The sequence below is a fragment of the Mirounga leonina genome, unplaced genomic scaffold (genome assembly GCF_011800145.1).
Source record: "Mirounga leonina isolate KUSES-001 unplaced genomic scaffold, KU_Mleo_1.0 Mir_54, whole genome shotgun sequence".
Classification (NCBI taxonomy): Eukaryota; Metazoa; Chordata; class Mammalia; order Carnivora; family Phocidae; genus Mirounga; species Mirounga leonina.
The window spans coordinates 2,700,066-2,922,773 of record NW_023270812.1 but is presented as its reverse complement, the minus strand read 5'-3'; the positions used below and the strand labels follow the sequence as shown (position 1 = coordinate 2,922,773).

Sequence of the window (222,708 nt, the reverse complement as noted above, 5' to 3'; positions counted from 1 at the left end):
GAGGGACGGGCGCCCGGCCGGGCTCGGGAGGGTGCTCCCGGCGGCGCTGGGGCCCGCCGCCTCCCCGCCCGGGAAGGCGGCAGCGCCCGGCCCCGGACGCCCGTGACAGCGGGCCCGCGCCCGCCTCACCTCCTAGCGCCCGTGGCGGCGGCCCCGCGCTCCTCCGCGCCTCTCCGCCTCCGCCTCCAGCAACCCCGCCCGGCCGGCGCGACGCCTGCCAGCCCCGCCGGGGCCGGTGGCGCGGCCTGCCAACCCCCCCCGCCGCGTCTCGGCCGAGTCTCCGCCTCCCTCGGCCGCCGCCGCCGCCGCTGGGCCCGGCTCCGCGCCACGTGACCGCGCCACGTGACCCGGCGCGGCTGGCAGGCACCTCCCCGGCCGGCCTCGCGCCGTGGCGCGCGGGGGACCCGCGCCCCGGCGGTTGACGTCCGCCCCCGGTCGGGCTGGGCCCCCCCCGGGCACCCCGCCCCCCTCACCTGGCGCTCTGTCCCCGCCCGAGCCGCCGCCCGGCTGGCCACCTGCTGCCATTCACGAAACCCGCAACTCCACAGACCCGCCGGCGCCTCACGCTCACTCGAGCACACACTCACGCGTGCACACACGCACACGAGCACACACCGACCCTCACAAGCGCGCGCACTCACACGGGCACACACCAGCACTCGCGCGTGCACACGCCGTCTCGCAGTCCTCGCCTTGCGGGGCCACTTCACAGCCTGTTACAACAACGAGAAGGATTGAAGTAGCCCAGTCTGAACCCACCCCAACTTGAGAAATCCTTGCCACCGGGAAATGCAATGATGTGTGCGCTGGCGCAACTTCATTTGAGCCGGAAGTGGACATCACATTTTGTCTTAAGTTGATAAGCCGCTAGAAAGCACAGATTTGCTTGTGCTGTGAACCAGTGTAGCTTCCCACGAAGACAGTCATTCAAGTGCCTCTGATGGTGATCTCAGACCTCAGAATCTCTTTTTCAGTTGGTCTTACAGAGAAAAGACCAGAGAGCGTCGTTTTAACATCAAAGAAAAAGAACTCACAGTTTTTCTCCGCTATTAAATTGATGTCCCGCTAGGAAGGGAAACTGTGCATCCGTCCTTCATTTTCCGTCCTGTACAAAGAAATACCATCGCTGATTGTGTGATATGTGCACTTAAAAAAAATAGACAAGATCAGGGGCGCCTGGGTGGCTCAGTCAGTTAAGCCTGCAACACTTGATCTCAGCTCAGGTCTTGATCTCAGCGTCCATAGTTCAAGCCCCGTGTTGGGCTTCAGGCTGGGTTGGGTTTGGAGCCTACTTTAAAAAATTAATTTAAAAAAAGATCATCCTTTCTTGCTGAAAGCATAAATGCCCTATGTAGTTAAGTATAGCAGCCACTCTTTGCATGGGTTCTGCACTTTTTTCTATTTTGCCTATTTGCCAAATTTTTAAATCAGCTTCAGATTTAAGAATTCCCACTTCTGTGAATTTCTGATTGTCCGGAAAAAAGGGGGGGGCGGGGTTGGACAAGGCGTCCTTTAATCCTGAAATTCCATGCCTATGATTTCGCAAATGTTGGAAAGTGCTACTTAGACTTCTTTTAATTTTATAAAAGGTAACTTTTTAAATGACAGTATTTGCCTCCTGCATGTATGCGCATAATATAAAACATTTAATAGAAGTATTTATATCAGCATTATTTGATATTTTATAAGCATCCCTAAAATTAATTTTGAAAGCTTTAAGAAATAAAGATGTAGGGACGCCTGGCTGGCTCATTCGTTATCTGCCTTCGGCTCAGGTCATGATCTCAGTGTCCTGGGATGGAGCCCAGCATCTGGCTCCCTGCTCAGTGGGGAGCCTGTTGCTCCCCCTGCTTGTGCTCTCTCTCTGAAATAAATAAATAAAATCTTAAAAAAAAAAAAAGAAAGAAAGTTACATTTAGCTCTTAGAGTACCTTAAACATAAAATATAGCCTTCACTCAATTCAAGATAATGACTATTATGCTTCAACTGATGACTCAATATTACACCTAACATTGTGGGGAAACTAAAGGAATTATCCAGTAGTCCTTCCCACAAAATATACAACCTCTAAATAGAAGTACTTTAAAATATATACATAACGTATTTTTTAAAGTCTCTCTTTCACACACACACACTAACTGGGATCAGCAAGCAGGGCTTGGCACAAATCATGAAAAATCTGATCTTTACCATTAGACGTGTAAAAGTTAGCAGCAGAAGGGATTAAAGATGAAAATATGGGGCGCCTGGGTGGCTCAGTTGGTCAAGCGACTGCCTTCGGCGCAGGTCATGATCCTGGAGTCCCGGGATCGAGTCCCGCATCGGGCTCCCTGCTCGGCGGGGAGTCTCCTTCTCCCTCTGCCCTCTTCCCTCTCGTGCTCTCTGTCTCTCATTCTCTCTCTCTCAAATAAATAAATAAAATCTTTAAAAAATAAATAAAATAAAATAAAATAAAATAATAAGATGAAAATATGCAGTTGAAGAACTTCCTTGACCTAACAAACGCCATCTATAAAACAGTATAAAAATGATGTAACAAGTACCGTCAGGATGCAACAATACTTTCTTCTGCAAAATGAAAAAGCATTAACCTTGAAACCACTCTCCCAATACCGTAGTTTTCCCTGGGCCCACGTGTATAAACTCTTTTGTCCAAGCACTGTTGGGCGTGCATACAGCCAACTCTGCAAAACTGTGAAGGCCCTCAAGTCTATTTTCTGCCTCTGAGGCTTCCCACAGCGTCCGTGGCTACATGAATGGTCTTGGGAGCAAGCGTCTTCATTGAAGTCTTGCTTCTACCCCTTATGAACAAGTGACAACAAGAACAACATGCCCGACGCTGTTTCCTTAACCATACCTTCAAACAACAATATCTACCTCACAGGGCTGTTGAAGGAATTAAATGAAATAATTTATGTAAAGTACTGAGCGTAGCGCTTCCTGCATAATAGGTACCCAATCAAAAATAGCTCAGGTTTATTAAATGCTTACCACAGGACGAACACTGTACCTTGTTGGCCTTATTTTTACTATTGTCTTTGTTCCCTGTTACTCTTCATGGGAGCCCTCCATCCCCCACCTTACCCCCCCCCACCATGCAATTAGGGGTCTATTCTCTCTCTCTCTGCCCTGTCAGGATGAAAATAGTTTCCTTATAACATTTTAAATTTGAAGGTGCATTTACAGCAATCTATTTAATCTGTTGTGAATCTGCATTTTCAGCTTTTTTAAAAAAGATTTTATTTATCTATTTGAGAGAGAGAGAGAAAGAGAGAGCACACGCACCCATGCAAGCAGGGGGAGTGGCAGAGAGAGAGGGAGAAGCAGGCTCCCCACTGAGCAGGGAGACTGATGCAGGGACTCCATGCAGGGCTCGATTCCAGGACCCTGGGATCATGACCTGAGTTGAAGGCAGACACTTAACCGACTGAGCCACCCAGGCACCCCTGCATTTTGAACTTATTAAAAAAAGTTTTAAATTATGAAATGAAAATGATTGCTTCTTGTTTAGAAATCTGAGGCAACTGGGAGTCATTTGGAAGGAGATTGGCGATAAGAACCCTTCCATGGCCTTTGAGATCCTGCTGGGTCAATAATTCCCATTTTGTTGTGTTTCTTGGCTCATTTTGTGTGTTTTCTTGTGTTTGTATTTGTTGTGTTTAAATATTAGAAGATTTGGCAACACATTTGAAGAAATAAACCAATCTGCAATAATTGTTAAATGACAATTATTAAAAGAAAGTGTCTCATATGGCATTCATGATTTGACCCTATTAACTGGCTGTCCTTTACCTCTAGGTTCAAGTTTGAGAAAAACTTCTTACTACTCTGCTCAAGCTCCCAAAAGTTCTGAGAAATATGTGACCTTTCTTTAAAAGTTATGCAATTCTCACATCTGCCTTGGGTCACACTATAAGCTCTGAACTCAAACTGGATCTGACAAGCATCTTGATAACATTATGACAACCTGGTTGTGATAAAAATATCTTACACTCAACATTTGGCTGTGCACCTGTGAAGGAGCGTGGGGCTAGCACAGGGTCTGAGCACCAGTGGACTACTCTAAGGCTGAGCCCGAAGGTAGAAGGGATCAAAAGTCACAACTGGGTCCCTGGGTTGGTCTCTGCCCTTCTCTCCTCACCTTCTCTGCACACCCCCTGCCCATCACATTACTGAAAGACATTTAGATACTGACAATCCAAAACTCTTCTCCTTAGAGACATCTTTCCTGCCTCCCTATCACCCAGAATCTCTGGTCACATCTTCCCTCCCTCCAGACCACAACATAATTCTGAGCCCAAAGTTTCTGCTAGCTCAAGCCCTTCAACCACCAAGACATTCAGCATGGGTGTCGGGAAACTGGATCCTAGATATAGAGAGCCAGAAAGTGTCCACAGCGAAGGAGCTAGAGCTTTTGGAGAATAAGATCAAGCCTTTTGTCTTTTAATATGTCCTGAGAACCAAAAATACTAGAGCCAGCTTAGGCTTCATTATGGAAATACAGCATTCAGAATAAGGAAGGAAATGCCCATGGTCCCCTGTACTCTAGTTAGGATCGCTGACCACATCCAGACTGTCTCCTTCAGGTCTGCCTACTACCACAGTCATGTTTAAGAAGGACATTGATAAGCTGCAGCTAATCTGTGAAGGGTGACAAGCATGGGGAGGACTCTAGAAGTTCTATTACAGTTTTATAAATAGCTGTTGAAGAAAATAAGAATGTTTAACCTGAAAAAAAAAAAAACGGAAGATGATACTGGTGAACTTTGTATGTTTTTAAATTCCTTTTTAATTATTTATTAAGCTCCTTACTTTGGACCAAACACATTCCAAATCAAGAGCCAGTGTTTGTGGTTTACAGGAGGGGGATTTGGTTCAGATAAGGAAGGGCCTTGTACTAGGGTGGTCCATCAGGGGAGTGGGAGCCTTGTAAAGTGGCCTTGAGTGGACCCGTGCCTCTCTGTTCATCTGGTGAGCCTCACTGGACACACAGAAGTGACTGCACCAGCAGTCTTCACGCGGAGAGCCTCTCCTCCGCTACCTGTGTCCTCTTCCCAATCCTGCCGCATGCCTCCCGAGCGAAGGTAACCCCCGGGCCAATGTCTAGGACCGAAAGTATTACTCTACTCACCCTGCAAAAGAAAAAGATGGGAAACAGAGAAAAAACTCTTTAAAAAAGAGAGTGAGCCTTCATAATCACCTCCTTCCCCACCCCAGGAGTGCGAGGAGGTGAGCAGGCTGCCATGCTTGGTCCACAATTGAAGACTCATTCTCCTTCCTTCCAATCATGTCATCATGGAGGTGGTCCTTTTTGCAGCCCTGAGCTCTGACCAGACCCTGAGTAGGGTACAAACTTCTCTTTAAGTGGAGTAGTCAATGGTCTTCCAAAGGGCAGGGAAGCGGCCTCGCCTAAGCAACTGTAAAGGCAGGTAGGCACCATTGACCTGGGCGAACGTTTTTGTTTCGGTTTGTTTCATTTTTTTTTTTTAAGATTTTATTTATTTATTTGACAGAGAGAGACACAGTGAGAGAGGGAACACAAGCAGGGGGAGTGGGAGAGGGAGAAGCAGGCTTCCTGCGGAGCAGGGAGCCCGATGCGGGGCTCGATCCCAGGACCCTGGGATCATGACCTGAGCCGAAGGCAGACGCTCAACGCACTGAGCCACCCAGCACCCGGTTTGTTTCATTTTTCTGGCAATGTCCTAAAAGTGCCTCAACTCTGGATATGCAGAATTGGTCTCTGGGAAGGGGGAGTGGCTCGTACAGGTGACCTATAACCTTCCTCCATAAGGCTCAACGGTAAGGCCTGACCGGCGGGCCCCACACCGAGAGGCCTCTGACAGGAAGGCAAAGGGAGAGCAGAGCAGAGAGCGCCCACGGCCTGCACCCGGGGCTGGCCGGGGGAAGCTGGCATGGGCGTCCCGGGGCTGTGCACCAGTTTTGACCCAAACCTCAGGAGGCTGATGGCCTTCTGGGAAGCTGCTGGGAATGAGAGCCACGGAGATGGCAGCGGTGGGCTGTGATGTTTGGGGACGGAGGACGGTTGGGGAATAAGGCTTGTAGCGAAAGCCGAATGCGGGGAACTGACTTCACTCCCATTTCAAACTCCTGAAACATGTGGGTCTTGTTCTGTTACAGATAACCTGTTCCTTATATCTTGGTTTTGGTTTTGGTTTGTTTGCTTTAACCACCACATGGAAGATCCAGTCAGAACTTCTGAAGAACAGATGTGCTCCCAGGGTCTGGGGTGTGGTTCGTAGCACCACTTGGTGACTGGCGGAGCTTGGGCGCATCCCTCCATCTCTGGCCTCCATTCCTCAGACTCTACAGTGCGGGGGCGGGGGGGGGTGTACTGTCCTTTCCAGCTCCGAAGTTCTCTTAGCTCTTTCGATGAAATCCACTGATAGAAATATAAAGGGCCCTTTCCTATCCTGTGGCTTCTTTATGGTTTGGAATATTTGTGCCAACCTCCTATAAGGAATATTTCATTTTGCTAAGCCCTGTGAAAGTGAAGAACGAGGTTACCTGCAAGGGGATCTGGAGCTTGGCCGCACGCAGTTTTAGACCTCAGTAGACCTCTTAAAATGTAGGTAGGAAAATGAGTTTTCAAAGGGGTAAACTCGCCCAGCTACATTTACTTTCTCCACATCCGATTCATCTAATTGACACTTCTCAAGCTAGGAAGGCGCTAGAAGAAGAGAGAGATGGGGCATTTCAAAATTACCTTTTTATCTCCACCCAATCCTTCCTTTTTCCGTCCCTTCTCCCTTGCCTTCCTTTTTCTTCCCTTGACCATGAATTGAAGATATACTTGGTAACCAGTAAAAAGTCACTAACAGGACCGGTGTTCAGGTATTTCTCTGTTTTGGACGAATCGACCATGAATTCTCTGAGAATATAAGTACAGCAAACACCGTTGTTTGTACCAACAGCCATCTCCCCTCTTGCGTGTTACTGAACCCCAATTTATTAAGCTATCCATGCCCTCCGCAACCCAGCATGTTCCAGGAAGCCTGGCCACCCCCCAAATCCCTGACTGGTCTGTGTCAGTGGGTCTCACAGTGGGTGCTGGACCGTGACAAGCAGCTGCGCCACCACAAGGGAATTGTTAGAAATGCACATTCTCAGGTTCCACCCCAAACTTCTTGAATCAGAAACCCTAGAGTTGGGAGCTTAGCAATCTGTTTTAACAGATTCTATTGCACATGATTCTGATGCACGTGAAAAAATCCTTGGCATAAGTCGACCCTGCCAATTCGATTCTCTTTCCTTAGAAATAGGCAAGCGATCCTGTGCTGGTTAATTAAGCACAAGGCGTAGTCAGCTAGGGGGAAGCCTTTTGGAAACAGCTTCTTAGCTCTTAAAAAGAAACATAAGGACCCCCCTTCTCAGGGGATCTGTGGGGTCTGTTTTCATAATAATACCAAGATGTCATTTGCATGTACACCCACACTGTTTCATTAATGTGCACTGGTCTTTCCCAGAGGTTACATGTTGTGTGATATCATAGCCAACCGAGTGCAGAAGCAGATACGAGAACCCACTTGTTCTCTATTAAGCCAGACATTACAGAGCCTTGTAACAAATATAAAACAATGCCTTTCTTCTCACTACATTTGTTTTGGAAAACAGTGGGTGTTTTTTTTTTTTTTCCATAAAAATGTGTGATTTATGTTGGCACATAAAGGTTTATTTGTATTATAAATAAATAAATATGTTTAAATTTTCTCAATTTTAATTTATAAAATTGGTAAACATCAGTAGACATAACCCACATTAAAAAAAAAAAAGGCAATCTCTCTGAGGTCCTTAATTTTTTTTTTAAGATTTTATTTATTTATTTGACAGAGAGAGGGAGAGCACAAGCAGGGGGAGTGGCAGGCGGAGGGAGAGGGAGAAGCAGGCTCCCCGCAGCGCGGGGGGAGCCCGACGTGGGGCTCAATCTCAGGACTCCAGGATCATGCCCTGAGCCAAAGGCAGTGGCTTAACCAACCGACCCACCCAGGCGCCCTAAATTTTTAAGAGTGTAAAGCCAAGAAGTCCTGAGGAAGTCTGGGAGCAGCTTCTCCCGGCCAGATTGCGGTGCCTGGGGCTTGTTGCTGCCATCTTGTGACCATGAGAGGGACCAGGGCAGGCAGCCGGAGGGTGGGGCCCAGAGAACCAGCTCATGAGGGTTATTGGACCCTCTGAAGACCCAACCCCGGTGTGAACCCTACACACCTTCACTACCTTGAAGCTTCTTATTCTCAGAGATGATAAATCCTCTTTTTGCTTAAGCAGTTTTAGGTCGAGTTTCCTTTTACGATCTGAAAAATCTTCCCAACCGTTGTAATTTACATTTAGCTCTGAGGACCTCGATGACTTTTTACACTCGTTTGGTTTCTGTTTCCATAAACAAGATTCATGACACAAGTAAATGAAGTTAACAGAAATCATCAGTTCTCTAAAAACACAGATGCCAAAAACCAGGCAAAACATAATGAAAATATACTAGAATCGATGCACATTTAGGAAAGTAAATCTTTTGATTAAGACTTAATACTTCTTAAGTGCTTAATACTTTGGAATTCTTTTTTTTTTTTAAGATTTTATTTATTTATTTGACAGACACAGCGAGAGAGGGAACACAAGCAGGGGGAGTGGGAGAGGGAGAAGCAGGCTTCCTGCACAGCGGTGAGCCTGATGCGGGACTCGATCCCAGGACCCTGGGAACATGACCTGAGCCGAAGGCAGACGCTTAACGACTGAGCCACCAAGGCGCCCTGGAATTCCTATTTTTTAAAAGATTTTATTCATTTTATTTTATTGAGAGAGAGAGAGAGTGTGCACGAGTGGGGGGAGGGGCAGAGGCAGTGGGAGAGAATCTCAAGCAGACTCCACGCTGAGCACAGAGCCCAACGTGGGGCTCGATCTCATGATCCTGAGCCAAAATCAAGAGTCAACGCTTAACTGACAGAGCCACCCATATGCCTCTGTAATTCCAATTTTGTATGCATGTTAATTTTGTGTTGTTATGTTAATGCTAGCCATTTTTAGTTTAACTCAGTAAAAAACTTAGATCTTTTAACTGCAAATACTGAGAATCATAATCTGATGAAAGTGATGTTTACCAATAGGAACAATGGTGACAAATATCAAATTATACCTAATTAAGCATTGCTCCAAAGAGAATTACTTATTAGAAACTTAGTCACTTGTTATATTAAAAAAAAAAAAAAAACAGGTAGAGGAAGACCATCTCTGAAAGACTTAAATATTTAAGTACTATTTAAGAATCGGACTACAGGGGTACCTGGGCAACTCAGGTGGTTAAGCATCTGCCTTCAGCTCAGGTCATGATCCCAGAGTTCTATGAGCGAGCCCCTGCTCAGCGGGGAGTCTGCTTCTCCCTCTCCCTTTGCCCCTCCCCCAGCTTGTGCTCTCTCTCTCTCTCTCTCTCTCTCCCGCTCACTCTCTCTCTCTCAAATACATAAATAAAATATTTTAAAAAAAGAGTCAGACTACAGAAGAGATCAGTCCCAGCAATGACTGACCTACACTGTAATAATCTTACAGCTGCAAAATAATGCAAGAGTTTTAGCTCTTGTGAGGCAGAGATGGGTAATCATCTGCCCAAAGTCCTTCCATCAGATAGAGTTTTAACTAGGAAGTCTCTAGGGACTTCAGCTAGGGACAATATTTCCTAACCTCCTCCCCTCCTTGCTCCATCCTAGGTGAGGCCATATGACCAATGCTTGCCAGCAGAGTATGAGAAGAAGTCATGCATGTTGCTTCTGGTCAAGGCACTTAAATGACTGTGCTTTGCCATCCTCTGCCAGCTAGATGCAAAGAGCTTGAGGCCCCAGGAAACAGAGCCACCAGATGTACAGGGCCTGGATTTCTGAATCAGTCCTAATGGAGAGCTGACTGCCAACAAGAAATGCCTACATGAGACTGCTAAAACAAGTTTCATTTTGTTAAGCCTCTGAAAAATACAGCTCATGTTAACATAGATTCTAAGCTATTTTAAAGCGTTGAAGCTCTAAGTAGGCATCAGAAAAGTTTTTGACCTTAGGAGAAAAAAGAACAATCTCATGTTTACTATTGTATCTCCATCTTTAGTACCTAGAACAGTGGCAGGTAGTGGTTAATCTGTGATGACTAATTGAATGAATGAATAAATAAATCAATAGATGGATAATAGATAAATAAATTAGGTATTCATGTGAAAGCTACAATAGTTTAGAATAAAATAATACTGAATTTGTCCCAAACATTTGTGGGAAATGTTCATATGTTAACTAGTATTTATTTCTGGCAATTACTTGGTGAGAGAAGGACCTATGAAAGAGATAGTTTAGCTTGGAAAGATAATTGGACTAATTTTGTCTTGATATTCTCTGATCTATTAAATAAAGTGATTAGAATACCAATTAAGGATTCTATATTTAGTTATTTTAATAATGAGTACATTTTTAGGTTTTTAAATTATTATTTTAAGAAGTAAAAATAGATGACATAAGAAATCCGTATCTCTAAATGGTTTTCAGATTACATACCAAAGTGATCATTCTAAATTAAGTACATATAATTATAGGCAAGGTACCCTACAAGAAATTATCAGCTTCTGGAATTCTGACCTTGCAACTCTAAACACATACAGTGATAATAATGAATATCAGTTGGTAAAACAGTGAGAAAAATATTTGTTTTTGATGTTAGTTTTAAGAAAAACTTAGATCCTATATGAAAAATTTCAGGGAATGAGAAAGAAAATATACAGTTGACATTCATTCATTTCTCTAAAGTAGAATCCTAAATATTAGTTTTATTTGTCTTAATAAGACTAAAAGATGGAGTAGGGAGTTGCCTTGGAAAAATAAGACAACACAAAGTCTGCAGGTTAAATAGTTTTCCTAGAAATAATTCTTTTTAAAATATACAAATATGGGGCACCTGGGTGGCTCAGTTGGTTAAGCGTCTGAGTCTTCATTTCGGCTCAGGTCATGATCTCAGGGTGATGTGATGGAGCCCTGCTGTCGGGCTCTGTGCTGAACATGGAGCCTACTTGAGATTCTCTCTCTCCTTCTCTCTCTGCCCCTCCCTACTCATGTGTTCTCTCTCTCAAGAAAAAAAAAGTTAAAATATACAAATACACATTTGTGATATGTAAATAAACATATATGTATGTATTTGTCTTAAATGGTACATGTTTTCTGTTAACTTTCCCCAATCTCCTGAGCAACAGAAGAGATGCCATGGAGTAGACTAGTTGCCTAGTAACCTGAAATTAGTGAGACATGTCCCCTTTCATTGATTTGATTTTAAATCAAGCTCTTCAAGGGCAACTACGAGATGAATGACAAAAATATAAAACTCATAATGCTAGCACCATGCAGTGAGCTTTAGGAGCAAAGCTGTATATGTAGTCCACATATTAGGAGATTGAGGTTGGTTTGGAAAATATTAATTTTAGTTTGGAGTATTCTATCTTTTCCCTGCAATGATTAAATTTATTTAAATGGCTCCTACAGGGGCGCCTAGGTGGCTCAGTCGTTAAGCGTCTGCCTTTGCCTCAGGTCATGGTCCCAGGGTCCTGGGATCAAGCCCCGCATCGGGCTCCCTGCTCTGTGGGAAGCCTGCTTCTCCCTCTCCCATTCTCCCTGCTTGTATTCCCTGTCTCGCTGTATCTCTTGCTGTCAAATAAATAAATCTTTAAATAAATAAATAAAATAAAATGGCTCCTACTGGGGCACCTGGCTGGCTTCGTTGGAAAAGCATGTGACTCTTGATCTTAGGGTCATTAAGTTGGAGCGTCACATTGGGTGTAGAGATTACTAAAACAAAATAATAAACTTTTAAAAATAAATAAATAATAAAATGGCTCCTACTAAAGTGGTAACTATTTGAAGAGATGGATATGTGAATTAGCTCAAATGTGGTGATTACTATATATATAGTCATCAAATTGTACATCTTAAATATATATAATTCTTAATTGTCAAATATACATCAATAAAAACAAAAACTCTGCACTTCCAAAGACTACACAGGTAAAGAACAAGTCAAAGGAAAATAGGGAAAATGGGGGCACCTGGATGGCTCAGTCGGTTAAGCGGCTGCCTTCAGCTCAGGTCATGATCCCAGGGTCCTGGGATCAAGCCCCGCATCGGGCTCCCTGCTCGGCAGAGAGCCTGCTTCTCCCTCTCCCTCTGTCTGCCGCTCTGCCTACTTGTGCTCTCTCTCTCTGTTAAATAAATAAATAAAAATTTAAAAAAAAAAGAAAATAGGGAAAATGTTTTGAATTTAATAAAATTAAAACACAACAACAAAGAATGGCTCTTGCTGATGAAGACATGGCTCTCCAGAGTCTGGGGGTTGGGGGGCGGCTTTCTTCTTTTCTTTTTTAAATAGTAAAGGGAGGGGCACCTGGGTGGCTCATTAGGTTAAGCATCTGCTTTCAGCTCAGGTCATGATCTCAGGGTCCTGGGATGGAGGCCCGTATCGGGCTCTCTGCTCAGCAGGAAGCCTGCTTCTTCTCCCACTCCCCCTGCTGTGTCTCTCTCTGTCAAATAAATAAAATCTTAAAAAAAAAAATTAGTAAAGGGAGTATGGAAGCAAAAGGGTAAATTTGAGGTCTCATGCCAGGAAAGCCTTTGTAAAACCTTCTATACAGTGGTCTCCAAAGAGGGAAAAAATAGCAAAGATACCGTTTGTAACCCCCAAATGTGCATGTTTATAAAGTAGGAAGCTATACTTTTTTCCCAAAACAAGGTAAATGCATTATTTCTCTGGTAGAAATTAAGTCTGAAATCCAAATCAAGTTCATTTATTACAGTATACTGCTCTTAAGGAGAAAAAAATATATTTTGTACCAGCATTTTATTTCACTCACATGACACAAGGAGCAAAGGAAGGACAAATTCTAGGGCATGGAAGGGCTGGATCCCCAGAGCGGAGACAGAGCATGTGTCTGTGCTTTTAAGATGCTTGGTCAGAGCTCCCCCTACTGGAATAACTTACTCAGTACCATCATATCAGACTCCGGGTCAAGATTCACATTTTTCACAGATTTAACACCGTGTTGCATAGTCAATAAATCACATATTCCTTCTTTGTGGTGCGGGAAAGACTTCTCACTGTGATTTTTAAAAATCCATGTCACAACTTCCATTTACCTTACAGCTGAGTACACTGAGGTTTTGGTTACCATCTACAAAGAATTTAAGACCTGCCTGGCAGGATTCTAAGTGTTTATTCATTTAACCCTCACAACCACTATATTGAGAGAGGGATTGCTATCATCTTGATTTCATGGGTGAGGAAAAGAGATACATGTATAGATCTATTTTCTAGGTATTTGATATTGTTAATGCTATTGTAAATGGCATCTCTAAAATTTCATTTTTCAATTTTTATTGCTTCTATATAATATATATTGTTAATTTCTATATGTAATTGATTTTTTTATTGATATAGTATCCTATGACTTTGCTAAATTCAATGATCAGTTGTCATTTTTTTAAAAGATTTTATTTATTTATTTGAGACAGAGAGAATGAGAGACAGAGAGCATGAGAGGGAGGAGGGTCAGAGGGAGAAGCAGACTCCCCGCCGAGCAGGGAGCCCGATGCAGGACTCGATCCCGGGACTCCAGGATCATGACCTGAGCCGAAGGCAGCCGCTTAACCAACTGAGCCACCCAGGCGCCCCAGTTGTCATTTTTTTTTTTTTAAAGATTTCATAAGGTTTCAAACATACACAATCATGTTTGTCTGTGACAAACATGGTTTTACTTCCTCCTTTGCAATCTGCATAGGTGTCATTTCTTTTTCTTGACTTAGAGCATGGGCTAGGACTTCCAGCATAATGTTGAATAGAAATAGTAAAAGCAGATACTATTTTTTAAAAGATTTTATTTATTTATTTGACAGGGAGAGAGTGGGGGGAAGGGGCAGAGAGAGGGAGAAGCAGACTCGCTGAACAGGGAGCCTGATGCCGGACTCAATCCCAGGACCCTGGGGTCATGACCTGAGCTGAAGGCAGACGCTTAACCGACTGAGCCACCCAGGTGCCCAAAAGCAGATATTCTTGCCTTGTTTCCAATTTTTAGGCAGAAACACAGTCTTTTGCCATTGTATATTAATTGTGGTTATTCCAATAGATGCAATTATCAGATTGAGGAAGGTCCCATGTTTTCCTAATTTGTGGAGAATTTTTATCATGAATGAGTGTTAAATTTTGTCAAACACTTTTCCAGCATATATTTGGTTATCATATGGTTTTTCTCCTCTATTCTGTTCATGTAGTGAGTTATGAGTTACATTGATTGATTTTTGGATATTGAACTGACCTTGGTCAATTGGTCATGATGTATTATCCTTATTATATAGTTCAGATTTTATATCTATATATCTATATCTGTATCTGTATCTATCTCTCCTTATTATATATCTCTAGATTCCACTGAATAATATTTTGTAAGTATATTTGTATCTATTCTCATGAGAGATCTTACTTGATAATCTTTCTTATAATATTAGCTCAGATTTGGTGTCAGGTTATGTTGACTTCATAAAATGAGTTGGGAGGGGGGGGCGCCTGGGTGGCTTGGTCGGTTAAGCGTCTGCCTTCGGCTCAGGTCATGATCCCAGGGTCCTGGGATCGAGTCCCACATTGGGCTCCCTGCTCGGCGGGAAGCCTGCTTCTCCCTCTCCCACTCCCCCTGCTTGTGTTCCCTCTCTGTCTCTCTCTGTCAAATAAATAAATAAAATTTAAAAAAAAATGAGTTGCGAGGTATTCTATTATTTTCTCAGAGAGTTTAAGAAAGGTATTATTTCTTCTTTAAATGTGTGATGTAATTTCAACTGGGCCTAGTGTTTTATTTATGGGAAGATATTTGATTAAACAGTCAATTTCTTTAATAGTATAAGGTGCTCAGCTTTCCTATCTTGTGTCAGTTTTGATAAATTGTGTTTTTTCAAGGAATTTGTGCATGACCTCTAAGTTTTCAAATTGATTGGCATAAAGTTCTTTGTAATTTTCTTTATTAAGCTTTTAATGTCAGTAAGATCTATAACGATATTTGCTCTTTCATTCCTGATATTTCTAATTTATGGGGTTTTTTTTCTATCTTTTGAAACTTATCAAGACTTGTTTTATGAGACTGTATGCTCTATTTTGGTGACTGGCATATGCACTTGAAAAGAATGTGTATGCGCACATTTCATTTTATTGCATTTTGCTTTATTTATTTATTGTACTTTGCAGATGTTGCATTTTTTTTTACAAACTGAAAGTTTATGGCAACCCTGCTAAGAGCATTTGCTCACACCGTATCTCTGTGTCACATTTTGGTAATTCTTGCAATATTTCAAATTTATGGTAATCTGTGATCAGTGATCTCTGATGTTGCTATTGCGATTGTTTTGGGGTGCTATAAATAATGCCTATACAAGATGGCAAACTGAATTGATAAGTGTTGTGTGTGTTCTGACCACTCCATTGACAGGCCATTCCCCCATCTCTCTTTCTCTTCTCAGGCCTCCCTATTTCCTGGGACACAATAATATTGAAATTAGATCAGTTATTGACTGTACAATAGCCTTTAAGTGTTCAAGTGACAGGAAGAGTTTCACTCACTTTAAATCAAAAGCTAGCGATCGGGGTGCCTCAGTGGCTTGGTTGGTTAAGCGTCTGCCTTCAGCTCAGGTCATGATCATCCTGGGATCGAGCCCCGCATCGGGCTCCCTGCTGAGTGGGGAGTCTGCTTCTGCCTCTGCCCCTCTCCTCTGCTCGTGCTTTCTCTCTGGCTCTCAATCTCCCTCTCAAATAAATAAATAAATAAATCTTAAAAAAAAAAAAAGCTAGTGATGAAGGCATATTGAAAGCAGAGATATGCCAAAAGTTAGGCCTCTTGTGACGAACGCTTAGCCAAGTAGTGAATGCAAAGGAAAACTTCTTGAAGGAAATAAGCCCTACTCCAGTGAACACACGGATAAGAAGAAAGTGAAACAACCTTGTTGGTAATATGGAGAAAGATTTAGTGGTCTGGGTAGAAGATCAAACCAGCCACAACATTCCCTTGAGCCAAAGGCTGATCCAGAGCAAGGCCCTAACTCTCTTTGCTTCTGTGAAGGAAGGCTGAGAGGGGTGAGGAAGCTGCAGAGGAAAAGTCTGAAGCTAGCAGAGGTGGGGTTCGTGAGGTTTAAAGAAGACATCTCCATGACATACAAGCGTAGGGTGAAGCAGCAAGTTCTCCAGAAGATCTAGCTAAGAGAGTTCATGAAGGTGGTTACACTGAACAGCTGATTTTCAATGTAGATGAATCATTGGCCTCTTTTGGAAGAAGAGGCCATCCAGGACTGTCATGGCTAGAGAGGAGAAGTCAATGCCTGGCTTCAAAGCTTCAAAGAACAGGCTGACTCTCTTGCTAGGGGCTAATGCAGCTGGTGACTTTAAGTTGAAGCCAATGCTCACCTACTCTTCCAAAAATTCTAGGGCCCTTAAGAGTTATGCTAAATCTACTTTGCATGCTCTATAAATGGAACAACAAAGCCTGGATGACAGCACATCTGTTCACAAGATGGTTTGCTACATATTTTAAGCCCACTGTTGGGACATCCTGCTCAGAAAAAAAAAAAAAAAAGATTCCTTTCAAAATACTGTTGTCCACAAGTACCTAAACCATAATAAAATGTCTGAACACCATGAAAAAAAAAAACAAAACTGTTGTTCATTGACAATGCACCTGGTCACCCAAGAGCTCTGATGAACACTGAGATGAATGTTGTTTTCATGCCTGCTGACACAACATCCACTCTGTAGCCCATGGATCAAGGAGTCATTTTGACTTTCAAGTCTTATTATTGAAGAAATACATTTCATAAAGCTATAGTTGCCACAGATAGTAATTCTTCTGATGAATCTGGGCAAAAAAATTGAAAACCTTTTAGAAAGGATTCACCATTCTAGATGCTACTCAGAACATTGGTGATTAATGGAAAGAGGTTCAAAATATCAACATTAACAAGAGTTTGGAAGAAGTTGATTCTAATCCTCATGGATGACTTGGAAGCATTCACAACTTCACTGCAGATGTGGTGAAAATAGCAAGAGAACTAGAATTAGAAGTGGAGATTGAATTGCTGCGATCTCATGATGAAACTTGGGTGGATGAGGAGTTGCTTCTGATGGGTGAGCAAAGGAAGTGGTCTCTTGAGATGGAATCTACCTGGTGAAGATGCTCTGAAGATTGTTGAAATTACAACAAAGGATTTAGAGTATGACATAAACTTAGTTAATAAAGGAATGGCAGGGTTTGAGAGGATTAACTCCAATTTTAAAAGAAGTTCTACTGTGGGTAAAATGCCAGCATCACATGCTACAGAGAAATCATCTGTGAAAGGAAGAGTCACCTGATATGGCAAACTTCATTGTTGTCTTATTTTAAGAAATTGCCACAGCCACCCCACCCTTCAGCAGCCACCACCCTGATCAGTCAGCAGCCATCAACGTGGAGGAAAGACCCTCCACCAACAAAAAAATTGTGACTCACAAAAGCTCAGATGACGGTTAACATGCTTTAGCAATAAAGTACTTTTAAATTAATGACATTGTTTTTTTAGACATGTTATTGCACCCTTAATAGATTACAGTATAGGGTAAATGTAACTTTTGTATGCTTTGTGAAAACCAAAAAGTTCATTTGACTGACTTTATTGCAATATTTACCTTATTGTGGTGGTCTGGCGCTCAACCTGCCATATCTCTGAGGTATACTTGTATTCTGCATTTGTCAGGTGAAGTACTCTGTAAATATCAAATAGGTTAAGAGTGCTATCCAAATCTTCTATATCCTTACACATCTTATACTTTCTATGCTCTGACTTGAATCGGCCATTTCTCCAAAGAACTCTGCTTCTTTTTAGTACAGGATAGCATTTGAAACCAACATCGGGTGCTTTTGCTATGAGGTTATCATTGCTTTCTAGGCTCTTCCTGGAGACAGAGATAGGAAATTTTGTAAACACATCTACAGCTATTTCTAGAACTATCTGGATATAAAATTTATATTATAAAATTTATAAATAAAATAAATATATGTATGTAGGTTTGTGTATATATATATATTCATGAATTTATATAGTTTCTTTTTTTATTCATTTACTTGACAGAGAGAAAGAGCTCGTGCACAGGGGTAGGGGAGCAAGGAGCAGAAGGAGAGGGAGAGAGAATCTCAAGCAGAATCCTGCTGAGCATAAAGCCTGACTCGGGGTTCGATCTCACGACCGAGATCAGAGCCTGAGCCGAAACCAAGAGTCTGATGCTTAACTAAGCCACCAGGTGCCCTGACTTTATATCATTTCTAATTCCAGTTCAACATTCCTATCTTCTTTCTAGCCTTCCGCCTCTCTGTGTTTGTAAATCTCTTCTCAGATGGTGAGAAACCTGGCTCCTAATATCCTCAATATATTTATTTCTTTGCTCAACCAATTGACTTTTGTGCTCAATGTAACCAGTCTCCCAACCACTCTCTCCAATGACTCCTCCTAACTACCTCTGCATCCTCCCTCCACTGCTCAGTTTACTCTTCCACCAAAGCCTCTGCATGACATCCTTCCCCCATTTCCCCTTGTCCTCAGCCACCAGGGCATCAATTACTGTCTCTGTGTGACACCCTAGCCCTCCACCATGACACTTCCTCTGGAACTCTGGGGCCTTCTGCACTGTAGGCCCCGTGCAGCACTCCCTCTCCCTCATTGCCTCACTGCCTCCAATGCCAAAGTTTCTGTGCCAGAAGGGAAGGGAAAAAGAGGATGGGAAGGGAAAAAAGAAAAGAAAGAAAATTTTAAGGTCTTTTATATTTGTCTATGTATTGACTCTCTCTGTGTTCTTCATTCTTTCCAGCATATTTGGGCTTTCTTCAAGCATCATTTCCCTTTAGCCTAAAGAACATATCTTAGGATTTCTTAAAATACAGGTCTGCTGATGACAATTCTCTCTGCTTTTGTCTGTCTGAAAATGTCTTTATTTTGACTTCAGTTTTTTTTTTTTTTTAAGAGAGGGCAGAGGGGAGGGGCAGATGGAGAGGGAGAGAATCTTAAGCAGGCTCCTCACCCAGCACAGTCTGATGTGGGGCTCAATCTCACAACCCTGAGATCATGACCTGAGCTGAGATCAAGAGTCAGACACTTAACTGACTGAGCACCCAGGTGCCCCTTGACTTCAATTTTGAAAGATAATTCTAGAATTCCAATTTAACTGTTCTTTTACTTTCCACACTTTAAAGATGTATTTCTGTTGTCTTCTGGCCTCCATTGTTTCTGATGATGTATGTAATGAGTATTTTGTTCCTCTGACTGCTTTTAAAGATTTTTCTTTGTCTTTGGTTTTAGCATTTTGACTATAGTGTGCATACGTATGGCTTTTTATGGCATCTCTCCTGCTTGGAGTTCCAAGAACTTTTAGATCTGTGGATTGATATCCTTCATCAATTTTTGAAAAACTCAGCCATTCTCTCTTCAAATATTTCTTCTGCCCAATCCTCTCCCTCTTCTCCTATATGGTTGTGTTTCACAGATCTTGGAGGTTCTTTCTTTTTTCTTTAAGGTTTTGTTTATTTGTTTGACAGAAAGAGACAGTGAGAGAGGGAACACAAGCAGGGGGAGTGTGAGAGGGAGCCTCAGCGGGGAGCCTGATGCGGGGCTCAATCCCAGGACCCTGGGATCATGACCTGAGCAGAAGGCAGACACTTAATGACTGAGCCACCTACACACCCCTCCTTTTTTTCTTTTAAAATTCTTCTTCTCTTAATATTTCAGCCTAAATGTATTCCATTAACCTATTTTCAGGTTCATTGATCCTTCCTTCTGTTGTATATAGTTTTCTGTTAAGGCCATTGAATTTTAATTTCTGATATATTTTTAAAAATTATTTTTAGCATTTCCATTTGGTTCTTTTTTATAGTTTCTATCTCTTACTTGAATATCCCAATTTGTTCATGCTTATTGTCCACCTTTTCGATGTCATCTTTTACCATATTTATCATAGTATGTTTAAGTTCTGTACCTGCTAAGTCTAATAGTCAGGCATCTCTCTGTCAATTTCTATTCATCATTTCTTCTTTTGACCATGAATCACCTTTGGCTTTTTGTATGTGTCATAATTTTTATTGTATGACTGACAGTATGAGCAAAAGAACAGTAGACATGGAAAAGACATTTAGTCTCAGAAAAGAGCATGCTGCTTCTCCTGTCACGCCACTAATGAAGGAGGGGGAGACTGAAAATAATCTATAGATAAGTGAGGTCTGGGCTCTGTGACAGCTCTAGATTTTCTCCTATCTTAATGTTTTGAGATTGGAATTCAGACTTTCCTCTTGATAAGGTTTGGAATCTGAGCACCAGTGAGACCCCAGGGATCTCTGTTTTGCAACCCAGTCACCAGCTCCATGAACTGTAGATCTGTGTGCTTTATGGTTAATTACTAGCCTGGCTTCCAGCTTTGGGGTACTGCTAGATGGTTCTCTCCTTTCTCAAGTCCTGTTCCGGGCATTCTGTGCCTGGGAGGTCTCTTTTCACCCTGCTGCCCTAGCCTCAATTTTCAGAAGGCTACTCTAGTGTACTTGGTAAGGCCAGAAATCTACTAGAGGGATTTCTTTCTGCTCTCCTGCTCTGTCCCCAGCCTTTGGACAAGCACACCACTAGGTAAAGGCCCAGACAGTTGCAGTGGGATTTTTCTTAGGTCTCTGGCCCATACTCCCCTTGTGCACGTTGGTGAAAACCAGTGGAAGAGGTACCAGGTAGATGCAGACTGTCCGGTGACTGGAGTTCAATCCATGCTGTTCCACACAGAGCCATTAAAGGTTTGTTAAAAGTTCGGCTCATTTCTCCATACCTCCATCATGGCAGATTCCTCCTCTTCTTGCCACAATGGCAAGAAAGACAGCAATTGTAGACCTCTTCTGTTTGGAAAGGGCTCATCACTTTCTGGAATTTAGTTCAGTTGGGCTTCTTTGTGACCTCAGCTTGCTGATGAGTTTATGAAACAAATGATTTGGTACTATACCTAGTTTATTTCTCATTGTTAGGGCAAGAGTGATGTTGTCTTGCAACTTTTACTAAATGGGCCTAGAAGTTTGCAATTATTTTTAATCTTGAATTTTTGTTTGATCTGAAAAGTATATGATAAACATATTGTTGCATTTTAGTTTTGTATTTATAAGTATAAATATGAATATAAATAAATAAAGTAATAAATAAATAAAATATATTGATAAACATTAAATGTACTATAGTCAGATCCAAATTTTGCCCAGAGAGAAACCTTTTATTAAAATGCAAGCGGGCGTCTGGGTGGCTCAGTTGGTTGAGCATCTGCCTTCGGTTCGGGTCATGATCCTGGGGTCCTGGGATCGAGTCCCACATCAGGCTCCCTGCTCAGCGGAGAGTCTGCTTCTCCTTCTCCCTCTGCCCCCCCCAACCTTGTGCTTTCTCTCTCTCTCAAATAAATAAATGAAATCTTTAAAAAAATAATAAAAGGATAAAATGCAAGCGGTCTTGGGGTACCTGGGTGGCTCAGCTGGTTAAGTGTCCAACTCTTGGTTTCAGCTCAGGTCATGATCTCAGGGTCATGAGACCGAGCCAAGCATCAGGATCTACACTGAACGTGAAGTCTCCTTGAGATTCTTTCCCCTCCTCCCTCTCCCTCTCCTTCTGCTCTTCTCCCTGCTCATGCTCTCTCTCTCTCCCTCTCTTAAATAAATAGATAGATAAAATCTTAAAATAAAATGAAATAAAATAAAATAAAATAAAAAGCAAGCAGTCTTTGGTCCTATGTCTTCATTGTCCAAAGCTTCCACATCATTAGAGCTCACTGGAGGAACAAAGGGAGACACACCTGGAGGAGGGAAATAGAAGTGAGGCAAAGGATAGATACCATGAAAGACGGAGTGGGCTCAAGGGAGCAAGCTGTAGGTTGCTGTGTTATTGTGTGAGACTGGCTACTCCCCAAACTCCTATCTTCATCATATGCTACCTCTCGATCGAGAACACATGATCCAACTTGGTGACAACAGCTATGATTCTACGCCCTGTGCTGGTGTCCTTCTACTTTGCTCTGTTCTCCTTTGTGGCTGAGTGTAAGATGTGTACTTATTATAAATCCTCATCTCTTGTGCCTTTTTTTTTTTTTGGCTAAAATACGTTAGTAGCTATTTCCTATCTCTTTCTCCATATTTGCAGCTCACATAGCTTTTTGTCTGCATAGACAACATTAATTCATTAAACCTTTATTTTTCCTCTACATGAAAGGATTAAAATAGAAAGTACAGGCTCAAAGGGACATCTAATTTTTGGCAAATATGACAGACAATAATATAAAATAAGCTCACCCAAACTTCTAAGAAAACTATTAAGATTCCCAAAATTAAATAGGCAAAGGTCATACCTAGATAAACCACAAGAGGAAATAGTCAAAACTATATCTACCTCTCTTATGCTAACTTCCAAATTCATATAGACTATCCTATTTTTTTTTCTCCTGAACCATATACCCGTGTGTTACTGGATTTCTTCATCTGCATGGATTCAGCTTATACATTCCAAAATCAAACACATCTTCTTCCCTAATTCTTCCCTTGCTTGTCTTGGTGAATGGCTTAATCAATCGTCTTTTTCCTCCCAAATGCAATTACCTTTTTTACTTTTTTTTACAGAGAGAGTGTGTGCATGAGTGCACACGAGTGGGGGTGGGGAAGGCAGAGGGAGAGGGAAGGAGAGAATCTTCTTTTTTTAAAGATTTTATTTATTTATTCATAAGAGACAGAGAGAGAGACAGAGAGGCAGAGGGAGAAGCAGGCTTCCCGCTGAGCAGGGAGCCCGATGCGGGGCTCGATCCCAGGACCCTGGGATCATGACCTGAGCCGAAGGCAGACGCTTAACCAGCTGAGCCACCCAGGCATCCAGAAAGAGAGAATCTTAAGCAGGCCCCACGCTCAGCAAGCCCAACTCAGGGCTGGATTGCAGAACCCTGAGATCATGACCTGAGCTGAAATCAAAAGTCAGATGCTTAACCGATTGAGCCACCCAGGCGCCCCCCGAATGCAATTACTTAGCAACTCCTGTCAACTTCACCTCTTAGGTACCTTTGCATCACTGCAACCTTGGTAGTTGAGAACCCTTGATTTTTCACTTGGTATGTTGAGAGAACTTCTTAACCAGATCTCGTGCCGCCAGTCCACACTGCTCCAGTTCATTTTGCATACTCCTGCATATGGCCATATTGGGCCTTTTAGGTGCGAGAAACAAATCTGTATCAGCATAAATGAAGGCAAATCATGAAATTATTTCACTTAAAAATATGTGGCTTCCATTGCCTACAGGATGGAATTTAGACATCCTATCATACAAACAAAGGGTCCTGTGGGATCTCCCCCCCTGCCACTCTCCTAAACACACCCTGCGGGTCCTCCAGTTGTTTGAACATGACACACTTTTGTGCACCTCATTGTTTTGCCCATGTGGTTCTTTATGCTTGAAACCCCTCTCCTGTCCTGTTGCCTGGTGAACTACTCATCTTTTAAGTTTCAGCAAGAGTGCCACTCCTCTGTGAAGTATCAGGGAGAATTCGATGTTCTGGGGCACTCAGTGAAGCATCTGACTCTTGATTTCGGCTCAGGTCATGAGCTCAGGGGTCTGGGATGGAGACCCGCGCCGGGCTCTGTGCTTAGCGGGCCGTCTGCTTGAGGATTCTCTTCCTCTCCTTCTGCCCCTCCCCCCACTTGCTCTTGAACTCTCGCAATCCCTCTCTCTCAAATAAATGGATTTTTTTTTAAAAAAAAGAATTAGATGTTCCCATCTCTCATGCAGCATGTTATAAGTTTATGGTATTTATCATGTTGCGATCTCTTTGCTGCACTGGAGTCTGAGCTCTGTGGCAGCAAGGATTCTGTTTTTATCTCCCCAAGTCCTAATCAGTCCCTAACAGTGCCTGTTTGTTATATGATGAAATGAAGACATTCTGGTCAGTGTACTGTGAAACTAGGATGCTCAGAGGCTGCTGGTGGCGCTGTCAGGGGGTTTTGGAAAGCCATTTTAGAAACCTCTATCAAGACCTATCATAAAAATATTAATATTTAAACCCAGTGACTCTACATCTCAGAATCTTTCTTAAGGAAATAATCTTAAATTTTTGTACAATTTATTCATCACTGTATTATTTAGACACTCAAAATACTGGAAACCACCTAAATTCCAGCAATAGAGAAATGGCTAAATAAATTATGATATATGAAGGTACCCAGCGGTCATTAAAACCTATGATTTTTAAAGGAAATGCTGGGCATGGAGAATTGCTTATAACACCATTGGGTACACATTTGCATGCATACTCCAGTTACAATGGTCCCCCAAGGGTTGCTCCAGGACCTAGCTAAGATTAGGTCTGCTCCTAGAATTGTCTGGGTCAGGCAGAGCTAGCAACTTGAGTGTAAACCAATACCCTTTAAGGGGAACCAAAAGTCAGAAGCCAGAAGGTACAATCTCTTAGTTTAAAAAGTCACAATGCAATCTTAAAAAGGGGGATCAGTGGGACGCTGACTGGCTCAGTTGGTAGAGCATGGGACTCTTGACCTTGGGGTTCTAAGTTTGAGCCCCACGTTTGGTACAGAGATTACTTAAAAATAAAGTCTTTAAAAATAAAGGGTGGGGGAGGATCAGTGGCTGCAACGAAGGCAGAATGGGTAAAAACAGGGGAGTTCAGGCATTTGCAGTGGACACTGTTGGTCTTCTGGGCCTTGAAGTTGAAATGAATTTGAGAAGCTGAGATGAAGTTGAGATTACAGCACAGGGTGAAGCCCGACAGCAATCAAATAAGGTGACATATGCATAATGGACAAAGACCCAAATTCCACCCTCCTGTTGAAGGCAGAGAGGGAATTGTTCTGGACTATACCATTTGGTGAAAATAGAGTTTATGGTGAGATGTGTTTGGGACTGAGCCAAGAGGGAACTCTCTCCAGTGGCCTGCAGATGGACTTGGGGGAGACGCGGGTTGGCAAACAGGAGGTGGGGTCAGGGGAGAGGGTGTCCCAATATCACTAAATTAAAAGAGCAGGGGCAATGAGAAGACACCCACATGGAGAAAGTGTGGGAATGAGTTGGGCGGAGCCCACATCAAGGTGCAGGGTGTTTGAAGGCCAGTTGGGACACTAGTTTCTAGAAGGTGGCCCATCTTCCCTAAATGCACGGCCGGGGATGTTTCACTGGGCCAGCGGATGTCCACAGGGCTGTAGAGCACACTGGAGAATATTTGCAGGAAATACATTAAAGTGCTAATTTTGGCTGGATTAGGGTGGTGAGGTTGTGGCAAGTATTTTTTATTTTCATGTTATACGACATATTACTTTTTAAAATAAATTTTTTAAAAAGATTTTATCTGAGAGAGAGAAAGTGAGCATGAGCAGGGGGAGGGGGAGAGGCAGAAGGAGAGAGAAAGGGACAAGCAGACTCTCCGCTTAGCCTGGAGCCCAACCTGGGGCTTGATCCCAGGACCCTGAGATCATGACCTGAGCCGAAGTCGGATGCTCAACCAACTGAGCCACCCAGGCGCCCCATGATACATTGCCTTTAAAAGGGGGGAATATCTAAATATACGAAGTGGACATCTAATGACTCCAGAGGCAATAATGGTAAATTCTGTCATAGAATTTGTGTAGGATTGGCAAATGGAGCGGTTCACTTGTTTGGCATGGCTGCAGGGAAATTGAGTGAGCTGGTAGGCAGTCAGCCACCTAGCTGTCCTGTCACATGTTGGCATTTCTCTTCTGCACTGACGGTTTCCAGGTCCCTACTTACAGCTGTTAAGTCCCAGGTTAGAAAGGGTGCCCTTTTCTTCATCCAAAGGCACTGACAAGGAGCAAAGCCAGGCACCTGCCACCTCTGGCCAAGTCGCCCAAAGGCACGGGACAGGGCAGCATCTGTAGAGAGGCATCTCGGAATTCCTTTTGTATTTCTTTTACTAACAACTTTGGCCCTATTTCTTGTCAGAAATGAGCCTGGCTTTGTTTTGGTAAAGGTGTTATTTGCTTCTCTGTGGACTGGGTGACATTATAAAGCTTCCTCGCAGTACCATCCCCCCCCGTATCGCACGTCTTTAATCCCTACGTTTCTCCCCAGATTGGGGTGGCGGCAGAAGGGAGAGTTTCAGGTCACAAGCAGGAAAGGCACTAGGGTGATCAGCAGGCACATGATGAGGGCTGGGAAGACCCTCGTTGACACCCTAATCTGCTCTTCCTGTGGCTCCTCAAGTCAGTTTTCTAGTCCTCTCCCTTGACCCAGAGAGGCTCCTTCCAGAGCGGTTTGGGGACTCGTCAGGGCATCCTGGAACACTAGCCTAGCAGCTTCCAAAATTTGGCTTTCTGGGGAAGAAGAGGCCACTGATGTGGTTAATCTGAGGCTCTAGCTTCAGAGGGAGAGACGGTGCAGGGGAAGAGGGAGAGACAGCATTCTGTCAATCAGGTTGGGGTCATGGAGTCTGGGGGCTTTGGGAGTGCCGAGGGTTCTGAAGGGTTGCTTGCCTGGAGACTATAAGAGAGGAAAAGACCAGGCACTTCCTGTCCCTGAGGCGTAATTATTTTTAAAATAACCTCAACTGGTTTCCTGTGCATTTGGAATTTGGAAGCCCTTTGCCACCTGGCCATGTGTAGATCTCAAGATCAGCTGTTAGAACTAGTATTAAAAAAAAGCTTGAGGAGCTAATGTGTCAAATTGCCTTTTTTCTTCCCAAATATAAATGTCATGTGAGTAAATAAGATGGTGGGATAGAGCCACCAAACAGAGTAAACTTATTGGACCTCATCTGGGTTTTAAGAAAACAAAAATCAGGGTTGTGAGATCGAGCCCGCATGGGATTCCGCCCTCAAGTGCAGAGTCTGCTTGTCTCTTTGCCTCCCCCTCGAGCCCTCCCCCAGTTCTCTATCTCAAATATAAATAAAGTCCTTAAAAAAAAGAAAAGGACTTGAAGCTGTACTATATATTTTCTCCAGAAATCAGATATTTATAAATTTATTTACAGACACAGAAATCTTCAAACCTTAAGATTATGCTTTTTCATTACGTAACCACAATGATCAAGCAGGTCGTCTCTGGTTCTAGGATAAAGTTGAAGAGGACAACTACTAACCACCACGACAATCATATGCATTGACCACTGTCTTCTGGTGACCAGACGTCAGGTCAGAGGGTTGCCCGCTCAGGAAAGGATTAGAATAAAGTAGTGTATGTTCCCAATGATATCTCCCAGGGAGATAGAGCAACAGGATGGCCTTCATTTTATTTTTATCTACATAACTGGACCCTATGCCTCTGAAGTTAGGCTATGTGCACTCCTGGGAAGTACACAGCAAGGTGCTAGAGAACACATGGATGTCACAGGATAAACATAGCACATCCACATCTGTCTCAGAGCATCAATTTTTCTCAGAAGTTTGGAAGAGTTTTGAATGTTTGTACTTTTGTACAGGCACATGCAGGTGAGTAACTGAATTCTGCTCTCCATGTTGCCAAATGAGGACTAAATCTGTCTTATTCTATATATCCTGAGCTTGTTTTTTTTAAAAGAGATTTTATTTACTTATTTGAGAGAGCAAGAGCAGGGGGAGGGACAGAAGGAGAGGGAGAAATAGACGCCCCGCTGAGCAAGGAACCCAATGTGGGGCTGGAGCCTATTGCGGGGCTCGATCCCAGGACCCCGGGATCATGACCTGAGCCAAAGGCAGATGCTTAACCGACTGAGCCACCGGTGCCCTTATCCTGAGCCCCAGGATAAGTGCCTGGCAGGCACTTATTTTTTGAATGAAGGGCTGAATGAATTGAAAAAGCTATTATAATAACATAGAATATCAATGTAACTAATGCCAACATATTTTCCAGTTACACTTTGTACTTCCATTTCTTCTCTCAAAGTTATATACATTCTGACATTGGAAGAAAAAAATGTTAGCGTGAGTGACAAGTTTTTTGGATGTGTGTTTGTCAAGTTCAAAATGAAGTTTAATACATGTATAGTTATTTTTAGGACTTATTAACCAAAAAATCTCTAGTGTTGTTGAGAAACAATACTTTTCATACAGCAATGAGACTGAAACACTATTACATCATGCAAGAGCACAGAGGAATCGCGCAAATACAATGCTGAGTGACAGATGCCAAGCGCAAGAGTACATGCTGCTTGACTGCACTGATATAAAGTTAAAAAAGAAGCGAGACAAATCTGTGCTATTCAAAGTCAGGACAGGGTTTACCCTTGGGTCGGTTGTGACAGCAGGTGTTTTGTATGGGAGGGTTTCTTGGATGGTGGTTTAATTTTCTTTTCCTTGATCTGGGTGCTGTTAGAGAGGTGTGTTCAGTTGGTGAAAATTCAGAGATCTGTACATTTCTGATTTGTGCATTTTTGTTTGTATGTTATACTTCAATGAAAAAGTGTGCTTGAAAAATTCAACCTGAAAATTTCTATCTATCGCATCTTATTGATCAACTGGAGCAGCTAAATATCTTAAGCTACGTTTAAGATATGGTTTGCTGTTTTTAGCAAAATTTAGACGAAGAGGGAAAACTAGCTTATTGCAGGAAGTCTCCGACTTATGAACATAAACTGTCTTTGTATAACAGCTCATTTACAATTCAGTTGTTACAAATGGTATTTGCCCACTGGTTTAGTGTTAGAATAAAGGGTAGGGTAAAGGCCAACCTGTAAAAATAATAATGAAGCTGAAATACCATATATTTTCCATTAAACATGAGATGTGTAATGACCCATTACACATACACAAGACTGAAACAGCTTTCGAAAATAAATATAAAAAGATAAAAACACAGTTTTTAAATCCATTAGATTAGCAGAAGTGCTGGCAAGGATGCGGAGAAACAGAACTTTCACATTTCGCTGGTATAGTTTTAATTGACTCAACTATTTTGGAGCATAATCTGGCAAGATTTCTTGAAGGTCAAAGTGTGTCTGACTCTTGACCTAATAACTCCATTTCTGAGAAACAATGCACAACACTTGCACAGGGGAAGAGATACAGAAAAATGCTCGCTGTAGTAACATTCAGAGATCCCCTAAAAGTTTATCAATAAAGGAGATGTGTAAATCGTATGTATTCACATGATTGGACAGTAAGTTACAATGAATGAACTGAATCCAAATATGTAACATGACAGATCTCAAAAATAGTGGGAAAAGAATTATAGAATGGTGGTTTACATGATTCTATCTCTTATGTATCATTTATGTTTAAAACACACAAGAGTATGTATTTCTGATGGATACATACTAATACAAGCAAAAGCCATGGATGATGATTCATCAACGTCAGGGTCACATTTATATTGGGAAAGCAAAAAAAGAAGACTGTGACTGAGGAAGAATACAAACAGGACCTCAATTCTGTAATTGTTTTATTTCTCTTAAATAATCAGAATTAATATGAATGTTAACCTTGCATGGTACAGATGTTACGTGATTCAATCTGTTTATGTCTGTGTGGATGCCAGCAAGCCCCCACATGCCTGACCCCAAGACAGTGAGTGACCTGACCTGTATTGTCCAACCTGCACGGACCCACCGACCTTTGCCCCACGTTCTCCTTATATGAACCCACAAGTATTTTCAGCACTTCAGCAACACTCCTTGAAATGTTAGTCCATCTTCCCAGTGTTGGCCTCGCTGAAATAAATTCCTTTCTTATTTTACCACTGTCTCTCTGCCTTTGGATTTTGTCAGCAGCCAGGAGTCGGATCTAGTTTGGGACCCTGGAGCCGGGTGTTCTTGCACCCTTGGGCCCTGGGGACAGTCTCGGAAAAATGAACTGTTTGGGTATTTCCCAACAAGATTCAAGTTGCCCAAGAGCAGCTTCAAGATTAGTGAAGGTAGTGGGCCACAGTATGCTATGTATCCAATGCTCATTTTCTAAGAATTCCCCTCCTCCCCCATCTGCTCATTCTCACTGCATTGATTATGCAGAAATTTTTTAAAGTGTCCTTGGGTGTGTGTGTGGGTGTGTGCTGAAATCCCAACCCATCTTCCGCGGTGCTCTTCTAGATTCAAAGTAACTAAAGTTCAGAATCATGTGCCTGACACGTTAACTTACAATCACCAAACTGTTTCTGAGAACAGGTATTCCTATTTTCAGAGAGAAATTCAATGACCTGTCCAAGATCCCAGGGCCAGCAAGCAGGGAGCAGACATTTGGATGCAGGTTGTCCCTTAATCACTTTCCTATAGTGAGAATAAAGTACTTAAAAAGCTTATTCAGTAACCTCACCAATAGATCTTTCAGTGTTATCTTTGCTGCAAATGAAGTAGTTACATACACGTGAGAATGTTTATTGACTATATTTGCAAACGGCATAATTTTTTCACTTTTAAAATATATCCTCTTCCTATGTGTTAAGATAGGAGAATGTTAAGAGAATGATCCCAGTATTCTAGTTAAATCAGAAGGAATCATATCAGAGCTTTTATTTAGTTTCTTGAGAGGTAAATGAGGTTTATTGAGTAACTACAAACTAGAGTAAGTACACACTATTTACCATCTTTTCAGAAAATAATAAAGTTATGTCAAATCACCTGTTACAGCTGATGTTAAGCAATATAATCATTAATTTTGATTACCACCTGTGGTGTCTATCAGCAATAAAGGGGAGTAGTCTTTGTTGCCCATTATCAGTAGTGTTCAATTACTGTTCACCAAAACTGATTCCTCAATATACATTTTTACATTAACTGTGATGCATACTTAGGATGCTTGGAATTTTAAAGTGATCACATTAAATTTCACAAGGAAATCAGTGTTCAAGGAATTAAGAATTTTGACCTGATACAGTATGTAAGGAAAAAAAAAACCTATCAAGAAGTTAGAAATTAGTATAACTCTAAGTATCACAATTTTAGTACACAGATATCTGTGACTGATCACCTAACTTCCGTCAATTAAAATGATTCTTTTTTGCAAGTTAAGACAATTTAGTTAATACTACCTTTTCATAATATTCAGGACTTCATTTTTAAAAGACAGTAGTCAATTTCTCCACTACCAAGCAGCCTACATCTCTTATTCTCAACATCTAAAGTGTACCAAATCAAATAATGTCAATCAGATTCCAAAAAGGAAAGTCTAGGTAAAATGTCAGTTGGTTATGTCCTATTCTTTCGTAGTTGAACAAATCAACTAAATAGCTGCAAGTGGGCTTCCTAGTGTCACAATGTCCTATCTTTCTTAATGCAGTGTCCAGAGAGAAATACTTAACATTTGCTCCAATATGACTTTTTTAAAGAACGAGAGCTGGGGTGCCTGGGTGGCTCAGTTAAGTCGGTTAAGTGGCTCAGTCGATTAATTTGGCTCAGGTCATGATCTTGGGGTCCTGGGATCGAGCCCATGTTGGGCTCCCTGCTCAGTGGAGTCTGCTTCTCCCTCTCCCTCCCCCGCTTCTGCTCCCTCTTTATCAAATAAGTAAGTAAAATCTTTGGGAAAAAAATAAAAAGATTTTCCTTCACATAAGACTCCTTGCATTCACTGTCCAATATAGTTTTTCCATACCTTTTAACCTGGGATTTTAAGAAAAATTTTCTTAAGGTTTCATGTTAATATAAAAGGTATTAGCTGACAAATACCTGAGGTTTATTTGAAATTGACTTAGATATGCCCGAAATACAAGATTCAGTACCATTTCAGTACAGCAGGAAATTCTCAAGAAATATATTTTCTACTCAACAAATTTTTGTACCAAATGTACCAATAATGCCACAAAATTGTTTGCACTGTTATATGAGAATCAAACTTCTGTGGATTGATTGTTTTGGTGGGAATCATGATAGATGGGTAATTATATTACAAGACCCCCAGTGGATGCCTGAAACCACAGAAAGTACTGAGCCCCATGTATACTATGTTTTTTCCTATATGTATATACCTATGACAAAGTTTAATTTATAAATTAGGCACAGTAAGAGATTAAGAACAATAATTAATAGAATAACAATAAACTGTAATTAAGGTTATGTGAATATGGTCTCTCTCTCTCTCTCTCTCACTGTACTATACTCACCGTCTTTGCTCTTGTGGGATCCTCATGTGAGATGACAAAATGCCCATATGATGAGATGAAGTGAAGTGAATGACATAAGCATCGTGACAGCATTAGGTTACTATCAACCTTCTGACGATAGTGAGAAGGAGAATCATCTGCTTCTGGACCTTGGTTGCTGGTGGAAAAGTGAAACCACCGATAATGGAGGACCTACTGTACCAAACAGTAGAAGTGTCCAGTTTGCGTAAGTGAGTGAAAATGGTACACAGGTGCTTTGAATAAGCACACCATACGAGGGAAGAAAACTGGGTTATGGCATTGCAAAAGTCCTCTTCTCTCTTAGAAAATTCTCATCACATGAACACATCCTAGTTAACGCTATCTTCAGGAAGGGAAGCAAAGCTCCTGTCAGTGTTATTTCTGCCTCCAAACAATCATAAAACCATATGCAACATATCTTAACCCAATCATCCTGCTTCCCACAAGACTCACTTTGTTTCTAGCTGCTCCTCCTTCCCTTTCTTTAAAATTGTAGTTGATACACAATATTCTGTTAGTTTTAGGTGTAAAACATAGTGAATTGACAATTGTATACATTACAAAATGCTCACCACGGTATGTCTACTTACCATCTGTCACCATACAATGTTATTACAATATTATTGACTATATTCCTTATGCTGTACTCTTTCTACAGTCCTTATTTCTTTTTAAAAAGAGTTTAAACGGATTCTCATATGGAATAAGGCACAAATAAAACAGATCTTTTTTCTTTTTTTTAAACAAAAGAACACTTGTCCTGATGAGAAAGGAAAATGTGACCAAAAACGTTTGAACAAGGAAAAGATAAAGCTTGCAAAGCAACATGCCCATTGGTTATTTCTAATCTTCTACACGTGGGGCCTGAACTCATGACCCTGAGATCAAGACCTGAGCTGAGATCAAGAGTCGGATGCTTAACCAACTAAACCACCCAGGCGCCCCAAATACTCTGTACTTTTAAAACACTGTATTTTTAGGGAAATGCAAAGTGTAGTTTACATTAATGTAACATGGTTCTCTTCCCCATCTTCTTCACCAGTACAGCTGGCCACTATGCAGATATTATTTGCAAAAACATAAATATTACCAAAGGTCCCACCTTGGCATATTTATCTAAGTAATCAATCTGTGAAGTTTCTAATTAGATCAGAACAAACCACACCCACACTACAAAATCCCACATTAACAGGAACAAGCAAAACAAACACCTAGGTTAAACTGATAAAGGCATATTCCATTATATTCTTAATGTATTAAATTGGTATTCAAAAACCATTTACATTTATATTTTAATGTAGGATAATAAAAGCCAAATTACAGACAACCATTGAAGTTTTTTTCTTTCTTTTTTTTAAATTCTAGGGTACATGTACTGGGGAAAAAAACAAGAAAATCAGTTCAGGGACTTTTTTCTGAACAAACAACATCACAGGTTTCCCATGATATGTGCCTAAGCCACTAAGTCTCATCTGTCACACAGGACACTGAATGGTGACCGTCTCTCACATTTGTTACTTGTAATTCCCAAGTGATCAATATTGAGTATCTTCACTTCTGGGTAAGAGAAAAAGCATTTTGGTCCATTAATTCACCTACTCGCTCCTGGAGGACGTTAACCAATTCTGCAATAACGAAGACATGAGTGTCATCAATGTCTTGAATGATGAACTTCTTCCCTAAGGCATTTGATTCATCCAAGTACAGCAGGAACTGCTTCATGGCAGGGTCACTGCAGAGAGAAACACATGATAACGACTCACTGAGCTGTCAAATTACACCTGAGCAATGAGAATTGGGCATGCAGAATTTTTAGGGTAACTTTAAAAGTTCTAAACTGTTACTCAATCCCTCACTCCCTCTGTCTCAAGTATTAGAACTGTTCCATCAAGTTTTAGAGAAAGAGGCCAATGATAAGATTTTAAAAGAGTAATTTGTCACTGACAAGTGAAAAAGTAATGTTCAGAGCTTTGTAGTTAATAGGGCCTAGAATCACAGCTCCCTTAACTGATTTAAAAAATTAATTTCCTTACTTGCCCATGACCATTACATTTAAGACGCCAATAGATTTTCACTATCTTGCCAGTGAAAAATTAATTTACAAAATCAGTTAAACAGTCACTGTGATAAAGCAGGGTGAACAGTAAAAGTCAGATCTGGATTCAATCTCAGTTTTATCACTTACTTGTGTGACCTTAATATATACTTAATCTTCAACACCACAAAATGAGCCTACATAACAGAACTGTTATAAAAATTAGAGGGAAATAATGCCAAGGATAGTGTTTGGCTTGCAGTAGGTTCCCAAGTTTTTTTTTTTCCTCCTTAAAATTCTGAACTTTATAAGTTTGAACTATCACTCAGAATCTTTAAAGGAAATCCTACCAAAATCTTCTTGAGAATACTGAGCTCAAAGAAGAGACACAAATTTAATTCTATTTATTTGTGATTTTTAGTTTGGAATGAATAAAGTCACAAGGAAAAGAGGGATACAATTTCTAGGATTTACATGGGGTGCCTGGGTGAGTCAGCTGGCTAAGTGTCCAACTCTTTATTTCAGCTCAGGTCATAATCCTCAGGGTCCTGGGAGCAAGCCCCATGTTGGGCTCCGAGCTCAGCAGGGAGTCTGCTTGAGGATTCTCTCTCCCTCTTCCCACCCCCCCCCACCAGCTCTCCCACACCTGTCTCTCAAATAAATACATAAATCTAAAAATAAAAACAAAACAAACGATTTCTAGGATTTACAGAAACATGTCATAAAAACCCTGAATCACAACAAAGGACACTCTTTAGACCTAATATAATGTACAATAATGTGTTTAGCAAAAAATGAGGTCAGTGTAATTTCCTGAAAAAATTAAAAACAAGTTTTACTTTTTTCAAGTACAAACTAGGTGTAAGTGAAGCTAACAAAGGTAAAGGACTTATTTCAATCACCATATGAGTATGGTTCATGGTATATTAACTATTAATAAAGTCAAGTCTTCCTAGAGATGATTTTTATTTTCAGTAACTTACCATTACAGTGATTTTATTAACAATTTACTACACCATAAAATGTGAATAAACAAACAAGTCTGTCCACATCAGAACTGACATAAATTTTAAATTTAGTTTCTAGTATGCCTGTCATCTTACACTTGTTTGGAACAATAACCTAGGTTTGGCAAAATTCAGTCATATTCTATGGTTGCAGAATTAGAATGAGCATTCTTATCTGCAGAATTGACTGGTTCAGAAGTAAATTTGCTACTTTAAGCTTTATTCACTCATTCAATAAATATTTATTGAGCACCTGTCATGTGCTAGGCACTACTCTAGTCCTGGGTCTTCAGCAGTAAACAAAACAATTCAGAATCCTCCATTATGGAGCTTATATTCTACTGGTAGCATTACGATACACACACACACACACACACAAAATGTAGGGAAGTAGGATGAGAAATGGCAGTGATGAAAGTGATAGGACCTTGTAAGTTTAAACAGGGGAGGCAGGAAAGGCCTTACTGAGCAGTGACATCTGAACGAACAAGAGGCAGTAAGCAAGGCATGTAGTGACTCAGGCAAGGGCGTCCTAGGCAGGGTGAAGAGTAAGGCCATGAGGCTGGAGAGGGGTGACTAAAGGGGACAGAAGTGGAAGATGAGGTCAGAAAGTTATAGCTGGGCCAGATCACAAAGGGCCTTGGAGGTGATTTTAGCAGTTTGGCTTTTATTGAGTGACATGATTTAACTTACAGACTGACTTCAATTTTAAACGCAAGGATCATACTGCCTGCAGCGTTGAGAAAAGACTGGAGGGTAGTGAGGGCAAGGGTAGAAACAGGGAGACTGATGAGAAGGTGACTGTAGTAACCCAGGCAAGAGATGATAATGGTTTGGACCCACATGGTAACAGTGAGGGGAGAAGTGTCTGGATTCTATAGACATATGTTGAATGTAAAGCCTGCCTAACTTGCTGAAACTAGATTCCAGCTTTGAAGGAGAAGAATTAAGGAGACTCTCAACATATTCAGTCAGAGCAAATGAAAAAGTGGAGTTGCCTTTTACTGAGATGAGGAGGAAGGAGGAAGAACAGGTTTGCTGGGAAAATCAAGAGTGGGGTTTTAGGCATGTTACCTGTGAGATGCCTACTGGCACCCAAGTCAAAAAACTGAGTAGGAAAGTGGATAGACAATTCCGGATTTCAGCGGCGAAGTCCGGACTGAAGAGAAAAAGTCAGTCATCAAGCTCTGACAAGGGAATTAACACAGCTACAGAGAAGGGACCAAGGACCAAGACCCAGTCTCCCTAATATCAAAAGGTTAGGAAGAAAAGGACAAATGAGCCAAGTAGATTATAAAGCAGTGACCACTGAGGTAGGAAGAAAACCCTGAGTCCTGGAAGGTAAGTGAACAAAGGACATTCAAGAAGAGGAAGCGATCCAGTGTGTCAGGTGCTGGTGACAGGAACAGTAAGAGAAGGATTGAGACCTAAGTGACAGGGGGACTTGCAAATGCGCTTTGAATTAGCACGTTGGTGTTCTCAAATTTTGCCTTTTGCATACTATCCTTGCTCATTTAGCCATCTCTTATAACACCTCAGCTACATATTACTTCTTATTTTTCTTTAAATTGCCTTTAAATCAACTTTTAAGCTTAACTTTGCCAGGTATGAATCACCAGTCATCCCACTGTGTTTTTATCCTCAAATAAATTAAACTGGTCATATAAAAACAATTTTTTTTGTGTTCTACTACAAACCATCTTGAACCAGCACCATTCCCCATACCTGGGGAAACACTGCTAACTGACAAATGAGATACCTACAAAGTGACTGGTGAGACACTGAAATAACTACTTCCCTTATTAACCGCTTCAATTCAACTTTTTGAAAGGAAAACAGCAAGCAATTTGAGACTGAATTCTCAAGCATGTACCTGAAATATAATTTATAATGATTCAAAAGGACAAAGTTTAAGGGACTTTTATTATGAAACATTAAGGGAACTTGAGTATCTTGCCTGCATACAGGGCTATTTATTCTACTTCCTCATGAAGAGATTCTATGGGAGAACCTGCTGGTAAGAGAGAAAAACAAAACCAAGTGCCCATAGACATACTTGGTTAAAGTCCTGGGATCAGGGCTAGTGAGCAAGAAAAAAAGGTCTTTGACCTGGAGATGTGAAGGCAGATATCAATCAAACTCCCTCCTACATAACCTGAGTGAGTTTAACCTCTATAAAACATGATTCTAAAAAGTATCACACCACAAAGGCTCTACCAGGATGACACAGTTAGATGTAAAGCAGATCAGAGACTTCACTGGTCACCTGCACAAAATTGTCAGCACTGTCCATCCCATCAGAATGATAGTCTTGGGGGAGGGAGCGGGGGGATGGGTTAACCCGGTGATGGGTATTAAAGACGGCACGTACTGAATGGAGCACTGGGTGTTATACTCAAACAATGAATCATGGAACACTACATCAAAAACTAATGATGTAATGTATGATGATTAACATAGTAAAATAAAAAAAAGTAAAAAAAAAAAAAAGAATGATAATCTTGGCTCAGCAATGGTAAACTATCCTTCCTGATAATAATTAGCTAACAGGTATAATTACTTAAAAATCTTAAAAGTATTTCTCCAAATTCTGTATGTCCTGAGAACAGAATGTTTTAGAAAACTGTTATTGAACATGAAATGGCTTTGTTTGCTTATTTCCTTCTTAAAAGCATTTTCCAAAGTGTTTTTGGAATAAGCGTATTGTCCAGCTTGAGATATAGTTACCTTTATTAGGGTTCAGCATATTGTAGGTGCTCAATAAATATTTGCAATGAATAGGGTCTTAAGAGAAAGAAAGGGCCAACACAGGGGTCACTGAGCTAACCAGAATAACAGTCCCAAGTTCCCAATATGACATACAATAGGTTTATTCTTAGAAAGACATGACGCTAAAGAAGACTAACCCCAAGCCCAGCTAAGTCAACCAAAACATGTATGATATATGAAATCACTGAGCCTCTCCATGTCTTAGGGTCCTAGGTAGTAAGATGGAGACAGTGGTACTTATATTTAGAGAATACATCTAAAAGCACTTTGCTCATAGTAGATACTCAAATGAAGAGCAATTAAAATGCCAAGAGTTTCTGGGTGTGTGGGAGGATATAGGTAGAAAGGTTTAAATTACCCATTTCTACCCCTATTAAAGGATTTGCTGTTCCAAAAATATTTTTGTTATTACTAGCCTGTGTATATGATATTCTAAGAATATGCATGCACACATTCTTTTTAAAAACTTAACACAGTAAGGGGGCGCCTGGGTGGCTCAGTCGGTGCAGCGTCTGCCTTTGGCTCAGGTCATGATTCTAGGGTCCTGGGATCGAGCCCTGTGTCGGGCTCCTTGCTTATCAGGGAGCCTGCTTCTCCCTCTCCCTCTGCCTGCTGCTCCCCCTGCTGTGCTGTCAAATAAATAAATAAAAAATCTTAAAAATGGGGATAAGAATACCTATATCTGGGGGGCACCTGCATGGCTCAGTTGGTTGAGTGTCTGCCTTTGGCTCGGGTCATGATCCCAGGATACTGGGATTGAGCCCCATGTCAGGCTTTCTGCTCAGTGGGGAGCCTGCTTCTCCTCCTCTCTTTCACTATCTGTATCTCTCAAATAAATAAAATCTTAAAAAAAAAAACACCTATATTTCATAGGGTGGTTGTGAAAACTGAGTAGTACCATGTGCTTAGGATAGTATCTGGTAAATGCTCAGTGTCATTTCATGAAGGCATTCAGACCTTTTTATTTACCATTGTATTACACAATGTCATTGTCCCATATCACTTAAAAATGTTTTCAAATACTTTAATTGCTACATTATTTGATTATAAAAATGTCACAATCAATGCTTAAGTTCGACATTTCAAGATTTCCATTCAACACCTGGTGCTCATCACCACAAGTGCACTCCTTACTCCCCATCATCATCAGTTTGTTCTCTATAATTAAGAGTCTGTTTCTTGATTTGTCTTGCTTTTTTCCCCTCTGCTTATTTGGTTTAAATTCCACATGAGTGAAATCACATGGTATTTATCTTTCTCTGACCGACTTGTTTCGCTTAGCATTACACTCTCTAGCTCTACCCTCAACACTTTGTTTTATTAGCACATTCAATTACCTACATTTTTTTTTAAAGATTTGAGAAAGAGTGCGTGCATGCACGCCAGCACACTCTGGGGTGGGGGGAGAGGCAGAGAGAGGGAGAATCAGAGACTCTTAAGCAGACTTCCCGCTAAGTGGGGAACCCCGACGCAAGAGGGCCGTGCTTAGGGCAGTACGCCAATCTGAAATCTATTCCACCTCTCTACTAAAATAGTTCTCATTAAAAAAAAAAACAAAAAAAGAGAAAAAAAAGAAATCGCTGACTTCTAGTGTGTCTTCATCTTATTCCATCTCTCATCACCACTGGACATGGCCCACTCACCTTTATGAAACATTCCCTCTTAGCTTCCCTCCTACATCACTGGCTCTTCTTCTTGTCTTTGTTGTGTCTATCCAAACATTAAATCTGCACTGCTCAGTACGGAGCACTTGAAATGTGGTCAGCCTGTGAGATGGGCTGTGAAAGTAAACTCCACACTGGATTTTGAAGCTGTCGTATGAAAAAAGACTCAGCAAAATTTTGAAATCTCAGTAAGAACTTTGAAGATTTAGAACATGTCGAAATATTTTGGACACACTGGGTCAAATAAAACATATTAATTTCACCTGCTTCAAATTACTCTTAATGTGGTTAATAGAAGATTAAGACTACATATATGGCTCACATTATATTTCTATAGGACAACGCTGTCCTAAATGCCAGAGTATCCTACAGTTTGGTTTTGCTCCTCCCCTAGCCTTCCCATCACAAACAAGTGGAGACTGAGCAAGAACTGGTCCAATAGTTTAGTTTTTCAGACTATGTGATAACAAAGCCCTTAATAGCTTCCTTTGAGGAATTCATTGCTACCCATTAAGGTTTCTAGCTTCTCCTATGAAATGTGTGCCTAGTTTAGACAACCTTCAACTGGCTCTTGATTTTCTTACTTTTTCAAGACCACAGTTTGTGATGGTGAAGACATAGGCAGACCTTAAAATTCTAGTCAATCCCTGATGGTTGGAGGACAATATGAGCACTGTTCCTCTAAAGAGTGTTGATCTAAAAAATACACTGCCCCAGACCAAAACATGCTGGAAATATGCCAATTACATCAACTGGACTGAGACATTGAAATCTGGCACCAGGAAGAAACGCAGCAATAGAATCCGTCTCACTTGTTATATAAAAAAATGAAGCTGAGAAAGCTGAAAGACTTGATTCCTTTAGATCTTTTTTTTTTTTAAAAGATTTTATTTATTTATTTGACAGTGACACAGTGAGAGAGGGAACACAAGCAGGGGGAGTGGGAGAGGGAGAAGCAGGCTTCCCACCGAGCAGGGAGCCTGATGTGGGGCTCCATCCCAGGACGCTGGAATCATGACCTGAGCTGAAGGCTGACCTTTAACGACTGAGCCACCCAGGCGCCCCTGATTCCTTTAGATCTTAGAACAAAACGAAAACATGGATTCTAGAGAAGGTACATATATATCAAGATTAAATATGGAGATTTAAATTTCATTAAGTATCAAAACTACTAACCATTCTATTAGCACTCCTTTCAGGACGTTGACCATCTTTTCCCAGTCAGAAGGTGCAGATGACCTTTAAAATGCTAATAAAAAAGGTAAAATAAAAAAAATCAACTTTCTCAATATACTTTGGAGATTTGCCTCTTGAAATGAGGCAAAATATTAAATGTCACATTAAACATTTAAGTCTATGAAAAACATAGGGCTAACATTAACATAGATATTCTGATTTTTAAAAAATTAAGATGAGTCTATTGGAATATTAATGCAGAAATCTTACTTGCAGATGCTATCCAAGTCAATCCTAATCAAAGCAAGCAACCTAACTCTACGCCCGCGTACCCAAACCAAGTTTAGAACACGAGTCACAAGATTTCTAGTCCCACCCAGGATAATGATAAAGGGTAAGATTCCGGGAGGCAGAAATCACAGAATGGTAGCTGTGAAAGGGATGGTGAGGACGACTATCGCATTTCACAGATGAGATGGAGCGAAGAGACTAAGCCATAGCTCCGGGGGGGCGGGAGGGGGAGGGAGAGAGAGAGAGAGGAAGGGATGGGGGGAGGGAGAGAGAGAAGCCAGGTCTCCAGATCTCATGTTCTTTTACCACATAAATCAGGTTCCCCAATGATCTGCCCGAGGAGGAAAATATCCCACGCAGCGGACGCCAACTTAATCCTTAAACTTCACCTGGACGCGAGCCACTACCCGTAATGAAATCCACGGTTCAATTACTGCGGGACGCCTCCAAGCCTCTTGAGGAAGGGCCCCGAGAGGTGCCGGACACCGCCCCGTACCCCAGCACTCGGAGGACAGGCTTCTAGGACTTTCCTCCCCCTCCCCTCTTTCCTCGGGAGCCCTCGGTTTTCCACGCACCCCACTTTCCCCTCTCGCTGGAAGAGCCAACACCACGTACCTCCACGCTCAAAACCAGCAGCACTTCGGCCTTGCCAAGGGTGCCTGCGCCGGCTACGTCATCGGTCAGCGACGCTCTTGTGGGTGGGGCACGCCGGCGGGAGGCGGAGCGCGAGCAGGGTTGAGGGGGCGGGGCGCGACGGGGGTGGTATCACGTGCCGCCGGTAGCCAGCTGGAGGGCTTCGGCCGGGCACCGCCGGGAGAGGTGGGCTCCCTGCTGTCTGGGTCGGCGGTGAGCGGCTGAGGGCTGGCCGAGTCCGCGTGCGGCAGGTAGGAAGGGGAGCCCGGGCTCGTGGGGGTCGGGCGAGGGCTTCGGCGAAGTCGGCCCAGCGGGGAGAGGCGGCGCGGGGGCGCGGCCCCTGACACACCGGCTGACCCGTCGACCTGCAGCCGGGAGAGAGGGCCTCTCCGAGCCTGGGCCGCCCGACTATTCTTTCCCGGTCGCTGCCCTGCTCTGGTTCCTCCCTGAGGCCCCTAAAGCACCTGCCGGTACCGTCAGCCCTCACTGGGTAGTCACGGAAAGATGATGAGAAGGAGTAAGAAACAGCTTCATTGAAATCGGAACCTGCCAGACCACAGCTTCTAGCTGTGACCCGAGAGGGTGCATAGATGGAATGCTGATAGGTTTTTAAACCCCGAACCGTCATTGTAAGACCCCAGAGGGTTCTAAAATTAATCCTTTCCCCAAATTTTGGTGTGTAGTCTAGTAGAGCTCGCTCTTTAATTATTTTTACCGGTGGAGGTATGAGGCTCTTGCTTAGGTTCCTTAGGTGAAATTGTACTTCCCAATTAAGCGAATGCTGCGCATTACTACTTCATGTGTTTATGACATTAATAAACCCAGCTCTTAAATTCATTTCCCTCTTCTTAGCCCTCAAAATTTTTCCTCTTTTTCGTTTCCGTATTGCTGGTTCTGCGCTCGCCCTAGGCATGGTTCTTAAAACGTGTCTCTTTTTGATTAAAATTTTTTTTACACTTTTTTTTTAATTTTTAAAATTTTTTCAAGTATAAACAGAATGTAACATTAGTTTCAGGTGTGCTATATATTCAATTCTGTGCATTAGTCATTGCTCATCACTCTAAGTGTACTCTTAATTCCCTTCACCTGTTTCACACATCTGCCTATCCACCTCCTCTTTGGCAACCCCCAGTTCTCTATATTTAAGAGTCGGGTTTTTTTTTGGTCTCTTTTTTGTTTCTTAAATTCCACCTATGAGTGAAATCTTATGGTATTTGTCTTTGACTTATTTCACTTAACATTATAATCTCTATATCCATCCATGTTGTTGCAAATGGCAAGTTTCCATTCTATTTTAAGGCTGATAGTCCATTGCATAGACTTGCTTTCTCCATTCATCTATGGATGGACACATGGGCTGCTTCCATATCCTGGCTATGGTAAATAATGCTGCAATAAACATAAGGGTGTTTATATCTTTTTGAATTAATGTTTTCATTTACTTTGGGTAAATACCCAGTAATGGAATTACTAGATCATATGGTAATTCTGTAATTTTTCTATACTGTTTTCCACAGTGGCTGCACCAGCTTGCATTCCCACCAAGAGCGGACAAGGGTTTCTTTTTTTCCACATCTTCGTCAGCACTTGTTATTTCCAAGTATCTTTTCTTTCCTCCCCGCCCCCAACCCTCTTGCCTGCATTCTCCTTCTTGACCATCTCATTGAACCTCCACTCTTGTGCCCCAGGTGCTGGCCTGAGGCCTACACATTAATCACCTGTGAGTAATCTAAGCACCTCCTCTCAAAACTGAGCTAGTTTTTATCTTTCACCATTACTTCAAAACCTGCTTTTCTTTCTGTGTTTCTCTGAATCATCCAGGTTTAAAATCTCCATCCATTTATTCAGCAAACATTTTTGTGCACCTGGTATGTGCCAGACACTGTTTTAGACACTGGGAATACAATGATGAGCAGGCAGCCAATTACAGTGGGGGGAGAAAGATAGCAAAATCAGTTAACAAGAAGGTAGATGGTGATGTAATTAAGAGTGATTGGGCTCTGGGGAAGAACCTGCAAAATAATTGCAGTATTTATTTGGAAAAATAAATGAACATAAATAGCTAAGAAAAGTTTGAGACAGAAGAGTAATGCTATCAAAATATAAAACTACAGCATTTAAGACAGTGTGGTAGTAGTAGGAGACAGAACAATGGAACAGAATAAACATCCCAGAAACAAAACAAAAGAAAAATGTGTGTGTATATGTGTAGACATGCATATACATGCATTTATAAGGTAAGGGAAGAGATCACAAATCTGGGAAAGGGAAGTAGCACTCAATAAATGGGGAAAAAATGGCCTTCAGGAAGATTTCTGAATTAAAAAATAACTTCTAGTTATTTTTAGCATAAAAATTTAGATTTAACTATAAGATTTAACTATATTGCTTATAGTTAGCAATAGCTAACTAGGAATTTTAATTTTTAAAAAGGTACTATTCATACCAGTATTCAAAGCTAAAGGTATCTAGAAATAGATCAAACTGAAGCTGTATAGTCCTCTAGGGAGAAAATTATAATGTTCTTTGAAACACATAACAGAAGAGCCAAGTAAATGGAGAGAAACACTGTATTCACGGGTGGCAAGACTCAGTATCATAAAGGTGTCAGTTTTCCCCAATTCTACAATTCAGTGCAATTCTAATTAAAATTATACATGATTTTTTATGGAACTTGACATGCTGAACCTAAAATATATATGGAAATCCAAAGTACTAGGAATCACTAAGTCAATTTTGGGGAAAAAAAAAATCAAATGGAAGTCCCTTCTTCCCAGGTATCAAAACTTAATATGAAGCCATGATAATTAAGACTACTTGTTAAGTGTTAATTGCTAGTATTGGTTCAGGGATAGAAAAGTGGTCAGATGGAATAGAATGGAAAGTTAGAAACACACCCACATAAATATGGGAGTTTAGCATACCACTAAGTGGTCTTTTAAAACAGGGGAAAGTGTACCCTGTTCACTAAATGATATTGAAATACGTGGTATCCATATAGAATAAAGACTAAATTAGATTCCTGTTACTGTCCATTCACAACAGTGATTTCCAGATGGATTGAAGACTTCAGTGTGAAGGACATCTACATAATATTTAGAAAAATATATAGGAGGCTATATTGTTTCCAGGAAAGGTTTTTTTCACCTAACATAAAATTTACCATTTTAGCCGCTTTTAGGTGTATAGTTTGGTGGCATTTATGTTCTTGTGCAGCTGTCACTACTGTCTATCTCCAGAACTTCATCTCTCTGGGAAGGATTTCTTAAGTTACAAAAAGCACATTGAGGATGCTATTGCATTATTCCAGGTGAGAGATGATGATGATTTCAACTAGATGTGTAACGGTAAAGATGAAGAAAGGTAGATGGATTTGGGATGTATTTAGATGGCATTGAGCAGGAATTTTGCATGGTTTGGACAGGGGGTGAGGGGAAAACAAGGAATCAGAGGCAACATTTAGGTGTTTTGCTTGAGCTACAAGATAGGTCAGTTATCATTTATCACCAAAAACCATTTGCCATTTGGTTGCCATGGGAGGATGAATGGAGGAAGACTTTAGGGAGAAAAAAATAAAGAATTCTGTTTTGGACAGTTAAGTTTGAAAGATCTCTTGGACATCCAAGTGGAAATGTTCCAGTAGCTGTTGGATAGATGAGTCTGGAAAGATTGTGACTGAAGGTACAACTTTGGGATCACTGGCATATAGATAGTTAAAACTGTGATGTATTAGAATCAGGCTTGGCTGCATTACAAAGAAAGATGCTAATAAAACCTTAACTCTGCATCTGATTCCATAGGTAGGCAGGCCATAGCTGGTGGGGCAGCAGCTCCATGATCATCAGGGACTTGGGCTCCTCTTTCTTGCTGTTCTGCCTTCCTTTGCATGCTACCTCGTGGTTGAGATGGGTGCTTTAATTCCATCTGCCACCTGCTCATAGCAAGGGGGAAAAGGAAAAGGTGAAGAAAGGCACATACTCTTTTAAGGACACTTCTAAGAAGTTGGCATGTGACACATCTGCTTAGAGCCCATTAGCCGGTTTCTAATCAGTGGTCACACTTAAGTAGAGGAGAGATAGGTAATGTTGTCTTTATTCGGTTATCTGTATGCCCAGCTACAATTCAGGTGTTTTATTAATAGGAATGAAGAGGAAATTGGATGTTTAGTTTCACTTTGGTTTCTTCTCCAACCAGGGCAATGAAGCTACAATTGTGAAGCTCTGGTGACTTCCCTGTTGTTAAATTTAATGGAATTTTTGAGTATTTGTTTCATTTGGTACTCATAATCTCTCCCTTTTTACTTTCTGTGTCCTCAGAATTTCTCCTCTGTTCTCTACTTAAAGTTAGTATTTCATATTTAATGCAATCACATTCATAATCCGAAAGACTTTTTAAAAATAGAAATTGACAAGCTGACTTTAAAATTATATGAATGTGCCAAAGACCTAGAGTAGTCAATCTTGAAAAGGAAGAACAAAACCAGAGAACTTGTACTACCTAGCTTAAAGATTTATTATAGAACTCTAGTAATCAAGACAGTATGGTATCAAATAGATCAATGAAATGGAATAGAGTCCAGAGGTATGCCCATACTTACATAGACAATTGATTTTCAAACAAAGCACAATTTAGTGAGGAAAGTAAAATGTTTTCTTTTTTTTTTTTTTTTAAAGATTTTATTTATTTATTCATGAGAGACAGAGAGAAACAGAGGGAGAAGCAGGCTCCCAAGGAGCAGAGAGCCCGATGCGGGACTCGATCCCAGGACCCTGGGATCATGACCTGAGCTGAAGGCAGATGCTTAACCATCTGAGCCACCCAGGTGCCCGAAAGTAAAATGTTTTCAACAAATAATGCTGGAACTATTGGATATCCATATGGGGGAAAAATGAACCATTTCACCCAATACACAAAAATTAATTTGAGATGGATCAAAGACCTAAAAGTAAAAGGTAAAACAAACTTATAGGAGAATTTCTGTGACTTTGAGGTAGGCAGCAATATCTGAGACAGGACATAGAATGCGATAACAATAAAAGAAAAAAATTTTGATGAAAGAGACATTATGAAAGTAAAACTTCTGTTTATCAAAAGGTACATTTAAGAAAGGGAATAGAACAAGTCACAGAAGAGGAGATATTTGCAGTATATATGTACATATATCTGATAAAGAATTTGTTTCCAGAATGAATAAAGAGCTGATAACTCATTTAAAACACCAACAATCCAAATTAAAAATGAGTAAAAGAACAGATACTTCACATTAAAATAAATGTAAATGGCTAACATGAATATGAAAAAGTGCTCAACATCATTAGTTTTCAGGGAATTGCAAATTAAAAACACAAGGAGATACTGCCATGTACCCACTAAAATGGTTAAAACCAAAAAGGCTGACAGCATCATATATTGGTGAGGATGTGGAACAACTGGAACTCTCATACTCTTTCTTTCTTTTTTTTTTTTTTTTAAAGATTTTATTTATTTATTTGAGAGAGAGCACATGAGAGGGGGGAGGGTCAGAGGGAGAAGCAGACTCCCTGCCGAGCAGGGAGCCTGATGCGGGACTCGATCCAGGGACTCCAGGATCATGACCTGAGTCGAAGGCAGTCGCTTAACCAACTGAGCCACCCAGGCACCCTCTCATACTCTTTCATTATTGGTTGCAGTGTAAAATGGTACAATCATGTTGGAAAAATATCTGGCAGTGTCTTATAAAGTTAAACATATACCTGCCTTATGACCCAGCAATTCCACTCCTAGGTACTTACCCAAGGTAAATGAAAAATGAAAACATGGGTCTACAAAAAGTCTTAAATCAGAATGCTCATAGTAGCTTATAGTAGGCAGAATACTGGCCTCCCGTAGGTGTCCATGCCCAAATCCCTGGAACCTGTGAATATGTTATGTTGTTATGGCAAAAAAGGACTGTGCGGATGGAACTAAGTTCTAGAACTTAAGCTAGGGAGATTATTTTAGATTATCTGCGAGGACCTAATATAATCACATGGGTCCTTAAAAGTGGAATAGGAAAGCAGAAGAGTCAGAGGTAAGGCAATGTGAAAAGGATAAACTGTTGCTGGTTCTGAGCTGTAGAAGGCTACCTGAAAAGGTCAGAGGGTGGCACCCAGACAACTAGCAAGGAAACAAGGACTTCTAAAATAGTTCCTAGGAATCTGCATTTTAATAATCTGATAATCGTAAAATGATATTGTGAGAAGCACTTTTTTATATACTATTCTTCAATAAATTCACCCCAACAAATGGTTTCAATTAATAGTATGTGCTAATGGCTCATAAGTCTATATAGCTTAGACCTCTCTGCTAAACCCCCATAATTTAATGGACATCTTACATGAATATTTTATAGGAACCTTAATCTCAGCATGTTGAAATTGGGAATTCATCCTTCTTCTCAAATCAATTTATATTCCTGTATTTCCCTATTTTGATAAATGTTACCCATATATGCCCCTTTATACCCCAGTATTCCAAACCAGAAAGTGAGAACCATAACCATCTCCTCCCTGTTATTCATTATTCTCCAGCTTTTTCAAGTGGTTATTAGATTCTATTCTCTTAATAGTTCCTAAATCTGTTTCTTCATCATTTTCAGAGCCACTGCTTTAAATCAAGTACATGTTTCTTCTTCTTTTTTTTAAAGATTTTATTTATTTTTTAGAGAGCCAGCAAGAGGGAAACAGCATGAGAGGGGAGAGGGTCAGAGGGAGAAACAGGCTCCCCACTGAGTCAGGAGCCTGATATGGGACTCGATCCCAGGACCCTGGGATCATGACCCGAGCCGAAGGCAGACGCCTAACCATCTGAGCCACCCAGGCGCCCCCATGTTTCTTCTTGATTATCATTAAAAGCCTCCCCAGTAGTTTTCCCCCACTGCTGCTTTGGCTTTCCTCCAACCTATTTTCAATCTTGTCAAGTTAAAAAAAAAAATTTATACCATGTTATTCCATTTCTTTTTTTTTTCAAAGATTTTATTTATTTGGGGGAGAGAGCAAGAGAGAGCATGGTGGGGGGGGGGCGGAGCAAGGGGGGAAGAGGGAGAGGGATAAGCAGGCACTCTGCTGAGCAGGGAGCTGGATGTGGGGCTCAATCCCAGGACCCTGGGATCATGACCTGAACCGAGGGCAGACAACTAATTGAGCCACCCAGGCACCTCTGTTACTGCATTTCTTAAGGTTAATTTCCCAACAGCTTCCCATAACTCAAGGTAAACTTCAGACTCCTTAACTTAGCTAAAAAGGACTTTGATGATCTGACTAGCCCCTGCCTTCAATACTCCTGTTTTAGTAATCAACAGAATAAGCTGACATAAAATCAGTAAGGAGAAGACCTGAAAAACACTATTAACCAATTTGACCTAATAGACTTTTGTAGAGCCCTCTGCCCAACAACAGAATATACATTCTTTTCAAGTGCATGTGGAACATTCACCAAGACAGACTGTATTCTGTGTCACAAAACAAACCAAGTTTTAATAGAATTGAAAATACACAAAGCCTGTTCGCCAACCACAATGGAATTAAACTAAAAATCAACAGACATATCTGGAAATTACCAAATATTTGGAAATTAACACACTTCTAAATATTCCATGAGTCAGAAAGGAAGTCACAATATAACTAGAAAATATATTTTTTAAAGATTTTATTTATTTGATAGAGCATGAGTGGTGGGAGGGGCAGAGGAAGAGGGATAAGGAAAGGCAGGCTCCCCTCTGAGCAGGGTTTCTCGACACGGGGGCTTGATCCCAGAACCCTGAGAATGTGACCTGAGCCAAAGTCAGTTGCTCAACTGACTGAGCCACCCACGCACCCCGGAAAATATTTTTAATTGAATGAAAGAAAAACAACATTATATCCAAATTTGAAGGATGCAGCCAAAGCAGTACTTGAGAAATTTTTAGTGTTAAATACTGACAGAAAAGAAGAAACCTTAGATTAGTGATTTAAGCTTCAATTTTAAGAAGCTCGAGAAGGAAGAGGTATTTGAGATCAAAGCAAGCAGAGGGCAGAGACTAATAAAGGTAGGAGCACAAATCAATGAGATTGATAATCGAAAAACAACAAGGTAATTCAGTGAAGCTAAAAGCTACTTCCACTACATCAAAAAACTAATGATGTATGGTGACTAACATAATAAAACAAAATAAAATAAAAAAAAATGAATGAAATTGATAAACCTCTAGCCAGACAGGCTAAGAAAAAAAAAGAGAAGACATAAATTGCCAAAATCAGGAATGAAAGAGAAGGCCTCACTTTAGATCCTAAGACCTTAAAAAGATAATACAGGAATATTACTTAAAACCTTTTAAGAAGCAAAGAATACCAGTTCTACATAACCTTTTCCAGAATATAGAAAAAGATGGAATACTTACTAACTTATAAGACCAGCATTACTTTGATGGGAAAATGAAAGATTTCACAAAAAAACCCTAAAGATTAATATCTCTCATGTACAAAGACACAAAAATCCCTAACAAAATACTAGCAAATCAAATTAAAAATATCTAAGGTATCATTACTTCAATTTATTCTGGAAATATTAATGTGATGTATTAACAATCACATATTCACCTTAATAGATGCACAAAATGCTTTTGTCGAAATTCAGCAATTTGGGAATAGAAGGGAATGTCCTCAAACAGGTAAAGGACATCTACAAAAAAGTCTACAGCTAACATCATCCTTAATATGATGAAAGACTGGGTGCTTTCCTTCTAAGATCAGGGACAATATAAGGATATCTGCTCTCACTACTCCTATTCAGCATTTTACTGGAGGTCCTACCCCATGAAATAAAGCAAGATTAAGAAATAGAAGGCATATAGATTGGAGAGGAAGAAATTGAACTGTTCTATTCACAGGCAACATAATTGGGTATGTAGAAATCCTAAATAGTCACCCCCCCCCCAAAAAAATAAAAGTCCCAGAATTAATGAGTTTAGTTTAACAGGTCACAGGATATAAGGAAATACACAGAATCTATCATTTTCATATACTGGCAAAGAACAACTGGGAATTGAAATTAAAAAAGAAAAAATCCTGGAAGTATTATTTACAGTTGTACCAAAACCCAGGAAATAGGTATAAAATTTTTAAAATACCTGGCAATGTTTGTATGCTGGAAATGACCAAACATAAGTGAAAAAAATAAAAGATGACAGAACAAATGGAGAGGTGATCCATGTTCATGGATTGGAAGACTCAGTATTAATCACAAACTCAGATTTTTTTTTTTTTTGTAGAAATAAGCTGATTCTAAAATTTATATGGAATGGCAAACTAGGGTAGCAAAAAATTTTTGTAAAAGAACAGCCAAATTCAGAGACATTACTTAATTTTAGGATTACTATAAATCTACAATAATCAGGACAGTGTGGCATTGGAAAAGATTGGGTCAACATATAGATTAGTGAAATATGTAGTAGTAGACACATATACACATGATCAATTATTTTTTGGCAAAGATGCAAAGGCAATTAAATGAGGAAATGGTAGTCTTTTCAAATGATTCTGAAACAATTGCATATTTGTATGCAAAAAAAAAAAAAGAACCCTGATCAATACTTTCACACTATACAAAAATTCACTTAGAATGGATCATAAATCTAAATGTAAAAACCTAAAACTATAAATCTTGTAGAGAAAGGTATAGGAAAATATCTTGGTGACCTTGGGTTAGGCAAAGATTTCTTTTATGCAACAGCAAAACCATGATCCATAAAGTAAAAAATTGATTAATTTGATTTCATCGAAGTTGAGAACTTCTGCTTTCTTTATGAATTTATTCATTTGAGAGAGAGAGAGAGAGAGACAGAACACAAGTAGGGGGAGAGGCAGAGGGAGAGGGAGAAGCTGACTCCCCGCTGAGCTGGGAGCCCAATGTAGGGCTCAGTCCCAGGACCTGGAGATCATGACCTGAGCTGAAGAGAGATGCTTAACCATCTGAGCCACTCAGGCGCCCCAGAGAACTTTTGCTTTCTAAAAACACAAGTTAAGAGAATGAAAAGACAAGCCATAGTTTGGAAGAAAATATTTGCAAATTGTATATCTAACGAAGATCTTTTATCCAGAATATATAAGTATTCCTAAAAGTCAATAAGAAAACAACTGGGGCGCCTGGGTGGCTCAGCCGTTAAGCGTCTGCCTTCGGCTCAGGTCATGGTCCCAGGGTCCTGGGATCGAGCCCCACATCAGGCTCCCTGCTTGGCGGGGAGCCTGCTTCTCCCTCTCCCACTCCCCCTGCTTGTGTTCCCTCTCTCGCTGTGTCTCTCTCTGTCAAATAAATAAATAAAATCTTAAAAACAAACAAACAAACAACCTTGTTAAAATGGACAAAAGATTTTAACAGACTCTGTACGAAAGAATAGAGATGGCAGAAACAAAATATGGAAGGAGCCCAGATGTCCATTGACAGATGAATGAATAAAGAAGATGTGGCACATATATATAATGGAGTATTTACTCATCAAAAAAAGGATGAAATCGTGCCATTTGCAATGAGGTGGATGGAACTAGAGAGTATTATGCTAAGCGAAATAAGTCAGAGAAAGACAAATACCATATGATATCACTAATAAGTAGAATTTAAGAAACGAAACAGAGGAAACATAGGGGAAGGGAAGGAAAAATAAAAAGATAAAAACAGGGAGGCAAATCATAAGAGACTTTAGAAAACAAACTGAGGGTTGCTGGAGAGGAGTTGGGCAAGGGGATGGGGTAATTGGGTGATGGGCATTAAGGAGGGCACTTAATGTAATGAGCATTGGGTGTAATGTGCAACTGATGGATCACTAAATTCTATTCCTGAAACTAATAATACACTATATGTTAACTAAATTCAATTTAAATAAAAACTAAAAAACAAAAAGAAAAGAAAATAGGGCAGATAAACACATGAAAAGATGCTCAATATCACTGACCATTGAGAGGATGCAGGTTAAATCTATAATGAGCTATTACTTCACACCTGTTAGAGTTGGTAAACTAAAAGCAACTGACCATATCAAGTATGAATTAAGTTGCAGAACAACTGGAATTTTAATAATTTACTGGTGGGAATATAAAATGGTACATCCAGTTTGGCAAAATTTGGCAGTTTCTTATAAAGTTCAAATACATTTACCTTTTGACTCACATCTAGGTTATTACCCAAGTGAAATGAAAATTTATGTTCATACAAAACAAAACAAAACCTGTATGCAATGTTTATAGCTGAAACAATCCAAATATCCCTCAGCTGGGGAATGTATAAGCAAACTAGTAATACCCGTATAATGGAATAGTACTAGCCAATAAAAGGAATGAATTACTGATATAACAACATAATTCTCAATTGCATTTTGCTAAGTGAAGGAAATCAGACTCATAGGCTACATGCTATATGTTTTCATTTATATGACATTCTTGCAAAGGTAAAACTAAGGTCAGGAAAACAAATCAGTGGTTTCCAAAACTGGTATGGAAGAGTAGTCCTGTAGGAAAGTGACACACAGGTTAATTAACTGGCTCATAAGCATATGTCTAGTTGTATTTTAAAATATACCCAGGATTTTGTTTTAATCATGTATTTTTAAGATGACAGAAAGACAACTACATTAAGAGGTATTATTATTTGTAGTTCCCAAGAGGAGGGGCTATGCCATGCCATGCATGGCCACATGGAGAAGTATTAGGGTTGGTCAGGAGGTAAAATTGAGGGGAAACCACTGGCCAGAGCCTTTGTTATGGAATTTGTTGGAAGGAATGGATGAGACAGGATAGGCAAGTTGAACAATTTTAGGATTGGCTAGTTTGAATAATTTTGGTAGGCTCTGGGCTATAGGGGTGGTCCCTAATTATCTGATAACTTGGTCCTGGATTGATTTAGGGCAAAAGGAATATTGGCTTGGTGTGTAATGGTTAGATAAAGGAGGTGTTTGGGAGTGCGGACTATGGATTAGTTGGTTTGCATATGGAAGATGTGCTCACAAGCAAGTTGTTTACAATTTCTAGGAATTAGCTAAACCTGGGTCCTGAAGACCCCAAAATGTCAAAGCATTATAAAAGGTACAATCAGTACAGGTTGTTAGTGGAGCTGGGTTTGACACTAGGCAGCATGGTTCTACAAAGAACATTCTTAACCTCTTTATTATTTTTGCCTATAAAGAAAGAAAGACTTGCAATGGATTTCTCATGAGCAACAAGAAATATCAGATGAAATATCAGTGGAAGTATCATTGATGTGCTGGAAGAAACCATCTGTTAATCTAGAATTCTAAACCCAGCTAACTGTGTTCTAAGAAAGAGGGTGAAATGCAGCATACTCAGACATGCTGAGAGTGAGAGTGCTAACTACATGTAGGCCTTCATGAAAGAACTACCAAAAGATATAACTTCATCAAGAACGATTTGAACCCAGAAGGAGGTTGTAGATGTAAGAAGCAATGGTAAGGAAAGAAATTGGCAAAAATGTTGGTAAATATTTGACTGCTTTTAAAAATGACTCATTTGGGAGGATAACAATATTGCTTAAAGTTATACTTTATCTAGCATGTTTAAAATGCAATTATTTTCTAAATGAATAGAAATAAATAGTATAACTTTAAATCAGTTAAAGGATAATAAAACTTGGATCTGTCCAACATACAATAAATGTAAATGGATTAAATTCTTCTATTAAAAAACAATTTTGAAATTAAATATGAATAATACCAAAAGATTATAAGCATGATGGGGAAAGATATGATAGTTAAATCTTGTTAAAGAAAAACTGGTAAGGACATACTAATATCATATGAAATAGAAGTTAAGGCAATAAATGTTAATAAAGAGGGCACATATAGGATGATAGAAGGAGTAGGGTAGTAAGGTTCTAATCATGAATTTGCATGTACATAATGACACCTTTTCACATCATGATAAATGATAGTATTCATTTGGCTCACCAACTGGGGAGTTCTGCATTAGAGGGTAAGATATATGAAGGCAAGGACATAGTTTTCATGTTTATTTCTATACCTCCAGTGCCTGGAACACTTCCCAGTTCATAGGGACTTAGAGAAGTATTTGTTGAATGAATAAATAATTTAAAGAAATAATGGATAGGGGAAGTTGACAATACACAAGCCATTATGAAGATTATTAAAAACCTCTCTCGGGTACTGGTAGATCATAGAGACAAGAATTAGTAAGGCTGTAGAAACTTTTAACAATATGCATATCAAACTTGATATAATGGATATAACTAAATTCTGCTTTTAACTAAGAATAAATTTGTGTAATACATTTATAACTATTGATTATTACCAGCTAGCAGAACAAGTCTCCACAATTCCAAAGAATCTGTGCTATATAGTGCAATAAAAAGATAATCTTTAGAAATTTCATGTTTGGAAACTAAAAACAACCCTAAACAACCCATGGATTGGAGGAAATCATAGTGGAAATATCAGGGCTTGTGAAATTTAGATAAAGCAAAATTTAGAGGGGGAATTTATAATCTTCTTTTTTTTTTTTTTTTTTTTTTAAGATTTTACCTGTTTATTTGACAGAGCAAGTGAATACAAGCAGGGGGGCAGCAGAGGGAGAGGGAGAAGCAGGCTCCCTGCTGAGGAGGGAGCCAGACACAGGACTCGATCCCAGGACCCCGGGATCATGACCTGAGCCAAAGGCAGACGCTTAACCAACTGAGCCACCTAGGTGCCCCGAGGGGAGTTTATAGTTTTAAATTCATTTATGAAAGGTCAAGAAATGCTCCTAATATATTAGTTAAGCACTATTGAAGAAGTTAGGAAAAGGACAGAATGAACCCAAAGAAAGAAAGAAGGACATACTGAAGAGCAGAAATAGGAAATAAAATAGAGATGATTGGCAAAACCAATAGATAATTAAAAAATTAATAAATTTTTCAATTACTAAACTTCTACAAGACTGCCCCCCCCAAAAGGTACAAATAAGCAATGCCAAAAACAACAACAAAAAGGTAGACAATTTTAGGCATGAAAAAGATCTAGAATAGCATGAACAATTTTATGCTAATGATTTTGAAAACTTAATTGCCTATTTTCTTGAAAAATACATATTATCAAGACAAATTCAAAAAGAGAAATATCTAAATAAAACAGTAATTGTAGAAATAAGTGACAAAAAAGCATGTTAGCAAACAGATACAATGTGTGGACCTTGTTTAGATCCTAATTGTAGCAAACCAATAATACTAAACAAAACAAAAGTTTATTAAATAATTGAAACACTCTTGATATTTGATGATAGTAAGGAATTTGTTTTGACATATCGTGGTTAATTTTTTTTTAAGGAAACACACTAAAGTATTTGCAGATTAAATGATAAGACATTGTAGATTTGCTTCAAAATAATGGGGTATGGTGGTGGTGGAAAATGAATGTGGTTTTTGGTATAGCTTACACTGTTCAGTACAATAGCCACATGTGGCTATTTAAATTAAAAATAATTAAAATTAAATAAGATAAAAATTTTAGTTCCTTAGTCACATTCCATATTTTCTCACTGGTAGTGCAGATATAGGAAATGTCTATCATGCCGAAGTTCAATTGTATAGAGCAGGTATATATGAAACAAGATTGGCCACGTGTTGGTGATTTTTGATGCTGATAAGATCCACTTGATTTCTCTCTCTACATTTTATACATTTGCATGTGTATTTTCCATGAAAGGAAGAAACAGAAAGGAAAAATGTGTGTGACCCTTGTGAGAAAATTACAAAAGGTCTAAAAAACTTGAAGATGTAACTTTTCATGAATGGGGGGACTCTATGTAATATGAGTTCTCCCCAAATTAATATGTAAATTCAATTCAGTGCCAGTCAAAATCCAATAGCCAAGACAGTCCTAAAAAGAATGGGAATGGGAGGGCTCACTCTAGAAGCTATCAAGACTTATTTTAAAGATATAGGAATTAAGAAAGATGTTACTTCATTGATGTAAGTTTAGACAAATAGATAAGTGGAGCAAAATTGTCCAGAAATGAACCCTAGGTATATTAGATCTTGGTGTATGGAGGACTCTTCTAATCAGTGAGGAAACTATGGTCTGGTAATAAATGGTCTTAGGATATTTGGTTTTACGAATATGATTATTTGATTTTAGACATTCTGGGTTTTAGGTGTTTGTGGTACTTAAAGTGGAAGTGTGCATTAGGCAGTTGAATATGTAGGCACCTGCAGCTTAGCAGACAGCCCTGGGTTAGTTATAGAAATTTGGGAATCACAAGCTTATTGTAGAGCTTTGTGAGGAAAAAACTGAAATTTAAGAAACAAAACAAACTGAAATTACTCAACCAGAGAATATAGCATGAGAGAAAAAGAGGAGCATAGATGGAAGCCCCTGGAACACTAATATTTAAGGGCCAGGTGGAGACAGCAGAGCCACCTGGCAGCCCAGTGAGGGCAGGGGCTCTGCTGTCTTATTCATATCTCAGGTTTACATTCCCAACAGATGATAGGTGAGGTGCTCAATAAATGTTTGTTGAATGAGTAATGGGATGGAGCAGCCAGCAGTGTGAGAGTAAAACCAGAAGACCGGGAGTCATAGTAGCTAGAGCAGGAGAGAGAAATGAAATGTTTCAGAAAAAGCAAAATGATGCCTGAAAAGTGGATTTAGGAACAAAGATGTCACTCACTGATGACCTTCAGGAGTGCTGTGTCAGTGCTAGAGAAGGACCCTGGAGAACAAATCTTAGGAAGGAAGGTGCGACAAGAGGCACTTGGATCGAGGGACGGTTTTTCCCCCCTAGTCATTTGTTTTTTGTTTGTTTTTGTGTTTTGTTGGGAGAACATTGGAAATCCAGTATTTAGGGAGGAGGAATAGAAAGCTGAAAGAAAGGGAGTGAGGATCAAGAAGAGAAAAGCAGCTAATTAATAAATCAAGGTCCCTGTGGAAGTGAAAGAGATGAGACCTAGAATAAGATTTCCCCTTGGAAAGGGAATAAGATCTTTTCCTCAGAAACTGGGAAGAACAATGCAGAAGAAGTTCCATTTTGAATCTGGAAAAGGCAGTGTAGATGAATATAGATGAATAGACATTTATAGGCCAAGATGGATTTATCAGGGAGTTATGAACCTTATGCTTTTGGATGCCTTACTTGCATGGGCCCCTTCGAGTGCTATGAGTTACTAGGAGTTGTAATGTCCTGGGGGGAGAGGGAATGCCAGATTGTAATCCAGAAACATTTTTTTTTTAAAGATATTATTTATTTATTTATTTGACAGAGAGCACAAGTAGGCAGAGCGGCAGTCAGAGGGAAAGGGAGAAGCAGGCTCTCTGCTGAGCAGGGAGCCCAATGCGGGGTTTGAATCCAGGACCCTGGGATCATGACCTGAGCCGAAGGCAGCCGCTTAACCGACTGAGCCACCCAGGCGCCCCCAGAAACATTTCTATACAAGTATTTCTGACATGCTAACAAAATCTCAGAAGAAAGGTATCAAAATTTCTGACTCCAGTCATTTATTGTGTTATCTTTTCTCATCCTAAATAACTTTTATTTTAGTACCTAATTTGGTATTTGTGATTTTGTGTTTGTTTTTTTTTTTTAAAGCCCCCCCCTTGAATAAAAGTTAAGCCCCTCAATACCTGGATACATCCTTGCTTGTAGGTAAGGGGGCAGAAGTTGAGGGAGTTTACAGTTTTAACTTTCTCAGTCAAATAAGAGACAAGATCATTTGAGAGGGTAGAGGTAGGAAGGAGGCTTAGAAGGGTATGTGGGTCATTTAGAACAGTCATTGTGGGGATGAGGAGAGAACTGATTAAGAACAGCAGAAATGATTCTGAGAACCCACTCCCAATTTGTCTTTTATTCTCCCTGAACCACTCCCCGACTCTCCCCCACCCCCACTCCCACCCCCTCCCCTGCACCCCATTTTGGCTCTCAATGTGTAGGAACAAAGAAAGCATATTTCAGGTTAGGGTTGCGGGTTACTAGAAAGAGGAGGGGTCTAGGGGTGCCTAGGTGGTGTAGTCTGTTGAAGCATCTGACTCTTGGTTTCTGCTCAGGTCTGATCTCAGGGTTATGGGATTAGGCCCACATCAGGCTCTGTGCTCAGTGCAGAGTCTGCTTGAGTGTCTCTCTCTCTCTCTCAAATAAATAAATCTTAAAAAAAAAAAAAAAAAAAGGAGGGATCTAGTACTGTTGAGGAAGGAGGCAGAGAGTGATGTGTGGGAGGGAAGGACAGCCAAGAGACTGGCTGCTCACTCCCAGACAAGTAAGGGATGGAAGGTTAGTTGGGGCTGGAGAGCAGAGAAACCATCAAGACTCTGAGCGAATTGCTAGAGAGTTAGAAATGGAGCGTTTTATTCTGGAGAGAGCTGCAAGGGCCAGTGATGTCATCTGAGGAAACCCAGAAGGAAATAAGATGAGGACATATTTCCAGTAGACTTAGATTTATTCCAGGATTTAGTAGAAGGGAAGCCTGCCTGGGCTGGTTGGGGGGCAGGGCGGGGATGCGGGGGGAGGATGTTTAAGTTAACAATGTGAAGCTTTTTAGGCCAGAGAAGTAATAGCAAAGAGTATTTGTATGATGTTTTACAGTTGATTGCTTTCATAGTGTCAGGGTTGAAAGAAGCAATAGGTATTTTTGCTCTGTATTTTTGTTTTACTTAAATTGTCATGTAGTAATTAAAATGCAAATCTGTACACAAACTCTAAGTAGTTTACATTGCATTCTGCCCGAGTTTCATGAGCATCTACTTCACTGCAGTCTTTATATCATTTTTTACAGTATCCTTATGTCTCATGGAGTAGTAGTAGCAACCCATTAAACAAATGAGAAAATAAGAAACAATGACCTTTAAAATAGTGACCTTTACAAGTTTACCTCTTGCCTAAACCAGTTTGCTTAGCTATCAATTGATGTGCTGGAATTACAAGAAAAAATGCAAAAGCTTTTTATTTTGTGTTATTTCTCTCTCTCTTTTTTTTTTTAAAGTAGGCGCCACACCCAATGTGGAGCCCAGTGCTGGGCATGAACTCCCAACCCTGAGATCAAGACCTGAGCTGAGATCAAGAGTCGATATTTAACTGACTGAGCCACCCAGGTGCCCCTATTTTGTATTATCTCTAAGAGACATTTTTTAGATATTTACACCAAGTAATTTCCTCGTTATCCCTATAAAGCTGCTAGAACTTTTTATATGTTGAACCAAAAGACCTTTTCTCACATGAATTCCTCAATGCGCTTTTCTTCTTTTCCTTTATAGCAAAAACGAAAGAAAAAAGTCTTATCCAAAGACAATCTGATATGATTCTAGAATACTGAGTTGTTCTAGAAATGATTGCATCATATTTCAGTCATCTTTACTTAGTCGATGAAGTAGTTGAACGACAGTTCTCCTTCTCCGAAAGGATGCCAACAGTTAACAAAGATTTTAAACCATGTTGGGTACCATCCTGAAGGAGCTAGAGGAGAGCTAAATACTTCCATGGGTTCTAAGTATGTCTTCCATTTTGAGCGCTTTTCATTTCTGTAGGGCCTTCAGTCATCAAAGGTAAATATAAACACCTATTTGTATACATATATATATTTTAAAAGATACTGAAAAATTTTTAAATTTATATATTGACATTCTGATTAATAATTGGTGTTTTCCTGCTTCCTTATAATCATTGTTCACAGTTGGACTCAGTTTGAAGAAGAATAAAGTACTAACAAAATACTATTCTAGTATGTCTTTTTTTTTTTAAAGATTTTATTTGACAGAGAGACACAGCGAGAGAGGGAACACAAGCAGGGGGAGTGGGAGAGGGAGAAGCAGGGGGAGTAGGAGAGGGAGAAGCAGGCTTCCCACTGAGCAGGAAGCCCGATGTGGGGCTCGATCCCAGGACCCTGGGACCATGACCTGAGCCTAAGGCAGACGCTTAACGACTGAGCCACCCAGGCGCCCCTCTAGTATGTCTTTTTTAAGGATGGGATTTCTTTTTTAACGGAGAAGTTTTTTTCCTGGTCTTGAAAAAATCTAACTGTATAGGCAATCCACTGTGATTGTGGCATTCTTATAGTTAAATGTTTTTAATTAGCTGTCAAGTTAAATTTGTTTTAATTGTTCTAAATACACAGAATGTCCCTGGCTGCTTATTGTGTCATCTGCTGGAGAAGACTAGGAACCTTAACTCCTCCACCCAAAACTACCACATACTGGAGAGATATCAGTGAGTACAGTTTAAACAGTATTTCTAAAGGAAACATTGATAGAATTGTGGCTGAGTTTTCCAGGTGGTCCACAAAAACTTACTTAATCCATGATAAATCTCAGATTTGTTTCTGTCTTTTCTATACCATTGGTGCACCCCAAATTTGAAGGCCAGAGCCATCAGTACTCCTTTTTCTTGGGAAGCTTTTCCCCTCCCGTTTCCCCTCAGATTCAGGCTCATCCTTTCAAACTCAAATATCACTACATTCTCGTTCATTATTAAGTTTGTGCAAAATAAGGTGCCAGGCACATGTATTAGGTTCTGGGAATTCAGCAGTGGGCAAAGATGTTGTGCTTGCCCTATGGGAGGTTAGGATCTAGTGCTGGTCTACTATCTTTATTTGTAAATCTTTGTTTACCTTATTCATTACTAATCTTTATTTGTAAAAGAGAAGATAGGCCTAGATCATGTTTCATTCATTGTGCCAGGTACTATTCTAGGCCCTGAGGATACAATATGGATTAAGACAAAGTCCCTGTTTTCATGGAGCTTCTGTTTGTTCTTTAAGAATAGATCTTTTTTTTAGGATAGCTCCTTTTCATGTAGAAAATTCTATGATTCTGTATTTTAAATATAAAAAGGGGTTGAGACAGAGAAGGGAGCTTTTCCTCTCTCATCATTCTTAAAGACCAAAGAGTAGTGAATTTACTTTAGGATAGGAGAGTAGTGAATTTACTTTAGGATAGGAGAAAAGCCAGTGAAAAGGAAACATAGCAAGTTGGTAGCAGTAGAGAAGGAAACAAGCTGCTCTCGGGGGCCCACAGGGTTGGGCGGGGGTCGGGGGAGTGGGGGTGGGTGGGAAGGAAGCCATCTTAGAATAAAAAATAAAAAATCCTAGAGGAGTCCCACAGTCAGGAAGCTCTGTCACAACTTCTGATCTCATCCCTGCTGACCTCCTGGAACTGTCCCCTTCCCAGTTCTGGAACCACTACTAAGGTCTTGGAGTTTGGGAGGAATGTCCATCTCCCTTGCCTGATGTCTAGAGAAGTCAGTCAAGTTGAGTTCCTTATCCCTCCGTAGGGAGGATAAATGTGTTCTCAGTAGCCTAAGTTGAAACTCTGACAGCAACCTGCAACCTCTACACATCCAGTGAATTAAAGGTTATGTAAGTTTTGCAGGCAGGTAGCAATACCTGACGATTATGGGTAATGTATCTGTAAAGGTTGTGTTCAGTGCATGTTCACTGCATATGGCTTAAATTAGTAAAGTTTTCATTTTTCTTATATAACAGGGAGTCAAGAGAGACAATTTAGAGCAGGAACCACAGATTAGCAATCCTCCTGTCTTCCTGCTCCATTAACTTTATTGTCCTCATGGTCACAACATGGTTGCTGAATCTCTAGACATCAAGAAGGCAGAAAGGCCAAAAGTCATCTTATGAAGCTGTGTCTTTTTATTTGGGGAGGGATCTCTACTTACAGACTTCCATCTATAGCTGATGGGCTACAACTGTGTTGCATGGCTAGCCCTAGCTGTAAGAGTAAGGAATTTGAATATTTTTAGATAGTAATTAGGTTGTGTTAGTAAGGATTAAGGGGCTTATGTGGATCAAATAGGCAGCTAGATGTGTCTTCCACTAGGAGATTTTTTTTATATTAAAAAGGTTTTCTTTTTTAGTTCCAAACAAATTTATAAGTAAACTGGTAGAATGTAACCAGTATTTTTTTTCTTAAAGATTTTATTTATTTATTTGACAGAGAGAGAGACAGCGAGAGAGGGAACACAAGCAGGGGGAGTGGGAGAGGGAGAAACAGGCTTCCCGCGGAGCAGGGAGCCCGATGCAGGGCTCTATCCCAGGATCCTGGGATCATGACCTGAGCTGAAGGCAGATGCTCAACGGACTGAGCCACCCAGGTGCCCCTGTAACCAGTATTTTTAATGGGGCTATATTCATATGGCACTTAACCACCAACTATAACATAATTACTTTGGGAAAAGTCGTTTTGTGTCCCTGCTTCACAAATATGATCCCCTCCCCGCCCCCCCGTATCATCCTAGTAGTGATAGAGAAAATTCTCCCCTGTCCCTTATTTAACTGGTTGTGAACTAGAAGGAGTCAGAAGGCAAGTTAGCTTCATGGCTGTCTCATTCAGTGGAAGCACCGCAGGCCTGGCAGCATCCCAGGTGCAGTAACACCGGGGTCTCTACTGGTTTGCTGGGGATGACAGAATAAGAGATACAAGAAAGGGAGAATAGTAGGAAGTGAGAATGAGTATGAAATACAGAGTATATTTTTATACCCAGTGCTTATTGTTTCATTTGTCTACATCTGGGGATAGGAAGCCTTTTGGAAAGTAATTGATCATAATCATGGAAAAATATCAGTAACTTCTTATCCAATTATATAATATAGGTAGAGACACTGTTGCCTATTTCCTGTCACATTTTAAAAAATGAAACTCATTACATTGACTTTTTTCCTTTCTTTTTGAAGGAAATATAATAAAGTTTACTGGATCACTTATTTTAGGGTAAGTGTCAACTATGAAATATTAATTGGCTTCTTTATACTGCTATTTGAAATCCCAGTGGAGGTGATTTACAGTAGAATGGGGTGGCAATTAGGTATAGATTTTGGAATTAGGTGGATTAATCACTGGTTTTACCACTTCAGTGTTGTCTCGATCCAGTTACTTTACTATCTGAGAAGTGTCTTATCTTAGGTCCAAGGGTACAATGGGGATTCTACCCACCAGGCACTGTTGCTCTGAGAAAAGCCCTTGACCCATACAGAGCAGGCGCTCACTAATTAGCTTCACATATTAAAATCACATCTTGTGATTCTAAAGTGGTCAGAAAGGTAAAAATTGACTGTAGCCAAAATTATTTTTGAAAACCCCTTAAATCACCATACAGCGCTCGTGAAAGGAAATGGAGGCTGACTGAGAAAACCAGATTGACATCTTCCATCTCATGCTCTTCAGAGGCGCATGCTTAATGAATGGAGTGACTTTCTTCCCTTTTTTTTGGAAGGGGGGTTATATATGTTAATATATGTTTAATACTATTCTGTATTTGTTAAAACTCTTTTTTACTATTATACATATGAGATCATTTATTTATACACACATACATATATAATTCTTAGATGCTGAAATGATAAAGGAGATGGATTTGGCATTTTATTCAAATACCAACATTTCTCCATGACATTAATGTAAGACAAAACATAGTTAGATGACTTTTCCCTTTGGATCATTCCAGGCAAAATATATAGTCATGTACTTTGTCTATTTCACAGTTATGTTCAGGAGTATAGTGAAAATTAATCACATAATTTCTAGTAAAGAATTTTGTCTTTCATGCAAAGCACAATAAAAATATTGAATGCATTTGCTCTTTCTGGGTGCTCAGATAGTACTCTAAGAGAGGAGAGGATTCTGTTTCTCTGGTGCTGGCCAGTGTCTGGCCCTTCTGTCTTACCTGCTTTAACTTTGGGATGTAAATCAAAGGTCAGGAGAATGCTTATATAACTGATTTTACTAAGCCCTGAATCTAGATAGTGCAGCCTTTGTGTCTGGATTTAGGGAGTGTGTAGGTCAGTCTGTTCAGGAAAAAACCCCTTCATTTTGGGTACATAACAAAGAACATTGTATTTCACACCTAAAAATTGACTTTATGCATAGCTCTTAGAAATATGCTGGTGATGGGAGTACAAATTGGCTAAACTTTTTAGAAAAACAGTTTGTCAGTATCTAATAAAGTTGAATAGTATGTATACTGTCAGAAAGTCTGTAATTCTCCTTCTTAGATGAGTATCCTAGAGGAACATATACACATGTGTACAGTGTAGATGTATAGGGTGTGTAACAGGATTGTTTGTAATAGAATCAAACTAGAAATTCCCTGAATACCCATCTGTGGTAGAATGGGTAAGTTGTGGTATATCCATCCAATCGCTGAGTCACATACCATATGAAAATACAAAATATGAACTACTGATACATGCAGCACTGAACAAATGTCACAAACAAGAAGCTGAGCAAAAGAATACATACAGTGTGATTCCATCCTGATGAAGTCCATAGACAAAACTAAGCTCTGTTGTTTAAGGATGCATGTATAGATGGCAAACTATAAAGAGAAACAAGGACATTATTGTAATAAAAGTCAAAATAATAATTAGCTATAGAGATGAGAGAGTGGGTCAAGATCAGGAAGGGACACACTCTGGGCTTCTGGGGGTACTGTTAATGTTCTGTTTTTTGCTTGGATATTGTAATTATTACTGTTCATTAAACAAAAATGTGTGTACATGCATTTATACATATGTATATAAATATAGTGTATGTTATATCCACATTACTGTGTATATATTATGTTTTTTAATAAGAAGGAGGACAATTCCACAACAAAAAGCTTAATATAAAAGTGTGGCTCAATCAACAGGGTATATGTTGAGGAAATTTCTGTTTGTTATGGGGTGCAAATCACTAGTGTATATGAAACTTTTCGTTCAGAAAACATTTTATTTCGTTCAGTGTTTACTAAGCACTTATTTTTGCCATCCTTTTTTTGGGAAATTCTGCCCTTAACCTTTTTTCACCACTTGTAGGAAATATTATTCTCAGTCTGTAGGCTCAAGAGCTCAGCTGTTGTTCAGGTTGAGCCATTCAGTTTATGTGATACTCAGGAATCTGATGAGCTCCATAACCAATATAATTCTGTTATTCTGTCATGTAAAAAAAAAAAAGTGGCTCTTGTGTTACCTTTAGATCACTTATTCATGATGAATTTTTTGTTTCTTTTTCAGCGGTTCTTTATTTCTTACATATGAAGTTCTGGCCCTGAAGAAATCTTTGACATTAGATACTCAAGTAGTAGAAAGAGAAAAAATGAAGTCATATATATATGTGAACACGGTTTCTTTAGATAAAAGAGAAAATTATGGTAAGTTTATGGTAAAGTAATCCCATTTCTGTGAAAAATGGAAGCTAGTTATTAAATTTTAAAATGAGTATTTAAAACACAATATTAACAAGGTAGGTTCAGCTCATTCTAAGAGTCAGCAAATCCTGTGAGAACCAAGTTCCTAAAGAAGTAATTGAAGACCAAATTTTGGACTTCCATATTTAATTCAGGTTTGCAACTCTCCTGTAACTAAGTGAAGTGAAGACTAGCTGGCTATTTTAGTCTAAACTTGGAATTCCATACCTTAGTGGAGGTCAGTTCAGAGGCTGGCCCTCAGTTTAGCAAGTATAAAAACATGATTTTGTCACTTAGCTTAGATATATTCCTGCTTCAAGGGATTTATTCATGCAAACTAAAATCATGACATGGATTCATAAATCTGAATACTAACTTACTAAAGAGGGAAAAAAATCTCTCACAGAGGCTAGAAAACCTGTCTTTACGAGTCAGAACATTCCTCTTCTCTGTATTTAGGTCACAGGGAAACCAAATTAGTAACCAGACAGTTGCTTGATGAACGTGAACTTTTAGAGGAGAGGCGTATCTTTTCATCAGGGCTTGGGTAGCCTGGTGAGGCACTGCCTTGACTTTCAGCTGCCTGTTCCTACACTGTCGGCCAGACTAACCTTGTCTGCTACAACGTTATGTTCTCTGAGTGAGGCAGATTCTACTCTTCCCTTTCTACTGCTGTATAAATCACCATCTGTCCTGTTGGCATTACAGTTTCAATTATACAGATGATTTTTATAGTTTACAATTTATCCATATAGCAAAGCTTCATCTCCATAGTAAGGCATCTCCAAATTTCAGTTTGAGAAGGGCTGTTGTTCTGGAACATTTTCCTGAATGTAGCTAATCCTATGTTGCATATGAGGATTTTGTTAGCTTTAGTTAGTGTTTTTGTTTTGTTTAGTTTTTTACTTTTTTCCTGACTTGGAGAGCAATCTTATTTTGGGATCTAGAGCTCTGTGTTCACATAATGGTTTTAGTTGTTTTGATAGTGACACTAAAAGAAAAAATGCTGTTTTATATTTTTTGAAAAAATTTAGTTTATACATTTTTCTTTAAAGTAGTGGAGTGTAGCATTAAGAATATATACTTGGTTTTATCTAAGTTTGTAATCATCTTAGGAATCACCTACCAGGCAAGAAAAGAGCTTCACAAAGCAGTAAGAAAAGTATTGGCAACATCAGCCAAGATACTGTGGGGCCCATTTGCTGGTAAGTATCAAATATTTAACTTGGAGTTTTTATCAATGATCTGAAAGTCATTTGATGATCAACTTGAGATCTTTTTTTTCCCATTTCTTATACTGACATTAATTATAGCTATGGAAAATTAAGTGACATTATTCTCTTGGGCTATATTTAAATTTTTTTTTTTTTTTTAAAGATTTTATTTATTTATTTGCGAGAGAGAGAATGAGAGACAGAGAGCATGAGAGGGAAGAGGATCAGAGGGAGAAGCAGACTCCCTGCCGAGCAGGGAGCCCGATGCGGGACTCGATCCCGGGACTCCAGGATCATGACCTGAGCCGAAGGCAGTCGCTTAACCAACTGAGCCACCCAGGCGCCCCGAGCTATATTTAATTTTAAGGGTGCTTTTAATTTTGATGCCTTGGTCAGTCTTCTTCCTTCCACTTTGTGGATGTATTGCTGTTAGATAATATAATAATAAATATTGAGATTAAATATACCGTTTTCTCTTGATGAGTATTTTGAAATTTTAAATTTGTTAGAAAATCACTCCCATGCTTTCTCATAATGAGAATATTGCATCAATAATGTAGATTTTACAATCAAACAAATCTACAGTATAGAGCTAGCTATGAAAGAGCTTACTTGATCTCTTTAAAAAGTTACCATCATGAAAAAGAGGTGAGAAAATTTTTAAGAATTAAAAGATACTAAAGAGAATCAAATCCTGGTTTTAACGAACGGCTCTGAAGGTATTTTTTGAACACTTGGAGAAATTTGAATATGGAGTTAGACTGGATTTTAGATGGTTTATGGAAGATTTTTGTTAGTGTTCTTGGGTGTTACAATGGCATTGTGAGTATATAGGAGAATGCAGGCTTATTCTTAGGAGATGGAGGTTGACTAAGAAAGGGTCAGATGTTACATCTGCAACTTCCTTTCACATGGTCTAGAAAAAAAATACACATCCATATAGATTAAGTAAATATGGAAAAATAAAAGTTATTAAATATAGCTGTACACATGTGGATGTTAAGGTATTCTTTTAATTCTTCCATATGTTTGATATTTTTCATCGTGAAAAGTTTTTTAGGGAAAAAGAGCAACAACAAATAAGAGACCAGGTTGTGAAAGCAACGTAGTATATAAAACAAAAGCACATGATAACATACATAATAAATACTAACAAAATAATATGACAGAACTAAGAACAAACCTACCAGTCATTATCAATACCCGGAAATGGATTTCAGTCTCTTATTGTAGATTTCAAGTACTTATAAATTTCCATCTTGGGGCACCTGGGTGGCTCGGTCGGTGAAGCGTCTGCCTTTGGCTCAGGTCATGATCCCAGGATCCTGGGATTGAGCCCCACTTCGGGCTCCCTGCTCAGCGGGAAGCCTATTTCTCCCTCTGCCTGCCACTCCCCCTGCTTGTGCTCTCTCTCTCTGACAAATAAAATCTTTCAAAAAAAATAATTACCGTCTTAAATAAATGGAAGGGTAACATGTTTTAACTGTTCGCACTGTTTCTGTTGTCTTGTTCTTTTTCCTTTTCACAAAGACACCTTCAGTACAGTTGATGTCGAGGATCACGAGTGTGCCACATGGCTGCTCCTGAGGAAGAGCCAGTCGGGGGACAGAGCGGCGCGACTGCAGGCCGTGCAGGAAATGTCAGAGACCCATCACTGGCACGGTAACACGGCCCTCCGAGCACCTGCCACTCTGCCGGCTTGCTCCTGATCGCTGATATGTCAGGGAAGGAAAATAATTCAGGGAATCTGAATATTAAAATTTTAAAAAAGAAACTCAGTGATAGAGAAAGTAGAAAACTGCTGGCCTGGTATCCAGATGTGTTTGATAAGAACAGGCTCAAAACTGAGGAAGATGTATTTGTGTAACTTTCTACCAGAACGAAGTTTTACTTGATGAGAGAAACTCTTGGTGCTGATAGTGATAGCCTAATATTATATTTGCATTTTCTTTTGGTTCCTATTTAACGAAATATATTTTATTTATTTTACTTTATTTCTTTTTTTAAAGATTTTATTTATTCATTTGACAGAGAGAGAGAGAAGAGCAGGGGGAGAGGTAGAAATAGGCTCTCCGCAGAGCAGGGAGCGCGATGTGGGACTTGATCCCAGGACTCTGAGATCATGACCTGAGCCGAAGGCAGACGCTTAACCGACTGAGCCACCCAGGCGCCCCACGAAATATATTTTAATTGCTTGCTGCACCATACAGTACTTGTTTTCACTTTGACAATTTACTTGGCTCTAATGCTAATAATGAGTCAAGTGTACCTGATTTGTGTGTTTATTGTTTTTAAAGGAAAATTTAAAATATTTAATTGTATTTAAAAATTGCAAGTTCTACAGTAAAAGTACATGAGCAAGAGTTCAGATCTGCTCTGATTATAGTACAGGGACTAAAATATACTTTATCAGTAGTCATCTTATAAAATGGGGTAAACAAAAAAGAATAGTTTTAGAGAAAAGTATCAGAATAAGATCTTTGCCTCCATACAAGTTGATTGATTGGTGGCTATATATAACTTATAAGCTTGTTCACTGTGGGTGAAGACTTAGAATAAAAATCTTTTTAAAAATCTACCTTCCAGGGGCGCCTGGGTGGCTCAGTCATTAAGCGTCTGCCTTCGGCCCAGGTCATGATCCCAGGGTCCTGGGATCAAGCCCCGCGGGAAGCCTGCTTCTCCCTCTCCCGCTCCCCCCGCTTGTGTTCCCTCTCTCGCTGTGTCTCTCTCTGTCAAATAAATAAAATCTTTAAAAAAAACAAAAAAAACCCAAACTACCTTCCAGGGGCACCTGGGTGGCTCAGTCGTTAAGTGTCTGCCTTCGGCTCAGGTCATAATCCCAGTGTCCTGGGATCGAGCCCCACATCGGGCTCCCTGCTCAGCGGGAAGCCTGCTTCTCTCTCTCCCTCTCCCACTCCCCCGCTTGTGTTCCCTCTCTTGCTGTGTCTCTGTCAAAAAAATAAAATCTTAAAAAAAAAAAAAACCTACATTCCAGGGGCGCCTGGGTGGCTCAGTTAGTTAAGCGTCTGCCTTCAACTCAGGTCATGATCTCAGGGTCCTGGGATCGAGTCCCTGCATAGGGCTCCCTGCTCAGTGGGGAGTCTGCTTCTCCCTCTGCCCCCCCCCCCCACTTGTGCACACACACTCTCTCTCTCTGTCTCTCAAAATAAATAAAATCTTAAAAAAAAAAAATCTACCTTCCAGGACTCCATTTCAGATTTACTACATCAGAAAAATCAGAGTTGGAGCCCAGGCACGTAGATTTTGGGAAAGTTCCCCACTTGATCATAAAGAACTCACCCAGGTCATGAACTGCCATTATTAAAAATAATGCCTGCTTCAGTGGTTGTAATTTTGTTTTCGATACATAGCTTAGTCTATTTGGGCTGCTATAACACAAAACTGTAGACTGGGTGGCTTATAAACAAAATAAATTTCTTTTTTCTTTTTTTAAGACTTTAGTTATTTGTCAGAGAGAGACAGAGGCAGGCAGAGGGAAAGCAGGCTCCCCGCCGAGCAAGGAGCCCCATGTGGGACTCAATCCCAGGACCCTGGGATTATGACCTGAGCCGAAGGCAGACGCTTAACCAACTGAGCCACCCAGGCGTCCCTAGAAATTTATTTCTTACGGTTCTGTAGGCTGGGAAATCCAAGATCATAGTGCCATCACCACCTTGATGTCTGGTGAGGACCTGCTTCCTGGTTCATACATGACCGACTTTTTACTATGTGTCCTCACGTGGCAGAGGGGGCAAGGGATCTCTCTGGGTCTCTTTTATAAGGACAGTAATCCCAGTCATGGGGGCTTCCAGAAGTTCCCACCTCCAAATACCATGACATTGGGAATTCTGTTTCAACATATGAGTAGAGGGGGACACAGTCATTCAGAGCAATACATAAAGGCTGGACTGGTTAAATCATGAAGGCTCAAACAAAGTACCACCATCTGAAACCTCACATTATTCATGGACATCAAGAGATGCAAAGCACCACACCATACCAGCGACAGTAGATCTCAGTGCAACCTCAGGTTTTTTAAAGTAGTGATCAAAACAGTTTTTAAACGCTAGAATTATTACAAAGAAAAGGAGAAGAAGTTAAATTGGTTCTGACCTATCAATTTTCACATTTGAAGTTCAGTTCTTCAAAAGGTTAGTTAGACTGCGATACGCTTACATATATGTTGAGAATTATGAGATCAGGCGTGGAAATGTTGGATATCTGGCTTACCAGTAGTGTAAATGCAGTTGTGATTATGAAAAGAGACGTGGGAAATTTTGAATCACAAATTTATAATTTAAAAATTAAATGTTCATTTAATTCTTGAAACAACTATAAGCTAATTTGGGTGCTAATAACATACTTTTACAATAGATTACCAGTATAGGATAATTGCTCAAGCCTGTGATCTGAGAACTCTTATTGGTTTGGCACGAAGCAAAGAGAGTGATCTTCGCTTTTTTCTTCCACCACCTCCTTTGCCATCTTTAAAAGAAGTAAGTAAATAAAATAGTCCAGTGAGTGAAAAATAGATTAATATATCATCTTCACTTTGGGTGCAAAGTAACCATTCGAAAAGTAGTCTGTTGGCTACTTTTCACAAGCAGGTAAACAAGATGTAAACCTGAAATTGTAGTTCCTATACAAAGATTTCTTGATTTATCAGGAGATGTTTCTCTTGTGTTATTTTCCCCTTTTGGGCATTGTGAGTCTTTATACACCAGAAGGTAACTTCATAGCCAATCAACATCGATGAATTAGGCCCTAGTTCTAATATTGCTGTAGATCTGTTTTTCTCAACACTTCTGACATTTTGGGCCAAATAATTCTTTGTTGTGGAAGGTTGTTCCGTACATTGTAGGATGTCTAGCAGCATCCCTGGTCTACTCACTGGATGCCAGTAGCAGTCCCCTCAGTTGTAACAACCACAACTATCTCCAGATACTGCTGAGTATTTCCTGGGGTGCAAAAAAGCTCCTGGAGAACCACTACGTGTAGATATTAACATATCACTCTGCATAGGTTTTTACTAAACACTACATATAGATATTAATGTATTACTCCACGTAGATATTAATTACTAACCACTAATAGGTATTAGAGTGTGCTTCTTCAGCACCTTTCCAAGGCTTTCCTAGAAAACGAAAATCTGAAAACTTGCAATCAGTTATTGAAAAATAGAAAAATGAATATGCTAGATGTAAGTTATTAGAGAAAATCAGTAATGAGTTCTGGATTTATAGAAGCAAGGTTTAGTTAGAGTGTAATAATCCATTTTGAGTCAAGAGCTAAACTTTGCAATAGGGCTTTCAGACTGAGGTAGCAGACATAGAAGTACAGAACTCATAATTGATTCTCTATGTCCTTAGGTGGGCAACAGTTTTCAAGACTAAAAGCACTAATTTATCTCTGCTCTTTTGTTTTGGCTTTGATTCTTTGGGTACTTTTGTTGTATTCAGTTGTTGAGCTTAATTATGAAAAATTTCCTTTCCTTTTATTACAGGATTCTTCCATTGAAGAAGAGCTCAGACAGTTGCTGGCTTCTTTACCTCAAACGGAGCTAGATGAGTGTATCCAGTATTTTACATCTTTGGCTCTGAGTGAAAGCAGTCAAAGTCTAGCTGCTCAGAAGGTTATCTCATTTATTCATTCAGTAAATTTTTTTTTTAATTTTTTTTTTAAAAGATTTTTATTTATTTATTCATGAGAGACAGAGAGAGAGAGAGGCAGAGGGAGAAGCAGGCTCCCAAGGAGCAGAGAGCCCGATGCGGGACTCGATCCCAGGACCCTGGGATCATGACCTGAGCCGAAGGCAGACGCTTAACCATCTGAGCCACCCAGGCGCCCTCAGTAAATATTTTGGAGTGCCCGTCCACCCTTTCTAGGATACTGTGCCAGGGGCCAGCACTTAGAAACTTAGAATAGTCATCCATTCAGGAACAGAATAAACATGTTGGCTCCTGGTCGTGTGCCAGGCACTGTTAGGGATGGTGGGGAGACAGGTAAATAAACAAAATCACAGAATGTATAAGAGAGATACGGGCTACTCTGAGAGCCCTTCACTCTGCTTAAGAAGTCATGTAAGGCTCCATGGAGGTGACTCTGAAGTTACATCTTGAAGAATGAATAGTAGACATTTCTAAATGTTTGTAGTGGGAGGGATTCACTAGAAGCCACGTTCAGCATCTTGCTGGATCCAGAAAGCTTCCTTATCACATCTCCATCATCTCAGACACCACAGCAAGCTCCTTACTTGTCTCTCCAGTTGTATGCCTTCACAGCAGCCAGAGTGATTAAAAAAAAAAAAGACGTGAATTAGATCCACTCATTCTCCTGCATTAAGCCTTCCAGATAGCTTCCCATTACATGCTAAGTCTGAGCCCTTTTTGTGATCAAGGCATTGACTGGCATTATTTATCAGAGTGGCTCCCCTTGGAGTGGTGACGAAATTGATAACAAGGTGCCAGTAGGCAGTCACAGGATGTAAAGTTTGTGTAGTGGCAGATGGTGTGCAAACAAGGAGACCGAGCACAGGTCAGCATGCCCAGCTGTATGTGCCATCTTGTCAGAGTTCTCAAAGTGCTCTTCAGGGTCCTTCACACCTTTGGAGTAAGACTATCTTTACACGGGAAAGCCATTCTGATTGAGGGCTTTATGTTCTTTTATGTCTTTCACCTCTTTGATTAGGTTTATCTGGCAAGGAAGAAGTCAAGCTTTCACTGTTTGCAAACAGCATGCTACTCCATATAGAAAACCCAAAGGACTCCACCAAAAAATTGTTAGAACTGATACATGAATTCAGTAAAGTCACAGGAAACAAAATCAACATACAGAAATCTGGTGTATTTCTATACACCAGTAATGAAGCAGCAGAAAGAAATTAGTCAATCCCATTTATAATTACACCCAAAACAATAAGATGCCTAGGAATAAACCTAATCAAAGAGGTTAATTCCTTTAAAAAAAACAAAAAACAAAAAGCACATCTTTAATTAAACATTAAAAAAATATTTAATTTAGTTTCAGTTCTGAGGCCCCATCTCATCAGACCAGTAAGCAACTCCATTTTAGTTGTTCTCATCTCCTCTCCCACCCTGCCACCCCGTCACCCTCCCCCCGCCCCCCATTTAGTTAGGCTTCTCAGATTTTTTACTTACTAAGAAGTTGTGAGTGAAGAGATAGGAGGGGTGTCCATCTAGTTTTTACAGATCTGCCAAAACTGCCTTGTGACAGTCTCCAAGCACCTTTCAAGGGGCAAAATGCTGCTTCTGTACAAAACTACCTCCTCAGGAGGTTACTTAGCCTTAGCAGATAACCTACACAGCTGTTTGGTTTTAGAGCAGAGCTTCTTAACCTTTTTATGCCATGGGCCCCCCCGCCCCCCGGTGGTTTAGTGAAGTCTGTGAAGTTATTTCTAGATGCATAAAACACAATACATAGGATTACAAAGGAAACCAATTATATTGAAATAGTGTTATCAAAAATAATTTTTGTGGTATAATACAGTACTTCTTATTGATGCATTAAATAACAATACATTTAATTAGCAATAATCACTCCTCGGATACATTTAGAACAGGAAAGTTGAAATTTATTTTTAAAATATTTTAACTGTTTTGAAATAATTTCAAACTTCAAAAATTGCAGAAATAATACATTTCACTAAGATTCACCAATTATTACTATTTTGTCCCATTTGTTTTCTGACCCCCAATTTACTCCCCATCTCTCTGTAGATATATTTTATATGTCTGTTCACACACATTTGCTATTTTCCTCCCTGAACCATTTGAGAGTTAGATGTAGAAATAATGTCCTATCACCTCTAAAGACTTAAGTGTGTTGTATTTCCTGACAACATGGACCTTCTGAGATAATGACCACAGTACAGATATCAAACTCAGAAAATTAACATTGATAGAATACTGTGATCTAATATAGACTCGATGTTTGAATTTTGCCGAGTATCCCAGTAATTCTTTTATGGTAGCTTATTGTTTGTTTTTTTGTTTTAAATCTGATCCATGTCTAGGATGAAACATTGCATTTGATGGTCATGTCTCCTTTTATCTGGAAAAATGCTTCAGCCATTCTTAGTCTTCATGTCATTGACATTTCTGAAGAATACAAAGTAGTGGTTTGCAGAATGTTCTCAATTTAGTGTGTCTCACGTGTCCTCAGGATTAGAGTCGGCTTATGCATTTATCGCAGGAACACAGCAGAGGTGATCTGTGTCCTTCTCACTGTGCCACATCCAGAAGCACATGATGCCAGTTGGTCCCCTTGTTGCTGATGTTAACTTGCCAGGTTTCTCTGCTTTAATGTTAATATATATTTTGTTTATAATGAATATAGGATCTGAGGGAAGAGGGGATGTTTGAGACTATTAGTCTATCCTGTTCCTCTTCAAACTTTCAGCCGTTGGTTTCAGTATCCTCTCAATGAATCGTGCCCAATAATGGTTATTCTTGGATGGTTGCAAGATAGTGATCTCCCCCCTGCCCAACTCTAACCATCCCTCTTTACTTCTGTCTACTGTAAGGAAAAGCTTTCCTTCCTGATCCATGGATCCAGGGGCTCATGGATTATTTTATTCACTGGATTATAACCCAGTACTACTATTACTCATATTGATGCTCAAAGTGTCTCAGAATTGGTGTGGAAACCCCTTCAGGTTACCTCCCATGCATTTTGGAATTGTCTCCATTATTTTTTGAGTACTTCTTATTTTCTGGCATTAGAAAACATTCCAGGCTCCATCTTAAACTTTCTCTGCTCCAGCTCTGGAGTCAGCTGAATCTTCAAGAAGCCCTGGTTCCTTCTAAGGAAGGAACAACCAGTGGTTGTTAGAAACCACCTTTTGGGTGTAAGCTTGCTCGTTGCTACTGGGGTTACTTTTAGACCCTTCCAGTGAAAGAGTTGGGGAAAATTACAATTTTGTGTGGTTCAATTCAATGTGTAAATTTTGCTTCTTCAAGATATCACTGTGAATGCTGTTGTTGCTGGGCTGAATAAGAATATTAAACTGAGGACTAGTCTGTCCATGTATGGGTCTCAAGTAACTGCTGGTAGGTGGACACTAGATGGCAATGTCAATTCTGGGTTACCAGTATGAGGATGTGCAGTTGGCATTCAAAGGAATGAAGATCCTAGTCTTATTTTCAGAAAGCTGCAGCAAATGAGATGTGATAGGAAATTATTTGTGTTCTCTATTGCTGACAGAGTCACACAGATTACCACAGTTACTATGGTTTATTGTCTGTGTTTATAATTGAATGCAATGCAGAATTTCTGTGAGATGTCAGGAATAAAGACATAACGTTTTCCCACCCAAGCATATGCCCTCCCTACCCTGAATTCTATCTACCCCAGGCGCTTAAGGATGACCCTGGCTCAGCAGTTCCTATTTTAGAATGAACACCATTTCTAAGCACAGTTGGTTTGCACAAATTGCAGAGTTCTGAGGTTGTAAATTGTTACGCAGAAACACCAGAGATTAGCTTTTACGCACGTTAAAACAAAGGGACCCACAATTAGATGCAGTATCAAGACACTCTGTCCCCCCTGCTCCCCACCCACCCCGGCAGTGATCTGCCTTCCCTCCTTTTGTTCCTTCTGCTCATTGGGAGAACTGGGTCAGAGGGAGCAAAAGCACTTCCCAGGTTTGCTGTGCCCTCCTCCACAGCTACGACCTTGGCAGCCATCCGTTATCTGCCCTGGGAGTTTGCTGACTACAATCTGCTCGGAGTCTGGGGGACAGGGAGGGGTGGTCCTTGGCCTTCCACCATCCCAGATGTTACCATCAAGATTGTTCCTTCTTTGGTGTCAGGATCCAGCTTTCAGTCTTGTTTTGTTTTTTTACCATCTGGACACTTCCAGTCAGTCAGCTTATCCCCAGTTTCAACCTTTCTTAAAGGACTTCAGGTGTCTGTGACCTAGAGCCTAAGGAAGCAACAACCAGAGATGCAGAAGTTTGAACGTTTTAGATTGTGTTTGCTTCTTCATCTAATACAACAAGCTGCCTAGAGTCAAGAGAACAGTGGATGTGGTGCATTGAAATGATTTCCCATCACAAAGCTTTTGTGGTCTTGGCTTAAGGATAGTCCAGCTAAAAATCCTGCAGTTTTGTATTATCATTTGCCCCTGTAATATCCTAGTCCCTCTGAAATCAGCTTAGGTATTAGGGTCTGAAGTCCTTGCATCAAAACACTTCTGACATCAATCTGCATAAGTGTAGCAATGTGTTATGATTGAGAGACACCAACAGACTTGGTTTAAGGACTGGATATTTCTTTCATGACAGAGGATTTGGAAACCTACACAAATACACAAAACAAGCTTGCTTTCACATAGTTGGACAGGCTTCCTCGGTCCTGTGGTTCCCCATGATGTACAGCTGTGCACATTGAGGATTTTTTGTTGGAGTGAACCCATCATTGTCATCTGCAAACTCCCTGTACCTCCCCTTCTCCCAACTTTGGTTGTGGGTAAATCTCATCAATTTTAAGTAACAGAGAAAGCAAACACAGCTTTTTTCTAAGTTTCTAGGAGAATGGATAATCATTTTCAGATGTCACATCTCTTAGCAGCCCTTGGCTTCAGCTTACCTGAATCTGTTTCTTCACTGCCTTTCTGACTGTCCCCTCCCTCATGCTCACTGTCCCTCACACTCACTATGCTTCAGCCACACTGGCCTTTGCTCTCCATTCCTTGAACTTGCGAAGTATTTATCTGCTCGTGTTCCCTCCACCTGGGATTCTCTGCTACCAGCTTGTCATATGGCTGCCTCTTCGTCCTTCAGCTCTCAGCTTGTCACCTCCTCGGAGAGACCTTCCTCTTTATCTCAAATGTTTATTGCATATATTGCCCTTTATAGCATTTAGCCCATTGTATAATTATGCTTTATATTTATTTGTTTACTTAATTCTCTTACTCCCTTCCAGTAGTCTATAATATTCTCCCCAGTACCAAATACAGCCTCCCACACAATATATTCTCAATAAATATTTATGGAATAATGAATGAATCATGACATTGTTAAAAGAGCCAGCTGTGCACAAACTTATACATACTTAAGTAACAACTCGCATATGTCTATTATGAATCAAAGTATTTTTGTATGACAGACAAAAATGGAGATATTGTTTAATTGGAGTGTAGGTTATATGGTAAGAAAATATTATACATTAAGTCATTTGGTTGTTATAAACTTGTTGAGATGCATTTGAAAAATACCGTGTTAATCCACAGTAATGTTGTGTCTCAAATTGAGTATCGTCATGAGAAAATTATACATAAAATGCTTTGTTACACATGTGATTAATAATATGGATATAAATTCTTTAGTAACTTTATTAGTTGACCTTTCCTCTTATGCTTTATTATTATTGCCTTCTAATTTTTATACCTTACCCTTATTACTGTTTTTAACATTGTCACTCTTTCTTTTCCTCTGCATTTCTTTGATCCTTAAGAAATTGTTTTTTAGTTGCAATTATGGAATTTGATGTGTGGCATTTCTTTCTTTTTTTTTTTTTTTAAAGATTTTCTTTATTTGACAGCAAGAGCGAGAGATGGAACACAAGCAAGGGGAGTGGGAGAGGGAGAAGCAGGCTTCCCGCGGAGCAGGAAGCCTGATGCGGGGCTCGATCCCAAGACTCCAGGATCATGACCTGAGCTGAAGGCAGATGCTTAATGACTGAGCCACCCAGGCGCCCCAATGTGTGGCATTCCTTAAATTTTTACAAATTTATGTAATCTTGCTCTATCTTAATCCAGTGATAAAGCAGCAGTAACCTATGTGTATTTATTTTCATGTTAAGAGTTAGAATACAGGGGTGCCTGGGTGGCTCAGTTGGTTAAGCATCTGCCTTTGGCTCAGGTCATGATCCCCAAGTCCTGGGATCAAGCCCTAAGCCCTGCATTGGGCTCCTTGCTCATTGGGGAGCCTGCTTCTCCATCTCCCTCTGCCTCTGCTTCCCCTGCTTGTGCTTGCTCACTCACTCTCAAATAAATAAATGAAATCTTTAAAAAAAAAGAATATAATCCATATGACCACACCATGAGTTTGCACCTTTTATTCATTCCTTTTTGCTTGTGGTTTTTACTACCATACAATCTGCCAGTTCATAAATAACTTCAAAGCTTTGCTGATGAGGTTGGAATTGGAACTGTATTCTTATATCCCACTTAGCAAATGATCAAGAAAAATGCAGAATCCTGGGTCATTTTTTCTCCTTTTTCTTTCCTTGAAGCATTTAGCTTAGAAAGAGGTCAGATGATTTGAGGGTGTGAGATAGGGAGAGGGATTTGGGGGAGGCAGGTTGTGGTGGTAGATCTTTAAGAAAAGGTCCCCACCCCTCAGTTCACTGTTTGCCCTCATGTCTGCTAGAGGAGAGAGTGACTCTTAATGAGTTAGTCCCTCCCCAGCCCTCGATTTCAAGAGCATCAATGGTTGAGATTCAAGCATGTTTAAACTTGGAAAAACAGAATGTTACATCAGAGAGGAGGGCATGAGTAAGAATTATAGAATAGCCAAACATTTTGTTTACTAGGTTTCCTGAACCATGGGCCCTATACATTAGCTCAAAATGTGGAAATTTATGGAATATATTTCACACTGGGCTTTCTATACACATTTTTGAAAAACATTACCTTGTAGTTGAGCTCTTTTACCAGCAGGTGGCCTGTAGGCACAGTTATGGCCCCTTGTTCCAATACAAAGCGCTTCAGAGGAGGACTAGTGATGAGTCTTCCTTCCATCCCTTCCATCTCCCCCACCCCAGCAGACACACGCCCTCATGTAGTTATACATACTCTTACACAGATTGTAGCTTATGATACACTCTTCTGCCCCTTTTTCTCACTTGAGGGTTTATCTTGGAGATTGGTATATATCAATATATGAGGAGACTCAGAAATTTTCATGTTCATATAGCCTTCCATTGTACAGTAGACCCATCATGATTTAACCAGCCTCCTGTTGGTGGCGGTAGGTAGTTCAGTCTTGCGCGCTTACAAACATTACTGCCGTGAAGGAATCTATTCTTGCGTCACTTTGCCCTCGTGGGTCGCTCTAGGGCACAGGTGCTTGCAGTTTAGACACAGCTGTCCTGAGTTGTCCTCCACAGAAGCAGCAGGGTGATAGGAATGCCTGCTTCCCCCCCCCCCCATAAACTGTTCTTTGTCATGCAGTGTCATCGTGCATGCTTCTCGTAAGAGCAGCGTTGGGCATCGTGTCGTAGATTCCCCTTCCTAGGAACTTCCTGTTGATGACTGTTGCTCATTTTTCTGTAGCATTGTCACTGTTTTTGTCACTGATTTGAAGGGAATTGTATACTAGTGACGTTAGCGTTTCATCTATGGTAAGAGCTGAAATTTTCTTTTCCCAGTTTTTTTCTTTAATTTTTTTATTATGTTCAGGTGGCCAACATAGAATACATCATTAGTTTTAATGTAGTGTTCAACGATTCATTAGTTGTGCATTACACCTGGTGCTCATCACCACATGTTCCCTGTTTATTCTTCTATTTCACTATCTACGAGGGCTAGTATACACTCCTGTCTCATGGTTTTCCTAGCTCTTCTGCTTATTCTTCCATATGAACTTGAATTTCAGTTTATGAAGAATTAAAAGCTCTCATCATTCTTATCGGTTATCTTCATTTTATTTATTTTTTTTAATTTTTTTTAAAAGATTTTGTTTATTTATTTGACAGAGACACAGCGAGAGAGGGAACACAAGCAGGGGGAGTGGGAGAGGAAGAAGCAGGCTTCCCGCCGAGCAGGGAGCCCGATGCGGGGCTCGATCCCAGGACCCTGGGATCATGACCTGAGCCGAAGGCAGATGCTTAACGACTGAACCACCCAGGCGCCCCGGTTATCTTCATTTTAAATTTTTCCAGTAATGCCTTTTCTCTCTATTATTATTTTGATTAATAGACTTCAGGTAGACTCTACTCTAACATCATCTGACAGTAGAACATTATGGTCAGCCTGGGCTTTTCTGGTTAAAGAATTGTGTGTTAGTCTTCATACTTTGAGAGAAGAGGACACAGAGGAAAGAAGTAAGAAAGACATAAAGATTGCCTCTTCTAGAAATGAGTCCTTATGTTTTCTGTTCTAGTAAGCAACAATTTGCATAACTAGTTCCCTTTCAGCTTCCAAAATATGTCGTGTATAGCTCAGGGATTTTTTTTTTTTTTTTTTTGTCAAAAAATATGAGTCACTCTTTTTAGTAAACATCTTAATTATCTTTCAGGGTGGCTTATGGTGTTTTGGAGGAAATGGACTTCCTTATGCTGAAAGTTTTGGAGAAGTTCCTTCAGCTACAGTGGAAATGTTCTGTTTAGAAGCTTTGGTAAAACATTCTGAGGTAACTTACATTTTAAAAATGTGGTTTAGTTTTTATGATCACAGTGAAAAAATTGTACATGTTGGCTCAATCAAGGGAAGTAATCCTCATTTTTTGTAAAAGAAAAAAGCTTTTTGCTCGTTTTAAAATTTCTGCTTTTCCCCCCATTTAATTAGAATTGATAATCATAATTTAGCTCCAATACATGTATTTCATTTTTGCCAAGTAGTTCTAAAAATGTATTTAATCTTAATGATACATAAAGAAAACAACCCATTGTCTAAATACAGCATTGACCTTTGATCTATGCTATCTCCTGCCTTTCTCAGATCATTTTTACAAATAATATTACCAGGTAGTTAATTTTCAGTAAAACATCTGCTAGAGATGCAGCATATAGAAAAAAAGTAAATATTTGGATGACCATACTCTTGAATTTTAACCAGAGCATGTATTAGTGGTTTTTAAATTTTTTGGCATTTATGACAACTTTTCTGTCGTGATCATAGTTTGATTTTATTTACTTATATTTATTTTAAAGATTTTATTTATTTATTTTTAAAGAGAGCGAGAGAAGGGGGAGGGGCAGACGGAGAGGGAGAGAGAATCTCAAGCAAGACTCCATGCCGAGAGCAGAGCCCGACATGGGGCTTGATCTCAGGACCCTGAGACCATGACCTGAACTCAAATCAAGAGTTGGATGCCCAACTGAGCCAGGTGCCCCCTGGTGCACTCTTGATTTTAAAAAGAAAAAAGCAACAAACTTTGTGGTGCTCAAATATGAATGCATAAAAATCACTCGGGAAGCATGCTTAAAAGTGCGTATTTCCTGGTTACCTCTAGCAATTTTAATTTAGTAGATGTGGGGTTATGTCCAGAAATTTGCATTTTAACAGGCATCCCTGGTGAGGCTGCTGGAAGTGGTTCATCCCACATCATGAGAAACCCCATCCTAGAACTCTTAAACTCTCCAGTTTAATTTTGGGAACCATTAGTCATGGCTCAGAAGCATCTTTGGTCATCTCTAGTTCCCACCAGTGGAGTTAGGAATTGAGTACAAAACAGAGGTATTAGCATTGTAGTTCAAAAGGGCACGTGGGAATATGAGCTGGAGTTTTTGCGACTTCAGACTAGTTTCTGAAGTAATAGATGCATCTTCAGTGGAAAGTACAGTGCGTGGAATACCTTTCCAGAAACCTCTCAAGTCATTACGTATCTCACTGAGGTATGTCTAAAAGACTTACTTTTAAATGCACTTAAAATGTGATAAAATTCAATAAAAATTTGGAGAATGGAAATTGTTGCATGTATGTGACATGGTGTCCTGTTAGTGAGTACAACTGGTGATGGGAGGAGGCCAAGGCCGTGCCAGTGACCTTGGCACCTTGTGACGACTTACAGTAGGATTACATATTTCCCTCAGCTTTCTTTTATCTCTTTTCTCCATTAAAAATTCACATCCCTTTTTATTTTTTATTTTCACTACTTGATCTTTCTCTTTAAAAACTGTTCGGAGAGCCCCATAGCTGTGGACTTGGGTGGGGTGGTGTGCAGGGCCACAAGTGGTGCTTCTCTCTGGGAGTTCTTGTGTGCAGAAGCAAAACCTGCCACTTGTATGAAGTTTTCTTTCCCCTGTTACCAGGTGGCAGCTTTCTCAAGCAGAGAAAAGCTCTTTAAGGTAGTTTCAAGCCAGCCAAAGTATCCCTACAAATTGAAACAATTCTATAAAAATGACATCATCAGGTTATACATCCCACCAAGAGCTAAACAGAATAAGAATAAAAACTTCAGAAGTCCTGGGGAGATATGCCTTTATTTTTTCAGTGATTTTGAATCACCTCTCACATAGATAGGGGTTTGCTTATTTATTTAAGTAAGCTGACATGAGAGTTGTAGGTAGGTCTCTGTCCTTGAGCAGGAGCCCCCTGGCTGTGCCATCAGCATACTTTGTCACCTGGTTAGTGAATCTGTGCAACATAAAGTGAGCTTTCATTGATTTGTTGTGCTAGATATCTACACATTGTGATAAAATTGAAGCAAACGGAGGCTTGCAACTACTTCAGAGGCTGTACCAACTGCACAAGGATTGTCCTACAATACAGAGAAATATAATGCGTATCATTGGAAATATGGCTTTGAATGAACATCTTCATTCTACTATAGTTCGCTCAGGTAACACCTTTATATGCTGAGTATTTTGGATTTGGTCCTTTGTTCTTCTCCCACCTCCACCCCTCATGATACATTAATTTTTTAATAGACTTAAGACTTTGCTTAGGGTTACTTATGGGTCCTTAGAGCATGTCATTTTAGTAGGGGCACGGAATCGCTTGAGACATGTGGATAATCCACATTGAAGATAATCGGTGTGTGGATAGTCACAGGAGAGCAGTTTTTGCCATGATGACCATCTAATTGTTTACATCATCTTTGATATGATTTGGTTAACCAAGAGGTGTACTCGGAGTTTAATTCGTGATTTTCCCCCCTTGCAACTAATAAACTGATGGTGGGGAGATACTTAAGACCATGCAGATATCCTGCTCATCTACTGAACATTCTTGCCTCATCTAGTCTTTAGCATGATGGTTGCAAAATAATGGTTTTCTAACTGCAGCACGCCTTCCCCATGTGCTTTTCAGCATTTGGCATTTTCTTGTAAGCAAGAGCCTGCCCTTCTCTCTCCTTCCATCTGTCTCCCTCCTTTTTTCCTTCTTGACTCCCCGCCCCCATCAGTATGGGTACATAGATTCTTGGTTTTTTAATGGTTTATAACTTATTACTGTACTTCACATTTGGTGCCAGATTGTCTCAGTTTTGGTTAGTGGGAGCCCCATAGACTGGCTCCATGTGTCCTTGCAATGTGCCTACCTTATTTTGGGAGGCATTCCTTACTGTCTGGAATAACAAGATGTTTCAGGCTCATCTCTCTGAGGAGAAATGCAGGTAGATTTTAGTGCAGATTGATTGGTAGAGACCAGGATCTGGGTGCTTGGTGTCCTTATTGGTCCTGGAGTGTCTGCTTCTTGGCTCTTTCAGTGGAAAACGCAAGGTGATATATACAGATACACACACACAACTATGCATACATATGTGCTCATTTTATTAGCGCTATTTATTATTAGAAACTATGAATTCACATTTTTTCTTGTGTCCCTGCTTTTATTTTTGTTTACGAGAGTTTTGATCAGTAGAAGTTTTTAATTTAATGAAGTCTCATTCAGGGATCAGCCAACTTTTTCTATAAAGGACTACTTATTATGGGTTTTATTTGTTCCTACTTTTTAGATTCTTAAAGTAGAAACTTAATCACTGATTTTAACCTCTTTTCTTGTTTCAGTTACCTGTTGCTGTGTATCAAACACAAAATTCATTGGTTAAAATAGTGGTCATATATTTTCCTCATCAATCTGAAACTTGGGCAAGATTTGATAGTGAAGGCTTACATCACTCTAAGCAGCATTAACTGGAGCATCTTAGCTGTGGGGTGAAGGATACACTTTGAAGATTGCTCGCTTACCTGGCTTGCAAACTGGTACTGGCTCTCAGCTGGGACTGGGGACATTGGCTCCTTTCTACATGCGCCTCTGCATGCAGCTTGAGCTTCCTTTAAGCATGATGGCTAGGTGTAAAGGGCAAACGTCCCCAGAGAGGGCCAGGTATAAGCTTTTTTCCTTTTGTAATCAAGCATTGGAAGTCATTTCTGCCATGATCTATTGATTAGAAGCTAGTCACTAAGCCTGGCTCACATTCAAGGGGAAGAGATTTGGAAGGGGTGTAGACTCATCACCTCTTAATGGAGAATAGTGTCAAAGAATTTGAAGACATGTTTTCAAATCACTACAATTTTGTATTTAAAGTGGTAAATTTCCTCTAACCTGCTTTAGATGCATCCCTCACATTTTGGATATATTGTAGTTTTATCATTATTCAGTTTGATATATTTTCTAATTTTCTTGTGAATTTTTTCTTTGTCTCATGGGTTACCTAAAAGTGTGCTGCGTAGTTTATAAATATTGTTTTCTAGGTATCATATGTCTCTGATTTCTAATTTAATATATCATGTGTTCAGAGAACATACCCTATAAGATTTTAGTCTTTGGGAATTTATTGAGATGTACTTGATGGCCTGTTGTATGGTCTGTCATGGTGAATGTTCTGTGTGCACTTAAAAAGAATGAGTGCTCTGTAGTTGTTAGGTGAAGTGTTCAACATATAACAATTAAACCACATTGGCTGACAGTATTGCTCAAATCTTCTCTAGGTCTTCATTGCGTTTTTGTCTAGTTCTATGAATTACCGAGAGATGTGTGAAATTTTTCAACCATGATTGTGAATTTGTCTGTTTTTTCCTTTAGTTCTTTCAGGTTTCTCTTCCTGGTAGATTATTCATTTTTTATTAAAAAAGGATGTCCCTCCCACTGGGGTCATTCCTTTTCTTTAGGTCTACTTGATCTGGTATTAAAATAGCCACACTAGCTTTCTTTTTCTTTTAAAAACATTTTTATTATTGAAGTGTAATTGACATACCATGTCATGTTAGTTTCAGGTGTACAACATAGTGATTTGATAATCCTGTACACTATATGATGCTTACTGTAAGTGTAGTTATCTGTCACCACACAACATTATTATTGACCATATTCCCAATGCTGTACTTTTCATCCCTGTGACTTATTTTATACCTAGACGTTTGTACCTCTTAATCCCCTTCACCTGTTTCACTTAGCCTCCCCACCCCCCCCGCCCCACTCCCCTCCTGTCTGGCAACCAGTAGTTTGTTCTCTGTATGACTGTTTCTATGGGAGTTTTTGGTTTTGTTTTTTAGATTCCATGTATAAGTGAAACATATGGTATTTGTGTTTTTCTTTGACTTATTTCACTTAATACCGTCTAGGTCTATCCATGTCATCACAAATGGAAAGATCTCATTCTTTTTTATGGCTGACTGATAGTCTATTACACACATACACACATACACATCTTACCCATTTACCCACTGACATACCCAGGTTGTTTCCATATCTTGGCTCTTGTAGATAGTGTTGCAATAAGCATAGGGGTGCTTAGGTTTTTTTGAATTAGTTTTTCATTTTCTTTGGATAAATCCCTAGTAGTGGAGTTCCAGGATTGTATGGTATTTCTATTTTTAATTTTTTGAGGAACCTCCATACTGTTTTCAACAGTGGCTGCACCAATTTACATTCCCACCAACAGTGTGCAAGGGCTCCCTTTTCTCCACATCCTAACACTTGTTATTTCTTGTCTTTTTAATTCTAGCCATTCTGACTGCTGTGAGGTGATAGCTTATTGTGGTTTTGATTTTCACTTCCCTAATGATCACCCTTTTTCTTATGCTTGCTGTTTGCATTACCAATCTTTTATCTTTTCCCCTTCTTTTGCTTTCATTTTTCTGTGACTCTAAAAATAAGTACATCTTTTATAGACAGCATATAGTTGCATCTTTTTTTTAAAATCCAGTTTGATCCTTTTAATCAGAGTGTTTTGTCTCTTTACCACTAATGTAATTATGAATATTGTTTCCTTTTTTTCTCCTTTACTGACTTTTTTGGGTTACTTGAGTATCTTTTACATTCTGTTCTTTCTCCTCTTTTGGCTTTTTATATAGTATTATTTGTGTATTTTTTTTTATTGGTGGTATCCTTAACTTATCACAGTCTATCTTGAATTATTATTATGCCACTTTATATATAGTGTGAGATTCTTACAACAGCGTAATTCACTTTCCACCCCTTGCCTTGGTATTGTCATAATGTATTTTATTCCCACATATGTTATAGACTTTGTGATACATTGTTGTTATTCAGTCAAGCGATACTGAAAGACTATAAGAAAAAAAGTCTTATTTGCACATTTATAATATCCAGTGTTCTTCCTTCTGTTCTGTTTATCTACATTTACATCTGATATCATTTCCCTTCAGGCTAAAGACCTGGGCCTGCTGGATAAATTCTCTCACGTTTCATTTTCTGAAAGTCTTTCCTTTGCCTTTATTTGATTATCCCAGGAAGGAGATTTTCCATGGATAAAGAATTCTGTGTTGACAGTGTGTTACTTTTTCTATCAGCACTTTAAAACTGTCATTCCATTCTCTCCTAACCTCCGCTATCTGATGAGAAGTGTCTTATTCCCACTTTCGTACCTTGTCGTGTCTTCTCTGGCTTCTTTTAAGGTTTTTATGTTTGGTTTTTAGCAGTTTGACTATGAAGTGCTTGATTCCTTTTTTATATTTATGCTGCTCACAGTCTGCTGAGCTGACTGGATCAATGGGTTGATGTTTTTGATCAAATTTGGAAAATTTCCAGTCAGTATATCTTAAAATACTTTTTCTTGTCTTCTTTTTGCTCTTTTCTCCTTTTGGGACCTCAGTCATGGATATTAGATCTCTTGATTCTGTTCTACAGGTCGTTGAGACTCTCTTCATTTCTCTTCAAATATTTTTCTTTCTCTGTGTTTTACTTTGGATAATTTCTGTTGACTTATCTTCAGTTTCTTTAATGGGATAGAGCCTTGATCAAATCAGTATTTTATTTAAAAAACCCACAAAACACTCTTCCCCGAACTGAACCCTGGCTCTTATCCCAAGTCTTTCATCCTCTTGGTGATTTCAGTATCTACTGGACCAGCCCACTGAACACCTTGGTCTCTCAGTTCCTTGACCTTCTCATCTCCATCGACTTCCTTCTCTGCTCCTGATTATCTAGTACTACACTCCCATGCCACACCTGGATTTAGTCATGGCCTGAAACCACTTCACCTGCAAAATCAATAATTCACCTCTCCGAGCACATCCTCCTCTCATTCAAGCTTGTTTTTGCATCTGCTCCCACAGTGGCTGGTTTTATTCTCTCCAGGAATTTTATCTGCTGACCCCTTTATTTTCTCCCAGTCCAATCGTCTTCTTTATCCTCACTCCCCTCCTGACGCAGTGTATATATATTCCGTGGTCCATTATTTCATTGACGTTTTCTTCAGTGCCCCAGAACTCCCTTTCTCTTCCATCCTCTGAGCACACCCTTGGTCAAGACCACAACGCTACAGAAAACCTCCTGGCTGCGGCTTCTGTGGCTGAGCACAGAATCATAGCAGATTGGCCATCACCTTCAATTTCGTTCAGCAGTCCTGTTTCTCCAGGCAGTCTGCCTGAACATTCCTAGCAATGATGATTTGAACCTCCTCCACATCCTCAGTTTCCCCAGACTCCGTCCCTCTCAGCAGGTGACGTCTCCTACTTCAGTGAGACAGCTGAGACCCTGAAAGGAATTTCCCTCCGTTTCCTGCTACCAAAACCAAACCGGTCTTCCCCTTTTCTGCTCTTGATGATAGGAAGAGGGACATCTCTTATGAGCCCTCCAACTATACCTGGCTCCTTTCACTGTCTCAGGGATTGCCAGTCTTTTCTCATCTGCGTAGTCAGCGGCTCCTTCTCAACAGAACTCTTTGATCGACACAGATTAGGGGACAGTATGAAGAACCACCTAAATTTGCAGCGCGACACAACACCCCCCTGCTTTTTCACCCTCTCTTCTGCTTTTGATTTTATATCTAAACTTTTCAAAGTTATCTATGCTTCTTTTTGCTCAGCTCCCATTATTTCTGAATATTTCAGTTTGAATTCTGCTGCTTTACCTTGTATTTTTTCCTTTAGGCATCCTGTATCTTTACCTATATATATAGGTGTGTGTGTATGTGTGTGTGTGTGTGTGTGTGTATATATATATGTATATATATAAATCTTAATAGTATCAGGTCTGTAACTTTTTACCATTCAGATTTACAAAAGTTAAAAAGATACTGGTAATAGCCACTGCTGATTGAAGGTGTGTTAAAACTGCGCCTCTCATATATTGTTGGTGAGGATGTAAATTGATTCAGTTTTCTGATAGGCACTTAGTAGTATTTATTAAAAGAATGTATATACCATTTGACCTAGTAATAATACTACTAGGACTCTCTCCTACCTCAATACTCATGGGTGTTCCTAAAGATTTGTGTATAAAAATGTTTATTGGACTGGTGTTTGCAGTATGGAAAAAATAGAAACAACCTAAATGTCTGCCAGTAGGAATAATGTTAAATAAACAATGGTATACTCAAATTATGTTAAATGCTATAGTTAAAAAGAAAAGTTGATGTATGTGGAGAGCATTCCAAGACAGAATACTGAAGTACTAGATTCAGTCACAGAACAGCAGGAATAGTACGATTCCATTTAGGCAAAAAAAAAGCAAATAGAGCTATAGTGTATATGTAGAAGTTATAGGTATAGGACTGAATTTTTAAAAAGGTTTGGAAGGGTCACCACCAAACTTTTAACTCTAGTTACTTTTGAGGATATAAGTGGAATTGGGAAATGATGGGAATGGTAAAGTGGGACTTTGATTATTAAAAGCTATTTTTAAATTGTTTTTATAATTATCTTGTATTCAGATGTTACATAATTTAAAAACACTGAATCTTAAAGACGCGTTTTCCAAGGGGCACTTGATGTTTTGTAAAAGGTGAAGCATCTCAGCATTGTGAAAATACTTTGTCAACTAAAAAAAGCCATAGAAGTGGCTTGTGCCATGATTTCTCTTGTGTTTCCTTTCTTGGGACTCCATTAAAAATAAAGCATAGGGGCCCCTGGGTGGCTCAGTCGTTAAGCGTCTGCCTTTGGCTCGGGTCATGATCCCAGGGTCCTGGGATTGAGCCCCGCATCGTGCTCCCTGCTCAGCGGGAAGCCTGCTTCTCCCTCTCCCACTCCCACTCCCCCTGCTTGTGTTCCCTCTCTTGCTGTCTCTCTCTCTGTCAAAAAATAAATAAAATCTTTAAAAATAAATAAAGAGAAATAAAGCATATTTTTGTATGTATACCAGTAATATACCTGTATATCTTTATAGGTAGAATTTTAAAACATTCTTATTTGTTATTATAAAGCTTTCTTTAACACATTTGGAAGGGGCATTTTTTGATATTACAAATTTGAATATTGTTAAAGAATTACTGGGCCTGAGACTTCTTTTGGATTGTCATCATACTGATGTTCCAACACTTTGGCCACAGAGCAAGGGAGGAGGACATGGGATAGCTGCTTTGCCCTGAGTGCCTGCTGGACTTGGTAAGGGCAGTTTTTATATGGATTAACTTATTAGAACCTTCTTCCAGCCCAGGGAGCCAAGTAACTTAACTGAGGTTCCACAGTAAGTAAGTAGGGGACAGAAATTTTGAGCCCACATCTCTGCCCTCAAGGCCCATGTTGTGTTATTTTAAGTTATATAAATAAAATGGGAATAGATTCTCATGGTAAATACTTCAGAGAACATAGGTACAGCAAAAAAAGTTAAAACCATCTTTATTTTTTTTTTAAGATTTTATTTATTTATTTGGCAGAGAGAGAGCACAAGCAGGGGGAGCGGCAGACAGAGGGAGAAGCAGGCTCCCCACTGAGCAGGGAGCCAGCAGCAGCCTTGATCCCAGGACCCTGAGATCATGACCTGAGCTAAAGGCAGACGCTTAACCAACTGAGCCACCCAGGCACCTTCTTTTTTTTTTTTTTTTTTTAAGACTTTAATATTGTCTAGATTCATCCATGTTGTTACAAATGACAAGATTCCATTCTTTTTTAAGGTTGGGCAATATTCCACTACATATATGTACCACATCCTTATCCATTCATCTGCGGATGGATATTAGGTTGTTTCCCTGTCTTGCTCTTCCACATTATAAATAATGCTGCAGTAAACACAGGGGTGCATATATCTTTTTGAATTAGTGTTTTCTTTCTTTCATTTTCTCCTAGTAGAGGAATTACTAGATCATATGGTAATTCTATTTTTAATTTTTTGAGGAACGTCCATACTGTTTTCAACAGTGGCTGCACCAATTTACATTCCCACCAGCAGTTCCTTTTTTCCCACATCCTCGCCAATACTTGTTACTTCTAAGCAAGCTCATTATTAAGAAACCACTTCTTGTGTGTATTAAAGGCTGCTAGTATGTCTGACAATCAGGATGAAATAACTAGTATGAAAACTTACTGAGTTTAGTAATTCTCGCTAAAAGCAGAATATCATATTCTTATTGATGACATCTCTAGTAATTGCAACCTTTGTTAGATTTTCTGAATAAAGGAAATGGCTCTTAAACCCTTTCTACCTTCTTTGAGACCCCCATACAGGGTACCTGGCTTGGGGCCTCATGTGCTGTGGGGTGTGGAGAACCTTAGTGCAGAATGCAGTTGGAGTATTCTTTCTTTTTGTGAGACGGATGCTGGAGTCTGCCTTTCTCCCACCATTTTCAGTCAAAAACCGCTCAAGGGTCAGATGGAGTAGTGTGGGTATTGAAGGGGTTTGTTCTCTTCACCAGGTTGGGTTTCCATACTGGCAGAGGCAATGAAGTCTCACCACATTATGGAGGCCTCACAGGCCGCCAGAACCCTGGCTAATCTAGACCGAGAGACTGTGCAGGAAAAATACCAGGATGGCGTGTACGTGCTTCAGCCCCAGTACCGCACAAGGTGAGGGGTCACACGGTCGCCTGGTCTCCTCTGGGGGGGGGGGGGAGATAAAGCCCAAGGGGCTGATCTGTTCACTTTACTTCTGCATAGTTCAGGTGTTAAATACCTTATAAATAATCCCGAGAACCTTACTAACTGACACCGTTTGTCTGTAATAACCTCAGAAGAATTGCGGGCTGTCATGGAAGTACGGAACTAGCTAAACTAACCAGTGTGATTTCATACTGAGGGCTGACCTTCAGTAAGATCGCATGCACCTCTTGTAATGTGGCCCCCCCTAAACTTCGTAATGTATAGTTCTTTGTTTCACTACTTGTTTCCTGCAGATCTGAGTTAATAGCTGATTTGGATTGTAGAGGTTGGTTTGGATGGGAGGAGATAGGACATCCTGTGCAGGCAGCCATATTGTATTAGCCTGGTTCTGGAACTCAGAAGGACTGGACAAAGTTTATGCAAGGTATAAAATCGTTCACTGGAAGGAGTAAGTTGTAATAAATTTGACTCATGCTCCTTCTTAAGATTATTTCTGGTCACCATTTCCAGTTGTATCATTGCTGAGATAATAAATATAAGAAGGACCACAATGAAAAAATTATATGTTTCTTGGATTTTTCTCAGTACTTTAATAATACCTCAGAAAATAGGAAAATCATTTAATTGAAAAATGGATTTTGTGGTTAATTCCAATTTATAAACAAAATAATATGGAAATGTATTTTATACGTGTTGCATAATTGTGTGTGTACTATAAATAGCTTACAAATCATATGCTATCTACAGTTTCTAAAAATGTTACATCTAAGAACATCTGGGTGGCTCAGCTGGTTAAGTGTCCAACTCTTGATTTCGGCTCAGGTCATGATCTCAGGGTCATGAGATTGAGCCCTATGTCGGGTTCTGTGCTGGGCATGGAGCCTGCTTAAGATTCTCTCTCTCCCTCTCCCTCTGCCCCTGCTCTCATATTAAAAAAAAAAAAAAAAAAAGTCATATCTAAAGACTATGAATTACTAGGGCGCCTGGGTGGCTCAGTTGGTTAAGCGACTGCCTTCAGCTCAGGTCATGATCCTGGAGTCCCGGGATCGAGTCCCGCATGGGGCTCCCTGCTTAGCAGGGAGTCTGCTTCTCCCTCTGACCCTCCCCCCTCTCATGTGCTCTCTCTCTCTCATTCTCTCTCTCAAATAAATAAATAAAATCTTTAAAAAAAAAAAAAAGACTATGAATTACTTTAAAACTTCATTTTTTTTTTTTTAAGATTTATTTATTTGAGAGTGTGAGTGAGTGGGGTGGGGGTGGGGCAGAGAATTTCAAGCAGACTTCCTGCTGAGCATGGAGCCCTACACGGGGCTTAATCCCTCAACCCTGAGATCATGACCGGAGCCGAAATCAAGTCAGATCCTTAACTGACTGAGCCACCCAGGGGACCCTAAAATCTCATTTCTGGTAAACATTTATTTCCTTGGTAAGTTTATAAAAATCTTCCATGCATGCTCAATTTGAAACTACACTAGCATATTCTTATTTAATTTCTTAAATACTTTATAGATTTGTGGAATATTCTCATGAAATCCTTTGGAGGGCAGTCTATGACATGTCACTTCATTGGTTATTAAACTCATTACAGTTGACTTTGGTTGGTCCAGCTGGCTAGGGCTAGCTGTGTCTCCATTCTTGTAGAGAGAGCATCGAGCACACTCCATGTATGTCTGCCTTACCTGTGCTTACACAGCTTGCCTTCATCGTTTTATTTCCTGTATGTACACTTGCTGAGCACCAACCACAGAGTAGTAGGTAGACTCTTACCAAAGCAGTAATGCATTTATTCTGCTTCTTTTTAAAACTCTCTCCCCCATCAGTCAGCCCATTAAAGCAGATGTCCTTTTTATTCATGGCCTTATGGGAGCAGCATTCAAAACGTGGCGCCAGCAGGACAGCGAGCAGGTTTTAACTGACAGGATTTTAGAGGATGAAGCCAGGTATACCACGTGTTGGCCCAAGGTAAGGAAGGGCTACCTCTGGTCGGCCACCCTCTTCATGACGCGCAGTGGTGTCTCTGGCTATTGAAGCCCGCACTCTGATTTGCTTATTTTTCTCTTTTTCCTGGGATTTTTCTACCATGCAGTTTCTTTGTCCATTAGAGACACTTGTAGTATGTTCATGAACAGCTGGGCTCGTCACCCTGCCTTCTGTTGTGTCATTTCTGGTTAGGGTGTGGGCTAGAACTCTGGAAGAATCGTTCATTGAGTAAAAAACTGGCAAGAACCAATATTCGTTCACTCCTATTAAAAATACAACAAATAATACACTGCTAGTTCTGTGATTTTAATAATTATAAAAATAGAAATACTTTGAAGAGATATTCAAAGTATTTCTATTATAAGATAATTCTACTTTGGATTTCCTTGGTGATATTTCTTCTAAGAGCCTTAACTCTGGGATGAACGCACTGCACGCAATGTACCCAAAGCTCGGCGAAGAGGGCTATCTATGCCTGTAGTTTCCAGGGCTTTGTCCCACCGTAGCTTCTTCACCTTCACGGAGGCTATCGTGCAGAAAGAATGGTTTGCACTTTGTCTCTGGCAACACTGACATATGGAGAGGGCTATCGGTCCTGGGTCCACAGACGGAACCGTGGCTGTGGTTATAGCATCTCTGCGTTCTCCGCTTGAATCTTCAGCCGTCAGATGGTGCCATCTGTCCTGAGATCATAACTTTCTATTAAATGCTTTCTAAAAGCCAATTTGATTTGGACTCCAAAAACTCCTTGCTTTTGGCTATATAACACATTAAAACTGAGAATATTCTCTTGAAACTCGCATTGGCTTTATGCTAAAAATATTGATGCCTCCTTGTGACCAGAGACATAAAAAAATAAAATGCCAGAACCGGTTTTCTAGTCACCTTTTAACTTTCTTCTAATGCAATGTGTTATAGTTGTCCGTATCAGTGGCCTTTAGTTACAGGTGTCAATCACTAGCAAACAACGGGAACAGTGGAAATTCATGTATGTTCTTTTGTACCTTACATTTTGTGTAGACATGGTTGGCAAGAGACTGTCCTGCTCTCCGAATTATATCTGTGGAGTATGACACCAGCCTTAGCGACTGGAGAACGAGGTGTCCTATGGAGAGGTAACAGAGGGGACACTGTGGACTGGGAGGAAGGGCCAGGGTCCACGACCCTCAGGGATTGAGGGGAGCTTCACCTTTTGATGCCACAGACAGAATTTTTTTATGAAAAACCTTTTTTCTCTTCCTTCTAGAAGGAGTTAGTAATATATAAACAGTGAACTAGTGTAAGGCTTGGATCTAGTGTCAGTGTTGGGTTCCTGAAGTGGTTCATTTATAATTATTCTATTAGTAAGGACCACGGATTCTACAGCAGAATCTCCTTTACTCCCAGAAGTAAACGTGAGGCTTTTTGCTTCTGTGTTCGCAAGTGTATTGGCTACAGGAAGCAAAGGAAGAGATGCTGAGCAATGTAGGCTGCCTCTGTCACTTGCATGCTGATTGTGTATATAGGAAGAGGAGCACTGGACCTCTGGGCTCTGGGACCTGGATGGTAGCCGATTCTGCCTGTGACCCACTATGTGGTGTCAGGTCATCTAACTTGTCTGGGAAGCTTGGTCTGCAAGTTGAGAGCGTTGGTTGGAATCACTGGTACTAAGCTGAGCGTTGTCTCTGAACGGCCTCCGCGTAGGTGCCAGGGGGCAGGAGCTCTGGGGTCCTTCCCCATTGCACCAAGAGGAGCTCTGACAAACCTTTATTGCAAGGAAAGGATTTTATAGATAAACAGTTTGAAACTACCAGAGTAGATCGTTTTGACTTTCCCTTTTAGCCTGAAAATTACTTTGAATTTTCTGATTCTAAGAGCTTTCTGGTATTTCTAAATAAACCAAAATGATGAAAGCTTAATGTTTGCAGCATAAGTACAAGTAGAACTAAGTAGAATTGCAGCTTACCATGTAGGTGAGCTCACAGCAGACAATGCAGCATTATTTTCAGGCCACATCATGACAAGAACACACATCCTAAGTGGTCGGGGCAGTCGGTGTGAGATCCAGCTTGTAAAAATTGCCAGATGCATAATAGATGCTCAAACCCTGCTTGTTTAGTAAGTGAATGGCTTGTTCTGGGCCTAGATATTCCCAGTTATGCCACTGTGACTAAGTTAGAAACGGGGAATGAGCAATTGTAGAAATCAAACAGAGTAGGGGTATTCCTGACCCCAAAATATAGTATGTAGTATTGGCCCAATGAAAGTTCTTGCCTTAAAAACTTGGATAGTAAAATTGTGGGGGGGGGGGTGCAGAATCAATAGCCTCATATAATGCCTGCTGTTTTCATTTTGTTCAGAAAGTCGATTGCATTCAGGAGCAACGAACTTCTAAGGAAGCTCAGAGCGGCTGGTGTTGGGGATAGGCCAGTCATTTGGGTTTCACATAGCATGGGAGGTAAGTATGTTTCACTTTTGTGAAGTCAGCACTGTGAGGTTATTGTCAGCTAGTGGGGCTCACCTGTTACCACAGCTCCCTGTTTCACTTAATACTGGCCCCTTTTCCCTCTAAATTAATGTTTTTGGCTATAGCTAAGAGTTTTTAAATGACTACTTTCCTTCCATCCTAATTGTTTTTCTACAAGGGGACCACTAGTAACAAACCATGTCAAAGGAACATGTGGTTGGCAACGTAATGCTTTCATATAGTGATAATCAGTGAATATCAGAAGCAGTCCGTGGCTCATATAAGCCTGCCTGGTGAATATCCCTCAACATTCCTGGCTGGTCCCTGTGCTCTCCTTTCTTCCCTGCATCCCCGAGCATTGCAGAGCCCACAGCCCCAAGCCTGCTGAGGGGGAGGTGTGATGGCAGATGTCTGCTCTTTGGGTCCTGGTGTGTGCTTGCTAAGTGACATCTGCTCCTCTCGGCCCACTCCCCAGCCCATTCTCACAAGAGATGTTACCATCCGCCTTGGAGAGGGCCTTGCTACAGCCTCTGGCCTAGTTTATCTGATGAAACGCTCGGGATTGCAAACTCTGAGGTGGGGCTCTTTGCTGAGAGAGAGGTGGATGTAGCCCTTTGTGTCCACAGAGATCCACGGTTACCAACCATATAAGTGACCTCTGTGTTGTATTATCAGCTTCAAGCCCAGGGTGGGGAGATGGAAGAGATGGGGCCTTCCTAGGTGCATTTTCCTACAGAAACTTTGTTTTCCATGGTGGATAAGCTTTATGGGGCTCTGTCTTTTTTGAATATTAGTACTGCCCTAATGTTGTGGTCATTAGTGGGCCACTGGGGACAGGATAGGGACACATGGTGCTGCATATTTACTTCATTGATGGACACCCAACATAGCAATGCCTAGTACTCCTTCTAGGAGATAGTGTATTCTATGATAAAAGATCTGTCTAGGGTGAGATTTCTAGATTCTAGAAGAGATTTCTAGATTTCTAGAATCTCACCTGTTTGTAGGCTTGTATTATATACAGTTGACCCTGAAACAGCATGGGGATTAGGGACACTGACTTCCCTGTGCAGTCAGAAATCTGCCTATAACTTTTGACTCCCCAAAAACTTAGCTACTAATAGCCTACTGTCGACCAGAAGCTTTACTGACCTTAATATGTTTTGTATATGTATTCTGTATGTATTCTTACAATAAAGAAAATGTAAAGAAAATCGTTAGATACATTAATAGTACTGTATGAAATCCATCATGTGTATAAGTGCATCCATACCATTGAAACCATGCTCTTCAAGGGTCCGCTGGATTCTAGGTCAGCAGTATTACCAAGTGCTAGTATTTTAAGGCCCTGTGTGTTGGACTCTAGAGAATTATTTAAACTTTAAAGAAAACATCTCTTTTTGTGTTGTTCCCCACCTCCTTTTGTTTTAGAATAATGGAGGGAAGAAAAAGAGCTTATGCATTGTTTTTCTTTGTATGGCTAGGTCTTCTTGTCAAAAAGATGCTGCTGGAAGCCTCTAAGAAGCCAGAAATGAGTACTGTTATAAACAATACCAGAGGAATAATTTTTTATAGCGTTCCTCATCATGGATCCCATCTGGCTGAATACTCTGTTAACGTTCGCTATCTTCTTTTTCCCTCTTTGGAAGTCAAAGAACTCAGCAAGGGTAATATTTATGTTCTGTCATGAAGGGGAATTGGGATTGTATTAATATCAGTTATACAGGAGAAGGAGAAAAGAAGACGGTTTCTAACTTGGCTATATTATCCCATTTTATTATTTATATACAAATTGTGTTTAGGCTATCATGGAAAATTTTTAGTTTGGGCTTGATTTTTCTTTGATACCTTTCCTTAAGGTATCAAAGGTATCCTCAAATACAATTTTAATACTATCTTAAATATTTAAAATTTTAAGTTATGTCATGTTTTAAGGATTATTCCAAATTACCAATGAACTGTTTTCCATGAGTTTGGAAAATCAACTGTTAAAATATAAACAGACTTAAGATTTTCAGGATATTAATTATAACATACTTATTTTGATTAATAATCAATTTGGAGGCCCTGGCTGAGCCTTTAATATGCTAGTTGTCTTTTTGTTCATATTTTCTCTTTCTTCTGCTTTATGGAGAGTTACTTTTTATATTCTAAACCTTCTATTGAACTTTATTTTTTGCAGTCAAGTTTTATTTTCCAGAAGCTCTTTCTTGTTCTGATTCTTTTGAAATCATTCTAACAATGCTAATTAGAGTTTTTTCTTAAGTTTCTTCACTGAGTTCTGTGTCTTCTGTGCCCAGGTGTTTTGTTTGCTCACTGGGTCTCTTTTAGGTTGTAAGCTATCCTCTAGGGTCTGGTATGTCTTGGTTGCCTTTTCCTAGTTGAGGATGGGGGGCAGGCCCTCTGTGATTATAGACAGTTCTTGTCGATGGGAGGCTGTGCTTTAGGGTGAAGGTTCCAGCCAGCACACTGAGGGACCCCAGTCCCACATACCACATTGCCCCGCATGCTTATGGTCAACCAGTAACATGTGAAGCCTCTCCCTCGGCCTGCCGGCCTCTATCAGTTCTGCTGTGGCTTTAGCTCTACTCTCATCTTAATGACTTCATAGGAAGGAGAGAAAATAAACAAGTTATTATCTTGAACCAGAACCCTGATTTTCTCTTTAGTACATTTTATTATAAATTGGGTAAACAGAATTTGTCACAGTCTTGTTTTCTGGAATTTTACAGATTCTCCTGCACTTAAAACACTACAAGATGATTTTCTGGAGTTTGCTAAAGACAAAAATTTTCAGGTGCTGAATTTTGTAGAAACACTGCCAACTTACATTGGTAGCATGATTAAACTGCATGTGGTGCCCGTGGAATCAGCAGGTACTCCTTCTTTTGAAATTTGTTTGCTGTTAGATGCCTGGTTGGTGGTACCTATATTTAATCATAAACAACCCATTTTTATATTCAAGCTTCTCAATTTTAGGAGACAGTTTATATGAAGATCTAGATTCTATTATTCTTTTCAGCTATAGATTAAAATTTCTCTGCCAACATACAACCTTGGCATTACTCCTCCTTCCCTTCATTTAGCTGGCAGAGGTTAATTGGCTGCCTCCGTGAGCTCTGTTGTATTAAGAATTCAAAGACCTTCTATCAGCTACAACGAAAGGGGCATTTAACACACTGATAATTGATTTGTTAAAGCTTTCTCTGTGCAGCTAAAGGTGTGAAAGCTTTAACAAATGAAAGATTTTTTTAAACATTTTTTTCCATTGGAATCTTAGATGGGGGATATTCAAGCAACAATTTCTTTTATAATCCTGGGGTTGAAGGAAATAACCAATACCTTTTACTGTGGTGTGTTATAATGTAATATAGGCTCTTTGAGGTAGGGCCCAAATCTTAATTCTCTTTATTGACTCCTGTATTAACTCAGTAATAGTAATAGTAGATAACCCACACATTTCCCTCCTTGAAATGCTTTTCTCTCACCTGGCCAACCTGATGACCTCTGAGGCAGGATTAGGTGCTGTCTTAGTGGCACTCGGCCATACTGAGAGCTCCCAGGGACAGTGGGAATCTGGAGTGCCTGCCAGATGGTTCTTCAGCCTGTATAACAAGTTTTGTCCTAACTCCATTATGTATTAAATACTCTGTAGTAGAACCTAAAGTGGCTTTACCACAAAGTAATACGCTGTACAGTGAGGAGTTACTATTTAGTAGTTGTAGAACTTAAAAAAAGGACTTTGGAAGCTTGAAGCAAAAGTAAAGGTAATACTGTGGGCCACCTGTTTGTCGCTACAGAGCCTTGTCATAATTCTGTCTGCCCTTTGGGGGTCATGAGGAGGTTTGTCTTCCCTTCATAACCACCACCTACATTCCTTACCTGGCAGTCCTCACCAGGACCTCTTGTCACTTCCATCTAGGTGCACTTTGTTAGGCTGAAACATCAGAAACTCAACTAGATCTCTCAAGCACTAAATCATCTTCCCCGTGGCAGAGTGAAGAATGGATCCTATGTGAGACATTCCCATTCTTGTCATCAGGACAGGGGAGCTCATTATGAAGTATAATAATATAAACTCTAGAAAAAGAGGTGGTTAAAAAGTGTGGAATAATGTAGTAGTAACATGCATGTGTATAAAAGTTTTGATGATGATACTGCTCAGGTTCTGTTCACTATTAAATTAGGAAGTAGGCCAGATTACATACAAAGAATTTATGAAAAGCTTAAAATTAGACCTACTGAGAATCCATTCTCATGTGATTAGTCACATGTAGTTTAGCTGTGGTCAAACTTCCAGTTCCTGTATCTTTTTAGAGTCCCTTATCACAACCAAATCACCATTTAGAACTATCCATACATCTTCTTTCAGTATTGACAGGGGACGTCTAGATTTTTACTTAGATTTTATTGATATTTTTGTTTTCTTCAGATTTAGGCATTGGAGATCTAATTCCTGTGGATGTTGACCATTTGAACATTTGTAAGCCAAAGAAAAAGGATGCTTTTTTATACCAGCGCACCTTACAATTCATCTGTGAAACTTTAGCCAAAGACCTTGAAAACTGAGTTATCGTCTTCCATTTTGCAAGAAACTCGGTGTTCTGTTTCTCTTTTTAAGCTCTGAGCAATCATGCGAACATAGTCACTGTGGCATCGACGTGGTCTGGAGCATGTTGCAGGCAACAGAATATGGTTCTCAGTTCATGCACTGTAAAGCACAAACAGAGTGGCAATCAAAGAATGAAGGGCTAGACTGGATTATTTTGATTTAAAAGAAATTCCATGTGTGCCAGCTTATGTTTTGCAGTGTTGTCCCTGGTGCAGGGAACAAGCTGCTAGGGATAGAAAATGCCTTTTGTCATCTATGATGGTCTCCAGCTCACGCTAGGAGGAACACCAATGGTTTCTAAAGGGAGAACAATCATCACAAAAATACCATTCAGAAAGTACCTAGATAGGAGACTGAACTAGAATATAAAAACTCTTTGTTCTGGGTTTCCATGTGCTGTAAATTAAAAAAAAAAAAAAATGTATATCCGTGTAAACCTTTGTCTCATGTTAACTTTGTCAGACCTGTTGTCATCCATGGGTCAGTTCCTTATAAGTTTTTCATATTGCTGAGAACAAATACTTCTTTTTTTAAAAGAATTATAGCCTATAGTAATTCTTTCCAGACTGTAGCTACCTATACTTGTATTTTTTCCCAGATAAGGATAAAGTATCTAATCCATTATTGATCAGAATATGATATAAAACTATTCTAAGCCATTATATATACTAACAGTATCAAGATTCTTTTTAGCTAAATAATGTGTACCTTTCTTTCATGCTCATTTAAAAGTTGCATCAATTGACCTTGAGCATTTGAGAAATAGGAAATCATGTAGTGCCTGGCTCAGTCGGTAGAGCATGTGACTCTTGATCTCGGGGTCATGAGTTCTAGCCCCACATTGGGTGTAGAGATTGCTTAAAAATAAAATCTTAAAAAAAAAAAAGAAATCATGTTGACTTATTTTTAAGTAACAGCATTAAGATAGAAATCACATACCATAGAATTCACCCTTTTAAATATACAGTGTTGTACAGCCCTCCCCACTAATTTCAGAACATTTCATCATCCCTAAAATGAACTCTATACTCATTAGCAATCATTCCTCACCACCTTTCCCCTCAGCTCCTGGCAAACACTAATCTACTTCCTCTCTCTATGGATTTGGACTATTATGGACATTTCATATAAATGGAATCATACAATGTGTGGCCTTTTGTGTCTGGCTTTTTCTTAGCCTGTTTTCAGGGTTCATTTATGATGTAGCATGTATCAGTACTTCATTCCTTTTTATGGTCAAATATTATTCAGTTGTGTGGAGATATACCACATTTGTTTATGGATATCCATCAGCTGATGGATATTTAGGTTCTTTCCATTTTTTGGCTATTATGAATAATACAGCTGTAAACATTTATGTACAAGCTTTTATGTGGCCATGTTTTCCATTCTCTTGGATATATACTAAGTGGAATTGCTGAGTCCTGTCTTTAACATTTTGAAGATGGTAGACCTTTGTAGACTGGATAGTCAAAGCTAAAACTGGAGTACAGCATCTGAAGGTAAACTGAGGTCATCCCTAAATCCTATCAACACTGTTTAATTATGCACGGACCTAACAAGTGACTTAACCACTTGTTTTATTATGTAGATACAGTGAATATAACCATTAGCTAACAACAGTAAGTTAGCTAACAATAAGTACTAGCTAATGGATGCCTATTTGCATATCTTAAAAGCTGCAACCTGAGGCCGAGGCTTCTAATTTAGCACACATCTAGAGACTGACTGTGATACTCCATGGAGCCTGGGGAGGCAGAAGGGAGCCATATCTGCATTTTCCTTCTGGCACATTCCAGATCACTGGTGTCTCCCTGGAAGAACTTTATGCATGTCTTGTGCCCTGGCTTTTGTGGCTGCTACCCAGGGAATGCACCCCTCGACTGCCTGGCTCTGGTGGCCAGCAGAGCTTGTGTTTTTGGGTCCCTCAGGACTGTAGCCAACAAACCATTCAGGGCTCAGCACAGAGACAGCAAGCAGAAACACCCATCTCCCAGTCTTTCCCCGAAAGAAGTCTGTTTACGTACTTTAAAAGTCCAGCTTCCAATCCGCCTGCTTCTAGGTACAGATCCTCCTCCCATTTGGAACAGTGACAGGTTTTGGCAGACCCTCAACTGGTGGCAGACACTAAGAACAAAGAAGGCGGCTTGGATAGTCACAAAGGTTTGAGAGAGAACCAAGAACTCAGCAGACTCAATGACAAGTTTCATCTAAATAAGACCACTCTGTCAAGACTGGAAGAAGTGGCTGTTATACATAATGCACAGAAATCAACAGAGTGTTGAGAAGAATGATTAAACAGAGGAATACAGGGGCACCTGGGTGGCTCAGTTGGTTAAGCGACTGCCTTCGGCTCAGGTCATGATCCTGGAGTCCCGGGATCGAGTCCCGCATCGGGCTCCCTGCTCGGCAGGAAGTCTGCTTCTCCCTCTCTCACTCCCCGTTTGTGTTCCCTCTCTCGCTGTGTCTTTCTCTGTCAAATAAATAAAATCTTTTTTTAAAAAAAAAAATAAAGAATACAGAAGATAAAACTTGAGAAATAAACCTTAATTATATGGATAGGTGACCTGATAAAGAGTTCAAAATAATAAAGATTTTCACCAAAGTCAGAAGAATAATGCATGAGCAAAGTAAGAATTTCAACACAGATACAGAAAATATAAGCAAATACCAAACAAATCATAAACCTGGAAAATAATAAACTGAAAAATTCAATAGAGTGTTTCAATGACAGACTAGATTGTGTGAAAGGATCAGCAGATTCAAAGATGACAGTGGAATTCATCCAATCAGAGGACCAAAAAGAGTGAAGATAGCTTAAAGGAATTATGGGATACCATCAAGCCGATCAATATTTGCATTATAGGGCTCCTTGAAGGAAAAGAGAAAGAGGCAGAAAGCTTAGTCAAAGAAATAATGGCTGAATTCTTCCCCAACCAGGAAGCCCAGAGAACACCAAATAAGATGAATCCAAACATATCCACACCAAGACACATAATTAAATTGCCAAAAGTTAAAGATCAGAGAATCTTAAGAGTAGCAAGAGAAAAACAAATGGCTATGTACAAGAGAAACCCATAATACTATTGGCAGATTTTTCAGCAGAAACTCTGTAGGCCAGAAAAATGGGATGATATAGTCAAAGTGCTGAAAGAAAAAAATTGGCAATCAAGAATACGCTACCTGGCAAAGTTCTTCAGGACTGAAGAAGAGAGTTTTCCAGACAAGCAAAAGCTGAAGGAGTTCATCACCACTAGACCAGTCTTATATGAAATGTCCAGGGGAATCCTTCAAGCTGAAATGAAAGGATGCTAATTAGTAAGAGGAAAACATATGAAAGTATAAATCTCACTGGTAAGGGTAAATATATAAATTCAGAACATGCTAATGTAATGGTGGGTAAATCACTTATAAATCTAGTATGAAGGTCAAAAGACAAAAGTACTAAAAATAGCTATAACTACAATTTGTTACTGGATATACAAGGTAAAAATATGTAATTTGTGACACTGAAAACAATGGGAACAGCTTTAGTGGGCAGTTGGAAAGTTGTTAGTTTAAAAGTTTTATGTAAGTTTCATGGTAACCTCAATGCAAAAACTTACAGTAAATACACAAAAGAGAAAGAGAAAGGAAGACAATTAGACATGGATTTACTATTGCCATTTTATTAACCATTGCTTTAAATGGACTGAATTCTCTAATCCAAAGACAGAGTCACTGAGTGGATTTTTTTTTTAAAGGGTATTTTTTTTTTTTTAAAGATTTTATTTATTTATTTGAGAGAGAGAATGAGATAGAGAGAGAGCATGAGACGGGGGAGGGTCAGAGGGAGAAGCAGACTCCCTGCCGAGCAGGGAGCCTGATGCGGGACTCGATCCTGGGACTCCAGGATCATGACCTGAGCCGAAGGCAGTCGCTTAACCAACTGAGCCACCCAGGCGCCCCTCGCTGAGTGGATTTAAAAAAACCAAACTATATGCAGCTATAAGATACTTCAGCTTTAAGGACACACACAGACTGCAAGTGAAGAGATGGAAAGAGATATTCCATGCAAATGGAAACTAGAAAGCAGGAGTAGGTGTATTTCTATTAGACAAAATAGACTTAAAGCCAAAGACTGTAATAAGGGACAGAGAAGGTTATTATATAATGATAAAAGGGTCAATCCACCAAGAGAAAATAATTTATAAATATTTACACACCCAACATAGCACCTAAATATATGAAACAAATATTAACCCACCTGAAGAGTAAAATATGCAGCAATATAATAATAGCAGGGACTTCAATACCCTATTTTTCAACACTGTATACATCATCCAGACAGAACTCAATAATTGGACTTAAATGACATTTTAGACCAGATGGACTTAATAGATAACTACAGAACCTTCCATCCAACAGTAGCAGAATACACAGTGTTCTCAAGTGCACACAGAACATTCTCCAGGAGAAGTCATACATTAGGCCACAAAACAAGTCAATAAATTTAAGAAGACTGAAATCTGTCAAGCATCTTTACTGACCACAATGGTGTGAAACTAGAAATCAGTGAAAAGAAGAAAACTGGAAAATTCGCAAATATGTGGAGATTAAACATGCAACTGAATGAGCAATGGGTCAAAGAAGAAATCAAAAGAAATAAAAAATACCTTGAGACAAATCAAAATGGAAATACAACATACCAAAACTTAAGGGATGTAGCAAAAGCAGTTCTAAGAGAGAAGTTTATAGCAACAAATGCCTACATTAAGAAAAAAGATTTCAAACAACCTGACTTTATATCTTAACTAGAAAAAACAAATTATGCCCAAAGTTAGTAGAAGGAAAGAAATAAAGATCAGAGTGGAAATAAAGGAAATAGATTCTTAAAAGATAATAGAGGGGCACCTGGGTGACTCAGTTGGTTAAGTTTCTGACTCTTGATATCAGCGTGGGTCTTGATCTCAGGGTCATGAGTTCAAGCCCCACACTGGGATCCATCCTAGCCATGGAGCCTACTTAAAAAAAACAAAACAAAACAAAAACAATAGAAAAGATCAATGAAACTAAGCTGTTTTTTTGAAAAGTTAAAATAGACAAAACTTTAGCTACTCATTCCAAGATAAAAGGGAGAGGGCAAATGAAATTAGAAATGAAAGAGGAAGCTGTCCCTCCAGGGGAGTTATTGAAGAGCAGCAGCCATGGCTCCATGCTACCTTATGGCCATGGGCCTCAACAAGGTCCACAAAGTGAATGTGACCAACCTGAGGCACAGCTCCTACTGCAGGTGCCTCACCAAGCACATCAAGTTTGTGTGGACCATGATCCAAGAGGTGCATGGCATCACCACATACAAGTGGCATCCTGTGGAGCTGCTCAAGGTCTCCAAGGATAAGCGTGCCTCAAGTTCATCAAGAAAAGGGTGGGAACATACATCCATGCCAAGAGGAAGAGAGAGGAGCTGAGCAACGTCCTGGCAGCTATGAGAGAAATGGCAGCCAAGAAGGACTGAATCCCTCCCCTCTAAGTAATAAAGCCTTTTTGGAACTTAAAAAAGAAGAAGAAGAGACTTACAACTAACAACACACAAATACTGAGGATCATAAGAGACTAATAGGAACAATTATTTGCCAATAAAGTGGACAACCCAGAAAAAATGGATAAAATCCTAGACATACAATCTACCAAAACTGAATTGTGAAGAAATAGAAAATCTGCATAGTCCAGTTATTAAGGAGATTGAATCAGTAGTCAAAAATCCAACAAAGAGAAGTCCCAGACCAGATCATTTCACTGGTGAATTCTACCAAATATTTAAAGAAGAATTAATACTAATCCTTCTCAATCTCTTCCAAAAAGTAGAAGAGGAGGGAATACTTTGAAACTCATTTTATGAGGCCAGCATTACCTTGAAATAAAACCTGACAAAGACACAACATCCCTGATGAAATAGATATAAAAATGTTCAGCAAAATAATAGCCAACTGAATTCAACAGTACATTAGGAAGATAATACACCATGATCAAGTGGGATTTATTCTAGGGATTCAAGATGGTTCAACGCCTGCAAATCAATCAATGTGATAAACCACATTAACAAAATGAAGAAAAAGCATTTGACAAAATTCAACAGTCATGATAAAAACTCTCAAAAAAGTGGGTATAGAGGGAACGTACCTCAACTTAATATGACAAGCCACAACTAACATCATAAAAAGGTGAAAAGCTAAAAGCATTTCCTCTAAGATCAGGAGCAAGAGTGCCCACACTCTCGTGACTTTTTTTTTTTGCCACTTTTTATTCAGCATAGTATTGGATGGCCTAACCAGAGCGATTAGGCAAGAAAAAGAACAGTCATCCAAATTGTAAAGGAAGAAGTAAAACTGTTTCTATTGGCAGACTACATTTTATTTAGAAAACTCTAAGGACTCCACCAAAAAAAAAAAAAAAAACTTTTAGAATAAATGAATTCAGTAAAGTTGCATGACACAAAATCAATATACAAAAATCAATGAGGTTTCTATACACTAAAACTATTAGAAATTAAGAAAACAATCCCATTTACAATTGCATCAAAAAATACCTAGGACTAAATTTAAACAAGGAGGTGAACGATCTGTACACTAAAAACTGTAAGACATTGATGAAAGAAATAGATACAAATAAATGGAAAGACATTAAATGCTTATGGGCTGGAAGACTTAATATTGTTAAAATGTCCATACTACCCAGAGAAATCTACAGATTCAATGCAGTTCCTATCAAAATTCAAATGGCATTTATTCTCAGAAATAGAAGAAACAATCCTAAAATTCTTGCGGAACCAGAAAAGACCCCAAAGAGCCAAAGCAATTTTGAGAAAGAAAAGGCACCACACTTCCTGATTTCAAACTATATTACAAGGCTACAGTGACCAAAACAGTATATTGGTATATAAAGACTATAAATCAATGGAACAGAATACGGAGCCCAAAAATAAACCAGTACATATATGGTCAATTTATGGAAAAGGAGCCAAGAATATATTGTTGGGAAAGGATAGTCCTTCAATGAATGGTGTTGGGAAAACTGGACAGCCACATGCAAAAGAATGGAACTGAACTACTATCTATACCATACATAAAAATTAACTCAAAATAGATTAAAGACTTGAACGCAAGACAAACCATAAAACTCCTAGAAGGAAACGTAACTGATAAGCATCTTGACATTGGTCTTGGCAATGATTTTTTTGGATGTGACACCAAAAACAAAGGCAACAGAAGCAAAAAAATAAAAATTGGAACATTATTAAACTAAAAATCTTCTGCACAGCAAAGGAACCATCAACTAAAAAGGCAGGCTACTGAATGGGAGGAAATACTTGCAAATCATATATTTGATGTGGGATTAATATCTAAAATATATAAAGAATACATACAACTTAATGGTAAATATCAAACTATTTGATTTTAAAATGGGTATTTTTCCAAGGAAGACATACAAATGGCTAACAGGTACATGAAAAGGTACTCAAATATCACTAACCATCAGTTCAAATCAAATTCAAATCAAAACCACAATGAGATATCCTTTCATTAGATAACCTATTAGAATGGTTATCATCAAGAGATGAGAGAGAACAAGTGTTGGCAAGGATGTGGAGGAAAGGGAACACTTGTGCACTGTTGGTGGGAATGTAACTGGTGTGGTCACTATATAAGACAATATGGAGGTTCCTAAAAAAACTAAAAACTACCATATGATCCAGCAATCTCCTTTTTCTGTAAATATCCAAAGGAAATGAAAACAGGATATCAAAGAGATATCTGCACTCCTTTTTTTTTTTTTTTTTAAGATTTTATTTATTTATTTGAGAGAGAGAGAATGAGAGACAGAGAGCATGAGAGGGAGGAGGGTCAGAGGGAGAAGCAGACTCCCTGCTGCTCATAAGAATATGAGCCCGATGCGGGACTCGATCCCGGGACTCCAGGATCATGACCTGAGCTGAAGGCAGTCGCTTAACCAACTGAGCCACCCAGGCGCCTGAGATATCTGCACTCCTATGTTCATTACAGCATTACTCACAATAGCCAAGTTAAGGACACAACCTAAGTGTCTCTTACAGACAAATGGATAAAGATTTGGTATATACACACAATGGAATATTATTCAGCCATGAGAAAAGAAGAAATCCTGCCATTTGTGACAACACTGATGGAACTTGAGGGCATTATGCTAAGTGAAATAAGCCAGACAGTGAAAGACATATAGCATATGGTATCACTTATATGTGGAATCTTAAAAAAAAAAAAAAAAGTCAAATTCCTTGAAACAGGAGAAAAGTGGTTTGCCAGGGGCTAAAGGTAGGGAGAGGTTGGTAAAAGGGTACAAACTTTCAGCTATAAGATGAATAAGGTCTTAGGATCTACTGTAAAACATAGTGACTATAATTGACAACACTATAATGTATAATTCAAATTTGCTAAGAGAGCAAAACTTCAATGTTCTCACATATACACACATACAAATGATATGTGAGGTGATGAATGTGTTAATTAGATGGGGGAAATCCTTTCACAATATTTATTTATATCAAATCACAAGTATACTTTGAATATCTTAGTTTTATATGTCAATTATACCCCAATAAAGCTGAAATTAATTTTTTTTTCATTAAAAGAATGTTAAACATTCACTGAAAGCTTTAAGAACTACATATTCTGTTTATGCTCAGTCAGGTCCATTTCTTCGGTTTCTATTTTAGATAATCTATTGCATTCCTTCAATCAGTACTCTTTTCAATTGTTTTGACTTCTCTTTGAATAGACTGTCTAGTCTATTCAAAAGGACCAGAATCCCTTTCCATTTCTACTGCCACAGTCTCCTGTTCAGATTTTCACATTTGGCCTGGAATATAGTAACCTCCTAGCTGGCTTCTCATTTTAGTATAAAAATAGAACTGTAATGCAGTAAACACTTACCGAGTTCCTGTGTACCAAGTGTTGCTTTACATAAGAATATGAGGTAGATTTAATCCAATCCCTATCAAAATTCCAATGGCATATTTCCCAGAACTAGAAAAAAGAAATTATAAAATTTGTAGGAACCACAAAAGATCCTGACCAACCAAAGCAATCTTGAGAAAGAACAAAGCTGGAGGTATTATACTTCCTGTTTTCAAACTATATTACAAAGCTACAGTATTCAAAACAGTATGGTGTGGGCACAAAAACAAACAGATCAATGGAACAGAATTGAGACCAGAAATAGACCCACACATATATGGACAGTTAATTTACAACAAAGGAGCCAAGAATATACAATGGAGAAAGGACAGTCTCTTCAATAAAGAAGTTTTGGAAAACTGGTCAGCCACATACAAAAGAATGAGACTTGACTACTACCTTAGGCCATACACAAAAATTAACTAAAATGGATTAAACACTTGAATATAAGACTTGAAAGCATAGACTTCCTAGAAGAAAACATAGATGGTAACCTCCTTGACACTGGTCTTAGCAGTGCTTTTGTGGGTCAGACTCCAAAATCAAAGGAAACAGAAGCAAAAATAAACAAATGGGACCACATCAATCTAAAAGGCTTCTGCACAGTGAAGGAAATCATCATAAAAATGAACAGGCAACCTACTGAGTGGGAGACGTTAACTGCAGTCATACATCTGATAGGGGTTAACATTCAAAACAAATAAAGATCTGATACATCTTAAGAACAAAACAAACCAACAGAAAAATGGGCAGAGGATCTGAATAGACATTTTTCCAAAGAAGACATACAGATGGACAACAGGCATATGAAAAAATGTTCAACATGACTAATTATTAGGGAAATGCAAGTCAAAATCACAATGAGATTATCACCTCATACCTGTAGGAATGGCTATTATCAAAAAGATGGGACACCTGGCTGGCTCAGTCAGAAAAGTATGCATCTCTTGACCTTGGGGTTGTGAGTTTAAGCCCCATGTTGGGCTGGGAGATTATTTAAATAAACCTAAAAAAAAGATAAGATATAACAGGTGTTGGAGAGGATGTGGAAGAAAAGGAACACTTGTACACTGTTGGTAGGATTGTAAATTGGTGCAACCACTATGGAAAATAGTATGGAGATTCCTCAAAAAATTAAGAATTGAACTAACATATAGTCCAGCTCATCCACTACTTGGTATTTATCTGAAGAATGAGATAATACTAGTTCAAAAAGATGTATGTACCTTTATGTTTCTTGCAGCATTATTTACAATAGCCAACATATGGAAGCAACCAGTGCCCACTGACAGAAGGATAGATAAAGCAGATGTGTATATACACACATACACACACTAGAATACTACTCAGCCATAAAAAAGAATGAAACCTTGCCATTTGCAACACCATGGATGGACCCAGTGGGTATTATACTAAGTGAAATAAGTCAGAAGAAGAAAGACAAATACCTTATGATTTCACTCATATGTGAAATCTAAAAAAACAAAAACTGAAAACAAACTCAGATACAGAGAACAGTTGGTAGTTTCCAGAGAAGTGTGTTGAGGGGTGGGTGGATGAAAGGGGTAAATTGTAGGGTGATGGATGGTAACTAGACTTTTGGGTGTATCACTTTTGGATGTATTTTATACATATATATATAAATACAAAACACAAAATAGCTTTATTAGGCATATTTTAGAGATAGGAAACTGAGCATTAAAAAAATCGTAAAACTGGTGCAAAGTCTCAAAACTATTGAGAGCAAAGGTTAGACCGAGTTTTGATTTTAAAATCTATGCATGTTTGTTGCAATAGCTTCATAAAACATTTCACACATCATTAATTTTAAAAACTGACAAAGTCACAACAGCAAATAGTCTAGGACTTTCAAGCTGATTTCAGTATTTCTCATGGAAATAAAATGAAAACCAAATCAGTACAATTACAGCATAAAGTAGAGACCATGTTAAAGAATAAAGACATAGATGAAAATCCTCTCAACAGAGTGATGGCTTAATGGATGCACAACCACAATAGATACAGAAGGAAAATAATTAGAATAGATAAAAAGTCATCATTCAGCTATAAAGGCAAAAGACTGACATTGCCAGTATAAACTCAGGCAATAGGGACCCATTTGCCCCTTCCGATAAATTTGCTTATTGGTTAAATCCAGGTTTACTAAGAAGAAAAGGATGAAAATACTGCACTTTAAAATGCAAGCAAATATCCAAAAACAAAAACCCCCTGTGTTAAAAAAACAGTAAGGTTGGAAAGGAAGAATGTATTCAGCTAAATTGCCCCCTGAAATGGCTACAGAGGTAATGGAGCAACGTGCTCAAGCCTAAGGAACTCAGGGAATATTATTAATCAATTCTTGTAGTTTGATCCTCTTAGGTTAATTTCAGATAAATTAAGTTTATTACTATTATACGATGACATATAGTGTGATGTTAAATATTAATCATCTGATATGTTACTGTATATTACACAGAAACATTTCTAGAATGATAAATAATGTTAATGATAATTATTTCTGGGTAGATTTTGGGTGAATTTTTAGCTTTTTATATTTTTCTGTAATGCTGAATTTTTATGAGTATGTTATTTTGATACACTATTCTAAAAAGGAAGCTCTATAGAAGTCAAAATTCAAATCATAGCCACTATTAGTCAAGTTATTGCAACATACATAAACTAGAGTATATCGTAGAAGAACAAAGATAAGTTAAAATATCAGTGAAAAGGGAATCTTAAATATTGGGACTTCATCAAGATAAAAAGCTTTTGCACAGCAAAGGAAACGTCAACAAAAACCAAAAGATAACCGACATAATGGGAGAAGGTATTTGCAAATGTCTTATCAGATAAAGGGCTAGTATCCAAAATTTATAAAGAACTTATCAAACTCAACACCCCAAAAACAAAAAATCCAGTCAAGAAATGGGCAGAAGACACGAACAGGTATATCTTCAGAGAAAACATACAAACGGCCAACAGACACATGAAAAGATGCTCAACATCACTTGGCATCAAGGAAATACAAATCAAAACCACAATGAGATACCACCTCACACTGGTCAGAATGGCTAAAATTAACAACTCAGGAAACAACAGGTATTGGCAAGGAATGCAGAGAAAGGGGAATCCTCTTGCAGTGTTGGTGGGAATGCAAACTGGTGCAGCCACTCTGAAAAACAGTATGGAGGTTCCTCAAAAAGTTGAAAATAGAGCTACCCTATGACCCAGCAATTGCACTAGTGGGTATTTATCCAAAGGATACCAGCATAGTGATTTGAAGGGGCACATGCTCCCCAGTGGTTATAGCAGCAATGTCCACAATAATCAAAGTATGGAAAGGCCCAGGTGTCCATTGACAGATGAATGGATAAAGAAGATGGGGTATATTTATACAATGGAATACTACTCAGCCATCAAAAAGAATGAAACCTTGCCATTTGCAATGACGTGGATGCAACTACAGGGTACTATGCTGAGCAAAATAAGTCAGTCAGAGAAAGACAAATACCATATGATTTCAGTCATATGTGGAAATAAGAAACAAAACAGATGAACATGGGGGAAGGGAAGGAAAAATAAAATAAGATGAAAATTGAGAGGAAGGCAAACCATGAGAGACACTGAACTCTAGGAAGCAAACTGAGGGGTACTGGAGGGAAGTTGGGTCGGAAGGGGGGAGGGATAACTGGGTGATGGGCATTAAGGAGGGCACTTGATGTAATGAGCACCGGGTTTATATGCAACTGATGAATCGCTAAATTCTACCTCTGAAACTAATAAAAAAAAATGACTCTTGAATAGTAATTCTGTTCTTGTAGATTTTTGCTCTGTAAATAAGATTACCCCCAAATAGAAACATTTACAAAGTTAAAAAAATTAACTATAAACTTCTGTTTCAGTAGCAGGCTAGATACTTTGGAACCACCTCCCATTGAGGACAACCAACAAGTCTGGATGAAAGGTTTTTAACTGATCAAAGTGCTAGCAAAAAAGTATTATTATTATTTTTTAAAGATTTTATTTATTTATTTGACAGAGAGAGAGACAGTGAGAGAGGGAACACAAGCAGGCGGAGTGGGAAAGGGAGAAGCAGGCTTCCCGCCGAGCAGGGAGCCTGATGTGAGGCTCGATTCCAGGACCCTGGGATCATGACCCGAGCCGAAGGCAGACGCTTAACCGACTGAGCCACCCAGGCGCCCCTAGCAAAAAAATTATTGACAAAAATGTAGGAAAAGGCAAGAAACCAGAGAGGAAACCAGCAGTTGGAGCTACTTTTGCTTGAGGCAAGGATGCCACTGGCATATCTGGCAGCCCCTCTGCCCAGGTAGTTACAAAAAGTGTTCCCTGTGGCCAGATAATTTTTAAAAGCCCTTCTTCCTCCAGCACATGGCTTGTGACATAGGGTGGGGTTATATTTTTGATCCCACTTACCCTGCTTAGCTGGGCATCTTTGTGCAAGGGCCCACTCTGTGGTGATTTCTAGAGCCAAAACAAACAACTGAGAGACTGAGTTGTGGTTTTGGCAAATTTGCAAAGTGAAGGGGACAGAAGTCAAAGACTGGCCAAGGCAGTCTGATAACCCAACACATTCATTAAGCTGGGACTGCAAAGGGCTATATATATGAAATAAGGGTGACCCGGAAGTAAACATCCTGTGTTCATGACTCTCGAGTAGTCCAGGGAATCGCAAGCCAACAATTTTAATCAGAGGATCCCATACTGGTAGTGTCCCCAGACATCTGAGAAAGGAGGAAGACACATTCACAGAAGCCCTTAAATTATTCCTACAAATACTTCTCCAAATGGCATAATCACTAAACAAAGATAATTGGCATACAAGGAAATAAGATACCACAAATGGGAACAAATAGAAAAATCCCCTCCTCCAAAAGGTTTTGAGATACTGGAACTATCAGATATAGATGATAAAATAATGATGCTTACTATTTTAAGAATACAAGGTTGAAAATTTCCAAATAACAGGAAACTACATAGTGACTTAGATTTTAGAAAGTACCAAAAGCAGCTTCTAAAAAAGAAAGTTGAAATTACATTTGATACAACTAAAGAAAATTAGTGAATTGGAAGAGAGGTCAGAAAAATTATTCAGAATTCAACAGAGGGCGCCTGGGTGGCTCAGTTGGTTAAGCGACTGCCTTCGGCTCAGGTCATGATCCTGGAGTCCCGGGATCGAGTCCCACATCGGGCTCCCTGCTCGGCAGGGAGCCTGCTTCTCCCTCTGACCCTCCCCCCTCTCATGTGCTCTCTCTCTCTCATTCTCTCTGTCTCAAATAAATAAAATCTTAAAAAAAAAAAAATTAAAAAAAAAAAAAAAAGAATTCAACAGAGACAAGAAGATGGAAAATACAGAAGAGAGGCTAAGGATATAGTCAAATAAAAAGATAAATTCCATCATATGTTTCATGAGAGTCCCAAAAAGAAAGGAGAAAAAGAATGTCCCAGAGGTAGTATTTGAAGAGAAAATGGTGGAAAAGTTCCCAGAACTAATGAAAGACACCAACCCACCCTCAGATTCTAGAAGTTCAACAACTCCAAAGTAAAGCAAATAAAAATAAATCCACATTTATACATGCACAGTGAAGCCACAGAAAAGCCAAGACAAGAGGAAAAAAGTTTTAAGGAACAACACTTAAGATTGCTGCTTAGTCATCAGTCAATGGAAGCTTGAAGACATTGCAATGGTACTGTCAGTGTGCTCAAAGAAAACCACTCCCACCCTAGAATTATACATTCAGTAAAAATGATGACATTTAAAATATTTTTTTTAAGATTTTATTTATTTATTTGAGAGAGAGAGAATGAGAGAGAGCACATGAGAGGGGGGAGGGTCACAGGGAGAAGCAGACTCCCTGCCGAGCAGGGAGCCCGATGCGGGACTCGATCCAGGGACTCCAGGATCATGACCTGAGCCGAAGGCAGTCGCTTAACCAACTGAGCCACCCAGGCGCCCGACATTTAAAATATTAAGATGAAATGGACATTTTATATAAATTAACAGTTTACTACCAACTGACTTTCAGTAATGGAAATATTAAAGGATGTACTTCAGATAGAAGATAAATAAATGATTCAGCCAGAGGTGCTGAGATTCAAGAAGAAAGGCAGAACGAGAAAAAAGGCACCTATTTGGATAAACTAAATGAAAATTGATTGTACAAAACAATAATAATGACTTGAGTGGGTATTAAAATATATAAAATTAAAATACACAGCAACTATATTTGGGATGGTATATACAGAGTTGAAGTGTTCCAAGGTCACTGCCTTATTCAAGAGGAAGGTCAAGTAATGGTTAACATTAGACTTGGAGAATTTAATGGCACATGTTGTAATTTCTAAGATAACCAATAAAAATGTAATCAACAAAAATGGGATACAAGGACATAAAAATTAGAAGAAAAAGAGGCATGTTAAAAATCCAAAAGAAAGGGCGCCTGGGTGGCTCAGTTGGCTGGGCGACTGCCTTCGGCTCAGGTCATGATCCTGGAGTCCCTGGATCAAGTCCCGCATCGGGCTCCCTGCTCGGCGAGGAGCCTGCTTCTCCCTCTAACCCTCCCCACTCTCATGTACTCTCTCTCTCATTCTTGCTCTCTCAAATAAATAAATAAATCTTAAAAAAAAAAAATCCAAAAGAAGGCATGGAAGGAGGTGAAAAGAAACAAAGAACAGATAGTGCAAAGAGAAAGTATAGACAACATGGTAAAATTTAAACCCAAATACAGCAATTATTACATTAAATGTAAATGAACTAAATATCCCAGTTAAAAGATAAATATGTCAGGCTAGATAAGAAAACAACATTCAATTATATGCCATTTATAATAGACCCATCTGAAGCACGAGAGCACAGAGAGATTCAAAATTTAAAAGACAGAAAAAGACATGTCATGCAAATACTAAAAGGAAGATGATGTAGCTACATCAGATAAAACATACTTTAGGACAAGAATTATTAGAGAAAACGAGGGTCATTTCATAGTTACAAAAGATTAAATTCACCAGGAAAATAATAAATTTTAATTGTATATAATGTGAGTATATAACCTAAAATTATATAATGCAAAAATGGAGAAAACTACAAGAATAGACACCATGGGAGATTTTAACATATGGCTGATAGAACAAACAGACCAAAAAATGAGGAGGAGAATACAAGATTTGAACTACATGTTTTCCAGAGCACTGTACCTAAGAGATAGAGAATACACATTCTTTTCAAATTTGACCAAATGGTTGAATGAGCTAAGCACTGATCTCAAGCAATTAGAAAAATAAACAATAAAATAAAAAATAGAAGGAATTTAAAAAGAACACAAATTAAATAGAAAACAAACATAAAATAGTCTCAAAAAAACTTGATTCTTTGAAAAGGCTAATAAAATTGACAAACCTCTAGTGAGACCAGTTAAGAAAAAAAGGCATAATTTACCAATATTAGAATGAAAAGGAGTTACTGCTATAATGTAAACATTAAAAGAGGGTATAATGAATACTTTTAGGTCGATATTATTAAAAATTTTAGATGAAATAAAAAATTCCAAGAAAAATAAACTTACCCCACTTATCTGTGATGTAGAGAACTTGCCTGTGAAGTAGAAACTAGTCCTGTGACTATTACAGAAACAGGATCAGTGATTTAAAAAAAGCTTCTTGCAAAGGAACTATAGACTAAATTGACTTTACTGGTAAACTCTACCAAAAATTTAAGGAGAAAGTAATTTCAGTATTGAATTCTTCCAGTTAATAGAAAAGAGCATACTCCCCATGAGGGAGTCTGAGGTTAGTGTATGTGACTTTGATACCAAGAACAGCACAAAACAGTACAAAAAGGAGAATCTCAATTATGAATATTGTTGCAAAAGTCCTAAGCAAAAATACTGACAATCTAAATTCAGTAATAGTTTAAAAGACAATATGATCTGGGGGCGCCTGCGTGGCTCAGCTGTTTAAGCATCTGCCTTCGACTCAGGTCATGACCCCAGGGTCCTGGGACTGAGCCCCTCATTGGGCTCCCACTCAGCAGGGAGCTTGCTTTTCTTCCTGTCCTCCCAACCTGTGCTCTATCTCTATTGCTATCTCTGTCTCTCTCTCTAAAATAAACAAAATCTTAAAAAAAAAAGACAATACGATCTGTCCAAGTTGGATTTATACCAAGAATGCAAGGTTGTTTAGCACTGGAAAATTGATCAATGTAATTCACCCTGTTAATGAACAAAAAGGGGAAAAATCATAATCATTTCAATACATGTAAAAAATGTATGATAAAATTTATTCATGAAAAGGATAAATTTAGCAATCCACGAAAAGAATTTCCTTAGCCTAATTAAGAGGGTGTCTAGAGAACAAAAAACAATAGACATCATACTTAACGGCAAAAATATTAACACTTTCCATTTGAGGAGAATGTCTGTTACCAACACTTCTATTTAACATTGTACTGAATGTCCGAGCCAGCTCTGTAGGGCAAGACAAAGGTGTAAAAGGTAAAGGGATGGGAAAGCAAGAAACAAAACTTGTCTGCAGAGGATATGCTTGTCTACATAGGAAATCCAAGACAATCTACAGAGACCATATTTTATAAATTTTAAGACACATTAAAAATTATTTTAACATCTTTGTAATTGGGCTGCATTTCACAATAAATGAAGAGTCATAATTAAGTTGGGAGCCTGTCTTAGTCTGTTTGGGCTGCCATACCGAAACACCAGCCTGGGTGGCTTTAAACAACAAACATCTCTCTCTCACAGTTCTGGAGTCTGGATGTCCACGATCACGGCACTAACGTGTGTGTTCTGGTGAAAGCCCTTTCCCTAGCTCATAAACGGGCACCGTCTTGCTGTGTCCTCACATGTGGAGAGGGCAAGAGGTCTCGGTGAGGTCTCTTTTATAAGAACTCTAATCACATTCGTGAAGGCTCCTTCCTCATGACCTAAGCACCTCCCAAAGGCCTCACCTCCTAATCATCATCTCTGGGGTTAAGATTTCAACATATGAATTTGGGGGAGGGGTGGCATGCAAACATTCAGGCCATAGCACCTTCTTCAGAATTATAGTGTATGTATATATATATATATATATATATATATATATGGCATATCTTATAATGGTATGGTATAATACGGCATATGGATGGTGTATTAGGTACACTGAAATACAGTATATTGTTAGAATTTTGAGTTTAACAAGACTGATACAGTCCATACACAAAAAAACTCATATTTAAGTATACCAGCAAAAAATAGCAAATGAATTTTAAAGTAAGAATTGTTAGATATAGTTATGGTATAAAGGTTATAAAAATGTTATTTAGAGGTACATATTAGAAGTATTTAGTATAGAAGTCAAATGTCATGATAGCAGAATTCCTTCCTTTAAAATATTTTAAAGGAAAAATATAAAGCAAATATAGCAAAATGTTAATTACTATTAAATCTTGGTGATGGACGTATGAGGGTTCAAACTATTCCCTCTGATTTCACATATATTTAGAAATAATGTTTAAAACTTTGAGAAATGATGAAATCCTTAAATGAAGAAATATATTATGGTCTTAGATTGAAGAGTCAGTCTTGTAAAGATGTCTATTCTAGTCCATGCATTCCCAGTAAACAATTCCAATAGGTTTTATTTTTTTAATGGAATTGATGAATTGCTTCTAAAATTTATATGCAATTTCAGAGTCTAGACAAGATTCTCTTTAAGAAAAAGAATGAGGTAGGAGGGCTTGTTTTACCAGATACCAAAGTTAAAGAAAATTAAGACTTAATAAAAATTAGTCAAAAAAAAAAGGGGGGGGGCACCTGGGTGGCTCAGTGGTTAAGCGTCTGCCTTTGGCTCAGGTCATGTTCTCAGAGTCCTGGGATTGAGCCTCGTGGGGCTCCCTGCTCAGCAGGGAGCCTGCTTCTCCCTCTCCAGCTCCCCCTGCTTCTGTTCCCTGTCAAATAAATAAAGTCTTAAAAAAAAAAAAAAAGACAACGTTGTATCAGCACAGAGATTGACAAGTAATCCAGTGGCACAGAACAGACTGCCTGGGGCGGGGGGGGGGGGCAGAAGGTCCTGAATGGCAGGATGAGGAGCAGAGGGAAATCTCTCCCTCAGAGAGGCATCTATTAAACTAGTCAAAATTAGTAAAGGCAATCATTCAACACGTCTAGAGATTGACAAGACTTAAACTGAGAAGCATTAATTCAACAAAACCCAAGGAATCTTAGTAAGAAAATGGGAGGAGGTGGGAGGCCATTGCACTGGAGAACTATGCACCCACCCTCTACCCGCACCCCCCCCCCAGATCTGCCTTACAAAAGACCTGTTCCATTTGGGGTATAGAGGATACATCAAATCTCTCTCTTGATCTCTCTCTCTCTCTCACACACGGTTTTGTAACCTACAACTAAAAAAAAATTTTTTATTCTATATTGATGAACACACTTCAAAAATCAATCCTGCACTTGACCACAGATCAAACCTTAATAAATTTTTAAAAAGTAGGTTTATCTAGGCCATATTCTTAGGTCATAATCCAAAAAAATAGGAGTAAACAATTTTTAAATGTCAAATCCTTAACTATTGGAAAATTAGTCTCCCTTGGATGAGAGAGAAGATAAAAGCAAATTAATCTAGAAAGTCACAAAAAGGAGAATATTTCATGCCAAAGTGCGTGGGGTGCAGTTAAGCTATAATCAGGGAAAAATATATTAACTTTAAATATCTTTACTGTTAAGTGAGAAAGTCTAAAGATAATTTCTTAATTAAAAGTAGCACTAGATTACATTAAGAACAAAATTAAAGAAAAAAGATGTAAATTAAAGTTGAAGTTAATGAAAAATGTTTTAAAAATCAACAGAAAAAAATAAAATAGAAAGGCTATATAAATCCTAATGTTATTTGAAAGTGCCAATAAAATTGAATAACCCCTTAAGGAACCTAATTCAAGGAAGCAAGAGCAAGTTTGTTATTTAATGAATGGTATAGGGTAACTATCCCTCGGCAAGGTGATGTTGGCCCCCCTACCTCACACCATTTATAAAAAAGACAAAACCCAAACTCAGAGGAATAACTAGTAATCACATTTCACCCAGAATAGAAGGCAACGTAAAGAAGATATTCCAACATTCTTCCATATCCAAAAAGAAACAAACCAAATTAAAAAAAAAAGACAAAATATTTAATAGGCATTTTTTACAACTGCAGTACAAATTATCACTTCAAATAAACATTACAGGGTTTTAATTACTAGTCACCCAATAAATAATTTTTGCAGCTGATAAAATTATTTCGTTATAAAGCGAATGTTTTAATGTATTACTTTGCTTGTACTTCTACATATCCAGAGAATTCTATTCTATCTTGAAATTCAACAACTTAGAACTTTTACAGGAATTGCTTGAGCAGATGTCCTAATTTCAGTCATTTACTGGAACGTATTTTAAAAATAGGCAATAAGTCAGAGAAGATTAGGTTGGAAAAGGGAATATAATTGGGGTCACAGAGACAGTGTTGAATTGTAAAGTTCTGTGCCTCAAAGTCTTCGCGGTGAACTGTACTGTCTTACAGGGCAGTAATAAAAGACGCTTCAAGGCCTGTGTCGGGCACAGAAAAACCAGAAATAAAAAACCCACAAAGAGAAATCCCTAGGCCGCAGTTGCTCGTCCAGAATATTTAACCAACTCTGCTAACCTAGGAAACCTACCGTCTCTTAAAGCCCTAAAAACTAAGTAAGGCAATTCCAATTGTCTTTTTAAAGAGAACACTGGTGTGTGAGCCTTATATATGATCACCTCAAAATCCAGTCTACGTTGTTCACGGATTTGAACACCCCTGATCAAGTATTTGTTCGATTCTTCACGTTAAACTACTTAGAATTTTTCTCGTGACCTGTCTCCTGAGGTCAACACAATTCTGTGTGAATACTTAATGTCAGATCCTTAAGAGCTACCTGTGTGATGAGCACCTTTCTTCATTAAAATTCTGTTCTCTGTCCCATTTATTGGCCATTTGCATCTAGAACAAAGAAACCTGAAAATTAGGCCTATCTCCAGCTTTGCAAGCAACTGTTACATTATACATAATCTGCTTTCAAATTCACCTCCTTTTTGGTGGGAAAAAGAGGTGACAGAGGAAAGAACATCTGAATGAGGAAATCTTTGATCCCATTCCCAATTGTACTCTTAGTAGCAATGTGAATCCTGGCAAATTATTTAACTTCTCCAAGCCATTTACCCATCTTGTGTTCTTTCTCCCCTGAACTCTTCAAGAATTACGTTGTTTACTCATGTTTGTTAGAGAGGTAAACAGGATATAAAGTACTTACACTCTACAGAAAGCGTCCTAATCAGCTAAGGCCAGAAACACCTTCTTTTTAAGACTGGTCAACTACATATATTACCTGTTTATCCCTGTGGGTCACTAAGACCTTTTTCTTTTACCAGTTTTCAAATGAAATGCGATAAATGTTGTAGTTTCGTTTTTGTGTTGAGTGCCAGATTTTAATAATCTGCAGGGTACCTGGATAGTGGCAATGAGAAGTCATTCTGAAATCCCAGAGGCGAAAAGAGAGTGGTATCCCCCTAGGCAGGACGATTACTGCCATCCTAACCATTAGCATTTAGTGCCATCCTAACCAATTCTCCAGTCACATTAGGGATAGTTCAGAGTCACTGCTGTATGATTCTAGGACATTAAAAACTCCTAAATATGGTATGTGGCACATTAAGTTTTCACCCGTGAATTTCTTGTTAGCAAAAATATGGTATCTGCTCCAAACGGATTCTAGGCCTTGCAACATTATTCTTAAAATGTACAACAGTCTGGTGATGTCCTTCTAAAGGACTGACTAGGGCAAGAAGGTGTCATAAATGTACAGACGAAAACATAAACCTAGTACACAGACAGATAAGCAAAGCCACAAATGCTGCCCTGGGGTGTCTCATATACAGGGACAGGTGGTGCTTTCCTTCCCGAAACCACAGCCAGGCAGCCCAGGCTAAATGAAATGTTCTTCCTAGCGTCACGACGAGGCCCAATATTATGTGCCAGCATGAGTCTGCACGGTTTGTGCTTTTCCTCCTCATGGAACACAAGGGGGGAAAGAAGCGACGAGGCTTCCTTTAGTAGGGAAGAGCCAGCGTATAGAAACTGGTTTAACTAGTACGCCAGGGCTCCAGACTGTAGCACGTCATGCGACATGCGGTAGCTAAGACACGGTACGGGGAGGAGTCTAGCCAGCCTGAGCTCCGGCTAAGCTAACAGTATGTGCCTCGGAGCCCAGACAGCGTATGACACCATCTCCCACACAAGCAAGGTTCCTGTACGTGTACAGAAACACAAGGGCTCACGGGAATGTGTCGTCTTGTCATTTGGTTGATCTGTTGGCCACTTTCAACTCCGATTTTTTTTTTTTTTAACCTGGGGTCAGCAGGCCAGGTACAGCTCTTAATGGTCCCAACCACCTTTCAGCTGATACATCAACCTCCAGGTGGATCGCCAAAAAGTTATCCCAAATCTGTAAAGTACAAACAACATTTTAAAAACACCACAGACACACATAAATCGAAAACAAAAAAACAAAACAAAACAAAACAAACAAGCATGGAAAATCCAACCAGGGAAGAACTTCTCGGACATTATCAGCTAGATTCCCTGTCCTCAGATCCACACATCGAATCTAACCAGAGGTTTCTCAGACCCCTGAGGGGAAACTGCAATGCACGAGTCTGGACTAAAACCGATCTTGGTGGCTGAATAATCATCTTATTGAATAAGAGACACAATTTCTGTAAAGTACACACGAGTGCCAGAAATCCAAATGTTTTTTCAGTGCGCCTTTAAAGAGTGGTCTCTTAGCAGGGGTGAGGGTGGGGGGGTGGGGGGGCTGAGGCCAAGGCTCCGGGCTTTCCCTGTGAAGGGACGCCTGAGGGAAGAAGGCACACTTTCTGCAGGAGAGCCGCTGTCCACGCTTCCTACTCATGTTTTCGCCAGCGGGTCAAACACCTGCAGCACCGTCCTCTTGTCCTGGTCACTGCCGGTCACGCAGCGATCGAAGTCCTTCGGCCCGCGCCCCGGCGGCAGCTCCTGGGCAGTCGAGGCAGAGCCTTGCAGCGGGGCTGTGTGTGCTCTTTCCAGGCCCCTGGTCCCCGAGTCCAGCGGGTCGGAGCTCTTGGAGAGCCAGGCATTCTTCAACAGGCTCGGGTGGTGGAGAAGGCTCCAGAAGGGATCCTGAAAATCACCAAGAAGGGAGGCCGCCTCGGACTTGGGCGGCTCGGCGCCGGGGGTTGCGGGGCTCGCCGCGTAGGAAGCGCCGAGGCCAGCGGCTTGTGGAAGGAGAGCGTCCCCGTCGGGTGGGTGTGCGGGGGGACGGTCGCTGGGGCCGCTGCAGGGGAGGACCGCGAGGAACGGGCTGTCACAACTCTGCAGCACCTGCAGGTGGAAGGCGGCGGGGGCCGACTTCTTCCTCCTCGGGGGCGCCTGGGGCGCGGGCGGCGGAACCTCCAGCGGGGACGGTGGGGTGGCCACGGGAGGGGCATCGTCTGGGGCTGGCGGCCCCCCGCTCGGCTTCCTCTCGGTACCCTTCCCAGGCTGAAGTGTTCTCGGTTTGGGAACAGGAGGGACGGCTGCTAGAGGGGGGGGTTCAAGGCTTGTCTCTGGGGGCCCGACCGTAAAATGGACCGTCTGTTGCCCAAACTGGTCTTCCGGTGACTCAGGCTGAGGAAAGGCAGGACCAAGAGTGTAAGTCAGTCAGAAGCCAGCACTGGGGGCGCGGGGGTCAGCACCCAGACGGTGTCAGCAGGGGGAGCAGAGATGGGGCTAAGCGGACATTCTAGCAAATTCGAGATCTGAGAATGTCTGGGATGCTGAAGTGTGACCAGGTACAAGAGAGCGCAGGGGGAACACACATCTGTCAAGTACCAGCAGGTCCAACGACATAGGAGTGGAAACTTGAAAACCAGGGCCACACGGTGAATATTCTGAAACTAGTTTTTCCCTTGTTACCTTAGGAAATGGGGTCATGCTCTTCCTTTATTAAAAGCGAACCTCTGGAAACTATCTTCTCTGAGGCCACCGCTTGGACAATTCAGCGTGTACCATGCAAGGCGGATGGAACTTATGTGAGGGCAGTAAGCTAACTGAAGGGCTAATGGATCGGCTTGCTCCTTAAATCTTTGATCAATTTAACTACAGTAGACGGCACATTTCACACAGGAGCATCACTTCCTCGGTTCTGACTCAAAACCATCACAAAACAACTGCACGGTACAAAAGGGAGCTTTCGCATGGAAGGAGCTGTTCGTATCGTAAAGCATCAGCATTTCCTCTGATTCTTTAGAAAACAAACCGCAGAAACAATCCTTCTCCACCAGCCTTTTATTGTCACTCCTGCGCGGCGGCCTGGGAAAATGACCCACTTCTGCCCTGGCTTTTAAAAGAAAAGACGGAGCAGGCACAGGGAAGAGGAGGAGGAAAGAGGTCTGCTTTGTAAGGGGGCAGGGCAGATGGACAGACGCGAGGTGCGAATGTGGGGCAGACCAATGCGGAGAACACAGAGCAAGCGCCAAAGCCACACTGCACACGCGCCACGGGTGGAAAGCGGCAGTCACTCGGGAACGGCCAGCCAACGGATTACCGAGGGTCCCGTTACTAGAACACCGAGATCAAACGGAAGATCCAGATGTCTCTAGAGGTGCCAGTCTTTGGGCTGCCACTGTCCTGACAAACTCATGTCTCTGAAGCAGCAAGCAAGGCTGAGAAGCTTGAGAGCGAGAGCAAAACACAATCTGCAAGAAAAGTGGCAAGAGAAGGTGTCCAGGCCCCGGTATCAGAGGCCGCGCAGAGCGCGACCCCACTGCAAATCCACCGACCGGCAAATAAAAATCTGTACCCGTGCAACCTCGTGCACATGATACGGAGACACACAAACAGGAAAAAAGTATCCCACAAGGGCTTCGTTTGGGGGCTCCACTAGAACACTCCAGAGGCCTGATACCTCCCAGCTGTTCCATCGCCGCGAGAGACTCCTGGTTTTTCTGCTCAGCAAGAGCCAAGGACACGCGGGCGTGTGAAGGAGGGAAGCGGTGGTCAAGCAGCGTCCCCAAGGACGGGAGTCCAGACCCTGGAGCCCCTTGGCAGTAAGAGGCTCTGCTACAGCTTCTTACCTTTCCTGTCCTCCGCAAGGTTGGCTTCTTGATGGTGGGGACTCTGGGCGCAGGCCGCCGGGGCAGGAGCGGGGCCACCCCTGCCGTGGGCTCTGGTTTGGAAGGCCCTGGGTCCCTCAGGGATGTGGCAGTTAGGGCATCTCCTGGGGCACCTGAAACACACAGGTGTACGGACGGCTGAAGTGGACAGGACAGGGTGATTCGCTGCATGACTTAATCTGTAGGCAGTTCACACCCTAAGAGTAATTTGCTAAGGCAACGTATTTCCTTTTTTCTAAAAACAAAAAAATCTCTAAGGGCTGTCAGGACCAACCAGCTAGGTTTAGCTCCCAGCTTCTCATGTTCACCGTCTCAACAGGGATGGTCTTCATGGGGGATCACTGAGGCCCAGACATTATATGCAAAGTTTTATGTCTGTGTGCATTTCTCTGGGGAGGCAATCCGAAACGTCTCAAAATCTCAGCAGGGCTCATGACCAAGAAAATGTTAGGCTGGGATCCCCGGGAGATTTCAGATCTCAAACCTTTCCTAACCTCTACATTCACAGAACACTTAAAAAGTAGCTTTATTGAGATATAATTCACATGCCATGAAAGTCACCCTTTTTAAGGATACAATTCAGGGGTTTTTTAGTATACTCCCGGAGTTGTACGAACCGTCACCACTATCTGATTCCAGAACATCCTCATCACCACAAAAAGGAACCCTGTCCCCCATTAGCAGTCGCCCCTCCATTCCCTCCTCCCCCCGACCCCTGGAAACTACTAGTAACTTTCTCTCTGTATAGATTTGCCTATTCTGGACATTTCGTATAAATGGAATCGTACAGGGTGCCTGAGTGGCTCAGTCAGTTGAGCATCCGACTCTTGATTTTGGCTCAGGTCATGACCTCAGGGTTGTGAGGTCAAGCTCCGCGCTGGGCTCCTCACTGGGCATGGAGCCTGCCTAAGACTCTCTGTCTCCCCTCTCCCCACCCCACGGATGCTCTCAAATAAATAAATAAAAGGAATCATACAATATATAACCTTTTTTGTTTAGCTTTTACTCAGCATAATATGGTCAAGATTCACCCATGATAAAGCATATATATGAATACATTCTTTTTTTATAGCTGAATAATATTCCGCTATATAGTTGTTACACTACCTTTTATCCATTCATCAGTTGGTGGTCACGTGGGTGGTTAACATCCATACAATTGTATTATTTTTTGTTAATAAATAAAGAAACCACTCATGATAGTGTTATCCTACAACAGTGTTTCTCGACCTCTTAATTCGTGCCCTCCTTCAATGTTACTTGGAATTCCAAATAAGTTACATATCCTGCCTAAAAGCAAATAGACAGTTGTGATTGGCTATGGCTTTTCAGAGGGCATGAGCTCTCCTTTCTAAAAGAGATATTTGTACACAATCAAAACAACAACAACAACAACCCTCAAAAATATTAGTATCAGCAATTTTGAATGTGATTATGATTAATATGATTAACATGGGTTAGGTGAAGTAACAGCAACAAAAAATTAACCGGCAGTAGAGTGGGGGAGAGGTCCCCGCCTGACAGTAAAGAATCTATACTTGCTGGTGATTTAAAAAGAAGGTTTTGTGCCTGAAATAGGGATGGGTCCCAAATTACCTCTTGTTATGGAGCTGGCAGAATGAGTTAGTGCCTGGAGCATTATCCTTTTCTAAAATCCATTTTTGTTTATTTCAGTCTCTCCCTTAAAGTGCTTCTTAATAATCCTGGGGTTATTTCTATATTCTTAGTGAATTTTAAATATATAATTTTAAATGGATAATAACATTTGTAGTGGAATTTTATAAAATGTTGCTAAAGGGTGCTTCCAATTTAATACCCCCTCCAGGGGGGAAGAAAAAAAAAGTTACTTTCTCTTCCAGACCACTTCTAGTAGGAAGATGCATAAAAGACCAGAAGGAGAGCCCCAGGAGAACACTCACCTCCTCTGGCTTCCAGGAGACACCGGATGGCTGCTTCTGCCTCCTGAGCATTGGTAGTTTTGATCTGCTTGACATTGTAGGGTTTACTTATCCCCATCCTGGCTTTGGGCTTCAGGAGAGAAACAAGAAGAAAAGCATATTAACAGAGGCAGGAAAACAGGCTCGCCTGGTCCGCTTACTGCCTACTGATCAATCTGCAGGGGTGAGGGGCACGGGGCTCCATCAGACAGGAGTTAAACACAAACTCCAATGTAGACTGCATCCCTCAAGCCTCCTCCCGGAAGTACTCTCATACCAAGAAGAGGAATGCAATAATTCAGAGCTGACAAGCCTCCTCTCCCAAACTGGGTGATTACAGGTCTTTGCAAGCCTCCTCTCCCAAACTGGGTAGTTACAGGTCTTTGCAAGCCTCCTCTCCCAAACTGGCTGGTTACAAGGTCTTTGCAAGCCTCCTCTCCCAAACTGGCTGGTTACAGGTCTTTGCATTGTGGATATACCACTATCTATTTAATTAACCAGGTAAAAGCCAGAAAGCACCATCAGAAGCCACTTCTCCCACAGCTCAGCAAAGTTATTAAAACACCTTCCACTCTTTTCTCGAAAGTAACTTTTTCTACCTCTTCACCTTTCTCCCTCTTAACCCAAACCTCTGGGTTACCACTGATTACCTGCCTTCACTGTTGTCAACTACTGAGGCCCAGTCATTCCCTCTTCCTGCTATCACACGTGATATCTGTCCAGCCTCCTGGGACAGCTCGCCTCCACCCAGCACCCCGGCTTCACCTCCCTCACCTCCATGCCACTGACCGTCACCTCCTGTCGTCCTGAGCAGCTCACTGCCATCCTCTGGAAGTTTCCGCCTCTACAATCCTCCCTCACTGTGGTTATTACTAGTGTTCCCCTACTGCACTATTTAGGCCCTATTACCCCCCTTCTTCTTAGCCTCTTCTCTCAAGACAACTGATCTGAATTTCTCCTATTTTGCCTTTTATCGAGCACTGCTCTGTACACCAAGGTCAACGGCAATCCTCAGAAAGGAGAGAAGCAGAGGAGTCTGGAAACTAACAGTTCCACCACACAGGGACACGTGGGATTTTTCATCAAGTAAGATTTTCTCTCTAACACTCTGTACAACCATGCAGAAACCCTGTAACAGATCTGCTCCTGAGTTCTGGGTTTGGGAGCGCGCTGGTGGGCGGGCAGAGGGTAAAGAGATGTAGGTATATGTGTTCACTGAGAAGAGGCAATCCCACAGGATCTTAGGGGCCGAATATGGACCATGGGGCAGATCCCTTGGGTTTGAAATGCTGGCCCATTTTGCTTTGAACCAAACACAGAAGAACTCACCGCCTGCTGGGGTGCCCCCGGCAGAAGTTTTGCCGTCTGCAAAATCGAGTACTGCCCGTGGGTGCCGGAGGAGATGGACACGTCCGACGCCGACTTTTTCACCACTAAACCAGCTGTGAAAACCAACGAGGGCAGAGTCTCAATCTTAGTGAAGTCACCAGCTGCTCTGAGGCCAATTCCCAGCCAGCCGAGAGCCAGTCCAACCACGGACACGGTTAGGGTCTCAGCCTGTGTGGGGCAGGTGGGCATCCACAGGGTCGGTATTAAATTTCTCTTTTGATTCTCAGTTTGTGCCTATTCCCTAGATAAGTATTATTTGAATGCAAATTTTATCTAACATCCTGGGGGGGGTCAAAAATCTGATATAAAAGTCAATGTATTTTGGAGTGGTTTAAAATACACTACTGTTATTAGGACCCCATTTTAAAAATGGCTTGTGGGCAAAATCTAAAAAATCCCAAAGCAGGGGAATAAATGATATTAAATGACACAGTCATTAGGAAATCACATTTTAGAACATGCAGGGGCACCTGGGTGGCGCAGTTGGTGAATGTCCGACTCTTGCTTTTGGCTCGGGTCGTGATCTCAGGGTTGTGAGATCGAGCCCCGCTCAGGCTCTGTGCTTAGTGCAGAGTCTGCTTGGGACCCTCTCTCCCTCTGCCCCTCCCCTGACACTGGCATGAGCTTGGTCTCTCTCTAAAAATAAATAAATAAATCTTTAAAAAAAAAAAAAAAAGAACATTTAAAGACACAGACATTAGATGAAAGACAAAGGACCAAGCAGAGTGGATACCAGTTTTGTAAAAAATAAATAAATAACCACATGTAGGTATAGATGTACATAATCAGAAAAAGGCTAGAAGTCTTGTGGTTGACAGTTGTTACTTGTAGACTATCAAGTGCATTTTAAAATTTTATTTTTTTATATGTATCTATTTTTGTAAATTTTCACAATACGATATAAATTTTACTTTTTACTTATTTAGTATTTTAATCTCTGAGTGTTAACTCAGAAAAGGAAAGAACATGCTTAAAAAGTCACGTGCTTCCAGCTTGCCATCGATTACTAATGTGACGTAAGCCAAGATGAACCCAATGGGAAAGTAAAGCCTGAGGGAAAATCTCTGACTGTCACACTTTCGGGGTGGGGGGAAAGAAGTAAACAGTAGAGGTAAAACAGAAAGTGCTCAAAAGCCCGTCACCAATGTCTTTTCAGGTCCTTAAGGGAAGCTTGAGGGGCCAAGGACCGCTCTGGAGGAGACAGGATGAAGAGTGCCGTCCGCGGGGCCGGGCCGGGAAGGGCCCATCCTCAGGTGGCCGGACGCCAGGGGCAGCAGGTGTGGGCCCGCAGAAGCCAGGATGCCTGGAGGGCCGGGTATCGGGGCTTCCTGGAGCCCTGGGAAACAGGGAGGGGGGAAGCAGGCACGGACAGAAGGCCACTTCTGCGGGGCTGGGGAGGAAGGTGCTAGAAGGTCTTTGCTTGGCGGCCCCCTCCATTTTCCATTCTCTACCATCTCCAACAGAAAGCCCCTTAACGCAAACCACGGCTACGGGAAGGCGAACAGCTGTGTACAAGAATCACGTAGTTTGCTGTGAGAAACACAACCATCTCTGGGATCGACACAAAAAGGAGCCTGAGGAGGGGAAGGTGCTGGGGACCCAGCGAGGCAGCAGCGACTCAGAGGCAGGTGTTGAGTAGCAGGAAATAGGGGTTATTCCCAGCAGGCATGGTGGAAGCCGAAAGCAACAAAGTCTTACTTGGAGGGGGGGGTCTCTGCGGTGGGTGAGGTGGCCGAGGCCTAGTGGGAACCGACAGAGACCTGCTTGGAGAACGGTGCCGGAAATCTCCAACTGCTTCCGGCTCCTGCTTTAGCGCCACCAGCTCAGCATCATCTGGAGGACATGGTGGAACGCGAGTGAGGCGTGAGGCAGGGCCCGGACTCGGGTCTGCGCAGAACCAACTGCAGAAGGGCCCCCCGCAGGGCAGGGGGCCCCTCTCTGCTGGCATGGGAGGGCGGGAGTGGGGCACCCACTGCCTGCTTGGAACAGGAGATGAACTGTGGACAAGGCTTCCAGTCCAGACATGAGAGACATGGAAATTTTTCCAAGGGTAGGGGTGTCTCCTTCTAAAATAATGAAGGAGACTCACACAGAGTAGAGGAGACACTTGAAGACCAGAGCCCCTCAGTTTGAATTCCTCACTCTAACACAGGACTGTGGTTTTGGAAGCTGAGAATATTCTCTGTCTCTGCCCACAGGGTAGCCTGCCATCTGGGGGCAAGCTCCTGGTATGGGGCGTCCCTGCCCATCGTCACCCATTGCCAGCTACTTCACAGGTGATCGACCTCCTGACTTGTCCTGCAAATACCTTCTAAGGCTCGGAGGGGCGTGAGGACGTGACTGCTTTGATTTTATTACATATACACTTATTACACATAAGTTCAGGGAAATTGCAGGTCTTCTCTCCCACACTACAGCATAGCCCGATTTTTGGCTCAGACGCTCCACCCCTCACATTTCCAACAGCTCAAACCCATGTATTTTTGAGGTTGGAGCTGGGAAGAGGCAGGGCTTCTCCTTCTAATGGGAATGCCTGAACCCCCACAGCATCAAGGACATGCCTTCTCGACACCTGCCAGGTGGCAAGGTTGCCCACATAGCCCCATGCCCCTCTACTAATTTTTCACTCCAAGAGGTCTTGGTGCACATATGTGCCCTCCCCTCGAGAGGCTTCCTGAATGATGGCCACTTCTGCAGAAAAGGACTGCCTGCTATCTGAAGAGCATGCCCCTTCAGCCACTTCCACTCAGGGCAGGAGCCCTCTGGATGTGCAGTGCACAGAACCACCTCGATTGGGCAATGGTCCCCAAACCCAGCCATGCATCTCAGTCACCTGGGGAGCTTCATGAAATACCAGATTTTCAGGGTCCCAGCCCACCCCTGCCAAACCCACATCTCCATGATGGGGATCAGCAACTGTACATTTAAGAGCTCCTGATGGCTCAATGCAGCCAGGCTACTAACCACCTTTGGGACCATGGCACAAAGGGGCTTGGGGGTGTCTGCACCTCTCCCGGCAAGTTACCTTCCCTGGGAAGCATCTCAATTCACTTTCACCCCGTTCTGTATTCTCAGCTGCAGCTCAAAGGGGCCTGACACATGCTAAGCTGCCGAACCTACCAGACAAGAGCTTTCCTCCAATGGGGAAGGCACAGCGAGCGGCACTGGGAATCCACTTGTGGCTGTGGGAGAGTCTGGGGCTGGGGCACAAACGACCCTAATTTCCAGCCCATGAAAGGCCAGCGGGCTTTAAAACTTATTCAAAAGGGCCATTACACCATATAACCTAGGGCTTTGCAGTTTAATCTGCGGGACTTTGAGTCCCTCTTTGCTTAAGTCTCAATGATAGAATGATGCTAATGTATCATATTACTGTGTAATAACATGTTATAGGAATGTAACCAGACCCCAGCACTGAGGACATAGATACTGGATGGACCCAGACGGTGTGCTAAGTGAAATACATTAGACATAGAAAGACAAGTATGATTTCACGTACATGTGGAACCTAAAAAACAAAACAAACAACAGCCAAAAAAAAAACCCAAACCCAGAAACAGACTCATACATACAGAGGACTGGTTGTTGACTCCCCAGGGGGGGAGGGGGAGATAGGTGAAGGAGATTAAGAGATACAAACTTACAGTTTAAAATCAGTCACAGGGATGAAAAGTATAGCATAGGAATACAGTCAATAATACTGTTTCAACATTATATGGTGACACATGGTAACCACAAGCACTGCGTAATGTATAGAATTACAGGTTCACTAAGTTGTACACCTGAAACCAATATAACGTTGTATGTCAATTATATTTCAATAAAAAAATAAGTATGTCTCTTACGGGATTGAAATATACATTGTGGAGAAGAAAAACAGAATTACAAATGTAAAACCAATTCAGGGCTGTGGCCATTTAAACATACTGAAGAAGCAGGGATTACCACGGATCTGGTAAGCTGTAACGGTACCAGTGGTAAAAATAAATAAATAAAAAGCACATAGAAAATCAGTGTGGTGGTAGCTGGATACGGGCCCAGAGCCCGGTTTCCACCCACTTGCTAGGACTTGTGGTTTCAGCCCTAGCGTGGGCTGGGAGCACTTAACTGGTGGCCTCATGCAATGCCCTGGTGCGGAGAGAAAGCAGATCGGATGCCAGAGGCTCTTTAGAAAAGGAAGGGCCAAGCTACCTTTGTAGGTCGGGTGCTGCTTCTTTTTAGTGAGTGCAGGTGACTTGCTGACAGGCACCGCTGCTGTGGAGCTGGGGGCTTCGGAGAGGCTGTCCCCGCCCATCTCGCCATCTGAGACCACAGGCTGACTTAGTTCATCCACCAAATAGTCTTCATCATCTTCGAGAATATCCCCTGGGGGAAGGAAATGTCACAGTGCACAATGAGGGTAAATGGCACAGCCTTCGGGCAGTGGGTCTGTTTCACCATCCGGGCTTGCTGCTCGGCGTCGGGATGCCTGCGGCCCAGCCTCCAGCAGCCTGGGGGCGCCCACGTGTCAACAGGTACAGGACGCCAGTTCCATTCAGGCCTGAGACACGGACTGAGCCCACAGCCCAGACAGCCTCAAAAACACTGTTCTCACTGTCATTTCAGACAGCTCCAGGTCTTACTGCTTCATGCATCACCCCTAGATGTGCCAAACCGAGCACATAGAATATAGTGCTTGTGATCCAAGGACCGCCCGTCACCTTAGGTGTGAGAAGGGGTCTTGAAAATCTCATGCTGGTTGCTGGAACTTGCCTGCTGGCCTCGCCACAATGACCAAGAGGTCCTTGCAAAGCTACTCACCCTCTGACTCATAGTCCAGAGTTGTGAAGTCAAAGTTTTCCTCCAGCAAACAGGAATTGGCAGTGGGAGACATGGAGGCCATGCTATCCCGCTTTCGGATGATCTCCTCTTGCAAACCCTTCAGCCAGTCCTTGGTCTTTGGTCTGATCTTCACGGCTCTGCCTTTCACCTGAGGACACAGTGGCCATCTGAGAAGGAGTACAGACCTCAGAACCAACCCCATGCTTTCAAAGGGCATTTGGCTCAAACTCCTGCATCAGCAGCAGGCCAATCTTCATGTTTTGCCATGAAAAGTTGAGGGTCCAGACCTCAGGCAAGATCAGCAGAGCTCACGTTTGACCCAAATAAAAGTTGAATTATCATCTCCAGCTTTTCATGCCATGTGAACGTAAAACCAGGATATTATCAAAATGGGAACTCCTTGTACACTGCATAGTCCAAAATACACTGTCTAAAGAGAAGGACTGCAATGCCCTCCCATGTGCAGGTGTGAGCTGAGACAGACCCAGTGACTCAGGGGGATCTACTTTCTAACACTTGCTCTTCCCCCCAAATTCTGCAAGTGGCCAGGGCTGGACATTAGAGACCTCAATGAGGGGACCAGAAATAGACACCAGAAGGAAGGGTGCTAGTTCCTGCCCTCATGTGGTGCCCAAGAAGACTCTGGGGAGTAAGCAGCCCCCCGCTCCATGGGTGACCGAGCACGACTTACCTTCATACCATCCACATCCAGGACGCTGAGAGCCGAGTGACTGTCTGCAAAAGTCACCAGCATCTGCCCTTGGTTGATCCTGGAATGAATGAGATGGGCCAAGTCAATGCCAAGAACAATCCGGCAGCTCTCGTGGATTCTGGCCGGCCATGTACCCAACACGCACATGGGACCCGCACCAGCCGGGGCACTAATTACCTGACAAGAACGATGGTCCCGTAATTGCCCAGGGTCTGCATGAGTTCTGTGCGCACATCTTCAGGAAACTCGTTTTTCTCTTCTAAGGTTGGTGACTGAAGGTTGACCACGACGGTGGCATCCAGGGGGCCCTGGAAAGAGGACACTTCCCGAAACACCGTCTCCCGAGCACCCACATCGACTTCTTGAACTTCCACCTCCACAATCGCCAGCACGGGTCTGCATTAGACACAGAGGGAAGACAGGTGACGGGTAACGGGGCTGAGCAGATCCCAACCCCCAGAGCTCCGCTGTGAAGAGCGAACATCGATGACCCACGGGTGTGGCCCCAGCCCAGTGCCAGCACCTGGCTGTTCTGTCCTAGGCTTTCAGATTCTATCTTTGCCCAATCTCAGCATTGTCTTGGCATTCTCACCTAAGAGTGGTTTAGAAAAAACAGTGCCAGCCATTAGCAGAGATTTTTCTATGTGGTTTTAGTCAGTACTGCCAAGGATGGAGAGAAGTGGGAATTCCCCCTTGGCTAGGGGTTCAAGCTTTTTGGAGGGCTATTTGGCAATTGCTGTTAAGAATCTCAAAAATGTTCATCTCTTTTAACCTACTAATTTTAATTCTAGGACTCTAAGAAAGTGACCAGAGATTCACACAAAGATTTATACACAGGATGATTATTACAGCACTGTTGATGGAAGGGGGAAGGGGAAACAGTCTATCTGTCCCATGACAGGGAAACAGGTTATGGTGCAGCCATATGATAATATTTTACACAATTAATAAGAATAATGTCAGAGAAGTCGAGTTGACATCCCCAGGAAAACAGATCAGCAGGAAATAATGCAATCGTTTATTGCCACTGTGCTAGAGGGGTGGGTTTACTCTCTTTACAAAAATTTAGGAAATCCTCTATTATGAAGATTATGTAATCTTCTTGAAGACTTTTATAATACAGTATTAAGTGGAAACAAAACAGAAGACAAAATAGATGATATGGCAGTGACCTTTAAAACCAGGGAACACTGCAAAAATGAAGAGATGTGAGTGATAATCAGTATGCTCCTCCCACAAACTTATATCGCCATTGTTAGATTTTTGGGGGTTTTTTTGCATCTAGAAAAAAAAAAAGAAGATGGAGAAAAATCTGATGCAGGGATATGCACTAAGTGAGTGGCAGAAAACCTTCTGGGAGAAACCGCACACGCTTAAGAGAAGCCTCCTCGCTGAGGAAGGCGGGGGCAGGTGCAGGTGCTCGCGGGCAGCGCCCCCAGCAGGGATGCGAATGGGCTACAGATACGCGGGACGCCTGCATGAATCTGCAGAGAATGAGGCTGGCGGGGAAAAGCCAGTCCCCCCCGCCCCATTCTGATTCCATTTATGTAACATGCTTGGAATGAAGAAATTATGGAAAGGGAGGAGAAGAGCAGTGGTGGACAGGGGTTAGGGAGCAGGGCTGTGAAAAGGCGCCGGGAGGCATCCCTCTGATGAAGGGGATGTTCTGTGTCTTGACAGTGACATGGCTGCTATCCTGGTGGCGACACTGTGCTACAGAGTGACAGGACCTCCCCACTGCAGGGCCTGGGAAAGAGTACCCGAGCTCTCTGTATTATTCCTTACAACCGCACGTGCCAATCTAGAATTACCTCAACATAAAACGTTTAATTTAAAAATATGAATGTAGGGGCGCCTGGGTGGCTCAGTTGGTTGGGCGACTGCCTTCGGCTCAGGTCATGATCCTGGAGTCCTGGGATCGAGTCCCGCATCCGGCTCCCTGCTCAGCGGGGAGCCTGCTTCTGCCTCTGACCCTCCCCCCTCTCATGTGCTCTCTCTCATTCTCTCTCCTAAATAAATAAAATCTTTAAAATACATACATACATACATACATACATACATAAATAAATAAAAAATATGAATGTAGTAAAGCAAAATGATAAGTCTGCAAAATATAATCCTAATGTCCTCACACGCATACCTGTACGTGAAAGGGCGTCTGCACACAAGCACACACCGCACACAAGTTAACATTTTGGTGTAAAGTCTTCTAACGCACACGGAAAATGCAGAAGACACCTAACAGACCACTGCAGACCCTGTCTCAGAGGGTGGAACTACGGAGGGTTTGTTTGTGGACGTAGGTCTCCCCTAACTGTCAATAACTGAGGGGCTCTGCTTCTGTAATCGGAAAAATCCACAAATGTCTAAGACACACCTCAAACCAGTATGTCCAGATCTGCAGCTCCCAGCATCCCAGTAGAGCGAAGGTTACTCCGTCCTTCCGGCTGCTCAGGCCAAACTCTGGGGTCCTCCTCAAATCTGCTCCCCCCCAAAACCCCATCCAATCTGTCAGGCAATTCTGTGGGCTCCACTTTCAAAATCTATCAAGAACCCAACTGTTTCTCGCCATGGGGACCCGTGACCATCTGGTCCAAGGCTGGCACTGCCCTTGCTTACTGCACTAGCTTCTTCCCTGGCCCCACTGGACTCCCTTGGGCTGATTCTGTCAACACCTCGTCAGATAATGCCACTCCTCAGCCTGAGTCAAACCCAACGTTCTTGTGGCCCGCGGGGTTCCACATGGCCTGCACTGCTTGCCCAGCTCCTATGACCTCCTCTACTCTTTCCACTCCACCTTGATTCTCTGGATCCCTGAAGGTTCACTGCCTTGCCCTGGAATGCTCTCCCCCTGTCACCCCTATGGCTCATACTCTCACTTCTTTCAGGTCTGGGGCTCCACGGTCATCATATCCGAAAAGCCTTCCTTGAACACTGGGTATAAAAGAGCACCAACCCTTTGTCTGAGTCTTGTCACTATTTTTCCTTTCACATTTGTTTACTGTCTGTCTGTCCTCATTAGACAATTCCATGAGAGTATGGTCTTGTCTCTTTTGTTCACTGTGCCAGGGACAGGGCCTGGTATACAAGGCCCTTCAGTGAATAGAGGTTAAATGAATTGCTTCTAAAGACACTCACTGAACTAGGGCGCCTAGGTGGCTCAGTCGGTTAAGCGGCTGCCTTCGGCTCAGGTCATGATCCTGGAGTCCCGGGATCGAGTCCCGCATCGGGCTCCCTGCTCAGCAGGGAGTCTGCTTCTCCCTCTGACCCTCCTCCCTCTCATGCTCTCTGTCTCTCATTCTCTCTCAAATAAATTAAAAAAAAAAAAAAAAAAATCTAAAAAAAAAAAGACACTCCCTGAACTAGCAAACTGATACTTTGCTATAGAAAGTCCTATAACTGGAGATTTCCCGAGGTTCATTTCTAGGTGTGGATTTGCCACAACAGGTTTCCTAAGAATTTAGAATATCTAAAGATTTAGACCTACTGGCTGACCGGCTCTTGACCACCAACTCTCTCTCCTAATTTCCTTCCTTGTAGAAGTTGAAACTGACAGGCTAGTTTTGTAGCAGCCATGGGAAGATCAAACCCTTCCTATTCACACCCTCAAATGCCATCCTCTGTCTCTTTAAAGATGTTCCACGAGACTAATCTCCCTCTGCGGCTGGTCCCAGCGCACATCGAGCTGACCGACCCTGCTGCTGTGTTCCATCCATAATGCAAGACACGCCAGGCCAAACCAACAGCTCAGAGCATTTAAGAACTCAGAATCCAACACTTAAAAACCATTTCACATTTGTAATGATAAAATATTAGAAAAAAATGTCACCAGTAGGTAAATGGGTAAATTCCATCGATACACTTAGTGGAATACTGGACAGCAATTATAAGGCAATAAGCCAGGTCTGTAATGCCGACGTGATTGTATCTCAAAGACATGAAGTGACAAAAAAGCAAGGTGCACAATGACATCATTTGTGGGAATTTAAACTGCAAAATACTACAGGCTGCATCTTTGCAATTTTCATAAATGAGGTCATTTATGATACGAGCAATTACAATACCAACACGGATTCATTCTTGGTGGTGGGGACAAAGCTATTGGTCACACTACTCTTCGCTCTTTACTGTATTTCACACGCGTGCACACACGCATCCCGGGGGGGACCGCAAGTCCGTTCTCTGCGGGGATAAACAGATGTCGCTTTCCGCAGCCCAGGAGAAGGTGCCCAAGGCGGCGAGGGCCGTACCTGTGATCAGACGCTTGTAGTTCGGCTCGGCCGTAATACTTGAGGGCACCAGGAGACCAGGAATGTCTGACGGTGGTTTCAGCCTCGACATCGTTGTCCAGAAGGTTGAGCTCTCCAGCTACTCACAGGGATTCCAATCGAGAGACCCACATACAACAGAAAACAGTATCAACACAAGGGAATGCCGACTGAGGAAGCCTACACCAGGGATCTACGGCACAGACACACCTGTCCCAGACTCGTCTGCTCTAACCTGCTGGGCCGGAAACCCTGCTGAGCTGGCCTGGGGGGTCTAGGGTAGATAATCTACGTAGAGGACCCAGTGCTGCCTACTTCCTCCCCAGTGGACAAGCTGAGTGGGACTGCAGACGTAGCTGTTGGGGTTCCCATCCCAGGGCCCACTGGAACACAGGAAGTCTGCAGCCCCCTATGTAGGCGAAGCCGCGGCTAAGGACATCACGGTATGCCTGCCTCTTGGTGCCCCGGGGATGAGCACAGATGTCCAAAGACTGATCTGAACGACGGGATCCCCTGCTTTGAAATCTCTGCATCCATCTTGCCAGAAAAGCAGAGCTGTTTTACCTCTAGGCGCTCTAAATCAACTGCCTTGCGAGTTGGCCATCACTTAACAATTCAAAACGTACTTGGCAATGAATTGAGAAAAAACTCTTCTTTCCTGTGTCTGGCTCACGTTCGATGTGTAATTGGAGCTTTAAGCAGGTCAGCGCTTGATTGAACGAAATGCGCGGGATAAAGTGCATGTGTGTGAGAGGGTGAGTCACTGGAGAGGAAGAGCGCGGCTTCTCTCCTTGCTGTCCACTCAGAAGGCAGACGGCGTGGTGTGTGTGTGTGTGCGGGGGGCACAGCCGTGATGCGGGGGCAGGGAGAGCCGGGGGGCTCCCCAAAGCACAACTTCCAAAGCTTAGGGGCTACCAACTGGAATGGCTTTCCTGTAGTTTGGGGTTATCAAGAGAGATGCTATTTATGTAGCAAAGGGCGCTGTGCTGAATAAACGTGACTGACTTGCCTTCTATGCTATTGATCGTTCACCCTCCACCAGCTCTGAGCGCGCACACATCTCACGCACCTGTCCTGTCAAAAGAGTGCCTCTTCCTCCACCACAGGACCCTGTCTGTCCAGGCAGGGGTGCGGCATTTGTCACTTGTGTCGTAGGCGGCCGAGCCAACGTCATATTTGTAGGTAGGTCCAAAATTAATGGCGCCTTCATGAAAGTCTTTAAAAATCTATTGGGAGAAAAGACCAAGACCACCTTAGCTCTCCTAGATTCTGTACAGCGTACGCAAAAACAAAAAACAGAAAAGCCCATTCCAGAGTGCTCTCTTCCTAAAAAGACACAGAATCTACATTATAGTTGTAAGTATGTTTAAAACTGAACACGTGGGGTGCCTGCGTGGCTCAGATGGTTAAGCGTCTGCCTTCGGCTCAGGTCATGATCCTGGTCCTGGGATCGAGTCTTGCATCGGGCTCCCTGCTCAGTGGGGAGCCTGCTTCTCCCTCTGCCTCTCTCTGTGTCTCTTATGAATAAATAAATAAAATCTTAAAAAAAAAATTAAAAAATAAAACTGAACACGTGTGTGCTATTTTGTTAGCAAGAGAGTGATGATTATTCATTCCACTGACTTACACACCACCCCAGGATCTCCCACCCACCTCGGGTATCCAATGTATCACCTCGCGGTGAGGATCCCAGGTGCCCATCCGCTCAGTGCCAGACCTGGCGCAATGCCCGGCCGTACCTAACAAGGCCTTCGTTGATATCTGCTAACTAAATAAGTTGGGTAAATAGAAGCACAGAACTGAAACTAAATTCTGTTTCTGTTTAGCTCTGGATCCAGCCCCAGGGCCGTGAGAAGACCCTGGAACAGACCTCACTACTTCTCTCTGTGCATCTGTGGAAGGGTGTGGACAATACTGGTAGGAGGAAGGAAGAAAAACCTGTTCTAGAGAGGTATGGTGTGGTTACTTTTCCATCTGGACACCCTTTGGCAATCCGGGGCAGGGCTGAGCGGGGAGTGAACAGAAAACCTCGAGGAATGTCTGAATCTCGCTGTAGGAAAGACCTTACCTCCCCCAGCTCTGCACACTGGACCAGCTGTATTATTTTCAAAAGGTAAATGGAGCGGGGCTGTGCTTCTGTCATCTGAGCCCCACCTGCTACAAAGCTAACAGGCACCAAAATGAGCAGACGGTATTAGTTGGAGAAGATACACTTTGGGTCATCTGGAAGCTGGCCAGGGTGCCCCTGAAGAACTGAGGACAGATCCCATACTTGAATCTTTCCTATCACATCATAGCCTAAGGAGTCACTAAAAAACTGCATATGGGGGGGCGCCTGGGTGGCTCAGTCAGTTGAGCATCTGACTCTTGATTTTGGCTCAGGTCATGATCTCGGGGTCATGGGATGGAGCCCTGTATCAGGCTCCACGCTCAGTGGGAAGTCTGCTTGAGATTTTCTCCCTCTCCCTCTGCCCCTCCTCCCACTCATGCTCTGTCTCTCTAAAATAAATCAATAAATCTTTAAAAAAAAAAAAACAAACTGCACATTGGTCATGTAGGGGATAAACATGAACTCTGTAGTTTGACAGTTGTGGACTGCATCATGGCTCTGTGTACTGACTGTGTGACCTTGGACTCATTTGACCTGGGCCTCTGTTTTCTTGTCTATAAAATGGGTATAATACCTAATTTGTAGGATGGTCTGGAGGATTATCCACAGCAGTTGATATATAAAGTATATCAAATATTGTTCTAATGTGTGTGTGCTCACCATTGAGAAACAGAGATCTCCCGAAAACAGAGTACTTGGAGTGTCACTCGGTGGCTGAGTACATATAAGTGCGGCAGGCCCTACACGGCTGGCCTGTGAGTACAGGCGGGGTGGTCAGCATTCAGCAGCCTCCCACAGGGCTGCGCTTGATGCGGACACGCGGCCCTTCCAAGCAGCTCTGACTCCAGCGGAGTGTGCTGGTGACTTAAGAGCCCAACTTACTTTCCCATTTGATTTCTGTAGCTGCAGCTGATCAAATTCCAGAAGTTTCTTCCAGTCTTGGCGTTTGACAAAATAGAAGACTTCCTCATAAGTGAGATCGATGCGGTAGTTGAAATCGCCACACCAAAACACGTAATCGTGAGAAAAAATGTTCCTTCCCTGTTAAAGAAAATCACAGTCATTTCGGCCCCTTTGCAAAGGAGGTGGGGGAGGGGGAGGGAAACTCACCAGGCAGATGATACAGATGTGTTTTTTCTTAAAATATTACATAACAAAAGACTTCCCATGGACCATCTCATCTTTCCTTAATCACATACACCTACTGAGGAGCTTTTACGTGGCTTCCTTCATTTTATTTAATTTTTTTTTTTAAAGATTTTATTTATTTATTTGACAGAGAGAGACACAGCGAGAGAGGGAACACAAGCAGGGGGAGTGGGAGAGGGAGAAGCAGGCTTCCCGCTGAGGAGGGAGCCCGATGCGGGGCTCAATCCCAGGACCCGGGGATCATGACCTGAGCTGAAGGCAGACGCTTAACGACTGAGCCACCCAAGCGCCCCTTCCTTCATTTTAAATGACAGTGTTTTTGAGTGGTTTGGAGAAAGCTCATCTCTAACTGGGAAGCATGGCTGCCCATCTTCACTGCGCCCGCCCCAGCTCTGAGATTGGGCTGTGCTCCTGCTTTCATTACATCTATATCCAAAGATGAGTTGCCCAAACATTCAGTGTTATGAGTATCAGGCTTAAGAACATAAAAATAGGGCGCCTGGGTGGCTCAGTTGGTTAAGCGACTGCCTTCGGCTCAGGTCATGATCCTGGAGTCGCGGGATCGAGTCCCGCATCGGGCTCCCTGCTCGGCGGGGAGTCTGCTTCTCCCTCTCCCGCTCCCCCCTCTTGTGCTCTCTCTCTCACTCTAAAAAAAAAAAAAAAAAAAAAGAACATAAAAATGCTCGGAATGGGCAACTTTGTAAAATGTCGTGGATTTTATCCATTTCCATCCTGTGACCCTCCGTCCCATTCTTTTCTCCCCTGCCCTGTCTAGCCCACCCTGAGCCCGTGGTCCCCCGGCGCAGCCCTGGAGAGCGCGGGATCCTCGCCCCTCCTTCCCAGCCATGAATCACATGCCAATGACAGTGGCCACAACATAGCCCCCGCCCCATCTACCTGTGCTGGGCTCTGTCCTGGGGGCACCCTGCCCTCACAGCAGCCCTGGGAAGCACGTACTGTCGGCTCTCCTTCATTATCTCCTTTTTATCCTTCAGATAAAAAGTTCAAAAGAGCTTGCTAAAGTTATTACACCACTAATGTGTAACAAAGGCAACTTTGGACTCAGATCTGCCTAACTCCAAAGCCTGTTTCTATTATCCTCATGTGGCATTTCCACTCCCTGCAACCCACGACAGTAATCTGGACAGAAGATTAACATGATCACAACCAAATCAATGAGTGTGTAGAGCCCTGCTGCCCAACAGAACGTTCTCCAGTGATGGAAACATTCTCCACCCACACTGTCCAAAACAGGAGCCACCAGCCACAAGCAGCCGCCGCGTGGCCGCCAAGAAACATGGCCAGTGTAACCAAGGAACTTTTTATTTCACTTAATTTTAACGAATTTAAGTTTAAATACCTGCTTGTGCCTTGTCTACTGGGCAGCACAGGTATAGAGTATTAACTTATAGGTATCCTCGATATTTCTGTTGTTGAAAAAAAAAAAAGCTCCATTATAAGCCCTTTGAATATTTTGAATGTGTCCAAAGTTTACTATTTCAAAATAGCACTCTAAGTGAGAAGGGCTGGACTTTTTTTTTTAACTAAATGGACACACAAAGAAAACATGCACCATGTCCTCTGTAGTCCCAGAAGACTGCACATTGTAAATTTCCCAACCCTGTCTGTTTCTTCTTTAATCCAAGAAATAGAAACTACAGCAGAGATTACAGCACTTATTGGTGAAAATGAAAGAGTTTTCGCCTTGAGTACTTGTGCAGCCCAGTACACAGGATGTCAGGTTTATGGGATCTATCTGGGCTCACACGGAGGAGCTCCACAACCCAGCCAGCTGTGTCACAGATATGGGCAGAAGGTGTGACGGAAAGAGCTGGCCTCCCCTCACTGCAGGGAGACGGGGGGTCTGCACCAGGCTGAAGGTGTGCGGGCATCATCTCTGCACAGGAAGGGGAACATCTGAATCTGAGTCTGGAAAGGCCACCCGCGGGCTTTGGGGTGGAAACCCCTGACGTCACTAGAGGGCAGCATGGTGCACGCTATCGGCAACTGGGAGACCAGGTGGGAGGATCCAGGGCTCCTCCAACATGAATACACAGATTTCAAAAAAATGGGCCTTCTTATCTGAGCTGCAACAGAATGTAGGTCTGAAGACCATGAATCTTAAGAAAACTAAGTCTCGTACTGTTTGGATTCGGATGTTCTTCACCAACTTGGACAAAGCGTGCACACAAATGCAAAGAAAATGTAGGGTGCATAAGGACATTCGGGAAATGTGTAATAGAGACGGGGCACAGAACACTCCAGGGACATCCCCTGGACTGAGCTCTACTGTCCCAGCCCAAGTCACTTCCCCTCCCCCAGGGCTCAGCCCCCGGAGGGCAGGGACCCTCCCGTAGCCGCACCCCTGATGCCTGGCCTCTATCAGCAGCTCAGAAAACCACCTACGGGGCGCACTGAGGAGGGAGCTAGAACGCGCGCCCGGTCACATTCCAGGCCACCGTCCACCCATGCCACGGTGCTCTCACCATCGGGAAACTCAGCTTCTGGGTGATCTCCCTGTAGTCTTCGTTCCTCTCCTTCACCTGGGACTGCCCGGCCGTCAGGTGGCTGCACACGAAGCAGAAGCTGGTGCTGTGGAACTGAAAGCGGATGCCCACGGCCCCTTTGTTCCCCGCCTTTCCCCCCATGCCGGTCTTCACCGTGTCCATGGCCACGTCCCTGCAACACAGAAGGGGCACACGCGGCAGCTCCTTAGCGGCTAGGACAGAAAAACGCGAACAAGCTTTGCGGCGGCCAAGACCTGGGCTGTTCAGTCGCCTCTTGGGCAGCCAGGCCACCCAGTGACTGCCCCGGCGTCACTCCTGCCCTCTCTCCTCTCCCTGTGGCGGGCCCGGAGAACCGTCTCCACGGCCCCAACTCTCAAGTGCCCTGTGCTCACAAAGGCACCCGGGAAGCTTTCACCTCCATCCCGGCTTTCCGCTCCCAAGTCCTCGTCCTCCTTGTCGCCCGTGACACAGCTCACAGCTTGGACTTCACTGTCCCCTGCCCCACCCCTCACTTTCCTGCAACATGCAGGAGGTGCCATCAGGTAGCCGCCCCGTTATCTGTGCCGGGCTGCGCAGGTGTTTTCCACGCAGACACCTGCTCCCTGGGACTGTCAGCGGGCAGACAAGGTGAGGGGATAACTGGCCAAGAGGCACAAGAGCTAAGCCAGCTAAGGCTGGAGGAGAGGCCGGGGAGCCTGGGCGGCCTCTGGGCAATCTGGAGCTCCCCAGCATCGCCCTCTCTGTCATGGTTCATCTCTGACCTTTATCCTGACCTTACCTTTCCTGACTCTCACCCCCGCACTTTGGACACCGCCCAACTGCCCGAACACACACTCGGGGGGGACAGGGACTTAAAGATTTTCCCAAAGTCAAAGAAGAGGATGATGAGCACGGAGCATAGCCATACTCTCCCAGCACTGCCCCCAGCATGCCTCTGGTCCTCTAAATATTCAGAGGTGTTCAACCAGGAGGGGGAAAAGTTCAGCCTGGCATGGGCAGCAACTTCAGCCTGGCATGGGAGGAAATTCTATTGATATGAGTGAGACCAGGTAGCAGTGGGAAGTTATGAGTCATTGAAGGAAAAGGTGAGTTCTTCCCAAACCTTAAAACACACATGCATGCAGACACACGCACACGCACACTCTTTCCTATGAGGACACCCGTTTGCTGAGTGTTCCCTATCTGACATACACAAAGTGGTCACTTTAGGGGCATTACGATGGGGTGACAGCAGTAGAGACTTTCTGCCCACCCATCTTATTTAGAACTCTTTTAAAAAGAGACAAAAGAATTGGCATTTCCTGATGAGTTACTCAGCTCTTGGTCAGAGGCTTCCTGTCTAAAACTTCAATAAGGAATCCCTTTCCTTGCACAAAACAGAGCTTGGGAGGACAACAATCACTCCTTCTGAAAGAGTTCAGCTTCCTGGCCCGCAAGGTTCCCACTGTGGCTTTTTAATCGCCAGACAATATTCTATTCAGCCTGCTTTGTCCTTGGGGGTTTGCTACATTTATCTAGAATAATGGCAAGTCCTGATTCCTGTTGCAGGAGGGGAGGAGGAAGAGGAAGTCTGAACAAAACACCAAGACGAACGCCCCCACGCCCCCCAGATGTTCATAAACTAAATGTTCTTACCTGATGAACGGGACATGGTATGGACGTACAAAGATATACAGACAGACGCCCACCAGCTGTGCCGAAGTCAAGAGAATGTACCTATGAGAGCGGGAGATGGCTTTCTGGAGCTGCTCACCCCACATCTTCCTGTTGGTGGTACTGGAAAAGACGAGAAACAAATGACACTTCACAGTCTGCTGGACATGGGCTCTCCCACCGACAAACTCCTCCCGCCCTTATTCTTTCTATAGAACTAGTGTCACTGTCCCCACTCCCATGTTAGTGCCATGCCTTCATGCCTGCAGTGGACTACCCGTGTATTTCTGGTTGTGTCATACACATCATCGCACATACCTCACCCCACCCCTGCCACCTAAAACCCAACACAGCACCTTGCTCATAAGAGCTGCAGAGATCAGGTTTTATTATTTGTTCAGGAAGTTCCTTGAAATTAAACTAGGAAAGAAAAGGTCCAGTTGACCCTAAACAAAACGTTAATACAGTGGTTTTCTTTGTATCTGTACAGAGAGGAGAAGCACCTTCTCCCCGAACTTATGCTTCTCACCTTCCCCGGTAAAGGTGAATCAGCACGCTCCCAGGCCGGCCCTCCGCCCCGACCCTCCAGGTGTGCACACGCCAGCTCACAGCATGACTCAGCCTCCACACATGGCCGAGAATATATAGTAGTAACCCGCCCTTCCTGCGATTTCCTTAATTTGAAGAAAGAGGAACTGGAGGTGCACATCTGTGTGTGGGGGAGGGGAGGGTAGGAGTGCAATCAGAGGAGTTCCTACACCCCGAGGGTCACAGGGCAGTGGATGCAGAAGCAGGATGGACCCAGTGTCCCACTCCTAGCCAGGCGCCTGGCTCAGGAAAACCTCGGGTGAGTTTCAGGGTGCAATCCTGCACCCCTTGTGCCCGGATGCTCACCTGGCATTGACGATATTCCCTGCGCTCAGCTCCACCATCTCTTCAAACCCCACGGCAAATATGTCAGCTGGGCTGTCCTCATCTAGGGGGAAAGGCGGGAGTTGAGGGAAATCAGACAGCACAAAGTCTGCATTCGTGGACGCACGGGGTGCCACGTGTGCCCATTTGAGCCCAGGTGTACCACTGCTCGGTGCACTCGTCCAGATGACTCAGTGAAGCTCCATGCTGATCCCCCCCCTTCCCTCACCTCCCCCAGAGCCCATGGCCTTTCCCGGTCTCCCTCCTGGGACACGTTAGTGACCTCTCCACACCTCTGTTCCTTTGTCTGCGGAAGGGATGGTAACCGCCATCTCACAAGGACGTCGTGAAGCATCCATACCCGCCCCACTTGGCAGGTAGTAAGGGCACTGCCCTGTGGGTTCCTCTTCCTCCCCAGCACATCATAAGCATCACCAACATATGCATCAGACCCAAAGGCACGTCTCACGCTTGCCAACTCCATCCTTCGCACAGTGTGGGCCCAGCCTTGCCCGGTTAATGACAGACTGATGTGGTCCTGTCCCAGGGGACTGCCATCCTGGTGACTGGAGGAGGGAAAACCCTGCCCAGCTTGGGGACCGCAGAGGTCTCCTATAGAAATGTGTTTTATGGGGAACACAGCAAGGTGAGGTGTTGCTCATCCATCCTGTGTCCCCTTTAAGGAAGCAGAGGGGTTAATATGACCCCTGCAGCCACTGGCCGCATCTCTCCAGGGCACCGCCCCCCCTTCTGCCACTCAGCCCCCGAGCCTGAGCCAGGCTGTGGTTCCCAGCGCTGCAGAAAGGGAGACCCCGCCCTCCCTGACTCCACTGGGAGAGGCCAGGCCGTCCACTTCCTTTCCTGTTGGCCTCACAGGGCAACCTGGAACCGCAAGCTTAACTGGTTTGAAGTTTTTCTTCTTTGTTTAAGGGAAAAAATACCCATTTGTCTGCTCTGCTGGCAAGAGTCCCCACAACCCCTCCCCCCTCCCGAACTTGGTGAGTTTCTAGTGGGGGCACTGCTGAGCCCGCCATCCCAATAAAATCCCCTGCAGAGAAAGAGCCAGCTTGCTGTCACCACGCACCCATCCCTGCAGGCACATGAAGAGCCATTTTCCTGAGAAGGGGGAGGGAAGTTCCCTCAGCTGGGCTGCTCTCATGTTCTTGGCATGTACAGGGCCTGCCCCGGGGGGGGGGGGCACTGTGAACGGTCACCACCAACTCAAGAATCCCAGGAACCCTGGCCTGTGGACTCAAGCCAGCCTGGACCTCACGGCAGCAGGGGTGGGAGTGCAGACTGCCCGTGACAGTGAGGGACGGGCCCTGGGTGCGGCTCCTGCCCATCCCTCGGCAGAGAACCGAGGCCGGCTCTCTTGCAGAATCCAAGGGAGCTGGGAAAAGCCGGCCCCACGGTAACACTGACCCAGTGTCCTGCGGAAAATCATTTATGCTTCAAATCCTGCACCGTGAGGCCCTTTCTGCATTTCCTTGCATGATGTAAGACAAAAGGTGAAGTGCCAAACTTAAGAATTATTTTGTTCTTAAAAGGCACGCAATTCTTTTGTGATGACTTAACGTGACCGTGCAGACAGAGGCGTTGAGGGAGAAGGCGGGGGCAGATGCTCCGGGTCAGTAGCAACATGAAATGTGTGCCTGGCTGCAGCCCGGCTTCCTACAGTAACGTGGCTCGAGGGGCCACATCCTCCTCCTAACGACAAAGACGGCTCTGGTGAGCAAACCCGCAAACCGTGAAACCTCCGTCCGGGAAGAGAGAGACCCCCCGACTCCGACGACCCTGCCACACATATGTCAAGTAATTGTCCAGATGTGCTCTGGACACCCACACCACAGCCCTTTCTAAACCTGCTGAGGCGTGAGAACACCAAATACCAAATCGCAGGAGTCACGGGCTGCGCAAGAGGCGAAACCCAGGGCTCCGCGGAATCTGCATGTGGTGGTCAAGGCAGCGGCGCTCACCCTGGGGTCCTGCGAGGCCGGCGAGCTTGGGGGAGTCGAGCAGCCAGTCGGCCAGCTCGGCCGTGCCAAGGAGGTTGCTCCTGAACTGCTTGCCTCCGTTCACGTTCCAGGTCCCCGTGGCGATGCGGATCCGCTTGAAATGCGTGAATTCCGACTGGCGCTCTGCCATGGCTCTCAGGATCCTGGGCGTCACTGGGAGGAGGCAGGAGAGGGCGCGTGTGTCTGCGCTGCCCAAGCACGTGCCTCCTCCCAAAACATGCAGGGGGCTCCCTGTTGGAGAGGGGGCTGCAGATCCCACACACTGGGGCCAGGTGTGCTCCTCGAGAAGGTGGGAAGAGGCTAAAGCCAGGGACACCTGGGTGGCTCAGTAGGTTGGGCGAATGCCTTTGGGTCATGATCCATGACCCAGGTCATGATCCCAGGGTCCTGGGATCGAGCCCTGCATCGGGCTCCCTGTTCGGCGGGGAGTCTGCGTCTCCCTCTCCCTCTGCCTCTCCCCCTGCTTGTGCTCTGTCTCTCTCGCTCTCAAATGAATTAAAAAAAAAAAAAAATCTTAAAAACAAACAAACGAAAAGAGGCTAAAGCCACCATAACCAGTACACTTGCCTGGGCATTTTTGTCACAAAATGTCCTCCTCCATATGCTTTAACCAACCAGACTCCACAGGGAGTCTCTGCCTCAGCACTTCCTCCACAATCCAGTGGGGACATAAACAAGGGGACACTGCAACCTACCACACTTTGAACACCTATATCTAAAACTTGGAATGTCTTACCCCATACCCCATCTCTGCCTTTTTCACCCTCCATCCCTCAGGAGAGGTTTCATTTGCTTTACGTTGGACTCAAGCTTTTAAAAAATCCTTACTCTGAACCAGGTCCATCTTCTAGATACCTAAAATATATTCCATTTTTTAAAGTAGTGACTTACCTCACATCGAAGTCATGCCTACCTACCTACTTAGTAAGATGCTGTGCGATGCAGACCCTTATTTCCAGGTCGACACAAATAACCACCTTGGCTATTGGCAGCCAAGTGAGAGTCTCCCATGGAAGAATGGAAGTAGCAAAGGGGCTGTGAAACCATGTTAAGCGCAGGCAAATTAATTTTTCAAAAATTTCTTAAACAAAGCTTACACATTCTTACAAGGAAAAATGTTGGGTTCTCCCCTTCTTCTCCACTGAGAGCTCTATAGCATTTATAGGATCTAGGTGGTAAGATGCCATTAAAATTCCCTCAAAGAAACCTCTAGCTCATTCACAGGTGGAAGCTAAAAAACCAAAACCACCCTAAAAACCATGAACTCATAGATAACAGAGAACAGACTGGGGGCTGAGGGGGCTGAGGTTGAGAAAGGTGAAGGGAGTCCAAAGTACAGTTATAAAATCAGTAAGTCCTGGGGGGCCACCATAGTTTATAATACTGTGTTGTATATTTCAAAGTTGCTAAGAGAGTCATCTTAAAGGGTCTCTTCATAAAAAAAAACTTTTTTGTAACTATGTGTGTGGATGGATATTAACTAGACTTACTAGATCATTTCAATGTATACAAATACCAAATAATTATGTTGTGCACACGAAAGTAACATAATGTCCTATGTCAACTGTATTCAACTAACAAGAAGAAACCTCTAGCTATTGACAGAAGCATGACAGTCTTGGTCCCTGAGAGCAGGAGGTGTCCTGATCCCCGGAGACAACCATTTCTTCTCCCTCTTCTAGTTCTATAGTGTCCTGGGACCCTAACAAAAGGAGGCCACTCTCACGGGAGACTCCCTGGGACAAATGATATCTGGTGATGGGGATCAAGAAGCCACTGGGGCTGAGAAAGGGTTTCTGGTAAGAGTTAGCACTCCGAGAAATTGACATGTAGAATAATACAGGGTCTCCTGCACCATCTTCTTGACTTTCCCCCTCCTCTTGGCTTGGAAATATAAAGAAAGTATAAGAGTGGGCTTGCACTCAAGGCCAGAAAGCACGGGCCCCCAGGAAATACAATGATAGCTGCTACTATATATATATATTTTGTATCTTCCTCTGCCTCAGTCATGCCAGGACCAGGTACCATTCAATTAAAGTCCATGCCTATCACCCAAAGCCTACCGGAATTACTCAAACCAGCCAATCCTAAGCTGTTTACCCTGTCCTGCCTTTCCTGCGGAAACCCCAATAAACCCTTGTGTGGCATGCCCTCCATGTCTAGGACCTGCAAGTATAGTAGAAATTTCTTTAAACTGAGGTAAAATTGGTATATAACATATAAGCCTCAGGTGTAAAACACTACAACTCTACATCTGTATGCCCTACAAAATGATCACCACCAAAAGCCTAGTTACCGTCTATCACCATACATTTGACCCCCTTCTCCCATTTGCCCACCCCCCCCACCCCGGTAACCACCAATCTGTTTGTATCTGTAAGTTTGCTTTTGTTTTGTTTTAGATTCCACATGAGTGAAATCACGTGGTGTCTGTCTTTCTCCACCTAACTTATTTCACTTAGTATAATACCTTCAAGGTCCATCCAGGTCATTGCAAAAGGCAGGATTTCATTCCTTTTTGTGGCCAAGTAGTATTCCTGTGTGTGTGTGTACATTACATCCTCTTTATCCATCTAGTGATGGGCACTTGGCTTGTTCCATTTCTTGGTTATTGTAAATAATGCTGCAACAAACATAAGTGTATGCATATCTTTTTGAATCAATATTTTTATATTCTTCAGATAAATCCACAGAAGTGGAAGGCTGGATCATATGGTAGTTCTATTCTTAATTTTCTGAAGAATCTCCATACTGCTTTCCATACTGACTGTGCCAATTTACATTCCCACAAACAGTGCATGACAACTCCCTTATCTTCCCAACCCTCTCCAATGCTTGTTGTCTTTCTGACCAATGTGAGGTTAGATCTTATTTTCATTTTGATTTGCATTCCCAGTAATTAATGATGTTGAACATCTTCTCATGTGCCAGTTGACCATCCATATGTCTTCTTTGTAAATAAGTCTATTCTGATCCTCTGCCCATTTTTAAAAAATCAGGTTGCTTGAATTTTTTGTTGTTGCTGGTGAGTTGTAGGAGTTCTTTACATATTTTGGATATAACCCCTTATCCAATTAGGATTGGCAAAAATATTCTCCCATTCAGTAGGCTGCCTTGCTTTTTTTTTTTTTTTTTTTTTTTTGAGGGTGAGGCAGAGAGAGAATCTTAAGAGGGCTCCATGCCCAGCATGGAGCCCGATGCGGGGCTTGATCTCACAACCCTGAGATCTTGACCTGAGCTGAAACCAAGAGTCGGACGCTTAACTGACTGAGCCACCCAAGCGCCCCTGGCCTTTTTGTTCTGGTGACTTCTTTTGCCGTGCAGAAACTTTTCCGTTTGATGTAACCCCATCTGTTGATGTGTGCTTTTGTTTCCCTTGCCTTTGAAGTCAGATCCAAAAAAACATTGCTTAGAGCAATGTTGGGGAGCTTACCACCTGTGTTTTCTTCTAGGAATTTTATGATTTCAGGTCTTATATTCGTCTTTAATCCATGCTGAGTTGACTTTTGTGTATGGTGTAAGATAGTGGTCTAGCTTCATTTTTTCGCATGTGGCTGTCTAGTTTTCCCAACACCATTTATCGAAGGGATGGTCTTTTCTCCATTGTATATTCTTGGCTCCTTTGTCATAAATTTCCTGTCCATATATGCATGGGTTTAAATCTGGGCTCTCAATTTTGTTCCATTGTTCTGTGTGTTTTTACACCAATACTATATTGTTTTACTGTAACTTTATAGTTTAGTTTGCAATCAGGGAGCTGGATACCTCCAGCTTTGTTCTTTTTTCTAAAGATTGCCTTGGCTACTTGGGGTTTTTGTGATTCCATACAAATTTTAACGTTATTTGTTCTAGTTCTGTGAGAAATGCCACTGGAATTTTGATAGGGATTACACTGAATCTGTACATTATTTGGGGTAGTACGCATATTTTAACAATATTAATTCTTCCAACCGTTAACACAGAAGATCTTTCCATTTACCTGGCTCTTTTTCAGTTTTGTTCCTCAGTGTCTTACAGTTTTCAGAGTACAGATCTTCTACCTCCTTGGCTAAATTTATTCCTAGGTATGTTATTCTTTTTGATGCAATTGTAAATAGAATTGTTTTCTTCATTTTTCAGTCTGATAATTTGTTATTAATGTATAGAAACACCACAGATTTCTGTATGTTGATTTTGTATCCTGCTACTTCACTAAATTCATTTCGTAGTTCTAACAGTTTTTGGGTGGTCTTTTGGGTTTTCTATATATAGTACATCATTTGCAAATAGCGACAGTTTTATTCTTTCTAATTTGGGTGCCTTTTCTTTTTCTTGCCTAATTGCTGTGGGTTGGACTTCTAATATATGTTGAAAAAAAGTGGCAAGACGAGGCATCCTTGTCTTGTTCCTGATCTCAGATGAAAAGCTTTCAGCTTTTCACCATTGAGTGTAATGTTAGCTGTGGGCTTGTCATATATAACCTTCATTATGTTTAGGTAAATTCCCTCTACCCACTTTGTTGAGTTTTTATCAGGAATGGATGTTGAATTTTGTCAAATGCTTTTCCTGTAGCTATTGAGATGATCAACAGGATTTTTAAAAAAAGATGAGAGAGAGCGCGCACATGAATGGGGGGAGGGGCAGAGGGAGAGGAAGAAGCAGACTCCCTGCTAAGCAGGGAACCTGACGCAGAGCTCGACCCCAGGACCCTGAGATCATGATCTGAGCCAAAGGCAGACACTTAACTGACTGAGCCACCCAGGCGCCCTGATCAACAGGATTTTTATCCTTCATTTTGTTAATGTGGTGTATCAGTTGATTGATTTGCAGATGTTGAACCATCCTTGCATCACTGGAATAAATCCCTCCTGATCATTGTAAACGATCCTTTTGATGTGTTGTTGAATTTGGTTTGCCAATATTTTAATGTAGATTTTTATGTCTGTTCGTCTGTGACACCGGCCTGCAATTTTGTGTGTGGGTGTGTGGCATCCTTGTCTAGTTTTGATATCAGGGTAATGATGGCCTCATAAAATGAGTTGGGAAGTATTCCCTCCTTTTCAATTTTTTTGGAAGAGTTGTGAAGGACAGATATTTAATCTTTGAATGTTTGATAGAATTCACCAGTGATGCTTTCAGGTCACAGGACTTATATGGATCGGGAGGGGGTTTTTTGGTTTTGGTTTTAATTTTCAGCCACTCCATTTTATTTTTTAAAATCTCTGTGCCCAACAAGGGGCTCGAACTCACAACCCCAAGATCAAGAGTTGTGTGTTCTACCAACTGAAATAGCCAGGTGCCCCGGTTGGGAGGTTTTTTTTTTTTTTTTAAAGATTTTATTTATTTATTTGACAGAGAAAGACACAGCGAGAGAGGGAACACAAATGGGGAGTGGGAGAGGGAGAAGCAGACTCCCCGCCGAGCAGGGAGCCCGATGCGGGACTCGATCCCGGGACTCCAGGATGATGACCTGAGCCGAAGGCAGTCACCTAACCGACTGAGCCACCCAGGCGCCCGGGAGGTTTTTGATTTTTGATTCAATCTCCTTACTAATAATCGGTCTATCCAGATTTTGTATTTCTTCATGATTCAATCTTGGAAGAATGGTATTTATCCATCTCTTCTAGGCTGTCTGATTTGTTGGCATAGGATTATGTGTAGTAGTCTCCTGTGATCCTTTGTATTTCTGTGGTATCAGCTGTAATCTCTTCTCTTTCATTTCTGATTAGCGACCTCTCCTTTTTCTTGGTTGGTCTAGCTAAAGTTTTATCAATTTTGTTTTATCTTTTCAAAGAACCAACTCATAGATCCTTCCTGCTGTTTTTAATTCTTTATTTCATTTATCTTCCACTCTGATCTTTATTACTTCCTTCCTTCTACTGACTCTGGGCTTCATTTGTTCTTCTTTTTCTAGTTCCTTTGGTTGTAAAGTTAGATTGTTTGAGATTTCTCTTGTTTCTTGAGGTAGGCCTGGATTGCTATGCTCTTTCCTCACAGAAGTGCTTTTCTGTGTCCTAAGGATTTTGGTGTGTTGTATTTCTGTTTTTGTCTCTAGGTATTTTTTTTTTTTTAATTTCTCCCTTGCTTCTCTGATGACCCATCATTGGTTGTTCAGGAGCACATTGTCTAATCTCTACATTTTTGTGTTTTTTTCCAGTTTTCTTATAATTACTAGTTTCATACCATTGTGGTCAGAGAAGATGCTTGATATGATTTCAATCTTCTTGAATTTATTAAGACTTGCTTTGTGGCCTAACATATGACCCATACTGAAGAATGTTCCATGTGTACTTAAGAAGAATGTGTATTCTGTTGGCTTTGGGGTGGAATGTTCTGCTTATGTCTGTTAAATCCATCTGGTCTAATGTGTTGTTTAAGGCCAATGTCTCCTTATTCATTTTCTGTCTGGATGATTTATCCATTGATGTAAGTAGGATATTAAAATCCCCGACTATTGTTGTATTGCTGAAATTTCTTCTTTTAGGCCTGTTAATATTTAAATATCTTAGTGCTCATATGTTGGGTGCATATATATTTATACATGTTATGTCGTCTTATTTAATGGACCCCTTTATCATTACGTAATGCCCCTTGTCTATTTTTAGTCTTTGTTTTAAAGTCTTGTTTTGTCTGCTAGGAGTATAGCTACACCAGCTTTCTTTTTGTTTTCATTTGCATAAAACATCTTTTTCCATCCTTTCACTTTTTGTCTGCATGTCTTTTTTTTTTTTGAGAGAGAGAGAGAGAGAGAGCATGAGTGAGAGTGGGAGAGGGAGAGGGAGACAGAGAATCTTAAGCAGGCTCCACACTGAGCATAGAGCCTGATGCCCAATGCGGGGCTCGATCTCATGACCCTGAAATCATGACCTGAGCCAAAGTCAAGAGACAGACACTTAACTGACTGAGCCACCCAGGAGCCCCTGTACATCCTTACATCTGAAGAATAAACTTTGTTCTTTCCTGAGCCTCCTTTTGTGGGTGTACATGACTGACCATCTCAAAAAAGAATACAAACCGCAGCTCTAGGCTGCTTAAGTCCCGTGGTCAAGCTGAAGTCAGAGGCCAGAAGGGCAAAGCACGGAACAGCTCAGGAGAGTGTCTGCTCCCTGCCTTTTGGGATTACATGAGGAGGAGAGGGAAGGACTGGTTAGCACAACCCCCGCCCCCAAAACACACACTCTCCCTCCGGCTGCCAGGGCAGCTAGACATCTCCATGCAAGCAGAGCAGGAGCCCCCTTACCCAGCAGGGCCGTGTTGTCCAGGAGCATCCTTCCTTTGTCTGCAGACTCCTCGGTGTAGACATCCCCAACTAGCAGCAGCTTGATGGCCTCCTGCTTCACCCCATCAAAGAAGTTGGACTGGATAGTGCGAGACACGGACCGGGCCCCGTCCTTCAGCTTCCCCACCTGCCAGGAGCCAGACCAGAGGTCGTGAGAGGGATCCATGCAGACCCTCCCTCTCTCTCCCTGTGGCCTGCCCCTACCTTGGCCTTCCCTTCCAGGGCCCGGCTGCCCGTGAACATCTTACTCAGGCTGTGCCCATTCAGAGACCACATGGCTTTGAAGGACTCCACAAAGCGGTCAGCGATGGGCTTTGAATTCAGCCCTAGGCTCTCGAGCTGCAGATGAAGGACCTGGATGAGAAGTAAGGGACAGATGTCATTGTCTTCTCACCTGGAAGCTCCTACCACCCACAGCTGCTTCGGGTGAATGTCACCAGGCATCATCCCAGTGAGCTCCCGATTTGGCAGACTGTGGATCACTCTGTGCCCCTCCAGAGAACGGGGAATCCTTGCAGCAAAGAATGGGGCTTCTTAACACAACTCACCCAACTTCATCCAACCTGGTCTTCATCATGCCACCACCCCTCCTCTGGGCCCCTTACTCCTGACCTACTCCCCCATGCCCCAGCCCTGACCACCAGAGGGATGGAGAACAATCAGGGATAGCCTGGCAGACAGCAGTGACCCCACCCCTTCCCCCCAGCAGTGAGCCAGGAGAGGTCAACCAGGCACTGGGCCAGCAGGCCACCAGACAGACTCAGGTCTCCCTCCCAGACTTCAAATCCAGCCTCATCTCAGCCAGCCTCACACATCCCTTGCCCAATCCAACATTCACAGTAATCATCACAGAGAGCCACTGTTTCTCCAGGTGGCCCCTGGCACCTTTGGGTGACCATGTCTGGGATGCATTCCACAAACTGTGCCTACAAATGGGGCGAAGGCACACAGGCTACGGGCAAGCCAGCCATCCAGGCAGACCTGGCTCTAAGATGCCTGGCACATCTCTGCCCCACGTTCCCACCGTTAGAAAGTTAGCCCAGTGACGTCCCCCTCATCTTGCCGATGGAGGCACGGGACATGACCCAGGTGGCCCAAGGGGCCTCGCAGAGCAGGGACAGACCTCAAGTGCGATGAAGCTCTGCACTGTGTTGGTTCGGTCCAGGCAATCAAGGCAGTTCATCCGCAAAGTACCTTTCTGAAAACTTAGGAAAACAAGAAATGCAAAAGGTTACAAGTTGCTGAAGGAGCAATGGCCGTAGCACAACAGCCTATGTTTGACGGCAGGCCTCCGAGAAAACTGGTGCCGACCCTCGCCTACTCTAGCAGCCCACCAGAACCCCCAGGGCACACCCTGAGGGACCCCAGCATGGAGTGGCACGCACACCTGGGTCGTTATAAAATACGCCAATTCTCATTATTTGCTGTACTCATGTTCTAGAAACTTCCCAGGAACAATTAGCAAATTGAGGGGCGCCCGGGTGGCTCAGTCAGTTAAGCGTCCGACTCTCGGATTTCGGCTCAGGTCATGCAGGGTAGTGAGACTGAGCCTGGCACTGGGCTCCCCGCTCAGTGGGGATTCTACGTGAGAGTCCCTCCCTCTGCCCCTCCCCCTGCTCAAATAAATAATCTTAAAAAGAAAAAAACAATTAGCAAACTGACCCATCAGCAGATTGCAAATGCTGAACTAGTGCTCCCAGGGGGAGCTAGGGTTGGGTTCCTGTGGGCCTCTGCCCTCACATTTTCACCAACTACGCAACACGTAACCTTGTTTAAGGCTGTGCCTGTTCAAAGGCACTTTACTATTATCACTGATTGACCAACACTGACCTCCTAGCCACCTGCCCCCTAACACAGCTGCACCAAGCTTCTCTGTCACACGTACCTTCCCCGTCAGACACATCACAACCGCCTCGGGCTTGGAAACATCTTCCAGTTCTTAGCACTACATTGGGCGCCATTTTAAACAGTGAAATCACCAATAAAATGCACAAAAATGTGACCACGTGGCACCACGCAGACCACAGAAAGGCCACTTTGCCGTCGGAGAGCTGAAACCAAGAGGCAGAGCGTCACCTGGTTCCCCCTCAGCCGGGAACACGATGTACTCAGGGACTCAAATTTTTCACAGTTCTGAGCATGTCTGTGAATGACCCTGAAGGGGCCAGAAGTATTGATTTGGGGGTTACAAATAAATGTTCGCAATGGACCCATCTGCAAATACAGAATCTGTGAAGAATGAGGATCGGCTGCATTGTGATTTGAGGAAAGGGGGCTTCCTTTTTCTGCTCGGCTCTGGGCAGGAAAATCCAGACCCCGGGCTCCTCGGGCAACGGGGCTGACGCCAGCTATCCGTCTTCACTCTCATGGGCTTTCCTCGGTTCGGACAGTAAGTTCTACGGTCGCCACAGCTCCACGCTTTCACCTAGTCCCGTTATTTATTCTTTATTTTGCCAGAAAACCACGCTTTGCCATCTATTCACAACATGCAAAAGCACGTTCTGAAGGCGGGAAGGGGAAGGCGGCGCTGGAACCCGGGACCCCCCACATCCCTGAGCCTGTGGTCCCGGAGACTGCAAGCGTGGCTGGTCACCCGGCACGAGGAGGAGGAGGACGCAGGCGGAGACTCACCGTGGACTTACATTCTCGCCCTTGGCGAACACGTCCAGGTCATCCCAGTGCAGCTTCAACTGGGGCCTCAACAGGTTCTCCAGTTTCTCTAGCTTCCCGCCTTTGGCAAACTGATGGAAGTCGAAGTTGATCATAGGCGTGTCACCGGCGTGGCAGGAGGCCCAGAGCAGCTTCTGCCGGTGGAAAGGGAGAGAATGGCAGGAGAGCAACGGAAGGGACACAGTGGCCGCAAACCTCTCACGGCTGGGGGTGGGGAGGCTAACCGGGGCGCTCGCTAGGGCACACACTTTAGCCTGAAGGAATATGGGGGGCCGAGCTGTCTGTCCGTGCTGACCCTGAAACGGAAGGACAAAGACTCGGAGGGCAATACTGCAAAGAGCATCTTGCCTGCAGTGGGGCAGGTGCAGCCCGGGCGAAAGACAGCCAGAGCAGCTCTGGTTCCCTGGCTCACAGCCCTGAACCGACATCACCCTCCCGCGGGGCTCCTGGGAGGGCACCGAGGAGGCAAGGACCACTCTGTTCTGCCGGCACCCAGGTGCCACCGGCCCGCCAGGGACAGGGCAGCCCAGCAGGCTGTGGAGCTCATAATCCAGCTCCCTGTTGCCGTGGTAACCAGCCCCATCCTGACAAGTGTAAGCCTCAGGCGGGTGTGCTCGCTGGTGCCCAATTCTCCCATCAGCGTCCTCTGGGTCCAGCCCAGTGAGACTGCGGGATGGGGTAACGCGTGCTCGGGGCCCGTGGCCCAGGCTGGCGCAGGACCTGGAGGGCAGGCGAGGCCAGAGCCGGGAACGCACAGCAGGTGGGCTCCAGGCAGCGTGGTGTTCCTCACAGAGGCCTCCGTCCCACACGAGGAACCTCCCGGGCAACTCCTGAGCTCTCTCAAGAGCCCTGTGGTAGAAGATGAACCGGCGGCCTCCTCAAGGCATCCGGCCTCAGGCCTGTCCCACCCTGCACCCTCCTGCGTAGCTTCAGGTTAGACTTGTCCAGAGTCTCTAATGACCTTGAAAGACTAGAAGGGCTTTGGGCCTTCTGGTCCCTGCAACTCAAAGTGCCCATCCGCTGTGAGCCAGAATGCCAGTCAGCGCATGGTTGTGACCATCTGGAGAGTCTTGCTAGGAAAAAGTCCACGGAACTGAGTAGTGTACTCCTTCACGACGTCACATTTTGGAGTGAGCCCCTTGCCGGGTTGTGGCCTGAGGACCTCAGGTCGGTGGCTGGCGCACGGACCTCAGGACTGAGGGAGCCACCGCTCGGTGTGACACCAGGAGGTCTCCTCCAGGCGGCATCTACCTCCTCCCTCCTCCCTGCCCAGCAGCCTGCCCTCCTCCACCTGGGCCACGGGATCACTGCTGCCTCCTGGCCCACTCATGACAAAGAGCCCGTCAGCAGGGGGCACCTCCGCTGACGGATGGGGTGCTGAGGACATCCCCTCTCCATAACTCAAGACATAAAGGGAAAAGAGATTCTGTTTCTTTCCTTCTTTTTCCTTAAAATAAGCCATCAGCATTGCTGCCAAGATGATTGGGAGGGGAGATACTCAGCAAGCTTATTGCCAACAGCAACAAACCAAACAGGACGAGCAGGTCTGGCCAAATGAAACTGGCCACCAGAAAGTCTGCTCTGAGCACATGGCCTTTCTGAGCTGAGTGGAAGGAGCACCCACTGGGCTCAGCTCCTACTGGCCAGAGGTCAGGAGTCAGAGAGGCAGCAAACGCTGCTTCCCATGAGCTGAGGTCCGATTTCACTCCCCCCAGAAGGGGCTTCCTGGATCTTGGAACAGCCAGAGGACTTTTCTCTGTTAAGTGGGGGACGCGGGCCACTGGGAAAGGAACGTGGACGTCGCCCACAGCTCATTCTAGAGCTTTTCACCTTGCAGACCGAATACACTCGGGAGCTCTGGGAACAGGAAGAGGCCTCGGCGAGGTAGGTGGAGCTATTCCTTCAATTGGTTCCTTCCCTGCTCAGGCCCCCATCCCCCTACACCCCCCACCCCTGAAGCTGCCCAGAGGGGCCTCAGGGAGCCCATGGGGAGCCGGGCAAAGGAAGCTGCTTTCAGGGAGAGCCCAGACAGGGATGGAAGATTTGAAGGCTGAAGTTAGCGGGAGGAAATTAAGACTCCTTGCTTTAAAATGAGCAGGAGTTCTGAACAACTGCTCCAGGCCCAGTGCCCTGCAGGTGTTTGGGTGAGTGCCAGGAGGCTCTGGCCAGCAGCAGAGCCAGACCAAGGAAGGAAGTGGAGCTCGGGCTCCCTGAGCAGTCAGGGAATGCGGGGCGCAGCCCACGTGTGTGTGCGTGTGCGTGTGTGTGTCCAAGAGAACCAGGGAGAAAGGCCTGGCTCTCCCCAGCCCTCCACGCCCCAGGGGGAGCCCCAGAGGAAATGCAGCTGGAGGTGGGAGATGCTTTGTTTGAGCAAACTCTCTAACCATCAGTTCATAAAAATTAAATTTCATATATCAGAAGCCCAAATCACCTAACACGACAGAGCCGGTGGGAAAGAACTCCCCAAGTGTGGTAAGAGCAGCGCTGTTCCCAGTCCTGCATGGAAGCGTGCCTCCGCACGGGGCCCTCGTGTCCCTCCCCCACCGCCTCCCGGGGCCGAGAAGCAGCACGGCCTTTACCTTGAAGGCTCTGTTGAGCACCTCCTCTCCGCCTCTGCTCCCTAGCAGGTTTACGACCACTTGCTTCCCATACTGCTCCTTCAGAAGCACCATATGCCTGCAACGGAACAGCGCAGCCTGTGACCCCATGACGCCAACACAGACTGGCGGCCCCACCCTCGAGGGCACAGGGTGCAGGAGGGACCTGCTTGGCACCAGAGGTCCGGGAGGAGCTGTTCCCCAGGACCCAAAATTGGTTGGGGTGGTGGCCAGGGGGAGAAAACCAGTCTCTCCCAGCCACCAACCCCACAGTCAGGGATAAGCGTGTCAACAGTCTGCACGCAAGGCTCAGGCCAAGAATAATTCACAGCCTATCAGACTTCTACATAAGCGTAACATCAGATGAAGGATATGCTGGACTTTCTGTAAAGGACCACTATTAAATCTAGAACAGCTAACTTGGCTTTTTATTAACAGAGCCCAAGAAGTGTGACATGTACATTTCTGAAATTAATCTCTAATTTCACTTGGTACCTTCCTTCTCTAAACTAGAAAAGCTGGTAGGAGGGTTGTTAACCTTAGTGTCTGTTATCTAAGTGCCTATTTCATTATGTGTAATTATGTGTAACCCAAGAAGGCACAGTAAAATTTCAGGCTTTAGGAAAATATTCATAGATCAGAGACTTTTAAAAATACGTATGTTGTGGGGTGCCTGGGTGGCTCAGTTGGTTGAGTATCTGACTCTTGGTTTTGGCTCAGGTCACAATCTCAGGGTCATAAGATGGAGCCCTGAGTCTGGTTCCATGCTCAGCGTGGGGTCTGCTTGAGATTCTTTCCCCCTACCTCGGCTCCTCCCCCTGCCCATGCTCTCTCTCTCTCAAATAAAAAAATAAATGAAATCTTTAAAAAAAAAATACACACGTTGAAATATTAGGGAAAGACTAATATTTATCCTTTATCACTAGCTTTTGAAAAGTTAACTTTACAGTCTTAATAATGGTAGGAATGCTTAAATGTAATATAAAAAAATATAAGGAAAAGACAATACAAAGAGCAGATGTAAACCATATTTTTATCATGTAATCTTCATGCCTAAAGATAGAAAAAAGACTAGAAGATAGCACATCACAATAGTAAAAGTGGTGGAATTTTATGTGACTTAACATCTTTTTCTTCTTTATAGATTTTTGTATTTCCCAAATTTCTAGGATGACATTTTTTTAAGCTAATTAGTACAAAAGAACCAATTTTAGCCCAATAAAGAAAAAGATACTCTCTTACCAACTTTGAGGGGTAGCACTGTATAGTAGAATATGGATTCTGAAGCGGGTATTTTGAATTCAGGTCCTCTGCTGACTCGGTAAGGGTGAGCTCAAGGATGCACCTGGCAGCCCCGCCCTCCCTGTGGAGTCCCCGCCCCGGGAAGAGGTAGGGCTCAATCAGACTGGTGCAATCGGGGGCTTCTGCAAAGCCTGTGCTCGGGGTGAGGGTCTGAGAAGAGATGGAGTGTGCATGGCTCAGCCCCTCTGGGCACTTCTGGGTCTGCCTGCCTGGGGAAGGTGTGTCCCGGCCAGAGGTCAGACACGTGGAGCCAAAGGGCAGGCTCTGCTCTGGTGGCAAGTCTGAGTTGCCCAGCTGTTGGTCACTGAGCGAGCACCCGTGATTTGGGGGTGAAACGCAGGGAAGCCCACTGTGGCCACACCTAGGCCACAGTAACTGAACGACCTCGGGAACAGTACGGCACTGGACACAGGTGTTCCGTGTGTACCCAAACTACCCAGGGAAAGGGGTTTCGTGGGGGCAGTTGTGAGGGTAAGGGACTTACTCTGGACCAAACGTATCAAAGAAGGGGGAAACTCCTGAGAGCCCCCTGATGTGCCAGAGATGGGGCACTCCTCCAGGGGTCTGCAGCCCTGCCCCTCGGGACCCCCAGTGCCCCCTGCAGTGGGTCTGCTGGAGAATCATGTGCCCGAGCTCCTACACAGCACTGAAATGAGCATATCGGGGCAGCACCCAGGGTGAGGCTGGGCAGCTCCTCTCAGCTGCATCCCGGCTAGACCGCTTTAGGAAGTGAGCGTGCTGTAGGCCACATGTCCAGGCCCGTCAAAGGGCTTACGGTCTCGAAAGGGCTTCTGCGAGAAGAGAGGGCCTATCCTCGGGGGCACACACCACGCACTAACAGGATTTAAAAATATTTAAGTTGGTGTAAACATTTTTTTTTTTTATTTGAGAGAGAGAATGAGAGAGAGAGCAGGAGGGGGGGAGGGTCAGAGGGAGAAGCAGACTCCCTGCCGAGCAGGGAGCCCAATGTGGGACTCGATCCCGGGACTCCAGGATCATGACCTGGGCCAAAGGCAGTCGCTTAACCAACTGAGCCACCCAGGCGCCCCGGTGTAAACATTCTTAATATATATATATATTTTAAAAGCTCATCAACACAAGGCTTTGAAACAAGCCCAGCATGCATGTCCCTTCCCTTCTACTGTGGTCAGCTAGGGAGGAATCTCATTTTCAACTTCCTAAGGACATTTAATGCAGATCAGTGTCTCCAACAGCCATTGAGAAATGCACAGAACATGTTAACAGCATTCTGAAAACAGGCAAGAGCATCTTCATGTACACATACACCATGTGCTAATTCACGGTCACCGTCGGCCTGATATGCCAGTCTGCGGTAAACAAGAGGATGCGCACAGATTTAACATCCAAATCAAGCTTCAGGCAGAATGATTAATACCCTTGAAAAAAAAAATCACTCTTGGAATTTTTACGACATTCACTAATTTTTAAGATTAGTATTTAGATTAAAAATGCAAATATTTTGGGGCGCCTGGGTGGCTCAGTCGTTAGGCGTCTGCCTTCGGCTCAGGTCATGATCCCAGGGTCCTGGGATCGAGCCCCGCATCGGGCTCCCTGCTCAGTGGGAAGCCTGCTTCTCCCTCTCCCACTCCCCCTGCTCGTGTTCCCTCTCTCGCTGTGTCTCTCTATGTCAAATAAATAGATAAAATCTAAAAAAAAAAAAAAAAAAGCAAATATTTTAAGAAGCCATTAACTATGTCAAATGTAAGTTACTGTTTAGTTGAGCGATAGCTATTCTTAAGAAAATTCCATAACAGGAAACGTGTAATGGTCTAGTCTGTGGTTCAGAAAATGAACTGTGTATCTGCCAAATGGTTTTCTAGAACGATAAATCAAAAACGAATAGTGAAATCTTTAGTAGTGGCAATTAGAAGTTGACAGTACTTTTATTTCTCACTTTATACCTTTCTATACTATGACTTTTTAAGTCTGGGAATATATCGCTTTTAAAGGAAAAACAAGCAGCCACAAATATCCTATAATTTAGGTTATCCCTTGTTAACTCGGACGAAGGGATAAAGCTTCATTAAAGAACGAACTGGTAAGATAAAATCATTGCCAAGGGTTACCTCAGTATTAATGAACTTTCAGGAAAACCTGAGAGCCACTAAAAATCCCGTTTTGTACACTCCCCTCTTGCCCAAAGAACCAAAGTAAAAGGCAGATGCAGGTCCAGGGTTTGGGGCTCTCCCCTCCTGCTGTCCCCTGCGCTTCTGTCTGGTGGGGGCGGGGGGGGGGGAAGATTCTCAAAAGGATGACAGGCTTAGGATGGTGCCAAACAATCCTACCTGTCGAAAGCAGGAGCGTTGGCTTCTAGGCCTCTGTTGAGTCTCAGATGATGAGAGCCAACCTAAAGCAAAGAGAAGTAACACTAGTGATTCTTCCTGCTCCGTGAACCCAGGAAGTGATGGTCTTCCCCATCCCCCTCGCTGCCAGCCAGGCTACACGTGGCAGCCTCTGGCCCCTTCTGTGGCCCATGCACAGGTCTGGAAGGCCGGCCTTGAACTCAGGTCCTGAAGCCCGAGTCTGGCTCTGCTGCAGCCCATCCCAACTGCCGCATGGACCCCATGCTGGCTGGAATTCTTCCAAAGGCAGAAGAGAAACTTCAGGGTCAGCCGATGAGACCCATGTCAGATCTGCAAACTTTTCCACACTGCAGAGGTGAACCTAAGCCAACCAGGGAGAGAGAAACCACTTCTCAGCCTCCTCTGCAAGTCTGGGGACCTTGGCCACCCTAAAATCTGAGTTATAACTACCTGTAAACTAAGATGCCTTATGATTTAGAATTACCTATTTAACATCAAAAGTTTAAAAAACAAACTTAAAATTATGTATTGTTATTGGGGCCAGCTTGAAAAAGCTCTCCCTGGACAAATCTGGGACAGTGTGAGCACTGAACTACAAAGGACAGTAATGGATTATAATCTGACGACTGAAATAGGAATTCATAAATCTCTACAGATGAGAGCTGGCTGACTGGGTGGATGAGTGGACAGATGAACGGACAGGGAGGTGGGCAGGTGGATGGGGGGAAGGGAGGGCTCTTCCTTATAGTAGAACACCAATCGATAAATGTGGATACAGTGGTGGAAAAATCACCATTTTACAACCATTATAGAAAAGAATGGTTCAGGGCGCCTGGGTGGCTCAGTTGGTTGAGCGACTGCCTTCGGCTCAGGTCATGATCCTGGAGTCCCGGGATCGAGTCCCGCGTCAGGCTCCCTGCTTGGCAGGGAGTCTGTTTCTCCCTCTGACCCTCCCCCGTCTCATGTGCTCTCTCTCATTCTCTCTCTCTCAAATAAATAAATCTTTAAAAAAAAAAAAGAAAAGAAAAGAATGGTTCAGCAAAAATCACCTGTTGATCATAAATGTTCAGGGAGAGTCTGATGGGAATAGGATACTAGCATGGTCTGAGTCTCTCGTAGATGCTTATTAGTTGAAAAGGAAGACACAGTAACTTATATATATAGGAAAGAAACTGAGTAGCACCGTGCCTGAGTGATGGAAATTCACATCACTCATGAGGGGGCACATGGACACCGTGGGACACGGATGGGACACTCTGACAAGGATGTGGTGGTGTCAGAGATCCACACCATGAACCCAATCATAATAAAACGCCTGGAAACCCCCACGAGGCACCTTCGATTTAAAGAAAAAGACCTGCATTCTCCAAAAATGTCAGTGTCCAAGAGACAGAAGGCAGAGGAACTGATCCAGATCAAAGGAGACTAGAGACGTGACAGTGACACGCAGGGCAGGATCATGTCCCAATCCCTGACCAAAGGGGGAAAGGTGCCATGACGGACAGTATGGGGACAACTGATAAATCCTGAATGTGGACTGCAGGTCAGTTTAGAGCATCATGTCATACCTGCTGACGGTGTACCCATCCTGTGCTGATCAAGAGAACACATCTACCTTCAGGAAAAACGTCCTGACGTATTAAGTAAGGAGACGTGATGTAAGCAACCCGCTCTCCAGGGATTCAGAAAATAGCGGATCACACGTGTGTGGGCAGCAAGGGGTTCACATCAAGTGAATCTGGGGACAGGATGCATGGGAGTTCTCCCTACTGTTCCTGCAACTTTTCTGTAGGTCTGGAATTATTTTAAGATAGAACGTTTCTTGAAGTGTATTGTTCGGCTTTGCTGGTTATGGAGCATTACAAATGTGGTGTCATTAGGCTTGTCCGCACCATCGGGGGCCCCTGTTGAGTGTGGACCGAGCGTTATTTCCAAGTTTTCCTGCCATAGGTCACACATCTGTCCCTCTTCATACCTGAGGAAAGAGCCACTCTAGACAAAGGGCTTCTCAGCAACAGATTTAGAAATCACTGGGATTAGGTGTGTCCGTCTAAATGATTCTATAAATAAAGTCCCAAGTCCCTTTTGGTCCTAAGAAATCTTGGGAGTCCTTAGGAGAGGCTCCACCAATCACTTCCACTTTGCTGTTGTGTTTATTCTGCGCTCCTTTCCCCAAAGGCATTAATACTTGGCTGAGGGAATGCGAGACTTCATTCCCAAAACCTGCACAGCCCGAGTTCTGAGAAGACTGCTCTCTCCGGCACTCCGAGGCCAGTCAGCTCCTGTCTTCGGAACTCACAAGGCAGGCACCGGCAGAAAGCAGGCCCACGTTCCTCTGAGCCACCATCCTCGAGATCCCAGAGGGCTGAAGCCCAAGAGAAGGGGCTGCTTGCTGCACGGTCAGCCTGTCCATCAGGACGAGAAATCTCCCCTGGATAAGCTGCGGCTGTTTTCAGAATCCTTCCCAGGGGAAGGCAGTAAGGGGAGAGTAGAAAAACAATGGTCCAGGGCTCAGAAGCCTGGTGTTTAGTGACAAGTTCCGTTACTGGACATGTCTGCCTCTCCTCGAATCACAACCCAAAGTTTCTTCTTCTATACCCAGTGCAGCCAAGTCGGGGCGCCCCCCTTTAGCAGCTCCTGGAGTAAAACATAAACTCCTTAGCGTCTCCATCTGGCCCCTGCCTGCCCTTCTGGTCTGATGTCTGGCCACGGCCCCCATGCCTTGGGCCGTGAGCAGCAAGCCTTGCAACTCCCCGGACATGCTGAGGACCACTGGGCCGCCACACCCGCACGTGTGGTCGCCTTTGCAGGCTGCCTTCCTTGCCTGGGCGATGTGGCCCCATCCCTACCGAGTCGGTTCAGACACTCACCCCCTCAGCTGGCCGAGCTGACCCTCCCCACAGCTGCCCCAAGGATCTTGGCCTCCTCTTTCATGGGCTCTACTCACACCAGCCTATCATGACCTCCTCCCGAAGGCAGGGGCTATGACGTAAAGTGTCCCCACGTACCCACAGATGCTCAGTGAGTGTCTCTGGGATGAACGAATGGCTTGCTCTGAGGGCGGGGCGATGGGACACCAGGAGCCTCGTCCTTGGGCCTCATCTTGATAGAGAGACACGTGGACACTGTCCCCACCTCACGGGCGAGGCTCTCATTCCACTCTCTGGGTGCAAAGAGCCATGCTCTCCCAATGCAACCTGTGTTCTTGTCTCCTAGATGGTATAACTTACGTTAAAAATATTAACAGCTACCACTTGTGTGCCCTCCGGGTTCTGGAAACTGCACTGAATTCTACTATCCGCCGTGACACAACCTCTCCATAACCCCATGAGGTCGATTGTCAACCCCACTTACAGAAGAGTAAACTAAGGCTGGGCAAAGATAGGAACTTCTCAGGTTTTTTGGTTTTTTGTTTTTGATAAGAACCTTGCTCTGAGATAAAAACTTGTCGAAAGAATAGGGTCCCTAAGCCAGGGAACCAGAACTTGAACTGGAACCAGGGCCTATCACGGCAACGTTTATGCTCTGAATCACAGCAGAAGCTGCCTCAATCGTGGTTCTCTGGGCGACGGCTGCCGGGAAACACAGGAGCTCGCTCGGGCCAACACACAAGACCCGGGGCCCGCAGCGTGTGTGCGACTCTCTCCCGGATTCGGTTCGTTTACATTAGAAGGATCTTTCCCTCACCCCAACGTCTTATTTTTGAAACTGTTGCACTACAAGGCATCCCACATCCTTTTGGGGACCAAAAAAAGTACAACCACACAACGGAGCACATACAGTGCCATGTACCCAAGAGCCTAGTGAACAGGGCGTGACAGGGAGGAGGCGAGTGTGGGCAAGGTGGGAACAGCAGAGGGGACTAATCTGCATCCTCCTCCAACTGCTGACGTCCTAGGAAGCTTCCAAACAGAGACCTAACTCACCTTGGCAAGCCCCGTCTGTATATGCATGTTACAGGGGAGGAAGATTCTAAAGTGACAGGGGAGCAAAATCTTCAACGGACTAAGAGTATAGAAAAAATATACTCTCTCACTAACCATGCCAGGACAGCAATTAGCTTTAAGTGTGGCTATTTATAAACTGCAAAGCTGTTTACATGGTAAAGAGGAAATTGTGAAAGGTACACGGTGGCTCGAAATGGTGTCAGGATCCAGGAGTTTGTAAGGAAGGCACCACTGGGGTGAAAACGTGCTGACAAATCATCATCCTGAGTCCCCTCTGCCCGTCCCCACCCCTGTGCCCTATCCCTGGGAGAGTGCATCGGTCTCCAGGGAGAGCCCCCAGAGGGTGCAACCCTGCAACTTAAAATGCAAGTTGTCTGCCCAAAAATCTTTGCATTTTTCATCTAACCTAAGAAGGAGGGGAGAAAAACAACCAGAATCCATCCTTGGGCTTGCCACTGATAATTCAGAGAGGAGGGTGACTGCAGACCATCACTGAACCTGGTCGCCCTGAAGATGACCTAATCTCTCTTCGATGGTGGATGGTTTGAGGATAAACACGGGTATCAGACCCAAAGGTTAGCAAATCCTTTGCAAGATTAATGAACACTAGAGCCTTTGGAAACTTATTTTGAAGAAACCACGGAGGCTCTGGGGCAGCACAAGTGTTATGAATCTAAAAGGCACCACAGCTGCCAAAAGCGAGCTCCCGCCCCCTGAGCTCCACTGAGGCTGCCCATGTCGGGTTGAGGGACAGCTGTTCCATGTCAGGGTCAGGCTGCGTCAAGTGGGTCAAACTGGGGACCAAAATTAAAGAAGGGAATGACAGACCAGTTTTGCTTTGTTTTGGGAAGAGGGAGACCAGAACATGAAGAGTCCTAGAAATGGGATGGAAGATGCCAAGAGCTGGAAAGCTCGGACAAGACACAATGGAGAGAGGGAGAAGCTTCTTGAAAGTCTGGGGAATCAGACTCACTCGGATGCATCCCCCGAAACGCCCTGCAGACGGACAGCCTGTAAGGCAGGGAGGAGCCCGCTGATAACATCGGCCATCCCAAATCCTGATCTCAGGGTCAGCGTCGGAGGTCAGAAGGACCCAGAACTGGACACAGGGGTGAAGGGGATGAATTTCACAGGCTCCTTCCCGAATTCCAAGACTATCACGACCATCCCCAATTTCTGGATTTCTTAAAGTCTCCACGTGCAACCTAACACTGTCTCCTGCTTCCTTTTTATCTCCTACTCACTTGATGTTTGCTTTTTATTCTTCTAAATACAGAGCTCCAGAAGCTCCAAATCGAAAGAAAATCAAGTTTCAAAAACCCTTTTTGGAATGTCCTGAAGGGGGGATCTATAGAGAGAAAGTAGACTGATTGTTGCTTCGGCCTCAGCGAGAGCTGGGAGGGCATGGCAAGGGGTGACGGCCAGCAGGGACAGGGTTCTTAGCGGTGATGAGTCCTCTAAAATTAGACCACGGTGATTGGCTCCATGACACTATAAACCACTAAAGCACTAAAAACCACTGAACTGTATGCTTTAAATGGGTGGAGTTTATGGTATATAAATTAGATCACAATACAGCCATTAAAAAAAACTATTTGGGGATGAGCTCCAGAATCATCTCTGTCCTAATCATCCTCAGGAGTGTCTGTCTATGCCGCCACGCAATGCCACCAGCCAGCCTCACACATCTTAGCTGTTCCTTTCTGATGGGAAGACTGAAGGCTAAAAAGGCTTCTCCCTCCACCAGAAGTCAGATCCCACAGGAGACCCTCACGCCTCCACCTCCCTCCAAGAACGGACATGGTTCCTTATCAAGGCTGTCAACGGCACGACAGCCACATGGACAAAATGCCTTCTGCTGCCACGGGGTCAAGTCAAGGGCTGGGGAGAGACCCAGTGGTGGCAAACAGCCCCCAAGAACCTGGCAGATGGCCCTGAGCCTCTTAAGGCATTCTGACAACCCAACCACCAACACACAGCGTCCTTGGTAAGAGGAGCCGGAACCACAGAGGCCTGGGCAGGGAGGTCTTCTGGGCACACAGGCGATCGCTTGGGCCAGAGGGCAAGATCTGGGGTCGACGCTGAGGAACCTCAGACCCACTCGGCCCATGACCCTCTGGAGAAGGAACTCGCGAACGAAGCAGTGCACAGTTCCGCGGATGACAAACGTGTCCTTGGAACGTGGTGCCACGCCCTGAACTCTTCCCAGGAGACAGAACGCCAAATACCTCTGGCACGGACCAGAGCCCTGTTTTAGACTGCAAGGTGTATTTTTAGAAATCACGGGAAAGTTCCGTGCCATTCTCACGTGTCCCCACAGCAGGTACCTCCCTCCAGCCATCGGACCTGCTGCACGGCCACTAGGGCCTGAAAACCTTTCAAAGGATGGTCTCAGCTCTCAAAAAACATCTTTGGCTGTGTTCTCCATACACTGAACTTGGGGGCTAACAAAGTAATTCCACTCAATTACGTTATGTGGCTTGCTTATCAGCAAAGACCTCCCTTCCCACGTCACCCGCATTAACAGCAAGCTCAGGGTCAGAAAATTACACACGATGTATACATTTCTGTATATAAACACCACACACACACACACGCACAAACAACCACATGTGCATACACACACACACACACACAGGTGTGCAGACTTCGGCAGCTCAGCTCAATCCAACGGACCTGAGGAACGAGCCTAGAAACTGAAGGAAATACGGTTAAAAGAAACAAACCACAGTTGTTCAGAAGAGAGAGGCAGGTGACTTACTTTTTTCATTACCTACCTGAAGCCCGGGCTGCTCCCAAAACAGTGGAACAGAGCCTCTGATCTGGACAAAAGACGACACTCCATCATCCATGTAAATCGTCTGCACCACAAGGAAACATAAAGGGAAAGTATTCCTCAATGCAACTGAATGTCCTGGGGCCGGGTAATGGGATCCGGCCTCCTGAGACCCGACACCAGCCCGAATGAAGGGCAGACAGCGGACTTCTGTGCCCTCGGCTCCCCTGGCCAGCCTGGCCTCGCTGTTCCCTGATCCAAGGCCAGCCCCGTGTGCTCACGGGCATGCTGATGGCTGACTAGCCTCCAAGGAGTCTGGAGTGGGCACAGGGCTCCTGGGGAGAGCCGCAGCTGCCCGGGACTAAACACAGCCTGACCCAGCTCCCTGGAAAGCCCAGCAATGCCTCCCCGTTCCCCACAGTAGGAACAAAAGCAAATGTGCTCTGGAATTTAACTAAGACTTTCCTTAGAGCCCTCTATTTTCAGCTTGTCAACTAGCTAAGTAGCAGAGAGCAATTGCAAAGGGATGGATGAAACAAACAAGCTTTGGCCAAAAGACCCGGGTGGATCACACGAGTTACTGACACTGCACTTGACAACACAGGTCAAGACTTGACTTGAACTTGCAGTTGCTTCTGGCCCTGTGCCACTGTGTTCTTAACCCCATCACTAAGTCAACATACATCGCACAGCCTCCACAGGCTTCCAGTGGGGAGCGCCTGCCTAGAAGCAGAGGATACTCACTCGCTAAAGAACAGACCTCCTCCCCCACCACACACACCATTGCTTCGGGGTGTACCAGCTCATCTACCTGCAGCCCCCGCCGACGTTGTATGCAAGGGAGTGTTACAGGGACGAGAAGTGCGGTCCTGAGCATCACGAGGGGAGGCTGCGGCGACTATCAGATGCACTGCCCTTTATCTGAGTAATTCTACCCTGGCCTGGCAGGGCCAGCCTGGGCTATGCTGCTGATCCTTTCCATTTCTTACCAGCCTGCTCCCTTACAGGGTAGCTTTCTGTGTGGCCAGATCACGCTCAGATCACACATGCATTAGTAATTCTGCAGCGGCAGAGGACCTGAGCATCAGACGCGCAGCTCCCTGGGACAACAGGAATTATGGGAGCCTGGCAGCTACAGAGTTGAGTTGAACTCCTTTTTCCAAAGGGAAAAGCACTGGGTTAAGAACTTGTCTGTTTCCAGATATGCACTACCAGCAAATTTGCTATGTCCTATTATTCTACTAAAAACAAAACAAAACAAAGCAACATAAAAACCAAAAGCCAAAACCAGGAGCACCTGGATGGCTCAGTCCATTAAGCCTTCAGCTCGGGTCATTATCCCTGGGTCCTGGGATCAAGACCCACACTGGGCTCCCTGCTCAGCGGGTAGTGTGCTTCCCCCTCTGCCTCTGCCCCTCCACCAGCTCGTGCTCATTCTCTCGCTCTCTCATAAATAAAATCTTAAAACAAACGACCAAAACCAGAAGAAAGTAGCAGATCGCTTAAACTAATGTAGGCACATTGACTACAAGGAGATGAACAGCTTACAGGTCCAGATTAGTGAGAAAGAAACCAATTTAGCCAACATTTCTCTATAAGGATAGCCCTTAACAGTGCCAGGACCTCATTTAAGCTATGGAACTATTACCCTTCACTTTAACACGTGCTAAATGAACTACTTCTAGCATCAGACCACACTCCTCTTGAGACGGAACTTGCACAGGCAGAACGGGCTTCAGAAAATACCCCCCAGGAGGCCCGACACTCCAGACCCCACCCCTGGGACAGGAAGAAAAGATGCCTCTGATTTCTCCACTCCTCCCTCCCACATGAAGATATTCCAGTTCTGCGTCCCATTCATCATCAGGACCACCTTCTTTGTTGCCAAGGTGATAAGACAAAGCCAGCAGTGGATTTGTGGTGCTTTCCTTCCTGAGCTAAAGAACAGAGGTTTTAATACTTCTGGCAGACTCGATGCCTCGCCTTCCAGAAGTGGTTTTCACAGAGGGCATCGGGATCCTGGGGGGGAGGGGAGAGGAGGGTGGAGCAGGGAAGTGGGTCAGCTCATGGGCTCTGGGACAGCACCTTCTACCTGCCAGCTCCCATGTGCCCTGCAGGGTGACCCTGGGCATGTTCTTTAACCACTTTGGGCCTCAGTTTCCCTCTCTTGGTGAAGTTACTGTTACCTGGTCACAGGGAGGAGTAAGTGAGTAATGAGGGAAGGTGATCCCAGTGCAGGGCAGTGGTTCACTGCTCTTGAGAGCAGGAGAGCACTGCCCAGGAGTGTGGATGAGGCCCCTGCAAAGGACTGACAGAGTGGGCAGGGGTCAGAGCACTAGGGGGGCAGGGCTTAGGCTGTGGGGAGAGGGACTGTAGGGACACACAAGGGGTGGGAGGGAGACCACCATGGCTGAGCGGTGGTGAGCCCAAGCTGGGCCTGGGACACCCTGGCCTTGGCAACCTAGTGGCCCCTTTCATGGAGTGGTGGGAGCAGAAACCCAAGGACCCTAAAAAGAAAGAGATAATGCAGGGAGACTCGCAAGCCAGCAGATACTCTTTTATCTGAAAGGCTTTTGCTCAACTTCCATTTCCAGGTGAGGTGTTTGCAAACCAGTGTTCTTCAAGTCTGCTGCATTCCTGGGAAGACACGCAGACATCCTCGCCTTCCCGGATTGATCAGTGGCCTTATCTTCAATAGCCAAATACTTTTCCTCTTCTTTTTTTTTCTTTTGGTAGACCAAAGGGACTTTCTGGGGTTTGTTTTTCTGCATGGTGAGTCACGGCTGCAGAGCAGTCCTACCAGGTATGACTCACAGCAGAGCCGAAAGGACTCCAGGCTTCTTCCCAGGAAGACGGAGATGAGGTCCATACCTGCACACATGCGTGCACCACACACACACACAGAACACCCCCCACGAACATGCACTCACACACCAAAGCACACACCTGTGTGCACACACACGAACCCTCCCCCCGAACATGCACACTTACACACTACACAGGCATGTGCACAAACACGCGCACACACACACGGCCTGCCTTGGAGGAGAAAGCTTGTTCATTCCCCTTCGGAAAAATGTTAAAGCAAGGCAGAGTGGGTGGTGCTGAAAACATCTCCCTCTTCTGGCTCCCTGAACATTTAATTTAGGAAGGACCCCGCCTCAGGGGACCCACCTGCTCTCTGTCTAGTCCCACCATTTGCAAAGGAGCACAGCACAACAATTCGTCAGCCACCTTCAAGCATTTAGTGAAGGACTCCCACTCCCACATGGCCACAGGCTGGCGTCTGAAGAACCTCACTTCTGTAGCAGGGGCCTGGGATCCATGGGCAACTGCCCAGAGGAGCCAAGCAGACCCAGCTGAGACCCCTTCCTGCTGCAGCCCAGCACCCACTTTCCTCCAAGATGCTGCCTGCCACTCTCTGGTGAGGAGCCCACGTTCCAAAGCCTGCCCTTCTTCCAAGGTCAGGTCACAAAGCAGGCAACACCATGCTACCAGAACGAACCAACCCCACTCTGCCCACGGCATCACTTTGATTCGAGGGCCTCAGGAAGCAATGCACACTCTGCCGTCACCCTGAGCAAAGCCACCAAGACTGCAGGCAGGTGCACGCTACCCCATAGCACCATCCTTTCCCAGGCCGGACAGTCTCGGTTCCACAAACGCCAGGGAGCGGGCCATGCGGGCTCCCGGGGGTGACTCCTCTAGGCCCCCATCACATCCCCGCAGCCCCCGATGGGCCAACTTCAACAGGGTTTCAGCAGGTTTCCCGGACGGTTACTGGGTGGCTCCCCCTCCCAAGCTTCCCCCGAGCGCACAGATGCCCGCAGGCTGCGCATCCTCCCCGGGCGCTCGTACCCAGCAGCCCCCTCACCAGCAGGTGGCGGAGGGAGGAAGGCAGAGGTGTGCTTGGCAGGGACACTGCTTACATGTATACTCCACTTAGGAAAAGGTTTTTGTTAAAAACAAACAACTCAGATCAACCTAAGCCCTTCTATTGCTACCAAGGGCTGTCAACAAAACCATTCCACGACTACAGAGACAGAGAAGAGGGCTGTCTTGGACAAGTGGGAGCAACACGAGATTCTCGTCTCTCGGGGAGCAGCTTCTTTCCTTCAGCGCTGGCCGCTCCTCCTGCCTCTGAAAACATTTCAGGAAAGGGGATGACGCGCCTATGGCAGACGCCACCTCTTCGGGAAGTGGCTGACCCCCCGTCCGGGCTGCGCTGGCTCCCAGGGCACGGGCAGGGTGTCCCTCGGCCGCATGCTTTCCTCGGAAGCGCACGCCTTCACTCCTGCCCCCCCACGGCGGCCCCACGTGGTGCTGTGTGTGTCCCTGAGCACCGACGGGGGGCGGGGGGGGCACTCCCAGGACGGTGAAGGTGCCTGTCCTGGTCCTGCTGCCTCCCTGCCTGGGCAGGCTCACAACCACACTCAGCTGGGGGGCTCAGAGTCCGCCCCCCTGTTGCCAACGAGGACACACCTGGAGTCGGCTCTGGAACTGACTCCCTGCACCTGGGGGTGGCCTTCTCCGCCACTCCCACCCCCGGCCCCACACCACGGTGGTCACACTGTCTGAGGGCGCTCGGAAGGCATGAATCATCCTGGGAGAGCATGTGGTCTGTTGGGAGTAGCCCCACAGAGAACTGCTTTGGGGGCAAGGCCACCATGACCCCCTTGCCCCGTTACACGTCTGGTAAAAACAAAATCACCACGGGCCCAAGGAGCCATGCTCGTCCCGGATGAGGGCCACATTCACCGCCCATCTCTGGGGGAACAGCAGATGGGGGTGTCTGGCTGCCTGTCCGCTTGTCTGATGCTTCTAGAGCAAGGTTGGGCTGAGGGTTTCATCAAGACCTCTGTCTGATCCCGAGTCCAGAAGAGGAAAAGGGAGAGAAAGCATGAACTAGGAAGACCGCAAAGGCTGCGTGAACCAGGAAATCCCTCCCCGATCCTGAGAAGGGAGGCAGGTGGAGGCCATTTAAATAGCATGGGGCTGCAGGCTCCAGGAGCCAGAGGGCAGGCGGGTGGTGTCTCTGAGGCCTTGCTGGGCCGGCCACAAGGAAACAAGGTCCCTGTCTCTGAGCCCGAGCAGTTGGGCACATGGGACAAATGCCAGTCACCAGGCCCACATAGATGAAATAACCAGAGCAAAGTCCCCAGCCCTAGTCTGTAGAAAAAGGAGAAAAGCAAGCACAGTATCAAGATTTTTCAAAAAGCTAAATGTACTGCATTTAAAGCACTGTCCCTTAACACTGAATTATGTCTCTATGGGTTCAACTGTGTCCCCCAAAAAGATATGTTGAAATCCTAATCCCCAGCACCTCGGAATATGACCTTATTTGGAGATGCGGTTAAGATGGGACACACTGGACAGGGTGGGTCTCCTCGTTAAAGGGGAGAGGGCACCACATGGAGGTGAGGCAGAGATGAATGAGAGGGCTGCCACAGGGGGGCCCCCAGAGCTGGAAGAGGCAGGAAGGATCCTCCTCTAGGTGCTTCAGAGGGAGCATGGTCCTGCCAACACCCAGAGTTCGGACCTTTGGCCTCCAGAACGTGAGACAATAAATAATAGTTGTTTTAAGCCCTGTCTGCGGCACTTTGTTCAGATTTGCAGTGTTAAAATGCCCATCTCTCAGGAACAACAGTGATAGGGAGGGCAGGTGCTTTTCCAATGACTTACTTGATAAGGATACAATAGAGGAGACCCCAATTTTTAAAAAATATGGTTGAAACTCACAACTCTGGGAAGCACCAAAGAAGAAGAGTAAATAAGGGACTATCTACCCAAAAGTTGGATGGAGAGCAAGGCAGGGGCCACGCTCCAGTGCCGCGGATGAAAACCTCTTCCATCTGCTTCAGTTACCAGGTTCAGGGGGCATGGGCATTTTTGATTTGTACAAATACGCTTAGCACCTCTGGCCCCCAGTTCCTGGCACAGCACTCAGCCCCTGGCAGGCGATAAACAATAACGATCTGTTGGATGCACTGATTCAAAGGCTCATCACAGAAGGATAAGCATCAGGGTGGGATGTGGTAATGCAGGCGGGGCCATGCAAACGAAAGGAAGTACTTTCCATCACACGGACATGAGCAAGAAAAGAGAAAATGTCCTCCATCTTGGGGCCACATTTTCTCTGACATTTTTAGCCAGATATTATTTATATCCAGGAGAGCAGACAGAATGAACAGCCGTCATAGGCAAGATGCGGCTCATCGGAAAGCTCCCGTTCCAAAGTCGTCCTCGTCAGCATCTGACTCCAAGAGGACCTCCTCACCTTAAGCCCAAGCAGGGGGCAGCTCGCACACAGAAAGCAGGTGCTCAGATCTGCGCTGAGTTAAACTGGCTCACGTGCTGGTAGAAAACACCTCTCACGGCTGCAAGAAGGAGGGGATGCAAAGCCACATCAAGGCTAATAAACAGGCTGTTTGCTGTTTATGCCACCCACAGCTGCGCGGCCCCTGTGCCTTTCACGGGGCTTGCCTTTCTTACAATTTATTCCACCTGTCAGTCTACAAGGTGGCCTTAGCCTACAGATTTGCAACCTACAGAGAAAAAAAACCAATGTAAGACAGCATCTCTGGGAATGAGTCAGGGGGGAAAAAATCAATGAGAGATTAAGCAGATGGTTATATTCATGGAAGCTGAAAGCAAGTGCCGCTGAACACGCAGATTTCGCAACTCCCAGGTGCTAAGACACGCTCCGGTTGATTTAGAATAAAAAATGGTTTCTCCTCTCATCCTTGCTTTACTGATCTACTTTTTGTCTTAAGATTTGCCAACCCTGCTGGTTCATCCATCGCCTGCCCTCTGAAATAACTATCACCCTTTATGACCATAGCAAAAATTCCTGCTTCCTTTTAGCTGAAAGTACCTCGGGGAAGCAGTATTACCCCAGCAAAAGTGTATCAGGAAAGACAGCCCAGGCCAACTGGAAGCCACATCTGCAGGCAGAGCCCCAATGACTCTGTTCTCTCATCAGAGGGAGAAGCCACGATCACCAGAAACGACCTCCAATATGCCTGGACCTCTTCTGCCCCAAATGGAAACGCACGTGCACGGCCGGGTCCCCTCCGAACCACCGGGCGCCACCGACCGGCCCCGGAACTGACCTGCTCAGTCTCCACGAAGTTGGATACGTGGCCATCGTCGTTCACGCCGCGGGTGTGGAAGCGAGCGCCGGCGCGCTCGCAGCTGATGCGGGAGATGAGGCAGGCCTTGGCCTGCTTGTGCGAGGCGTACACCGTGCGGATGGACACCACGCCGCAGATGACCTTCAGTAGCCAGTCAGAGCAGCTCACCTGGTGCTGCCTCAGGGGCACGTGCAGCAGCTGGTTCCTGCAAAACAGAGCCCCACAGCAGCTCGGGTCACAGCGCATCCTCCAGGTACCACTGCGCCCAAGCGAGTGGGGAGGGGCAGGTGCACGGCGGGGGAGGCACCCGCAGTGGCCTCGGTGCTGGGGATCCGGGGCCGGGAGGTTCACATGCTTCTGTGATGCCCCCCACACCCCAGCCCTGCGCTCCAAGCAGCAGGGCAGTGGAGGCTGCGCAGTATCAACCGAGGCAACCTTCCCAAAACCACTGCGGGCATCAGTATCAGCGAATGAAAAGCCCGGCAGGGAGTGTGAGCCAACCACCACCTTCCAGCGAACATGGGAGGAGCCTCCCTTTAAACCCCCCGCCTCCACATTTTTAAATCAGAAATCCCATCAGTAAAAAATTTAATCATAGGTTTTGTAATTAAATAATAAATGATAAAAATAATCATTAAATATATGCGTGCTTATTTAAATGACATACATATCCCATGAGAGCACTAGGAAGCAATCCAAAATAAAGAAAAAAAGATGAGACAAGAGGCACCTGGGTGGTTCAGTCAGTTAAGTGTCTGCCTTTGGCTCAGGTCGGATCCCAGGGTCCTGGGATTGAGCCTGCGCTGGGCTCCCTGCTCAGTGGGGAGTCTGCTTCTCCCTCTGCCTCCCTTCCCCCCTGCTTGTACTCTCTCTCAAATAAATAAAATATTTTTTATAAAAAGGATGAGACTAAAATAAGAGCAATGAAAGTTCCAGTATTTCGTCCCCATATCTGGTGGATTGTTCTGGGGCTCTGGGGACCCCTGGTGTCCATGATGATAAGGATAGGGATAAAAGCACATTTATCAAATGCACCGAGCACCACTCTTAAGTGCTTTGGGATGGATTAACTCACTTCATCCTCCAAAGGCCCTACGTGAAAGGTATTATCATTCAGCCCATCTTACAGATAAAGAAACCGAGGCACAGGGAAGTGAAGGACTTGCCCAAGGTCTGGGAGCCAGTAAGCGGCAGCGAGGAGCTGGGAGCCTGCACTCTTTACTGGCCCCGCCAGCCCCAGGCCTACCTCCTCTCTCACTGAAGGCCCCACAAGTACCAGCCGCACCTGCGCTCGCCACCACCTCCCCTTGCTCGCTCTGCTTCCCCAACACCCACTCGACCTTACTCGGCCCCAGCCGCCACTCTGAGAAGGAGGCGTCGGAGGGGTGCCCGGACCCCTGACACTGCAGGCCGAGCTCCATTCGGGGTGCTCAGGGGACCCGCACAGCACCTTCCGGGGCCTCTCGGACACTCCCAGGGAGGCAGGAACCTTCCCAGAAGGCTCTCTCCCACAGGGTATTAAGCAAATCTAGATCACAATGCCCTATTTGTTTAAAAAAGGCAGCACTGTTCCTGCCCTAGAGCCTTCCTCAGAGATAGCAGCCTTCTCTCATTTCTTCAGAAGTACCCTGTGAGCCCTGATGTCTCAGGTGGCTTCTCCAAGCAGCAAGGCTCCCAAGGTCTCAGACCAGCCTCCCCAACTGACGCTGAGGAACCCCACCCCTCAGGGAGCGGCCACGTGGGGCCCCCTTCTGAGCCTTCCTAGCCACTGTGCCTGTCCGCCTGAAAAATGATGATCACAGGGCACTCCTTTACAAAAACGCGTTTTCCTCTTCTGAATCACTCTCCAAAATTCAGATGATGAACCAGCTTTAGTAACAAATTAAATCTGCATATGGCATCTAGGCAAAGCCTCCGGAATATTCCAGTCTCCCAGCCACACAGCTATGGCCGCCATCAGTCACCAGGGGTCAGGCAAAGGAGCCTGTTGCCAAACAGTCGACTCTGAATCCGTTTGTAGCCACACTGATCTGGCGCGCTATATGAGGACAGCTCTTCTCCTCAGAGGAAGGGACCCAGATCTATAAAGGAAAACTACTGTGAGTTTCCTCCCAGGCTCGCATTCCACTGGGAAGCACTTCTCGGTGGGGTCCATCAGGAGCCCGGAAAAACAACCTCACACCGCCCTACACCCCGCCCCCCATTCACCACCCACGTTCCGTATTGGCCCCATCTGACTCCAGATGTGGGTCCAGACCTGGAACACGGCACCCCCGAATGGTGGCTTTAGCAACCAAGCCCGTGACTGCTCAGTCGGGGCTGACTCAGTTGTGGTCAGTTCCGTGGGCGCCACCCAAACACCACACCCAGTGGCCTGGCACCCTCCAGACTGCCGCTTCCTCTCAGCTCAAGATACAGTCTGGCGTCCACCTGGGGCTTGCCCCTTCCCCAGCCCCCCTCAGCCTCCACCTCGTGATCTGTTCCTGCTGTTCTCTGGGGGCCCCAGGTCTCCAGCCCCACAGCTCGCAGAAGAAAGCCTGACAAAAGCAGTCACAAAGGCCACCCGGTTCCCTAGGCATCCCCTACCGTCCTAAGATGTTGCCAAGGAATGTCACGGCCTCTGAGACCTCTCCTTGCCCACCGGTCCCTGTTGGAAGTGGCTCCGTGGCCTTAGCACAGATAGCGCTCAGAATCCACAGCCCTTGCCTCCCTAACTTCAGCAGACTTCAGGGGCACCAGCTCGTCCCTGCACAATGGACTTAGTGATTCACAGAAACACCATCCCCTGGACCTGTTTCTCAGAGAGGGGTCCTCAAACCCCAGGACAGGAGGCACCATGGTCACCTGGCTGGAAATGCTGAGTGTCCGCCCCCCCCACCCCCCGCCCAAACTGGCTGAGTCAGAATCGGCATTTGAACAAGATCAGCAGGAGAGTCACAGGTATTTTCAAGTTTGAGCACATTACTGCCCCAAGAACTCAACAAAACCAGAGGGTCCAAGAGGGCCTGGGGGTAGGGAATGCCGAGGCGCACGGCAGGATATGGTGAAGGCTCTTTCTCCAAACAGAAGTCGGGCCAGGGGTGGGGGGCCCGAAGCACCAAGGAAAAAAACATTTTTGCAGTGAAGGAGACCTACGAGTTTCTGGGTTTGGGCACATGGAGGGAGGGAGGCAGGCATAAATAAAGGATCTAAATAAGCCTCACCAACTCTGTCTTAGGGCTGGAAAACGGTTCCAAAGGGCCAGCACTGGAATTCTAAGAACATTCAGTATATGAGGCAAATTGGAGCAATTTCTATGGCACGATTTCATCATGTCGGCTTGATTCACTTCTTACACGTCTCCTGGCAAATCTGAAGGCCACAGCAGTTGACAACCCAGGCCTGGCACCCGTCAATGTAAGTCACTGCACCACCCCTCCCCAACAGGATTTGCCAGGGTCATGACCCCCAGCGTCCAGAAAGAGCTGTAGATAATTTACATATTTATACAGTCATCCACACCTAGCTGTGTCCATGAAGGAGCACCCGAATAACCCTCAACATACAGAAATCCAGGCACCTTGGTCTGGGCTTCAGGATATGTCTTATCACATGATTACACGTCATCTTGGCAGGCTGACTCAGTTTCCCCATTGTCAGAGGAGCTGGTTTGGCTTGGTGATTAACAGTACAGGATCTGGAGCCAGAATGCCTGGGTTCGAATTCCCTCACTTGTTCAAGCCTCAGTCTCCTTATCTGTAAAATGGGCATAACAAACAGACCCTACCTCATAGGTTACTATGAGGATTCTGAGTTATTACCAGCAGGGAACTTATTAGAACATGAGCACCGTATATAAGCAATAGTAAATGTGCGTGCACCAGAGGGTAACCAGGATCGCTGAGAGGACCACAGGAGCATTGAGCACGGCCCAGCACTTAGGAAGACCCGGTAGATGTTGGCTCTTATGCTCTTTACTTATGGAGAGTTTCTTTTCTAAATCTACATTAGACCACTTTGAACACCTTCTCTGAGCCCAGAGAGGGGATGGGGGGTTAGCTTTCTTCTCACTGTGTTGAGAGCAACTGGGCTCTCAGAGGTACCCCAGGATGATGTAAAGCAGAGAACAAGGACACAGGTGCCAATCAGAGCCCGCCCTCCATGTGACCCAAGGGGGACGGGGATGGGGGGGCGGCAGGGTGGTAGGAGATGACCCAGGGCCCTCACCAAAAGAAGGAGCTCCCCCACTCGTAGCTGTCATGGCCCTGCTTCTGCGCCCGGACGGTGAGGTCGAAGCTGGACCCATCACTGGGCCACGAGAAGTAGAAGACCCCCGAGTTGAGGATCTTCCTCAAGGCTGTGAGGCGGTCCTCCTCCTTGGCCTCCTCCTGTAGAGGGTAAAAGTCGGTGGCGGTGATTTTGTAGATTTCAGCCTCTGGAATTCTGCCCACGGATGTGCAGCCTGTCACCAAAACCAGGAAGCTCAGGGAAGCGCCACCTGGAAGGGAAACAGACAAGGGGGCTTAGCACCACACTGAGCCAGTGCAGCCCAGAGCCGAGCAGGGGACAAGCTCCCACAATGCCACTGCAACCACGCAGCTGTGTTTGCTCCCTTGCAGCCCCAGGGATCTGTCACCGGAGCCGGAAGCCCAGTGCCTGGTTCTCCGAGGGTGGCCTCTGATCAGCAGCGGCATCACCACCTGGGAGCCCACTGGAACTGCGAATTCTTGGTCCCATCCAGACCGCGGGGCCAGGGGCCAGCCACCTGAGCTGTAACAAGCAGCCAGGCCATCCTGCTGCCCACCAGCCTGAGGGTCACTGGCCTGGAGCCTTCCTGGCCCTACAGCCTCTCCCGCTCTCTGCCACCCAAAGCCTTGCAAATCCGCCCTCTCCACGAAGCCTCAGGCACCACCTGGCTCAGGGCCCCCCAGTGGGGTCAGTCCTCCAAGCTCAGCCACCGGAGTAGCCTCTCGAAGTGGCCTGCTGGAAGACCTCCCTCTCTGCTTAAATCCTTCCACAGCTCCCACCTCCCCCAGGACTGGAAGGGGAACTCCTCCCAGGCCGACCACCCCCATCCCTCCCCACCTACGGACACCCATGGTCCAGCAGCTCTCAAGGGCTGTCCTCTGTGGCTCCTCAAATACGCCATATGCCCTCACACCCCTGGGCTTTTGCCCAAGATGTTGTCTCTGCCCAGGACGCCCCACCACCATCTGTCCAGCAAGGCCTTCCCCACTCACCTTCCCTGCCTCCACCCTCTAGAAGAGCCACGAGCCTTCCCAGTGTTCATCAGGGCCACCCTAGCTCAGTCCCTCCTTTCCAGGAGAACTCCTCTCGGGGAGCCTGCCCTGCTCTCCCAAGACATTGCTATGTGCCCCTCCTACAGGCCAACGGCATCCCTGTTAGCCCTCATACACGCAGAGCTAACAACCTCGTTTCCATCTGGGTCCCCCAGTAGACTGGGGGTTTCTTAGGGGCAGGACTTTGCTTCATTGTTCCATCCCAGCACTGCACATGGCAGATGTTGGAGGAATACTTCCTACCTGAGCCCCCCACTCCCCACGAAATGATTACCCCTACCACTGCCCACCTGGTTGCCAGAACGAGGCAACCCCTCCGGGGACCCCACCACACCGTCCGTGGCTGCCTTCTCTTCCGCACCCCCCACTGCACAGGTACTGACAAGCACATGCTGTGGGAGTCAGGGGTGCATGGCAAGGCTCTGCTCTGGGGACAGCAGGGACAGTGCCCCTGCTCTGTTTCAGGAGACGGCCCGAGAGATCACTGGGGGGACCAACTGGCCTTCAGGGGCTGGTGTGGTTCTGGTCCAGAGGATATTCTTCCCACCCTGCTGAGCTTTAAGGGACCTGCTCCCAGCAAGATCCATTCCCAATGGTCAGAGGTCATTATCTGGAGCCATGGTGGCCAACATTTTAGACACTCTGATAAAAGACCCTTAAGTCCCAGTGCTCATTGTGTCCCCCCCACTCCCTCCTCACACTTGATAAGAAGAAGGGTGCTGCTCGGGGCCAGGACACATCTGGGTTTTTCTTAAAGATGCCTTCATCCAATAACTAGGTCACTAATCCTACCATTCCTGTTGGGGGGGGTGTGGAACCAACGAGGCGACCATATTGGCTCATATCCCACCTCCCCAGGCAGATTATCAGGAAACTACTTTAAAGCAACTACTTTAAAGAATAAGGCAGTTATGCTGTGGACAGTGATCGCTGTCGGGGGGCTGAGTTTCTTAAGCAGGATAAGTGTCATTTCTGGAAGACAGGTGGGGTTTGTGTGGGCTTGATGTCTCTGAATTATAGCCTCACAAACACAAACATTCCCATAGCCTGTGCTCGAACCAATGCCCAGGCATCCCCTCTGCCTCTGTCGATGTGCTCAGAGCAGGGAAAGGGGAGTTCAAGAACAACCAGAGGCATGGCCAGGGGACAGCCCCTGCGGGCTAGGCTGCGAGCCCCAGAGGGGATTCTGTAGAGAGTGGGGTCAAGGTGAAGCGTGGAAAACTAAGCCTCTCCACCCAAGTTGTGGAGTGGATTTCGAGCAGCACTTCCTCAACAGCCCCTGCGTGGGGGAACCGAGTCCCTGGCAAGAGTCCCGGGTGGCTCTGAAGACAGCAGGCATTTCCTGTGCAGGGCAGTGGCCCGGGGGAGGCTCGGGAGGGGCGGCTGCAGCAGGTATGAAAACGCTCTTAAAATAATGAGAATTGGAGCTCCTGAGTCCTGGGACGAGGGGCTCAGGGGAAGGCACAGGTAAATTTTTAAAAATCCACCATAGGAGCGCACTGGAACCAAGCACTTTGATGACAACGGACTCTCAGGTCCTGGTGTTTCCCGGGCACCAGACACCATTCCGTGACCTTCCTCTCAACAAGCCCATGGGCGGGGAGGAGGTACCACTCTTAGCCCCATTTCACAGAGAGGCAGATGGAGGCACAGAGCGGTTAAGAAGCCTGCCCAAGGTGACCCAGCAGGGGAGCTGGGATGTGAACCCACTTTCGGGCTCTACCGCCTGGGAAGTTAGTCAGACCAAGTCTGCTTCCAGAGCCGGCACTCTTTACCTGGACCCTCGCTGAAGGATGGCCCACATGCCTGACGAGGCTGCCATTTCACACGTGAGGGACTGTCCCCTGGGGGAGCTGAATCATCTGCCCAAGTGCGCGGCTAGTCTGTGTTGGACCCACAGTGCAAAGGTGGTGGGTCTCACGTCCCCGGCTCCCTCGGGCCCCCAGGTCTGGCAGTCTCCAGTCCCACCGGCCTACTGTCTCACTAGGCGTGTGGCTGACTAACGTACCATTTGCTCATCTGACACCACACATTTTCATCATTAGTTCAAATGGTTATGAATAATATATTTTCCAGCATATGCTAAATATTGACGTGTAAAAATAAAACTGTTGTGGGCCTCTTTACCAGGATCCAGTAGAATCTAGACTCTGGTTTGATCAAGGAATGCATGAATAAGTTCTTCTTGAACAGATGGGATTTTCCTCGTATTTCCATTCCACGTCCCCCCAGAATTTCATCCTAATGTCACATATTTTGTGCTTCTGTGTCTCTTGATCCTACTGTGCAGCAGTTTGATCCTAATGCTCGAAGTGTTTAAAAGACTTGAGTTATCATTGCAATGATTTTTAGTACAAAATTGGTCAAACACTATAAACACAATGCTTTGCTAAACATGATTTAACATAAAAAATATAAAGATTTATTGGGAAGGTGGATGGGACCTCTGGTTCCTATATCCACAGATAAATATTATTTATTAACGGAATGAAACTAGATCCTGTACCAAGTCTAGTTCTGTTTTTCATTTTTACAGATGTGAACACTAAGAAACCTTGTTCACATTCATAGATCGATGGGCTTCATTATAGAAACGCTGCCTAATCACTCTTCAACGTCCTTCTGAGTTACCTGTTAAAAAAAAAAAAATCACAAAATCTATCCATCAAATTACTATTAATGCCGTCAGCTGATGGCCCACTGACGTTCTCCTCCAGTTTTGTCAAAAGCCAACCGCTGGCTGTCCCCTGACTTGTTAAACTGAATGTCACCCAGGCACCGAGGTGACATGCAGCCTCACCAGAGCCAACAACAATAGGCGGAACCGGCCCTCTGTTTGGCATCTGTAGGTATCTGCCACCCAGAGCCACACACCATGAGTGGGGTCAAGGAGTGACCCATTCTGGAGGCAGAAGAAGGTCAGGTGGAAGGGGATGGAGGAGAATGAGAAACAGGCCCCCTCATCACAGGGACATTCTTAGGCAAACAAAGGAGGTGAGGACCTAGGAACAGTTCTCCTCAGAACTGACCAAGTCCGTGTACCGTGGACAGTCTCTGTGACCTCAGAGGAACTGTGTCAGGCCACAGCCTCTCTGGGAGGAGGACCCGGCCCTCCGCAGCCTGGCGCGTGGCTTCCTGTCACTCCAGTTGCTTGTCTAGCAACCTTGGATGCACTCCATGTACTACAGGTTTTAAGGAAAGCGTCCTGATTCAAGCCCAGCACCAGACCGTGGGGTGGGGGTGGGAGGTCACTGCTCCCTGGCCTACCTGTCAGAAGGTGTCTCTAGGGGCTAATAGTGGGGCTGGGGGGACTCACCTGCCCCAGGTGTGAAGGATGTCCCTTCGGGTGCTCACCTTGCACACAAGACCTAGGCTTTGTTTTTAGTAAGGCAGGATCAGTTTCCTCCCAGCCAAGAATACCAGGCCTGGGGTGGGGGGAGTGGGGGGGGTGGGGTCTCAGAAGTCATTAGTCAAGGCTGAGTCCAGGGGCTTAAAACCAGGAAGGATCTTCTAGCACAGGAAAGACAAAACTCAAACTTGCTTTGGCCTCAGCAGCTGAGACTCTGGCCTCTGCACGTCTCTATCGGCTGTGGGGCCTCTGGCCAGTCTCCTATCCTTTCTGGGCCTCAGAGAACAATGCGCCAGACGGCCTCTGGGTCCCTTCCAGCTCGGAGGAACTCTGGTTCCAGGGCTCTGGCCGAAGCAAGAGCAAGCCTGGGTCAGAAGTTGCTGGCCGCATTAGGGGAGGTGACAGGGAGGACAAGCAACAGGTCACAGGCCCAAAGACACACCAGAGCAGGAAGGGATCACACACACACACATCCAGAGTGCGGACCAGTCCCGCAGCCTGAGCAGGCAGGGTGGGGAAATGGGAGGCGACCACCCCAATATGTATTGTTTAGTGGGGCCGGGGTTTCAGTCTGGGAAGATAAAAAGAGTTCTAGAGACAGATGGTGGGGATGGTTGTACAACAACGTAAATGTCCTTAATGCTACGAAACTGTCCACTTTAAATTGGTTACAGGGGTAAGTTTTTAGGTTCTGCACACACACACACACACACACACAACCTCGGAGACCTCAATGTCGATTTAGAAATTCTCTCCCTCGAGAGGATTGCCTTCAAAACCCAACTCCGAGGCCCAGCTGCCCCCAAGCCCCTGAGCCCTGCAGCAACGGGGTCCGTGTCTTGTCGCGCTGTGGCCGCTTGTCATCTGGCTGGAAAGGGCTGGCACTAGGAGCACCTTGAGTCATGCGCAGACACAACGTTGTTTGTGCGGGGACAATGCTGGGCGTGTTCTGGCTGCCGGGCCTCCTGCTTCCCCTGCGTTGGCACTTCTCTGTTGGCTCAGCCTTAGAGTTCGCCCCCTGGCCAGGTTCGTGCCAATCTCAACGCTGGGCTGCCTATAGACCCCCTTATCGATCCTGCCTTACAGGACACTCATACTTTAAAGCTGTAGACACAGGACTCAGGAGCTCTAGGCTAGCCCACCCCTGGAGTGGAGGCGCCCCAAGGCTCCCCCCATACCAGCCAGCTCAGGGTTCTAAATACCCTGCACCCACATGGCGCAGTTTCAAGGATCTCTTTCGCCTTCCCTTTCTAGAACGTGAAAGCGGCGGCTTACACAGGCTCATGGGAGCCAGCTGTGCCCATCTGTCCCCAACTCCGAGCCGTAGCCTGAAATCCGCCAGGGGTGGGTTAGCTACACCATGGAAACCGGCAGACGCTTCCTATCAGGGCTTTGTTGCCCCCAGAGAGCTGGATGTCCAATATTTACCAGCACAGCACTGGAGGTAAGTCGTAAATGACCCTAAGACTGATGAAGGCCACGTCATTTCAAGACTTTCTAGAGAACACTGCATACCCCGAATCTCAAGACTAAAGACGATCACATTTCTCTCTCCAGAGACTTTTCATTTTGTAGTGACTGCCCAGCAGTGAGCCCTCCGCTAGCCTCTGCAGATTAACCACCCACCAGGACTCAGTGCCCTGACCCCTACCCCACACCTCCTTCACCCAGAGGGACCCCTCTGTAGGCCAGCCCCCTCCCCCTCGGTACCCACGTTCAGACCGGGTTTTTTCTCCCCTATAAATCTCTTAGGAATTATGTAATATAGAGATGAGACAGTTCTCCTGGTTTTGCAGGTGGGAATACAGCCCTAGAGAGATTAATAAATACAGAAAGTGAGTCTGTTGTGAGGCTAGAACTAGAATCTAGGAGGGCTGTCCTGTACAGCTTCAAAGGCTGTGCACTACACAACTCCAGAAGGAGGGCCGTCCTGTACAGCTTCACAGGCTGTGCACTACACAACTCCAGAAGGAGGGCCGTCTGGTACAGCTTCATAGGCTGTGCACTACACAACTCCAGCAGACACGATTCATTACAGACCTCACTGTATCCAACCCTTGAGGCTATGAAATAGGAAGGCCGTGAGAGCTTAGGTTAAAAGGGAGTTAAATCCCTGGTATTGTTGGGATAAATTCTTTCGACTGCTATACTCTCACTTTCTATGCTTTGTATCATGTGTGCATCTGGAAGCCCGACTGCCCGGCTAATTGTGGGGGCTCCACCCCCTTCCTGCTGGCATTTCAGGGAGGAAGGAGGGACTTACGGTGTTTATGAAAACCTAGGAACATGAGATAAAGCTTTTATGCAATTTTTGTGCACGTTTCTTAATTTCTAACATGAAAAAGCTATCTTCACTTAGGTAGATTGAAATTCAACAACTTGCCCCATGTTACAAGCCTGAGGGGAAGTCTCTTTCTTTGTACAGAGACCCTCAGCCTAACAAAGTCAAGAGGGAGGCCCATCCCCAACTGGTTTTTCACTCTGCACTGCCCAAACACCCTCAACAGCTGAGGAGAAAACACGATAGCTCTGGGCCGGGAACTTGCAGCAGGAAAAGAAAATCAAGTTAAAGCCACGTACTCCTTCATGTAACCAAAGGGGATTTAAAAAACTGGACGATAAGGCCCAACCCTTCCATCCATCCTTCATATACCCTAGGACTCTTTCAGGAATGTGTTGAAAACAGACCAAAGAATCCTGACATTCCAAAACCCAGAAGTCATCCTCACCCCGTCGGAGAGAGTTATGGCAGCCCCCCCGGAGGGCGACTCTGGCAGGCGGGGCTGGGGGTACTCAGAGGAAGGGAGAAATAGGGGCTGGGGACCTGACAGCCCTCCATGCCAGGGCCATGCCTGCTTGCTTGCAGCCCCCAGAGGCTGTGCGAGCTCACTCCTGGGGGAGGGGTGGGTGGGTGGCACTGGGTGCAGGAAGGGAGCCCGGCCTTGCCCCCGGGGTGGGGGGGGGGGGGGGGACAGCTCCCCAGCAGGTGGTCACCTCTCCACATCCTGCCCCGGGTGATTCCATGGAAGCCTGCCCTGACCTTGGGCCAGATGCCCCACAGCCACCTGGGCCCACTCTGACAATATTTCTCAGGGTTAAAGTCAGAAGTGTAGCTAGGATTCAGACTGGGGAGCTGTTAAGAGCAACTCCCTGTAGCCAATCTCAGATCACAGTCCAGGAAAAAGACACTTTCCTCTGGGATGATGGAAAGGTACTGCTCTTCCTGTCCTTGGAAGCTCAACCTTTTCTGTCCCCTTTCAAGACAGAACAGCCCAGTGGTTGACAACAACCCCAGGTCACCCCCTTGAGAACTGCCTGACCTTGGCCAAGCTGCGGCCCTGCGCTAAATCCAGATCTCAGTCAGGTGCAAAACAGATCACTGATTCATGTAGCAGAAAACCACTGCTGGTTATAACTGTAAGATGTCAACAACGGTAACACATCCTAAGAGCCAAGACACTACACTGTAAAAAAAACCTCACAGAACAGACAAAATACAGCACTTAAGTTTTCTGAGCTTCTCTGCCTGTGTGGGGAAAGCAGGACAGGAACAGGCACCCACCTCTCGTGGTGGGAGAACCGAGTTACCCTGTTAAAACAGTGCCTGGCACAGAGTACGCACTGTGGAAGGTTAGCTGGCTTCCTCACATCACCGTCGTGGAGGCAAGGGCCACAGGAAAGTTCTGTAACCTCGTTAAAATCACTGTGGGGAAAAGTCCCGCAGAAAACCATGTGGGCAGCACATTTTCAGGGAAAAAGCAAGTGCACGGAGGCTGCTCAGTCTGGGTTTGAATCCTAGCTACTCTTCTTCCCGGAGGCAGTAACTTTACCCCTCTGAGCCTCTTCCCGTTACTAGGAGCAGTGGGAAAGACACAGTATCATATTGGGTTATTTTTAGGATTAAATAAGTTACTGCATATCTAGCCCCGGGCACAAAACAGACATTGAATGCATGCACGTTGTCATGTGGCTACTGAGTGCTTTTCCTACACACTGTTAGAAAATAATCAGTGGCATCAGAGTTCAGGAGACCCCATCCCCTGAAAGAAAAGACCCAGAAAAGTAGTCACAAACAACAGTGCCACTCTGTCGGCTAAAAAAATCCTCGGTCTGGGGACACAGCTGCTGTGGGACACGTGCGGCCCTAGCATGCTCGGCTCGGGGAAAAGCCGTGCGCCCGAATCTGGTCCAGTCCCAGCCATTCTCATTCTGGGGAGCAGGACTGAGAAGGAGGGATGTCACCTGTGCTCTGGCCCGGGCCCTAAACGTCCCTGAAGACACTGGGTCCAGCCAACATAAATGTGGTGGCTGAAAGAGGAGGAAGGAAAGGGTGGCCAGACCCTGAAGGGAGGTCCAGGGGCACAGAGGTGGCAACACAGGGTCCCCACTGGAAAGGCTGCGACCCCCAAGAGCAGCCCAGCTGACAGCTCAGCCCCGAAGGTCTCATAGGAGCAAGGATGCCTGCTTGTTCCTGTGAGTTCTCAGCCTTTTCAAAGTCAGACCACATGGCCCATTTTTCAAATGCCCCCCCACCCCCCGATGATCGATGGCAGGTGCCTGGGGGCTCTCCTTGCCAACATGCACGCCCAGTCCCGGCTATTCTCCAAGCCACCCCTGTGAGTCCGGGGGCTTCTGACCTCCCGCATCCACCCCTTCTACAGTACAGATCCCTTGTAAACGATAAACAGCCCCCTGGGGGGACCCCCCCGCACACGCGCACACACACACACACACACACACCCGACTTTGGAAGAACTCAGGTCCTGGAGGGCAAACAAGGAAGGTGAGCTTCCTTCTGCCGCCAGCACGGACAGGTGAGAATCAGGCTGCGTTCACCTTGACCTCCTCCCCAGCACAGAGGAGCGGGCTCAGCAAAATAAAGAGACATTTTAGAAGATCCTAACAGCTAAAATAAAATGCCTAAATCCGGCAGTCTTTCCAAACGAATGCAGGAGAGGCTCTGGCCCCAGAAGTCTAGCAGCAGACGTTCTGACAGTTGATCTGTCTGAACGGGTACTTACCAGATCTTACCCTGAGCTCCCCCAAGCAGCCATAAGCGTCCGTGAGCTTTCCATACTGGCCTTTAATGACCTCCTTCTCTTCCGGAGCTGGGAGAGAAACACATCACAGACAACATCAGCCTGGGTCTCCTGTTGGGAGTTCATTCACTGCACCTTCCCATCTGGCTCCCTACCCACTCAAAAAAGAAAACGCAGAGACAATAGCTCAGCCTCAAGTAATGTGTGTGGAGGCTTTAAGACTAGCGAATCACCGAGCTGCAGAGATTTAGACCTTCCCACAAAAAGCTTGCTCTCTGGAAGCGCCCACAGCTCCCTGGGGGCTGGGGAGGGTGAGGGAGAGGAGGTGCTGAGGTTCGAGCCTGGAGCAGGTGCCTCAGGCTCAGCCCTGGCTGCAGGCTCAGAAGCAGGAGTGAGTCATCGTTACCCAGTGGGGAGGACCTTCCTTCCTAAATATTGTTCACCGGAGGCTCATCCTGCAAGTGCCCACCTGCCCGCAGGGACCTGCTAACTATCGTACAGGGGAGGCTGTGCAGAATGCCCCCGTGTCCCGGGTACCCCGGGCCTGGGCCCGAGGCATCCCCCGCCACCGCCAGCAAGCTACAGGAGCAGAGCCCCCAGGGTCTTCAGCAGTGACCACCAGGGCCCCGGATGAGACACAGCCTTGGCAGAAAGCAAGAGAAGAAAGCTGACCTGACAGAGGGAAGGACCCTTTGGAGCTGGGAGCCCTTGCCCTTCAAGGACACCAGAGACCATCTGGCACGGACGGTGGCAGGCCCTTGGACCCTTCCTCTGAAGAATGTTTCTATGTGCAGAGAACGAAATAGGAACCCGGATGAACCCTCAAAGGAGGGCCTGGCAGACAGCATTAGGGAGATTCACTAGGAGAGCAGTCACCCTGCCTCTGATTTACTGTGACAGATGGGCTCTTAATCTGCGGCGACAGAGGAAGGCCCAGCAGACACTGCAGCTTCCCGGGGGAGCGTCTGGGGGGATCCGTACAACCTACAACTGTGTGCAAATTTTTGGCTGTATTTTTTTATGAAGCTGGGAGCCACTGTTTTTGTCAGAATGGCAAAGGAGTTGGTACCCTGAAGAGGTTAAGAACCAGTTTACTAAGTCACATTTCCCCCCGGTCCTCACAGGAATTGTTCTGATTGATTAGGGTGCTGGGGGGGGGGGGCAAGGGGGCATAGTAACCTAAAGCTAACTATGAGAAGGACTGGGGGGGGGGCCGTCCCACCCACTCCCTCCGCCAGTTCAGAGAAGGGGCAGCCGCGCGTCATTCACTCGTCCCCCTGCTGCAGCTGTGGTAATAAAGGACCAGACCACTGGCTCAAAACAACACGCATCCGTGAGCTGACAACTGTGCAGGTCAGAAGTCTCCGAAATGGGTTTTCCTGGGTTAAAATCCGTGTCGGCAGGATTGCATTCCTCTGGAAGCTCTAGGAAAGAACCTGTTTCCTGGCATTTCCCAGCATCTCGAGCCCAGCTGCATTCCTGGGCTCCTGGCCCCTGCCCGCCCCCTTCATAGCCAGCAATGGCCTCACTCTGGTCTCTGCTCCCACCTTTACTTCTCATTCTCTCCCCCTCTCCTGCTTCCCTCCTCCCTGTTTTTTTTTTTCTTTAATTGTATTTATTTATTTGAGAGAAAGAATGAGCGTGGGTAGGGGCAGAAGAAGAGAGAGAGAAGCAAGCAGACTCCCCACTGAGCAGGGAACCCGATGTGGGGCTGGATCCCAGGACCCTGAGATCATGACGTGAGCAGAAGGCAGACACTTAACTGACTGAGCCACCCAGGCGCCCCCCTCTTCCCTCTTTTAAGGGCCCTTGTGAGTACACTGGGCCCACCCAGGTAACCCAGGACAATCTCCCCATCTCAGGCCCCTTAACTTAATCAAATCTGCAAAGTCCCTTTTGCCACGCAAAGTAACAGCCACAGGGACTAAGGACTAGGATGCTGACATCTTAGGGGCCCACAGATGGCTATAACCCATTTCTCGGAGGCCACAGGCCTCCCGCTCCCGGTGAGGGAGGGCGAGGTAGCCTCTCCATTCCCCACATCTGCTCCTGGCCGAGATGAACATCCCCTGCCCAGAGGTGATGGCAAGCCCACTGCGGAGGGCCAGGCATGGTGTCCTGTGCCTACAGAGTCCTCCTGGAAACAGGCCTGCGCCCTGACCTAGGACAGGTCCACCCCGTGAAAGCCTACGCCCGCAGGCCACGGGCATGGCCAGCTCGGTGTCTCCCGCACGCAGGTGCTGCAGGCAGAACCAGGACCCCGGCCCTCCTCTCAGGATACGTGCTGATAAAGCACAAGAACAATTCTGAGCCCAGAATATATATTTCAACCCTTGGAGCTTTACAAAAGCCCTCACACAGAATCCTTAAGCCTGAGGGTCACCCCATTCCAGCAACAAGGAGGGCCTTGTGTGGTCATTTACCTCTGCAAATGCGAGTTTTGCTCGCATTTGCGAGCTCCGACTGCTGGCCGGAGTCAGGTGGTCAGACCCACACTTCAGAGGTGGGAACGTGCCCCCGAGGAGAAGCCCTGGAAACGCAACTGGCTGCTTGCCCGGCTGGGTGACAGGTGACAAGTGCACACATCACAGCCTGTCACCAGGAACACGAAGCCAATACAAGTAACAAAAGGCTCTTCATCCTCTTGTTCAGCAAACAAACGAGCACAACACCCCAGGGCCACCAGGTCCCATTCGAATCCTATAAGCTACTGCCTTCCCAGTGGAAACCCCTTTCTGCCTGCCACGTGGGAGCCCACAGCCACAGCAAGTCGCTACCTTACTGGCCTCAAACCACAACACGGGACCATCTCACGGGGCCTGAGGGCCAGAAGTCTGCAGCAGGTGTCAGCAGGGCCCTGCCCCCTCTGAAGGAAGGCTCAGGGGACGATTCTTCCCCGCCTCCTCCTGGCTTCTGGTGGGGGCTGTCAGTTCTCGGTGCCCCCCCCCCCACATCCCTCCCATCTCCGTCTCCATCTTCCGAGTGTTCGTCTCTGTGGCTTGTCCTCTTCTTAAAAGGACACCAGTAGTATTGGATTTGGGGCCCACCCGACTCCAGCATGATCTCACCTCATCTCATCTCGCCTAACGACATCTGCAAATTCTGACATATTGCGAATTAGGACTTCAACATACCTTTTTTGGGGGACACGTGGGAACCCATAACACTTGGTCACTTTTTCATGTGCTGAGTCAGTCCTTTTAAAGCCTAGACTTGTCGGCAAGCTATCGGTCCTATAAGCTTATTTTCTCTTTTCAATGCCTTCCTCTCTAACGCTCCTTCTAACCCTCACTGTATAAGAGGAGACGTTCCTCTCCCATAATGCAGCCCCCCCCACCCCCCGACCCCACACTCCCAGAGGCCTGGCCTCTCAGGCAGCCTGTTCCCAAATCACCCGACACCCCTGCTTGCCCCAAACAACTATATTTCCTCAGTTAGGTTTGAAGGAAGAAGAAATCCATTTTGCTCTTCAAAAGGGAGCTCACAGGGGCGCCTGGGTGGCTCAGTCGTTAGGCGTCTGCCTTCAGCTCAGGTCATGATCCCAGGGTCCTGGGATCGAGCCCCTCATCGGGCTCCCTGCTCAGCTGGAAGCCTGCTTCTCCCTCTCCCACTCCCCCTGCTTGTGTTCCCTCTCTCGCTGTGTCTCTCTCTTTAAAAAAATAAATTCTTTAAAAAAACAAAAGGGAGTTCACAGATCGAATGTCTCCAAGCACCAGGCAGGTGACGAATGAATGAAGCTGCTGCAGGGGGCGGCCACGAGTGACCAGAGGACACATACCCCCTCTGACAGGGGCAGATGGCCAGTCCCATGCCAGCCCAGTGTCAGCAAGTCTTCTCCAGTTTTTCGAGAGAAATAGGACACGCCTGATTTTTCAGTGTTGGCAACCAATCCAAATTTATTTTAAGCATCGTGTGGGCTGAACACACACCTCTGCAGACTGCATTTGGCCTGCCCATTTGCAACTTCTGTCCTCCCTTACTTAATGTTTCGAAAATAGCCTATTCCTGTCTTTCACACTTTTGTTGCATTTCCTGTAGATTTTTCCACGTTAGAATGCCTTTGCTTCCGCCCCCATTGGCCACGAATTTCCAGCCTTTAAGGAAAGTCCCCTCATTTGCTTCCCACCCTCTTCCTCATCCACCTCGCGCCCCTGGGACGCAGCCATGCGCCCAGCGAACGGCGTGCTGAGAGCCTGCCATGGCTGGCACTGTCCTGGACCCAAACGGACAAAAGCCTATTGCCGCAGAGCTGGCCAAGGCAGGCATTTGGCAGCGGCAAAGAAGGAACGTGTGTCATGAACGGATGCGAGATGACAGTGGAGGCCAACCAGGGAGGGGGTGGGAGCCGGGAAGAGTGGCATGGGCAAGGCGCATGCACAAAGGCGGAGTGGCAGGGCCCACTCGGCGCCAGGTACCGACCGTGCAAGCTTCCTGTCAAGGGGGACAGACAAGCTCAATAAGCACAATACAGACAGTGATAGGACCTGGGGAGAAAAAGCGAGCGGGGAAGGGGGTGTAAAGTGTGTGGTGTGCGGTGTGAGTGTGTGTGAAACTTTACCTACTGTCGTCTAAGAATGCATCACTGCAAGGGTGACTTTCGAACGCAGGCTTGAAGGAAATGACAGGGATGGCTGAGTGACTGGGGGGTGGCACTGTAAGTCCAGGAGATCATGTGTAAAGGTCCTGAGGCAGAAGCATCCTGACATATCCGAGGACCAGCAAGGAGCTCCATGTCTGACAGAGGAAACAGAGTGGAGGACAGATTGTGGAGAGCTTTGTAGGTCATAGAAAGACCTGGGGTTTCACTCTGAGTGAGATGGAGTCATCGCAGGGTTTTGAGGATCGCTCTGGCTGATATGTTGAGAACAGATCCTAGAGGGGCAAGCGGAAAAGCAAGGAGACCCCTACAATGATCCAGGCAAGAGATGATGCTAGCTTGGACCAGGGTGGTAGCAGTGAGGTGGTGAGAAATAGTCAAATTCTGGACACACACACACACACACACACACGCTTTTTTACTTTGGACACTTCTAAAGAAAAATAAAGTACTGGAACAACCCTATGGGCCCACACTACCACGTCCCCACCAACTCCCCTGCTATCAGCTCTTGCCCAACCCTGTTCACTCATACCCCTCCCACCACTCTCCTCTACCTTCCCTCAGTGGGTCTCATAATGTAGGCCTCAGACAATAGGCATAACCAGCAATAGAAATACAAATGATCGGGTCCATTGCGGCCCTACTGAGTCAGAAACTCTGGCCTTGAGGCACAGAAATCTGTTTTAATGAGTCCTCCAGGTGAAAATCATTGCCCTAGATTATTGTGAGTCAATCCCAACCTTCTTAGCATTTCATCTATAAACACTTTAGAAAGAATCTCTGAAAGTGGGGAGCGTGGGTGGCTCAGTTGGTTAAGCGACCGCCTTCGGCTCAGGTCATGATTCTGGAGTCCCGGGATCGAGTCCCGCATCGGGCTCCCTGCTCAGCAGGGAGTCTGCTTCTCCCTCTGACCCTCCTCCCTCTCATGCTCTCTGTCTCTCATTCTCTCTCTCTCAAATAAATAAAATCTTTAAAAAAAAAAAAAGAATCTCTGAAAGATAAAGGCTCCTTTTAAAAAATGTAACCACAGGGCGCCTGGGTGGCTCAGTCCGTTAAGCGCCTGCCTTCAGCTCAGGTCAGTCCTGGGATAGAGTCCCACGTCAGGCTCCCTGCTCAGCGGGGAGCCTGCTTGTGTGTCTCTCTGTCTTGCTCTGTTAAATAAATAAATAAATATAAAAATCTTTAAAAAAATATTTAAAATAAAATAAAAATGTAACTACAATACCATTATCACATCTAAAAAAACTTAACCGTAATTCCTTAATATCACCAGTTATCTGCATATATTTTGAAGGTCAAACCAAAAGGATTTGTGGACAGACCTGATGTGGGATATGAGAGAAAGACAGGGTCCAAGGATGAGGCCAAGTCTTCCTCCTGGACAACGGGAAGGCTGGAGCCAGGCCGGGATGGAGCATCAGGAGCTCAGGGCAGACGGACGAGCCGGCTGTGCCCACGGGCGCCCCAGCGCAGACGGCGAGGGCAGAGCTGTGCCGGCCAGAAGTCCAGCCAGAGATACAAATGGGGTCCCCGGCAAACACAAGGTATTTAAAATCTGGAGATTGGAGGGGATCACCTGGGCAGTGAGTGTTGGAAACAGTGCATTCAAAAATCAGGGAGAATGAAAAGAAATGTCCAAAAGGATGTAAGGAAAACCAGAAACGTGTGGTGTCCTGGAGGTGGGAGAAGACAGTGTTTGAAGGAGCAGGAGGGGTCAGCGAGTTCAGATGCTGCTCTACGTTCCGTAAGATGAGGACAAAGTATCTGTCCTTCCAGTTAGGCGCTGGTGCCCAGAAAGGAGCAGTGTCCGTGCAGTTGAGGGGCAAGAAGCTGAATGGAGAGGGAGAAACAGAGACAGTGGGTAGAGACAATTCCTTGAGGAATTCTGTGCGTGTGCATGTCTGTGTGTATGTGTGGGGGGGGTATATGTGTGCGCATGTGCGTATATGTGTGCATGTGCATGTGTGCATGTGTCTGTGCATGTGCGTGTATATGTGTATGTCTGTGTGTGCATGTATATGTGCATACATGTGTGTATAGGTATGTGTGCACGTGCATGTATGTCTGTGTATGTGCACGTATGTGTGTGCATGTGCATATATGTGTGTGCACGTGCGTGTATATGTAAGTCTGCACGTGCGTGTATATGTGCACGCATGTGTGTATAGGTATGTGTGCACGTGCATGTATGTCTGCGCATGTGCATGCATGTATGTGTGCATGTGCATATATGTGTGTGTGCATGTGTGTATGTCTGTGTATGTCTGTGCGTGCATGTATATGTGTATGTGCATGTATATATGTGTGTGCATGTGCATATATGTGTGTGCGCGTGTGTCTGTGCATGTGTGTGTATCTGCGCGTGCATGTATATGTGCGTACATGTGTGTATATAAGTATGTGTGCACGTGCATGTATATGTCTGTGTATGTGCATGCATGCATGTGTGTGTGCGTGTGTCTGTGCATGTGCGTGTATGTGTATGTCTGTGTGTGTATGTGCGTGCATGTGTGTATATAGGTATGTGTGCACATGCATGTATATGTCTGTGTATGTGCATGTATGTATGTGTGTGTGCATGTGCGTATATGTCTGTGTATGTGCATGCATGCATGAATGTTTGTGTATGTGTGTGCATGAGTGTACGTGCATGTGTGTATGTCTGTATGTGTGTGCAGGTGTGTGTGTACATGCATGTGTGTATATGTGTGTACGAGCATGCGTATGTCTGTGCAAGTGTGTACATATGTATGTCTGTACATGCATATGTATATGTCTGTGCATGTGTGTGTACATGTGTGTGCATCTGCACCCACACGCATGTGCTGGTGGAAATGCTCTGGGACAGTAAAAACCGATGTAGTAGAGAGAGGGAGATGCTGGAGCGAGGCCCCGGAGAAGGTCAGTGGAATCCGATGTCTAAGTGGGGGCCACCCTCAAAAACAGTCCATCACGGTTAATAGGAGACAAAGGAGCACACAGCGGCCAGATGTGGGGGGGGGGGGCCGCCGCGGCCAGTGTGCAGACGTTCCCTCCCAAATGCTTCAGGGCTTCAGTGTGGCGAGAAGCAAGTCCATCAGCTCAGAGTGAGGAGGAGGAGGAGGAGAAGCTGCAGAGCTTGTGAATAGCCTGTTGGGACAGTCACCGAAGGACCCACCTGGACTTAGGGATCATGAAGTAGCAATGACACCTATCAGCATGGTAGTGGGTCTCTGGAAACTTCCAGCTATGCAGAGGAGGGTTCAGGCGAGGAGGAGAGGCTCTCACCGGTGGTATCACCAATCGAGCAGGACCAAGCACGAGAGGGAGAAGGACCCACGGGGAAAGGCGCAAGGCGGAGCTGGTGGCTATGACCTGTGGATCTGAAGGGGAGGCACAGGGGCCAGCGCGGGACCATGGAAGCGTCAGGGACCACAATCCTAGCAGGGTCATAGATCACTGAACTGGAGAACTAAGGGCTGAGCTGAAAAGGTGGGGTTAGTAGGTGCAGAGTCGGTGTTTGACACAGATAGTGGGGGGACCAGGGCATGGCCGCGGGAGAGAGTGGCTGAGCCAGGGTGGAGGACACACTTCTTGTGGGGGAGGTCAGCAAGGGCTTCAGAAAGGTCACCATGACGACTGAAGGTACCAAGAATGAGGGCAAGCCTCAGCATCGGCGACACTGGCAGAAAACGAGGTAAAATCACCAGGTAATTCCAACACAGGGCAATGGGTGATGGGGTCCCCGATGTGTGTGGGCAAAGGGTTAACAGAGCCTGCAAGAGAACTGACCTCAGGTTAACATTCCAGTCCTGTTTCCCTGGTAACCTGATATAAGTTATCTATGTTACTAGACAGCCTGGCTTATGATTAAAAATAGTCCTGACTGGTAGAAGGCATCTGGGCTACGAGGAACCACAGGTGACCTATAATAACTATGACGGGGCCGTGGGGATACTCTTGGAATGTACAAGCCTGTCCTTTGAGGGGACCCTGGAAGCTCAGCCACCCAACACTGGATCCTGTGGGTGAACCCTGTCCTGGTTCGAGGACATGGCATGCACACCAGGTGAGTGGAATGGGCCTGGGGTCTCCTGAGGGCTGGGTGAACGTTCGGGAGACCGCCCCACACTGCCCTGCCAGCAAGCTGTGGCCCCCGTCCTAAACCCCCAGTGGGAACGTAACAGTCTGGAAGTTCGGATGAGCCGTGGAAGATCTCTGTTAGGCACCATACATTGAGATTCAAGTGCTTTTACGGAGGAGGGAAGGAATGTCTGGAGGTGGCAAAGAGGGGCCTAGGGGACACACATCCCCCCTTCCCCCGGGCCAGTGGGCCAAGGGAATGGAAGGGAAACAGCCGCCACTTAGGCCTGCCAGGGAGAGGGTGGCGTGCCCCAAAGCCAGGCAAACTCGGCCCGCCGTCCCGAGGCTGGGGCCGGTGTTGTAAGGAGTAGGAGTCAGCCCTGTAGCCAGAGCATGCTCTGCTTCTTTTAAAACCCAGGCCACGCAGGCCATCTCCTGGTCCGCACACAGCCAGTCCAGATCAATAATCAAACCAACCACACGTTTCTTTCTTTCATAATATATTCCCCAGTAACACACCATAAGGAAATCCCAGTGAAGCCCAGCCCACATGTCACAAAAATAAGTAGGTCAATTTCACAATGCAGACCGCCCAAGACTGAGGTACCATTTGTGGCTGCGTTCTTGTGCATGATTTTAAACCATCTCCTTGTATTTCAGGTTCTCAAGAGGATAGCATCAGCCAGATCAAGGTCAGCATCTCCTTCATGAGCTCAGGTCAGACTGGTTTATGGCTGTTCCTTCCAGAGTTATCAGTTTAGAGCTAAAGCCGCTCTTCCGAAAGACAATGGTTTTTCTCCAGGCGGGGCGGGTGGAGGCACGGGAGGGTTGCTAAGCAAAATGCAAATCAAAACATCAGTCTAACTGAAGCTTGTGAGCCATGATGAAAGCCAACTGGGCAGATGCAAGGCAGCCCCAAGAAGAAACTTTCCTATACTCCCCACTGCTTCTCTCTCTCACCAAAAAAAGTCCAGGCCACACAAAAGAGCGAGCGGGGGGAGTGGGGCAGGGGCGGGCACTCAGAAACACAGTACCTAAGCAAATGCGCTGCATCCCACCAAGGCTGTGCGAGCTTGTGCAAACCGACCAGAGAGAATAAAGGGGAAATGTATCATCTCCTGCAGCCACAGCTGAAAAAACATCTGTGCAGTGGGGTGGGCCCTCCCTGGCCCTCCCCACTCCCCTCCCTGCACCGAGGTCCGCTGTGGCTGTGACCGGAGGAGGAGGAGGCCGGCTCCTGGGACAAGAGGGCTGCAGTGCAGGGCTGGACACTGAGCCTCTACCGCGGAGTCTTTTGGCTCACGCTGAGCATGCTTCTGACGGAGCCGGGGGACAGGGGCAGCAGGGCGCCACACCGGGAGGAGAGCCAGCGTGAAACGCAACCGTACCTGTTCCTCTACAAATATGTGCATGTTCACTGTACACGTGGGGGCGGATCCTGCAGACCCGCTCCCTGGGGGCAGTGTTCCCGGCCTGACCACAGATCTCATTCCTGGGCCTCCAGTCTCTCCCGCGCCCCTCCAGGCTCTCCTCCTGGAGCGAGTCCCGAAGCGTCACTTCCTCATACAGCAAGCCCTTCAGTTTGCTTCTTATGACTAACAAATTAGGTCCACGGGCCTGGCCTGGCGCTGGAGGTTCTACTTACAGCTCCTTTCCCACTTTCCTCTCTAACTGACCAGCCAAACCAGCTCCTCGGGACATCCCTCTCTCTTCTTCCTTCCTCAGTTATCCGTCCAACTGAACAGCCCCTCCCAGCCCTGCTACAACCCCTCCTCAGAGCCTCCCCCTTGCAGAGAAGCCCTATTTGCATGTGTGTGTGTGCACGTGTGCACGCACACACACACCCCCTTAGAAGCCATGTAGCGTGATCCACATATATCTTCTTGTGCTACGTGAGATGCCCAGTGGGCGCTGAAAGGAAAGGGAAAGTCACACCCTGTCCTGCTTCAACTCCATCCCTCAACAAGGATTCCAGATGTGCACCTCTGTGCCGGGGCTTGCTCTGAGCCCCCAGGAGAACGGCAGCGAGGCAGGAACACGCCCAGAAGAAGGAGCATCGCTTCAGGAAGGAGGTGTGATCCGCTCGGTGGTGCTGGAGGGAGGACAGACCTCTGCGGGGTCCGGCAAGGTGGAAGTCATGGGGACCTTGACGAAGGGCTTCAGAGGAGCGGCAAGTGCCTAAGCCTGGCCGAAGCGTGTCACGGGAGGATGGGAGGAGAGCGGAGACAGCACGCGTGCACCAGCCTGTCATGCACGTGAATGGAGAAAGGAGGTGAGGGGCTGGGGCCGGGAGGTTTCTTAACAGGAGATCCAACTGTCTGTTGGTTTCATGGTGGGAATCACCCAGCTAGGAAGGAAAGGGGGAAAGAGTGGGAGCACAGTCTTTAAAGATGGGGGTGGGGGGGACATGGGTGGAAAAGGTGGATGCAGAGGAGCATGGGGGTCATCGCTGTAACAGAGGGAAGGTGGCGAGAGCGCCAGCACAGGGCAAACAGGTCAGGTGGTGGGGCTCGTGAAAGTTCTCCTTTTAATTCCTTCTCTTTTCTCAGGGCAATAGAAAGCAAAACATTAGCTGAGAGGGTCAAGGTGTTGAAGGCTTGAGAAGGTGTGAAAGGGCCATCCTGGAGAGCGGAGGAGCAACCAGAGGAGGAAAATGCTGCGAGCCTAGAGACTATGGACCAGCACCAAAACCCCAAAACCCTTCGTGAAGTTGCCAGAAGTCAGCGTGGTGCTGTTTCCCTCCAGCCACACGTGGCAACACGGGCGCATGCGTGGGGCGGAGGGGCCGTGGCCTCATCTGGGGCTGGGGGGCTGCCTGGCACGCACCAAGCAGAGAGTGTGTGCAGGCTGGGGGCGCACTGTAAGCCAGAGAAGGATGGGGGACGGGGTGTGCGGGCAGTGACGGTGGCCGGGAGGTTGCAGGGCTGCAGAGCTGTCTGGGTCGGGCGTGAGGGAGGGAGCAGGTAGTGAAGGGTGCCCGAAGCTGACCTTGCAGGGTGGCGTAATAACTGGTGACGAGAAGGTCTAGCGGGGTGAAGTGAGGGGAAAGCAGGGCTTGGCAATGAGACGGTGAGGGCAGAGCAAGGCCAGCGGAGCAGGTGGGTCATGCTGATGGCCAGGAGCTCAGCTAGGATGGGGACAGGAGTTGTGGTGGAAGAGAACCCAGGGAGCCAGGAGCCCAGCTCCTCTATGAACGGAGAGCATGGCCGGGAGGAAGGGAGATCTCAGTAAGGAGAAGTGTGCGTCCCGAGGAGTGGTCCTTCTCGGGGAGGAGGAGGAACCCTGCCCCAGGTGGCTGTGAGCAGTGGGATGCCTGCCTCACCCCCAGCAATGCTCCGTTTGGGGGAGTGCGTGCAGGTGAAGGCGAGGTTCAGAGAGCCTGCTGAGTGAGGGACTTGTTGAGGTCAGGACACAGTTCCAGGAAGCTGAGGTAAGACTTCATCCATCTACCAAAAGCCAATTCCTACTCTATATTTTAATCCAGAATCCAGAAAATCACTTCTCAGCCTTCTTTGATTTTTAAAAAACTGTCGTTGCTGCTATTTAGTGGGAAAACTAGCATTAAGATGTGATTAGAACGCCCGTGTGCCACTCACTCGTGTTAGATGCACCACAAAGATGCAGAGCTGCAACCCGGCTGGATGTGAGCTCGGGCCCACAGGGCACACAGGCCCAGGAAGATGAAGGAAGTTCAACTCTGAGCAGACACATGAGTGTGCCTTGTTATTCACAAGTACTATTTGGGGGTATCTTTTGTGACTAGTTTGGCCTCTTCCTCCATATGTGTCTATTAATTAAACAGGCCTGCTTACTCGCAGAGGCCCCACACAACCTCAGGGGAAGATATTCACAGCATTTTTACAAAAGGGCAGAAGAAACCTTCTCAGATCATTGATTTGGGAACTGCCTCCTCTGATTTACCAACCAGCCAGAGGCTTTCTGTACCTGGAATTAGCTCCAGCCTTGGAAACAGAAAAGTCTGTGGCTGGGTCAGAACATGGCCTTAGAATCTGAATCACCTCACAGCGGCGATTCCCCAAATGCACCCCAAGAGACCCTGATGTACCCTAAGATGTGATGTGTGTGTTGATGTGCTGTGAACAGAAGGTCAAACATACTTGGGATCCCTGGGCTAGTTGACCAGCCGTATTTACCACACAGCCTGAGCGGCACATCTCCAAGGAGGGGGGCGGGGTGCCAGGTCCAGACTCCCCCAGTCATTTACCTGTGAAATCCTTTTGGTCAGCAGCCTCTCTCTGGGGAAGTGCTCCTTTACAGAATGAACACTTTGCTGCTTCTGATGCCGGCTCCACACTCCTTCCTGGGGGCCTATTTTGTCCTCCCCAACTCTGGCCTTTTTGAATGGGATGCCATACTTACCACCTGCCCCACATTCCGGCAGTGGTGGCCCCCTCCTACTCTCTACCATTCCTGGTCCTGCCACAGTGTTGCTCATGCCTCAAGCACCTGAGCCCTGCCCTGATGTTCCCAGCACTGAGCCTGGCTTGGACCTGAGCAGGTGTGTCCCCTACAGGACAAGTCCAATCTGGGCTTATCTGGAGGCCTGTGGGGCTGCCCTGGGGGCCAGGGCATGAAAGAACCAAATGTCTCCTGGGAAAGGGGTCAAGGCCTAAGGGGAGAGACAGGTGGGACGGCGGGGGGGGGGGGGGGGGGGGGGGGGAAGGAGCGGGGGGGCATACTGGGTGGAATGCAGTGTCTGTTGTCTGTCCTGGGGCCTCCACACCTGGGTCCCAGGAAGGAGATGGAAAGAAAAATGGAGAACAGAACCAGCACAGCTTACTGCCCGAAGCAGAGTGGGAGGTGCTGGCCCTGTGGCTCGGGTCGTTTGTAGTTTTCCTCTTGAGAACGACTTAGATATCCTTTGCTATCTTTTCTGGTGAACTATTTGTCCTTTTTTGTGATCTATAGGCGCTCTTTTATATCCAACGATTGTCAGTCTTTGACCCTTTTATATGTTGCAAACGGTTATACGCAGTTTCTTTCCAGGCTGTTGCTCGTTTTTAAACTACCTTTATGGTGTCTTTCGATATCCTGGAGTTTTACATATTTATGTAGTCCAATCTATCAGTCTGACACTGAGTGGAGGCTGAGCAGGGGGTCCAAGGTGCCACCAAGGCTCTGTTTCCAGATCCCACACTGGTCATGTGGGTGTGTTCACTTTGGGAAAACTCACGGAGCTGTACATTTAGGATTTGTTCATTGTTCTATACTATGTTACACTTTAATAAAGAAATATTTCTTAAATCTGTCAGATGTCTTTATCTTTCTGACTTCTGAGTTTTATGCTTTGTCTAGAAAGGCTTTCTACACCATAAAACTGTGAAAGCTTCTCCTATATGTTCTTCTAGTATTTTAAAAGTTGGGGCTCTTTATAGTTCACCTTAAAGGCCTCTGTGATTTGCTTTAATATATGATATAATGTAGGGCTCTAACTTAATTAGCATCCCCATGGGCTTAACAAAACCAAGAACCCCATAAAGGTAAACCATCAACTATGTTACGAGATAACATTGCTTATGGTAAAAATGACCTTAATTGGCCAATTGCCTCTGGACAGGAAAGAGACAGACATGAATTATACCTGCTGATGAGGACACCAGGCTTGGGGCTTGGGTGAAGCCTGGAATCTGTACTTCTGGGGGTTATATAAGAGATACTGGTTCCAGGGTGCCTGGGGGGCTCAGTCGGTTAAGCGTCTGCCTTCAGCTCAGGTCATGATCCCAGGGTCTGGGATGGAGCCCCGTGTTGGGTTCCCTGCTCAGCAGGGAGTCTGCTTCTCCCTCCCCCTGCTCTTGTGCTCGCTCTCTCTCTCTCCCCTCAAATAAATACAATCTTTTTTTAAAAAAAGAGAAACATGATTTCTAACAGGGCACAAGGCTTTAAGCTGGGGGGAGAAGCTAGTTACCAGCCAGATGGCTGTGCAAACAGTCACCTGCAAAAACTCCTGCAAAGACCACTCACTCCCCTGGACATGGACAGCCAGCACCGTCCTGGGGGCAAGCTGAGGTTTCTGCCCTCCTCCTTTCAGACTAGACAATCCAAGGGGAACCCGGTCTGAACCTCTGGCTGAGTAAAGGAAGAGCCCCACCCGGCACAGCATTGGTCAATTGTACCAACACCATTTGCTGAATATCCACCTTTTCCCTGATTAAATCATCACCATTATAATAAACTAAATTAATCCACTTACATAAGTCTGTTCTGAGCCCTCTCTTCTAATCTACTGATTTTTGTCTATTATACGATTTTTTTTTTTAAGATTTTATTTATTTTTTTGACAGAACACAATGTGGGGGAGGCAGGCAGAGAGAGAGGGAGAAGCAGACTCCCCGCGGAGCAGGGAGCCCGATGTGGGGCTCAATCCCGATCCCAAGACCCTGGAATCTTAACCTGAGCCGAAGGCAGACGCTTAACCGACTGAACATCCCAGGCGCCCCTCTATTATACCATCCTTACGGCTTTATAGTATGCTTTACTATCTGGTAGATCCAGTTCATCTTCACTGATGTTTTTCAAAATCCTCCTGGCTATTTTTGCCATTCCTTCATCATTCCGCAGTGTTTCTGGAGCTGCTCCTCACAACAGGCAGGGCTGAGAAGGCAGTACTGAACAAGACAGAAACGCCCCTTGTCGTAGTTTCCTGGGGCTGCCGGGACCAAGTATCACAAACTGGGGCACTTAAAATAACCACAATTTATGCTCTCACAGTTCTGGAGGCTAGAATTCCAGACTCAGGTGTCAGCAGGGCCATGCTCCCTCTGAAGGCTCTAGAGAAGGATCCTTCCTTGGCTCTTCCAGCTTCTGGGGGCCCCGGGGGTCCTTGGCTGGTGGCCACACCGGCCTCTGTCTTCGCATAGCCATCTTCCCTCTGTGCGTGTCTGTTTCTGTGTCTTCTCTTTTTATAAGGACACTAAGTCCTACTGGATTAAGGACCCACCCTACTCCCATATGACTTCACCTTAGTTTACAACTTAATTACGGCTGCAAAGACCTGATTTCCATATAAAGTCACATTCAGTTATGGTGGTTAGGACTCAGACAGATCTTTTTGGGGGATGCAACCCGCAACATCCTGCTCCCACAGAGCCTGCACTCCCGAGGTCAACAACGTTACACGGTACACAGGCAAGCAAACAACGAAGGTGCTTTTGGTCATCAGTGCTATGAAGACAAGAAAGCAGGTGACGGAACAGAGACAACGGGGGTGTGGGGAGTGTGGATGCCATGGGCCAGTTCAGCTGGCGTGGCCAGGAAAGTTTCGCCCAAATCATCCAGATACCCCGAATGAGGAGGACACAGCGAGGCCGAGGTCTGGGGGGAGAGCACTGGGGACAGAAGGCAGTAAGTACAAAGCTGCTGAGGCAGGAGCCAGTCAGGACTGCTCAAATGGAGTGAGCTCAGGAAATGGTGAGAGAGGAGAAGGAGCCAGGGCAGAGGTCACAGGTGGTGCAGGCTTGAGCAGGTCCCTGCATGGGGGCTGGGGAAACCCTGGGAGTGGTGGCGGGGACATGAGTTAGGTGACAGCCGCCAGTCCAAGTGCAGGAGGGCCTGGTTGGAGGAGCACCATACTTATGCAGCAGTGGGGGTGAGAGGGGGGAGGGGAGGCAGAGCTGGTGGCATCCAGATCCTTGTGGAGGTAGAGAGGTCTGGACTTGCTGGGGGATTGGGTGGAGTGGAGGAAAACAGTAGGACCAGGATGACTCAGACATTTTTGTCCTGAGCCTCTGCCCCACCCATATGGGGCTGCCATTTAAGCGTGCGGGGAGTCCCACATATACTTTAGTCAGCCCCTTATGTTTTCTCTCAAACTCCTATTAGAATTTAATTGGATTTTACTCATAGATACTTGCATTTATAGATTACTTGGAGAAGAACATCTTTACAATGTCAATGTTCCTATCAAAGAACACAGTATACCTTTCCAATTATTTGGTGCTTTAGTAAAGTTTTATAGCTTTCTTCTTTTAGGCCGTGCATATTTTATTATGTTTATTCTCGGAAATTGTTGTTATTGGGAGAGGAATCTTTGCTTTCCTATGTGAGACTCTAATTCCTAATTGACTCAAGATAGTATATTGGAAAGCCATCAATTTTTATCTGCTGAGCCTGAAAAGCAGCCAGCTTATTAATTCACTAAGTCTCACGAACCTCCACATACCTATCACCCAACTCCGAGTTACCAACATTTTCCCAGTCTCATTTTACCTATTCCCTCCCCTCCCGTGTGTGCGCGCACGTGTCCATCCATCTGCCTCCCGAAGTATTGCCAAACAGATCCCAGATACGATATCATTTCACTGACAGGTACTTCAGGATCTGTCTCCTGAATCTTCCAAGTGCACAATCTTGTCCTCTGCACCCAAAAGACTTGAGGGTGCGCAGGAGGCGAGCACACAGAGGCCACAAAACTGAGGCCCCTCCTACAAGGCCCAGCAGAAAGCTGGTGAGCAAACTAAAGTCACAAAGTTCAGCCTCTAAACTCACAACTTTTCTTACAGGATCACTCCCCCGGTCTTGGATCTGGGTCTATTTTCTCTTTTAAGACAAAATTCTAGTAAGCTCTCAGCAACCTGAATTTCCTAACAGCGAACTGAACCAGAACCCTAACGCGGAGAGCGCCGAAGTCAGGCGGAGAGTGCCGAAGTCAGGCGGAGAGTGCCGAAGTCAGACACACACACGAAAGCCCCCCAGGTCTGGAGACATTCATCCGCAGGCCATGGCATTTCATTACAATTCCTCCCTTCATGTGTGTGCTCTTATTGTAATGCACCCCTATGTTGCGGGGGGGGGGGGGACGCGCGTAAGCTGCAAGCACCAGTTCCAGAGTTGGATTAAAATTCTATCACCGCCATACAAGTTAGAAGAAGGCCTTTCTGGTCTCTTTCTCCAAGGCAGCCTAGACCCCACAGGGTGCCTTTCTGTGAATTACAAAAAAGTGCCCCCTCTAGACAGGTAAGCTTGGAAAGCAGGGAAAGTGGTGGAGGAAACGGGGCTTAGTACCCGCCCTCTCTATCCGGCTGGTCCGCGGCCCCTCCCCTCCCGAGGCACAGGCCCCTCCCCTCTGGCCCGCGGCCCCTCCCCTCTGGCCCGCGGCCCCTCCCCTCACCCCTCCTGGTGGTCTGGGTAAAAGAGAAGCGGATACCACTATGATGGACCTTATCGCAAGGGCTTGGTTCAGGCCTGGGCTGGTGGCAAGTTATTTCTAGCCCAAGTTTTCCAATATTCTTTTTTTATCTACACCATTTACATAAAAACAAGCCCATTATTGAAGCAGGCCATGACGCGAGTGTCACAGTTCCGTTGGGTCAGAGCACTTGGACTGCCACATCGGACCGCCTTCTATCACTCCTTCTGCCAGCAGGATCCGGCTTGGCTCCACCTGGAGGGAAGCAGAAGCTGCAGAAAGCTGTCTCCTCAGCTTACGGAGTTTTTTCCAACATACAGGATTTATCAGCCACGGATAAGATTTGAGGCGATGTTAGGTTCACACAACAGAGTCAGTAAAGCTGCTGAAACAAGACCACACATTCCCAGACACACAAACTCCCCACTCCAGAGCAGGCTGTTAAAAAGCAAAGTTATGTTTATGACGAAAGGTAGGATTTTCAGAATGTTAATAGATGCTAATAAGAACCAACTAAAGGAGCTACTACTTTAGCACATTTTATGATATTTTAATAAACACCTTACTTTGTGTCCCTAATTGCAGCTAAATTGTTATTGCCTTTTAAAATTTTTCTCTGCCAGTTATAGGAAAGGGGCAGAACCAAGGAGAGAGAATCTCATGCCTTAATTAATTCATAAGTCTCTAATAAAAAAAATGTATAGCATTAGATTCTCAGCTCAGACTTAGATCTGAACCATCTTAGATTTTACCTTGCCAGATCACTTTCCTAAGATTCAAATTTCTGGGTAGCTTATTATTTTAACTAGGTGTGTAAAGTAAGGGTATTGCTTATTTGCTTATGCTTAGTGTTTAATTTTTTTTTTTTTTTTTTTTTTAAGACACATGGAATTCCAGAGAAGGAAAGGCAATGCAGCTTGTCATTCATTGGTTTTCAGATGTGGACTCTGAGGCCGGGAGAGGTTAGTTCCCTCAGATAAGGACAGATAAGGACTAGCATAAGGAGCCAGGGTGGGAATTCAGGTCTTCTCTCTCCTACCAGCAGGCTGCAGAGGAAACAGGTGAAGGGTTTAGTGGAGGTCTCACTGGAACATTCTAGGGTGAGACCTGAGGCAAGGGATGTAATTTGCTTTTTCTGAGTAGAGATTACCACCATCAATCAGTAATATAGTGAATACAAGTTGAATACAAAAAGGCGGCTGGTCAGCAGAGATAAGCAACTGTACATCATACCCTCCTTAAATCTGGCCATTTTCCTAGATCTTGATGCGTGTCCAGACCATCCCAGTTCTATGCTGGGTCTGAGCATCACTGTGACCACCCTGCCCTCTCCCCCACCTCCTCAAATCCCACATCAATTTCAAAACTAGGAATGCTCTGGTGGCCTAAGTTCCGCTTTGTGAGACCTCACAATGCTCTAAAGGACAAAGGTTCCTCTTCATTTCATTTCTTTTTTTTTTTTTTTAAGATTTTATTTATTTATTTGAGAGAGGGCGAAGCCATCACAGAGGCAGAGGGAGAAGCAGACTTGTCACTGAGCAGGGAGCCCAATGAGGGGCTCGATCCCAGGACCCTGAGATCATGACCTGAGCCGAAGGCAGATGCTTAACGACTGAGCCACCCGGGTGCCCCCCCCTCTTCATTTCTTGATCACCTGCTTTGCCCTGAGCATCGCCGCAGACCTTGTCAAAGAGCAGAAGCAGCAGAAGATAAGGCCTGTTCTTGGGTAGTGGGTGCAGAGCACAGCAGCTTGTGGTCAGGCTGGACAGGGGCTCCGAGAGGTCAGGGAGGGGGCATCCATCAGGCCCGGTCTCCAAGAAGGGAGGAGGTGGGGCAGGAATGCACAGAGATGCAGGAACAGAATTAACTACTAGCTTCCACGATATTACAGAAGGCTCTCCCGGAGAGTCCCTGATCCTCAAAACACTGCCATAAAATTAAGTTCAGACTTTCAGATTCGTCCTTTGGAACTGCTCCCAAGAACTGGGTCACCAGGAGGAACTGCCCTGCCTGCGCTCCTTAGCTAATATGCTCCAAGTGAATCCTCCCGCTGCAGTCATTTTCTGAACCAGGAAGCGCTGCAAGCAAATGGCAACCCTCCAGCTTCATAAGCCCTGAGTGCGGACTGCCACTCCCCCAGGACCCGGCCAGATGCATCCAGCTTTCCCGCACAGGCCCTCTGCTAAGCACCAGGCCCAGACAGATGCGCAGTGCCCACCTTGGGTGCAAAACACAGTTCTGTCCACCCAGCTGGCTGAGCACTGCCCCCACCCCCAACAAGAACAAGCAAACTTAGGACAGGAAGATGCATGCACTCACTCAGGCATCTCTCCCCACCCACGACTGAGATCTTCGGGCAGACCCCAGTCCAACATGTTATCTGTGTGACACACCTCACACTCAGAAGCATGTCCTTGGGGAGCCTGGTGGCTCATTGCTGTCTCTACGCTAAGAAACCTAGCACTTTCTTCAGAGCTTTGAGTCCTAATCAGGCTCTGTTCTAGGTGCTGCGGACATCCACTTGGAAGGATACTACCCAGGGCAAGCCTCAGCTCTGCTGGAACGCAGGACCGAAGCCCACACGTTGCTCTTGAAGATGTCCCCTTCGTGTTGTCACACACACTGCTCAGAAAGTGGGCAAATGCTTTCCCAAGCCTGAACGCTCCTCTGGACACAAGCATCCGATGAAAATCCAGTCCCCACAGGAATGTTCGACATACTTAACTCTCACTAGGACCCCTGATCTTCACTGACTGATGACACACGTGTTTTGAAACCCAAAATAAGCACAGAGACAACAGGACACACCTAGTCTTTTTCATACACACATTGAACTTTCTTTTTTTTTTTTAAAGATTTTATTTATTTATTTGAGAGAGAGAGCATGAGCAGGGGGAGAAGCAGAGACAGAGAAGCGAGCTCCCGACTGAGCAGGGAGCCAGATGTGGGGCTCGATCCCAGGACCCTGGAATCATGACCTGAGCCAAAGGCAGACGCTTAACTGCCTGAGCCACCCGGGCGCCCCTGAACATTCCTTTTTTCTAGGGATGAGATTTTATTAAACGTACTGTTCTCTAGAGTCTCTGGGCCTTGTTCAAATCATGACTCCACCACTAATTAGAGGTAGAACCTCACGTAAATGCTTATGCTTCTCTGTGCCTTGCTTTCTCCAAGTGTAAAATGGAATCATAATTAATACCTGCCTTGGTGTGTGGGTTAAATAAATCAATACATGTAAACCACTTAGGACAGTGCCTGGCACATGGTAAGTGCTCCATAAATGTTAGCCATTATTTTTCCATAAATGTTAGCTATTATTATCAAGTTGGACCAAGGTTTATTTAGTTAGCTAAAAATTCAATGAACATCCTCAAAGCAAAATGAGCTCATGCTATATGAATATATCCTGAAGTAAATTTCTATCCATTTAATACTGGATCAAGGACATGCATATTTCTTTTTTTTAAGATTTATTTATTTATTTGAGAGCGAGCATGTGCACGCATGTGCACGTGAGCGTGTGGGGGAGGAGGGGCAAAGGGAAAGAATCTCAAGCAGACTCCCCACTGAGCACAGAGCCGGAAGGGGCTCGATCTTAGGACCCATGAGATCATGACCTGAGCTGAAACCAAGAAATCATGACCTGAGCTGAAACCAAGTCTGACACTTAACCGACTGAGCCACCAGGTGCCGGAAGGACATGTGTATTTCTCCAGGTTTTCATTAAATCATCCTCAAGAATGACTTACAGGTACATAACAGTACCCCAAACCTCCTTCCAGCATTCCTTGAACACAATTAGAAAGTGCCCATAACTGGGCTGTTTTACATTGGCCTTGAAGGTGGACCCCGGCCTGCCCACTGAGAGCCCCTCATCTACCAGCGCCCAGACGAATCCACCAGTGTCCGCACAACATCCAGCAGTGTGTGGAAGACAGAAGCGCCGTCCTGTCTATGGCCACACCGCCCTGACTGCGCCCATCTCGTCAGAAGCACCATCCATTGCAAATGCGGCCGCGAGATGCTTGGGCAGCCCTGGGGGCTTGGCTTTCAGGCCTTCAGCTTGGTCCGCTGCAGACACCCCCGCAAAAGGCATCCGATTTTCAGACTGAGGCCGCTGGCGACCACACCACTCGGCCCGCCTGGAAATGTTCTCTCTCATTTGCTCTCTTTCTCTCTCAAATAAAATATAAAAAAATCTTTAAAAAACACAGGAGCAGGTAACACAGAATTGAAATATATTGACAGATACCAATGCTGAGTGACAGGTACAGGGGATTTGTTTTTCCTTCTACTTTTGTACATTTGAAATGTTCACACTTAAAGGTTATGGGAAAGGTTTTTGAGCCACAGAGCCCCAAAAAGGAGCCTGGCAAAATATGACATCAGACTCCTACTGGCGAGGTACACAAACAACAGGTAGAAGTACATACTAACCCAGTTTGCGTTTCCGTGACTATCATGCTGAGCATACCACCAAGTAGGAAGAAGGACCCAGCCACAAGCCGTGGAGGCCCACACGTGGGGGCTGCCCCAGTGTCCCCAAGTCAGCAGCCTGGAGCCCCCCCCTCCCCCGGCCCTCCCTGTCTTGCAGTCTCCACCCAGGACAGCTGATCCCCTGGCCACTCAACAGATCCTCTCAAGTGCCCTTAAGCAGGTCAAACTGTAAGGCACTGACTAATTCTGGGCCGTAAAGCCAGGGAGAGTGAGCAAGGCAACAGTTTAGCAGAAGCCTTGCTTGGCTCTGTGGCCATTTCAGCAATTCAAAGCAGGATACTGTGACCTCCATATAAACACAGCACCTGGGAAAGCCCAGGCCCGGTGTTTACACAGAAACTTTCCCCCCAGAAGCTCAGCGTCATTTAGGGACACTCACTAATTAAGTTAATTAAGTCTCCCAGGCCTCCTTCCCACCCCCACCCCCGCGGCCGCAGCTCCCTGTTCAACAGCAAGCGTGGCTGGGGGCAAGAGGCAGGGTCGCACTCGCTCACAAACACCCGGGCAAACACACAGGCGCTCGCAGGCCACCCTTCCTGGGGGCTGTTTGGAGAAGGCTGAACTTTGGAGTATCCGTGTGTGTTCTGAAAATGAAATCCACAAACAACAGGCGCACTTCCCTTCCCTTGGTCCACACTAGGTCTAAAAGAGACAAAAGGAAAGGCAGCAAGGACTTTTCGTCCAGATGTGCCAGTAAGAGAAGCTCTGCGTGCTAACTGGCTGGCGGACCACGGGGAACTGTTCCATGCTATGGCTTTCCACCTGTACTTGAGAAACCTCCTACCTTCCAATCAGGCACCGAGAAAACGTAGGCCAACACGTTTGGCTTTCCTGCTTCCGAATCCCTGTTCCCACGGATCTACTCTGAAGACAGACTCTCAACCTAATTCTTGTAGAAGCAGGAATTTAGAAGTAGTCCCTCGGCAACCTTCCTGCTGGCAGGCTCGACGGCCAGGTGTGGAGACCGGGGTGCAGAGTCACTGCGGAACGAACAGCAGGACTGGGCCCAGCCAGACCAGCAAAGGATCATCAGCTTTTCCTAAATGCACAGCCCAGCTCAAGGCCCTGACTGTCTCTGAGCACTGCCTGGAAACAAGAAGCAATTTTTGTGAGTCCCTGCGGGTGGTGAGAGGCTTTCAAGTGTGGATCCTTGTGGGGTAATCTGGGCCTTTGAAGAGCTGTGCTTGCAGCCTGCTGTGGGGCACACGAGCTCTCCCGCTGTTCTCCCTAAAAGCAGAGGCATGCATCTGCCTCCGGACAAGCAGAGGAACGCTCACTGGCTGGGGAGAAACCACCACCCACATGGCAATAAACCATCCACTTAAGTCTCCCTGGCCTCTGGTTCCTCCCCGTTCCTCCCGGGGGAGACCCAGCACAGGAAACCACAGCTTAAGCGAGAGGAAGCTGCCCCCAGGCTTGAACCTCTTGGAAAGGGTGAGTGGTCAGGATTCCAACCGCGGCTATGCCGGCTTCCACAGATGTCTGGTCCCAGGCAAAAGCAGGCATTGAAACCTTCCGGGGAAAAAAATGAAAGTACGCTTCTCCTTGTCAAGGAAAGGAAAGCAAAGAAGCCAGCCCTTTGAAACACAGACGGGAATTTCAAATTCAGAACCATTCTATCAAATTGTGGCGCGTTTCGGATACTTGAAAAGCCCGAAACAACAACTTTCTAGTAACAGAAGGCTTTGATAATCCTCCTCTGGACCAGCAATAGCACCAAGCGCTACAGCTGCTTTTAAAAAATAGTTTCACTTAAGAAAAACAGACTTTAAAAATTAAGTATTCGGCCTAAGTTCTACTTAAAAATGAATGCTCGGTTAAGTGACAAATGTGGGCTGCACATGAGTTGAAGACAAGCCAATTCCTTCCATTACACCCTCTGTACTAGAATCCAGTGGACTGTAGTCACCAAAGTAATATACATGCATCACAGCCCAAACTGAATTTCCAAATGGAAAATACGCATTATATTATTTTCATTAATCATTTTAAAGTCTTCACTTTAAAAAGTGAAGGAACTCTTAAATGTGCATGAACCTTGCCTAACGTTGCCGTAATCCAAGTGACGGACGTTTTAATCTCTTTGATGAAGGAGTATTTTTGTACCGTGAAATGAATCTCTTGGCTCTGATAAATGTGGTATGAAGTAGACCTCTAAAAGGAATGGAAATTTCTGTGGTTTTCTTTCAAGACCTTAGCAAATGACCAAACTTGGATTTTTCGGGACAGAGCACAAACTGGAATAATCTGATAATAATTTAATCAACGACTGCAGGCACACTATGGTACTAACAATGCTGGAGACACTGTTTCAGTAACCAAGTGACTGAAAACAAGCCCGACAACTATATGCTAATGAAACGATTAGGGAAACCGAAATAGAAGAGATGATTCTTCCAAGAGGCATATCCTAACTGAAGAATCCATGCATACAAATATGGGGGTGGGGGGGGCAAAAAGACTAGAGACGTTTATAAAGTGTTGTGGAAGTGAGTGCCCTGGTCATCCAGAACCTAAAGGACAGTGACCTTCCTCTGTGCTTTGTTTAGGACAAACAAGGTAAGATGGTATAGCAGGACACCAGCTGGAAGCCTACTCTCCAGCGTTCAAGTTTAAAGTTCTAACAGTCCTACTTGGTTTTGCTCACTTTGGCCTTCCCCATAAAGTGAGCCACAGAACAAGGGACAGGGTGATTGGCTGGTGATACCAGGACGCCACGTGTTGTATGACATTATAAAAACAGCCGCACTGGGCGCCTGGGTGGCTCAGTTGGTTAAGCGACTGCCTTCGGCTCAGGTCATGATCCTGGAGTCCCGGGATCGAGTCCCGCATCGGGCTCCCTGCTCGGCGGGGAGTCTGCTTCTCCCTCTGACCCCCCCCCTCTCATGTGCTCTCTCTCATTCTCTCTCTTAAATAAATAAATAAAATCTTTAAAAGAAACAAAACAAAAAAAACAGCTGCACACTCAATGGGTTAAGCACCTGGCTCTTGGTTTCAGCTCAGGTCATGATCTCAGGGTGTGAGATCAGCAAGGAGTCGCCTTGAGATTCTCTCTCTCTCCCTCTGCCCCTCCCCAACTCTCAAATAAATCTTTAAAAGCAGCAGCTTTTAGGATTCAGGTAGGACTCAGGTAGAGGTGTGTCCCCTTGGGTCAGGCAAGTTTCATAGCCTCTTCAGGCCCCAGTTTATTCATCTATAATATATGGCGTTAACAGTAGCTCCTTTGCAGAACTGTGAAAGTTAAATGAGATCACCACTAACGTCCTTGGCACAAGGCCAGTCTCAACACTTCCTGAAGCACGGACGTGAAATGCACTGGCGTGGCATCTACAAATACATCCAGCATAAAGGTAGAGTCACCAGGTGGTACGTTTGCTTACAAGTTCTGCACTTCGCAAAACTGATGCTTCTCGGCCAAGTATCTACGTGGGGTCAATACAGGTTCCATCAGAGGTTTCTCCGGGGTCTGTGTTCCCGTGTTTGTGTCCCCTATCCCCTCGGGAACAGAAGCTAGCCAACACAAACCAACGGGCAATCACTGGTTTCATCAACAGGTGCAAAAGAAAACGAGCGTCAGGCCCGGGGTCGGGGCGGCTCCTAGGTCAATCCCCTGGGATCGCGGTGGACCTGTCACGTGTCCCGGCGGGGCGCGGGGGCACAGAAGGCCACACCGGCTCTCCAAGAGCGCAACCACCGGGCGGGCGCGGCGAGGGCAGACCCCCAGGAGGTGCCGCGGGCCGCCGCGCCCTGGGCCCGGCCTGCGGGGCACTCTGGCGTCCCCGGGGTCCCCTCATTCAAACCGGCCGCCCGCACCCCGCGCGCGACCCCCACGCCCCGGCTGTCTCGGCGCCGCCCGGGACTGGTCACCTCGGGGAAGGGAGGTGCCCCTTCCTCGAAGTCTGGGCACGGCCGGGCGTCGTCTCTCCCCCGGGGCGGGAGACCGGGGGAGCGCGCTCCCAGCCCCGGGTCCGCGGCGCGGTCGCACTCACCGAGCGTGGCCACCGTGCCGGCCTCGAAGAGCAGGCAGTCCCCGCGGCCGCGCGCCTCCAGCAGGACGCTCCACTCCCCCGAGGCGTCCAGCCGCCCGAGCAGCCGCAGCCCTTTGCTCAGCGCCATGGGCGCCGGGGCGCGTCGGGCCCGAGGGCGCGCAGCCCGTCTCCGCTCCCCGCGCGCCCGCCAAGCGCCAGGAGTTTCGCTTTGGGCCGGGGCTCCGCGCCGCGCGCAGGCTCCTCCCCGGCCTCCTCCGCGCCTTCCCCCGCCCCCGCCCCCCGCCCCCGCGTCCCGCGCGCGAAGGCGCCGCGCTCCCCCCGGCGGCGAGGCCGCTGCGGCCGGGCGGGCCTGGCCTCGGCGCCCCGCGCCCCCGGGGCTGTGCTCGGGGGGCTGATCCCGGGCCCCCGGCCGCAGGGGAAGTCCTCCCTGCGGCGGGCGGCCGCCGAGGGGGAAGATTCCACACATTCCTGGGCGCGCAGGACGACGCGGCCGCGGGTGCCCCACTGAGCCTGGAAACGCTGCAGGATCGCCCGGCCTTATAAGGGCGGCGCGGCCCGGGCCCGCGGCGCTGCGAGGCGGGGGTCCGCGGCCTGCCCTCCCCGGTCCCAGCCCGGGCGGTGCACGACCCTGGGCCAGTCACTTCAACGCTCTGTGCCTCAGTTGCCCTGCGGGTGAAGCGGGTTTAAGGTTGCGCTGAGGATTCCAGTTAACTCCCAGAGGGGCTTAGTGAGTGCCTGGCGAGTGGCAAGGGTTCAATAAATGTTGCCTTCACCAGCTTTCTATAGGTGAGGATACTGTGCTCCGCTTCCACACCAGGGAGCATTTGAGGGGATCAAAGGCGTGTTGTCTCAGAGAAAACGGAGACTGTGACTTCCAGGCGGGCCCCTTATGTGACCTTGACTTCTCTGAGCCAGCTTTCCTGACCTGCTTGCCGGATGGGCGCTGAGTCAGAGGTCAGGGCTGAAAGCTCGGGAGGTAACAAGCAGGGCAGCTGTGAAGGGCTGGTGGGTGCAGAGCGAGGGGACTCCTCCCTCTCCCTGCAGCCCCTCCTCCCACTCTGGGGTATCATCCTTGACTTCGGGGCAGACACTGCCATCAGCCAGCTTGTACTCAGGGCGTGTGGACTTCAGCACAAATCCGTGCATCATTCATTGGCTTATGCTGCCCCTCCGCGGGTGCCCTCGCAGCTAAGTGAAGGGAGGCAGGGCCCCTCACGGCACTGGGTTCTAGCCAGATGCCAGGACTCATCTGCAGGGGAGGGGAGAAGGGAGACGGCTTACCCAGAAGGGCTCCTTGGGTGGGTCTGGAGGTTTTGTTCCCTTCTCCTGTCATGGGCGTGTATGCACAGCCCCAGAGACCTCCACCAGGCTCCCAAACCACCAGGGCATCTCTCACCACAACCTGCTCACATTGAAGACTGTGGGTCGGGCTCTTTGTCTCCAAAGCACGTTCCAGAAGGAGCAGAGTCCCCAGTGCCAAGCAGGACACTGTGGTGCCCTTGCAGACATTCAGGAATGACAGGAAATGACCAGATATTCAGTCCTCTGTGGACAGCCTCCCAGGTGATGAATTGGGAAATAAACAACTGGCAGAGATTCAAATCATTCCTCAGCCTTCTGTCCTGTTGATCACAAATTTAGTTATGAAGTGTGGATATCCCAAGTATGACGCTCATAAGCTGTCCACAGTTTCTTCCTCTGTGAAATGGAGCTTTACCCATGAAATGATACAAAGTAGCCTCTGGCCCTCTTTTAAACTTGAAGCTCACTTCTTCCAGGAAGCCCTCCTAGAATGATGAGGTCCCAGGAAATAGCGTTTATATGTACTCAGATTCACAGATGTACAGTTCAGCTCTCATTTGCTCATGCGTTGCTTGAGACATGTTTTTATATTCTTTTCTCTTAGCTCTGTTTCACAAATTAGGGATAAGATCTCAGGGAGGACCTAGTCCTTTAAAGTTTTAACTCTCCCCCTCTTTTGTGCCTTCTCTAGCATCACATAATTTGAAGCTCTGCATCGTGGCATGCTGTACGTACTGTAGAAACTTTCCTACGGTGAAGACCAGCACTTGAGCTTTACCGTTTATAGAATCTAAGACACAATCAACTGGAAGACGAAGCACGATTTTAGGTGCCGCTGAGAAACAGTGCTGCCCGCTCACCTATGTAACTGAATTGTTGGCTATGACCTGATTTCAGCAATGGTACGGTGTGCATCTTAGACTCAGTGAACTGTAGTGGTTGCCCCCTTATCTCTGACAAGTGGCTGAATGGGCCAGGAGCCTGCTGGGTTTTCAGGTCGCTGCCCTCTGGTTTGGAGTGAACCGTCCACATGGGTGGCTGACGAAGCAGCAGCCTTACGTGCACACTGCCTTGATGGGCCAAGGGCCCCCCGCTCCCCCCGCCGGACACGGGCACAGTTAGCAGATGGAGAAAGTAGCAGAGCTTGAGACATTCAAGAAAAAGCTCAGCTCTGATACCTAACGGGCAAGTGGAACCTGGGGAGGCAAGGGAACCCATCTGAGTGGGGAAAGTCTGGGCATATTCTGCTCCTGAGCTGTAGGCTCCTGGAGGGCCCATGATTGGAAGGGGAGGAGGTGAGGAAGGAATCTCCTCTAGAGATGAGAAGGAAGGCCAGGCTCTTCAGAGGGAGGGATAGGACGGTGGGAGGCAGGGTCGAGAAGGAGGGTAGGAAGCATCATCCTTCCAAAGGCCTGGCCCCGGCTGAACCCCCAAAAAGCCAGGAAGGGGGTGGGAATGGGAACCCTTTTCCCAAGGGCGGGAAAAGCCCAGAACATTTGCTGTGGCATAGTTGTCTCTAAAAGGTGTGTCCCAAGTCCCCTGGGCTTGAGGAGATAATGGGATCCTAGAGCTAGGGACAACCTCAGCTGATCCTCTCCCGGTTCTTTGCCAAAGGAGGAGAATGTCTCAATTCTGTCAGCAATGTCTTAAAAATATATCCAGGGTCTGACCACTGTTAGCCTCCCATGAACTCAGGTTTGGTTGCCTGTGACACAGACTCTGCGCTGGTGGGGTTTGCGAGCAGGACCTGGTGTACTGGGGAGGGCTCTCAGGCCCTATGCCAAGGGAAGGGA

The 222,708-nt window shown here is 44.8% G+C and overlaps 4 protein-coding genes, 1 long non-coding RNA gene and 1 pseudogene across 11 annotated transcripts in view; 2 read left to right on the top strand and 4 right to left on the bottom strand.

The window, feature by feature from the left end:
• The window catches only part of LOC118001793 (tubby-related protein 4), a 238,822-nt gene extending 238,618 nt beyond the window's left edge, over window positions 1-204 (bottom strand). The window contains exon 1 of one of the 2 annotated variants that reach the window (XM_034991941.1): window positions 130-204. The gene's annotated coding sequence lies outside the window, so the exon portion shown is untranslated. The remainder of the gene's footprint in view (window positions 1-129) is intronic. The other variant, XM_034991940.1, reaches the window with a different exon arrangement.
• Window positions 205-33,382: 33,178 nt separating this feature from the next.
• LOC118001796 (general transcription factor IIH subunit 5) lies at window positions 33,383-41,730 on the bottom strand. Its single transcript, XM_034991942.1, has 3 exons — window positions 41,667-41,730; window positions 40,761-40,833; window positions 33,383-33,841 (listed from the first exon to the last, which is right to left on the bottom strand). Exons 2-3 carry the CDS (start codon window positions 40,793-40,795, stop codon window positions 33,661-33,663), a joined length of 216 nt encoding a protein of 71 aa, XP_034847833.1. The 5' UTR covers window positions 40,796-40,833; window positions 41,667-41,730; the 3' UTR covers window positions 33,383-33,660.
• A 103-nt stretch (window positions 41,731-41,833) lies between these two features.
• On the top strand, window positions 41,834-101,845 carry LOC118001854 (protein SERAC1). Of its 6 annotated transcripts, XM_034992033.1 has the most exons (18): window positions 59,692-59,754; window positions 59,917-60,204; window positions 60,774-60,865; window positions 63,342-63,378; window positions 65,661-65,797; window positions 66,949-67,038; window positions 68,578-68,709; window positions 71,422-71,543; window positions 72,551-72,679; window positions 81,308-81,421; window positions 83,410-83,572; window positions 91,769-91,919; window positions 93,773-93,914; window positions 94,953-95,047; window positions 96,272-96,369; window positions 97,863-98,045; window positions 99,111-99,254; window positions 100,811-101,845. In XM_034992033.1, exons 2-18 carry the CDS (start codon window positions 60,152-60,154, stop codon window positions 100,945-100,947), a joined length of 2,019 nt encoding a protein of 672 aa, XP_034847924.1. In that variant the 5' UTR covers window positions 59,692-59,754; window positions 59,917-60,151; the 3' UTR covers window positions 100,948-101,845. The 6 variants fall into 6 exon arrangements, with proteins under 6 accessions (XP_034847927.1, XP_034847924.1, XP_034847926.1 ...); XM_034992036.1 differs by lacking the exons at window positions 59,692-59,754; window positions 59,917-60,204 and adding an exon at window positions 41,834-41,935; XM_034992035.1 differs by lacking the exon at window positions 59,917-60,204 and having other exon boundaries at window positions 59,693-59,754.
• On the bottom strand, window positions 101,010-110,066 carry LOC118001856. Its single transcript, XR_004676861.1, has 4 exons — window positions 109,939-110,066; window positions 104,174-104,285; window positions 103,018-103,463; window positions 101,010-101,089 (listed from the first exon to the last, which is right to left on the bottom strand). It is a non-coding gene; the product is annotated as an uncharacterized LOC118001856 (long non-coding RNA).
• LOC118001855 lies at window positions 106,161-106,670 on the top strand (annotated as a pseudogene).
• An 11,062-nt stretch (window positions 110,067-121,128) lies between the features above and the next one.
• On the bottom strand, window positions 121,129-219,824 carry LOC118001860 (synaptojanin-2-like). Its single transcript, XM_034992043.1, has 27 exons — window positions 219,614-219,824; window positions 193,303-193,389; window positions 183,860-184,130; window positions 179,633-179,858; window positions 172,522-172,605; window positions 165,780-165,841; window positions 162,154-162,250; window positions 159,536-159,708; window positions 158,028-158,109; window positions 157,109-157,258; window positions 156,866-157,031; window positions 149,608-149,799; window positions 147,614-147,695; window positions 146,702-146,842; window positions 145,046-145,238; window positions 142,293-142,451; window positions 140,370-140,526; window positions 139,283-139,400; window positions 135,210-135,428; window positions 135,012-135,090; window positions 134,300-134,468; window positions 133,691-133,864; window positions 131,198-131,332; window positions 129,440-129,552; window positions 128,093-128,201; window positions 126,135-126,286; window positions 121,129-124,686 (listed from the first exon to the last, which is right to left on the bottom strand). The coding sequence occupies exons 1-27, from the start codon at window positions 219,738-219,740 to the stop codon at window positions 123,949-123,951; spliced, it is 4,455 nt and encodes a 1,484-aa protein (XP_034847934.1). The 5' UTR covers window positions 219,741-219,824; the 3' UTR covers window positions 121,129-123,948.
• Window positions 219,825-222,708: the final 2,884 nt, after the last annotated feature.

Excerpts from the sequence above, each read along its gene's own strand:
- LOC118001854 (XM_034992033.1), top strand. The coding sequence starts at position 60,152 with ATGTCTTCCATTTTGAGCGCTTTTCATTTCTGTAGGGCCTTCAGTCAT. Across the intron at positions 68,710-71,421 it reads AGAGACCCATCACTGGCACG|ATTACCAGTATAGGATAATT; the intron begins GTAACACGGCCC and ends CTTTTACAATAG. Across the intron at positions 83,573-91,768 it reads TTCTACTATAGTTCGCTCAG|GTTGGGTTTCCATACTGGCA; the intron begins GTAACACCTTTA and ends TCTCTTCACCAG.
- LOC118001796 (XM_034991942.1), bottom strand. The coding sequence starts at position 40,795 with ATGGTCAACGTCCTGAAAGGAGTGCTAATAGAATG. Across the intron at positions 33,842-40,760 it reads AAAGGAGTGCTAATAGAATG|TGACCCTGCCATGAAGCAGT; the intron begins GTTAGTAGTTTT and ends TTCTCTCTGCAG.
- LOC118001860 (XM_034992043.1), bottom strand. The coding sequence starts at position 219,740 with ATGGCGCTGAGCAAAGGGCTGCGGCTGCTCGGGCGGCTGGACGCCTCG. Across the intron at positions 142,452-145,045 it reads AGAAGCTGAGTTTCCCGATG|GGAAGGAACATTTTTTCTCA; the intron begins GTGAGAGCACCG and ends TTTCTTTAACAG. Across the intron at positions 131,333-133,690 it reads GCAGCACCCGACCTACAAAG|ATGATGCTGAGCTGGTGGCG; the intron begins GTAGCTTGGCCC and ends CATGTCCTCCAG.